Here is a 288,358-nt window from a genome sequence, read left to right as displayed (position 1 = left end):
AACAGCTGGAGTCTGTGTGGTGAAGGTGCTCCCAAAGTGCTGACAGATAGCGAGTTCCAGGACGTTGACCCAGAGACGATGAAAGAATGGCGATATATAGACAAGTCAGGATAGTGGGTGGCCTGGAGGGGAATTTGGAGGTGGTGGTGCTGCCCTCCATCAGTTACCCTTATTCTTCTAAATAACCCAGATTGGTGAATTGGACTGATTTGCTCGCACTGTTGTGTATTTAATATATTTGATTTACCTCAGAGCAATGCAGAGATGACACTAGTTACTAAGTGTGCAACAGGTTTTATTTGCAATGTTTTAAAATGTTTACTCCCATGCTTCTAACTTGCTTCAAGGAGCTTCTCTGGGTCTGTTTACTCATCTCTGCCTCAACACCCAGTCTTAACCAATCGAGCATGGTGGGCATAGATCAGTTAATTGACTCACATAATCAAAACAGAACAATTGAAAACTATGCACATGATTCTCTTACATATAGGACCAAATCTATTGATCTAAACTGATGATTATTATAAATCCAGTTGTCTTTGTAGCATATCCTACACCGAGTCAGCAAACTGGCAATTGTTTGGAAGATTCAAACAGGATACTGTAGGCAGAATCTTCTGGTTGGAGTACAGGGGGCGGGCTCCGCACATAAAATGATGCATGGTGACATTGGCCGTGTGTTCCGACATCACCGCGCGTAATTCTGATCGTCAGTTCGGCGGGCATGCTGTGGAGTCAGCTGCGCGCTCACCAAAACTGTCGAAGGCCTATTAAGGCCATTCAACAACTAATCGAACTGATTGTCTAGGCTGCCCGTCCAACCTTAAGGCTAGCGGGCAGGGCAAGATCCCAGGCGGCCTTCGCATTTCTCATGAAACCTCATCCACGGGTGGGATGAGGTTTCATGAAGGCTTTATAAATTAAATAAAAATCTTTATTAAAATATATAAGCATGTCCCAGCTCGCTGTCACATGAGGGGACGTGCCAGAGTAACTTTTTTTCTTTTTCGCAATGTTTTATTCTTAAATTAATCTCCCTGAGGCAGCTCCCTGCTTCAGGGAGATTTCTGTGCTCTTTCACACGCATGCGCAAAAAAGTGCAGGTCCTGGCTCTCTCTCCTCCCCTCGCCCGGCACAGGTAGCACTGAGTGTTTGCGGGTGTGCATCACATTGGGCGGGCCCTAATTGGCCCTCCCACGTAAAATGGCAGCGCACAGCCGACCCTGGGCGGTGATCGGCTGCACACCCGCTGGCGCCCAGCCCACCCAACGGGGAGAAAATTCCCCCCTGTGAGATTGTTCTGTTCCTCATTGCGCAGAGTGGACACATCAGGGTGGATTTTCAAATAGCCGTGAAGATCAGGGCTGTAGAAGGCCAGTCAGAAAACAACGGGAGAGCAGTGTGCTGGTTTTCTCGAACCTTCCCCCCTCTGGGACATTTTCAAGGGGGCAGGGTCAGGGGTGCCATGGCTACCCGCCCACAAGTGGCAACTGGCCAACGGAAACAATTAAGGGGTCTATTGAAATCGCTCTCTCACGCCAACTGGAATTTTCCACTCAGCAGGCTGGCACCTTATGGTGGCCGGAACCCAGCCAGCGAAAGGAATCGGCTTTCCCGCGGCAGGCCAGGGCCTTGTGCTCCCAATGGACTTTAAACCCACCCACACTGCCGGTGCAGAAACATGACCCACAGCAGCAGCTGCAGGCTGTCCTGTGGTGGGGCACTCCGCCCTCTGCAAAGACAGACTGGCAGCTGTGGTCATTTTCATCTTCAAAGAGTTTAAATGTGCTGAGAGGGTGCCTCCTTGAGGGTGCCCCAACTTGAGGGGCCCTCCGTCTCTCTTCCCTGTTTCGGCAGGCTGCATCTCTTTCACTGTTGGTTCTCCAGTGTCAGAAGCCCATCCGAGATTGTTAATTGGACGGTGAGTGTTCCTTCTGGCCATTAATTGGCCAATCCTTTCAAAATTGCAGCACGTGTATCGTGCTGATGCCTTGCAGGGTTGGGACCTGGAAATGTTCCCAAAATTGGGGTCCCAAACCCAGGACAAAATTGGTGCCTGTGCTGTCTAAACTTATTTTGACAGTTGTATCAAATGCGTTGTATCTATAGATGAAGGAGGGCAACTGGACAGTTCTATGCATTACCTTGATTCAAGTATTGAGAATAGCGGGCATGAAACCTACAATCCACTATACTGCGGAGCAGCACATTGGAGTGCAGATATGGTTCACTACTCCGTATTCTCTAATTGTAAGCTAGTCCCCTTAAAGGCCGTCTGGTAAGCCATGTGTAGACCTGGGAAATGCTGCCATTGCATGGGTAAACCAATCTCCCAGTGATTACCCAAATAAACATTAGATCCCTTTTTAAAATTCTTCCTTGGGATATAGGTGTCACTGGCTAAGCCAGCCTTTATTGCCCATCCCTGACTGCTCTTGAGAAGGTGGTGATGAGCTGCCTTCTTGAACTACTGCAGTCCATGTGATGTAAGTACACCCACAGTGCTATTAGGGGGGGGGAGTTCCAGGATTTTAACCCAGTGACAGTGAAGGAATGGCGATATATTTCCAAGCCAGGGTGGTGTGCGTTTTGAGTCTGTAAAGGCTCAGATGCCATTTTCAGTTTTGGGCGCTACATGGTGATTTTTAGCCTTTGTCAATATGACAGGAAACTCATTTCCAACTTCTAAGGAGCATGCACTTCCTCCTTGCTGCTTTGAAATCTTGGGAAGCTGTTTAGCATCTAAACGCCAGGTGACCCATGGCTAAATTTCTGGTCTAAATGTTTCATTATATATGTAACAGTCAGAAAGAGCAGTCTGATTATTTGCAGGCTCTCCTTCTCACATGCCAAAAATATCAACGGCAACGTGAAATAAAGCAGCAACAATATCCCAAATTAAATATATTGGTGGTTATTATAGATCCATTTACAAATGAATTCCATCCTCATCAGCCGCCTTCACACATGACATGGCCATCATTTTGTGGCAATAAATTCTGTCACCTAGTAAGTGCTCCAATTGTTACAAAACACCAACCATTAGTTGGATAATTTAATTGTTGGCCAGTTAACACACAAGCAGCCCATGATATTTAGCTGGTAGTTCAGAGAAATGAAGACAAGTGACCAAGTCATATGTTGCTTCCTGATATATGCTCAGGACGTGAGGCTGCCAATATTCTTGCCATCACACGGCTGACCAGAAATCTCTCCCATTCTTACCAGCTGCCATTGGCATGTGTTGGAAGCATCCGCAGGTCGACAATCAACCTGTTTGTCTGCATTATGCCCACACCTTCCTTGGCCATCAAGCCCTCGGGTGGGACTTGAGCTTCTGGCTCAGAGGCAGGGATCTTCCCACCCTCCGCAGTACATTGATGTAAGGAGAGCCAAATGAAAACAGATGCCATCCTGAGAAGAACCTGCTTTGTAACTATTCTAAACCTAAAGTATTTCACGTTGAGAAATATTTCAGACTTTATTCATAAGATCTGCTTCCCACTTTGGTCTCACAAAATCAAATACACACTAGAATCTGGGGTTGCTGATTCAAACTAGCGCATTCATCCTACGAACGGTAGGGTTGCGACTTCCAGATGTAAGTATTCCTGGAGGTTTGATCACATGATCTGCTGCCTCCAAATGCTCCTCATAGTCAAGCAGCCTTCCTCTGATGCAATACTGCTTTAATGATAGATGCAAATGAGCAAGTAACCAGGATGTAAAGCAGCATGTGACCAGCAGCTCGTAGTGTGTAGCTGTTCCGTCCCTGTGAGCAATGGTTGCTGAATCCCTAAAGTAAACCTGTCTGCTGAGCCATCCTGTAATGTATCTTCAAATAAATTGAACCTATGTATAGTTTACCAATCATGATTCTGAGGTTGGTGAGTTTGTTTAAAGCAGACACAGAAATACAACACCTCCCCCCCCCACCACCCAGAGCCCTTCTTTACAATTTTCTCAGCTTGGATATGAAATTGTTCAGAGAAAATGAAAGGAAAAACAGCGTCTTCTAATATTATAAACAATATACAAATAAAAAATGTCCCAAGGCACTTCATGGGGGCATTATAAAGCAAGATAGGGCACTAAGCCAGAAAAGAAGATAGCAGAGCAAATGACCAAAAAGACTTCGAGGGGGCTCTGAAAGGAGGAGAGGGAGGTCGAGAGCAAAGACCTTTGAGAAGGGAATTCCAGAGCCGAGAGCCTAGGCAGCTGTAGGTGCAGCCAGCAATGGTGGAACGGTTAAAATTGGGGATACTCAAGAGGCCAGAACAAGAGCAGCACAGATATCTCGGATAATTATGGGACTGGAGTAGATCACAGAGATAGGGAGGGGACAATTTTTATAAAATCCCCATTATTTTTCTCCTGCACTGCCTTCATCACTATCTAAGAGAGAATCTTTGATTCCTGGAGGATTGGCAACCCTAATGAATGATAACTGGTCACTCGCCTAAACATAGGGCAACATTTCCCCCTGGTCAGGAGGGATGTGCGGGAGCAGGCAGGTATATTCCTGATCTCCCTGAGGCTAAGTGCTACCTCAGAGAGATCGTCTCAGGTTTGAAACATTAAATAAAGATGAGAAAAAAATTTTGCTGCCATATCCCCTCATGTCACACTTGCGCATGAGCTGGGTCATGTCCATAACTTTTATTTTAAAATATCCTGAAATTTTTAAATCCCTCATGAAACCTCATCTCGACTGTGGATGAGGTTTCGTGTGTTTTCAGAAGCTCGCCTGGGCTCCTGGCCTGCCCACCAACCTTAAGGTTGGGCAGGCAGGTCCATCAATGACTTCAATTACTTTTCTAATGGCCTTAATAGGGTGTTGACAGGTCGGCGGGCGCTCAGCCGATTCAACTGCGCGCCTGCCGGCCTGAGAATGTAAATGCCGGGGGGGGTGAGGTTGAGACGCACGCCCGATGTCACCCCGGGTCATTTTACGCATTGGTGAGCGGGCCCTGCATCGCCGACCGGAAGATGCAGCCCATAGGCTGCCTGGAAATGAGTCAGCCATTACAGCGAAGGTGTCTGTGCTTCGTCTCCTTTCATCCCTGTGGGGTGGAAGGTGTGCTAACGCACAAACTTTTTGATTAGGCAAGTGTCTGAGTGTAAGGCAGTTTACGTTAGGTGGAATTTAGTGTAGGTAACACGGGAAATCCAGTGGGAAAGGTGTGTCATTCCTGCAAGGGGCGTTTGACGCTATTTAATTGCAATTAGGCACTCAAGCGGGCAGTGCTGGGCCTCCCACAGAAGTTGGGCAGAAATCCTGCACCCGAGAGCTGCTGGCCAATCAGAGACTGCCAGCTCTCCGTTACCAGCAGCGCCCCTCAGAGCAGTGGCTGCTGCTGGCAAAGAGTGAGGCCTTCAGCCCTGGGGCAATGTGAGGGCGGACGGGCTGGAGGTGGGGTGGGGGGGGTGGGGGATCGCAAGGAGACAGTCACCGCGAGGTGCGTAAGCGGGCTTTGGATGCAAAGGCAGGGGCTTAGCCTTCAACAGGCACTCCGCTTCCCGATGCCAGATCTCCCACAACATCCGGGAGGCCACTGGCATAACTGACAGGGTTCGCTGGGATGCCTTCAGGACACGTGGGAAACCCACATGAGTTCAGAAGAATTCATAGAAACAGCCGACGTCAATGCGCAGTCCCGTGATGGTCCGGTCGGCGGGTGTGGGCCGGATTCGGCTGCGCAGCACCACCCCCCCCCCCCCACCCCCAACAATTAAAAGACCTGTCAAGGCCATTAAATAATCAATTAAGTTAATTTTTTCACTGCCTGTCCCAGCCCTAACGGTTGGCGGGCAGGCGAAAAGGCCAAGCAGCCTTTGCACTTTTTTGGAAACCTCACCCACAGGTGGGGCGAGGTTCCCAAAAGTAAAATAAAAGTTTTAAAATTTAATTAATAACATGTCCCGGCTCATGCAACAGAGTCACGTGAGGGGGCATTTTTCATAACATTTTTATTTTTAAATTACTGTTTTAAATATTTTTCACCTCCCTGAGGCAGCTCCGTGTCTCAGGGAGATTATGAAGCGCTCACCCGCGCACATGCATGGAGCTTGCGCTCGGCCTGGTCGCATACCCCCACCCGCCCACACAGGCAGCGCTCAGCGCTGCCCCTCACGTTTCACCCTGGAAGGGCCTTGATTGGCCCGGCCAGCATGAAATCGCGGTGCGGTGCCGATCGCGGCTGGTGGTCGGCTTCACGAGTGCCCCCGCCCGCCCTCGCTCGCCCCTGCCCCCGCCGAGCACCCCCCCGCCCCCCCCCCCACCCCACCGCCAGAGGCAAATTTCTGCCCCATGTTTTTGCTTTCTCCAGCTTCCAACTTTTTAAAGTTGAATATTCTGACACTTTAATCAATGCTATTCGGGCAGAAAATTCTATTGCTCCTGGTGAGACAATGTTTCAACTTATATCACTTTGACTTTTTGGCACTCCACAATCTAGTTATAGCAACGTTTATCATACAACAGTTGGGACCTTGGAGCAATGATGCTACTTCCTCCCAGGGTCGCTTCTTCAGCCATCTTTTGTGAGGAAGATTGCATGACTAGGTTTCAAATCACTGCTGTCATTTTCTCCCTTCAGACAAGCTGCTAATCCAATACCTCTTATTCATGACTGCCCTTGTGGTTGTGGTGACAGCAGTTAATTCAGTGCTTTGCCCCTTCCTACCTCTGAAACTCCTCCTACAACTGCCCGAGATCTCTGCACTCCTCCAATTCTGGCTTCTTGCACGTCCCCAATTGTCATTGCTCCACCACTGGCAGCCATGCCTTCAGCTGACTAGGCCGTAAGCTCGGGAAACCTCTCCCTGGACCTTGCCACCTCCCTAATCCCTTTCACTCCTTCAAACCTACCTCCATTCCGAGCTTTTTGTCATCTGTCCTAATATTTCCTTACGTTGCTTGGTGTTAAATTTTACCCGATAATCACTCTTGTGAATTACCTTTGCACGTTTTGCTATGGTACAAGTGTTCATCAATGCAAGTAGTTTGCCTCGCAGTAGTGAACTTTCCTCCACAAGTGAAAAATAGATCAATTGACTATTGAGCACTGTTCAAGGGATCCCGCTGAAGGTAAAATGGCTTCTGCTTTCGCTTATGCGACAGCCCAAATAATTCATTATATGTAAAGATCTTTAAGACATTTCTGATAGATGTGCTAAGGTGCAGAATTTTGCCCTCGGTTGGCGGGCGGGCCCCACCAGCTCGGCGGTGGGCAGGCAGCCAAACCCTGCCGCTGAAACGGGTCCCGCCGCTATTTTGAGTGGGCGGGCCAATTAAGACCCGCCCAACGGCCTGCCCGATGGGAAATGCTTTGCACTTTCTGTGGGGGGGGTGGGGGGGAGGGATTCCCCAACTGTCAAAGTGCCCTTTTTTGCGCATGCACACGAAAGAGCGCACATCTCCCTGAGACTAAGTGCTGTCCCAGGGAGATTGGTGACAGTTTAAAAATCATCAAAAATAGCAAAATAAAAAAATTATTAACATGTCCCCCTCATGTGACAATGTCACACGAGATGGGACATGTTAGTAAATATCACATAAGCTTTATTAAAGATTTTTTAAACAGACATAAAACCTCATCCCACCAGTGGATGAGGTTTCATGTTTTTTCTCCTTCCCGCTGGGGCTCCTGGCCTGTCCGCCAGCCTTAAGGTTGGACGGGCAGGGCCTTTAATGAGCTTAATTATCCTGTCAATGGACTCAATTGGCCATTGACAAGTCAGGGGGCGGACAGCTGATTTCGCTGTCCACCCACCTTCCTAAAGATTTAAATGGGGCGGGATGACGTCGGGGGTTCCTCCCGATGTCATCTTGCGTCATTTTCCCATCGGCGAGAGGGCCCCTCCCCCAAACCGCCGACAGAAAAATTCTGGCCAAAGTTTTATGTAATTGGCCATCTTTCTTCTTCCTTTATGCGTTGATGCTAAACTCCCAAGAACTTATTGCTGTTACATTGTGGAAGCACTTTTGCTACACAGGCCACACCACCTTCTCAAATGCTTCGTGGGATGGACAATGAATACTGACCTTGCCAGCGAGGACCATATCCCCAGAATTAATTAAAAATAAACTGATTTTTTTTTCCTATATTACTGTTCCAACAAGTCCTTTTTTGCAAGATAGGTAAGGAGTAAATTTTGCCATCTCACATTTCTCAGCACACTTGTGTGATGTTTAGTTCCCTGTATAATCAATCACTGTACATTTAATGTATGAACGATGATATGTATATGATGGGAATACATGAAACATCATCGTCACTGGACACAAAGGTGCTGACATAGCAAACTTCTAATTTGGACAATCTCTGTCAGTAAGGAAATAAACACTGAGTGGGACAGGTCACTGTGTCCATAGATAACTAAAATTTGTTACTGGCACTTAATAATATATAAATAAATATGAAGCAGGGGCAGAAGTCGGCCATATGGGCCTTTGAGCCTGCTCTGCCATTTAGCAAAATTATGATTGAACCTGACCTCAACTCCACTTTCCCGCTGACCCACTTATCTTGGGATTCCCTTAGAGATCAAAAATCTATCTATCTCAGCTGTGAATGTACTCAAAAACTGAGCATTAACAGCCCTGTGGGATAGAGGATAGAAGATACTAAAAGCAACCCAATATAGCAGAAAATCAGAGGGCAAAAGGGAGGGAGAAACTAAAAACATCATGATCACTAGAGAATAAGAACTAGGAAAACTAATGGGACTACAGGCTGACAAGTCCCCTGAACCCAATGACCCCCTCCTAGAGCCTTCACAGTTGGTGGCTGCAGAGATGGTGGATGCATTGATCTTCCAAAATTCCCTTGATTCTGGAAAGATCCCAACAGATTGGAAAATCATAAATGTAACACTTCAATTCAAGAAAAGAGGGAGACAGAAAGCGGGAAACAATAGGTCAATTAGCATAATATCTGTCATTGAAAAAATACTGTAATCCATCATTAATACAGAAGTAATGGGATATTTCTTCTTCTTAGCTTCTCTGCCTGAAGACAGATCCTTGACAATTATTTGCTGAACCACAACAAAGTGTCATGATTTTTTACTTTGGGTAGGGTGAGGAGATAGCCCTGAGTCTACCTCAGCTAGAACAGGGAATCAAACCCCATGCTGTTAATATTAACCTGATCCACACATTAGCCATCTAGCCAACTGCAATAACCAACCTCCCCAATAGGACATTTAGAAAGCCATAATACAATCAAGCAGAGATAACATGGTTTTATGAAAGAGAAATTGTATTTGTCAAATTTGTTTGAGTTCTTTGACGATGTAACAGGCAGAGTAGATATAGAGGAACTAGCAGATAAGGTGTACTTGGATTTTCAAATGGCATTTGATAAGGCACCACATAACAGGTTACTGCAAAATATATTAGCATGGATAGAGGATTGGCTAATGAAATGAAAACAGGCAGTTGGGAAATATGGATTATTTTCAGATTGGAAAGCAGTTGCTAATGGGTTTTCACAGAGATCAGTGCTGGGGCCTCAACTTTTTATGATCTATATTAATGACTTGAAGGAACCAAATGTTTTGTGGCCAGATTTGCTGGCAATACAAAGGTAAGTGGAAAATCAAGTTGTGAGAAGGGATATAAATAGCTTAAGTAAGTAGGCAAAATTTTGGTAGATGGAGTACAATCTGGGAAAATGTGGGGTTATCCACTTTGGCAAGAAAAATGGAAAAGCAAAATATTATTTAAATTGAGAAAGACTGTAAAATGCTGTGGTCCTATAGCTGGGTATCCATGTGACAAGCAGGTATGGCAAGTTGTTAGGAAGATAAATGGTATTGGCTTTTATTGCAAGGAGGATGAAGTATAAAAGTGGAGAGGTCTTGCTACAATTGTACACAATGTTGATCAGACCACACCTCGAGTACTGTGTACAGTTTTGGTCTCGTTATTTGAGGAGGGATATATTTGCATTAGAGGCAGTTCAGAAAAGTTTCACTATGTTGATTCCAGTGATGAAGGAGTTGTCTTATGAAGAAAGGTTGAGGAGGTTAAGTGTATACTCGTTGGAATTTCGAAGAATGTGAGATAATCTTATTGAAACTAGGGGGTCAGTGTTTAAAAATAAGGGATCGCCCATTTAAAACAGAGAAGAGGCAAAACTTTTTCACTCAGAGGGTCGTAAGACTTTGGAACTCTCTTCCTGAAAAGGTGGTAGAAGCAGAGTCTTTCAATGTTTTTAAGGCAGAGGTGGATAGATACTTGTTAAGCAAGGGGGTGATAGGTTACCAGGGGTAGGTGGGATGCAGATTTCAAGTTACTATCTGATCAGCCGTGATCTTTTTAAATGGTGGAGCAGGCTCGAGGGACTGAATGGCCTACTCCTGCTCCTTGTTTGTATGTATGTTTGTATGTATGAAACATATAAGATCCGGAGGGAGCTTGATGGGGTGGATGCCGAGAAGATGTTTCCCCTCATGAGGGAAATATAGGACTAGGGGCGTAGTTTCAGAATAAGGGTTGGCCAATTAAAGACGGAGCTGAGGAGGAATTTGTTCTCTCAGTGAGTCATTGATCTTTGGAATTCTCTACCCCAGAGAGCAGTGAAGGCTGGATCATTGAATATATTCAATGTGGAGACAGATAGATTTTTGAACTATAGGGGAGTCAAAGGTTATGGGGAATAGTCAGAAAAGTGGAGTTGCTGCCAAGATCAGAGTAGCCATGATCTTACTGAATGGGTGGAGCAGACTAAAGATGCCTACTTGATTGCTTACTTCTGCTCCTATTTTTTTGTGCTGGACTCAAGTACGGTGCCAGAGGACTGGAGAATTGTTTAAAATTTAAAATTGTTTAACCTTTGTTTAAAAAAAGGCGTAAAGAAAAGCCCAGCAATCACAGCACAGTCAGTTTAGCATTGGCGTTGGGGAAGCTTTTAGAAATGATAATTCGGGATAAAATGAATAGTCCCTTGGGCAAATGTGAGTTAATTAAGGAAATCCAGCACGGATTTGTTGAGGGAAAATCATGTCTTACTAACTTGCTTGAGTTTTTTGATGAGGTAACAGAGAAGATTGATGAGGGCAATGCTGTTGATATGATGTACATGGACTTTCAAAAGGTCTTTGCTAAAGCAAAGCACGGCAGATTTGTGAACAAAGTTAGATCTCATAGAATAAAAGGGACAGTAGAAACACGGATACAAAGTTGACTGAGTGATAGGAAACAAAGAGTTGTGGTGAACGGTTGTTCTTCGGACTGGAGGAAGGTTTATTGTGGGTTTCCCCAGGGTACAGAATTAGGGCCCCTTGTTCTTCCTGATTTATATTAATGACCTAGATCTTTATGTACAGGGCACATTTCAAAATTTGCAGATGATATGAAACTTGTAAGTATTGTGAACCATGAGGAGGACATTGTAGAATTTAAAAAGGATGCAGACAGTTTGGTAGAATGGGTGTAAAAGTGGCAAATGAAATTTAATGCAGCCAATTGTGAGTTATTTTAATAGGAAGAATGCACGGAGATAATATAAATAAGGATACAATTCTAATGGGGATGCAGCAGAGAGTGGCCTGGGTGTATATGTGCATTGAAGGTGGTAAGACAGGTTGAGAGAGCAGTTATTAAAGCATATTGCATCCTGGGCTTTATCAATTGGACCATGGAGTACAAGAGCAAGGTAGTTATGGTAAATCTGTGTAAAACACTGGTTTGGCCTCAAATGGAGTATCGTGTCCAGTTCTGGGCAATACACTTTAGGAAGGATGTGAAGGCATTAGAGAGAGTACAGGAAAGATTACAAGAATGGTTCTAGGGATGAGGAACTTCAGTTATAAAGATCGATTGGAGAAATTGGGACTGTTCTCCTTGAAGAAGAGAAGGTAGAGAGGAGATTTGATAGAGGTATTCAAAATCATGTGGGGTCTGGACAGAGTAGATAAGGTGAAACTGTTAACTTTGGATTGAGAAACAGAGGATGCATATTTAAGGCATTTAGCAAAAGAAGCAATGGCGACATGAGGAGAATCTTTTTCACACAGCAAGTGGTTAGGATCTGGAATGCACTGCCTGTGGGTGTGGTGAAGGTGGACTCAATCGTGGCTTTCAAATTGGATCATTATCTGAAAAGGAAAACTTTGCAGGGCTGCTCGGAAAAGGCAAGGGAGTGGCACGAGGTGAACTGCTCCTTCAAAGAGCCAGCACTGATGCAAAGGGGTGAATGGCTTCCTTCTGTTCTGTAACAATTCTATGATTCTATGATGGTCTTATGTCCTTACTCCAAAGTTTCACAACCCTCAGAATGAATAAATTTCTCCTTATCTCAGTCAAAATGGTTTTATCCTGAGACTATACAACCTTGTTCTAGGTACTGCTGCCAGGGGAAACAATCTCCCAGCATCTACCCTCTTAGACCTCCAGAATCTTATATATTTCAATTAGGTCACTCCTCACGGCCATAAAAATCACACAGATATTTCAAATACCTTGCAATATTTCACAGGAAAGATTCTACACCGTATAAAGTTCTAGATTTCAGCAAAGCTTTTGTTGCAGTGCCAAATAGGAGATTGATTGATAAAGTCAGTAGGCAGAAATAGATATTCTGAAATATTTCGAAAATTGGCTGAAACAACAGAAAGAAGGAGGTCACTAACTGGTATCTTAAGGATTAGTGCCGCAGTCATGCCTTGCATACAATTGAAAATACACTGGAAGCAGACTGATTAAATGCAGAATGATGTTGGTGTGATATGTGAGAGATGCCAGTCTGTATGGACACGTGCAAAATAATGAGTTTGAGAAAGGATTAGAGATGGTGGCGATATAAGCCAAATGGTATTGTTTTCTGGTAGAACAGATAGGAGAAGGATTTGGAGATAAGATTACTGAAACTTGCACAATGTGCCGAGGTAATAAACAGCAATATGAGCCCAAGTCTTCTGAGCAATAAACAAAAACAGAATTACCTGGAAAAACTCAGCAGGTCTGGCAGCATCGGCGGAGAAGAAAAGAGTTGACGTTTCGAGTCCTCATGACCCTTCGACAGAACTTGAGTTCGAGTCCAAGAAAGAGTTGAAATATAAGCTGGTTTAAGGTGTGTGTGTGGGGGGCGGAGAGAGAGAGAGAGAGAAGTGGAGGGGGGTGTGGTTGTAGGGACAAACAAGCAGTGATAGAAGCAGATCATGAAAAGATGTCAACAACAATAGAACAAAAGAACACATAGGTGTTAAAGTTGGTGATATTATCGAAACGAATGTGCTAATTAAGAATGGATGGTAGGGCAGTCAAGGTATAGCTCTAGTGGGGGTGGGGAGAGCATAAAAGATTTTAAAATATTTAAAAATAATGGAAATAGGTGGGAAAAGAAAATCTATATAATTTATTGGAAAAAAAAGGAAGGGGGAAACAGAAAGGGGGTGGGGATGGGGAAGGGAGCTCACGACCTAAAGTTGTTGAATTCAATATTCAGTCCGGAAGGCTGTAAAGTGCCTAGTCGGAAGATGAGGTGTTGTTCTTCCAGTTTGCGTTGGGCTTCACTGGAATAATGCAGCAAGCCAAGGACCGACATGTGGGCAAGAGAGCAGGGTGGAGTGTTAAAATGGCAAGGGACAGGGAGGTTTGGGTCATTCTTGCGGACAGACCGCAGGTGTTCTGCAAAGCGGTCACCCAGTTTACGTTTGGTCTCTCCAATGTAGAGGAGACCACATTGGGAGCAACGAATGCAATAGACTAAGTTGGGGGAAATGCAAGTGAAATGCTACTTCACTTGAAAGGAGTGTTTGGGCCCTTGGACGGTGAGGAGAGAAGAAGTGAAGGGGCAGGTGTTGCATCTTTTGCGTGGGCATGGGGTGGTGCCATAGGAGGGGGTTGAGGAGTAGGGGGTGATGGAGGAGTGGACCAGGGTGTCCCGGAGGGAGCGATTCCTACGGAATGCCGATAAGGGGGGTGAAGGGAAGATGTGTTTGGTGGTGGCATCATGCTGGAGCTGGCGGAAATGGCGGAGGATGATCCTTTGAATGCGGATGCTGGTGGGGTGATAGGTGAGGACAAGGGGGACCCTATCATGTTTCTGGGAGGGAGGAGAAGGCGTGAGGGCGGATGCGCGGGAGATGGGCTGGACACGGTTGAGGGCCCTGTCAACGACTGTGTGTGGAAAACCTCGGTTAAGGAAGAAGGAGGACATGTCAGAGGAACTGTTTTTGAAGGTAGCATCATCGGAACAGATGCGACGGAGGCGAAGGAACTGAGAGAATGGGATGGAGTCCTTACAGGAAGCGGGGTGTGAGGAGCTGTAGTCGAGATAGCTGTGGGAGTCGGTGGGTTTGTAATGGATATTGGTGGACAGTCTATCACCAGAGATTGAGACAGAGAGGTCAAGGAAGGGAAGGGAAGTGTCAGAGACGGACCACGTGAAAATGATGGAGGGGTGGAGATTGGAAGCAAAATTAATAAATTTTTCCAAGTCCCGACGAGAGCATGAAGCAGCAGCGAAGTAATCATCGATGTACCAGAGAAAGAGTTGTGGAAGGGGGCCGGAGTAGGACTGGAACAAGGAATGTTCCACATACCCCATAAAGAAACAGGCATAGCTGGAGCCCATGCGGGTACCCATAGCCACACCTTTTATTTGGAGGAAGTGAGAGGAGTTGAAGTTATGGGGTATGTGGAACATTCCTTGTTCCTTTCCTACTCCGGCCCCCTTCCACAACTCTTTTTCCGGCACATCGATGATTACTTCGCTGCTGCTTCATGCTCTCGTCGGGACTTGGAAAAATTTATTAATTTTGCTTCCAATCTCCACCCCTCCATCATTTTCACGTGGTCCATCTCTGACACTTCCCTTCCCTTCCTTGACCTCTCTGTCTCAATCTCTGGTGATAGACTGTCCACCAATATCCATTACAAACCCACCGACTCCCACAGCTATCTCGACTACAGCTCCTCACACCCCGCTTCCTGTAAGGACTCCATCCCATTCTCTCAGTTCCTTCGCCTCCGTCGCATCTGTTCCGATGATGCTACCTTCAAAAACAATTCCTCTGACATGTCCTCCTTCTTCCTTAACCGAGGTTTTCCACCCACGGTCGTTGACAGGGCCCTCAACCGTGTCCAGCCCATCTCCCGCGCATCCGCCCTCACGCCTTCTCCTCCCTCCCAGAAACATGATAGGGTCCCCCTTGTCCTCACTTATCACCCCACCAGCATCCGCATTCAAAGGATCATCCTCCGCCATTTCCGCCAGCTCCAGTATGATGCCACCACCAAACACATCTTCCCTTCACCCCCCCCTATCGGCATTCCGTAGGGATCACTCCCTCCGGGACACCCTGGTCCACTCCTCCATCACCCCCTACTCCTCAACCCCCTCCTATGGCACCACCCCATGCCCACGCAAAAGATGCAACACCTGCCCCTTCACTTCCTCTCTCCTCACCGTCCAAGGGCCCAAACACTCCTTTCAAGTGAAGTAGCATTTCACTTGCATTTCCCCCAACTTAGTCTATTGCATTCGTTGCTCCCAATGTGGTCTCCTCTACATTGGAGAGACCAAACGTAAACTGGGTGACCGCTTTGCAGAACACCTGCGGTCTGTCCGCAAGAATGACCCAAACCTCCCTGTCCCTTGCCATTTTAACACTTCACCCTGCTCTCTTGCCCACATGTCGGTCCTTGGCTTGCTGCATTATTCCAGTGAAGCCCAACGCAAACTGGAAGAACAACACCTCATCTTCCGACTAGGCACTTTACAGCCTTCCGGACTGAATATTGAATTCAACAACTTTAGGTCGTGAGCTGCCTCCCCCATCCCCACCCCCTTTCTGTTTCCCCCTTCCTTTTTTTCCAATAAATTATATAGATTTTTCTTTTCCCACCTATTTCAATTATTTTTAAATATTTTAAAATCTTTTATGCTCTCCCCACCCCCACTAGAGCTATACATTGAGTGCCCTACCATCCATTCTTAATTAGCACATTCATTTCGATAATATCACCAACTTTAACACCTATGTGTTCTTTTGTTCTATTGTTGTTGACATCTTTTGATGATCTGCTTCTCTCACTGCTTGTTTGTCCCTACAACCACACCCCCCCTCCACTTCTCTCTCTCTCTCTCTCTCTCTCTCTCTGCACCACCCCCCCACACACCTTAAACCAGCTTATATTTCAACTCTTTCTTGGACTCGAACTCAAGTTCTGTCGAAGGGTCATGAGGACTCGAAACGTCAACTCTTTTCTTCTCTGCCGATGCTGCCTAGACCTGCTGAGTTTTTCCAGGTAATTCTGTTTTTGTTTTGGATCTCCAGCATCTGCAGTTTTTTTGTTTTTACTTCTGAGCAATGGTCTGGCCCTACCCGGCATGTTGTGTAGCATTCTGGTAGTCATAGTGTGAGAACGTAATTAGAAGGTGCAATGAAGGGTAATTCAAGGGACATGTGGAATTAGGCATCTGAATTATGACAATTGTGTGGAAACTGAGAACTTAAAAAAATAGGAGCAGGAGTACAATAAAGCAATCAGTATGTGTTCATGACATCTTCTCCTGCAATAGTGAAGTGGTGTTGGAGATAGGGGGAGCTGCCAATCGTTGAATGTTACCTGTTACAATGGTCAGAGAAACCAGAGTAAAATTTGATATCCCTTGTCCCAAAGAAATCATAGAGCAGCTTTCCCTAGATTGGCAAAAAAAATGTAGTGCATGTACACAGCGTAATTAAAGACTGAATGACTCATTTCAGATGCGGGCACTGCTGTGACGAAGCCTGTGCCGGTAACAGTACAGAATATCTCCAACAGTGCTGCACTCCCTTGGTACTGCACCAAAGTCTCTGGAGTGGGGCTTGAATTCACAAATTTTATGACACAGAAGTGAGCGTGCCACTCACTGGGCAGAATTGTTCCAGATTTGAACTAAGTGTGGCAGCGTGCGGGTAAAACGACATTTTACCTGCCAGTCACGATGGAGGGTTTTCACGTCGTATCATCCCAAACCTACCACATTATTTATGGATTCCCGGGAAACACACAGTTTCCGTGGTGGGCTGGCTCTCAGTTGCCATTTAAAGTCCGCGCGCATACATCTCAGAACGTCCAGCCCCTGACTGCTGCAGGGAAGATGCCCACAAAAAGACTGCAGCTCCCAGGTTCAGCAGTGCATGACTGGAACGCCTTTTGGATGCCATGGCGGCCCGCCACAATGTCCTCTACAACTGCTCTGACCGTAGGATGGGCAGCAGCTTGACCAACCAGGCTTGGGAGATAGTGGCAGCGATGGTCAGCACCAATGCACTTCAAAAGAGGACAGCCACCCAGTGTCGCAAGAGGATGAATGATCTCCTCCGTTCCGCTTGGTTAGGCACTCTTCTCATCACTCTCAACTCACACACTCACAAACCCATCACACACCCTCAGAGCCCTCACCCACTGCCAGTTCAAGGGACATCACTATGCAATCTCTCACGCTCACCGTCATTGTCCTTGTCCCATCCAAGGGACCACTCACTACCCACACAGATCAGGCATACTAATCATCTGGCCTGGCAGGCATCCTGCTTACACTCTCTCCATCTCTATTCGTGCAGGACAAGCTGACACACAACAACAGGGGGAGGTCACAGACCGGTGGAGGAATGATTGAAATCAAGGTCTTCTTGGACTCTGAAAACAGAGCCATCCAGCTGGCCGGCGACGATCTGGACTGTTTCTGTGCTGACGGTGAGGTCGGTGGTGGTCAACCAAGTGAGGATCCAGCAGTGCAACATCCATCAGATGACCACGTTGTGAATGATGTGTCCTCTTTCACAGGCCACTGCCATGTATTAATTATATCCCCTTGCTTCCACAGGTGCACCTGGGAAACAGCCGAGGGAGCCTATGACCCAGGGCCTCCAATCAAGCCCTGAAGAAACTTCTGAAGGGGAATCTGGAGGCCCCGCTCCTTAAAGTCACATCACAGCGCTCACCCGCACCCTCCATCAGCACAGAGACGCACACCTCAGTGGGACCCAGCTTTAGAATAGCCTCGGCATCACAATCGGATGAGCACATCGCACTGTCTGATCTACAGCAGGTGGCGGCAGGGACTTCCCAGGTCCCTGGCACTCGATGGACTGCTCGAGGCCAGAAATTTGCTGAGTCAGAGTCAGATGATGAGCCTCTGGACTCGGTCGTGTCACAGTTGCTGAAGCTGCAAAGGCAAGTTTTTGGGCTGCAGAAGGGTGCTTCAGTTGGAGTTTGGTGACTGAGGGAGTTTAAGGGTTAAAGTAAGGGTTGCATTCTATCTAAAGTCTCGTCTTCCTCTAATTTAACAATTAACTAAAAGTTGCTGTTAGGGCTGGAAGAAGTTGAGTTTTAGTCAAGCATTAAAACAGGACTCATATAGGCTCTGCTTGCAGCTGCAACTAGTTAATTTGATAACTGGTTTAATCAGGTTTTCAGGGGCTAGGCTCAGAGAGTATAAAAGTAGACTATTTTATATTGCTGGCTTTATCTACCCTGGAGTACTGTTTCTGGCTGCAGTAGAGTGTTTCAGTTGGAGTTTGGTGACTGAGGGAGTTCGGTGAGAAGGAAGGAGGTGCTTCTTTCTTTTTCTACTTTTCCTCAGAAAGAAGAGCAATGGCCTTGGTAAGTAGGACCTGGTGAGTAAATTAGAAAAGTGTAATATTTTTAAACAAGTTGGTATACTTGGATTTAACTGAGAAGTGCCAGGAATAAGGGAAATTTAGGGCCAATATAATAAAACAATATAAATAATCCAAAGTAGAATAAAGTTAATGTAAGGGACATAGAGTTAAGACATGACATGGCAGGGCAGCTTAGTCAAGCAGAATGTGTGTCCTGTAATATGTGCAAAGTCATGGATGCTACCAGTGTTCTTGATTACCACATGTGCAGGAAGTGCTGCCAACTACAGAAACTTGAGCTCTGGTTTTCAGAGCTTGAGTGGTGGCTGGAGTCACAGTGGTACATTCTCAAGGCTGAGAGTCATGTGGATAGCATGTTCAAATGGTGATCACACTATAGCATAAGAGCCTGGAGACAGAGAGAGAGAGAGAATGGGTGACCACCAGGCATCCAAGAGAAGTAGGTAGGTAGTGCAGGAGTACCCTGTGGCTCTGCTCACAAATCGGCTTTCGGTTTTGGAAGCTGGTGAGGGTGCTGGTTCCTCAGAGGATTGCAGTCAGAGCCAAGTTTGTGGCACCACGAATGGCTTGACTGTACAGGAGGGGAGGAAGACATGACTCCAGGATGGTATGTTGCCTCCCTGGTGCCAGGGTCAAGGATGTCACAGTGTGGCTGCAGGACATTCTTCTGGGAAGGGTGATGAGTCAGGGGTCATGGTCCACATTGGTACCAATGACATAGGTAGGAAGGGAGACATGGTCCTGCAGTCAGAATTTAGAGAGTTAGGTAGAAAATTAGCAAGCAGGACCTCAAATGTAGTAATCTCCCAATTACTCACATTGCCATCTGCCAGTGAGTAGAGAAATAGGAGGGTAAGGCATATGCATGGCTAGAAAGATGGTGCAGGAGGGAGGGTTTTAGATTCCTTGGACTGGCTCTGGGGGAGATGGCATCTGTACAAGCAGGAGAGGTTGCACCTGAACAGAGCTGGTACTGAGTTCCTTGGAGGGAGTTTTGCTAGTGCTGTTGGGAGGGCTTTAAACTAACTTGGCAGGGGTGTTGGAACCAGGAGAGAATATTAGACAGGAATACTTGGGTGCACAAAATACTGGGAGACAGATAACACTAGGATGGAGAATAAGAAGTTAAAAGGTGGAGTCAGTGTAAGGGAGAAAGTGACAAAATCTAAATCTGGGTTACTATCCATGTATGTGAATGCACAGAGTATAGTGGAAAAAAAAATGGGGAGTTACAGGCACAGATTGGCATGTGGCAATATGATGTTGTGGCGATAACAGAGACCTGGCTCAAAGAAGGGCAGAACTGGGTGTTAAATATTCCCAGGTACAAGGTGTTAAGAAAAGATTGTAAAGGAAAGAAAGGAGGGGTGGTGTGTGGTATTGTTTAAGGAGAGCATCACAGGGCTGGAGAAAGAGAATGTCCTAGAAGGTTCAAGGACAGAATCAGTTTGGCTACAGCTAAGGAACACATAGGGTGCAATTACATTGCTCAGTGTAGTCTATAAACCATCAGCTAGTGAGAAGGATGCAGAAGAACAAATCTGCAGAGAAATTAGAGATGCAAGCACCATAGAGTAGTTATAATGGGGGACTTTAAGTAACCCAATGTAGACTGGGACAGTGGTGATGTAGAGGGTGGAGAGGGGAAAAAAAATCAGATTGTGTTCAGGAAAATTTTCTACAGCAGTAAGTGTCCAATCCAACAAGACTGTTGGACATGGTTCTTGGGAAAGAGGTGGGCCAAGTAGATCAACAGCCAGTGCGGAACATTTACGGGACAGTGATCACTTTTTATTTTACATTTTAGGATGATGATGATGGAAAAGGATGAGAGACAATCAGAGTAAGAATAATTAGCTGGACGATAGCTGACTTCAAAGAGGCAAGGACAAAGCCGGGCCTGATAGACTGGAATGCAAGATTGGTGGGATAACCTGTAGCTGAACAATGGGCTACCTTCAAATAAGAATCAGTCCATGCACAGTCAGGTATATTACATCAAAAGGCCAAACAAATCCAGAGCTCTCTGGATGAAAAAGGAAATAGTGTGCTTATGGCTGGTATTATATAGAAAATATAACTGAGAACCAAGAGGAATACAGAAGGTTCAGAGGGGAGGTAAAAAAGCATATTAGAGAAGCAAAGAGGGTTTGAGAAAAGACTGGCAGCCAACATAAAGGAGAATCCCAAAATCTTATGCAGGCATATAAATAGTAAGAGTGGGAAAACAGTAGGGCCAATTAGGGACCTAAAAGGGAATTTACACATGGACAAAGGAGCCATGGCTGAGGTATTAAATGAATACTTTACATTAGTCATTACCAAGGAGTTAGATGCTACCTAGGCCATGGTGACAGACAAGGAAACTCTGTCACAAGAAGGGATCAAAATTGATGAGGAAGTGTTGAATAGAGTGTCACAACTTAAAGTTGACACAGCACCGGGACCGGATGAGATGCATCCAAGGATATTGAAGGAGGTGAGAGCAGAAATTGCAGGGGCACTGGCCATAATCTTTCAGACTGCCTTAGAATCAGGGGAGGTGCCAGAGTACTGGAGAATTGCAAGCATTTTATAAAAAGTTTGTAAGGATAAGCCCAGCAAGGTTCAAAAAACATTTATTCAGGATAGAATTAGTAGTCACATGGAAACATATGGGTTAATAAGGAAGAGCCAACATGGATTTGTAAAGGGAAAATCAAGCTTTTTGAAGAGGTAACAGAAAAGGTCGATGAGGGTAATACAGTTGATGTGGTGTACGTGGACTTTCAAAAGGCATTTGATACAGTGCCAAACAACAGACTTGTGAGAAAAGTTATTGCTCATGGAATAAAAGGGACAGTAGCAATGTAGATACCAAATTGGATGAAATATAGGAAGCAGGGAGTAATTGTCAATGGATATTTTTTTGGGCTGAAGGAAGGTTTGTAGCAGAGCTCCCCAGGGAGTATTGGGATCTTTGCTTTTCCTGATATATATTAATGATCTAGACCTTGGTGTGCAGGGGACAATTTCAAAGTTTGGGAGTGTTGTGAACTGCGAGGAGGACGGTGTGGAATTTCAAGAAGATATAGACAAGTTGGTGGAGTGGGAAGATAGATGGCGGATGAAGTTCAATGTGGAGAAGTGTGAGGTGATGCTTTTTGGTAGGAAGAACATGGACAGACAATATAATAGCAGGGGTGGAATTTTGAAGGGGGTGCAAGAGCAGAAAGGCTGGGATGTATATGTACATAGATCATTGAAGGTGGCAGGACAGGTGGAAAGCAGTTAATAAAGCATAGTATCCTGAGCTTTATTAGTAAGGGCACAGAGTACAAGAGCAGGGAGGTTATACTGAATTTAAATAAGACCTCTTTAGACCTCAGCTGAAATATTGTGTACAGTTCTGGGTGCTATATTATAGGAAGGATGAGAACACATTGGAGAGAGTGCAGAAGAGGTTTAGAAGAATGGTTCCAGGGATGTCAAGCTTCAGCTATGAAGATAGATTGGAGAGGTTGGGATTGTTCTCCTTGGAGAGGAGAAGGCTAAGAGGAAATTTGATAAAGATGCTCAAAATCATGAGGGGACTGGACAGAGTAGATCGGGAGAAGTTGTTCCCACTTGTAAAAGGATCAAGAGTGAGAGGGCACAGATTTAAAGTGATTTGCAAAAGAAGCAGATGTGAGAAACTTTTTTACTCAGTAGTTTGAGTCTGGAATGCACTGCCTGGAAGTGTGGTGAAGGCAGGTTCAATCAAGGCATTCAAGAGGACATTAGATGATTACTTGAATAGAAACAATGTGCAGGGGTACAGTGAAAAGGGCAATGGCACTAGGTCAAAATGCTCATTTGGAGAGACGGTGCCAACATGATGGGATGAATGGCTGCCTTTGAGCTGTTAAATTCTGTGAACATCAGGGAGTGATATCCATTGCATTCTTTAGATTGCAAAACACTATGGAGGAGTCCATTGCCTTCACTCTGAAGTGATAGCACCAGCATGCCAATACACTGAGGTCACACTGGTTGAATGGCAGCTGCCATGGAGACCTTGGTCCAGGGCATTGGTCCTGCAGTGTGAGCTCAACTTCATCGCTGGTGCCATAGTTGACTTCCAACAGTGTGTATATGAGAAGGGTGCTGGGCAGCTTGATTGCACTCCAGCTACCCCTTATCCTCAAGGAGTCAGCCTGGGGTCCTTGGGCACCCATAGGGAGGAGGGTCAGCAGGTGCACACTCTGGGGCCATCCATTCAAGTGACTCCAGGAGTGTTCCAGCAGGAACCTGAAAGCAGGCTGGGGCCCTCAAAGTTTCAGCCCTCCAGAGGACACCTGCCAAGGTCATCACACAGGGCAAGCAGTCAGCAGGCTACCTCCACCTCTCCTGTGGATGTCCGGGGAGCACCATGATGTTGCAGCAAGGTTAGGAAAGTTCAGAAGAATTAATTGCACAGCCTGGGCATGGGTGGTAATCACTTGTACACACTGTTCACTCCTGTCAATAAACTCCCAAGAATGTCTCCCTGCCAATGGCTCCTTGTTCTGATGAGCAAAGTTCTTCTCACTCAGATGGTGAAACCTTTCTGCACAAGATAAAGGCAGGTGTCTCAGTCCAAGGCCTCTTCCCTGTGCTGTGTGCAGCCTTCAGACAACAGTGATGGTCCAGCCTCACACTCCCTGGACACATTACTCGTGCCTGCACCTTGACGATGCTAGTCATTGCTGCCAGAATGTCGTGGGTGGGCGCCAGAGTTCTGTCATTCTGTGTGCTGTCAGCACCTTTAAGGTGAGGCTGGCCCCCATCTCCTCAGCATCTCTGACCAGTGATGCCTCCTGAAGGGGTCAGGTGCTGAAGGTGGACAAAGAATCAGGCATCTCTAAAGTTTCATGGCTGCATCTCTGATATGATCCTGATCGCAGAGTGCAAGTGAGCTGCCCTCAGCCAGATAGGAGTCAGACACTCACGGAGGCCATGTGAAGATCAATGGAGCTATGAGGGCCCCCCGAGCAAACCTGCATCGTCTAGCCAGTGCAAGAGCTTCATCCCCATGATCGTCACCTTTGAGGCCCTCCACACCCTCATCCCAATCGGTGTCCTCCTCTTCAGAGACCTCCAACTCCTCAGCCAGCTTGTCTCCCCGTTGCACTGCCAGTTTGTAAAGGGCACAGCAGATGGTGATGATGTGTGACACCCTCTGAGGACTGTATTGTAGGATCACACCAAACAGGTCCATGCACCGGAACTTCCTTTTTAGCATTCTGATGGTGTTCTCCACCAAGTTGTAAACTACAGCATGAGCCTCATTATACTGCCGCTCTGCTGCAGTCTGAGGCTGCCACACGAGTGTCATCAGCCACAGACTCTGTGGGTGACCCTTCTCCCCAAGGTGCCATCCCTGCAGCATCTGTGGACCCTAGAAGATTTCAGGGATCTGTGACTGACTGAGAATGTTGGAGTTGTACACACTCCCTGGAAACCGTGTGCAGACCTGCAGGATGCGTTTCTGGTGGTCGCATGCCAGCTGCACCTTCAGTGAGTGGAACCCCTTGCAGTTGATGTAGTGCACTACTTTGGAGCACTTGGTGGCACTTTGATGCCTCTGTGTTGCTTGAGTGGGCCGATAAGCTAGAGGCCTGACTCCAATCATATCAACGTGGCTGCACTTGAGCTGTCTCAGCTGCAGAGGAATTGTCACTTTATATAAGGTGTCCCTAATGCATAGCCGCTTCCCTCGCTGATCCTACCCCCACCCCTGAATGCTTGTGTGATATATTCAACGGCAAGGCTGCCCTTCCCCTCTTCCCCCTGCTCCCCCAACAAGCTGCCTCAACCACAAGGCAGCCCTTGCCTCCCCCCACCCGTCCCCACCCATAAGTTGCCTCAGTGGCAGGGCTGCCCTTGTGCCCCCACCAACGGTCCTCAATCCTGAAGCCCAACAGATGACCCTGGCAAGTGCTGCACGTAATTGTTATGTACTGACCTCCAAGTTCCCTTTAAAGTGCAGCCTACTAAGTGCACTCCTTTTATGTGAAACACATTGGCGTGCTTTCCCACCAACGTAATGGATGATCCAGTAGTTGGGGGGGTAGTGATTCCAATGGGTAGGTCTCATAATGATATGCAGATGTATAACAATGAGTTTCCTGATGTCTGATGGCTGGAAACGTGGCCTGCTATTGGCAGACTAAGTAGAAGTTTGCAAACTGATTTCACGCCAATGTGAAACCGAACACGCCATATTGTCCACTCCCACCACCAATTGTGCCTGACACCAGTGGAAAATCCCGGCCAAAGTTAAAGGCTCTGTATCTGAATGCGCACAGCATTCACCACAAAATGGATGAATTGTTAGCTCAGATATAAATAGATATGCATGGCCTGATAGCCATCACGGAGACATAAGCGTGATCAAGACTGGGACCTGACTATTGAAGGGTGTTTGGCATTTCAAAGATGGGAAGCTAGGAGAAGGTGGTGGGGCAGCTCTGATAATTAGAATGGAAAGAAGGAAAAATTAGTTTGATATATAAAGACAGATAGTAAAAGTTTCCATAGATATTTAGAAACGAAAAAATTAACAATGCGAATGTTGGTTCAAAACAGTGTAAGTCTGGGGAATTAATAATGGATAATAAGGAGAATTGAACTGACATTTTGCATCAGTCTTCACTATAGAGGACACAAGTAATATCCCAGAAATAGCTGTAAATCAGGAAGGGAGGAACTCAGGAAAATTGCAATTACCAAGGAAGTAGCACTGAAATTTATTACAGCTGTAGGCTGACAAGTCCCTGAGTCCTGATGGACTTTATCCAAAGGTCTTAGAAGTGGCTAGTAAGATAGTGGATGCATTGGTTTTAATTTTCAAAAAGTCCCTAGATTTGGGGAAGGTTCCATTAGATTGGAAAATAGAAAATGTAACCCTGTTATTCAAAAAGAGAGGGAGACAAAGCAGGAAACTACAGGCCAGTTAGCTTAACATCTGTCATAGGGAAATTTTCAGGAGCTATTATTAAAGATGTTATGGCAGGGTGAACATGGTTTTGTGAAAGGGCAATCATGTTTAACTGATTTTTGGAGTTCTTTGTAGAAGAACAGGTGTTGTGGATAAAGGGGAACCAGTTGTACTGTACTTAGAATTCCAGATTCAGTAAGGTGCCATATCAAAAGTTATTATGACAAATAAAAGCTCATGTTACAGAGGGTAACATATCGGCATGGATAGAGATTGGCTAGCCAGCAGGAAACATAGGGTTGGTCTAAATGGATCTTTTTCTGGTTGGCAAGATGTAACAAGTGGTGTGCCACCAGGATCAGTGCTGTGGCCCTAACTTTTTACAATTTATATAAATGAATTGGATGCAGGGACTGATGGTATGGTTTCTAAATTTGCTGATGATACACAAAGATAGGTAGGAGCATAAGACATAGAGGACAGAGGCTACAAAGGGATATAGACCAGTTAAGTGGGTGGGCGAAGACCTGGCAAATGGAGTATTATGTGGGAAAGTGTGAAACTGTCCATTTTGGCAGGAAGAATAAAAAAAAGCATATTATCTAAATGCTGAGAGATTGTAGAACGCTGAGATGCAGAGGGATCTAGGTGCCCTTGTGCATGAATCTCAAAAGGCTAGTATGCAGGCACAGCAAGTGATTAGAAAAGTTAATAGAATGTTATTATTTATTGTGAAGGGAATGGACTACAGAAGTAGAGATTATACTTCAGAGCAGAATTTTGCCCTTGGTGGGCAGGCAGGCCCCACCAGCTTAGCGGTGGGCAGGCAGCCGAACTCCACTGCTGAAATGGGGCCCGCTGCCATCTTGAGTGGGCGGGCCAATTAAGGCCCACCCAGCAGCCTGCCCATCAGGAAGCGCTATGCGCTTCCTGTGCAGGGGATGGAGGGATTCCCCACCTGTCAGTGTGCTCTTTCGTGCATGCACCCGAAAGAGCGCACTGCTCCCTGATGCAAAGTGCTGTCTCAGGGAGATTACTGACAGGTTTTTAAAAAAAAAAATCCAAAAATACAAAAATATTAAAATTATTAAAATGTCCCCCTCATGTGACAATGTCACACAAGATGGGACATGTTAATAAGAAACACAAACTTTATGAAACTTTTTAAAAACTGACATGAAACCTCTTCCCGCCAGTGGATGAAGCTTTATGTATAATCTGGAGCCCACTGGGGCTCCTGGCCTGCCCGCCAGCCTTAAGGTTGGACGGGCAGGTCATTAGTTATCTTAATTAGCCTGTCAATGGCCTTAATTAGCAGTCCGCCCGCCGACCGGTCAATAGCCAATTTCGCTGTCCGCCCACCTTCCTGAAAATTTAAAGGGACCAGAATGAAATCGGGGATTCCTCCTGACGTCATCCTGTGCCATTTTCCCGTTGGTGAGCTGTCCCTGCCCCCAAATCGCCAACAGGAAAATCCTGGCCCAGTTGTACAGGGTATTGGTGAGACCACCTCTGGAATACTGTGTACAGTATTGGTCTCCTTATTTAAAGAAGGATGTAAATGTGTTGGAAGCAGTTCAGATAAGGTTTACTAAACTAATACTTGAATTTGGCATGTTGTCTTATGAGGAAAGGTTGGGCAAGCTGGGCCTGAATGAACTGAAGTTTAGAAAAGTAAAGAGGTGACTCGATTGAAGCACATAAGATCTTGAGGGGTTGTGACAAGGTGAATGTGGAGAGGATGTTCCCTCTTGTGAGAGAATCTAGTGCTAGAGGCCACTGTTTAAAAATAACGGGTTGCCCATTTGGGATAGCGATGAAGAGACTTTGGAATGCTCTTCCTCAAAAGGCATTGGAAGCAGAGTCTGAATATTTTTAAGGTAGAGGTAGATAGATTCTTAATAAGCAAGGGGGTGAATGGTTATCCATAATATATTAGCTTGGATAGAGGGTTGGCTAACCAACAAAGCAGAGAGTCAAGATAAATGGGTCTTTTTCTGGATGGCAAGCTGTAACTAGTGGGGTGCCACAGGGTTTGGTCTTTGGGCCCCAACTATTTACAATCTATATTAATGACTTGGATTCAGGGATAGCAGGTACTATAGCTAAATTTGCAGATGACACCAAAATAGTTGGGAAAGTAAGTTTCAATGAAGAAATTAGAAATTTACAAATGGACATGGACAGGTTAAGTGAACAGGCCAAATTTGGCAGATGGAGTTTAACGTGGATAAGTGTGAGGTTATCCATTTTGGTCAGAAGAATAAAAAGGGGACTTATTAGTTAAATGGAGAGAAACTTCAGAATGCTTCAGTGCAGAGGGATCTGGGTGTCCTCATGCATGAATCGCTGAAAGCGAGTATGCAAGTACAGCAGGTAATAAGGAAGACAAATGGAATTTTGGCATTTTTTTGCTAAAGGAATAGAGTAAAAAAAAAAGGGAAGTGTTGTTGCAACTGTACAAGGCATTGGTGAGACTGCACCTGGAGTACTGTGTACAGTTTTGGTCCCCTTACTTGAGGAAGGATGTAGTTGCACTGGAGGCTGTTCAGAGGAGGTTCACTAGATTGATTCCAAAGATACGGGGCTTGTCTTATGAAGAGAGATTGAGCAGTTTAGGCCTATACTCACTAGAGTTTAGAAGGATGAGAGGAGATCTAATTGAGGTATATAAGATGCTAAAGGGGATAGACAAAGTAGACATGGAGCGGATGTTTCTCCTTGTGGGGCATTCTAGAATACGAGGCCATAGTTTTAGGCTAAGGGATGGTAGATTTGGATCAGAGATGATGAGGAATTACTTTTCTCAAAGGGTCATGAATCTGTGGAATTCACTACCTCAGTGCAGTGGATGCCAGGACACTGAATAAATTTAAGGAGGAGATAGACAGATTTTTAATTAGCAACGGGTTGAAAGGTTATGGGGAGAGGGCGGGAAATTGGAGTTGAGGCCGAAATGAGATCAGCCATGATCGTAATGAATGGCAGGGCAGGTTCGAGGGGCTGAATTGCCTACCCCTGCTCCTAGTTCTTATGTTCTTATTGGGGTAGGTGGGAATGCAGGATTGAGGTTACAATCAGATCAGCTATGATCTCATTAAATGACACAGCAAGCTCAAAGGGCCGAGTGGCCTACCCCTGATCCTAATTTGTATGTCTATATGTTCATTTTAAAGTTTCTTAAGGCAGTAACAAGCAATGTGAATAAGTGAAACCTGTAGATGTGGCGTACTTGAATTTCCTAAAGGCATTTGATAAGGTGCTGCATCAAAGGTTACTGCACAAAATAAGAGAACTTGGTGTAGGGGGTAACACATTAGCATGGATAAAGGATTGGTTAGCTAACAGGAAGCAAAGAGTAGGGATAAATGGATATTTTTTGGGTGGGCAAGATGTAACTAGTGGAATGCCACTGGGATCAGTGCAAGGGCTTCAACTATTTACAATCTACATTAATGATTTAGGTGAAGGGACTGAATGTATGATAGCTAAATTTGCTGATGACACCAAGTTACTTAGGAAAGCAAGTTGTCAAGAGGTAGGAAGTCTGCAAGCAGATGTAGACAGGTTAAATGAGTGGAGAAAAAATATGGCAAATGGAGTATAATGTTGAAAATGGGAACTTGTCCACTTTGGCAAGAAGAATAGAAAACCTGTATACTATTTAAATGGAGAGAGATTGCAGAACTCAGTGGTACAGAAGGATCTGGGTGTCCTGGTGCACGAGTCACAAGAGGTTAGTAGGCAGGTATAGTAAGTGATTAGGAAGGTAAATGGAATGTTGACATTTTTTGCAAGGGGAAATGGAATAAAAAAGTTGGCAAGTTTTACTGCAGCTGTACAGGGCCTTGGTGAGACCACATCTGAAATGCTGTTCAGTTTTAGTCTCCTCATTTGAAAAAAAATATATAATTGTTAGAAGCAGTTCAGAGAAGCTTCACTTGACTCATTCCTAGGTTGAAGGGTTAATCCTATGTGGAAAGATTAAACAGTTTGGGCCAATACCCATTGGAATTTAGAAGAATAAGAGGTGATCTTATTGAAACCTATAAGATCCTGAGTGCAACTGATAGCAGTAGTGTGGGTGTACCTACACCACAGGGACATCAGCAGTTCAAGAAGGCAGCTCACCACCACCTTCTCAAGGGCAATTAGAGATTGGCAATCAGTGCTGGCCTAGCCAGCAACACCCATATCCCATAAATGAATTTTAAAAAGGATACTGGGAAAATGTTTACATTTGTAGGAGAGACTAGAACTAAAGGACACAGTTTAAGAATAAGAGATCTCATTTTTCAGATGGAACTGAGAAGAAATGTTTTCTCTCATAGGATCGTTAGCATGTGGAATTCTCTTCTCCAGAAAGCAGTGGAGGCTAGTCATTGAATTCATTCAAGGCAGAGTTAGACAGATTTTGATAGACAAGTGGGTGAAGGATTATTGTAGGCAGTTAGAAGAGTGAAGTCGAGACCACAACCAGATCAGCCATGATCTTACTGAATGGCGGAGCAGGCTTGAAGGGCCAAATGGTCCCATGTTCATATGTTCCCATGTCCTATGTTCTTGCACCCAGGGGTTTCCATCTCTGGCTGGATGCATTCCAACACCCCCACCATTCAACTGTCTCACCCCACCTCCCCACATGCCCATCACTGGTCAGCCAACATGTCTGTTCACGTGACACAGCATGTTTCCACAGCAGTTAGGACAAAGGGCCAATGCTCAATCATCACCCAGTTGGATCATTCTTGACTTTCAACCTTTCCTTCCCAACTCCAACATTTTTATAACAAAGAAACAGAGTTGAGAGAATTTGTTTTAGTTCCACAATAATTTTTCTGGTGGGGTTCTCCCAACAGTGTCTAGGAGATTAATTTCAATTCCTGGAGACTCTAGGACAATCCTGGCATATCTAAGTCTAAGATGGCAGGAAAGGTGCACTGCATAAATTTATCTACCCTTTCCCTTTTTACAGTCACATCCGATGCCATCCATCTGATATCATTGCTCATTTCCCTTCTCACTTCTCTCTCTTTCCACCTCTTGGAAGAGAATGATTTGACTAATCCATCATTATCAAAGACTCTCAACACTGAAATGACAGCACTATATTTAGCCTTAGAGGAGTGGATTAAGATGAATAGCATACGACAGGCCACCGATCTGGAAGAGTGTCTGACTCAGTGTAATGACACCCACAAGAGCAAACCAGTGCAGTCACATCAATAACTAAACATTTAGAACATTACAGCTGAGCCACAGCTCATACTTACAGTTGGTTAGTATTTTCTATCAATTATTTTAATATACATGAATCATTGAAAATAGCAACAGAAAATTGGTAAGGCCATGAAGGTTGAGAAAACTCAATGTGCTGACACCAAAATAATAAACTGCTTCTGAAGTCCTAAAAGGGTAAATTCACTGCACCCCCTCTCATTACCCACTTCTGTCTCTCTCTCTCCCTCTCTCCCAGCTTTCTCCCATGTAACATGGTGTCACCACAATGCATGATGATGACTCTACTGTCTTCATTCATATCAACCATCATTTTTGGATTTGACGGCTTGTTATACAGCTGGACGACCTTCCTGCTGCTGACCCTTCCCATTTATCTGGACTAGATACCAGCATACTGGCTTGCAAGCGCCAGTGGCTGTGTTCTTATGCTGGACAGGTCCTGGGGTGAGACTTGAACCTGGACCATTTGGGCTCAAAAGTAAGGGTTTCACTGCCTGTACCACAAGAACACATTCTCCACCTGCCCACAGGGATATTACTTGGAAGGAAAAACAGTGCAGAACTAGGGCAGCTAAAAACATGGCCTCAATTCACTGAACGACACACCCTTAAGTTGTAACTCCCAGCTGTGAACAGGGATCAGTAAATTTACTTCGCAAATCTTTTTCAGGAGTCCCTTTAACCTTGCATTATGGGTTTGTTTCACGGGCACTGAGAGTTCCCAGGGTTTCTGTCCCACTTGACTGTGCAGTACAGACAAGTGAACTCAAGAACTTTGCACTGCTCCTCAGCTGTAACTGGGCCGGACAGCTTCTCATACCCCAAAACAAAAAAATATTCTTCTCATGATGCGAATTTATTTGCCGAATCCCTGTTTCAACAGGCAAAACAAATTTGTAACCAATAGATGTTCCGATCCAGATGGAGCATGAATTGCTGCTCCTCTGTTTCATCGGCTTGTTCACCAAATGAATCACTCTCATCTGTCTTGTGTTGCCTGCTTGCATGTCAAGTAGTTTGGCCATTTTCAGGTAGCTGAAATCACAGAGCAGGAGCAAGCATTCTTGTGATTAACATTTCAGAGAACAAGTAGCATTTTCAATTTATCAATCACAAATGGTATGGACTACATTACATCCCTGAGGGTCACCCAGTCGTCCTCAATGCACAGTGTCCATTTTCGCTGTACACAGGTCACTCTCAAGCTTCTCTGCGAGGGATTTCTCACGGGCCAGAGCTTTTCGCTTGTCGGATAGGCGCGCACCAGGCCCGAATGGGTGTAAAATGACACGTGATGATGTCGGACGAGCGTCCCAATGTCATCATCACACACTCGCGCAATACTTCGGCCGGCAGGTGCAACTTATGGTTGGCGGGCAGGCGAAAAGGCCAAGCAGCCTTTGCATTTTTTAGGAAACCTCATCCATGTGTGGGATGAGGTTTCTTACAGCAGTTAAAAATAAAATAAATATTTTAACTTTTCATTAATAACATCTGACAGTTGAATGAGGGGACATGTTTTTAAACATTTTAAAATTCTTTATTTTTATTGTTCAAAATCTTCCCTGAGGCAGCTTAGTGCCTCCTTTACCTGTGTGCACGCACAAACTTGCGCGCTTGCCCTCATTTTCCCCCCGCCAACTACCCAGGCAGCGTTGAGCACCGCAGCATACATTTCATGCTGGGCAAGCCCTAATGGGCCCGCCAGCTTGAAATCGTGGGCAGCAGTTGGCTCCCCAACTGCTTACGCCCACCCCCACCGAGTCCGCTCAACAAGGGCAAAATTCGGCCCATGGCATCTGTTTGAACCTTGAGACATTGATATGCTTCTGAACCTTCATGTGCTGGGGACATGTAGGGGGATAGATCTTGATGTTTAGCTTTGAAATGATAAGACAGCGGTCATTCCAGTAGTCAGCGTGTAATTATGCCAAATATCAGCACTTAGCACTGTTGCTACAACAATTGCTACGCACAAAAGGCTTACCAGATGGTGCTGATGTTTGGATCGATGAAGCTTGGAAGTCACTAAGCTGAATCATCAGCGAAGCAGCAGAAGCATCCATCAGTAAAGGTGGATCCCCACCCCTGCCCCCCCCCCCCCCCCACAAAAGAACTGCTTGAGACCTAGTCAGCTGAGATGGCATCATGTCATTGATGCAAAAAAAAAACCTTAGATGATGCACAACATAAACACAACAGCTAAAACACTGCACATCTTGAAAGTAGCCAAGACAGATGTGCAAAATATAGGGAGATACTGCACAAATAAATCCCGGATCAACTTAAGTCATGAAATCCAAACTGCCTGTGACAATGGGAATCAATGAGCTATGAAAGAAGGGATCAAGAGGGCGCTTGGTGCTACCATCATCAAGTTTGCTCCTACTCCTTGATGTCGGCGGTTGGTTAAAGGTTGACTGGCAGAAGTAAACTGATGTCCCACTGGGCTGAACAATACTGTGAGCTGCACTCCTGTGAGGCAGACACCTCCTAGTCTGCACTTGATGCTCTCCCACAGCTTTCTTTGATGGATGAGTTAGAACAAAGAAAAGTACAGCACAGGAACAGGCCCTTCGGCCCTCCAAGCCTGCGCCGATCATATCGCCCGTCAACTAAAACATTTTGCACTTCTGGGGTCCGTATCCCTCTATTCCCATCCTATTCATGTATTTGTCAAGCTGCCTCTTAAACACCTCTATTGTACCTGCTTCCACCACCTCCTCTGGGAGTGAATTCCAGACACTCACTACCCTCTGCATAAAAAAAAACTTGCCCCGCACATCATCTTTATAGTTTTCTCCTCTCACCTTAAATCTATGTCCCCTAGTAATTGACCCTTCCACCCTGGGGAAAAAGCTTCTGACTATCTACTCTGTCCATGCCACTCATAATTTTGTAAACTTCTATCAAATCGCCCCTCAATCTCCATTGCTCTAGTGAGAACAATCCAAGTTGCTCCAACCTCTCCTCATAGCTAATAACCTCCAGACCAGGCAGCATCCTGGTAAACCTCCTCTGCACCCTCTCCAATGCCTCCATATCCTTGTAATGTGGTGACCAGAATTGCATGCAATATTCTAAGTTTCAATACAGCTGCAGCATGACTTCCCAGCTTTTATACTCAACACCCCTGCCAATGAAGGCAAGCATGCCATACACCTTCCTGACTACCTTACCACCTGCGTTGCCACTTTCAGTGACCTGTGGACCTGTACACCCAGATCCCTCTGCCCGTCGATGCACTTAAGTGTTCTGCCGTTTACTGTATAGTTTACTGTAATTTAGTTACATGATGAATCCTCATCACTTGAACTCAGCAAGGCCATAGACTGCTTTGCAAACAAAGGCACCCAGCAAGGATGGAATCCCAATCAAACTGCTCAAGCACAAAGTCCCATCTAGTGCCAAACCTTTATGATCTTCTTCTCTGCTGTAAAGTAGACACCTTTCCACTGGAAATGCATGATGCAAAAATCATCACACTGCACAAAAACATAGGCGACAGAGGTGACTGCTACAACAAGGACATCTCACTCCTTGGTATCATGGGGAAGGCCTTTGCTAGGTTCATACTCAAAAGCCTCCATCTACTTGCTGACTGAGTGTACTCAGAAGCATAGTGTGGTTTCTGTGCTGGCAAATATACTGTGAGCATGATCCCTTCCATGTGTCATCTGCAAGAAAAGTGTAGTGGACAAGGTATATCTCTTTATCTTTTATCGATCTCATTTAAGGCATTCAACACAATCGGCAGAACAGACCCTACAAGATTCAGGGCAAAATTGGCTGTGCACAGAAGTTCCTCAGTCTCATCTGCTCCTTCCATGACAAGATGTACTGTACTGTACAATTTGATGGCTCCACTTAGGACAGTTTCAGAATGAAGAATGGAGTGAAACAGGCCTCTGTCCTAGCCCCAACTCTGTTATGCATCTTCTCCATCCTCCTGACCTTTGCCTTCTCTACAGACATGGAAGGAGTCTACTTGCAAACTCGGTTAGATGGCAAATTCTACAATCGATCAAGACTGAAAGCAAAGACAAAAACACATCACGTCCTGATCACAAAACTCCTTGACACTGATGTTTTACAAGTTGCCCACACTGAAACTCAGCTCCAAAGATTCACATGCACTGTCACCCCCATGTCTGTATTTTGTTCTCCCTGACTATAAGCATCAAAATAACTGTAGTCATGGGACAAGGTGTTGCATCTCCGCCCCTGTTCAAACTAAATAACACCCGCATTGGAAGTGCTTAGCACATTCTACCCGGGGCCTACAGTACTGGTCAGTCTGTCCCTTGATGCAGAACTTAGTACACAGAGAAAGCATTAAGCAACTTTGACCAACTCACAATGTGCATGGAATAACATCAAGCTTACCCTTAAGACCAAGCTGATGGTTTATAAGCCTTGCGTTCTCAGCACCTTTCTGAATGGCTGTGAAACATGGACGACTTGCAGCTACCAGGAAAAGAAGCTCAACAATTTCTATCTTGCCTGCCTGTGATGCATTATGGATATATTCTGGCAAAACAAAACCACGAATGTGATAGTCCTCTCTAAGGCAGAGCTCCCATGTTTGTTAGCACACATTAAACAGAGGCAGCTTCATTGGTTCTGGCACATCTGCAGGGAGCAAGAAGGTCACAAAACCAAGGAGTCCATGTACAGTGAGGCAGCTGAATCCGGATAATCAGCATTATGTCCAAAGCTCCACTTCAAGGATGCTTGTAAGCATGACATAAATACCCGAAACATTGTTATCATGGCTGGGAGACACTAGCAGGTGACAGATGGCGACAATTCCTGTGGACTGGCATCCAACACCACACTGACCAATAGCTACAGCAGCTTGGTAACAGACATCAATGCTGAAAACAACAACACAATCATAAGATGTAGGAGCAGAAGTAGGCCATTCGGCCCACCATTCAACGACATCATGCCCGGTCTGATAATTCTCAACTCCACTTTCCTGCCTTTTCCTCATAACTCTTGATTCCCTTACTGATTAAAAATCTATCTCAGCCTTGATGACCCAGCCTCTACAGCCCTCTGCAGTAAAGAATTCCACAGATTCACTACCCTCAGGGAAGCAATTCCTCATCGGTTTTAAATGGGCTTCCCCTTACTCTGAGATTATGCCCTCTGGTCCTAGACTCTGCCACAAGGGGAAACAGCCTCTCAGCATCTACCCTGTCAAGCCCCCTAAGAATCTTATATAATTCACTAAGGTCGCCTCATTCTTCTAAACTCCAATGAGTACAGGCCTCTCCCCATAAGAAAATCCCTCTATCCCTGAGATCAACCTAGTGAACCTTCTCTGGACTACCTCAAATGCCAGTATATCTTTCCTTAGATAAGGAGACCAAAACTGTTCACAGTATTCCAGGTATGGTCTAACTAGTGCCTCGTATAGCTTTAGCAAGACTTCCCTATTTTTATACTCTACTCCCTTTGAAATAACAGACAATATTCCATTTGCCTTACCTATTACCTGCTGAACTTGTATGCCAACTTTTTGGGATTCATGCACGAGGACCCCCTAATCCCTCTCTGCTGCAGCTTTTTGCAGTCCTTCTCCATTTAAATAATATTCAGCTCCTCTATTCTTCCTGCCAAAGTGCATAACCTCACACTTGCCCACATTATATTCCATCTTCCACGTTTTTGCCCCCCTCACTTAACCTGTCTATGTCCCTCTGTAGACTCCTTGTGTCAAACTCATCACTTGCCTTCCTGTCTGTGTCACCCACAGACCTGGCGATAGCACATTCCTTTCCCTTATCCAATTTAGTAATATATATTGTAAATAATTGTGGCCCCTGCATTGATCCCTGTGGCACGTTACTATTTACAGCTTGCCATCCTGAAAATGCACACCCGTATCCCATTATCTGTTTTCTATTAGTTAGCCAGTCCTCTATCCATGTTAATATCTGCCCCCAACACCATGAGCTCTTATCTTATTAAGTAGCCTTAAGTGTGGTACCTTACCAAACACCTTTTGGAAATCCAAATATATTACATCTACTGATTCCTTTTTATCTATCCTACTTGTTACCACCTCAAAGAATTCTAATAATTATGGAGGCATGGTTACAAAGAGGTCAAAGCTGGTAACTAAATATTCAGGGATATGCGACTTTTCAAAAGGGCAGGCAGGAAGGAAAGAGTGGTGGGGTAGCTTTGTTAGTACGAGATGGAAGAAGTACGGTAGCAAGAAATGATCTTAGATTGGAAGATGTGGAATCCATATGGATAGAGGTAAGAAATAACAAGGGGAATAAGACACTGGTGGAAGTAGTCTATAGGCCCCTGAACAGTAGCTATGCTGTCGGATAGAGAATAAATCAGGAAATAATGAGGGCATGTATAAAAGGCAGTATATTAATCATGGGTGACTTTAATTTCCAAGTAGATTGGGAAAATCAAACTGGCAGAGGTAGCCGTGAGGAAGAATTTGCAGATTGTTTTTGGGGCAGTTTCCCAGAACAACATGTTGTGGGTCCAACCAGGGATCAGGCTATTTTGGATCTGGTAATGAGACAGGGTTAATAAATTATTTCAGAGTAGAAGATCCCCTAGGAAAACGTGACCATAACATGGTAGAATTTAGCATTCAGTTTGAGAGTGAGAAACTTGGGTAGGAAACAACTGTGCTAAGCTTAAATAAAGTTAACTACAAAGAAATGAGGGCGGAATTAGCTGGAGTGGACTGGGAAAGGAGTTTAGCACAAAAGACAATTGAACAACCGTAGACGTTTAAGAAAATAGTTCATGACTCACTACAAAGATACTTCCCAGTGAGTAAGAAGGATTCTAGGAAGGGGATAAACCAACCATGGTTAACCAATGAAGTTAAGGATAGTATCAAATTGAAAGAAAAAAATATATAATGTGGCAAAGATTAGTGGCAAGCCAGAGGATTGGGAAAGTTTTAAAAACCAACAAAAGATGATTAGGAAAGTTTTAAAAACCAACAAAAGATTATCAAAAAAATAGAGGGAGAAAATAAACTTTGAGGGTAAACTAGCAAGTAATATAAAAACAAACAGTAAGAACTTCTTTAAATATATAAAAAGGAAGAAAGAGGCCAAAGTGAACATCGGCCCCTTAGAGAATGAGGCCAGGGGAATAATAATGAGGAGCCAAGAAATGGCAGAGGAGTTGAATAAATATTTTGCATCAGTCATCACAGTAGAAGAAACTAATAGCATTCCAAAAATACTAAATAATCAAAGGGAAAAGGGGGTAGGAAAAAAATACAATAACGATCATTGGAGAAAAAGTACTAGGGAAACTAATGGAGCTAAAGGCTGATAAGTCCCCTGGACCTGATGGGTTGCATCCTAGGATATTAAAGGAAGTAGCTACAGAGACAGTGGATGCACTGTAATCTTCCAAGAATCCTTAGTTTCTGGAAAAGTCCCAAAGGATTAAAAAACTGCCAATGTAACACCCTTATTCAAAAAGGAGGGAGACAAAAATCAGGTAACTATAGGCCAGTTAGTTTGACATCCATCATTGGGGAAAATGTCAGTCTATTATAAAGGCTATAATAGCAGAGCATTTAGAAATGCATAACATAATCAAGCAGAGGCAGCATGGCTTCATGAAGGGGAAATCATGCCTGAAAAGTTTATTAGAATTCTTTGAGGTAGTAACAAGCAGGATAGGAAAAGGGGGACCAGTAGATGTAATACAATTGGATTTCCAAAAGGCGTTTGATAAGGTACTGCACATAAGGTTACTTAATAAGATAAGAGCCCCTGGTGTTGGGGGTAGTATATTAGCATGGATAGAGAACTGGATAACTAATAGAAGACAGAGGGGCCATTTTCAGGGTGGCAACCTGTAACTAGTGGAGCACCACAGGGATCAGTGCTAGAGCCTCAATTATTTACAATATATTTTATTGACTTGGATGAGGGAAATTAATGTACTATCGCCAAGTTTGCAGATGACACAAAGGTAGGCAGGAAGGCAAGTGATGAGGGTGACAGTCTACAGAGGGATATAGACAGGTTAAGTGAGTGGGCAAAAACATGGAAGATGGATTATAATGTGGGCAGGTGTGAGGTTATGCACTTTGGTTGGAAGAATGGAGAAGCTGAATATTATTTAAATGGAGGAAAGCTGGAGAAAGCTGCAGCACAGAGGGATTTGGGAGTCCTTGTGCATGAATCACAAAGTTAGCATACAAGTTCAGCGGGTAATTGGTAAGGCAAATGGAAAGTTGGCCTTTATTTCAAGAGGAATAGAGTATAAAAATAGGGAAGTCTTGCTAAAACTATACAAGGCACTAGTTAGACCATACCTGGAATACTGTGCAAAAACAGAATTACCTGGAAAAACTCAGCAGGTCTGGCAGCATCGGCGGAGAAGAAAAGAGTTGACGTTTCGAGTCCTCATGACCCTTCGACAGAACTTGAGTTCGAGTCCAAGAAAGAGTTGAAATATAAGCTGGTTTAAGGTGTGTGGGGGGGTGGTGCAGAGAGAGAGAGAGAGAGAGAGAGAGAGAGAGAGAAGTGGAGGGGGTTGGTGTGGTTGTAGGGACAAACAAGCAGTGATAGAAGCAGATCATCAAAAGATGTCAACAACAATAGAACAAAAGAACACATAGGTGTTAAAGTTGGTGATATTATCTAAACGAATGTGCTAATTAAGAATGGATGGTAGGGCACTCAAGGTATAGCTCTACTGGGGGTGGGGAGAGGGCAGTGAATCTGTGGAATTCTTTACCGCCAAGGACTGTAGAGGCTGGGTCTATAAGTATATTCAAGATTGAGATAGATTTTTAATCAATAAGGGAATCAAGTGTTATGAGGAAAAGGCAGGAAAGTGGAGTTGAGGATTATCAAATCAGCCCTGAAGTCATTGAATGGTGGAGCAAACCCGATGGGCTGAATGGCTTACTTTTGATCTTACATCTTATGGTCTTATAATTGACGGTCATTATAGAATTTATTCTTGACTTCATCAGAGGTGGTCATGCTTAGTGTTTGCAAATGGATGATAGTTGCTTGTCTGTTGCCATGCTGAGTGAGTTTAAGCAAGGAACCATTCAGGAGGCAACAAAGATGCCCCCATTGTCCACCTGCAGTAGCAGAAAGGAATCGCCAATCTTGAGTCAATCATAGAGGAATCTCCCTCTCAACAGCAAAATCTTAGCCAGAATTCTTCTGCTTAGTGCAACATCTCGGCCTGTACCTGCTGCCAGAATGTCAGTGCAGCTTCAGAAAGGGTCGAAGAATCACTAATATGGTGTTTGCAGTGAGAAGCTCCAGGAAAAATGCTAAGCACATGGACATGCTAAGAATATGGACATCTACAAGACGTTTGTTGATATAACCAAGGCCCTTTGACACAGGCAGCCATGAGGGTCTTTTGGAAGGTAATGGAGAATTTCGGTTGCCCTGAGAAATTCATCACAATGGTTCAACAGTTCAGTGATGAAAGTTTACGCATGTCCTGCATGATGATGAGTCTTCTGATCCAATCCCAGTCACATGTTAGTGCCAATCCTCTTCAACATGTTTTACTCCGCCATGCTCTCTGATGCATTCCATGATGGTGATCCTGGCATCAATATCAGATACCACAGTGATGGAAAGCTGCGCAATCTGAGACGACTCCAGACACAGACCAAGGTCTCCAATGTCAAATTTTTGCGGTTTCCTGTTTGCCAGTGACTGTGCACTAGTTGCTGATTCAGAGCTGGACATGCACTATATAGCATGGACTTGATCTCCAATGCAAGTGACAACATTGGCCTTATGATCGGCATGAAGAAATTTGGAGTAATGTGCCAGCCTGCTCCAGGAAAGCCCTACTTCGAACCCAAAGTTTCAGTCCCATGGCCAGAACCTGTCAGCAGTGGATTAGTTCACTTAGCTCGGCAGCACATTCTCACTAGCTTTCTATATCAATGCGACACAAGAGTTGCCAAAGTGTAACCTTTGACAGACTTTGAACATCAGTTTGGGAACAAACAAAGTCTATAGAGCAATAGTCCTGCTGACTCAGTTCTACTCATGTGAGACATAGACTGTGTGCCAGCGTCATGCCAAGAAGCTCAACCACTTTCACTCAAGCTGCCTTCGGAAGCTTCTGAAGATCAGATCGTAAGACAAAATACCAGGCACTGAGGTGCTCACCTGAGCTGGCATGCCAAACAGCCACAGCCTATTGAAACAGTCACAACTGAGTTGAGCTGGTCATGTAGCCAGAATACGCTTACCTATGGGAGTTTTCTATTGAGAGCTTGAGTCTGGTGTGCCCTCATGGCGGTAAAAGGAAATGCTCCAAGGACACTCTGGAGGCTTCACTTAGGAGTTTTGAAATTGATTGAGTCCTTGGAGCTCACCCAGGACCACTGCACCTGCCACAACCAAATGACAAAGCAGTGCTGCTAAAGGAAACGATGGCACCTTCCAAACCCGCGACCTCGAAGGGAAGGGGCAGTTGACCTGCAAGTCACCCCCCCACCCCCATCCCAAGCTATACACCACCCTGACTTGGAAATGTATCGCCGTTCCTTCACTGTTGCTGGGCCAAAATCCTGGCACTCCCTCCTGAACAGCATTGTGGGTGTACCTACAACACATGGACAGCAGCAGTTCAAGAAAGCGGTTCACCACCATCTTCTCAAGGACAAATAGGAATGGGCAATAAATGTTGGCCTGGCCAGCAATGCTCACATCTGGTAAATCCAATCATTTGTGGTATCCTATTCTATTTGCAGCTGAGGCTTTTGCTCTTAGACGGGCCTTAGTAGTCACCTACGTACCCACCAGTGCTCTACCAAATACCCCAGAAGATGAACATGGTCGTCTTTGTCTCAAAGGACGAACAAGGAAGGGAACAAATGATGTATCCAGATAAGAGATATCTCCAGATATATGTACATTGCCGACAGCTCACAATCTCAAATAACAAAAGGGAACTTTACAGAGATATAGGCAACATCCTTGAGTCCTGGACTTGTTTCAAATGTAAAATGCAAGGATATTATAACTTGAATCATGGCAAATTACGCTTTCCTTCACCTACCTTCCTCCTCTGTCCCCCCCACACCCCTTTCTCACCCCCCATCACACCCTTTCCCACTTCTCACACCCCACATGCCTTTCCCTTCCCCTTCCCTGTATCTCCCTTTTTCCCCTACCCACCATGGCTTTCTCTTCTACCATCTGTCTTTATTTTCTTTCCCCAACCTCCCCCTTATGCCTTTCCTTTCCTTTTCCCCACTAACTGGAATGAGATTCCCTGAGTGGAGAAATCGTCCAGGAGACACAGCCGGCAAGCACATCTGACTGGAATGCCCAGGCCTCATTGGCACACCATTTCCCAGCTGCACACACAAAACGACCGGGTTACCGTGGGAAGGCCATTAAAATCAGAAGGCTTGGAAAAGATGCAAAGGACCAGAGGGAATAATTCCAGCCATAGGCCAGGGACAAATCCAGCCAGCTATGAGGGAATTACAGTTAGATTAATGGGACGATCAATGACAGAGTGGAGGTGGGGTAGTTGGAGGCAGGCAGTAATGTGATGAAACCTCCAGGAATACAGTCAAGCAGAGTTAACAAACCAAATATAAATCCCTGGCTATAGGCCTCAACCAGAGTATTGCATCCAGTTCCATTTGTGACACTTTAAGAGGGATTTTTTAAAATTCATTTAAGGGATGTGGGCGTCCCTGGCTAGGCCAGCATTTATTGCCCATAAGAAGGTTGTGGTGAACCGCCTTCTTGAACTGCTGCAGTCCATGTGGTGTAGGTACACCCACAGTGCTGTTAGGGAGGAAGCTCCAGGATTTTGACCCAGCGGCAATTAAGGAAAGGTGATATATTTCCAAGTCAGGATGGTGAGTGGCTTGGAGGGGAACTTGCAGGTGATGGTGTTCCCATGTATCTGCTACCCTTGTCCTTCTAGATTGTAGTGGTTGTGGGTTTGGAAAGTGCTGCCTTAGAAGCCTTGGTGAGTTCCTGCAGTGCATCTTGTAGTTGGTACACACTGCTGCCTCTGCACGTCAGTGGTGGAAGAAGTGAATGTTTGTGGATGGGGTGCCAATCAGGCAGGCTTCTTTGTTCTGGATGGTGTCAAGCTTCTTGAATGTTGCTGAAGTTGCACTCATCCAGACAAGTGGAGAGTATTCCATCACAATCTTGACTTGTGCCTTGTAGATGGTGGACAGGCTTTGGGGGGTCAGGAAGTGAGTTACTCGCCACAGGATTCCAAGACTCTGACCTGCTCTCATAGCCACAGTATTTATATGGCTAGTCCAGTTCAGTATCTGGTCAACGGTAAAACCCAGGATGTTGATAGTGATTACTATCATTATTATTATCATCAAAGGTTTATTTAAAAATCAACTTCCGTCATGGTCAAGGACCAAATTTTGGAAAGTTTTACAATCAACATTCCAAGTACAATAATGCAAATACAAAAAAAATGATAGGAAGAGCAAGAGTAGAATAACATACTGATCATTAGATTAGAGTCTTTACATTATCAGGGTTTAAAATTTTAACAGAGTTTGTTCACCTTGTGATGAGAAACCGCATCGGCTAATTCTTAAAACTTGTCGTTTTACATCTTAATTCAGTCAGTTGTTTTGAGGTCTGCAGCTGGTAGCCAATGTGAGATCTGTCTGTGAGTAATAAGTAGTGAGGTTTGGAGTTTAGCAACAAGATCACAAATGCATAGCACAGTTGATCACATCTGACCTCGAGTATCTCCAGACCACAACTGTGTAAGGCGTTTGAGTAACTATGATAATTAGGGCTAAGAATGACTTTGCAAGCCCTTTTCTGAACACGTTCAATAGCATTACACTGCTGCTTCGTGATTCTGCTCGGCCACATAGGCTTTCAATACGGGGTGAATAAAAGATGTGAAAATGGTGACAAGATCGTCCCTTGAGAGCGAATGGTATTTCAGGATCTAAGGGCACTTGAGAGGGTGCAGAGGAGATTTACCGGAATGGTACCAGGGATGACAGCATTTATTTAGGAGAAGCTGGGCTTGTTCTCCTTTTGAGTAAAGGAAATTGAGGGGAGATTTGATCAAGGTGTACAAGGTTTAAATAAAGTCGACAAAGAAAAGCTGTTCCCATCAGCTGATAGTGCTAGAACCAGGGGACACAGATTTAAGGTTTAGGGCAAGAGATGCAGAGGGAACGTGAGGGAAAACATTTTTATGCATTGAGTGGCTATGACCTGGTGCTCACTGCCCATGAGGGTGGTGGAAGCAGAGGCAAGCAATGATTTCAAAACCAAATTCAATGGGGCACTTGAGGGAAATAAACTTGCAGAGCTGCAGGTATAGAGTGGGAATTGCAGAGTGCCAGATCGGTTCAGAGAAGGAGTGGTTAAGTCCCCGCTCTGCTTTAACTGGAACCCCCCCACCTCAACTCCTGCGTTTTCAAAACACTCCTGAACCTTCCTTTCTCCACCTACCCATCTCGGTATTTACAGGGTTGCCCAATATGCCTTGGTAAGAGCCCAACGTGTGGCTCCCAGATGCATTTCTGTCTAATTTAAGTGAGGCATGCACATTAAAATGGACAGCACTTCTCTCCCTGGGATTAAAATTCCCCCTCAGTGCGAAGTAATGTTATCGTGTGTGTGTGTCCCTCTCACCACCTACCAACACAAAGGGGGTGAAATTTCAATTTTTTTACCCTGGATTTCCATGAAATCTTCTGTCAAAGTCGGGGTGGAAAACCTTCACAGATTCTCAGTCCTGAGGCGTTCCGACAAAATAAACTGTCATTCCTCAAGGCAAGTTTGTTGTCGAGGGGCATGGATTGATCAAGGAACTACAAGTCCAAGAAGTGACAGTGAGATCTGCTTATGTAACACAAGAGCAAAATACTTCGGATGTTGAAAATGAAGGCAGCAATTGCTGGAAATACTCAACAAGTCGGGCAGCATCTGAGGCAGCAATGGAGTAGGGATGGGGGACTGTCATCTCCCAGTGGAGGTGCGAATCAGGTCGTGAAGCGCTGAAGTTAGTTTTTTTTTTTGTTGATGGAAAAACTGTTTTCCTTGGCCCTTCCTGGCTCCACACCATTTTCACATGGGGTCAGGAAAGACTTGGGTGTGAAATGCGCACATCCTCTTCTGAGTTGGTGGTGTGAGGACCACGGGAAAATTACATTTCCTCCTGCAAACAATTTTTGGGTGCCAGTATGGGTTTTGGAAGACCTTTTTTTTAAAAAAAAAAAGGATCTCCTTGAAGAGAGCATGGCCACTGGGGGAAGCTTGCCGACGAGTCTGGAACTTTCTGAAAGGTAAGTGTAAAATGTTTTGACACCTTTCAAATGTCAGTATTAAATGCTGCATTGTAATTGTCATGAAAACTTCAATCACAGAAAATGGTTCCTCTTCAAGGACTAAGGACTTTCTGGAAGAATTTGTGTTTTAAGAGACAGGTCCCTTTAAAGGGTTAGTGCAGGACTCTAATTGCTATTCCTGGAAAAAGCATCCTTTTACAAGAAAGGGTGACTAAGCGATTGTAAAAGAACTGAAAACCTCTTGATCTGGATGGACTGTGTACAAAGCGGGGTCACTTGGGCTTTACGGATCTGAAAAAAAAGCATGCCTGGAACTGTATTTTTAAAAGCAGGTTTTGGTTTTACTTTGAGAAATGAAGGACCAACTGCTTGAGAAGGAAGACAGCAGCCCGTTTGCGGTCCAGAGCCAGTCCACAGCTGGAAGTGAATATAAGCTGCTGCTAAGCGGCGACGTGCTAGGTTCGAGTACCTGCGAGTGTTCCTCAAGCCAGCCTGAAAAAAGTGCCAGAGTTATGGATTGTTTCACGATCAGTGCTCAGAGACCAACCATTTAACCTGGAAGCCATTCCAAGGACTCCACCATCTAATCTTTGCATTTGAACCATTGACTTTTAACCTTTGGCAGAATTCTTCCATTTCTATTTTTATTTCTGTGTGTGTGTATTTCATATCCCATACTGTATGTTGATAAGCTTTGCCTTTCCATTCAACGAGGCTGATTTTATAATAAACTAAGTTTGTTGCTTTTTGAAAGAAGCCTGGTTAAGGTCTTTTTTTATTCTGGGGAACAGGAGTGAAGGTAAATAATTGGTCATTTCAGTGAGTGAATTGAACATTTAAACTAATGTTGCGACCTGTGGAGTAGGGGGGCTAGATTAACTACATACCCCTCCCATCCTAGTCTTAAAATAATGTAGTTTTAATGCAGTGATTTATCATGGTAAAGTAAGTTGAGCCTTGCATGGACCACCACCATTGTGTAAGTGTTGTCATGCATTACAGAACATTTTTCATGAACGAAGTGCCATAATGCATTTTTAAAAAGTTCTATCAGCCTTCGTTGTCATATTTTGTGCTATGATTCAAATCAACTGCCAATCAATTCTGGCTGCTAAAAAAAAAAAATCCCTGCTTTTGGAAGTTGAAAAAAAAAATCTGCACTTGCTCCTCCCCATTGATTGATTGACAGACACTATGCTTTAAAATGGGAATGGAAATCAATTCTGTTTTAATATAAAACAAAGTGCTTGAAAAACTCAGTCAGTCTGACAGCATCTGTAGAGGGAGAAACAGAGTTAACATTTCGAGTCCAATATGACTCTTCAGAACCATCCAGTTCTGTCAGTTTCAGGCAAAGTAACTGGGACTAAGATTTTATGGCCCCTCCACCTGGTGGGATATTACGGTCCTGCCGAACTAAAAGGAGGTTTAAATGGCTCACTGCATCTGCTGGGGCGAAACATGCCATGGCGAGGCTGTAAGATCCTGGTCTGGGAGTTTTTATAATGACAACTGCAGCCATTATGAATGTTTGGCTCAGTTTCAAAAGCTTGGGATGGCTTCAACTCAGCATATGGTCTACTGATCCAAGAATAATTGACACTTCTACAAGGCTGTAATGAAACAATATGCCTTTTATGTGTTTTTGTTTGTTTACACAACCCAATAGGCACTTAAAACATTACAATGTTTCACAATAGAATAGTTTTTGCTCCAGTATGAATGCTAGTGGGTTTAAATTCAGGTTTTAATTGAACTGTTAGAGTTTTATTATTTCTTCAAAGATTTTAAAATAATTCCTATTGCTATTGCATGGTTCATGAGGGTTGTACAAAGTGGATACAGGGTGAGTGACTGTGAGGGTACATGGAGGAGGTATGGGGTGGTAAATGGGACGGGTGGGTGTGGAGGCAGGATGTGTGGAAGTGGAGGTGGTATGGGCTGGCATGGATAATCTGAGGCAATGTGGAGTGTAATGGAGGTGAGTGGGGGATTGGGTGGCATGGGGGTGGGTGAGACATTGAGGATACATGGGGTGGAATGGTTAACCTGATGGGTATGAGTGGCATGGAGATTATGGCGGGGTGGTGAGGGCTGAGGTTTAGGGGCCCTTGAAACAATGTTGGGAACTGAACTGCCATGTTGGGCAACCGAGGCGAGCCTTTTAACCAGCCCGCCTCCATACCCACACTCCAGCATGGCTCACAAAATACATTGTAAACCCAACCCCTGTGTGAAAGGACAAAAATCCCAGAAAAGTCACACATGGGTTGGGTATACATTTTGAAAGGTGCAAAAGTGCACAGGTCGTGTTTTCCTGAGGCCACAGGAAAATCCTCCACAGTTTCAGGTTGGTGACCTTCAGAATTGGAAAATGTTGGGGATGTGACAGGTTTTAAGCAAGTACAGAGGCAGGGATAGAGTGGAGCAGTAGGAAGAACAGAAGGGAAAGACTGCAAGTGAGCATTAAGTATTGGGAGATCATACATTGGAATGTGTATACAATGGTCAATGAACCAAAAAGGTAAGTGAATAACTGAAAGGAGGCACTGAAAGGAGTGATTTCAGACTTTGTTTAAAAAACAAACCTCAGTAATAAACACATTTAATCATGCGCAAATCCTAGGCTTTCAAACATAAAGGGCTGGACCTTTCCCTCTGCCTCAGGAAACATAAGGCAGGCCATTTCCCAACTTTGCAATTCCCAACCTGTCATCTCCTCCCATTCCCACTATTATCTCTGAGATGTGGGCAGGCAAGATTGGGGTCTGCCACCTCTCGAGGCAGCGACAGATGTAGGCAAGTGCCTTGGCCTTCTCCCTTGGCCCTTATAATTGCAACCCCAACATCACAAGATGTGCTTTCAGGGCCGTGCTCGGATACATTTTCCGGCCAGGGGAAGATGGCGTGGGTAGGGAATGCAAGGGTAAACTTGAAATTGTGAAATGGGCACAGTATAAATCAGGAAATTAGAGATGGATGTAACATGGGTAATATAGTAAAAAAGGGCAACTTCAATTTATGTATAGACTGGATTAACCAAATCAGCACTAATGCTGTAGAAGATGAACTGTTGGAATGTGTATGAGGTGGGTTTCTGGAGCAGTACGTTGAGAAGCCAACTCAAGTTCGGGGCTATTTTAGGCTTTGCTGTATAAAGAGAAAGGGCTAAATAATAACCTTGCTGGAAAGGAGCCTTTGAGAAATAGTGACCCTAATATGATAGAATTTTGCATTATGTTTGAATCCAAGACAGCTTATTCTGAAATGAGGGTCTTCACTCCGAGGAAAGGAAATTATGGAGATAAAAGGGGCAAGTTGGCTATAGTAAATTGAGAAAATACACTAAAAGATTTGATGGTAGACATGCAATGGCTAGTATTCAAAGAAATACTACATGGTCTACAACAAACATACATTTCTCTAAGGCACAAACACATAAAGGGAAAGGTACATCAACCGTGGTTAACAAAAGAAGTTAAAGATTGCATCAGATCAAAGGAAGTGGCTTATAAGGATGCCAGAAAAAGTGGTAAGCCTGAGAATTGGGAGCAATTCAGAACTCAGCAAAGGAGGACCAAGAAATTGATTTAAGAAAGGGAAAATAGAATATGATGGCAAATTAGTGAAGAACATAAAAGCTTCTTTATGTGCATGAAAAGGAAAAGATTAGTGAGGACAAACGTGGGCCCATCCCAGGTGGGGACAGGAAAATTTAGAGTGGAGAACAGGGAAATGGCGGAGAAACTAAACAGTTACTTTGCATCTATCTTCACGGAGAAGGATACTGAAAATCTCAAAGAAATAATCGGCAACCAAGGGACTTGTGAAACTGATGACCCAAAATAAATTAGTAATAGTAAAGAGGTAGTACTTGAAAAGTTAACTGGATTGAAGGTTGATAAATCCCCTGGACTGGATGAGTGTCATCCTAGAGTGTTGAAGGACGTGGGTCGTTGTCATCAGTAGTCCCTCGGAATCGAGGATGACATGTATCAGGCTGGGTGACACTTCAGATGACTGATGAGCCCAATTGTGGATACACTTGTTCTTCTGCAGTGGGAGCATGCTGTTGTGCAGGGGAATGGAAGTCACAGCCGCAGGCTGGCTTCCTTCTCCTTCCTCTAGCATCGCCGTTCCACCTCGCTGTCGAGGTGAGCCTCAAAGTGGCTTGCGTCTTAATGGACCAGGAGGTTCCATGCCAAGCGATCAGCAGCATTCTCTTCCCAGTCAGTGGTGTTAATGCCTCCATGCTTTAGGGCAACCTTGAGTGTATCCTTATAACTTTTCCTTTGGTCGCCGTTTGAGCGTTGGTCAATGGAGAGCTGTGAGAGAACCTGACGAGGGAGGTGGTCTTCGGGCATTCAGACACAGTGGCCCATCCATCGGAGTTGGTTTCCACAGGGACAGGTCTTCAATGCTGGTAGACGCAGCTTCATGGAGGACACTCACGTTAGTCCGGTGGCCCTTGCATTTGATCCCCAGGGTGCGACGCAAGCATTGCTGATGGAAGCTCTCAAGGATCTTAATGTGGCATTGGTGGACAATCTATGTTTTGCTGCAGAGGGTGGTCAACACAACAGCCTTATAAACCAGAACCTTGGTTGACTTGCAAAGGTCCCTGTTGTCAAAGACACATTGACTCAGCTTGAAAACGGCAGCGTCAACTTGGTGTCGGACTTCCCCATCAATGGTAGTCCCCTGGGAGAGGTGGCTGCCGAGATAAAGGAAGTGCTGCACATACTCCAGAGCTGCCCCATCTCTGGATGGCACGGGCGATGCTCAACTGGCCCGGGGAAGGTTGGTGAAGGACCTTCATCTTGGTGATGTTTAAGGACAGGCCAAGCCTCTTATATGAGGTGTTGAAGAGGTCATGCATCCTTTGCATGTCCTGTACTGAGTGACCCATCGCGCAGCAGTCACCCGCAAACTGAAGGTCATGGATATCCATGCTGGTGAGTTTTGTTCCTGCCTGGATGTGACCGACGTTGAAGAGCTTCCTGTCCGGATGGTACTGAATGCTGACACCAGGTGGTAGCTCATCTCAGATGAGGTGGACGATGTCCATCAGATTAAATGGTGAACAAGGTTGGGGGCGATCACACAACCTTATTGGAGCCCGGTCCGGGTGTGAAAGGAGTCAGTTTCAGATCCTCTGCTCAGAACAGTGGTGGCTGTGTTGTGTCAGGAGTCTCAGGTTGGTGACAAACTTCAACGGGCAACCAAAGTATTGGAGGACAATCCATAGAGCTTCATGATTTAAAGAATCAAACGCCTTGGTCAGGTTAATGAAGGTGAGTGTGTTGAAAGATGTGGGTAGAGAGAGATAATGGATGCATTGGTGGTCAGCTTTCAAAATTTTTTAGATTTTGGAAAGGTCCCTGTGGACTGAAAAAGTAGCAAATGTAACCCTAGTATTTCAGGAGGGGAAAAGAGGGAGAATGGAGAACTACAGACCTGTTAGTTGACGTCAGTGGTAGGGAAGATGTTAGAATCTATTATATAAGTTGTGAAAACTGGACATTGAGGGAAGAACTTATCGCACGCCCGACCCACTCAAACTTGAAATAACTCGCGTTGACGTTGGCCGAGCATGCCGACGTCAACACACATTCTCTCGATATTTTGCCAGGCAGGTACATGCGGGAGACAGAAGCACACCCACCATTAATTAAGAGGCCAGTTAAGGCCCTTGACACACCAATTGTCTCCGAGTTCAGGTAGCCCGTGTGAATTTTCAGCAGTTGCAGGGGCAAAACGGGCAGGCCACAATTTGAAAAAGCTCATCTACAGATGGGATAAGAAGGGTCAGCAGTGTTGTCAATGTGAGTAGTGAGGAATTTTGGAGATTGTGTGCTGCTGTTTGCTTTTGTGAACTGGACAGCTTCATCTCACTTCAGGGCTGCATTCTGAGCATTTCTAGGATTCATTTCAGGACTCATTGTTGTCTTCCAGGCTCCCAGAGGATTCAGACCATGTGGGCCCTTCCAGATATCAGGCAGCCTTCCATAATCCTGGTAATGGAGGTTGTGGTCTCTGCTGGTGGCACCTCCTCTGAGGAGGAAGAGGGGGGTAGAAGGGAAAGGAGGCCAGGGTGTCCCAATGCAGCTTCCAGGGAGTGATCTGTGAGAGGAGAGGTGCAGGCACAAGGGAGGTAGGGCCAGCTGGCAGTCCAAGGTGGAAGGGGTCATAGAAGACCCCACTATCCCGCTGCCAGGGTTTACAGGCGGCGAAGCAGTTACCTCAATATGTCTGAGGTGCAATGCCGAAGGAGGCTCCATCTCTCCAGGGAGACAGTAACCTCCATTTGTCAAAGACTAGCTCCGACTGTGTGGGTGGACACCCCATGCCAGTGGCTCTAAAGGTCACGGTGGCCCTCAACTTCTATTTCTCCGGCTCTTTCCAGGGGTCAGTGGGGGATCAGTGTGGAGTCTCCCAATCAGCTGTCTATAATTGGGTCTAGCTGGTGACAGAAGCGCTGTTCAGGCGGGCATTGACTTTCATTCATTACCGTACAGACGAATCCAGCCAGGCCGAGCGAGCCAGAGGCTTCGCAGCCATTGCTGGCTTCCCCCCGTGTCCAGGGTGCAATAGACTGAACACATGTGGCCATCAAGGTGCCAGCAGGTGAGCCGGTGCCTTCGTCAACAGGAAGGGCTTCCACTCCATGAACGTGCAGATAGTATGTGATCACAGGATGCTGATTCTACAAGTCTGTGCAAGGTGTCTTAGCAGCTCCCATGACGCTTACAGCCTGAGACACTCCCAGGTGTCAACTGGATAGATGGCTGCTGGGTGACAAGGGCTACTCCTTGAAAAGGTGGCTCACGATGCCTCTCTGCCACCCAAGAACAGAGACCGAGCAGTGGTACAACAGGAGCCATGGCTTCACAAGGGCTGTGGTAGAGACAACCATAGGTCTTCTGAAGATGTGCTTCTGATGCCTGGACCGTTCGGGGGAGGTGCACTACAATATCCTCCAGAGCATGTGTCCTTGATTGTGGTTGCATGCTGTGCTCTCCACAATCTGCCACTGGCATGGGGGGACCCAATGAAGGAAGAGAATGTTGATGCAGTTATGCAGACCACAGATGATGAGCCCAGCAGTGAGTCTGAGGATGAGCACAGTGAGGAGAATGCTGAGGGCATGGAGGCTGACCTCGGTAACCTCCAGGGAGCCAGGGACCCCGGGATGCTTTGATCTAACGCTCCTTCAGCTAACCTACCAAAGAAGAACCACCACTCCCACAAGCTAGGGCTGCAGGCTCCATATTCTCAGAGAGAAACATTTCCTTGGCCACCAACATACACTCTGTGCCTGTGCAATAAAGTTTCGGGAGACAAACGCCTATCATTACATAATAGCTTACCCTGCACCTAAGAACAAATGAAGCATACAGAGACCGATAGCACAAAATAAAACCTCATTTAATTGTGCATGTGAAACATAGCTGAAATGAATATAATCCAGCGTTCTTAATCACACCACTAAAAAGGTTAAAGCAAAGTGGGGGAACAAAATATCACCCATGATCAGGTCGTCTTGTGCTTAAGGTGCTTTACATTTACGGGTGCTACATCTGCTGACTCTGCTGTCCTGTTGGCCTTGATGACCTTGGCAGCCGTCCTCTGGCCTGTGGAGCCTGTACTGGCCTCGCCTGGGAGGGAGCGGCCAGTTCCACGGCCGGCATCTCCCCAGTTATTGCAGCCTCATCAGATGCCACAGTCATTGGCAGAGGGGCGGAGGAGCTGCTGGCATCATCCAGAGCGCCCTGAGAGGAGCCCGCAGAGATGACAATCAGCTCATCTGCCACAAGGCACTCAGTCCAAGCAGCCAGGACTCACCCTCTTGGCCAGCCCCAGCATCATTGACAGTTGCCATTCACACTCTAACACCCCTCATATCCACGGGGAGAGGGTGGCCAGCCCTTAACTGTTCTGCCCACTGACCCATGCCAACATAGTATTCACCTTTCCTGATCGCAGCAGATCGATAAAGCGCTTCCCGCACTGCACCCATGTACGCCTCACCACGTCGTGGCTGCTCACGTTGGATGCCACCTCCTCCCAGGTCTTTTTGGTGACGTGGGGGGGGGGCCTCCTCCTTCAGTCTCAGGGGACAAGGGTTTCCCGGCTGGGTCGTTAAGTATATTTGAGTCTGAGAAAGACAGGTTTCTAATCAGGAAACTTAAGCAGGAAAGTGGAGTTGAGGATTATCAGATGAGCCATGACCTCACTGAATGGTGGATCAGGCTTGATGGGCCGAATGATCTCCTCCTGCTCTTACATCTTATGGTCTCCTGGCTGCCACTTCCTCCAGGAGAAACGCAGGGCCAATGGCCCAGCTGACCTGCCCTCCCGTCTGCCATGACCAACCGCACTGGAATCCATTAAGACTTCAGTGTCCTTCCATGGCAGCCTTCCAGGCTTGGGCCGCTTTTGAATTGGCCACCGGGTCGCCATTGGACACACTATGCTCCCACCGCCACCCACCCCTTCTCGGAGCTTCCCCTGCCGCCTTTCACGCTGGGCGGGCCTTAATTGGCCGTGCCGATCACTGGCGGTGGTTGGCTTTCCGACCGCCGCCGCCAAGCCCACCCACCAAGGGCAAAATTCTGCTCTTAGGAAAGAATGGTAAAATTGGACACAGCCAACATGGATTCATGAGGGAAATCATGCTTGACAAACCTGTTGGAGCTTTGTGAGGATGATATTCGTATGATAGATAAAGGAGAACCAGAGGATGTGGTTTGGATTTGGATTTTCAGAAGGCTTTCGGTAAAATCCCACACAGGAAGTTGATAAATAAAATTAGAGCGCATGGGGTTGTGAGAAATATACTAGTATGGATTGAGAGTTGGTTAACAGACAGGAGAGAGTAGGAATAAATGGATCATTCTCAGGATGGCAGGCTCTTACTAGTGGGGGTACTGCAAGGATCAGTGCTAGGTTCATGGCTGTTCACAATCCATACAAATAATTTGGATGTGGGGACCAATTGTAATATTTCCAAATTTGTTGATGACACCAAACTGGGTGGGAACATAAGTTAAAAGCAAAAAACTGCGGATGCTGGAAATTCACAACAAAAACAGAAACAGAAAAAACTGGAAAAACTCAGCAGGTCTGGCAGCATCGGCGGAGGAGAGCACAGTTCTGTTGAAGGGTCATGAGGACTCGAAACGTCAACTGTGCTCTCCTCCGCCGATGCTGCCAGACCTGCTGAGTTTTTTCCAGGTATTTCTGTTTCTGTTTTTGTTTTGGGAACATAAGTTGTGAGGAGGATGCAAGGAGGCTTCAATAGCACTTGGACAGGCAAAGTGAATGTGCTACAACATGCCAAATAGAATATAATGTGAATAAGTGTGAAATTATTCACTTTGGTAGAAAGAAAAAGAAAGGCAGAGTGTTTCTTAAATGGTGAGAGGATGGGAAGTGCGGGTGTCCAAAGGGGCCTTGGTGACCTTGTTTATGAGACACTAAAAATCTCGTATGCAGGTGCAGCAAGCAATTAGGAAGGCAAATGATGTGTTGGCCTTCATCACGAGGGGATTTGAGTACAGGAGTAAAGATGTCTTGCAGCAGTTATATAGAACTTGGTGAGACCTCATCTGGAGTGTTGTGCTCAGCTTTGGTCCGCTTACCTAACTTGCCATAGAGGGAGTGCAACGGAGGTTCACCAGATTAATCCCTGGGGTAGCAGGATTGTTTTATGAGGAGAAATTGAGGATTCTGGGTCTGTATTCCCTAGGGTTTAGAAGAATGAGAGGTGTCCTCATTGAAACTTGCAAAATTCTTACAGGGCGGAGACAGGGTAGATGTGGATAAGATGTTTCCCCCTGGCTGGTGAGTCTAAAACTAGGGGACATAATCTCAGAATAAGGGGAACGCCATTTAAGACCGAGATGAGGAAGGATTTTTTTCACTCAGAGGGTGTTGAACCTTTGGAATTCTCTGCCCCAGAGGGCTGGAGAAGCTCAATCGTTGAACAAGTTCAAGACAGAAATCGATAGATTCCTGGAGACTAATGACATCGAGGGATGTGGAGATAGTGCAGGAAAAGTGGCATTGAGGTAGATGGTTAGCCAGGATCAAATTGAATGGCGGAGCAGGCTCAATGGGCCGAATGGCCTACTCCTATTCCTATGTTCCTAACCCGCAGGCCTAATTTTTCCATTTTCCCACTCACTTCCAGGCAAGTGCAGGAGGGGAAAATCTGGCCCAAAGTGTAATTTAACTTAAAGTTGTGGCTGCACCACAGTTTCAATGTGAATCATTGAAATAACCCAAAGCTGCCTGGTACGTGGATATTCCTTTCAGATGATGCTCATCCAGGAGGCACAGGTCTTCAAATGCCACAAGGGTTTTGGGGTCATTTTAAATTACATTTTCAGCTTAGTAACAGGCCATTCAGTCCAACTGGCCTGTGCCACACGAGCCTCCTCCCACCCCACTTCAGCTCACTCTACAGCATATCCTTCTACCCCCTTCACCCTTATTTGTTTATCTTTGTGGAAAAGAATGTGAGCCAAAATGTCAAATGAGCTGCCAATTCATTTTCACTTGTCTTTCTCCGGTGATAAGATAAAAGCGCCTCCCTGCGAATGGTGTGATTTTGACATTTATTTCATGGAACAAATAAAGAGAGGCCACATCTCTGATGAATAGAGAAAAAGATAAGCAGCAGGAACAACCTAGATTATAAAATGGAGGAAATCGATAATGTTGAAATGGAAAGAAATTCATCCTGTCAAAACTGAATATGGTTCGAAATGATAGAAGACATGAGCTAAAATAAATTTAGTTGAATGAACGGTTTATGTATGTGTAGAGTCATTGAACTGTAAAAACCAAAAAGCTGCTATCCAGTGTAGTGGATGCTCTTTCAGCTGAAAAGTCCTAGGACGAAATATATTGAACCCATTTTCTTTGCATTCTTTTAGAGTGGATAACGTTTGTGTTAGTTCATACTCTAATATTAGACTCATGTGAGTTCATTCACAATGGGATATAATTAGGAGAAATTAAATCATTTTAATGGGATTTGATTTAATTTAAAATTGTAATTGCTCAACAGATTCGGCAGATCACCAAAGTGAGTTAACAAAATAACCCAGAGTTTCCTTATAACAGGTCCCTCAGCTTCTTTCAGAGAATCCTTCACCAGCAACACATTGGCAGAGGTGCTTTAGTGTTTGGAACAAGTTTGCCCTATTCTGCAAAGGTGGCTCAGACACTTAAGTGAAGGTGTAATTTATCAGACCCTGACTTAACATGGCATTTTTTTTAAACTGTGCTCTGGGGATATGAACAACATTAGCAATCCAGTATTTATCACCAAAAGCTGTATTCACGATCAATTATATTGTGAGGGACGAGGCTCACATGTAGACCGGAACAGACAAGTTCCCTTCCCTAAAGGGCATTAGTGATCTAGTTGTCCTATTTTTAAGTAACAGCCCAACAGCGTTCATGGTCTTGATGCTGAGCCGTATATAACCAGGCATATTAAATTCAGTTTCACAACTTGTCAAAAGTGGAATGTGAGCATCTCTGAGTTGCTAATGCACTGCTATAACTACCCAGGCAGTACATCTTAATTGGTCATACTAACATGTAAGCATACCCCGATCAGAATCATCATCTAACACTCTTCTCCTGAATGGTCAGTGACAAGGCTTCCATGTAGGCAAAAGTTTGTGACGCAGAGTAGGCAACAATAATTTTGGACACCTTGGCTTGATTGTACAGTGATATTCCACCTCCTTCCACACATCCCCAAACCCTTTATAGCAGGCATCAGACCTTACGTTTAAAGGTGATAATGCTATGAATCAGCAAGACAGTAGTAATATCTGCAAGTATCTCATCAAGTATCTTATATTGCTCTTCAGATTTTGTCCTTGGGTGTCTCAGTGTGGTAAGACACTATGAACATGAACGAATGATCCCAGCAGGTATCCACCCAGTTCTGAAATAATGCTGGCACCATGGAATAGCATAAAATGAAATACTGATGGAACTTTCAGGGTGGCGAGCATTATTCCATAAACATGGTTACATGCTAGCTGACAATTCAAAAGGAGTAGAATCACCTTCCTACTCATCCAAAGGGTAGTGTTGAGATATGGTGCATTTAACCTTGATTCTAATCATCAGAACTTTGGAATCGTCAGCCAAAAGGAGAATATGTGTCTGTTTTCCTGGCTGTTTTTGATTGGGATGTATACGGATTCATTGAATTGAAATTCTCACTCCTTTGCAGGTTTGGACAGTGCTGTCAAAGTAACATTGGTGAGTTTCTGCAGCACATCTTGTGAATGGTACACACTGCTGGCACTATGCATCGGGTGGCAGAGGGAGTGAGTGTTTAAGATAATGGATGAGGTGCCAGTCAGTCTTTATCCTGGATGGTATCGAGCTTCTTGAGTGTTGTTAGAGCTGTACTCATCTAGACAAGTGGAGTGTGTCCCATCAGACTCCTGACTTGTGCCTTGTAGATAGTAGACATGCTGTAGTCAGTCAGGAGGTTTGTTACTTGCCACAGGATTACCAGCTTCTGCCTTTTTCTTGTATCCACTGTGGTTGGTTCAGTTGAGTTTTCTGGTCAATGATGATTCTGAGGATGTTGATGGTGGAGAATGGTAATCCATTTGAATTTCAAGGGGAGATTGTTAGATTCTCCCTTATTGAAGATGGTCATTGCTAGCCACGTTCATGGCACAATTGTTACATGCCAATTATCAGCCCAGGCCTGAATGTTGTCCAGGCCTTGCTGCAAGCAGGTATGGACTGCTTCATTGTTATAGTCCTGGTTCAGACCCCCAAATTGTTGGTACGATCCAGTTAGGGGCCAATAACTTTTTGTTTAAAGTAGACAAAGCCTGAGATCTAAGATACTTGCTAAGAGAATAAAGTCACAAGATTCCATCGGTTTTAAACAAACAAAAATAAACTATACTATACAAGGTCAGAAAGATAAAACAATCTACATTAACTATCTTATTTTAAAATTTACCCTTGTACTGAATTCTTCTAAGGAAGTGCAAACATCACATGCTCCGGACATCAGATAAGGTGAGAGTTTTTTGATTGTAGTCTACATGCACTATTGCATGGACCCAATACAACATGTTCAGTTTACTTGAAAACTATTATGTGACGTAGAAATAGACTGTTAGCAAGGCTAAACAATATTTTTCCAAAACCAAAATAGAGAGAGGAATTGTTTCAACCTTGCTTCTAAAAGTTAAGACCAGCTATAATAAAACCCTTAATTCAATTAAGAAAGCCCGACTGATTCTTATCGCATTCTCTTCATTTACCAGCGTCTCACTGGTTAAGTTCTGAGCAGTGTCATGATTGTAATAATGAAGCAGGATTCTGCCAATTGAACCTCTCTGCAGGGATAATCTTTGCTGAATATTAATAGATAAAATAGATCCAAACAAACTGCCATTTCCTTTGTTAATTAACAGTAATTTGGTTTGATTATTTTTTCACTTCCTTATTGTGCAGAAAGTATAAGAGTAATCTCAACTTTTCAGTGCTGAAGTGTAATGTTCAAAACATCAAAATATTATAAAAATGTTCCTTGCATTTTATCGCTCTTTAAAGATAAGTTGATTACATTAGTTTATGGTTTTTCTTAAATGTCCACAAGCTTGTCTTGGAGAGGATGTTGCTGTCAAAAGTTTATTAAAAATAATATAAATCCAACTGGCACAATTCTATCACCATGCAGAGTAGTTCAAATATAACATTCCGTTTGATGACACATCATCCCTTAAAGTGCCAGTAAAATGACTAAATTATTCCTGATTTCCAACATGCTTGCACTCTGGGAAACTGGATAGTCCATTCTCCCTTGGCAATCCTGTTCTATTTACTCCTCGCTAGCTGCCTTATTGGCCCCCACCAGTCTCCAGCCTAAACAAACAATAGGTTGTCTCTGGCAACCAGAAACTTGTGGCATGAATTTATCCCTCTGCTTCGGCCTCCATTCCACATCTTACTAGAAATTTCCACCAAATTGGAACCCTTGAAATGTGGCAGACCGAAATTAGCTCACCAACAAGCAAATGGTCTGGAGAGTCTGTTTCAGGGGCATTTTTGTCATAGTTCAGAATTTGATGGACACCCTCCATTAGCCACGCAACCTTTTTGTATTTCTTATTCCATTTCAAAAATGATGAATATACTATTTCATTTGACACAAGCTAATTGATTTTTCCAATTTATTAAAGACAGTTCTTGCTCATTCATATGATGGCAAACAATTTTGTTCCATAATCAGCTATTTTTAAGTAATGTGGGCTAGATTCTGCTCAGGTTCAAGTCCTCTCAGGCCTAACAGCCAGTGAATGACTCTTTTCTCGGTGGGGGGTAAATTTGAGGGGCTATTACTCCTGATGACACTAATGTAATTCAATGCCACTAGCGAACTGGGATGGGAATAGTTGCATAAGTTAAAACTGTGGAAACACTATTTAAAATCATAAGGCTTTTAAATTTTCACCTCCTTCTGAAATACCAACAACAGTTTTGGACAAAGAATTACCAGTCTTTGCAAAGAAAGGGAACAGTATCAAAAGGAACAAAACCTTATCCCTGATATAACCAGAAACTAGCTGAGTTAGTATTGAGGGTGGAATCAAAACTAATGAACACAATAGGAATCAAAGATCGGGCAGGTTAATCATCTTTTTCCTAACAACAATTTGCACTGTATATCAGCTTTAATATGTCCCAAGGCACTTTGCAAATAAGCATTAGGATAACCAGATGCTGTGCCACAAAAGGAAGCCATGAGGAAAGTGATCAAAAGCTTCCTTGTGTCACCTCTGGCTCTTTCACAGATCCCCTTTAATCTTTGCCGTCAGCTTATCGACCCTTCAGCCAGTAGCAACAGTTTTACTTTATTTTCTCAATCTAAACCTTTAATAATTTTAAACAGCTCTATCAAATCTCCCCTTAGCCTTTGCTGCTCTAAGGTGAATAACCCCAGCTTCGCCTGTCTACCCCATAACTCCTCAGCCGCGGGACCAGTCTAGTAAATGATGTCTATGATTCTCTAATTGATCAAAGTGATGGGTATCACAAAGGTATCTTTTTTGCGGAAGAATGACGTGAGAGTAGCAGCAAAATATAGAAGGAGCTTCAAAAAATAGAACCGTAGTATAGTTCCAACTGAGGGTGGTGTGTGACTTGGAAGGGAACTTGCAGGCAGCAGTTTTGGAGCACAGTGTTCAGTACTACTCACAACTATGTAGTTAGTGAAGCAGTCCATACCAGCATGAAGCAAGAGCTTATCAGGCTTGGGCTGATAAATGGCAAGGAACATTCACAACACACAAGTCCCAGGCAATGGCCATCTCTGACAAGATAGGAACTAACCATCCACCCTTGTCATTCAATGACATGACCAACACTGAAACCCCCACCATCTGGGGGTTACCACTGATCAAAACCTGAACTGGACCACTTATTACCACATACTGATTATCACGTTCAGTGTCCCCTCAGCTGATGCATCAGTACCCCTCTGTGTTGAACACTACTTGGAGGAAGCACTGAAGATGGCAAGGGTGCAGAATGTACACTGGGTGAGGGACTTCAATGTCCATCACCAAGAGTGGCTCAGTAGCATCACTACAGACTGAGATGGCCGAGTGCAAAATGACATAGCTGCTAGACTGGGTCTACAGCAGGTGGCGAGAGAACCAATAAAAATGAAAAATATAATTGACCTCACATCCTTTAAAAAGTACCTGGATGAACACTTGGCACCTCATAACATTCAAGGCTATGAGCCAAGTGCTGGTAAATGGGATTAGGTAGGTAGGTATGGTGTTTCTCACGTGCTGGTGCAGACTCGGTGGGCCGAAGGGCCACTTCTGCGCTGTTTGATTCTATGATTCATCCTCACCAACCTGCCTGCTGCAGATTCATCTGTCCATGAGGGTATTGGCAGGAGTGACCGCTGCACAATCCTTGTGGAGACAAAGTTCTGTCTTCACATTGAGGACATACTCTATCGTGTTGTGTGGCACTACCACCGTGCTAAATGAGATAGATTTTAAACAGGTCTAGCAACTCAAGGCTGGGCAACCATGAGATGCTGTGGGGCAATTGCAGCAGCAGAATTGTCCTCAACCACAATCTGTACCTCATGACACGACATATCCTCCACTCTACCACTGCCATCATGCTGGTGGTTCAACCCTGGTTCAAAGAAGAGTGCAGGAGGGCATGCCAGAAGCAGCACCAGGCATACCTAAAAATGAGGTGTCAATCTGGTGAAGCAACAACACAGTATACATGTATGCCAAACGGCATATGCAGTAAGTGATAGACAGAATTAAGCAATTCCATAACCAATGGATCAGATCTAAGCCCTGCAGTCCTGCTATATCCAGTCATGAATGGTGATGGACAATTAAACAACTCACTGAGGGCGCATCCTCAATGATAGAGGAGCCCAGCAAATCAGTGCAAAATATAACACTGAAGCATTCGCCGAACAATCTTCAGCCGGAAGTGCCGAGTGGATGATCCATCTTTGCCTCCTCCAGAGGTCCCCAGCATCATGGATCCAGTTTTCAGCCAATTCGATTCACTCTACGTGATGTCAGAAAATGGCAGAATGTACTGGATAGTGCAAAAGGCTATGGGCTGTGACAATATTCCGGCAATAGTACTGAAGACTTTGTGTTCCAGAAGTTGCCGCACCCCTAGCCAAGCTGTTCCAATGCAGCGACAACACTGGCATCTACCCGACAATGTGGAAAATTGCCCAGGTATGTCCTGTAAACAAAAAGCAGGACAAACCCAACCTGGCCAATTACCACCTTATCAGTCTCCTCTTGATCATCAGTAAAGTAATGGAAGGGGTCATCAACAGTGCTATCATGCGGTGCTTGCTTAGCAATAACCTGCTCACTGATGCTCACATTGGGTTCCGCCAGGGCCACTCAGCCCCTGACCTCATCACAACCTTTGTTCAAACATGGACAAAAGAGCTGAACTCCAGAGGTGAGGGGAGAGTGACTGCCCTTGACATTAAGGCAGCATTTGACTAAGTGTGGCATCAAGGAGCCTTAGCAAAACTGGAGTCAATGGGAATCAGGGGCAAAACTCTCCACTGGTTGGAGCCATACTTAGCACAAAGATGGTTGTGGTTGTTGGAGGTCAATCACCTCAGCTCCAGGACATCACTGCAGGAGTTCTTCAGGGTCGTGTCCTCAACCAACCATCTTCAGCTGCTTCTTCAATGACCTTCCCTCTCTCATAAGGTCAGAAGTCAGGATGTTCACTGATGATTGCAAGATGCTCAGCACCATTTGTGACTCCTCAGATACTGAAGAAGTCCATGTCCAAATGCAGCAACACCTGGACAATATCCAGGCTTTGGCTGACAAGTGGCATGCAACATTTGCACCACACAAATGCTAGTCAATGACCATGTCCAACAAGAGAGAATATAACTATCGCCACTTGACATTCAATGGCATAACCATTGCTGAATCCCCTACTATCATCATCCTGGGTTTACTATTGACCAGAAACCAAACTGGACTAGCCATATAAATTCTGTGGCTACAACAGCAGGACAGGACCCCCTGACTCCCTAAGCCTGTCCACCATCTACAAGGCACAGGTCAGGAGTGTGATGGAATACTCTCCACTTGCCTGGATGAGTGCAGCTCCAACAGCACTCAAGAAGTTCCACATCAACCAGGACAAGCAGCCTGCTTGATTGGCAACCCATCCACAAACGTTCACTCCTTCCACCACCAAAGTACCGCTGCAGCAATGTGTACCATCTACAAGATGCACTGCAGAAACTCACCAAGCCTCCTTAGACAGCACCTTCCAAACCCACAACATCTCGAAGGACAAGGGCAGCAGACACATGGGAACACCACAACCTGGAAGTTCCCTTCCAAGTCACTCATCATTTTGACTTGGAATTATATCAGCGTTCCTTCACTGTTGCTGGGCCAAAATCCTGGAACTCCCTCCCTAACAATCCTCTGAGTGTATCTACATCTCATGGACTCCAGTGGTTCAAGAAGGCATGTCACCACCACATTCTCAAGGGCAAAAAGGGGATGGGCAACAAATGCTGGCCTAGCCTCATCCCATAAATGAAAAAACAAAATATACAAATGCTGTGGTTACAAGAAGCAGGTCAGAGGCTGGGAATTGTGCAGCAAGTAACTCACAAGCTGACTCCCCAAAGCCTGTCCCACCATCTACAAAGCACAAGTCAAGTGTGTCATTGATTATGTTCCACTTGCCTTGACGAGTGTGGCTCCAACATCACTCAAGAAGCTTGGCACCATCCAGGACAAAACAACCTGCTTTATCGACAACCCATCCACAAACGTTCACAACGTCCGCCACCGATGTACCGTGGCAACAATGTGTACCATCTACAAGGTACACTGCAGAAACTCACCAAGGCTCCTTCAACAGCTCATCCAAAACCTGCTACTTCTATCACCTAAAAGAGTATTAGTAATTAGTAATACCACTGCAAGTTCCCCTCCAAACCACACATCGTCCTGACTTGGAACGATATGCCGTTCCTTCATTGTTGGAGTCAAAATCCTGGAACTCTTTTCCTAACAACACTGTGGGTATACCTACACCAGACTTCAGCAGTTCAAGAAAGTGGCTCACCACATTCTCAAGGGCCATTAGCGATGCGCAACAAAAGCTGGCCTAGCCAGTGATGCCCACACCCCACGAAAGAATTAAAAAGAAGGATGCTGATGGTGAGGTAATATTATTGAATGTCATGAGGAGGTAATTTTAAAGTGCATTATAATCCTAGCCCCTTCTGGGACAATTTCGGAACAGGCGTACTCCTTGGATGATCACTCACTCACTCAACGTTGAGAGAGACAGGCCTCACAGACACTTAAATGGGTCTGAAGAGGTGATCTAACTCTCTCTGACAAAAAATAACCACCAGAGAATATTATTGTCCTCCAAATAGCCTTTTAAACAAGTTTTAGCCAGGTTATAACAATCCTAAGGTCCTCAGTAGTATGCCTCTCACGAAGATGAGTTCTTGAGTTTGGATACAGAAGACTATATGAGACAATATCTCTTCTAAATTATTGGAATGTTTATTAAAGAACCCGAACATACAATTCACATTTGAAGGTAAATCGATCACAACATTGATAGTTCTAGGAAAAGAAAGAATAATATTGTTACTATTAGAAATCCAAATTTTAAATAATATTACAGAGAGATATTTAAGATATCCATCAATACATAAAGTAGTATTCATCTTAAATCCCCGAGTAGAAAGCTAAAGAGTCTAGCAAGATACCTCTATCCTAATTATCGGAAGAACAATTGTTGTTACACTACAATAGCTAACATATCTACCTTGAGAGACACTGGAGTGAATCCAACAAATCTAAAAATCCTAGTGTAAGGTTCTAATGTTTGTGTCATAAAATAGCTGAACCACGTTGAGCACACGTGCTGGGAAGTATCCTTCAAGCAAACAGGATACTGAAAGATGCAGGTGGTGGTAACTTACTTGCTGCACAATTGTCTCTTGAGATTAGAACTAATTTTCCCAGATATATTTGACAGTTGATAGAGGGGCATCCTTAAAATTTAAAGTTATCCTTTGTTAGGTTATGGTCGCTTACAATTTACCAATGCCAGACTGAGGATAATTTGCAGAGGCCAATGTTCAGGAACTGCCTTATGGTGGAGAACATTCCATATCCTATGCCACAGGATGTTGGTGTTCTTGAGTACACAGTTATTTCCAGGCATGTTTATGAACTTTTAAGCCCTTTTCCACAGATGGACTCTGCTTTTTATGTCTAATCCCTACTTCATAGAAACACTTTTAATCCACAGAATCATTTTTTGACTCTTATAACTCCTTATTATAGCTAGATTTCTTTTGCAGTTTGGCTCTCTCTCTCTCTCTCTCTCTTGATACGGTCATTGTGTGATGCAAATATGACCTGCCACATCACAGGACAAGCCTAGTTGATGCCCAGGTCTTGCTGCATGTAAGCACGGATCGCTTCATTATTTGAGCAATTGTGAAAATTAGCACCCTGTCGCTTTGGTGACGAACCACTCTTGAGATGCAGCAATGCTCAAGAAGCTTGACACCATCCAGGGCAAAGCAGCCCCACTTGATGGCACCACATCCACAATCATTCATCCCTCCCCCCACCACCGACTCACAGAGGCAGCAGTGTGTACCATCTACAAGATGCACTGCGGGAATTCACCAAGCCTCCTTCGACAGCACCATCCAAACCAACAACCACCACCATCTAGGGGGACAGGGGCAGCAGACACATGGGAACACCATCACCTGGAAGTCCCCCTCCAAGTCACTTGCCATCCTGACTTGGAAATATATCATCGTTGCTTCACTGTCGCTGGGTCAAAATCCTGGAAATCCCTTCCTCACAGCATTGTGGGTGTACCTACACCACATGGACTGCAACAGTTCAAGAAGGCAGCTCAACACCACCTTCTCAAAAGCAATAGGGGATGGGTGATAAATGCTGGCCTAGCCAGCGATGCCCACATCCCATAAATGAATTTTAAAAACTTCAGGTAACAAAATTCTTCTATATAATCACATATATCACGTGAATAAAAAATGACAATATCTAAGGTATGGACTAAGCTGGTGTAAAAACTGTCTAGCGTACTTTTTTGAGGGCTGAATCATCTCGAGATGGTGGATCCTTTCAAACTCTATTTGCAGGCTTCTTTCCTCCTGGAGCACAACATTTTTAACCTAACTGTAACGAGGGTGAGGAGTTTTGTCATCTTTCACCAAGACTGATGTAACTGGAGAAAACAGATGGTGCGTGGGGAGGGTGACAGATTTATTCTCTGCGTTTGAAGAAGCTGTGATCTTTAGATCAGCAAAATCCTTGCCAATCCTCTCACCTCCCCTCCTGTCACAACAAATAGATAGAAAAGGGGAGAAGGAGAAATTGGGAAGCTGGCTTGAGTCAGAAATCTGTTGCTTCACGTATGCAGGTGAACAAAGGGAGACAAAGCATAAATAGCAATTGCAGTGCTACTGCCTTCTCTCACAAACACCACAGCACTCATTTTAATAACTTTGTTTTAAACCGCGGGAAAGCTCGATTAACCTTGTTAAGAATGACAGTCAAAATAAACGGGTGATGCTGAATATTAAACAAAACATCTGTGAAATTTAATTTAGAAACTGGTTTACCATTTTAATCCTGATTGTCCCACGTGAGGCACCTCATTGCAATATTTTTAATAAAAAATCAAACTATGGTGAAATGTGACACAGTTTTCTTTATATTCTCCGGAAATATCCAGAAAGCTAGGTTACACAAGTATAATTCTGTCACAGTCATCAATAATTACTAGTTTTAGCTTGCAAAGGTAACCACCATGTTACTGGACTAATGACCTAGTGAAGGAGTTCAAATCCCAGCACTGAAGATTGAGAATATTGTTATGGAGTAATTTACAGCACAGAGGAGGCCATTCAGCCCATGGAGTCTCTGTGATGTGTAATATCAGGTGATGTTATGTAATGTTTAGTTATAAAGCAAAAAATTTGTAGCTTCAGTTGTGGAACTGGATGTAGATCATGACAGCTGTCACAGTGAATTCCCCTTTAGAGAGGAGCTACCATATCTCCACTCTAAATGGGAATTCGCTGTGACAGCTGTCATGATCTTCATCCAGTTCCACAACTGAAGCTACAAATTTTTGGCATTATAACTAAACGTTACATAACATCACCTCATATTGCACGTCACATTCCTCTATCTGGGGAAAAAAAAAATCACTAAAAGTTGCTACTTCACCCCTAACCATGATCCAGAATTCTCTTTGATTGCACTAGACATGAATAGATTGGAACAGTAAACGGTCCTTTTTGTGGATTTTTGTATCCAAATAAACATTTAAACTGGGGTGGTAATAACCAGCAGCTATTTCATTTCCAAGATCCTCAAGAACTTAGTACTAAAGAATAACAAAGTAATACAGGAGAGGATATTGGCATATCATTGCTACAATGCACTTACTCCCATCATGGCACCATCCAGTGTTGAGTTTACACTTTCCCAAGTGCAAGATACATCATTTCCTCCCCTCCATTGAATTGCAAGATGAAAATAACCTTCAATTCTGGGAGTTTGTGGTGCACAAATTCGCTACGTTTTCTAATTTACAACAGAGATGACACTTCAAAGTTATATTATTAGCTGTAAAGGGCTTTGGGCTGTGGCTCAGTGTTAGTACTCTTGCTTCTGAATCAGTGGGTTGTGGGTTTAAGCCCCACTCTAGGGACTTGAGCACATAAGCTAGGCTGACACTTCAGTGCAGTATTCGGGGAGTGCTGCACTATCAGAGGTATGGTCTTTCAGATGAGATGTAAAACTGAGCCCTGCTCTCTCAGGTTGATGAAAAAAAGATTCCATGGCACATTATTAGTCACATGGATAAATGTGGGCATCATGTTTAACTAAATTGCTGAAGTTTTTTGAAGAGGTAACAGAGAGTGTTGATGAGGGCAATTTTGCTGATGTGGTATACATGGACTTCCAAAAGGCATTTGATATAGTGCTGCCCAACAGACTTGTGAACGAAGTTCTTGCTCATGGAATAAAAGGGACAGAACTGGCTAAGTGACAGGAAACAGAGCAGTGGTTAATGGATGTTTTTTTTTATTCATTGATGGGATGTGGGCATTGCTGGCTAGGCCAGCATTTATTGCCCATCCCTAATTGCCCTGGAGAAGGTGTTGGTGAGCCACCTTCTTGAACGGCTGCAATCCATGTGACGTAGGTACATCCACAGTGCTGTTAGGGACAGAGTCCCAGGATTTTGACCCAGTGACAACGAAGGAACAGCGATATATTTCCAAGTCAGGGTGGTGAGTGGCTTGGAGAGGAACTTCCAGGTGATGGTGTTCCCATGTATCTGCTGCCCTTGTCCTTCTAGATGGTACTGGTCGTGGGTTTAGAAGATGCTGTCTAACGAGGCTTGGTGAGTTCCTGCAGTGCGTCATGTGGATGGTAAACACAGCTGCTACTGTGCATCAATGGTGGAGGGAGTGAATGTTTGCGGGCTGTTTTGTCCTGATGGTGTCAAGCTTGTTGGAGCTGCACTTACCCTTTCAAGCGGAGAGTGTTCCATTACACTCCTGATTTGTGCCTTGTAGATGGCTTTGGGGAGTCAGGGACAAAGACAAGTTGGTGGAATGGGTCGACAGGTGGCAGATGAAATTCAAAGAAGAAAAGTGTAAGGTGAATCATTTTGGTAAGAAGAAAGAGGGAGACAATATAAAATAAAGGGTACAACTCTAAAGGGAGTGCAGGAGCAGACGGACCTGGGTGTATAGGTGCATAAACAATTAAAGGTGGCAGGACAGGTTGAGAGAGCAGTTAATAAAGCATGCAGTACCCTGGGATTTATTAATAAGATCACAGAGTATAAGAGCAAGGAGGTTACGTTGAACTAGTATTACACACTAGTTCAGTCTCAGCTGGAGTATTGTGTCCAGATCTGCACGCACACTTTGGGAAGATGTGAATGTATTGGAGAGGGTGCAGAAAAGATTCATGAGAATGGTTCCAGGGATGAGGAGCTTCAGTTGTGAAGATAGTTTGGAGAAGTTAGGATTGTTTTCCTTAGAGAAAAGGAGGGTCAGAGGAGGTTTTATGGAGATATGTAAAATCATGAGGGGTCTGGACATAGTAGATAGGGAGAAACTGGTCCCACTCATGAAAGGATCAAGAATGAAAGGGGACAGATTTAAAATAATTAGTAAAAGAAGCAAAAGTGACATGAGGAGAATCTTTTTAAATGCAGCAATTGGTTAGGGTTTGGAATACGTGGCCTGAAAGTGTGGTAGAGACTGGTCCAACTGAAGCATCCTTAAGGGAGGTAGACAGTGATCTGAAAAGGAGGCACGCGTAGGGTTATGGGGAGCAGGAGGGAAATGGCACTAGGTGAGCTGCTCAGTTGAGACCTGGTGCAGACATGATGGGCCAAATGGCCTCCTTCTGCCCCATAACAATTATGTGTTTCCGACATTCTGGACATTCTGAGATCGTGCAAGATGCTATACAAACAAATATGAACCTGGTTAACAACTACAGAAAACATTAAGTAAAGAAATTTAGCAACTATATCTTACAATAAAATGATTAAAAAGTAACCATAGTATTCCCCTGCTGATATGCCAGAAAGATGGATGATACCAACTTTAAAACTGTAAGGAAACCCAATATGCTTATATCTCTATGACCTAACAGTTTGGAGCTTCCATTGACTGTTTCATGTGGCCAATAACAAGAGTAGTAGGTGGAAACTTCATGGGTTTGGTTTCAATGCTGCCAGAATTAACAGCTTCTTCAGACACTGTCCTGGAGAGTTCACACCAGAATCAGAAGCCCAGGCAACATCCCCAGAGGCGATTGGTCCATTATTTGGGAGAAATAGGAGAAAGGCCTAAAGCTTTCTGAAGAGCTGTTGTAACTCCATGGCATGTATTACACCAGCATTCTGTCAGGAGTACCTGCCTTCCAAGTGCAGCATTGAAAACTCCAGTGGACAGAATCTGGCTCCTACCAATAAATTCTTCTGTATCAGTTCATCTTGTGAATCCTGTTTGATAAAACGTACAGTGGAAAACCTTTTTATCCTAGAGGTTGGTTAGAATGTGTAACTCGCTGCCACGTTAGTTGAGGTGAATAGCACAGATGCGAAGGGAAACTAAATGAACACATGAGGGAGAACGATAAAGAAGGATGCGCTGATAGGGCTAGATGAAGTAGGATGGGAGAAGGGTCTTGCGGATCATAAATACCAGCGTAGATCTGTTGGACTAAATAGCCCATTTCCATGCTATACATTCTATGTCATTACCATATATCATGCTCCTCCTTCTTAGCAACAATGCCTGCTTTGTCCCACCCCTCCCCCCTCCCACCTTTTGTGCAAACACATCCAAAGTATTCATTAGGGACCATTCCCTTGCGCCTGTGTCAACAAGTTACCTTTTTTGGTTTTTCATTGCCCTTACTCTTCAGTTTCTTCTTACTCTTTTTACATTTATAAAACATCTTTGGGTTTTCCTTGATCTTACTTGTCAATATTGTTTAATGTCCTCTCTTTGCTTTCCTGATCTCTTTTTTTAATTTCATCATTGCATCTTCAATACTCCTCTAGCCTTTCTGCAGTATCAAGCTCTTGGCATCTGACATATGTAGCGTTCAATTGTTCAGTGTTTGATTGTGTGTGTCTGTTAACTCTTCTCTGTTCTGTGCAGCATGGTTACTGAGACAAAAAAATTAAAAGCCAATAGTAAGCTTGTGACTGCAGGCATTTTAAAGCATTGTATATAAGTTGCTGGTGTCATTTCTGCATATCCCCAAGGCATAAAACACAACAACATAAGCCTTTTTTTTTGACTATCCTACTCTGTATGCTCTTTGACATCCAAAGAGGTCTAGATTTGTATCTTTATCGGAACATTGTTGTTTTTTTTTTCAATCGTTTATGAGATGTGGGCATTGCTGCCTGTTACCTGGGCCAACATTTATTGTCCATCCCTAATTACCCTTGTTGAGAGGGCATTTTAAGAGCCAACCAAATTGCTGTGGATCTGGAGTCACATGTAGGCCAGTGTAGGCAAGAGGGGGGGCAGATTTCCTTCCCTAAAGGACAATAGTGAACCTGATGGGTTTTTATGACAATTGGTAATGGTTTTGTAGTCATCATCAGACTTTCGATTATAGATTTTTATTGAATTCAAATTTCACTATCTGCTGTGGTGGGATTTGAACCCAGGTCCTCGGAGCATTACTCAACATCACCTCAACTAATGCGTTAGCGAGATACACATTCTAACCAACCTCTAGGACAGAAAGGTTTTCCACATTTCTGTACGTTTTATGAAACAGGATTCTCAAGGTGCGTTGATACAGAAGAATTTATTGGTACAAACCAGATTCCGTCCACTGGAGCTTTCAATACCGCACTTGGAAGGCAGTGACTCCTGACCAAATGCTGGTGAATTACATGCTATGGACTTACAACAGCTCTTCAGAAAGCTTCAGGTCTTCCTCATTACTCAGGGTTTCTAGAATACCGTCCAGAGACAATACCAGGATGCCACCACCTCCCCTCCCCTATTCTGAACTCCCTTTAGCTTCTCCTTGAATGCTGCCCACTTCTCTGACATTGATTTAACTTCATGTTGCTGTTTTCAGTCCACAGTCCAGGCAAAAGAAGAGAAATATTATTGTTCGATGTTAGATGTCAAAAGCTTATTACTGAGATCATCTTTGGTTCCAACAAGTAGAGTGAAGCCAGTAGCATTGTTGGGCCGGATTTTCATCTTTGAGGTTGTCACTGGGAGTTGGGAAATTTCCCAGCTTGGTGTGTGAACCTCAGGAGAAAGTGCTTACAAAGGAGGGATTTCATTCTGGGGGCAAGTGCAAGCTGGAGTCTGACCCACTGCCCCCGGAGAAAGTTTGGAGGCAGCCACAGGGCTTCCAGATGCAGGAGCAGGCTGTTTAATAGGCTCGCCTTGGTGCTTTGGGACTTCATCCCAATTATAATAAAACAGTAAGGTTCTCCAGCCCTCACACCCCCTCAACCACCGCAGACTCTCCATGCCCTATCCATGCCACCTCATGTCCTCCAAGCACCTAAAGCCCCTCATAGCTTCCATGCCACCTCTGAGATGCTGTGAACTAAGACCCTTTGAAAAGCTGGCCTGACTCCCTGAAAATTGTGGAAGACCAGGACATGACTACCTCCACAATGGAGCCAGCCTGGTCAGGAGTGCAAGATGTGGGTTCGCGCCCTTAAACAGCACTGCTGAAAATCAGAAACCCCGGTAATTAGGTGAGGAATACCGGAATCGGGCCCCGGCTGTCATTTTCACTCCTCCACAAGGTTTCCCTGACTCCATAAAAATCCAGCTCATAAACTTTGAAGTATAAGAAATAGCAAAGTTCACTCAACCTCTTGTATTTCTGAAAGGAAAACAAAAATTGCTGGAAAAGCTCAGCAGGTCTGACAGCATCTGTGGAGAGAAAGACAGAGTTAACATTTCGAGTCCATATGACTCTTTTTTCAGAACCAGGTAAGGACGGCAGATTTCCTTCCCTAAAGGACATCAGTGAACCAGATGTGTTTTTGTGGCGATCGGCAATGGCTTCGTGGTCATCATCAGACTTTCGATTATAGATTTTTATTGAATTCAAATTTCACCATCGGCCATGGTAGTATTTGAACCCAGCTCCCCAGAGCATTACTCAACATCACCTCAACTAATGTGGTAGCGAGTTACACATTCTAACCAACCTCTAGGTTAAAAGGTTTTTCCACATCTCTGTACTTTTAATAAAACAGGATTCACAAGGTGCATTGATGCAGAAGAATTTATTGGTACAAGCCAGATTCCGTCCACTGGAGCTTTCAATACCGCACTTGGAAGGCAGTGACTCCTGACCTAATGCTGGTGAATTACATGCCATGGAATTACAACAGTTCTTCAGAAAGCTTCAGGTCTTCCTCATTACTCAGGGTTTCTGGAATACCCGTCCAGTGACAATACCACTATGCCACTTGTATTTCAACTTGCCTTGAATCACTTGTATTCACTTCCTTCCCTGTTGGACATTGAAAATCTCCTTGCTCTGATCTAATATCATCTTCATCGACTTTTATTTATAACCTTTGCTCTAGTGAAGCCCCGACTGACACCACTGCAAAATCAAGGAGCATTCTGGAATTGTAAGGCAAAACAATCTGGGAACATAGGAATTACTAGAGAAAAAAAGGACCAGGGGTCCATTTTACTATCCTGGTGAATCAGAATATACGAGGATAATGGAGTTGTTGATGAATCATTAGCAATCTACCTCTATCAAATAGTCTACAATGGACTCAGAAATAGCACAAAGGAACATCCAGTGGTGGAGAGCTTCAGGAACCATAGGCCCAGAGCCACACTTTCCTTCCAATGCTACACACACCACATGTCATGTCTCAAATTACCCATAAACTGTGTCGCAAAATATATTTCCTAAAAGGAGTTTATCTCATTTCTCTTTGAACGAATCAACCACTAATTGTCCCTTTGGAAGTCTGTTCCATAGATTGCCCACTCGACGTGAGGCACTACTATCCCGATACACTTTCACAATCCGTAACTCCATGGATTCTGGAAATCTAATACAAGCTGCCTTAAAGAGCAGATCAGGACAGTACAAAGATTGTAATTCTGCAATGAATTGATGCAGCATCGCTTTCAAAAAATGGTGAATCAAGTTGTTATTTAATTAGGCCAAGGGGCAACCAACAAAAACAACTTGCATTAATGTAGCACCTTAAATTAATAAAAGGCACTTCACAGACGCGGAGCAGAATTTTGCTGTCGGTGACCAGGGGGCAGGGCCCACTCGCTGACATGTAAAATGACACGGGATGACATCGAGTGGAACCCCCGACGTCATCCCACCCCATTTAAATTTACAGGAAGGCGGGGGCACAGCGTGATCAGCTGTGGGCCCGCTGACCTGTCAAAGGCCAATTGAGGCCATTGACAGGATCAATTATACAATTAAAGGACCTGCCTGTCCAACCTTAAGGCTGGCGGGCAGGCCAGGAGCCCTGGCGGGCAATAGAAGAACCATAAAACCTCATCCACCGGCGGGATGAGGTTTCATGTAGGGATTTAAAAAGTTTAATAAACTTATTATGTAAATTATGGACATGGCCCATCTCATGTGACATTGTCACATGAGGGGAAATGTTGGGGAATTTTATTTTTTCTAATTTTCATATTTTTAAAAATCTAAGCAATCTCCCTGAGGCTGCACTTAGCCTCAGGGAGATGTGCGGTCTTTTGTGCGCATGCGCAAAAGAGCGCACTCTCACTTTTGGGGAATCCACACCCCCCCCCCACCGGGTCGCATAGCGCTTCCCGCCAGTCGCTTAACCAGGAGCCAATGTAAGTCAGCAAACATAGGGCTGACGGGTGAATGAGACTTTGTGCAAGCTAGGTTACAGGTAGCAAAGATTTTGATGATCTTTAGTTTATGGAGAATGGAAGATGGGAGGCATACCAAATATTTGGAACAATTTTGGTAGAAACTGCAACCATTATTTTGGACGTCTACTCACAGGGGTTTGTGATCTCATTAGAAAGAGAAAGAAAGTAGTTGATCAGCAGGTTTTTTTTTCAATCAAAATTGAAATACAGGTGTTGAAAATAATTGGAATCTGCCCCTCATTTACAGATGGGATTTGAGCTGGAAACCTGCCCAGATAAATCTGGGATCATATTTTTCTCCGTCTGCCTGAATGTCCCAAGTGAACTGCCTGCGGGACAAGTTCAATTTCAGATCCCTGTGGGTAACAGTCTACAGCATAAAACTAACTAGAATTCTGCACTACATTTGCAACCACCTTCAGAGAGACTGTGGGAATATATTAGTGCAATAAGAGGTACTCCCCAGAGAATGTCTCAATCTCCTTACTCTGTAATCTTGCACAGATATTCCTGAAATGTGAGAGACAAACTTTCAAAATGCAGAGCATAACCTTTCCACATATCACCTAGTAGTGTACATGAGACCTGAGGATACATGTCTTGTTAGATATAATCGAGCATTCATGTGCATCTTTTCTAATTAAAGCTGCCTTTGTTAATAAAGTTCAAGACATAAACAGAGACAGAGAGACAAACAAGTATCAAGCTTTTTTTTTAAATGAAAAATAAATTATGTGCTGTTTTCCTAGGAAGAGATTCTGAAAATAGTTTGGAGATTTGTCAATGTCAATGATATCCATTGTTTATACCTGAGCATAATATGCGTGTCCTCCAATAACTCAACATTGAACTCTGTGAGGTTTGCACTTAGGTAGTGCATAACCCTTCCTCTCTATCCTGTTCATAATACCATTGTTAGGCTATCAAGATTATTTACATCTTTAAAAACTGCTTCTCAACATTAAACCATTTGATTTGTGCTCCATTGCAATAAATATAATCACCCAGTCTAATGGAAGGAAATGATTTGATCAGATCCATTTAGTTTCCTGAGATGTCTTTTTTATTGGGAGTCTACATTGTGATGCGATACTGTTGTTCATTTCTGATACATTGTCTTCAAGAACTGGCATCTTAACTGCCATGTTAAAAGCATGGCCACTTGCAGAATGCATATATAGTTTAAAAGTCAACAAAATAAGATTAATATTGCATTATTTTATTATGAACCCATCACAGGATAAAATGTTCAGTATCAGTCAAAACTAACAGTAGTTTTACTCAAGATTAAATGAGAAAGAGTTAAATGAATAACATTTCAATCGAATTGAAAGGACTCATAAAACATTATTCCACAGAAATCAATGGCTATTTGGATTTTACCATGTCTCCCTCTATATAAACATTCAAACAACAGACAGGACAAGAATGCCTGGCCCAGCAAACTTGTCCCAAACAGTCAACTGCAACAAAGCACTGTAAATCACAGTATTCCCTCCGGCTGCTAGTCATATAATTCTATGAATAGAGGCAAAGTAAAGATTAAAAGCCCTAAACTAATTCAGAAGAAAATGCAGGAAATTCCTCTCTGATCCACTAAGGTGATCAAAAATAAATTCCAAACGATTACAATGACCATGAGGTGTAAACACTAGTCCCCTCTCCCACCTTTATGCAAAGATACTAGTCACAGTGAGTAACATGTCCAGTTCTTTTGTCAACTGTCAACAACAAATCCTCACTCACTGTAGTCTAAAGGTCTGGCACATAAAGGGTTAATGTGAGATTGAATACAGTACTGCTCACACAGTGATGTGAAAGGACACATGACCCACACCTAGAGGTCAGTATAGGTTTGGACAGAGCCGTGTGTAGAAGCAAGCAAGGAGGCAGCTCCTAGATTGGGCCCTTTACCGTACCTATGTACATTGTTTCTAGTAGTTAATAAATAATTAGGCCAAATTTTCCCGTCGGTGAGTTGGGGGCGGGGCCTGCTCACCGACATGAAAATGACGCGGGATGACATCAAGAGGAACCCCTGATGTCATCCCAGTCCACTTAAATCTTTAGGAAGGCGGGAGGACAGCGAAATCAGCTGTCCACCTGCCAACCTGTCAATGACCAATTGAGGCCATTGACAGGATAATTAAGATAATTAAAGACCCTGACCGTCCAACCTTAAGGTTGGCGGGCAGGCCAGGAGCCCCGGCGGGCTTCTGATAAAACATGAAACCTCATCCACTGGCGGGATGAGGTTTCATGTCCGTTTTTAAAAACTTTAATAAAGTTTCTGTGCTTCTTCTTAACGTGTCCCATCTCGTGTGACATCACATGAGGGGGACGTATTAATAATTTTTTAAATTTTTCTATTTTTAATGTTTTTTACACTGTCAGTGATCTCCCTGAGACAGCACTTAGTCTCAGGGAGCAAAGCGCTCTTTCGCATGCATGCACAGTTGGGGAATCCCTTCCCACCTTGCACAGGAAACGCATAGTGCTTCCTTAATTGGCCTGCCCACTCAAAATGGCGGCAGGGCCCGTTTAACATTTTGAATGCCAGTTCTTGAAGACAATGTACGAGAAATGAACAACAGTTTAGCATCACAATGTAGACTCCCAATAGTTTCCCAGGAAACTAAATGGATCTGATCAAATCATTTCCTTCCATCAGACTGGGTGATTATATTTATTGCAATGGAGCACAAATCAAATGGTTTAATGTTGAGAAGCAGTTTTTAAAGATGTAAATAATCTTGATAGCCTAACAATGGTGTTTTGAACAGGATAGAGAGGAAGGGTTATGCACGACCTAAGTGCAAACCTCACAGAGTTCATTGTTGAGTTATTGGAGGACACGCATATTATGCTCAGGTATAAACAATGGATATCATTGACATTGACAAATCTCCAAACTATTTTCAGAATTTCGCCCGAGGAAGACGGAACATAATTTATTTTTCATTTAAAAAAAAAGCTTGATACTTGTTTGTCTCTCTGTCTCTGTTTATGTCTTGAACTTTATTAACAAAGGCAGCTTTAATTAGAAAAGATGCACATGAATGCTCGAGTATACCTAACAAGACATACTTTAGTAAGACCCACTGAACTATGCCCAACACCTTAAACGGTTTGCCACCAGCAGGCATCTTGTTCCAAATGTCAATAACACTCTGTAGTAAGAAAAACACCCTGATGTTTAACCTCGTCTTGGCTTACTGATATGACCCTCATTCTTTTTACACTAGCTAGCTCAATTAGTCAGTCCACACAGACTCAACCTAGTCTCGTCAACATTTTAAATATTTCATTTAAATCTCTACTAAGTGTATGTTATAAGTGTAAAAAGGCCTAGTTCTTCAAGCATATAAGCAATGGCTTTTAGGCTTCAGGTTCCTCTAGTAACACTCCTTTGAAAGTTTTCCAGAGTCTCAATATTGCTCACCACATGAATGGGGCACAAATGTGAGATCAGCACTAACAGATCAAACAGAGAATTTAAGAGAGAAATCTTTACACAGCGAGAGGTGGGAATGTGGAACTCATTGCAACCTGGAGTGGTTCAGTAGACAGGATTGATGTAAACATGAGAGGGAAGGAAACAGAGAGATATAGTGGAAAGGTAGATAAAGATAATTAGAGTGAGAGGAAGCCCTTGTGGAGAATAAAGGAAAACATTGACACATTGGGCTGAGTGGCCTGTTTCTGTGCTGCACTTCTCAAACTCACGATGTCCAACTCCTATAAGGATAAGGGCAGTCATTGCATGGGAACAACATCTATCTCCAAATTCCCCTCCAAGTCACATACCATGCTTCAGCATCACTAACAACACTCTGGCAGCACCTTCACCACGTAAACTGCAGCAGTTCAAGGAGACTAGCATAGCCCCTGCACAAGGTTGACATGCAAATTTGTGAAGCGTTCCATTTCTTTTGGCAGGGAAGGGGTGGCAGAGTGCTTTTGTCACTGGGATAGTAATCTAGAGACCCAGGGTAATGCTCTGGGGACTCGTGTTTGAATCCTACCACGGCAGATGATGAAATTTGAATTCAGTAAAAATCTGGATTTAAAAGTCTAATGATGACCCATTAACACCCCCCATGCCGATTGTCATGAAAACCCAACTGGTTCACTAATATCCTTTAGGGAAGGAAATCTGCCGTCCTTACCTGGTCTGGCTTACATGTGGCTCCAGACCCACAGCAATGTGGTTGACTCTTAAAAGCCCTTTGAAAGAGGGCAATTAGGAATGGGCAATAAATGCTGGCCTAGCCAGCGATGCCCACTTCCTATGAATGAATACAAAAAATGGTCTACCATCACTGTCTTAAAGGCTGACTAGGGATGGGTGATAAATGCAGCTTGATCTCCCCTCATCTTCTGTACAGATTTGCAAACCTAAATAGAAACACATCAGCACTATTAAAACGAAAATGACAACAGCTTGTCACAGAGGTAGGCTTAAATGAGGAGAGAGAGGTACAGAAGCAGGGAGGTTTGGGGAAGGGAATTCCAGAATTTAGGACCTAAACAGCTGAAGACACAACTGCCAATGGTCGAGCAACTGAAATTGGGGTTGGAGCCTGGGAATGGAGAAGAACAGAGATCTCGGAGGTTTGTAGGGCTAAAGGGCGTTAGAGATAGAGGAGTGTGAGGCCATGGAGGAATTGCAAAACATGTATGTTATTTAAATTCAAAGATATATTAGGGTAGGACCAAGTTTGTTCAAAAAAGCTGGTTTTAAGGAGCAACTTAAAAGGAGAAAGAAGTGGAGAGGTTTTAGGAGGGAACTCCCAAGGTTAGGGCTTAGGAATTTGAAGGCACAGTCACCAATCGGGTCATACAGACTCGAAACATTAACTCTGTTTCTCTCTCCACAGATGCTGCTAGACCTATTGGGTTTTTCCAGCATTTTCTGTTTTTGTTTCAGATTTCCAGCATCTGCAGTATTTTGCTTTTATCTTAGAACAACGCATGTTGTTCCAAAGCATATGAAGTCCTTTTGAAGTGTAGTCACTGTTGGAACGTAGGCAAATTTGACAACATAAACAACAAGATGACTGTGTAAAATGTTCTTAATGGTGTCAGTTGAGGAATATTTGATGGCCTGGAGATCCTTCTTGTTCTGCTTGGAACAGTTTTAGCCATGGCCCAGTAGGTAACACTCTCACTTTGGAGTCAAGAAGACTGGTCGTTCAAGTCCCACTCCAATGGCTTGAAGGCAGAATTCAGCCTGCCATTCCAATGTAACACCGAGAGAGTGCTGCACTGTTGGATGTGCCATCTTCTACATGAGAGATTAAATTGGAGCCCTGTCTGTGCCCTCCAGTGGATGTAAAAGATCCCATGGCATTGTGTTGAAGGCGAGTCTTCCTTGATACCAGTTCTTTGAGATGTTGTGAAAGGTGCTGTATAAGTGCAAGTTCTTTCTTGCTTTGTAGTATCATGGGATCTTTTGCACCCACCTGACAGGGTTTAAACATTCACTCCCTCACCACTGGTACGCTGTGACGGCATTGTGTACCCACATGTACAACCTGTGTTCGCAGATCCATATCGGCTCCCAGCCCACCCTTGGAGATCTCTGCTCTTTTCTGGCCTCTTGTGCATTCCCTGTTTGAATCAGCAATATCCTCTCTGCCTCTTTACCTTGCTTTCCACCTTTAAAGACACTTCTTCAAACTTACCTCTTTGACCAAGCTTTTGGATACCTGGCCTAATATCTGTGTGTGTGGCTTGGTGTCATACTTTGTTTTATACTGCTCTTGTGAAGCGCCGTGGTCACATACCATCACATTAAAGGTGCTATCTATCTATATATATATATATAAGTTGTTGTTGTATCTACAGGACGCAATGCAGCAAATCACCACAGTTTCTTTGGCAGCACATCTCAAAAGAGGAACATCCACAACCTAGAAGAACAGGGGCAGCTGGTGCATAAGGGACACCAGCAACTCCACATTGCTCTTCTCCAAGTCACACACCATCCTGACTGGAAACAAGGGCAGTATATGCTAAGTTTGAAGCGTTGCCAGCCCAGCAGCCAATGTAGGTCAGCGAATAGACGGGTGAACAGCACTTGGTGTATTCAAAGAATCACTGCATTTAATGGAGCAAGAATGAACCTTGCACCTTACTTGTGGTACACAGGGCTTTAAAAGCTCATTTTTAGTTTCACAGTGGTGCCTGCTCTCTGTATGGCTCAGCTGTTCATTAGCAACAGCTCTGTTCAACTTGCCAGTTTCAGTTTGACAGCTACCTTGCTGGGTACCTCAGGATTTTCACCTTCTTTGCCAGAATTGGCATCTTCTGATCTAGGCATTTCATCGCAAGTTTAACTGAAATGGGTCCTGGCAAACTGGATACGATTGCTGTACCAGTTCGACTGCTGATCGCTAAGGGTGGGCTTCTTCTCAAGTCATGAGGTTAGCCTCCATGTCTACGCTGACGACAGCCAGCTCCACCTCTCCGCCAATTCCCTTGAACCCATGGCCATGCCCTTGTGCTGTTGAATTGTCCATTGGCCATTAAGCTATAGTTGAGCCAGGATTTTCTGCAACTGGCCGTTCAGCAAAGTGCTGTTTTAAGCTTCCAGCGAAAAGCTCTGGGCCCCTTTCCATTGATATCATCTGCTCCTTGGCTGCTCGTTCAGACGTAAACCAGGCTATCCTGGAAACAAAAGCAAATACTGCGGATGCTGGAAATCTGGAATAAATGCAGAAAATGCTGGAAATACTCAGCAGCTCTGGCAGCATTGGTGGAGAGAGAAACGAAGTTAACGTTTCCAGTCTATGACCTTTCATCAGAATCTCTCGTTTGAGTTCTGACAAAAGGTTACAGGTTTGAAATGTTAACTTTCTTTCTCTCACCACAGATGCTGCAGATCTGCTGATTATTTCCAGTATTTTCTGTTTTTATTTCTGATTTCCAGCATCTACCATATTTTACTTTTACATTTATGTGGCTGGCCCTGTTAAGTTTCTGGTCAATGCTAACACCACGATATGGGGGATTCAGTGATGGTAATATCAAGGGAAGGTGGTCAGGTCCTGACATTTGTAAGGCCCCGAGTAAAAGGTTTGGGATCAAATTCTTTGCAACTGTGTGAAGTCCTTTTGGAAATTTTTCCACACTCGTAGTGGTGCTATAAATGGAAATTGTTGGATAAGAACTGTACACCAGAAATAACGCAAATGATTACATTCATGGGTGCAGGACAGCACTCTGCCTTGTACCCCTGGTTCTTATGGTATGTTATTCAATGAACCAGTAATCTACAAATTGTCGAGCAACAGGAATAAATGACAAACCAATTACTTATGAAATCTGCACATATAGAATGTCTAAATTTTATTTCTTGCAGAAATTAATTAGGATGGAATCTAAGTCAACCAGGCTTTTGTGTCTCCAGCCCTTAATTCCAATCACATTTTACCTTCCTGTCCTGTAATGATATATTTTGTACCTGAGATGTATTGGAGAGATTTAAGTCATTGGTCATGATTTCCTGAGTGGCACACCAGTGTAGTTTAGGAACGTTAGGACTAGGGGAAGGTCATTCAACCCCTTGGATCCATTCCATCACTCAATAAGATTATGTCTGATCTGCATCTTAACTTTTTTGTTTCTTATCACTATGATATATTTACCTAACAAAAGTCTATTTATATATTGGTCTTGAATGTTCCAACGGTCCCAGGATCCACGGACGTTTGGGTGAGTTCCAAACTCACGCCACCCTTAATATCCAAACATGCTTCCTGATTTCACTCCTGAACAGCTGAGCTCCAATCTTAAGGTTATATTCCCTTGTTCTGGGTTCAGTGAACGGGGGAGGAAATTCAGCCATATTTACTTAATCAGATTCTTTTAACATTTCAAACACCAAGATAGATCTCATCTCAATCTCTAATACTCAAAGGAATGAATGCAAGCCACGTTTATGCAGTCTGCCCTCATAATTTCACTCCCTAAGCCCCAGTACCATTCTGTGAATTTGCGTTGCATAGAAACACAGAAAAACATAGAAAATAGGCGCAGGGTTCAGTTATTCGGCCCTCTGAGCTTGTTCTGCCATTCAGTGTGATCATGGTTGATCCTCCATCTCAACGCTGTACTCATGCGCTCCCCCCATGCCCCTTGATGTCATTAGAGTCTAGAAATCTATCTGTTTCCTCCTTAAATATGTCCGGTGCCTTGGCCTCCACAACCTTCTGTGGTCGAGAATTGCACAGGTTCACCACGCTCTGAGTGAAGAGGTTTCTCCTCATCTCAGTCCTAGGTGGCCTACCCCATATCCTGAGTCTGTGACTCCTTGTTCTAGACCCACCCAGCCAGCGGAAACATCATCCCTGCATCCAGTCTGTCCAGCCTTGTCAGAAGTTTATACATTTCAATGAGATCCCCTCTCATTCTTCTAAACACCAGTGAATACAGGCCTAGTCAGCTCAATCTCTTCTCATACGACAATCCTGCTATCTCAGGAATCAGTCTGGTGAACCTTCGCTGCACTCCCTCTATTGCAAGCATATCCTTCCTTAGGTAAGGAGACCAAAACTGCACCCAATACTCCAGGTGTGGTCTCACTAAGGCCCTGTACAGCTGCTGTAAGATATCCTTGCTCCTGTACTCAAGTCCTCTTGTGATGAAGGCCAACATACCATTTGCCTTCTTAACTATTTGCTGCACCTGCATGCTTGCTTTCACTGATTGGTGTACAAGGACACCCAGGTCCCTTTGTACATCAACATTTCCCAATCTATCACCATTTAAATAATACTCTGCCACTCTGTTTTTCCTACCAAAGTGGATAACTTCACACTTATCCACATTATACTGCATCTGCCATGTATTTGCCCACTCAACCAACTTGCTTAAATCACCCCATTCAAGACCACAAATCCTTCCTGAAGTGCTTTGCCCAAATCTTTAACAATATATTCACAACATAGCACACATCAAGGCTCTACACGCTGAAATACCCTCATTAAGCCTCTCCATCGCTCTCTGTCTATCTCTTCTCGTCTAACATATTCCTCAACGCCTACCTCTTACCAAGCTTTTAGTCAGCTCTCCTAGTAGCTCTTGAAGTGGTTGGTATTTTCTTTATATTTACAGCTTTAAAAAATCTGGTTTTTTTTAACTCTGTCATTTCTACTAAATAATATGCTGTGTTTAATAATATCAGGCTCTTTCGGCAACATAAACAAAAATATCAGAAGTGAATATAAGCTAATTCATGCCAGAAGCAATATACTTTGTTAATCAAGCAAAATGTTGATAAATTGACCGGCTATAATTACCAGCATATTTTAATTATTGTATCATTATTTGCTGTTTCAAAGCCCCTTGCTGCTTTGAAATGGGTGGCGCAGAGCTTTTAATAACTTCAGTTTAGGCACAGTCTGAATTGATGAATGACTTAATCATGCAGTCCAAATAGTTTGAAATGTCATTACTAATTCAGCAATTGGTGACGTTCCAAACGTTGACCTGAAAGATTTAATCGGAAGGATTTTCACTCACAGCTTTCCACTGAAATATTAACAATTTGAGTGACATTTGCCACTAATGTTTGGATTTGTTTTTCAAAAAGATAAAATGGAGAACAACCTCCATTCCCACAGCTTCCGTTAATGAAAATCAATTTAATCTAATCTGCCTCGTAGCCAGTAGATTCACTATTAGAACAGCAGCTAGCTGTGGATGAGTAGCAGCTAATGTTTAACTTTATGTTCAGCCTATTTACAAATAACCAGACTTTATGAACAGTTCAGTTGAATTATTTGCAGTAAACTGTTTCCTAATTGGGCGCACATTGCCTGTCGGGATAGGCTCCGACTCTCCACAACTCTGAATTGGATGAAGTGGTTCTGGAAAAGTGACTGAGTGTTTCCTAAGTGTCTTTCCTAAGAATGTGCAACTTGCAAAAATTATATATTCTTGATTAGAAACACTGACTTATTTTTAAGGGCCGTCATGTATATGGCGCCTTTCATAATGTCAAGATGCCCCAAAGTGCTTTACAGTCAATTAAATACGCTTGAAGTGCAGTGACTGTTATTGCGGCAGCCAATTTAAGCACAGCAAGCTCCCACTAACAGCAATGAGATAATCACCAAATAAATCAGCAAGATAATATTTAACATTATGAGTTAGCAATTGAAAAATGGAAATGTCTAAAACACCAAATAATGTGTTTTGTTGATGAAAGGGAATACATTAGCCCAGTGATTCTGATAACTGGGTACTCCAGTCAATGCTACAAAAGCTTTGTGGTGCCCCATCTAGTGGCCAAACTGAGAAATTATGAAGCTAAGTCAACTGAGGCAGGTAAATCCCAGCAACTACTCAGATTTCATTTTTGTTGCCAGTTTTCTGCTTTTTCCTGAAGGGTTTAACTCCTTGTTTGAGTACAGTTCCACAGATTCCACAGCGCTTTTGCTTCTCACCCAGGTCGCCATCATTTCCATGTTAAAAAAGGAAAAAAACTTGTACTTACATAACAATTTGCATTTTTGTAGCACCCTTAACAAAGTAAAACACCCCAGGCCACGTCACGGGAATATTATAAGACAAATTTTGACACAGAGCGACATAAGGATGCTTGTGGTTTGATGGCAAATTTTGTTCAACGATATACAGTACCTATCACAACCTCAGGACCACCCAGAGTGCTTTACAGCCAATGAACTACTTTTGAAGTGAGGTTACTGTTTTAATGTCACAAACGTCGTGGCTAATTTTCACACATCAAGCTCCTTTAAGCAGCAACTGGATAATGATTAGGTAACATGAACCCTGACAGTGATATCAGCAGCTTATTTGACTGCGGGTGCTTCATAGTTGAGGAGACCGTTGTACTCACATGATGATGGCGTGTTACAGTTCACTCATAGACCCTAAGTTACGATGGCAACATGTACGTTTACGTGCTTGTTGTAGCTATGGATAGTGATGGTACAAGCTCCAACTTTCTTTCCATCACCTGAGTGACCAGGAATCCCTCCAGCTCTTACTGCCTGTCATTGGCGAGTGTTGGAAGGATTTGGCCGCGTTACAAATGCACCTTCCTTGGCCATCGAGGCCTGGGGTGGGACTTGAACCCAGAGCTTCTGGCTCAGAGGCAGGGACACCACCCACTTCACCCCAAGACCTCAATCACATGATACTTACATATTGCAGGGTGGGGGGTGGTGGGAAGCAGGTCTACCTGCCCACAACTGGCAGATAGCTAATTCCGGGCACCTGGAGGCTAAGATGGAATTGTCTGTCAGCCTTCAGGGCCCCGGAAGCAGTCGAGAACAGGGTAGCTGCCTGGAGAAAGCCTCCCAGTGCAGAGCAGAGGGGGACAAGGAGCACTCCAGGCAGGCTTACAGACTCTCCCTGGCTTCACCTGTTGCTATGTCACAGGACTCCCCCTTCACAATGGTGGCTAGGCTGATGAGGCAATTTTTAAATTTGAAGTTAAAAATGTGAAAGGGTAGCCCATCTCTCTCGCTTCCCTGGGAGGGGAGCCTGCTGCTACTCCAGTGCTGCAGGGATGCCTTTTGACCCCCCAGCTTTGACAGTCCACCTCCTGAATTGAACAGGGAGCTCAATCTTCTGTCCATTAATTGGTCAATTTGGAGAAAATCGCAACCTGGTGACCCCCGCCCCCCCCCCCCACCCCCCGAACACCACTTATTTCTGGGATCGCTGTGGAAATTCTAACATAGTTAAAGCAAAGGGGATGGACAAAGAAAAGTACATCCCATCACCCGAACTTGCAGTGCCATCTATCCACCAGCAGGCTGCTGTGCTCTGCCCATTTCAGGAAACACAAATCCCCTTCCAATTGGTTAAGTACCGACTGACTTCGCTGCCATGTTAACAAAACATTTACGACAGACTTTTTTTTTTGCCCCGAGTCAAAAGGTTTTGGCAGCCCTCTGTGTAGGTGCTTTGACAAGACTTTCCGACTACTGTGTGGGGTTGACTCTGATCATTGTGTGCAAAGTTCTTCCAATAAAGTTTTTGTAGTGAAATGCAAGAAAAAAAAACATGAATGGCACATATTTTCAACCAGGACCTAGTTATTTTGTTTAGTGAATATGAGCAAACCCTGTAATTGAGACCCCATTTATTAATCAGAGAACAGCCTTCAGATGGGGATAGTTGCATTAAACTTGGCATTAACCAAGGTGTAATGGATGAGAAACAAGCATGGTACTACAATGGCAGGCTTGCCGCAGATGTGTAATTCATCCTAACATCACTGGAGTGCACCTTTCTGACCTTCCCTAACTGTTTTTTTCCTCACACCATTGTTTCCAGGAATATGACGTCTGTTTAAGAAAATGACTAAGCTTGTGCCACCTTATATTTGAGTACTGGATACTGATGTTCAAAAGATCGATTCACCTTGAACCTAAGCTACCATTGCCAAAGGCAGCGTTAACTCTGAACAAAAGGCTTAACTGGACCAGCTATCAGCCTATGTTAAAAGACAACAGAGATATGGCACTGCAGTCAGTTCACCTCCTGACCCCTCAAAGCTTCTCCATCTTGTATTCAACAAGAGTTGTCATGGAATATTCACCACTTTCCTGGATGTGTGCAGCTGCAACAACAATTAAGCTCAGAGCCATCCAGCTAGGACAAACTATACACCTGATCTGCATCCCGGCCACAATCTTCCACCACAAATGCACTGTGCATTATGTTGGATCTGCAGGATGTGCTGCAGCAACTCATCAAGTTTATGCTGACAGCGCCTTTCAGCCCCACAACTTTTACTAACAAAAAAGGCAAAAGCGGCAATATCATGGGAAGACTGTCACCTACAAGTTCCCACAGGAGGTTTTGTCGTGCCGTGGTAGCTTCCCTGCCAATGAGCCCGAAGCTCTGGGTTCGAGTCCCACACCAGATCTCGACGGCCGAGGAAGGTGTGTTCATAATGTGGCCAAACAGGCTGAATACAAAGCTGAAAATCTTTCAGTGCACACCAATGGCAGGAGGTAAGAGTGGGGGAGATTCCTGGTCAGCCGTGTGATGGAAAGAACATTGGAGCCTCTACCATCACTATCCATAGCTCCAGGCTACAACATGCATGTGAAAAATACATCATGAACCATTCTGACTTGCACAGAACCTGCTGTTCCTTCATTGTCTTTGAATCAATATCCTGAAATTGCCAACATAACGTCATTGTGAATGCACATTTAGTGCAGCATTCTTCCCACTATGCCATTGTGAAGTGTGACCTCCTCATAAATGAAGAGTGATGCTCTTCACCCACAAGACTGTCAGTGAAGTATCTGTGTAACCATTAGCCAAGTTGTTTTCATCATGTGTCCTAATATCGCCTCATTCGGCTCAGTTTTAAACAGTGCTTTATAATGCTCCTGTGAAGTATTTTCTATGCAACAGGCACCATATAAATAGAAATTGTTGCTGCTGTCGAAACGGAAATTCATACTTCCCAATTGCTTCTAGCTGTGAGTTGTAATGTTTAAACAGGGTAACAAAGGAGTTGTTGAGAGATGCTGCTAAGTGTACTGTGCTCTGCATTAATAGTAAATTGATGAGATGATACTCCTTTAACTCCTAGACAAATTGTGTAGTGATGTAATGAAAAATGTTACCATAGTTTTCTTAACGCTATAAAGTAAACAGATGGCACCAGATGTGATCAGTGAACTTGTTCTAAGATGTTTTGTTGTTTATACATGAAAACACATAGAAGTAATAACACAAAGTTAGGCTATTTTGCCAAAGCAGTATGTGTTAACTTCAACAAAAGTTCTAATCACATTTAACCCAACCTTTTCCGATATCTCCTCAATCCTATTCACCCTCATCTATCGAATCGAATCCTGAATATTAACTCATTTCAGTCTCAAACACTGAACCTGGAAGTGAATCCCACAGCCTCAACTGTCTTGTAAGGAGTTTCTCCTGCCTTCTGTCAAACATCTCTATGCAGTTAATTGTGTATCACGTTTTGATCCTTTTTCTACTGTAAACAGACAATTTCTATCGACACCCTTTCAAAAATTCTATCACGGCACCCTGTAATTTGTGTTGTTCTAATGAATAAGATCCAATTTTTTAAGCCTGTCGTCAGTTTTGCATTTCCTCATGCCAGACAGTATCGTAGTGAATCTGCAGAATACCCTCTCTAATGTTTAAATATTCTTCAAAATACAGAGGCTGAGACTGCACACAGCCTCAGGGCTTGGTTTTTATATAGGTTCCTCATTATCTCTGTGCTGAAGTTTGGGTTTAAAATAAAAGGTTTGCAAGACACTTTTCCATTATAGCACAGCCCCCTTCGGTCATTAATCCCTGACATGGCACTTGTACCAGTGGAAAATGCAGTCCACCCCAACCCAAAGGATTCATGTTATAATTTAAAGCAGATCTGTCTTCCTTTTCGGCTAAGATCCAGAGAAATCACCATCAACATCCTAGGGGTTGCCATTGACCAAAAACTTGTCTCGGCCAGCCGCATAAGCTGACCTTACCAGGCCTCATTGTACCTGGTATAGCATGAATTTCTGTGAGTAGACAGCAGTTGAATTATTTAATTTGCTGCATTAATATTTTAGCTACCAGCCCCAGGCCAGAAGCAATTACGTCAGCTCCCTCTATATGCACATGGCCTGGCTGGTTTACAAACTCATTTCCACCTAGGATGAACTGCCTGAGAGATATTATTGACCAGAAACGGAACTGGACTAGCCATATACTGTGGCTACAAGAACAGGTCAGAGGCTGGGAATGCTGGGAATTGAGTGACTCACCTCCTGACTCCCCAAAGCCTGTCCACTATCTACAAGTTACAAGTCAGGAGTGTGATGGAATACTCTCCACTTGACCAGATGAGAGCAGCTCCAGCAACACTCAAGGAGCTCAACACCAACCAGGAAAAAGCCGGTTGATTGGCACCCCATCCACCACCTTAAACATGCATTCCCTCTACCACTGACACACATGGTGGGATCTTCCGGCCCTGTCTACTGGCAGGATTTACCAGTGCCGCCGAAGTCAATGGAATTTTGGCTGGCTCGTTGCATTTTCTGGTCCCACCCACGATGGGTCCTACAGCGATGTGGCTGTAAAGTCCTGGCCACAGTGTATACCATCTACTAGATTCATTGCAGGAACTCACCAAGGCTCTTTCAACAGCACCTTAAAAGTCTATGACCTCTACCATCTAGAAGGACAAGGGCAGCAGATGGATGGGAACATTACCACCTGCAAGCTCCCCTCCAAGTCACTCACCATCCTGACTTGGCAATACATCACTGTTCCAGATATATCACCGTCCCTTCACTGTCGCTGGGTTTAAATCCTGGAACTCCCTCCCTAACAGCACTGTGGGTGTACCTGCACCACATGGACGGCAAGCGGTTCAAGAAAGCAAGCACAACCACCACCTTCTCAAGGGGCAGCTAGGGATGGGCAATAAATGCTGGCCCAGAGCCAGCGACATCCCCATCTGGTGAACAAATGCATCCCAAAAAAAAATAAATTGCACTGAACTAATCTTTCTACTAAAGTTTCAGTGTTAATTGTGTCCTTAAGCAAGCCTGGATTGCCATGATAGGGGTGTAAAGGCGTCAGCAACCCCGAGGGTTTTGGAAATATGTCCCATATGGCAATCCCATTATTTGCGAAAGCCCGCCAGCAACCCTCGGCAGGAATTGCGCAGCCCCTTCCGATGCGGAAAGGAAACGTCTGAGTGGAAGTTTCCCCGTCTCCACCCGTGTCCCCTCTCTACCTCCAGTCCCCCTCCTACCCCACCTTCAAGCCCGCTGCAAAGGGTGGGCAGTGAGCGAGTCAACCAAACCTGAAAAAGGTAGTGGGGGGGGTGGGGTTCCGCGGGTGATCGGCAGCGGCAGCGGCCAATGGGTGGCCGGGCCCCGCCTCCTCGAGGAGGGTGGGGGGGAATCGCCAATCGGAGCAGGGGCCTCGCGCCGCTCTTCCGCCAGTCAAGGGTGGTTGGCCTGAGCCCGCTTTCAGCACCACTCTGCTATCCAATGCCGCCTGTAAGTGACACCCTTGCTCCTGAATTCATCTTTCATCTTTCGAACGATAAACTCCAGCCATGTTCCCTTTAACTGATTCAGTCCCTGTGCTGGAGGCGCAGTATTTCTGTGTCTTAATGCCAATGCAGTGTTGACATTGATGTGTCTGTGTTTCTTCAACTTGTCATTGTCCAGCACTGAATAAACAGGCCAAAAAAAAATTTTAAAAAAAGATTTGTTGCAAAGACTCCTGTACTAAATGTGAGTTGCAATAGGGGATGAGGGAAGGGGAGGTGCAGGGAGATGAGTTGAAAAATCTAAGCTGAGGAAAAGCCTATACCATCAATGCACAGAATATAAGAAAGTTAGAAAATGCTGGAAATACTCAGCAGGCCGAGCAGCATTATAACTGATGAAGGGCCACAGACCTGGGATTGCTAACTTTGTTTCCCTATCCGCAGATGCCACCTGAACTGCCAAGTATTTCCAGCATTTTCCTTTTCTCTTTCAGATCTCCAGCGTCTACAGAAGCTAACCTGGGGGGACCCGCTGTCGATCACCTGCGGGCCCATTTCATGTTTGGTTGGCCCAACCAGCGCAATCTGGGCGAAGACGGTGCCGAAGATCGCGGCGACTCAGGTGTAAGCTGTAAGTGTCCAGCGTTAATCGAGTTTCCACGCGCTTTAATGCTGGCTTGAAAATCAGTTGGCTGGAAGCTGGCCTTGGGCACAAAACTGACCAGAACCCGAGGTCGAGATAAGGAGAGTGACGAGTTTCCACTCATTGGCCTAAAATTTTCCGGCCCCGCCCACCACGGGAATTGTAGCGGGCCGGACAGATAATTTGACGGACCAGCAAAAGTCCCGCTGACTTCAGCGGGAATTTCCAGTCCCTCAACAGGCAGAAGATATTAGGGCAGGTAAGAAAGAAAGAAATGCTTGCATTTATATAGCATCTTTCACAGCCTAAGGATGTCCCAAAGTGTCTCACAGCCAATGGGATTACTGCTTTAATGTAGCAAACGCAGCAGTCAGTTTGCATATGGCAAACTCACGCAAACAGCAACGTGATGAAGACCAGATAATCTATTTTTATGATGGTGACGGAAGGATAACTTTTGGCCAGGACACCAGGAATAACTTCCCTACTCTTTTTCAAAATAGTGCCACCTGAGATGCCAGACCAGGCCTTGGCATAAAATTGCACCCAAACGATTGCACCTCTAACAGTACAGCACAGCCCTTGGCGTGTGAGTCTCGGGCCAGGATTTCCTGGTCCTGCCCAGGGCACGAATCGGCAGGGGGGTTGGGACCGGAACATTTAGAGAGCAGCCAAAAATCCATTGACTTTAGGTGGGAAAATCCTGCCCTTGATTTTTATGCCTGGTGTCAGGCGGGAGCACTATGTCCCTGAGTCAGAAGATGATGGGTTTAAGTCACACTCCAGGGGTAAAATTTTCACTTTGGTGAGTGAGCGGGTACGCCCCCAACCCGCTTCAGTGTGAAACAATGCGTAGTGGGGTCGGGCGAGTGCCCCGACATCAATGCGCAGTTGGGCGATAGTTTGGTCAGCGGGTCCGCCCGGGAGTCAGCAGCGTGCCCGCCGACAAATTAGAAGGCCCATTAAGGCCATTAAAGTATTAATTAACTTAACCTTATCACTACCAGTCCACCTTACGGCTGGCGGGCAGGCGAAAAGGCCAAACGGCCTTTGCACATTTTAGGAAACCTCATCCACAGGCGGGATGAGGTTTCTAACAGCAAACAAAAATAAAATTAAAAAAATTCACATCTCACTCGTAACATGTCCCTGCTCATGTGACAAAGAGTCACACGAGTGCCACAGCACACATGTCACGCTGGGCGGGCCTTGGCCTGCTAGCACAAAATCTCAGTCTGGCCCCGATCACGGGCGGGGGTCGGCTTTCCGATTGCCCCCTGCCGAGCCCGCCCAACGGGGACAAAATTCTGCCCCAGGTGTCAAAAAACTATTGTGGAAATAGCTATCTGGTTACCAGTATATAAAACAAACCGACTTAACTCTAAATCTAAGCAAGTAGCATGGTTGTGTTTTTCTCAGCTGCTAGCAGTTCTTAGAGCTGTCTTTATTCTGGGATGTTCATTTAAGGACTGTGTACAGGTACGCTCTGTGAGCAAGTGCTCTGAATAAGCCTTCTGAAGTTAATCAGAGGCTAATCGCTTTGGAAAATTTGGAGCTGCTTTTATTATCGCCAGTTCCTAACGATTGGGGGGAGGTCAGGTTGTGTAGGACCGAAAATCAAGCCTTGGATGACTGGTTTTGTACTTACGCTTTCAACAGATTGAAATGCGATGGATATTTGCTAAACCCAAGAACGTTTACCAGACTAATACCTGGAACGGGTGGGTTGTCTTATGAGGAAAGGTTGGACAAAATAGGCTTATCTGCTGGAGTTTAGAAGAGTAGATGACTTGATCGAAACGTTTAAGATCCTGAGGGGTCTTGACAGGGTTGATGTAGAGAGGATGTTTCCTCTTGTGGAAGAGCCTAGAACTAGGGGTCACTATTTAAAAATAAGGGGTTGCACATTTAAAACAGAGATGAGGCAATTTTTTTTCACTCAGAGGGCAGTAATTCTTTGAAACTCCCTGAAAAGGCGATGGAAGCAGAGTCTTTGAATATTTTTAAGGCAGAGGTGGATAAATTCTTGTTGATGTTTCGAGTCCATATGACTCCTTCAGAGCTAAAGGGAAGTAAAAATGTGATGAAATTGATAATGTTTAAAGGGGGTGGAGCAGTTGAAGCTGGGTAAAAAGCCAGTGATTGGTGGAGGCAAAGGAGAGATTGGCAAAGATGTCATAAACAAAAGAACAAAGGGGTGTTAATGGTAGTGATACTGGCTAAAGGAGGCGCTGAACAAGTGACAGATGGCCCTAGTGGGGGTGGAGTGGGGAGAGTGGACAAAAATATCAAAAATTCCCACCACCGTCTCCTCACCTCACCCCACTCCCATCCCCTCCCCCCACCCCACCCCCACAAGGGCCATCTGTCACTTGTTCATGTTGTTTTTTTACAGAGTGCTCACCCTTGTCCTGATATTACCACATTCTGCTTTCTGACCTTAATGCCACCTTCAGCACTTCCTTTAGCCATTACCACTACCATTAACACCCCTTTCTACCCTTTGTCCTTTTGTTCATGACATCTTTGCCAATCTCTCCTTTGTCTCCACCTATCGCTGACCTTCTATCCAGCTTCACCTGTTCCACCCCCCTTAAACAGTATCAATTTCATCACATTTTTACTTCTCTTTCTCTGAAGAGTCATATGGATTTGAAATGTTAACTCTGTCTTTCTCTCCACAGATGCTGTTAGATCTTCTGAGCCTTTCCAGCATTTTATGTTTTTGTTTCAGATTTTCAGCATTCACAGTATTTTGCTTTTATCTTTAGATAGATTCTTGGTAAGCAAGGGGGTGATAGATTATCAGTGGTTGGTGGGATGCAGATTTCAGGTTACTGCAGACCAGTCATGATCTTATTAAATGGCGGAACAGACTCGAGGGGCTGAATGGCCTACTCCTGCTCCTTGTTCGTATGTCCATATGTTTGTATATCCCAAACAAAAACAGAATTACCTTTAAAAACTCAGCAGGTCTGGTAGCATCGACGGAGAAGACCGATGCTGCCAGACCTGCTGAGTTTTTCCAGGTAATTCTGTTTTTGTTTTGGATTTCTAGCATCCGCAGTTTTTTGTTTTTATCTTTGTATATCCCACGTTGGTGAATGTTCTGTGGTGTTGTACATGGTGTCTGGCTACAAACTTCAAATAAGCTTTTTGTTTGAAAAGTCAATTCATGTTGCATGAAGCAAGGTGCATTACGTTTCTCTTTGACCTCTTCTTTGATCTGAGTATCGTTCTTATTTAATGCAATTTTTTTTAAACTTTGGAGAACATGAATTCAAAGTGATAGCACGTGTTAGCAGAACACTGTCCTATTTCTACCTCTTTCACACACACATAACTTTAAAAGAAAACAAAGTACTCAATATAATTTTACGTCAATTTACCTTTTGAAATTTAGCTCCTTGTTCTTAAAAATTACTCGGGAAAAGAAGCTACCGGGCAGAATCTGTTAGGGGCCAAGGGAAAATATCCCATCTGATGAGCTGACTGAGCAATATGGGTGCAGCTTGGGAAATTAGGCACACTGCATGGATTGACTGCACGATCCACATTCAGCTCATTGTGTCACAGAACAAAATATCAAGTCCATGCCTAGGCATTTTGGAGAGGCTGAAGCTTTTGGGTAAAGTAAATGTTAAAATGCTGACCTTGGACAATGGAAATTACCCATAAAAAACAGGCAAAATTCATACTGGGCTTAACAGGGTAGATGCAGGAAGGCTGTTTCCCCTGGTCAGGGGAAGTCTAGAACCAGGGGACACAGTTTAAGAATAAGGGGCAGGCCATTTAGGACTAAGATGAGGAGGGATTTCTTCACTCAGAGTGTGGTGAATCTTTGGAATTCTCTGCCCGAGAGGATCACTATGTTCAAGCTTGAGAGTGATGGGTGTCTGCATATTAAAAACATCAAGGAATATGGGTGTATTGCAATAAGATGGTATTGAAGTAAAAGATCAGACATGATCTCATTGAATGGGGAGTGGGCTCAAAGGGCTGAATGGCTCCTATTTCTTATACTGTTATGTAGCCATAAAAATATAGTGGATAAAAACAATTCAGAGAGTGTTCTGAGCCTTTGTGAGAACCTGATGGCCAGATTATGCAGCCACACATATTGGTGCTATAAACTGGCAGCACCAGTGCAGGAGGGCATGCCAGGAGCAGCAACAGCACACCTAAAAATGAGGTGTCAACCTGGTGAAACTATAACACAGGACTGCTTGCATGCCAAACAGCATAAGCAGCAAGTGATGGACAGAGCTAAGTGATTCCACAAACAATGGGTCAGATCTAAGCTTTGCAGTCTTGCCACATCCAATTGTGAATGGTGGTGGATGATTGAACAACTCACTGGAGGAACAGGCTCCACAAGGATCCCCATCCTCACTGATGGGAGAGCCCAGCATATCAGTGCAAAAGATAAGGCTGAAGCATTTGCGACAATCTTGAGCCAGAAGTGCCGAGTGGATGATTCATCTCGGCTCCTTCGGAGTCCAGCTGAGCACAAGGATGGCAATGGCTGGCAATGGGAGTGTGACTCTCAGATTTTGGGTCTCGTGCCGAAGAGGACCAACATCTTTAACAGGAGAGGCAGAGCACTGAGTATGAGGAGGTCAGTGGAGAGAGACAAGGGGCAGGAGGCCATAGCCTCAGCATGGGATCTACTACAGGACATGGAGGGGAGCCAGTGCCACAAGAGACTGCGCCTATCTAGGCAGATGATCACTGAGCTTTGTGCTCTCATCTTGGAAGATTTTACCCCTCGCAGCACTGCTCGCCAGCAGCTGACAAAATCACTGTGGCCTGGGCCCTCTTCACCTCTGGCTCATTCCAAACAGCTGCACACTGTTGCATCTCGCAGGTTGCTGATGCCGTCTTTGTGAGAGCCGGGCGGTGCATTCAATTTCAGACTATTAATGGCTCGCCTTAAATATCTGTGATGAGTTTAGTTCATATCTACCATGCAATTACAGCAACGTCACAAGATGCAATGCATTTCAATTGTGAGGCAGTCAGTACGGTGAAGCTAACAGTGGAGCAGGTCCGAAGGCAAGGCTGGGATATTTGAGTGGAATCACGCATCTGCCCCTCATCTGAAATTGCTGGGTCATTTACACATAAATCATGGCAAGCGCTATTGACTTCCATGTTATTTTGACAGCCAATTCTTGTCCCATTGTAAAACTGTGCTCACATCAGGAGACACAGTACTAGCAAAGTAAACAAGTATAGATTATACTGTCACCGTTTTTATCTTCCCAATTTTCAGTTATTGAAAGACTAATAATTAATCTATCAAGTGCTAGCACTGCCAAATTGGTGCAGTAAAAATAGAGATTAACTTGATATGCAGTGTAAATATCACCATTCATGAAAGCCAGTGTTCAGTCAAGCTGCCTTTGTATCAAATCACCCAAACCAAATTGACAAATGTGTAACTGTTCAGCTGCCCCAATCAATGAAAGAGGTGCTGCAGAAGCAATTTCTGCATCACATCAGAAGCGTTGCTTTCATTCCTTTGTTCTACTTGTTTGTGAGACGACGCTGGAATTGTCATCACAGGTATTTGCACTGGTGCTGCCAATGGCGAGCATATTTAAAAAAAATATACCTACTGGCGGAGGGAAAGCTTGAGTGGGAATATTGCTGGCACAAAACTGACTGGCAGCTTTACAGAAAAGAAATTTTAAAAGTCTTCTATTGACATGGTGCTCTTCATGACCACAGGATGCCTCAAAGCACTTTACAGCCAATGAAGTTTGAAGTGTAGTCACTGTTGTAATATGAGAAACGTGATAGCCAATTTGCACTCAGCCAGACTCTCACAAACAGCAATGTGATAATAACCAGCAAATCTGGACTTTTTTTTTGGACGTTGACTGAGTCAGGACAAGGGGAATAATTCCTTTGCTCCTCTTTGAAAATGTGCCATGGGATCTTTTAACATCCAGCTGAGCAGGCAGATGGGGCGTTGGTTTAAAATCTCATCTGAAAGACAGCACCTCCAACAATGCTGCACTCCCTCAGTATTGCAATGGGATATCAGCTTTGATGTTTATGCTTATAGCTCAGAAATACAACACCTCTTCTGTTATTGTCCCTGTGAGTAAAGGAATTGCGGGCATGAACCTCCCCTGCCCCAACCCACTGCCCCCCACTGAAGTATTTTTTAGAATACTTTAGATGTAAACTAAAAATATGTGCAGACTACAATACCGTTCTCTCTGTCTGTGTTCCAACTGGCACCCACCCAGTGAAACCTCAAATATCAACACCTTATTGTTATTTTTAAAATTCATTTATGGGATGTGGGCATCGCTAACTAGGTCAGCAGCATTTATTGCCCACCCCTAATTTCCCTTGAGAAGGTGGTGGTGAGCTGTCTTCTTGAACTGCTGCAGTCCATGTGGTGTTGGTACACACACAGTGCTAATCGTCTTTATTACTATTAGTCACTTTACATTTATCTGACCTTAACTGGAGCCTCCATTTCCTCTTCAGCAGATGATGCTAGCATTGTTGGAAGGGTGTGCCATCATTTCAGGGAATGAGAGAAGCAGGTTGTTTTTTGGAGTACGGATTCTCCTTTGCAGCACTTGTTATGACCAGGTGAGGAGTGAACTTGCTCCCCTTTATTCAGCCCCCATGGTTGGTCGCAACAAAAGGTTTTTGTTTTTATTTTTTTTGTCCATCGAAGCCTTTGCCAATTCAAAAGTATTCACTTTTTAATACTTGGTACATAGATAGCTGAATGTTGTGACTGTTTGAAGTTAGCTGGTTTCCTTTAAAATCTTGGAGTTGAATTGAGGTTCAGGTAACTGTACTTTTCTGCAGACAATATTAGCTTCAGAGCAAGAGGAAATTCCTTTCTGCTCCCTTCAGCAGTGTTTCCAGATTACTTTGATTGTTCTCTCTGTTTCTGGCTTGGTAAAACCAATTTTTAAACCACCGGTCTGTATATTTCAAGAAGGAGTTTGATTAACATGCCTTGTAGTCATTGTTGTCAAACAAGTAATCATGTTCTTCATCTTTCATAAACTTTTGACACATTTCAAGACAGTAGAAACCAACAGGAATGGGGTTATTTTGTCCTCCACAGGGGGTTTTGAGTGCCTGTTGGCTCTAACTGGCTGGCTAGCAGTTCTCATTGTCTTGACAGAATTACAGCCGATTAAGGGCCAGCACTTTGAATTTTTAATGCCTTCTTTTCAAGAGTCTCTATTTGAAGTGAAGCTTGACACCCCCAGGTGTGACACTCCATGTAACATGTCAGGGCAGGTCTTCAGTACAATCTATATAGGAGCTTCCCAGAAAATGCTCAACTTACAATCCCAGACATCAGGTGACTGGTGGTAGCCATCTATGATAAAGTCTTTGCTTGTACCTATAAAAAAAAATCCTCTTTAAACGGTTCAATATGTTTTTGGTTAGCTGATGAAGTAATAGGTAGATGTCACTCAGTCATTATTTCCTTTGTTGTGACACAATATACCGGCAGGACAGTCGGCAGCCTTGGTGTTTGCCTGCAGCTTTCGTTGCTCAACTTCAAGGGGAGAATTTTCCTCAAGTCGTGTAGGCCATGCAGGAGTGGGTGTGGGTGGCGATTGGGTCCGCGCCACCATTTTATGCGGGCAGGCCAATTAAGGCCCACCCAGAGTAGTTCATGACTCCCGAGGATAGCGGGAGTGGGCTGGCGGTGGCGGGCATGCACAGACCTTCGGGTCCAATGGCGACCCGGCAGCCTGTTTAAATGAAGGCCTAGCAGCCTTTACAAGGCTGCTCACAATGGCAGGGAGAAGAGCACATCAGAGGGGCAATGTGCATCACGCAAGTCTGTAGTGCAGGCCATCGGGGCAGGCCAGCCGGAGGGTAGGGTAGGGCAGTGGGGCAGTGTGCCCCTCGTTTCTCCGACGAGGGGGTGGCAGCGCGGCAATAGGTCCTTCGTCTGAAGGACAGGAGGCTGAGGCCTCCCCACCTGACCAAACGTGCGTGGGAGGAGGTGGCCGAGAGTGTGAGCTCCCATGATGTGGTGCTGCGCACATGGGTCCAGTGCTGCAAAAGATTCAACAACCTCCTGCGCTCGGGGAGGGTGAGTACCATGTTGTCTCACGTCACTTAGTACAGCCGTCACCCTCCCCACCCACCCCCCCCGCCCCCCAGCAACCCCCACCCCCGTTCCCCACCCCGGCAACGCTGAGTGCAGTATCAGCATTGAATCCTTCACGGCATGTATCCCTCGCCGGGTGGGCCAGCAGATATTGCCTATGCCCAGTTCACCCTGAGAGGGTTGAGCTAGGATGGGTTCTGCATCTGCATAATGTGTGACACTGACACCCAGAGTACAAAATGTGGAGTGAAAGTCAAGGGTCTGCCCCTAGGCACAGTGCTGGAATTGGGAAGCATGTTGAAGTCAGGGTGCTAACCTGCTGGGAGGGGAGCTTCCAGGTGGCGGGACACCGTCTATCTGCTGGTCTTTGCGCTCCACGTGCTTGTGCCTCCTTGCTTAGCAAAGTGACACCTTGTCGTGCCACATGTGAAGGAGGCAGCATTTGGTCAATTTGGGGGTGGGGGGGGGGGGTGGGGGGGTGGTGGGGGGGTGGGGGAGGTGCGGTCAGCCCTGGCTTCTTTGGGGGAGTGTGTGGCAGCTGCGGGGTGACGAAGAACTGGAGTCCTGCAATGTCTCACTCTGGCTGGGTTAGCAGGGATGTGATGGGAATTCAGGTGCAGGCTGGACTAATCAATGCTCCTCGCTCCTTTTCAGGAAAAGATTGCGCACAGTTCCGCAGAGTGGATGCGAACTGGTAGAGGCCAGGCCCAGTTGGGCATCCTAATACCTTACGAGCAACAGGCCACAGACCTGGAGAGGCACCATGCCCCCAGGTCCACCGGCGGCGGTGAGGCTGGGGTGCCACGGGGAGGTACGTTTGGTGAGCACTCAGGTCACCATGTGTGTCACAGAAGCCATGGCACTGCTGAATGCTCGGTGATTAAAGTTAGCAACGTGGGTTTACCCTTGATTATGGAAGGATGAGCGCATAATGATCTGGGGGAGCGGCAGGCAAGTTGACATTGTCTGCACTGTAACGAATCAAATGTCCTTTTTCTTCCTTTCAGCATCATCGGAGCAGGGCCGGGTGGAGGAGGCAGAGGGCCCACCTCTCACCCCTGAAACCCCAGAACAAATCCACTCACCAGCGTCACACCATCTCAGTCAGGCAGGCACCAGTGCAGATACTAGCACCTCGGTGGGAATTAGATGTTCGGCCATTGTCCTGGGGCACGGTGGTGAGGGCACTTCGCACTCGCTTGAGGTGCGGGCAGAGACAGAGAGTGCCCATGGTGCCGGCAGTCGGAGGACTGCTGCGGACCAGGTACATGCTCGTTCAGTGGCTGATGATGTGCGTCTGGAGTTGTCCGTGAGGCAGCAAACACTGAAAGTGCAGCAGGGTATGTGGGACGATCTGGCGGAGATACATGAGGCTATGTGTGACATAGTGCCGTGCTTGAGAAGTCCACGAGAAGCATCATCGATGCATTGAGCCTCATAACCGACCGCCATGCTTCCTCCATGGAGAGAGTGGCGACTCTATGTGGAGAGGCTCCCCCAGGAGAACAGTCAGGGCCTCCTGAGTTTGCACTCGGACCTGCAAAACCTCACAGTGGCATTGACCTCAGCTGGTCATTGCCCATGTGGGAGATGGTTTGGGCGCCATGCAATCCCAGCTCGGTGCCCATCCATCTACGGTGAGCAGGGAGGTCCGAGGCGACCTCACGTCGGTGCAGCAGCTGCTTGTCATCTCTGCAGGCTCCTCTCAGGGCACTCCCGGTGATGGCAGCAGCTCCTCCACCCCTCTGCCAGTGACCGTGGCATCTGATGAGACTGCGGTGACTGGGGAGAAGCTCCCTCCCAGGCAGCTCCCTCCCAGGCGGGGCCAGTACAGGCTCCGCGGGCCAGAGGATGACTGCCAAGGTCATCGAGGCCACCAGGACAGCACAGTGAGCAGGACGTCTAAGATGCCAGTGCGAGCGAGAGGACAGCACCTAAACGTAGCACCCGTAAGCATAAATTTAAGGCACCTTAGGCACACCACGGGTTTCTCACTGGTGCTTTTATGTTGGCCCTTGTAGTTTATTGAAGATATCATGTGATGTCCAATGCCTTTCGCTTTATGAAGTTACATTTGTTCCCTCTATAAATTTTGACATGTTGCCTTGCCTCAGGGTGATTCCTTACTTCTGCAAGTGGACCGGAAGCCATGATGTTATGAGTGAGCTGTTTAACATTGAACTTTATTAACAACGGCCTTAGTTAATGCTATCCAGGTGGATTTTGCACTCAGGTATCGAATATGGAGCCCGCAGCCCAGGTGTGTGTTGAAGGTCCATCTGTGGTGTGCTAGCTGAAGGTTCTTTGGATTAAAGCCTCCCGGGTGTCCCTGCCTCCCTGGAGTATGCCCGGGTCAGCGTCTACCCCCTCAGCATTTCTCTGTGTGTGCTCATCATCGGACTCACTGCTGGACTCATCGTGTGCAGCCGCAGCCACTGCATCAACGTCTTCATCATCCACTGCGTCCTGCCTTTCCAGTGCCAGCTTGTGGAGAGCACAGCCTGCAACCAAAATCATCAACAGACGATCTGGGGGGCATTGGAGTGCGGGCTTGAGCGGTCCAGGCATCGGAAGCGCATCTTGAGAAGGCCGATGGTTTTCTCCACCACAGTCCTTGTGGAGACGTGGCTCCTATTGTACCGCTGCTCAGCTTCTGTTCTTGGATGGTGGAGAGGCGTCATGAGCCACCTTCTGAGGGGATAGCCCTTGTCACCCAGCAGCCATCCATCTAGCCGAGCTGGAGCACTGAAGATCCCCGGCACCTGGTAGTGTCTGAGGATGTAGGCATCATGGGAGCAGCCTGGGTACCTTGCACAGACTTGTAGAACCAGCATCCTGTGATCACACACTATCTGCACGTTCATGGAGTGGGAGCCCTTCCTGTTGAGGAAGGCGCTGGGCTCACCTGCTGGCGCCTTGATGGCCACATGTGTGCAGTCTTTGGCACCCTGGACGCGGGGGAAGCCAGCAATGGCCGTGAAGCCTCTGGCTCACTGTGTATGACTGACCTTGTCCCGGCGGTAGTGGATGAAAGTTAATGCACACCTGAATAGAGCATCTGTCACCTGCTTGACACAAGTGTGGACAGCTGATGGGGAGACTCTGCAGAGATCACCCACCGACCCCTGGAAAGAGCCGGAGGCATAGAAGTTGAGAGCAGCTGTGACCTTTAGAGCCACTGGCATGGTGCCTACCCACATAGTTTGCAGAGATCTCAGGGCCTATCACCTAACAAATGGAGGTGACTGTCTCCCTTGAGAGATGGTGCCTCCTTCGGCACTGCACCTCAGGCATATTGAGGTAGCTGCTTTGCCACCTGTGAACTCTGGCAGCAGGATAGTGGCATCTCCTGTTGCCCCTTCCGCCTTGGACTACCTGTTAGCCCTGCGCCCCTTGTTCCTGCACCTCTCTTCCCAAAGGTGGCTCCCCTGGAGGCTGAATGTAGACTCCTGGCCTCCTCCCCCTTCTGGCCCTCACTTCCTTCTCAGAGGAGGTGCCTCCAGTGGAGAGCACAACTCCCATTCCCAGGCCAAGGGAAAGCTTCCTGAAAGCTGCAGGCTCCAAAAATGACCTTTACTGTAGAGTCCTGATCTGAAGGCTTTTACTCCTGTCCAAGCAGCTGGTATGATTTTTGAAGTATTCCTGCTCTCACAGGCAAGTATCAGTAACTTTCACACTTAAATACCTGAAAGATCATATTCGCGACCCCACTCAGCCCTTTTTATCCCGCCTGTGGTTAAGGTGCGACGTCCTGAACATCGCCCGGGCCCCGAAAAATTGCAGTCAATTGCTGCCTCAAGGGCCTTAACTGGGTGATTAACTAATGGCGGGCACGCATCCGAGAACATCGTGCGCCCTCCCACCTAAATGTCGCTCGACTGCGCATTGACGTCAAGACACTCGCCCAACGTCAATGCGTGTCATTTTATGCTCGAGCAGTTCGGGCACACGCACGCCCACCGAGCTAAAAATATGGGTCACAGGAGATTACATTGCTAATTTCTTTCCTGTTTCCATTTATACCTATCTTACCGCCATTGTCCCAGCTAATCACAGAACTTCCGAGTGTCCTATCATTATTTTCCATTGTCCTGTGTCAGGAATTCAGGAGGTACTTGTTATTGGATTTTCCGAGGCTATAGCTAGTGGGGTAGATAAAGGGGAAATAGCAGATGTAGTATACCTGGATTTCCAAAAGGCATTTGATAAAGTGCCACACAAATAGGCAAGATTAGGGTTCATGGAGTTGGGGGTAATATATAAACATGGATAGAGAATTGACTAATGAACAGGAAATAAAAAGTGTGCATATATGAGACATTTTCAAGTTGGCAAGCTGTGACTAGTTGAGTGCCACAAGGATTAGTGCTGGGGCCTCAGCTATTTACAATCTATATTAATGACTTAGACAAAGAGACAGAGAGTAATATATCTACGTTTGCTGGTGACATAAAGCTAGATGGGAATGCAAGACGTGAGGAGGACACAAAGAGGCTGCAGAGAGATGTAGGTTAAGTGAGTGGGCAACAAGGAGGCCAATGGAATATAATGTGGGAAGTGTGAGGTTATTCACTTTGGTCATAAGAATAGAAAAGCAGAATATTTTTTAAAAGGAATGAAACTTGTAAATATTGATGTTCAAAGGGACTTGGGTGTGCAGGTACAAGACAATATGGAAGACAATTTGCATGTCGGCCTTTATTGTAAAGAGATTGGAGTACAAGAATAAGGAAGTCTTGCTACAATTGTACAGAGCTTTGGTGAGATCACATCTGGAGTACTGCGCACAGTTTTGGTCCCCATATTTATGGAGGCAATACAGCACAGGTTGGCTAGATTGGTGTCCAAATGACTCTTCTTCAACGTTAACCCTGTCTTTCTCTCCACAGATGCTGTCAGACCTGGTGGGTTTTTCCAGCATTTTTTGTTTTTGTTTCAGATTTCCAGCATCATCAGTATTTTGCCTTTGACTAGATTGGTTGCTGGGATGAGGGGGCTGTCCTATGATGAGAGGCTGAGTAAATTGGGCCTATATTCTCTGGAGTTTAGGAGAATGAGAGACAATCTCGTTGAAATGTACAAGATTTTGAAGGGGCTTGACAGGGTAAACAATGAGATTGTTTCCCCTGGCTGGGGAATCTAGAACACAGGAGGCACAGTGTCAGGATCAGAGGTTACTCATTTAGGGCTGAAATGAGAAGAAATTTCTTCTACCTCAGAGGGTTGTGGATGCTCCATTGTTGACTATATTTAAGGCTGGGATAGACAAATATTTGATCACTCAGGGTATCAAGGATTATACAAAGCAGCTGGGAAAGTGGAGTTGAAGCCAAAGATCAGGTATGATCACATTGAATGACAGAACAGGCTTAACGGGCCATATGACCTTCTCTTGCTTCTATGCTATGTGGGTAAAGGGGAACCTGTGAATGTGCTGTACTTGGATTTCCTAAAGGCATTTGACAAGGTGTCACATCAAAGGTTCCTGTGCAAAATAAGAGCTCGTGGTGTAAGGGGTAACTTATTAGCATGGATAGAGGATAGAATAGCTAACAGGAAGCAGAGAGTAGGGATTAGTGGTTCTTCTTTGGGTTGGCAAGCTGTGACGAGTGGAGTGCCATAGGGATCAGTGCTGGGGCCTCTAATATTTACAATTTACTTGAATGAAGGGACCAAATGTATGGTTGCTAAATTTTCTGATGACACCAAGATAGGTAGGGCAGTAAGTTGTGAAGAGGACATAAGGAGTCTAAAATGGAACATACTCAGGTTAAATAAGTGGGCAAAAATTTGGCAGATGGAGTATAGTGTAGGAAAATGTGAACTTATCCACTTTGGCAGGAAGAATAGAAAAGTAGCATACTATTTAAACGGAGAGAAATTACAGAACTCTGAGGTACAGAGAGATCTAGGTGCATGGTACATGACTTAGGAAAAGTTAGTGATTAGGAAGGAAAATGGGGTGTTGTTATTTATTGCAAGAGGCCTGGAATATAAAAGCAGGGATGTTTTGCTACAGTTGTACAGTGTGTTGTTGACACCACATCTAGAGTACAGTGCACAGTTTTGGTCTTATTTAAGAAAGGAAATAAATGCGTTAGAAGCAGTTCAGAGAAGGTTCACTTAATTGATACCTGGGATGGAGGCGGGGCAGGAGGTGGTTTATTTTATGAAGAAAGATTAAACAGGCTGAGCTTGTACCCATTGGAGTTTAGAAGATTGAGATGTGATCTTATTGAAACATATAAGATCCCGAGGGGAACTTGTCAGGGTGGATACTGAAAAGATGTTTCCCCTTGTGGGAGAGACTAGAACTAAGGGACACAGTTTAAAAATAAGGAGTCTCCCATTTAAGATGCAGATGACGAGAATTTTTTTTCTCTCAGAGGGTTGTGAATCCTTGGAGAGCAGTGGAGGCAGGGTCGTTGAATATTTTTAAGGCAGAGGTAGATAGATTCTCGACGAACAACGGAGTCAAAGATTATTGGGAGTAGATGGAATGTGGATTTGAGGCCACAGTCAGATCAGCCATGATCATATTGAATGGCAAAGCAGGCTTGAGGGGCTGAATGGCCTACTCCTGCTCCCAGTTCATATGTTTGTGCCTCTTGGTAGTTGAAATCTGAAATCCTTTCCCCTAAAAGGCTGTGGATTCTAGGACCGTTGGCACTTTCAGGACTGAGATTTTGGCCAGGTAAGGGTATTAAGGACAAGGTGCACAGGCAGGTAAATGGATTTGAGATACAGACCAACTCATGGCCTAATTGAATGGTGGAGCGGCCCTGAGGAGTGGAATGGCCAACTCCTGTTCCGAACGTTAATATTTCTTGAGCCATTTAACACTGTTCTCTGTTGAATCACTTTGCAAAACATTCTAACTCTTCACCAATCATTCTAAATCTCGTTGTGTATTTGCATCTTTTTTTCCTCCCCTTTCCCATTGTCCTGTTTGTTTTCTTTAACACTATCAATCTGTCATCTTTTCCAGTTCTGACTAAGGGTCTAGTTCAGAAACATTAGCTTGTCTGTTCTGACCTGCTGAACATTTCCGGCATTTTCTATTTTTAGTTCAGGCAAGAATTTGTAGAGTCACCAAATGGGGACAGGAGAGAAGGAGGCCATTCAGCCTGTCATGCCTGTGCCAGCTCCCTGCTAGCCCAAATCAGCTAATCCCACTCCCCCACGCTTTCCCCGTGACCTGAATTTTTCACTCGTTGAGCACGGGCGATCTGTGGGCCCTGGAGCAGATGGTAGACAGGCCTCCGACCGCAATTGGTCTCCAACCGTGATTTCACGCTGGCCGGCCAATTAGTGGCCAGCCAGCTTGAAACACGCGCTAAGAAAGGCTCAGCACTGCTGGTGGGGGCAGAAGAGGGCGGGTGCCGACCTGACTGAGGGTGTTGGCGAACGCTTCCAGTGAGTTCCCTGAAGGCAGACAGCTGCCCCAGGGAGCTGCAGACCTCCATAGAATAATCGAAACAATAAAAAAACGCCGCAAAATATGTCCATGCAGCACAATCAAGCGCGTGAAAACATACCTCATAAAAAACCCAATCCGCAGATATCCCTTTTTATTTTTATTTTCCCACAGAGATTTTCATCCCGCCCTAGATCAAGGTTTGAACAAAAATATAAAGGCCGCCTGGCCAATCGGCCCGCCCGCCAGCCATAAAAGTTGGCGGGCCACAAAAAAAAATCGCTTTAAATTGCCTCTTTGATGGGCTTAATTGCCCGTTTAATTGTCGGCGGGTGCACTTCCCACTGCCACGCGCACCCACCGAGCGAGATATTGCGCGAGTAGCACGATGACGTCGGGTCACTCACCCGACGCCATCTTGCCTTATTTCGCGGCCAGACGGGTCGAGCGCGTACCCGCCCGTGGGACGTAAAATTCTGGCCCCTAGCTCCGCAAATTCTTTCTCTCTGTGTGTTTATCCAGTTCCCTTTTGAAAGCCCTGATTGTATCTGCCTCCGGCACAGTCTCAGCTAATACCTTCCCAATCCTAATCATTCCCTGCGTCATTAAGTTTTTCCCTTGTGTTGCAATTGGTTCTTTCGCCGACCCCCTTGAAACAGTGTCCTTCGGTCCTCAATCCTTCCACCCGTGGGAACACTTTGCCTCCGGCCCCTCGTGATTTTGAACACGTCCAACCCCCAACCCCCTAGGAGATGAAAGAGTTCATTCCCAATTTCGGATGGGGTGGAGATTTCTTTTAGGAATGTGACCAAAATGATAAACGTAGGATTAGGACAAGAAAGAGGATTTGGAATACATGATTAGCTGAGGAGAACCGTTTTACTCAGAAATGCAGGATTGTACACGATTGGAAAACACATCGCAGCCTATCTGGAATGAACACAGAAAACAATGGAAATACTCAGCAGGTCAGGCAGCATCTGTGGAGAGAAAAACAGGCGATGGCCCAAAACATTCAATCAGAGTCGAAACCCCTTTGTCTGGTGCTGACCAGACAGAAAATTACCCACATACCTGGGTACGATAAGAAGTCTTCAACTTCTGATTCGTGATGCAGAGGAACTCCCTCAGCACTGGTATCCATGTAGAGAGGAGCAAAGAGAACCCAGCACAGGAGCCACACCGCATTTTTTGACAGCACAAGCTGCCGTAAGGTAAGTTTAAATGACCAATGCGAACGTTACTGAATGGGTGGATCGGTGAATGAGTCAATGGGTGAGTGGATGAACGAGCGAATGGGTAGGTTGGTAGGGTGAGAGGTGGGTGAGGTGAGTGGTGATGCAGGCAGGGTGGGTGAGGTAAGTGTGTAAGTGGTTAGGGTGGTAGGTGGGTAGGGTGGCGCGGTGACAGTGAGTGGGGTGGCAGATGGGTGAGCTGGGTAGGGTGGCAGGTGGGTGAGCTGGTAGGTGGGTAGGATGGCAGGTGAGTAGGGTGGCAGGTGGGTAGCCGTAGTCTTAAAATAACACTTCCCAAGGGTGGGAAGGGAGAAAGAACAGGGAGGTTATGAAGAATTTATGTAAGACACTGGTTAGACCTCAGTGGGAGTATTGTGTACAGTTCTGGATGCCACACCATAGGAAGGATGTGAACGTATTGGGGAGAGTGCAGCAGAAGTTTACGAGAATGGTTCCAGGGATGAGACATCTTAGTTATGAGGAAAGATTGGAGAATTGGGACTGTTTTCCTGGGAAGGGAGAAGGCTGAGAGGAGGCTTGATAGAAGTTTTTGAAATAATGAGGGGCCTGGACAGAGTAGATAGGGAGAAACTGTTCCCGCTCATAGGCGGATCGAGAACCAGAGGGTACAGTTGTAAAGTTTTGAAAAAGAAGCAAATGCGAGGTGAGAAAAACTTTTTCACACAACGAGTTGTTGGAGTTTGGAATGCACTGCCTGGAAGTGTGGTGGAGGTAGGTTTAAATGAGGCATTCAAGAGGGCATTGGATGATCATCTAAATAGAAACAATGTGCAGGGTTGCGGGGAAAAGGCAGGAGATTAGCACTAAGTTAAAATGCTCAGAGAGCCGGTGCAGACACATTGGGCAAGCTTCTACACCGTAACAATTCTGTGATTCTGTGGGAGAAAAGGAGAGAGTACACAATGTGTTACCTTGACAGCCCTGGTAAGGTCATTGAAATTGTTCTGGTGCTGGTTTGCTGATCAAGCGAACTGAATAGGAACATAGGTGCAGGAATAGGCTATTCGGTCCTTTGAGCCTGCTCCAGCTTTCAGTTAGATCATGGCCAATCTGATTGTAGTCTCAGCTCCACTTTCCTGTTTGTCCCTAATAATCCTTGACTCCCTTACCTAACAAAAATCTGTCTAATTCTGCCTTGAATAAATAAATACTTTTATTCCGGATGCTGCTGAACTTCTTGAGTGTTGTTGGATCTACACTCATTCAGGTCAGTGGAGAATATTCCATCACAATCCTGAATATTCTTTTGGTGGTGGTGGGCAGGCTTTGGGGAAGCAGAAGCTGAAGCATTAGCTCAAGAATACTCAGCCCCTGACCTGCCAGTAGTCTAGCTGAGTTTCTGGTCAATGATGATTTCCCTCAAAATGATGATGGTGGGGGATGGTGATGGTAATGACATTGAATGTCAAGGAGGGGTGTTTTTTTCTCTCTTGTTGGAGATTGCCTACATATTAACAGATAAAATGTGGGTCAGTCTATACAATATTGGGAATTTTAAAGTCTGTGGATAATGAAAGACGAAATAAGGTGCTCACCATTCTGAACAGCAGTCAGCACTGGGAGAAAACCTCAATTTAATTGTCGCACTAACATGCATCAAACATAGACACTGACCCCCAGTATTATGAGATTCAGAAGCTGGATAACCATTCACTTCATTTAACATGGAATAATGTGATGAGGAAATGCTGTAACTCTGAGAACCTGCACACCAGATATGTACTGACCTCATATAGGCAGTGAGGGCAGCAGAGAACAGAAATCAGTGGATAAAGATTGCTCATAGTGTAGTCAATTCTCAAAACAAGGACAGATGAAAGACAGAGCAAGACAAGACAAAATGATAATGAGGTCCTTTCCCCATAAGATGGTCTCAAGCTTCAACAGTATTATAAAATGAGCATCGATTGTTCTGCCTTGTTGGTTCCTGTTCCTTGAATGAAGCCTCCTCGGCAGTTACGTCAACACGCTCCCATTTAACCAACCAACTTCATTTTTTATTTCAGCTGTGTTGTTGAATTTCATTTCTGAAACTGTTCAGCTTCAGTAAAGTTTAAATCTCTTTTGCAATTTGTTACCCGAGTGTGCCTAAATAGCCCTATGGCTGCCCTTGTGAAGGACCCCTGGCTTCCTGTGACCATTTGTGCAAGCTTCAAAAGACATGCAGTACTCAAAAATGTTACTCTGCTCTCTTTGCACCACTTTCTGCTTTAAGTGAGTGGGCAATAACGAGCACAACATAACCATCCTGCTGAATGAGCTGGGATATCAGAAGGTGTCAATAACTTAATTCTATCTGTGTTGAGATTTATCGAAACTGAGTGCTTCACACACACTTTGAAGTCTTGTGACTGTTAATATGGTAAAACTTAGCATGAGCTGGTTGTGAGGATTGTCTCTGTGGCTCTGTTTCCATATTCACTGGGTATGACTAACATTCTGACCCGTAGTTGGCAGCAACTGCGATGTTCAGTTTTCTCCTGTAACTTGGTAGAAAAAGGACGTGCTATTGAAATGAGGAAGCTGAGAGATGAAGAGTCATACGGACTCGAAATGTTAACTCTGTTTTTCTCTCTCCACAGGTGCTGTCAGGCCTGCTGATTCTTTCCAGAATTTTCTGTTTCATTTCAGATTTCCAGTATCCGTATCATTTGGCTTTTAGCTGAGAGAAGGTGTCAGCCATACAAGTGAACTACTTACCTCCTGCATACTGCAAGCATCAGAACACAGAACATGCAGGCTGCATAAGGTGGCAACACACTTATTGCAGGCACTTTGTTCCATTTAATAGGCCACAAGTCAAATGCATTGAGATGGCAACAATTCAGAGTGGGGAGTGAAAACAAGAATGTGACTATATGCCTGCCCATTTGAAAAATAGATGAACAACTGCCGGAGGGCTGACCATTCTCATTGTGTCTTACTGTGCCAAATTTACACTGAAGTTCTGTGAGCAGAAATTGGAAGACGTTGTAAGATTTGTTTATCAAGTTGTGATAACACTTAGCTTTCAAAGACCCCTGTGTTTCCTGTGGACCAGTTCCCAAGATTTATAAACAAGTGAAAGGATCCTTTCTGCCGCTTCCATCTATACCGCTCTCATGTTGCTTTTCAAAACGGGATGACTCCCCACATCAATAGTACCACTCGTCTGGCCAACAGAGCCTAGGTCAGGACCTCCAGAGTTACGCCTTGAAATGGTGTGGTCAATGTAACCCTAAAATTAGAACTAGGCCATTTAGGGATGATGTCAGGAAACATTTTTCACACAAAAGGCAGTGGAAAACTGGAACTCTCTCCACTAGAAAGCTGTTGAGGCTGGGGGGGTCAGTGGAAAATTTCAATATTGAAATTGGCAGATTTCTGTTAGGGAACGAAGGCAGGTAGGAGAAAGAAAGTGTTTAATTTATTTAGGGCCTTTCACAGCCTCAGGACCTCACAAAACAAAGTACTTTAGGCATGTCGTCAGTGTTGTAATGTAGGAGATGTGCCAGTAACCTGTGCACAGCAAGATCCCACAAGCAACGATGTGATAATGACCAGATAATCCATTTTGTTGGTATTGCTTGAGGTCACCCAAAGTGCTGCTGCACCTATTTTAATTCAGAGCAGATCCTGTTTGTTAACAGGACCCATGCGAGTTGGTGAAGTCAAAACTAAGACAAAGAGTTTTTCCTTGCTGAGAGAGTTTATTGGCTTTGTTCAGAGTCAACACTCCTCATCTCCACCCAGTGTCCCAGCTACCACCTATTTTTATGTGTCCAAATACTAATCATCTGTTTCCCTTAATAATGTAATTGACATTAACAAACCTTATTCATAAAGCATCAACCCCTATCAACTGTGTGCTTACTGGCCTTTCTGGCTTCCTGTTAAGCAAAGTCCTGATTTTAAAATACTCATTTTTGCTTTCAAATTAATCCATGTTTTCACCCCTCCTCATCTCTCCTCCAGCCGCACAACCCTCTGAGCTATGAGTGCTCCTCTAATTCTGGCCTTTTGTGCATCCTTGATTTTAATTGCTCCACCATTGGTGGCCTAGTTGCCTAATCCCTAAGGTCTGGAATTTCCTCCCTACACCTCTCTACCTCGCTTTTTTTCTTTAAGACATTTTTTAAAACCTAGCTCTTTTACCAGACTTTTGGTCCTCTGACATAATACCTCTTTATATGGTTCAATGCCGTACTTTGTTTTATAATGCTCCTATGAAGCACCTTGGGATACTTCATTATGTTAGAGGTGCATATAAATATAAGTTGTGGCTATCCAAGATAGTTCGCTAAACTGATTGCAATATTACGTTCCCAAAGTGCGTGGATATAAAACAGGCCAGGTGGAAGCTTGATTTTTTTTCAAGGTCTCTTGACAGGGTGGTTGTAAAGGCTGGAGGTGGATCTACGCCTAAATTTAGCAGGAGAGTCTGCTGGCAGGCATTTCTTTAGGAAGTCTTGCTGTGAATGAAGCTCTGAAAGTAATCAAGGCTATATCTCATTGGAGTGTCTGCAAACTGGTTGACACTGTAATATTTCACCTCTGCACTATTGGTGCTGATAAGCGGTGGCCCCTGTGGGCATTGTGTATTCTTTGGGAGGCACCCCCTCCAGTGAGAAGGAGGAGGAGGAGATGAAGGAAAAGGAGCTCCAGGATCAGTGAAGGAATGGTACTATATCAGCATTCTGTGGGTTACCATTGACCAAAAACTGAACTGGACCAGCCACATAAATACTGTGGTTACAAGAGCAGGTCAGAGGCTAGGAATCCTGAGGGGAGAAACTCACCTCCTGACTACTCAAAGCTTATCCACCATCTACATGGCACAAATCAGGAGTGTGATGGCATGGTCTCTACTTGCCTGGATGAGCGCAGCTTCAGCAACACTCAAGAAGCTCGACACCAACCAGGAAAAAACAGCCCACTTGATTAGCACCCCATCCACTACCGTTAACATTCACGCCCTCCACCACAATGCACAGTGGCAGCAGTGTGTTCCATCTACAAAATGCACTGCAGCAATTCACCAAGGCTCCTTCAACAGCAATTTCCACACTTGTGACATCTACCACCTAGGACAAGTGCAGCAGAAGCATGAGAATACCACCACCTGCAAGTTCCCCTCCAAGCCACACACCATCCTAGCTTGGAACTATATCACAATTCCTTCACTGTTGCTGGGTCAAAATCCTGGAACTCCCTTCCTAACAACACAGGGACTTCTCAAGGGTGACTAGGTATAGACAATAAATGCTGCCCTAGCCAGTGACACCACACTCGGTGAAGGAATAAACAACATATACACAGTTCTGATTCGGACTGGTATGTAACTCCATCATAATGGTGATTCATTAGCTGTAAAGCGTTTTGGGCCATTTTTCAAGTCTTACTTTTCTTTACATCTGCAGGGATGTTAACGTGGATAAATGCCTCTGTTAAAATAGAAACTTGTGAAGTGTCCATCCAATATTACAATCTTTTCAGCCTTTTCAATCTGGTTAAGGGCTGGTTTTTTAACCACTTTTGCTAGTTATGCTTTCTTTTTTTAAACATAAACCTGTTGGGCCACTGAGATCAAACAGGGGAGTGGGACTGACTGGATTGCTCTGCAGCGAGCTGGCACAAACTCGATGGGCTAAGTGGCCTCCTTATGTGGTGTAAATGACTCTATGACTGCTGTTTTCATGCTAAGCGTAGTGGTTCGGCAATCATTTACCAAACACCGTGAATACTAAACTGAAACAGCAAAATCATTCACCTGCCAGTCAATCAGCTTCCAGTAAAACATACTCAGTGTGCCAGTAAACGAGAAAGCATAATAACACTTACATTCATAACGCTACGGTAAACTGGGGGAGTACATTTTTAGCACGTTACCTGGCTAACAAACTTCTATCTGATGACCTGCTGTGGGTGAGTTGAACAGTAATTTCTTGCTCTCCTTATCTTTCCTCCCTTTGTTCTGCCCTCTCCTGTGGTACTATATTGAACAACCCCTGCTAGTGAATGCTTCAATAGAGGCTCACAAATACCTCAGCCCTGTGTGGGCTTTTAGATGGTGAAGATCATTTGACTACAAGGAATGGAGCCTGATTCTGTCCTCATTTGAAAATGATATGTAAACACAAACAGGGGCAGCTGGATGATGACCAGAAGCAGGAAGTCTGACTAACTCCACCCACCCCCCCTACCAAGTTCAGGGTCATTAAATGACCCTGTGACTCTATTAAGGCCAATTTAGCAGTAGCTGCGATTCATTGGGGTCACTTTAGCATAAACTGCTGGGCAGGAAACCCATAGATTCAGTTGAAATGCCAGATTTACACCCCATCCATCATTACTCTGCATTGATTCTCTTGTTTGCTCCCTAGTTTCTCAGGCCTTTGCTAATGAATGAGCTGCACAGCCATCAGGATAACGGAGGATATGATTATGTCTACTTAACGAGCTAGGTCTGTGGCCTTGATGAGTTGTTTCCTATCCCTGGTAAGGAATGTATTGTTTGTATAAGCTTTCACGGTTGAATTACAATGAGCTGTTTCCTCTCTTAGAATTAAGTTTGACTCCATTTGGAAGACACGTTTAAAGTTCTCCTACCAGAGGGTTGCACAAGAGGCCACCGTTTTAGGAACTGAAAGTGCGGGTGCCGTGGAGTTGTCGGGCTGGGGATTTACAGAGACAGGAAAGGTAAGGGATTTAAACACAAGGATTTGTAGAAGTAATCAATTTTTGGATAAATGTTATACTTACCAGAGAATGGTACTTCTCCATGTCTGAGGCCAAGTGCTCCCAGGTCATGCCGTCTACTTGACTAGTTTACCTGGTAAAACTTTGATTTGAGTTCTTCCCCTTAGAAAACCATGCGAATTGGCATTAAATATAAAATGAAAATCCTTTAAATAAAGACTGTTCAATTTGATTTAAATAAGTATCATTGAATTTTTATTTGAGAAAATAAAAATGTATTGTTTGATTTTATAAACTAATTTCAGGGGGTGATCTCTAATGTCAGCAAGAAACAGGTACAGAATGGGCTTGGTGTGCGCAAGCCTGCCCAAAACCGATCACATGAGGCATGTGCTAATTTGAGGCACATTTGAGCCCTTGTTTCCATAGGAGCTTTCAACACTACCTGTAACCTGCTTGTCCACTGATGTGCGAAATCTGGTGCCAATAATTCATGCTGGCTTCTCTAGCTGTCAATCATTAGCGCCCTCTCTATCTCTGAGAAGAGTGTCTTCTTCAGTCACCGTTGCCATGAAGCAGTCTGGGAAGAGCGTCCTCTGCAGTCACCATCGCCATGAAGCAGTCTGGGAAGAGCGGCCTCTGCAGTCACCGTGAAGCAGTCTGGGAAGAGCGTCCTCTGCAGTCACCGCCGCCGTGAAGCAGTCTGGGAAGAGCATCCTCTGCAGTCACCGTCGCCGTGAAGCAGTCTGGGAAGAGCGTCCTCTGCAGTCACCATCACCGTGAAACATTCTGGGAAGAGCGTCCTCTGCAGTCACCGTCACCGTGAAGCAGTCTGGGAAGAGCATCCTCTGCAGTCACCTTCGCCGTGAAGCAGTCTGGGAAGAGAGTCCTCTGCAGTCACTGTCACTGAGTGAAAAGAAAACAAAGAGTGACACCACAGGAAAACAGTAGGTTAATTGGTTGGTAAGTAACTGCTAAATTGAACTACCTATTCTAAATTGATTTCTAATTAAAGGTGACTACTGGGGCCCAGGATTAGAGGCCTAGCACTTCAGCTTCAACTCAGCAGAGACAGCGAGTTCCAGTTGATTTTAAAAAGTTTTTTTTGAACCTCTGTTCTAACTTGCTTTCAGATTAAAGGTAAATAGGAGAAATATTTTACAGATTGATAAACTAAAGACCAGTAGGAAATATAAAAACAAATTGAAAAACTAATTAAATAAAATAGAGATGCAGGGCCAAGTGCTGTGTTGTAGCTGCATGATGTGGGAGCTGGTGGACTCCATTGTGGTTCCTAGTGACCACATCTGTAGCAAATGTTGGTTGCTCGAGGAACTCCAGCTCGGAGTTGATGAGCTGCAGTCTGAGCTTCGGACACTGCGACACTTCAGGGAGGGGGAGAGTTACCTGGACGCTGTGTTTCAGGAGACAGTCACACCCCTTAGATTAACTACCTTAAATTCGGCCAGTGGTCAGGGACAGGAGGGTGTGACTATGAGTGAGGCAAGTAGAAGGATCCAAGAAGTAGCACTGCAGGAGCCTCAACCCAACAAGTTTGAGATTCTTGCTCCCTGTGTGGACGAGAGCGGGGACCGTAAGGAGGATGAGCAAACTGACCATAGCACCATGGTACAGGGAGCCATTCAAGTAGGGGGGAGAAAAGAGAAATGTAGTTGTAATCGGGGATAGTATAGTTAGGGGAACAGATACTGTTCTCTGTAGCCAGGATCAAGGATCCCGAAGGCTGTGTTGCCTACCTGGTGCCAGTGTTAAGGATATCTCATCTGGGCTGCAGAGGAACTTGGAGTGGGAGGGGAAAGATCCAGTTGTCATGGTCCACGTAGCTACCAATGGTATAGGCAGAATGAGGAAGGAGGTTCTGCCGAGCAGCTAGGGGCTAAATTAAAAAGCAGAACCAAAAAGGTAATAATCTCTGGATAACTACCTGAGCCACAAGCTAATTGGCACAGGGTCAATAAGATTAATGAGGTAAATGCATGGCTCAAAGATTGGTGTGGGAGAAATGGGTTCGAATTCATGGGATATTGGCATCAGTACTGGGGAAAGAGGAAGCTATTCTGTTCAGATGGGCTCCACTTGAATCATGCTGGGGCCAGTGTCCGGGTGAATTGCACAACTAGGGTTGTAGATAGGACTTTAAACTAAATACTCGGTGGTGGGGGGTGGGGTTCAGTTGCATGGAAATATAAAAAATCAAAGCTTAAGGAGTGGGTAAGAGTGCAGGTTAGCGACGAGGCTGATTGTTATCAAAAAGTGAAAGGAAGGGACAGAGTGTGTGAACGCCATTTTGCACCAAAGGAGCATATAAGAGTAGGGAAAATTGAAAACAGGGCAAACTTAACGGCTTTGTATCTGAATGTGTGTATTATTCGTAATAAAACAAATTAATTAATAGTGCAAATAGGGATAAATAGGTATGATTTGGTGGTGATTACTGGGACGTGGTTACAGGGATAATATGTTTGGGAGTTGAATATCCAAAGGTACTCTGTTTCAGAAGGATAGGCAGGAAGGAAAGGGAGGTGGTGTAGCTTTGTTAGTAAAGGAAGAGATCAGTGCTATAGTGAGGAATGATATAGGCACTGGAGAGCAAGATGTAGAGTCAGTCTGGGTAGAAATAAGAAATAGCAAGGGAAAGAAGTCCCTGGTGGGAGTAATCTATAGGCCCCCAAACAGTAGCTCAGCAGTAGGTCACAGTATAAATCAGGAAATAATGGGAACATGTAAAAAAGACACGGCAATAATCATGGCTGATTTTAATATGCATATAGACTGGACTAATCAAATTGGCAAGGGTGGCCTTGAGGGAGAGTTCATAGAGTGTATTAGAGATTGTTTCTTGGAGCAAAATGTTGTGGAACCAATCAGGGAGCAAGCTATCCTGGATTTGGTTTTGTTTAATGAGATGGGATTAATTAATGATCTCATAGTAAAGGATCCCTTAAGGAAAAGTAAACATAGCATACTAGAATTTCAAGTTCAGTTTGAGATCGAGAAACTTGAGTCCCACACTAGTGTTCTGGAGTTAAACAAAGGTAACTACATAGGCATGAGGGCAGATTTGGCCCTAGTGGGCTGGGCAGGAAGACTACAAGTAGGACAGTTGATGAACAGTGGCAGGTATTTATGGAGATATTCAATTCCTCCTATATTCCAAAGAGGAAAAAAGATGGTAAGAGGCATATCAAATTGCAAAGGTCAGTGGCAGGCTGGAAGATTGGGAAACTTTCAAAGATCAACAAAGGTTTACTAAAAAGTTAATAAAAAGAGCAAAGATAAATTATGAAAGAAAACTAGTGCAAAATGTAAAAACATAGCAAAAGCTTCTTGAAAGTATATAAAAGGAAAGAGAGTAGCTAAACTGAATGTTGGTCTCTTGGAGGATCAGACTGGGGAGTTAATATTGGGGAACACAGAAATGGCAGACGCTTAATCAATATTTTGCCTCAGTTTTCACAGTGGAGGACTCTAGTACCACCCCAATAGTAACAGGTAGTGCAGAGGGTTTAGAGAAGGAGGAACTTAGAATGATCACCATCACTAGAGAAAAAGTACTGAGCAAACTATTGGTATTAAAGGGTGACAAGTCACTAGGACCTGATAGCCTACATTCCTGGGTCTTAAAGGAAGTGGCAGTGGAGATAGTGGATGCATTGGCTATAATATTCCAAAATTCCCTAGATTCTAGAAAGGTTCCAGTGGATTGGAAAAATGCTAATATAACGCCCTTATTCAAAAAGTGGGGGAGGCAGAAAGTAGGAAACTATAGACCAATTAGCTTAATGTCTGTCATTGGGAAATTGTTGGAATCTTTTATTAAGGAAGTAGTAATGGGGCATTTGAAAAGTCAAAATGCAATCCATCAGAGTCAGCATGGCTTTATGAAGAGTAAATCATGTTTGACTAATTTGCTAGAGTCCTTTGAAGATGTGACAAGCAAAGTGGATAATGGGGATCCTGTTGATGTAGTATATCTGGACTTCCAGAAGACCTTTGATAAGGTGCTGCACAAAAGATTAATACACAAGATAAGATAGCACGGGGTTAGGGGTAATATATTAGCTTGGATAGTGGATTGGCTAACCAACAGAAAGCAGAAAGTTGGGATAAATAGGTATTTGTCTGGATGGCAAGCTGTAACTAGTGGGGTGCCACTGGGTTCGGTCCTTGGGCCCCAACTATTTACAATCAATATTCATGATTTGGATTCAGGAATAGAAGATAATATAGCCAAATTTGCAGATGACACCAAAATAGGTGGGAAAGTAAGTTGCAATAAAGAAATAAGAAATTTACAAATGGATATGGACAGGTTAGGTGAATGGGCCAAAATTTGGCAGATGGAGTTTAACGTGGATAAGTGTGAGGTTATCCATTTTGGTCGGAAGAATAAAAAGGTGACTTATTATTTAAATGGAGAGAAACTTCAGAATGCTTCAGTGCAGAGGGATTTGGGTATCCTGGTGCATGAATCGCTGAAAACTAGTATGCAGGTACAGCATGTAATAAGGAAGACAAGTGGAACGTTGGCATTTATTGCTAAAGGAATAGAGAATAAAAATGGGGAAGTGTTGTTGCAACTGTACAAGGCATTGGTGAGATCACACCTGGAATACTGTGCACAGTTTTGGTCCCCTTACTTGAGGAACGATGTAGTTGCACTGGAGGCAGTTCAGAGGAGTTTCACTTGATTGATTCCAGAGATGCGGGGCTTGTCTTATGAGGAGAGATTGAGCAGTTTAAGCCTATACATACTAGAGTTTAGAAGAATGAGAGGAGATTTAATTGAGGTATATCAGATGCTAAAGGGGATAGACAAAGTAGATGTGGAGTGGATGTTTCCCTCTGTGGGGCATTCTAGAGCGAGAGGCCATAGTTTTAGGCTAAGGGGTGGTAGATTTAAATCAGAGATGAGGAGGAATTACTTTTCTCAAAGGGTTGTGAATCTGTGGAATTCACTACCTCAGAATGCAGTGGATGTCAGGATGCTGAATAAATTTAAGGAGGAGATAGACAGATTTTTAATTAGTAATGGCTTGAAAGGTTATGGGGAGAGGGCGAGAAATTGGAGTTGAGGCCGAAATGAGATCAGCCATGATCATATTGAATGGCGGGGCAGGCTCGAGGGGCTGAATTGCCTACTCCTGCTCCTAGTTCTTATGTTCGTCTGTTGTTATCTCAGATGGCATTGTGGAGATCTTGGTGGAGTGGGTCATCAGGTGGAAAGGAGTGGAAAGGACCCAGTGTCAAGCACCTAGTGCTATTGAGGGCACAGTTAAGAATACGTAAGGTCCATGCTTTAATACTCTGATAAATGTGCACCAGCAATTACCTATGGTGGGTTTAAAACATTTTAAAAATTAATTCTTGGACTATAGATATTGCTAGCAAGAGCGGCAGATATTGCCCATTCTTAGTTTTCCTTGGGAAAGCGGTGCTGAGCCATTTTCTTGAAATGCTGCATTCCATGCGGTGAAGATTCCCAGTGCTGTTTGGTAGGGATTTTTTTTTTAATTGTTTATTGGATGCGGGTGTCGTTGGCTAGGCCAGCATTTATAGCCCCTCCCTTCCTTGTTCAGAGGGCATTTAAGAGTCAATCACATTGCTATGGGTCTGGAATCACATGGAGGCCAGACCAGGTAAGGATGACAGATTTCTTTCCCTAAAGGACATTGTTAGATATTGAGCAAATAGAGCAAAACAGAGCCAAACAGAGTCAAACAGAGCCAAGCAAAGCAAAACAGAGCCTGGCAGAGCAGAACAGAGCCAAACAAAGCAAAACAGAGCCTGGCAGAGCCAAACAGAGCAAAACAGAGCAAAACAGAACCAAACAGAGCCAAACAGAGCCATACAAAGCAAAACAGAGCCAAACAGCCAAACAGCCAAACAGACCAAAACATAGCCTAACATAGCTAACAGATATTGTTCTAGTCACCGTTAAGGAACAGCGATATATGTTCAAATCAGGATGATTTTGTGACTTGGAGAAGAGGAACATGCATGTGCTGGAGCTCCCATGCACAGAATGTCCTTGTTCTTCTTGGGTAGGAATGTTCCAGTTTTGGGAGGGAAAGAAGCATTGGTAAGTTGCTACATTGCATCCTGTAGATAGTACACAGTACACATTGCAGCTACTGTGCACCGGTGACGGAGGGAGTGAACTTTTAAGTCTGATGGATGCAAAAATTCCCCTGGTACTGGAAAGAAAGAACTTGCATTTATATAGCGCCTTTAATGACTTCAGGATGTCCTAAAGTGCTTTACAATCAATGAAATGTAGTCACTGTTGTAATACAGGAAAGACAGCAGGCAATGTGCACACAGCAAGATCCCACAGAACAGCAATGTGATTATGACCAGATCACCTGTTTTAGGAGAATTAGCTGAAGAATCAATATTGATCATGGCCCCATGAATAACTCTCCTGCTCTTTTTCAAAACATTGCCGTGGGAATTTTGCATCCTCCAAAGGGATTCAACTTAACATCTCATCTGGCCCCTGGCACCTCCAACTGTGCAACACTGGAGCATCAGACTGGATTATGTGTTCAAGTCATTGGAGTGGGACTTGAACCCACAACCTTTGGACTCAGAAGTGATAGTACTACCTACTGGGCCAAGCTTGGTTGAAAAGGTAGGCTTTGAGGAGCAACCTAAAAGGAGATAGAGGGGGAGAGGTTTCAGGAGGGAATTCCAGAGCTCAGGGCCAAGGTAGCTGATAGCATCACTGCCAATGATGGAGCAGTTAAAATCAGAGGTGTCCTCAGCAGGCAGAGGCATTGGCTATTTTCAAGCCCTTACAGAATCCTCGGTGTTAGGCTGGGTTCTGGACGATCCACATCCTTGCCTAGTTTCCATGGTTGGAGCGCACCAGAAAGATTGAGAATGTTCAGCTCCTTGTTGTTGTTACGGATCAGATTGGAGACCTTCCTGTTGGTGTTTTTGTAACGTTCTATGTTGGTGCCATCGGCCACACTTAGGTGGTCGGCTGGCTCAAGTTGACCCACGCATAAATCGGTCATCTCAATTGAAGAGGTTGACCAGATTCAAGTGAGTGACATGCTGGGAAGAGAAAGATACCCAACAAGTTCTAATGTAGCTTTTTCTTTAAAAAAAAACTAGAAAAGAGCCCCTTTGACTTTGCGATGAGGTGAGTAATATACGTATTACAACCTTCCTTACTGAATTTATTTGAACCCAAGAGCTCCAGGATAAACCATTGAATGTTAAGGCAAGTGGAAAACATTACTCTCTTATGTGTTTTTCAAGCTTGTTCAGTGATAATAAATACCTAAGTTAATCTCATTTTGAGCTTCAGGCTGGTTCATGTTTCACTTGTACTGACCTAAACCCTGAGAAGACGTTTCTACTTTGTGATCACTCAATCGCAGAGAGTAACAAAAGCCCGAAGAGGAAAGCGTGGAACCCACTGCAGACTGATCTAATTCAAGCTCTGTTACAGGCCTTTCCCCAGGTAACATTGCGGGATCCTACAAAGCATCGTCATGTTGGTAGAAAACATCCGTCAAACCTACTCTTTGGACTTCTTATGCTGTGTAAGAGTTTGAACTGGTGAGCAGGGAGTTGCCAATGAGCTGCCAATGAGCTGCCAATGAACACTGAGGAAGAGAGAAAAAAATAATCCTGCACATCCTGCCTTCACCTTCAATCATGTTGATCTCGTTTAGTCCTCTTAACATACAGCAGGTCAGCAGAAAAGGGCTGTCAATAGTCTAACTGCGTTGCACTAAGGTTTGCTTATGTCTCACGGCAACTAGACAACACTGGAGCCCTTTGGTGTCGCTATGGTATAAACACTGTCGAAGACTCTGATGCTCCATACTCTGCTGGCGCAAGATATATTCAACAGAGTTTCAGTCCTTAACAGAGCTGCATAGCTGTGCCAAAGGTAAAGTTGCTTGTCTCTTTCATATTCCTATATTCTTGTCATTGTTTGAACAACTTAATAGTATGTGCATTAACCGAAGCATTGTCAGAGGCCACTGTGGCTTGGTTGGTAACCTCCTTGCTTCTGGTTTTGAGGGTTTATGGTTCAAGGCCCACTGCTGACATATGAGTAATAAAAGTAGGTGCTGCTGTTTGGATGAGAGGTTAAACCAAGACCCTGCCCTGCTCTCTAAGGTGGCTGTGAAAGATCCTGTGACACTATTTTAAAGAAAAGTAGGGTTATCCCTGATGTCCTGGCACGTATAAGAGTATAAAAACAGAAAATGCTGGAAAAACTCAGCAGCTCTGGCAGCATCTGTGGAGAGAGAAACAGATTTTCTCATATCTGAAGAAGGGTCACACGGATTCGAAACGTTAACTCTGTTTCTCTCTCCACAGATGCTGACAGACCTGCTGAGTTTTTCCAGAAGTTTGTGTTTTTATTTTGGATTTCCAGCATCCTCAGTATTTTGCTTTTATCTCAGGTATAAGAGTATAGTGGCTATGTATCTGGGATTGTAATCCAGAATCCTGGGCTAATGATCCTGTAGCATGATTTCAAACCCCACTATAGCGGCTGCAGAGTTTTAATTCAGTTAATGAAATAATCTGGAATGAAACCCGAGTCTCGCAAATGGTGGCCATGAAACTACTGAATTGTCATTAAATCCTATTTGCAGTTGTAAATCTCCCTGCTTTACCTGGTCTGGCCTATATGTGACTCCAGATTCATGCCACTGTGATTGACTTTTCACTGCCCTCTGAAATGACCCAGCATGCCACTCAGTTGTCCCAAGGTCAACTAAGGATGGGCAATAATTGCTGGTGATACCCACATCCTGTGAATGAATAAAATCAGCACCATGAAAACAAATTGTTTGGTCAGTGTCACATTATTGCTGTTCGCTGGATCTGGCCCCTATGATTCCTACAGCACAATACTGATTACATTTCAACAGTATTTCACTGGCTATAAAGCGCATTGGGGTCGCCTGAGGTGGTGAAAGATGCAATGTAATTGCAAGTCTTTCTTTGCACTGACAGCGCAGATAATTAAGCCGCGAGGTTGTTCCCATTACTTCGCCTATGATGTTTTATGGTGAATTGTGAAAAGCTTATCATGCTGTGAAATGTTATATCATTATAAAAGCCCTGAGGAATGGCAAAGTGCCTGGAACAATTTTGAATGGAATGGATACAGCTCTTCTCACTTAAAACTGTCTAGCCTTTCGCCCTCCATTCACCACAGCATTTCTGCAGCTACTGCAACTCTCAACCACACTCTCACCTTCACCTTCAATGATAAAGGCCCTGCTAACTATTGCTCTCTTTCATCTTAGCTGTTCTTCTTGCTATGGCCCCCATCTCCTCTCCTCACCCTAAAGTACAAGGGGCGCAGTCACAGGCCACTGGTTGAGTTGCCCAGTGCCAGATCTGGCTGGGCCATTTAAAGCACTATCAGCCCTTGTTCCTGTCTGCCAGAACTAATCCAGGATCATCCTGGAATGCAAAGGTAATTCCCGACTTCTTTTCACCTCTGCAAATCATTTTCTAAATGCCGCTCTCCTGTTCCCTCGACTTTCATCGCAACCAACAAGAGAAAGGAGCTCATGGATTTCTTTGTCCCTAAGATTGAGACACCCCCCCCCCCCACCCACTTTGCCACTCCCATGTCTTCCCTTGGTCCACCAGGTCAAACTTTCTCTAATCCTCCCCATTACCATTGCCCTGAACTCACACCATTCTCTAGTTTCTCTCCTACCTCCCCTCATGCCCTCACTGAGCTCATGTTGCCCATGAGACCCACATCCTGCTTCCTCAATCCTTTTCCCACTAAACTGCTGATCGCTCAACTTCCCTTCCTGGTTCCCATGTTAGCTGATATTGTTAACAGTTTCCCTCTTCAGGTATTTTTGCTCTTTCCTTTAAATCTGCCATCATCAACACTGTCCTTAAAAAAGCAACCATTAACCCTCACCTCAAAAATGTCAGCTGTGGCCCAATTGGTTGCACTTTTGCCTCTGAATCTGAAGGTTGAGTGTTCGACCCTCACCCCAGGGGCTTCAGCACATAATGCAGGTTGACACATTCCAGTGTAGTACTGAAGAAGTGCTGGAGGTGCCATCTTTCAGATGAGACATTAAACCAGGGCTCTGTCAGGTGGATGTAAGAGATGCCATGGCACTAATCGAAGAGGAGCAAGAAAGTTATGGTTGGTGCCCTGGCCAGTCCTTCTCCCTCAGCAACATCCCTGAAACAGATTGTTTATTCATGATCACATTGCTGTTTGTGGGAGTTTGCTGTGTCAAAATTGTCTGCCCTTGTTTCCTCCATTACGACAGTGAGTACACTTCAAAAGTATTTCATTAGCTGCAAAGCGCAATGGAGAATCCGAGGTCATAAAAGGCAATATTTGTAAAAGCCTCCCTTCCTTCATCAACTTGGACTTGAGCCCATGGGGATTGAGTTTCATGTGACTGCCCCCACTTGGCAGGAGACGGGAAGAACAATTGCTGATGGACAGCTCACTGATCAGAAGCAGTAGGAAAACTAGTGGCTCCACTGTGAAGTCGAGTCGGCCACAGTGAGTAAAACTGGATGGCTGTGTGGGGGGAAGCGATTCCGGAATATTGCTTCACCTGGCCCCACAAAAATCACCTAAAACTTGCTTTTTTTCCTGCTTGAGCATTCTTATGAACATATATTTGGTAGTACCTGGAAACCTTATACTAATGCCTGAAGTTCAGTTAGTTATTTGGTCATGGGTAGCAATTGTATTAACGTGGCTGCTTGAGCAAGGCATCTGTAAACTGTTGTGTGTGCAATGTGACATGTCTGGCACAGACTCTAACATGCTTTGAAGAAGTCAATGCAATCGAACAATAGCTGCTGTTATTTTCATAACTACCAGTGAAGCAGTAATTATAATCTGCTGCTGCAATTCCTGACATTAGGTTAGTTAAGAATTAGCTGCTGAGCTTAAATCTCCTCATGCACAACCTTTCCAAAAGATCTGGATGATTGCTTCTTAGCTGCAACGTTCTGTCATGTTCTGTTCCTTTCTCTTCCTGCTTATGTTTTCTTAGCTGCTGTACACATACAGCCATAATCATTCTTGACGCTTATCAAATGATGTTCCTTCTGTCCAAGCCCAGCTTCTGAGACATGGCAAAGAATGTCCAGAAACAGCATAAATGGCAAGTTGCACCGATCTTCCAGTCAGCGAGTTAGGGCTGAATTTCCTGAGAATCCCATCGTATATGCAGTAGCGCAAAGCAAGCAAATAATCAGTGTAAACAGTCGAGGCCCAAGGAGAGCACTGAACCCATGCCTTAAATCTTCATTGCACATGAGAATTTAACCTGCAAGTCATTAAACCATCATTTGTGCACATTTGGCAGAGTGGCTTGGTGTTTCTGTTCGATTGTGCTAGCTTTTTTGGCGCAGTTCGATCAAAATCAGCCAAACCAGCCCAAACAATGGTGGAATTTTAAGTCTGTGCAACTCGAGATTCCGCGATATTCTGCGCTAGATTTAAAGGCATTGCACTGAAAGCAGGCCCTGTCTACAAAGCAGGCCTCACCTCCAGGGCAGATTACTCAGTGTTGGAAGTTTCTTCTAATTGCACCTACTATTATCACTTCCAGATGGCTTTAAAAATTAAATTACTTTGGGCACAAGAACACTAACATATACTTTTAAAGCATTTGGATGTTTGCATTTACCAAGAAACTGACTAATATAACCCAATAAAACTATTTCACAGTTTTATATGTCCTTTAAAGTGGATTTCAGTTATTTAAAATCAGGTTACTCAGAGGTGATGGATAAACACTGATTGGGACAAACCTATTTTTAGCTGTTTCAATCATTCTTCACCAAGTTAGCACTTTTATAAAAGTGAAGTAATTTTTTTTTGAAGAGAAGCTGCGCTTTAAGATGATGCTCGATCACACTGATTCACGGAAGGTTTTGCGTTGGGCGATATGCAAATAAGTTGGGGGAAAGGAAACGGATTTTGAAAATGGGTCCAACTTTGGGTTCAACTTGTGACAGCATCGTCAGCTTAAACCCAACTCTGCTCCAGCCGGTCTAAGAAAATGCTGATGCGGTTGCTTTTCAATTTATAATGCAAATCATCCTGATGCAATTAAGGGGTTTGACAGGGAACTCACTGAGGAGTTGTTTGCACTGGCTGGAGACTCCAGAACGCAGGGGCACAGTCTCAGGATAAGGGACTGACTATTTAGGACTGAGGTGAGGAGAAATTTCTTCAGCCGGAGGGTTGTGAATCTTTGGAATTCCCTTTCCTTGTCAGGACGCCATCATTGAGTAAATTCAAGGCTGGGATCGATCGTCTTTTTGGTCCTGCAGGGATCAGGGGTTATGGGGATCAAGTAAGACAGTGGAGTTGAGGCACAAGATCAGCCATAATGGAATTGAATGGTGGAACAGGCTAGAGAGGCTGAATGGTCTATTCCTGCTCCTATTTCTTATGTTCTTAAGGTACATTCAAACATACAGAAAATACACTGGCCTGGATCTTCCAAGAAGCTACAATCATTGTTGGATTTCCGCTCCACTCGAACTTCCCCCACCTTGATGCAGCTGTGCATTTTTTGCCGGGTCCTGCAAGCCCGGCTTTACCAGAAATGCAGTGTACCTCCGAGAGCTCTGTCACAGCGCTGTAGAGTTGAGTGGGGGGGTCAGTAGGAAGGGGTAGACAGGACATGCCTTTCTGCAGCACTAGCTGTCATATGGTAAGTTTGAAGGTCCAGTGTGAATATAACTGAATGGATGAGTAGATGAATGAGCAAATGGATAGGGATGGCTTGGTGGGTAGGCGGGTGAGATAAGCAGCTAAGTGGGCAGGGTGAGCAAAGTAAGTGGGCAGGATGGGTGACCTGGTAGGTGGGTGAGCTGGTAGGTAGGTGAGCTGCTGGATGCATGAGGTGATAGGTGCGTGAGGTGGCAGGTGGGAATGGTGGCAGTAGGTGAGGTGGTAGATTGTTGAAGTGCCAGGTGGGTGAGGTGCCAGGTGGGTGAGGTGGTAAGTGGGTGAGGCGGTAAGTGGGTGAAGTGGCAGATGGATGAAGTGGCAGGTGGGTGAAGTAGTAGGTGGGTGCAATGGCAGGCGGGTAGGGTGGTAGGTGGATAGAGCAGTTGGGTGAGGTGGCAATTGGGTATTGTGGTAGGTGGATGAGGTGCTTAGGGTGGGTCGGTGCAGTGGTCAGGTCAGGAGGGGTAGTCAGGTCTAGTTGGAGGGGTTCGTCGGGTGGTCAGGGAGGGAGAAAGAAAGAGAAGTAGGCCAATTGGCCTATCGAGGCTGTACCACCATTTTGTCAACCATGGCAGCTCTTTATCTTTCTATATCTCAAACCTCCTGACCTTTTCTCCTCAATCTTTAATTCACAATTATCCATAACCTCTGTGCTTGCTCAACTTATATTGGCTTTCAGTTAAACAACATCCCAATTTTAAAACTCTCATCTTTGTTTCCAAATCTCTCCATGGCCTCACTCCTCCCTATGTCTGCAATCTCCTCCGGCCCTATAACCTCCGAGATAGCTGTGTTCCTCTAATTCTGGCCTCTAGGGCATCCTCAATTTTAATTGTTCCACCATTGGTGGCTAGGCCTCTAGCTGCCAAGACCCTAAGCTCTGGAATTCCCACCCAACCTCTCCGCCTCTCTATCCTCTTTCTCCTAAGAGGCTGCTTAAAACCTACTTCTTCACCCAAGCTTTTGATCATCTGCCCTAATATCACCTTATGTGGCGTGGTGTTATATTTTGTTTTAAAAACCTCCTCTGAAGCTCCTTGGGATGTTTTATTATATTCAAAGTGCTATATAAACTGTTGTTTTAAACATCTCATTGGTGACTTTCTGACACAGTATGTTCCACATTCTCACAAGCCTTTTTATAAAGAATATATTTCTTGGAGTTGTAGTGTGCATTTGGATTTTTGTTTAGACTGTGCTACATACTCCATCACAGCTTTCGGAACCATGAAAATGTGAGTAAATTAAATAGGCAGGTGGGGGTAGGGTTGGAGGTGGGACGGTAGTCAGTTAGCTTAGATGGTTAGATTGTGAGATAGAATGATGCCAATGGACACAGGTTCAATCCTCATATCAGCTGTGATGGTTCATGGAGGCCTGCCTCCTCATCATTCCCTAGTGTTTGCAGAGTGGTGCCCCTCAAGCTATACATAACCAATTGTCTGTCTCTAATGGAGAGGGATGCCAATAATCCTTTGTGGCCTATGGCTAATTACCGACACAGATGTGGTATGTTCCTGTCAGAACCTATTTAAACCAGTAATTGGCTGAATTATTCAAAAGTCAACCACTTTTGGAGTGAATAATTTCTTCCAACATTGCAGGAGCTCAGTCACTAACTTAATTGCAAAATTTTGATACAGAATTTTTATCTATTTGGGTGAACTTTGTGCAGGATATTCCTTTGCTGCAGAAGTTCCTCATCTGATTTGAAAATCCAATTAATTACCCTTTCTCTGGCTAAAGTGGGACCACATCTAATTTGACGTTGAATTCCCTTGATTAGCAACATATAATGCCAACAGTGCACATTGGATTTCTGTGCATGTTTAAAGAACAAGAGTGTACACTTATGTCTTACAAATGTTCCCTTACAAAGAGCAAAACCCAAGAAGGATAAATTATCAGATTATTCCGTGCAACCATTCACTTCCCCATGGACTTCAGGCCTCAGGCATGTTACATCCTGTTTGTACTTGGAAATGAATGTGCTCCTAAACTTTGGATAATTTATTAGGGAGATAGAGATACGATGAATATTTCAGTGTTGATATGCTTACAGGGTCAAAGCATCACATTGTTAATGACATAGAGAAAGGCACAGAGAAACTCTGATTGCTCATGCAAGAGATTTGTTACTGATCTGATCTCCACAGAAAATGTGCAATTCAGGAATTCTGCAGAGTTGTCCTACTTGGACAACAAATTGGAAATAGGATAAACGCCAGAAAGGAAAAAAGAACATACGGGGCTACAGGGAAAGTTGGGGGGGACAGAATGGGACTAGCTAAATTGCTCTTGTAGAGACTCAGCATGGAGTCAACAGGCCGAATGGCCTCCTTCTGCACTGTAACCATTCTATGATTCTATAATTCTAACTACCTAAAGTAACTAGTGAAACTTGTGTGATTTGTTTTACAAATGTCAGTCCTGTCAAACCTTCCCCCAAATATCTATTCAAAAGAAGCTGGAGCTGCTCAGAATCACAGAATTTTAACGGCACAGAAGGAGGCCATTCAGCCCATTGTATCCGCACCGGCTCTTTAAATGATCATTTTGACCTAGTACCATTGCCCGACCTTTCCCCCGTATCCCTGCACATTGTTTCCATTTAAATAATCATCGAATGTCCTCTTGAATGCCTCGATTGAACCTGCCTCCACCACAATTCCAGGCAGTGCATTCCAGACCCGAACCACTCGTTGTGTGAAAATGATTTTCTTCACGTCACATTTGTTTCTTTTGCAACTCACTTTAAATCTGTGCCCTCTCGTCCTTGATCCTTTTATGAGCGGGAACGGCTTCTCCATATCTACTCTGTCCAGCCCCTTCATGATTTTGAACATCTCTACCGAATCTCCTCTTAGGCATCCTCTCTCGAAGGAAAACAGTCCCAACCTCTCCAATCAATCTTCATAGCTGAAGTTCCTCATCCCTGGAACCATTCTTGCAAACCTCTTCTGTACTCCCTCCAATGTGTTCACATCCTTCCTATAATGTGGTGTACACAATACTCTAGCTGAGGTCTAATAAGTGTCTTATGTAAATTCAGCATAACCTCCCTGCTCTTGTACTCTATGCCCCTATTAATAAAGCCCTGGATACTATATGCTTTATTAACTGCTCTCTCCACCTGTCCTGTCACCTTCAATGATCTATGCACATATACACCCAGGTCTTTCGCCCCTTATTATTGTCTGTCCATGTTCTTCCTACCAAAATGCATCACTTCATACTTCTCAGCATTGAACTTCATCTGCCATCTATCTGCCCACTCCGTCAACTTGTCTATGTCCTTATGAAGTTCTACACCATCCTCCTTGCAGTTCACAACTCTCCCAAGCTTCGTATCCTCTGCAAACTTTGAAATTGTCCCCTGCCAAGATCTAGTTCATTAATATATATCAGGAAAAGCAAGGGTCCCAATACTGACCCCTGGGTAACTCCACTACAAGCCTCCCTCCAGCCTGAAAAATATCCATTGACCATTACTCTCTGCTTCCTATTTTCAGCCAATTTTGTATCCACATTGCTACTGTCCCTTTTATTCCATGAGCAATAACTTTTCTCACAAGTCTGTTGTGTGGCACTGTATCAAATGCCTTTTGAAAGTCCATGTACACCACACCAACAGCATTACCCTCATTGACCTTTCCTGTTACCTCATCAAAAAACTCCCACAAGTTAGTTAATCACGATTTCCCCTTTAGAAATCCATGCTGGCTCTTCCTTATCAACCCATATTTTTCTAAGTGACTACTTATTCTATCCTGAATATTTGTTTCTAAAATCTTGTCCACCACTGAAGTTAAACTGACTGGCCTGTAATTGCTGGGCTTATCCTTATAACCTTTTTTGAACAAGGGCGTAACGTTTGCAATTCTCAGTCCTCTAGCACCACCCCTGAGTCTAGGGAAGACTGAAAAATTATGGCCAGTGCACCTGCAATTTCCACTCTCACTTCCCTTAATATCCTTGGACGTATCTCGTCTGGACCCAGTGCCTTGTCAGTTTTAAGTACCGACTGTCTAGTCAACACTCCCTCCTTATCAATTTTGAACTCTTCTAGTGACAGAGTTTCCTCACCTGTCACCATGGCCTGGGTACTATCTTCCTCCTTGGCAAAGACGGATGCAAAGTATTTATTTAAAACCTCAGCTGTGGCCCCTTCATCCATATGTAAATTCCCTTTTAAGTCCCTAATTGGCCCTACTCCTCCTTTTATCACCCTTTTACTATTTATATGACTATAGCAGACTTTGGGATTCTCCTTTATGTTGGCTGCCAGTCTTTTCTCATAATCCCTCTTCGCTTCTCTAATATGTTTTTTCATCTCCCCCCCAAACCTTCTGTATTCCTCTTGGTTCTCAATTCTATTTTCTACCCGACACCTGTCATAAGCACATTTTTCTTCTTTATCTTAACTTTTATCTCCTTTTTCATCCAGGGAGCTCTGTACTTGTTTGCCCTGCCTTTCCCTCTCGATGGAATATACCTGAACAAATTGCCTGAACAAATTCTTGTTTGAAGGTAACCTATTGTTCAGCTACAGTTTTTCCTGCCAATCTTTCGTTCCAGTCTATTTGGCCCAGCTCCATTCTTGCCCCATCGAAGTCAGCTCTTGTCCAATTTCTACTCTGAATTGCCTATCGTCCTTTTCTATCATCATCTTAAAACATACAATGCAATGATCATTGTCTCCTAAATGTCCCCCCCACTGACACTTGATCTACTTGGCCCCCCTCATTTCCAAGAACCTGGTCCAAGTGTGTACTTTCTTGTTGGATTGGACATATACCGCTGTAGAAAATTTTCCTGAACACAATTTAGGAACTTTTGCCCCTGTCCGTACTTTACACTACCACTGTCCTAGTCTCCATTTGGGATACTAAAGTCCCCCATTATAACTACTCTATGATGCTTGCATCCCTGCAAATTTGTTCCTTTACATCCTTCCCACTGGTTGGCAGTCTATAGATTACACCGAGCAATGTAATTGTACCCTTTTTGATCCTCAGCTCTAGCCAATTGATTCTGTCCTTGAACCCTCTGGGACATCCTCTTTCTCCAGCATTGCAATCTCTCCTTAACCAATATCGTCATCCCTCCTCCTTTCCTTCCTTTCCTATCTTTTCTGAACACCTTGTACTGGGGAATATTTAACAGCCAATTCTGCCCTTCCTTAAGCCAGGTCTCTGTTATCACCACAACATCATATTTCCACATGGCAATCTGCGCCTGTAACTCCCCAATCTTATTTACTATGCTCTGTACATTCACTAACATGCATAGTAATCATGATTTAGACTTTGCTACTTTCTCCCTCATCCTGACTTCACCTATTAACTTACGATTCTCTATACTAGTGCTATCTGTCCCTCCCAGTATTTTGTGCACACTGGTATCCTTCTTTAATATTTTCTCTTCGTTCCCACACCCCAGCTGAGTTAGTTTAAAGCCCTCCCAACAGCACTAGCAAAATACCCCTCAAGGAATTCAGTCCCTGTTCTGTTCACGTGCAACCCCTCTGGCTTGTACAGGTGCCATCGCCACCAGAACCAGTCCCACTGTCCCAGGAATCTAAAGCCCTCCCTCCTGCACAATTTATTTATTTATTTGTTAAATAATGATATACTAATTCATCCTTTTTTTTCAGTCATTCTTTACTGTTTTTTATATTCTGTCCAATCTTATGACCTGTCACTAACCTTTGTTGAATTATACACTTTTTCTTTCAATTTGATTCTATCTTTAATTTCCTAAATTAGCCATGAATGATGCATCCCTATCCTAGCCTTTCTTTCTCACTGGAATATATCTTTGTTGAGTGTTATGAAATATCTCCTTAAATGTCTTCTACTGCATCTCCACTGACCTATCCCTTAAACTAATTTCCAAGTTTGCTTTAGCAAGTCTGTCTTCATACCCTTGTAATTTAGGTTTAAAGTACTAGCCTTAGACCCATTCTCATCCCCATCAAGCTGAATGTAAAATTCAATCATGTTATGATCACTGTTACATAAGCGCCTCTTTACTATAAGGTCATTAATTAATCATATGTCATTACCAGTTCTAGAATAGCCTGCTCTCTGTTTGGCTCTAGAATATGCTGCTCAAAGAAACTATTCCTAAAACACTCTATGAACTCATCTTCCAAGCTACCTTTGCCAGTCTGATTCATGCAATTAATATGTAGATTAAAATCCCCCATGATTATCACTGCACCTTTCTCACAAGCCCCCATTATTTCTTCCTGTTTACCCCATCCTACAGTGTGGTTACTGCTCAGGGACCTAGAAACTACTCCCACAAGTGACTTCCTACCTTTGCTATTTCTTGTCTCTACCCAAACTGATTCTACAGTTTGACCTTTAGAACTCACGTAATCCCTCACTATTGTACTAATGTCATCTTTTATTAACAGAGCTACCCCTCCACCTTTACCTGACTTCCTGTCCTTAAATGTCAAGTACCCTTGAATATTCAGGTCCCTGTCTTGGTCACCTTGCAGCCATGCCTCTGTAATGGCTATTAGACCATACATACTTATTTCTGTTTGAGCTAACAATCACTTCTTTTGTCACCAATGCTACGTGCATTCAGTTACAGAGCTTTTATTTCTGTATTTTTACTATTTTAGTATTCCCCAGCCTTATCTGCTGGCACGCTCCTAAGTTTGAATGCTCTGTTTCTTCCTGCCATGCTCTGATTATCATTATCCTTAAAGCTACCTTGATCTCTTTTCTTGTCCTCTCCCTTTAGTTTATCACATCTTCCGTTAATTGATCCCTTTCCCTCACTATGTTGTTGAAAGCTCTCACTACTGCCCTAGTTATAGTTATATCATTGGCTGTAAGATACCTTGGGATATCCTGAGGTTGCAAAGAGTTCTTTATAAATGCAAGTTCGTTCTAATGCGGATTGAGTCTGTATGTCCCCCTCACTCCAGTGAAATGTGCAGCAGGATAGAATTTAATTAGATTTATCCCCAAATAATTGGATAAAACTGATGGTTTCAGTCCACCCACAATTTCCTGCCACCTTAAATATACATCACAGCTTTTGAGTTGGAGCTAATGAAACCAAATTAAGAACTAATTAAGACCAAGAATACCATCTGCTATATGATTGTAATTCGGCACAAACATCACCCCTTTTTAGGGCCACAAGCTCAAGCAGTTTTGTCCCAGCTACTTTAAAAATACATTAGGCCTGATTATGTTATCAAAAGTCCAGGTGAATCAACTGGGAATCCATTGTCCATCAGACAATTTGCTACTTGGTCATACCAGAAAAACTATCTCACAGAAAACAGAGCTCAGTTTTCATTGACAAAGTGCAGTTCTGATAGAAATGTTGGTATGTCTCATCTCTTTGCTTGTTAATGACACAGGACTTAAGTTTTCACAAGCTTTTTGTACCGTGTTTCAGAGGCATCTGATGGAGGCAAAGGCTATTTGCTAAGATCATTTTCAAGTGGGGACCGTAACAAAGCTGTGTAAGTTTGCTGATACACAAAAGAGGAGGAATAAGAGAGCAAGCAAATCAAACACAGAGTAATTTGAATGGATTGAGGTATTGGATGATAAAAGGACAAATACAAATTATGACTGGGTAAAGGAATAAGCGGTGGGAATATAACACAGACAGCAGCAGATTACAAGGCATGACAGACATGACCATTCTGAGGAATCTGGTGTAGAGTTTGTTGAAAATTTTGACATGCTGCACAGCAGCACATAAAATAAAACATAGCAAGACGTTCAAGGGCTTTAAGTGTATAGCCAGGCGGACACAACATAAATTCCTATACAAATAGGGAGATTGTTTATTTTACAGAGCATTGATTAGCTCTACTTGGGGTAATGTGTAGAATCCTAGTCACTGTATGACAGTAGGGATCCCAGTTTTAAGGGAAAGCTACAGAGTAGATTAGGGCACTTAGAAAATCTTAACGCGATCAGAGAGATTTCCCTTGTGAAAGGGAAATCATGTTTGACTTATTTATTCGAGTTCTTTGACATGCAGCAACAATAAAGGGAACCTGTGAATGTGCTGTACCTAGCAGGGGATAACATGTTAATATGGATAGAGGATTGGTTAGCTGACGGGAAACAGAACGCTGGGATAAATGGGTCATTTTTGGGTTGGCAAGATGTGACGAGTGGAGTGCCACAGGGATCAGTGCTGGGGCCTCAACTATTTAAGGTCCACATCACTGACTTGGATGAAGGGACCAAATGTAAATTAGCTAAATTTGCTGATGACACAAAGATAGGTAGGAAAGTAAGTTGTGAAGAGGACATAAGGAGTCTGCAAAGGGATATAGATAGGTTAAGTGATTGGGTAAAAACTTGGCCGATGGAGCATAATTTGGGAAGATGTGAACTTGTCCACTTTGGCAGGAAGAATAGAAAAGCAGCATATTATTTAAATGGAGAGAGATTGCAGAACTCTGAGGTACAGAGGGATTTGGGTGTCCTGGTACATAAATCACAAAAAGTTGGTATGCAGTTACAGCAAGTGATTAGGAAGGCAAATGGAATGTTGTCATTTATTAAGGAGAATGGAATATAAAAGAAGGAAGGTTTTGCTACAGATGTGAGACTACATCTGGAGCACTGTGTACAATTTTGGTCTCCATATTTAAGAAAGACTTTAATTTCAATAGAAGAAGTGCACAGAAGGCTCACTCGACTGATTCCTGAGATGAAGGTATTGCCTTATGAGGAAATTAGACAGGTTGGCCCTATATACATTAGAGTTTAGAAGAATGAGAGGCGATCATATTGAAAGATATAAGATCCTGAGGGAACTTGACAGGGTAGATGCTGAAAGGATGTTTCCCCTTATGCGAGAGATTAGAACTCAGATACACAGTTCCTAATAAGAGAGCTCTCATTTAAGAACATAAGAAATAGGAGCAGGAGTAGGCCATTCGGTCCCTTAAGCCTGCTCAGCCATTCAATAAGATCATGGCTGATCTGTCCCAAGCCTCAACTCCTCTTTCGTGCCAGCTCCTTATGGCCCTCAACCCCTCGATATTTCAAAAATCTATCTACCTCCTCTTTAAATGCTTTCAGTAATCTAGCCTCCACAACTCTCTGGAGTAGAGAATTCCAGACATTCACTAACCTCTGATAGAAATTCCTTTGCATCTCATTTTTAAATGAGTGTTCCCTTATTCTGTAACTATGTCTCCTAGTTCGAGATTCCCCCACTAGTGGAAACATCTTCTCAACATCTACTCTGTCAAGCCCCCTCAGAATCTTGTACGTTTCAATAAGTTTACCCTTCATTCTTCTAAACTCTAATGAATAAAGGCCTAACCTGTTTAGCTGTTCTTGATAAGTCAACTCCTTCATCCCATGAATCAGCCTTGTGAATCTCTTTTGAACTGCCTCCAATGCCAGTATGTCCTTTCTCAAATATGGGGACCAAAACTATACACAGTACTCCAGGTGTGACCTCACCAACACCTTATACAGTTACAAGAAGACTTCCCTGTTTTGAAACTCCAACCCCTAGCAATACAGGGCAAAATTCTAGCATTCATTGAAGTATATAAGCTGAACCTTAATAAATTGTTTGGGCTAATCACAAAATGCAACAGATGCAAGCTCTAAAAAGGACGTGAACAAAAAGTGTGTAGAACAAACTGCATGGAGCTAATGGAGGTGCCTAGAGTCAGCCCATTCAATGGAGAGATAGGTAGGTTTAGACCACAAACAAGCGATTTAAGTATTTAGAGGAAAGTTCTTTTTAAAAAATAATTGAAACCAGTCATTTGGCCCTCAATGTACATTCCTAACCTCTTTCCCTCCCTGAAGTTTACCTATACCTGATCAAGAGTGATTTGACATAAATCACTGCTCAACCAACATGCATCTTGTTTCTACTTCACATGTTCATAGACTAAAATAACATAAAAATGTCCATGGCCTTTTATCGTCAAGACAGCTCCTATGATGACATAGCATTAGATTCCATTAAGCACAATTAACCTGTCATCTTGTCTTTGGTTTGTACAACACAAGTTCAGCTCCACAGGTAGTGTGGCGTTATCACTAATTGGAGTACTCAGAATGAAATGGTTTCGCCAAGTGAAGTAAACCCATCGGAAAACTTTGCAAAGTAGATACCAGCCACTGAGAAATTGCATCCTGTGGTTTTGGATTTCTCTGTACATTAATAATATTTTCCTCCCTTACAATCCATATCACTGTTTCTCTACCACTCAAGTAAAATATTAATGTAAGGTTATCCGTGCTCCTTCTTGTCCTTCATACCAGTTGCCTTGATCATATCAAAATGAGATCCAGGACATTCGTGTCATTGCAGTTGGGGACATAGGACCAGGAATAGGTCAGTCAACGCCTTGGTACTCTTCTGCCATTCATTTAGATCATAGTTGATCTGTAATCTTAGCTTCATCTGCCCGCCTTGGTCCCATATCCCTTAATAGCCTTGCCTAACAAAAATCTACCAATCTCAGTTATGACATTTTCAACAGATCTTTTGAGAGATTTCCAGAAGCACTTCCTGATAACAGCCCCAGAGCAGGCTAGCTCTAATTTTTAGATTATGCCACTTTAAGGTTACGCAAAGCAATTGACCATTCCAAGAGCTTATGTAACACCACACTGCACAACTACAAAGGTGATACCTGAGCCAGTTTGCTATAGGTCAGAAAATTCACTTTAATCTAGCATCAACTTTGAGGGGAAGTTTAATATCTGAGAACAGAATCAAGCAGGAAATCCAATCCCGTGCAGAGAAAAGCTGTAAAAAGACCCCAACAGAGGGCTGCGATGTAAAAAATTGTCCGGATTAAAAAGTTTTGGAGGACAACTGGGTAGAGCGTGTGCCGTGCATGCTCCATCAATTGTACCAACCCAATTATGAGGGGCATGGACAGGGTGGATAGGGAGCAGCTGTTCCTCTTAGTTGAAGGGTCAGTCACAAGGGGACATAAGTTCAAGGTGAGGAGCAGGAGGTTTAGGGAGGATGTGAGGAAAAAGCTTTTTACCCAGAGGGTGGTGACGATCTGGAATGCAGTGCCTGGGAGGGTGGTGGAGACGGGTTGCCCCGCATCCTTTAAAAAGTACCTGGATGAGCACTTGGCACGTCATAACATTCAAGGCTTTGGGCCAAATGCTGGCAAATGGTATTAGGTCGGTAGGTCAGGTGTTTCTCTTGTGTCAGAGCAGAGTTGATGGGCCGAAGGGCCTCTTCTGCACTGTGTGATCCTGTGATTCTGTGAATCAGTGCTGCTCCCAAAATAATAGAGTCACAAATGTTTCTTGCCTTTTGTTTTTTTTTGTGTGGAGTCAGAAACTGCAGGAATCACTCAATTCCCTGCCCTCCTGAATTGGTGAGTTGTAGAAAGCATTGGCTTGGCGCACGCAGGATTGATGCAGCTGAGACCTGGGCCTTAAAATGGTGCAGGCCACACAGTAACAAGGGCTGGAATTTTCCGGCCCCGTCACGGGCGGGACCTTCCGCGGGCGAGGCGGCCCCCCAGCTGAGAGTCCATTGACTTGCGGCGGGACCGGAAGATCCTGGCAGCGGGTGGATGCGGAAAATCCCACCGAACAACTGGCAAGCGGAAAACCCACCAAACACCCATTTGGCATCAAGAGGTAAAATTGGCCCCTCATATTTATACATATACATCAGTAAACTTTTACCATTTCTCTTTCCACCATGAGAGGCTCAGCTGTCCAGGAGGAGAGGAAGGAGAAAGAAGGAGCAATAGTGATAGGGGATCCATTAGTTAGGGGAACAGACAGGCTTTTCTGTGGCCGTAGACATGACTGCAAGATGGTATGTTACCACCCTGGTGCCAGGGTCAAGGATGTCACTGGGCAGCTGCAGAGCCCCCAGAGTGGGGAGGGTGAACAGCCAGCTGTTGCGGTCCACATCGGCACCGGTGACATAGGTAGAAAGAGGGATGTGGTCCTGCAGTCAGAATTTAGGGAGCTAGGTGGAAAATTAGCAAGCAGCACCTCAAAAGTAATAATCTCCATATTACTACCAGTGCCATGCACAAGTGAGTACAGAAATAATAATAAGATAGGTAAATGGGTGGCTGGAAAGATGGTGTGGAGGTGGGGTGGGGGGGTGGGGGGGGGGGCGGTGCTGGGGGGCGCTGCGGGTGGGCGTCGTTGGATTCTTGGGATATTGGGACCAGCTCTGGCAGAGGTGGTACCTGCATAGGCCGGACAGTTGCACCTGAACAGAGCTGGGACTGAGTTCCTTGCGGGGAGTTTTGCCAGTGCTGTTGGGGAGGGTTTGAAGTAACTCGGCAGGGGTGTGGGAACCAGGAGAAAATATCAGAAGAAAACCAGGTGAGGAATACCAGGGTGCACAAAACACTGGGAGAGACAGATAGCTCTATAACAATTATCAGGTGGGGTCAAAGTAAGGGAGAAGGTAATAGAGTCTAAATCAGGTTTAGTGTGAATGTATGTGAATGCACGGAGTATGGTAAATGAAATTGGCGCGTTTCAGGCACAGATTGCCATGTGGAATTATGATGTGGCTATAATAGAGACCTGACTCAAGGAAGGGCAGGACTGGGTGTTAAATATTCCTGGGTACACGGTGCTCAGGAAGATAAGAAAGGACGAAAGGGGAGAGTGGTGGTGGTATTGATTAAGGAGAGCACTGCTGGAGAAAGAGGATAACTCAGATGGGTCAAGAACAGAATTGATTTTGACCCAGTGACAGTGAAGGAATGACGATATATTTCCAAGTCAAGATGGTGAATGGCTTGAAGGGGAACTTCCAGGTGGTGGTGTTCCCATCTGTCTGCTACCCTTGTCCTTCTAGATGGTTGTGGGTTTGGAAGGTGCTGTATAAAGAGTCTTGGTGAATTCCTGCAGTGCATCTTGTAGATGATATACACTGCTGTCACCATTCATCGGTGGTAGAGGAAGTGAATGTTTGTGGATGTGGTTCTAATCAAGCGGGCTGCTTTGTCCTGGATGGTGTCAAGCTTCTTGAGTGTTGTGGGAGCTGCACTCATCCAGGCAAGTGGGGAGTATTCCATCACACTCCTGACTTGTGCCTTGTAGATGATGGTTAGATTCTTTCTTGTTGGAAGTGGCCATTGCCTGGCACTTGTGTGGTGTGAATGTTACTTGCCACTTGTTAGCCCAAGCCTGGATATTGTCCGGGTCTTGCTGCATTTAGACATGGACTGCTTCAGTATCTGAGGAGACACAAATGGTGCTGAACATTGTGCAATCATCAGCGAACATCTCCACTTCTGACCTTATGATGGAAGGAGAGTTATTGATGAAGCAGCTGAAAATGGCTGGTCTGAGGACACTACCCTGAGGAACTCCTGCAGTGATGTCCTGGAGCCGAGAAGACTGACCTCCAAAAACCACAATTACCTTCCTTTGTGCTAGGTATGACTCTGTGGAGAGTTTTGCCTCTAATTCCCATTGACTCCAGTTTTGCTAGGGGTCCTTGATGCCACACTTCATCAGATGTGGCCTTGATGTCATGGACAGTCACTCTCACTTCACCTCTCGAGTTCAGCTCTTTTGTCTATGTTTGAACCAAGGCTGTAATGAGGTCAGAAGCTGAGTGGCCCTGGCGGAACTCAAACTGGGTGTCAGTGAGCAGGTTATAGCTAAGCAAGTGCTACTTGATAGCACTGTTGATGATCCCTTCCATCACTTTACTGATAATCAAGAGTAGACTGATGAGGCTTCTTTTTTGTGTAGAGGACATACCTGGGCAATTTTTCACATAGCAGGGTAGGTGCCAGTGTTGTTGCTGTACTGGAATAGCTTGGCTAGGGGCACAGCAAGTTCTGGAGCACAAGTCTTCAGTACTATTGCTGGAATATTGTCAGGGCCCATAGCCTTTGCAGTATCCAGTGCCTTCAGCTGTTTCTTGATATCACGTGAGTGAATCAAATTGACTGAAGACTGCCATCTGTGATTCTGGGGACCTCCAGAGAAAACCGAGGTGGATCATCCACTCAACACTTCTGAAGCAGTATGTTTCCAGTTCAATGAGCAAGGAGGCACTGCTAGACCTGGTTCCTGGGAATGAGGTGGGTCAAGTTGATTAAGTGCGAGTGGGAGAACATTTAGAGGACAGTGATCATTGTATCATAAGGTTTAGCATGACTATGGAAAAGGACAAAATACAGTCCAGAATAAGAATAATTAACTAGGGGAGAGCCAACTTCAACAGGATAAGAACGAATCTGGGCTGAATAAGTTGGAGCCAAAGGTTGGCAGGAAAAACAGTAGGTGAACAATCGGCTACCTTCAAAAAAGAGGCGGCTCAGGCACAGTCAAGGTATATTGCCTTGAAAGGGAAAGTTAGGGCAAACAAATCTTGAGCTCCCTGGATGACAAAAGAGCTTGAAATTAAGATAAAGAAGAAAAGGTGTGCTTACAGTAGGTGCCGGGAAGAGGATAAAATCGAGAACCAGGCAGAGGTTCAGAGGGGAGATGAAAAAGCAAATGAGAGAAGCAAAGAGAGAGCATGAAAAGACACTGGCACCTAACATAAAAGGAAATAGCAAAGTCTCCTGTAGGCATATAAATAGTAAAAGGGTGGTAAAAGGAGGACTGGGGCTGGCTAGGGACCAAAAACTGGATTTACACATGGAGGCAGGGGGCATGTCTGACATATTAAATGAATACTTTGCAACTGTCTTTCCCAAGGAAGAAGATGCTACCGAGGCCATAGTGAAATAGGAGGAAAATCAGTCACTCAAAGTGCTTAAAATTGATAAGGAGGAGCTATTGCATAGGCTGTCTGTACTCAAAGTTGATCAGGCACCAGGACGGGATGAGATATATCCAAGGATACTGAGGGAAGAGAGATAAGAAATTGCAGAGGCACTGGCCATAATTTTTCAGTCTTCCTCAGACTCAGGGGTGGTGCAAGAGGACTGAAAAATTGCAAAAATTACACCTTTGTTCTAAAAAGGGGATAAGGATAAGCCCAGCAACTACAGACCAGTCAGTTTGACTTCGGTGGTGGGGAAATTTCTAGAAACTGTAATTAAGGACAAAATTAATAGTCGCATGGACAAATGCAGGTTAATTATGGAGAGCCAGCATGGATTTCTTAATGGAAAATCATGTTTAATAACTTACTGGTGTTTTTTGAGGTCACAGAGAGGGTTGATGAGGCAATGCTGTTGATAAAGCGATCATGAATTTCCAAAAGGCATTTGATACAGTGCTGCACTACAGACTTGTGAGAAAAGTCATCGCTCATGGAATAACAGGGGCAATAGCAACTTGGATGTAAAATTGGCTGAGTGACGGGAAACAGAGAGTAATAGTTAATGGATGCTTTTCGTGCTGGAGTAAAGTTTGTAGTGGAGTTCCCCAGGGGTTGGTATTGGGACCCTTGCTTTTCCTGATATATATTAATGATCTAGGCCTTGATGTACAGGGAGCAATTTCAATATTTGTTGACTTTTCAAACTTGGAAGCATTGTAAACTGTGAGGGTGACAGTGTAGAAAAGGACAAGGACAAGTTGGTGGAAAGGGCAGATAGGTGGCAGATGAAGTTCAATGCGGAGAAATGTGAGGTGATGCATTTTGGTAGGAAGAAATGGAGAGACACTATAAAATAGAGGGTACAACTGTAAAGGGAGTGCAGGAGAAGAGGGGCCATTAAAGGCGGAAGGACAGGTTGAAAGAGCAGTTAATTTTTCTTTAGTCATTTACGAGATGTGTGTTTTGCTGGCTAGGCCAGCATTTATTGCCCATCCCTAACTGCCCTTGAGAAGATGGTAGTGAGCTGCCTTCTTGAACCACTGTAGTCCCTATGGTGTAGGTACACCCTCAGAGCTGTTAGGGAGGGAGTTCCAGGATTTTGACCTAGTGACAGTGAAGGAACAGTGATATATTTCCAAGTCAGGATGGTGAGTGAATTGGAAGGGAACTTGCAGGTGATGGTGTTCCCATGTATCTGCTGCCCTTGTCCTTCTAGATGGTAGCCATCCTGGGCTTGGAAGGCACTGCCTAAGGAGCTTTGGTGAGTTTCTGCAGTGCATCTTGTAGATGGCACTGCCACCACTGTTCATCGGTGGTAGAGGGAATGAATGTTTATGGAAGTTTTAATAAAGCATACAACATCCTAGGCTTTATTAATAGAGGCATAGAGTACAAGATTGAGGAGGTTATGTTGAATTTGTATAAGACACTAGTCAGACCTCAGCCGGAGTACTGCGAACAGTTCTGGGCACCGCATTTTAGGAAGGATGTGAAGCCATTGGGGAGAGTGCAGAAGAGGTTGACGAGTATGGTTCAAGGGATGGGAAACTTCAGTTATGAAGATAGATTGGAGAAGTTGGGATTCTTTTCTTTGGAGAAAAGAAGGTTGAGAGGAGATTTAATAGAAGTATTCAAAATCATGAGGGGCCTCGACAGGCTAGATATGGAGAAACTGTTCCCACTAGTAGAAGGTTCGAGAACCAGAGGGCACAGACTTAAGTTAATTGGTTAAAAAAAGCAAAAGTGATATGAGAAAAAACTTTCTTACACAGTTCTGGACTACACTGCCTGACAGTGCGGTGGAGGTGGGTTCAATCGAGGCATTCAACAGGAAATTAGATGATTATTTGAAAGGAAACAATGTGCAAGGTTAGAGGGAGAATGCAAGAGAATGGCATTCGATGACATGCTCATTCAGAGAGCCAGTGCAGACACAATGGGCCGAATGGCCTCCTTCTGCGCTGTAACAATTCTATAATTCTGCCATCAGAGTAAGCTAGTTATAAATATAAAAACAGTAAGAGTTTCTAAAGGTATTTTAAAAGGAAAAGACTAACTAGACCTTGCAAAGAATGACTAAAAGATTAATAAGGAGAGAGAAATGACAGCACAAGAGAAAGCTAGCTGAAAATATTAAAACGAATAGTAAGCATTTCTACGGGCATTTAAAAACGAAAATAGACCATTGTTCCTCTAAAGAATGAGTCTGGAGAATTAATAGTGGTAAAAAAGGAAAAGGTGGATGCATTTAACAGATATTTTGTGTCTGTCATCATTGTAGAGGTTACAAATAACATCCCAGATATAATTTTAAATCATAAGGTAAAAGGGAAGGAGCAACTTAAAAACAGTTACATACCAGTGAAATGTTACTGAGAAAATTATTTGAACCAGGTCCTGATGGACTTCACCCTAAGGTCATATAAGAAGTGGCTGCTAAGATAGTGGATTCATTGCTTTTAATTTTCCAAAGTTCACTAGATTCTGGAAAGTTCCCATCAGATTGGAAAATAGCAATGTAACTCCTCTATTCAAGAGAGAGGGGAGACAGAAAGCAGGAAACTACAGGCCAGTTAGCCGAATATCTGTGATAGAGAAAATGCTAGTATCTCTTACTAAGGAGATTATAGTGGGGCACTTAGGAAATCTCAATGCAATCATGCAGAATCAGCATGGCTTTGTGAAAGGGAAATTGTGTTTGACTAATTTATTGGAGTTTCTTGAGGAAGTAACAAGCAATGTGGATAAAGGGGAACCCGCAGATGTGGTGTACTTAGATTTCCAGAAGCCATTTGAGGAGGTGCCACATCAAAAATTACTACACACAATTTAAGCTTGTGGTGTTGTGGGTAACATATCCCTGTACTAGCATGCATAAAGGATTGCTTAGCTAACAGAAAACAGAGTTTAAGGATAGATGGGTCATTCTCAGGTTGGAAAGATGTAACTAGTGGAGTGCCACAGTGATCAGTGCTGGGGCCTCAACTATTTACAATTTATATCAATGACTTAGATGAAGGTACTGAATGAATGGTTGCTAAGTTTGCTGATGACACACAGATAGGTAGGAAAGTAATTTGTGAAGAGGACATAAGGTGTCTGCAAAGGGATATAGATCGGTTTCGTGATTGGGTAAAAATTTGGCAGATGGAGTATAATTTGGGAAAATGTGAACTTGTCCACTTTGGCAGGAAGAATAGAAAAGCAGCATATTATTTAAATGGAGGGAGATTGCAGAACTCAGGTACAGAGGGATCTGGGTGTCTTGGTACATGAATCACAAAAAGTTAGTATGCAGCTACAGCAAGTGATTAGGAAGGCAAATGGCATAGCTTGTTTATTGCAAGGGGAATGGAAATAAAGGTAGGGTACTTTGCTACAGTTGTACAGAACATTGGTGAGACTACGTCTTGAGTACTGCATACAATTTTGGGGTCTCCTTATTAAAGGATATCATTGCATTAGAAGCAGTGCAGAGACGGTTTATTTGATTCTTGGGATTTTATGAGGAAATGTTGAGCAGATTGGGCCTGTATCCATTGGAGTTTAGAAGAATGTGAGGTAATATTATTGAAACATATATGATTCTGAGGGGACGTGACAGGATGGATGCTGAAAGGTTGTTCCCCCTTGTGGGAGAGACTAGAACTAGAGGACACAATTTAATAATAAGGGGTCTCCTATTAAAGAAGGAGATAAGGAGTATTTTTTTCTCTCAGAGGGTCATTAGTCTGTGGAATTCTCTTCCCAAGTGAGCAATGGAGACAGGGTTCGTGAATGTTTTTAAGGCTGAGTTAGATAGATTCTTGACTGACGAGGGTGTCAAATGGTATTGGGCTTAGACAGGAAGTAGAGGCCACAATCAGATCAGCCATGATCTTATCAAATGGCTGATCAGGCTCAACAAACTGAATGGCCTACTCCTGCTCCTAATTCATATGCTCGGAATGATTATTTTTGAGGTGTAGTCACTGTTGGAATGTAGGAAATATGACAACTAATTTATGCACAGCAAGATCCCACAAACAGCAATGTGATAATTTTCTTTATGGTAGTCAACTGTTAAATAACATCCAGGATACAGGGAGAACGCCCCTCCTCTTCATAGTTGCACCATGGGATATTTTGTGACCATCTAAGAGAGAAAATGGGACACTGGTTTAGATTCTTATCTGAAAGGAAGCACCTCTGGCCATGCAGCCCTCCCTCAGTCCTGCACTGAAGTATTAGCCTGCTTATGTGCCCAAGTCTCTCAGTGGGAACTGAACCCTGAACCCTTTAACTCAAAGCAAAACTGAGCCAATCCTGACAGACTAAACTCAACAAGATTAGAATTGCTATGACTGGGATGAGAGAGTGTGCAGTTAATCTAGCCCCACTACTCCATAGGTCACAACATTAGATTAAATGTTCATTCATTCACCAAAATGGTCAATTATTTACTTTCACTACTGTTACCCAGAACAAAAGAGACCTTAACCAGGCTTCTTTCAACAAACAGCAAACTTATTAGTTTATTATGAAACAGTCACAGTCTAGAGCAGTTCAAGAAAGCAGCTCACCACCACTTTCTCAAGGGCAACAAGGGATGGGCAGTGAATGCTAGCCTAGCCAGCGAAGTCCACATCCCGTAAATGCATTTTAAAAAAGTCTTATCAAAGAGAAAGGCAAAGCTTATCAACATATGGTATGCAATATGAAATTATACTACTTACCCTTTCGAGATACCTTAAGTCTCTCACACACACACGCACACACACGCGCACACACACATAAACACACACACACATACACACACAAAAAATGAAATAAAAATAGAAATGGAAGAATTCAGCCAAAGTTTAAAAGTCAGTAGTTCAAAGGCAAAGGATAGATGGTGAAGTTGCTGGAATGGCATCTGGGTTATACAGTTGGTCTCTCAGCACTGATGCGCAAAACAATCAGTGACTCTGGCGCTGCCTCCCAGGTGGACTCAAGGAATATTCAAGGATACTCTATTCCAGCAAGTAGAGCATCTTAGGGGCAGTTTATATTCACTTCCAGCTGTGGACTAGCTCTGGACTGCAAAAAGGCTGCTGCCTTCCATCTTCAGCAGTTGGTCCTTCTCTGCTCAAAAGCAAAACAAAAACCCACTTTCTTAAACCACTGTTCTAGGCATGTTTTTTTTTCAGAGCCCTAAAACATATGTGACCTTTTTTGTACACTGTTCACCGGGGTCAAAGGGTTTACAGATTTTTTTAACAACTGCTTAATAATCCTTTCTTGCAAAAGGATTTTTTTCCCCAGGAATAGCAATCAGAGTCCTACATTAGCAATTTTTGGGACAGTGCCTTTTAAAACACAACTCCTTCCAGATTGTCCTTAGTCTTTGAGGATGAGCTATGTTCTGTGATTAAAGTGTTCAGGACAGAATGTGTCAATTAAAATAAAACTGATCCGAATGGTCCTGTAAAAAGGGTGAGTGAGAATAAGTGTGTGCACCACATCAAATGAACAACCTACCACACAATGTGACAATTGGACTCTTGTGATATCGAAAAAGCATTCTGCATGTACCCTATGTGTGTGATTCAATCACTCGTCCAGGAGTGCTCATAAGCAGGGCCAGGGAGAGAAATCTGGTGTTTCTCCTCTTTCCAAGTCCCTTATCCTCACATTCCCCCCCCCCCACCACTTAACCGTCTCCCTCAATTATGCTTGATATTTTTCCCCCTTTCAAGATTCACCAGTCAATTCACCACTCATGGAGAAGTCCTCGTAAAATGAAAATGGATATTATTGGCATCTGGTTACATATATCATCTGATATATATGGAGCATGGGTCATTAATATTAAAAGTAGCAATGATATAATGTGCTGTTAGTTTGTGTGCACATTATAGGTGATCCCACCACAACTATTAAACAAACCAAAGAGTACAAATTTTACATTATCCCCATTGTATGATATTATTATTTTGACAGCAAAATATCCTGTTCATTATTTATAACACTGTGTAGTAGGTAACTCTGATTTTGGTGTCAGCCTCAGCCCTCATTGACATGTTCTGCACTGGCACCCTATGGACATGGTGACAGTAAATTCATATTTTAATTATACTTGCAAGTCAGATAAACTGCACAGGATCTCTTCCATTCGGTAGAAGAATTAAAAGACTTTTTCCTGCCTAGATGCATGATATTATTCAATAAAATTATTTCATACAAGAGGTGCAATTTGGTTCTATTTCATCAGTAATCTCAAAATTAGGAAGTTCAAATGACTCCTGAGCAACAAAATGGAATAATTGAACAACATGGGTCTTCACTGTTAGTGAGCAGCAGTGGAACCCTCATGTGTCTCTGTGTGATACAATTTTTAAGAGGCCAGATGACAAAGACTGAACGTCCCACAGTAAACTTCCATGAGCAACAAAATAAACTGAACTCCAGCCATGATTCCACCCTCTGTTCGCAAAATAATTGTGGATGACAAAGGCCATCAAGCCCAGCTCATCTCATTCACTCTATACAAACATATGTATTAGGAGCAGGAGTAAGCCATTCAGCCCCTTAAGCCTATTCCCCAATTTGATAACATTGTCTACATTCTACCAGTGACTACAACTCAGAAGTATTTAATTGGCTGTAAAGTGACTTGGGACATCATGAAAGGTGCTGTATAATGTAGGTTTTGAATTTCTTTCATGACACCTCTGTGTAGGAGGCAAAGTGGCTGTAGCAATTGTGAAATTTGAGGTCCAATGCTGAGTCTCTAAGGATAATCAATCACAGAGCAATCAACTGATATTAGGAAAGTGGCTACAAAGAAATTACTACATTTACAAAATAATTCAACTCTGTAGCTAATACAATCTTACCATTCTGACTTCTCTGGTGCCAACTCACAATATGCCATAAATGGCATCTGCCACTTTTACGCTCATTACACTACCTCCAGGATTTTGCAATCAGACATCAGGCATCATCCAGCAGCATAGGAAAAATGTAGATTGAATTGTTGGTCTGAATTTTTCAGAAAAGAATGCTGCATGGTTCAAAAATTCAGTATGGCTCAGGAACTGGATTGTTTCCCCTTCCCCCAGAAGCTGTGATACAAATTTTGTTGTACATTACGAATTTGCAGCCTAAAATAGAAAAATGTAATTAATAAATAAGTTACTCCAACAGCAAAAAAGTGTGCCGTCCCCACCACATGCCACCCCCCCGCCTTCCCCAAGCCATCACTGCCACCCTCCCTCCCAACCCACCCAAACTTCCCCACCCCTCCAACACTTCCAACCCCTCTATCTCTCCCTATCCTCCAGCCTCCCCCACCTCTCCAACAGCCCCAACCTCCTCCTACCTTTCCAACAGCCCCCCCAGCCTCCCCCACCCCTTCAACAGCCCCAACCTCCCCTAACCCTTCAACAGCCCTCAACCTCTCCCCCACTCCTCCAACAAGCATCAATATCCCCTGACCATCTCCCACCACGTCTAATTGACTCTAAAGTAGAAATATCACTTACCATGTTTTAAGCAAGAACTCTCTCAGTTGCTGCCTTGCTGCTGCTGCTGACCTTTGGGCAGCTTCGTGATTTTCTAGAGAGCTTTTCAACAAAAATCAGAACCACGAAGCTGCCCATAGGTCGGAAACAGCAGCCTAATTGATATCCAATCAGCAGCGACCAGGAATCGCGCATCAGCCTCTTCCTTGCTCCGTCTTAATCAGGGAGGTTTTGCTACCGACGGGAGACCGACACGGGGTTTCTCCCATGATTAAGTGGGCCTGGTTCCCACTGCAATGAGCTTCATTGAATCCAGCCCCTCAACTTTCATTTGGAGCTGTTTTCCTCCTGCATTTTCTGGGACTGAACTTTGGCCCTCTCTCTCTCTCTCTCTTTCTCTCTCTCTCACACTCACTCATTTTCTCTATCTAAAAGACAGTTTCTCCTCCCCTAAGGGTTAAATAAACTTAAAAATGCACCTGGATTGCATGGAAATACTATGCTTTGAATGTAATTTGCTCCATCGTATTGTTATACATGTTATACGATGCGTAATGATGTTTACTGAAGCAGTATAAGCACCACATTAATTTAGTAAAACAATACAGCACTCATAAGGATCACTACGTACAGAGGAAGCCTGCTTTCCACAAGATGTATTATAGCAGCAATATTTTGTTTTGCTACATTGGATTTTTTTCCTTGAGTATGTCTCTTTGTTGGACTGTAGATCTTCTCACAGGCATCATGAAAATTACTGCTCAGGCTGTTCTGCCCATCGTGCGAGTGCTATTAGCTCTTTGACTGGAGCTAATAGAAAAGCAAAATACTGTCGAAGTTGGAAATTTGAAATAAAAACAGAAAATGTTGGAAACACTCAGCCGGCCAGGCAGTATCTGTGGAGAGAGAAACAGAGTTAATGTAATGACCTGATGAAAGGATTCTGATGAAAAATCATTGACCGGAAGCTGAGTATTTTCAGAATTTTCTGTTCTTGCTTCAACTGGAGCTATCTACCCTAACCCTATTTCCCTTCTAATGACTGTATCTTAAATCAGTAACGCACTTTGAAAATTTATGCTGACTGGAAGGAGGGTCAGTAACCAGAAGGCACAGATCTAAGATAACTGGCAAAAGAACAAGCGGGCACATGAGAATTTTGACCTACACAGCGAGCTGTGATGAACTAGACTGCACTGCCTGAAAGGCTGGGTGAAATAGCTTCGACAATAATTCTCAAAAGGGACTTGGAAGTATACTTGAAAAGGCAAAATTCGCAAGGCTTTAGGGAAGAAGCAGAAAGCGTGATAGTTTGGATAGCTCTTTCAAAGAGTCGGTATAGGTTTGAAAGGCCAAATCTCTTCTCCTTCTCTCCTTAGGCCATCCCTTGGGGTAGAGGATGATTTGCTTCCACTCCGGTTCAATGAGTTCTGTAATGGCTGAGAAGCCCAATGTACAATCTGCAGACATCATCACATGCGGGGCAGGTGGTGCTTGAAATGTCGAGTAGGTGAGGTGTTTGGAGGTGTGTGTGTACTGTCTCTGACGCCTCGACTTCGCCTCTGCATGTTCCCAACAAAGTCCCTCGATGTGTTCAATGCCTTCCTGAATGAGCCTTCTCCCTTTTGGTCAGTCACGGGCTAGGGACTCCCATGAGTCGGCAGGAATGTTTGAACTCTTCAGGGATGATTTGAGGACATTCCCAAAGCGTGTCCACCGTCCTCCTGAGAGTCTGCCTCCGCGATCGAGTTCTGAATAGAGCAGTTGCTTCAGTGTCAGGCATCCGAATGACACAGCCCTTTCAGCAAAGCTGGTTTTGAGTGATCAGCGCTGCGGTACTGCACATGTTGGATCAGGAGAGGACTATGCTGTTGGACCACCTTCCTTGCCACCAGATTTGGCGGATCTTGCAAAAGCACCACTGGTGGTAATTCTCCAGTTCTTGGAAGTGCCTGCTATAGGTTGCCCAAGTCCTCTAAAGCAGACTGCGGCCCAGTAAACCATGACCGTAGTCTCAGGCTTGAGAACCTGGCCCTCAAATATGCTTCTCCTCAGTTGGCTGAATGGGACAAATAGCCTCTTTCTTTGTTGTAAGATTCAATGTCTGAAAAATTCAGTTGCGTAACGCCAGTATCTCCAGCACTATGGATGCTGCTTTTGTTCCAAAATGGCATCAGGGCCACGCACACACACTTCTGATGCAGGCCAGATGCATTTTGGGTATGTCTTTAGCGCGATGCTGGGAACGTTTGCTAGAAGTCTGCAGAATCAGCATATTGTGACCAGCGTGAAGACATTTGCTCTCAACTCAAGTGTTCTGTCTCATAACGCTTGCTCCCAGTACATTAAGGTCCTCGGGGTACTTTGCTGGCCTTGACAAAGATGGTTATCTACACCCACTGCCATTGTAACATCTGTCTGGAGGACCTCCTGGTCCTCTGTGAATAGAGGACACTTCTTCTTCTACTCATCTGCCCAAACAAGACATCCAGTGCTATGTCAAGGAACCTTGGAATGCATACTCTTCCCTGCTTCCTACTTTCCCAACCACTTCCAGCACTGGATCCAGTCAAAATGCACACCCCCTTTAAGAAATGCCAGCTGGCTTTAAATAGCGTATGTAGGCTTTGTGTGGTGCTAGGTTCTCACAATTTTGCGACCTGTTTCCGGGTGTGCAGTGTTCAGCTTTAAGGGAAAATTTACATCTTTAAATAGCAGCTAGCAGATTACACAAAAAACATGAGAATTGGGAGCAAGAGTATATTTGGCCCAGCAAGCCTACTCCGCCATTCAGGTTGATCTGATTGTGGTTTCAACTCCACCTTCCTGCCTGCTTCCTATGACCCTTGCCTGCCTTAATGGTCAAAAATCTGTCTAACTCAGCTTGAATATATTCAAGAATTGCTGTTGTCTAGAGTACAGAATACCAATTATTCACGACTCTCATAGAAAAAAGCCCTCCTCGTCTCTGTTTTAAATAGGAGACCTCTCATTCTGAAACTGTGCCTCCCTAGTTCTAGATTCCCCCAGTATCTGTCAAGCCCCCTCACAATCTTATAGATTTCAATTAGATCACCTCTCATTCGTCGAAACTCCAATTGGTGTAATCTGCTCAACTTTTCCTCATTAGACTACATTTTCATTCAGGAATCAGCCTAGTGAACCTTCTCTGAACTGCCTCCAATGCAATTACGTCCCACCTCACATAAAGAGACCAAAACTGGTGCTATCGTGAATGCCCTATACAGTTGTAGCAAGACTTCCCCAAGTCCAAGGAGTTTATACTTCATCTCCCTTGCAATAAAAGGCAATGCTCCATTTCCCTTCCTGAATACTTGTTGTGCCTGCATGCTACCTTTTTGGTGACTGCCATACAAAAAGACCTCTGTACTGCAGCGACCTGTCATCTCTCTACATTTAAATAATACTTTGCTTTTCTATTCTTCTTACCAAAGTGGACAGCATCACATTTTCCCACAAGATACTCCATCTGTCAAATTTCAGTTCAATAAATTTGGAATTTAAAAAAATTGCACTTTTGAAGTTATAATTTTAACTGACATTTGACATTGTGACTTCATGGAAGGCATTTAGAGCCTGGTGTGCATCTAGAAAAATGTGCGCTGGCAAATGCCGAGGGATCTTCACATTCAAAGCTTAATTTGTCTTTCTAATATTAGGTGGCCGATTATAATACAAAACACTATTCGATGGAGTAGATTTGTCATCCCTTTTAAGTGGTTTCATGGGCAGGTGAAGTGCAACAGCCGTCATGTGACCAAGCTCTGAGGCTGGTATTACACTGCACTAATGGACTCATACAGCAAGTGAGAGAAAGTCCACGGCAAGGAAGAGGGTGACTGGGGAAACACAAGAAAGATTATTTAAATAAAGAAATCTCCAGTTGCTAGGCTACTGACAGTCCTGTTTTATGAGCAGCGTGACCGGCTCTGGCTCTTTCCCTGTAGCATCTCTTGGTAAAAGCTCTGCAGCTTTAATGGTCAGCCTGGGTTCAGCAACTCGATCAGGGTAGGCAAGGGAAGCAGGTACAATTGTACTACTGCTCCCTGAGACTGCTGCCTCCCTCAGTGCTGATGGATCCCGAAATGGATGCCGGAATCCTCAAGTGGTTCACAGGAAACGAAGCAAAGGTTAAGGTAGGAGTATAATGTTCTCAGGGATGGAATTACTGCACTGCATAGCCACGTTCATACTGTAAACTCAGCTCCTGTAGATCGATTTTGGCCTATTGTGAAAATGCGAAGGAGGTGGGGGGGCGGGAGGGGCTCTGGGAAGGATTGAGACACCCAAATTTTGTATTCGATATGTATGTTGTTTAGGTTTTACGAAGACAATTTGAATTCTGTAAGCATGGTACATTACTCATGCGTACAAGATAACTAAGGAAGACTGGGATTGAAAGGTTCTTTGATTTTTTTTTCTCCTCCTCCAGCATCTCCTTGGCAACCCAAGATCTCCTTTTAGCACGGATTGAATTGCTGTTACTGCGATGGTGTAAAATCTGTACGAGATTCCTATTCAAAAACAAAATTAAAACAGTTTACCTTGCTAACTGCAGTCCAGAGGTCCAACTCTATTTATGATGCCGCAGTTAATAAATCATAAATTCTCCTCAATTTAATGAATTTTCTCCAGCAAAGCAATTTAGACCCCTGAACTATCATGCTGTTTGTGTTGTACAAACACCTGGGACATGGATTGCAAAATGTTCTGTTCAAATTTGTCTCCATTTCAATCAGTCGAATCGTTTGAAGTTGTTACTTTTATTTGCAACACTGTATCCAGCCTCTACTGAGTCTGACAGACGAGAGGCTAAAATGTCTTGTTCAGTGTACAACAGCAGGATTCTGCTTTGATCCCTGCTGTTGACCAATGATCTAACGTCCACTTTATGATCTGTTACATGTATATGAAAGCAAACACTACTAAGGAAGAACTTGCAGGAAGAGATTGATAAATCTCACTGCCTGCCTGCCGGTTGCACTTGTGTGTGTAATAGGAAAAAACAACAGAGTGGATTAATTATTTCCTTTATTTCTTCCTGATCCTATTTTGTACGTTGTCTTTTTCCGTGCCAAGTACCATTCCTGCCCAGGAGGGTAGACAGGGATTATACATTCATATGGCTACAGCTGTGAGGAGCTCAAGCACAGCAGGAGCAAAATAATATTAGTAGAGCAGGCTAAATAATATTGGTAGGGCACAGAGACTGCCTGTAGTGGGATTATTTGCTCACCATCTTCAGAAAGGACCAAACAACATCAGGTGTCACAAGACTCTTTAAACTCTGCTCATGTTCTGCCACTGTTTGAGTTGGCCAGTTTTGTTCGAGTAAAGGTTTACTTGTTCTGCCACCTACACTGTTGAGTTCTCTTAGAGTTAGGCAAGGGAGAAGTGGTTATGGTGATGGGCCCTCTGCCTTTGGCTCTATCTTGGGGATGATGTGTCCTCTGACTTCCCTTCTCTCCTTTGGATAGTGGTTTGTTGCATATTGCATCTTGCGTATAAGGAACAATTTTCCAATCACAACAGTATTAACTGTGGTGCAGAGGGCTTCACTCTTGCTTCTGAATCACAAGGTTCCAGATTCAAATCTTATTGCAAGTTTGAGTAGAAACAATCTGAGAAAGTGCTGCACTGTTGGAGGTGCCATCCTTCAGATGAGATGTTAAAGTGAAGCCCCCTACACCACAGGGACTGCAGCAGTTCAAAAAGGCAGCTCACCACCACCTTCTTAAGGGCGATTAGGGATAGACAATAAATGCCGGCCCAATCAGAAAAGTCCACATCCCTTGAATATTTTTTTTTTAATCCTCTTTCCAGACAGGAGGCCTTATTTGAATTTGCAAAATGTATTCTTGGTGAGAAAAGCTTAATCAGAAGGCAAGGCCTGTCAGCCAAGAATACATAATGAGGCTTGGCTGAGAGCCCAGAAATCCATTAATCTGACAAAACACCTGAGCCCCAGGGAAAACATTGCTTGATTGACAGCTCTGGCTTACCAATCTCTGCTGTCAATTTTACAATGTTTATTTGCACAAGATGAAGAGGTTTCAAGTGTTTGCAGTTTCTATTATTCATAGTTTAAAGGAACAGGATGATTGATATCTTTATTGCCCTGTAGTGAAATTGCTTTGTTATAACATAGTGGAAAGTATTGAATGAATTACTTTTTTTAAAGCATTTTTTTCGAACATCCTATTATCAGTATAGGGCTCATACAATATATAGTGGGTGAATGGGCTCAGTGGTGCCATAGTTTGGCATGGGGGCATGAGGAGCCATAGACGGTGGATAGAGGCATAGCTTGGCATGGGAGCATGAGGGGTCATAGGAGTTGTTTAAGGGGGCTGTAGGGGGTGGGTGAGGGACACAGGGTGGCATGAATAATGCCAAGGAGTGTGTGTGGAGCGAGGGGGTGTGAAGGGTGAGGGCTGGAGAAACCCCGGCAATGAAAATACCATCTTTGTGGGCACTTTGTCCTGAGGCGGTGGGCTGAGCCGGGAATTTTCTCAACTCTCACTACCAGTATCGATGACGGAAATCCAGCCCTTGGTGCTCCCTAACTGTTGGTTTTACGGTTCTATGATCTATGAAGTATAGTCACCATTTTAATGTAGGAAACACGACCATCAGTTTATGCACAACATTTTCTCATGAAAAGCAATGAGCTAAATGACCTGATAGACCAGATGGTTGAGGGATAAGTAGTGGCCAGGACACCAGGGTGAACCTCACCCCCGCCCCCACCCCCACCCCCACCCACACCCTGCGCCCCTGGTCTTCTTCAAAATAGAGACATGGGATTTTTTACGAAAGTTGAAAGGGCACAAAAGGCCTCAGTTTATCATCTCATCTAATAAGTGGCACCACTGACAGTGCCACACTCCCTTGGTATCATGCTAGGCGTTCAGCCTGGATTGTGAGCGCAAGTCTCTGGAGTGGTATCTAACAATTAGAGTTAGTTATCATTATCCAGATGTGTATTCCAGGTGGAGCCAACATGCTGCATCACCACAGAGCTCAAGCAGAAGCTAAATGGAATAAGAGATTTTCAAAATCTGTTCATTTCTATCACAACATGTAATGCACGCTCCATATATATTCAAAACATTGAAACATTTATCGGCAGAAAGATGAGCTATGTTTGGCATGCATTTCATGGTGATTTTTCCAATTGCTGAAGTCTAGGTGTAGCAGGATTTTCTGTATGTTACTAAGTTCATTTAACTAGATAGAGTCAACTTTGAGGAGATTGAGCGCCATATTATTCATTGTATAAAATTGAGTTTGAAGATTTTCTTCTCCAGTAAATAAACAACAGTTTAAAAGTGGTCGACTCATGTTAAATTCACCTCTTAAAATCATTTTGCTTTGGGCATTTATAATCCAGTTTTTTTACTCATGCATACATTTCATCCAATTTATACATGATACACTAACCGACCTTCTGTGGCATTGCTCATAGTGACTTGGTATATGCATTGTTTTATGAGGATTCCGGGTTCTGGCAATGGTATGAATAGTGTATGGAAGTGCTGGGTGAGAGACAGTGGTGTATGACAGTGATGGCGGCTGGTCCTGGGGAATAGAGACATTGAAAGCGGGTGGCTGCTGGGTGGCCATGTAGCAATGTACTCTTAATTGTCCTCTGAAATGATCTAGCAAACTACTCAATTATAGACAGTTCACCACCACCTACTCAAGGACAATCAGGTATGGGTAATGAATGTTGGCCTACCCAACCGATACTCAGATCCCAAGAACGAATGGAAAAATATGCCAATGACAGGGAACCATACGAAAGGGTTTATGGGATTTGGGACCATTGTACGTGGTGTTCATGGGTTAAGGTTTCAAAGAACTAAAAGCTTCTTTCCCAGGAGCATGGCAGATGACTGTTTGTACTGGTTGTGGTTGTAGAGAGGTCCAAGAGTATAGGCCAGTGAATTGAGAAGGATGGAATCAGGGTAAATAAGTAGAGGATGCCCGAAAGGCATAAAAACCACAAAGCAGGTGCAGAGGGGAAAGAGGAGGGAATGGCCAGTGTTGCTTGGCAGAAATTGGGAGTGACAGGTGGGAGAACAGGCTGCAGGCAGTACAGCCGATGAGAGGCCAAACTGTTACAGGACTCGTAGATGCCCATGTGAGCAGCAACAAATACTTTGGAACTGCACGAGCTAAAAAAGCTCAATCGGAGGCAATTATAATAAATAGGCAAGCGTACATATAACAGAGAAACATGTCAGACCAATGCAATGCATTAAAAGTCAGCCTGGTAGTGTGGGACTAAAGTCATGTATAGAGCAGACCAGGGAGGAGTGACGGGTTCCTAGAAGGCCATGAGTGAACCAATTGGGTTTGTCTTCAGTAATAGTCATTTTCTACCGCAGCCTGTAAGTTCCCAGCTTTATTGAATTTACTTGTGTGATTTAAACCCAGGACCTCTAGGTTACTAACTCAATATCAAAATCACTAGGCTACTGAACCATATGTGAATTCACTGTGTTCAAACATATATTCATATATATATAAATATATATGACATATCTATATATTGCAGCTTGATATTTTTACAAGTGAAATAATGTATGAAAGTACCCCAAAATATGACAGCTCCCTTTGGGTTCATCTGCCTGCACTTGGTGAATGTATTAAATCCTCCCCACAACCTCCTCTCTATCACTTTCAGTGTAGAATTCCTGACTGGAGAATCTAGAACATGGGGTCACAGCCTCAGAATAAGGGGTCAGACACTTAAGGCTGAGATGAGGAGAAATTTCTTCAATCAAAGGACTGTGAATCTTTGGCATTCCCCCTACCTCAGAGAGCTGTGGAGGCTCAGTTATTGAGCACATTCAAGGCAGAGATTGATATATTTTGGACACTAAGCAATTGAAGGGTATGGGGATTGTGGAGGAGATTAAAATTGAAGTTGAGGATCAGCTTTGATCTTATTGAATAGTGGAACAGGCTCAAAGGGCCAAATGACCTATTCCAATTCCTATTTTATTTTTCTTTCATGGCGCACGGGCATCACTGGCAAAGCCAGCATTTGTTGTCCATCCCTAGTTGCTCTTGAAATGAGTGGCTTTGAGCCATTGCAGAGGACAGTTAAGAGTTAACCACATTGCTGTGGGTCTGGTTCTGGAGTCATATGGAGGCCCAACCAAGGTAAGGATAGTAAAGGACATTAATGAATCAGATAGATTTTTACAACAATCAATGATAGTTTCCCAGTCACCATTACTAAGACTTTATTCCAGTTTTTATTAATTAAATTTAAATTCCACTAGCAACTGTAGTGGGATTTAAACCCATGCCCCCAGGGCATTAGCCTGGGCCTCTGATTCAGTGACATTACCACCATGCCACCATCTCACCCACCCACATAACATAGGAAATAAAACGTTTCTTATATTATGTTTTTAAAATCCTGGCAGTGGTGGAGACAAGCTGATTGAGCAGATACTGAAGAATTTTCGCACCCACATTCATGGGAGTCATGGGGAGCAGAAGCAGAGGGGTCTAGGGGTACATGCGCACAAATTGTTGAACATGGCGGGGGGACTGGAAAAGAGCCTTTCAGCGAAAATTTCCTGCTGTTTAATTCAGGACTGACATCCAGCTGAGAATGCAAAAATAATTATTGTAAATCTGATAAGCAGCTTTGTTCCCAGGGCACCACAGCAGAGGTTTGTGCCTGCAACACACTTTAAATAGAAAAGGATTAGAAAACAGTATGAAGACCATTTTATCATACGGACTGTGGTGGTTTAAGAAGGCAGCTCACCCATACCTTCACAAAGGCAATTAGGAATGGGCAACAAATGTTAGCCTTACTGGCAATACCCACATTCCATGAATGGGTTAAAAAAAAATCATGTTGTAAAGCTGTGTTGACAATGATGTCAACACTGAAGTATCAATTTGAATAAAAGCAATTTAATTTAGCTTGAGATCATGAGGGAGAATTTTCACAAGGTTCTCCCGATCTCTCACCCAGCATAATTACTGAAGAAAATGACATAAAAGCACTTTGTCCTGCTGAGTTCTGCCTGTTATAAGTACCACGGATTGATATCCAGTGCCTGCTCTCCTCAGGGCTGTCCAGTTTCACACACGGTTCCCAAAACAGGCTTTAAGACCTGCAATGGGTCATGAGGATATGAAATCAGGGGCAATCATTTTATGCTCAAAGCCTTGCAATAGGTAAAGCACAGTTTCCTCAGTACATTTTATTGCAAGTTTCTATACCTGTATTTGAATGATAACGTTGTAATTTTATTATACAGAGTACATGGGATAAACATTGATGCATGGACTGGTGCACTAGTAAGATTAAATTTAAAAAAACTTGTATTTATATAGCTCCTTCCATGTCCCAAAGCACCTTACAGCCTATTGAATTACTATTCAAGTGTAGTTGCTGTTTTAATGCCCAAGCAGCAGCAGCCAATTTATGCACCGCAATCTCCCACAAACAGCAATGTGATAAAGACCGGATAAACTGTTCAGGCACAAGATCATAACAAATAGGAACAGGAGTAGGCTATTCGGCACTTCGAGCCTGCTCTGCCGTTCAATAAGATCATGGCTAATCTGACTGTGGCCTTAACTCCACTTTCCTGCCTGTCTCCGATAACCTTTGACCCCTTTGTCTAACTCAGCCTTGAATATATTCAATGACCCAGCCTCCGTTGCGATCTGGGGAAGAGACTAACAACCTCCTGAGAGAATAAGATTCCTTCTTCTCTCCATCTTAAATGGCTTTATATTTAAACTGTGTCCCCTAGTTCTAGATTCCCTCATGAGAGGAAACACCTTCTTATTAGCTACCCTGTCAAGCCCCCTTAGAATCTTATATAGAACCATAGAACACTACATCACAGAAAACAGGCCATTCAGCCCTTCTAGTCTGAGCCGAAATATTATTCCGCTAGTCCCATTGACCTGCACTTAGTCCATAACCCTCCAGACCTCTCCCATCCATGTATCTATCCAATTTATTCTTAAAACTTAAGAGTGAGTCTGCATTTACCATGTCAGATGGTAGTTCATTCCACACTCCCACCACTCTCTGAGTGAAGAAGTTCCCCCAATGTTCCCCCTAAACCTTTCCCCTTTCACCCTAAAGCCATGTCCTCTCGTGTTTATTTCTCCTAAATAATCTTATGTTTCAATAAGATTACCATTCATTCTTCTAAATTCCTGCTCAGCTTTTTCTCATAAGACAAGCCCTTCATCCCAGCCTAGTGAACCCTTCTCTGAACTGCTTTCAATGCAAGTATATCCCTCCTTAAGTAAGGAGACCAAAACTGCACACAATACTCCAAGAGTGGTCTCACCAATGCACTGTACTGTCCTAGTGAGACTTCCCTGCCTTTAAACTCCATTCCTCTTGGCAATAAAAGCCAACATTCCATTTGCCTTCCTAATTACTTGCTGTACCTGCATGCTACCATTTTGCGATTCATAGAATCATAGAAAATTTCCGGCACAAAATGAGGCCACTTGGCCCATCGTGCCTGCGCTAGCTGAAAAACGAACCACCCAGTCTGATCCCACTTTCCAGCATTTGGTCCGTAGCCCTGCAGATAGTGGCACTTGAGATCCATGTCCAGACACTTTTTAAATGAGTTGAGGGTTTCTGCCTCTACTACCCTTTCTGGCAGTTAGCTCCAGACCTCCACAACTCTGTGGGTGAAAAATATTTTCCTCATCTCTCCTCTAACCCTTCTATCAATCACTTAAAATCTATGCCCCCGAGGCACTAACCTCTGCTAAAATAAAATGCCCTTCCCATCCATTCTATCCAGGCCTCCCACAATTTTGTACTTCTCAATCAAATCTCCCCTCAACCCCCTCTGTTCTAAGGACAACAACCCCAAAGCTTCAATTTTCCAATCCTGGCAACATTCTCATAAATCTCCTCGGTACCGTCTGCAATGCAATTATATCCTTCCTGTAATGAGGTGTCCAGAACTGCACAGGTTATTCAAGTTGTGGCCTAAATAATGTTTTATATAGCTCCAGAATAACCTCCCTGCTCTTATATTCTATGCCTCGGCTAATAAATCAAAGCTTTCCATATGCCTTCTTAATCACCTTATCAACCTGTCCTGCTACCTTCAGGGATCTGTGGACATCCACTCCCAGGTCTCTCACTTTCTTTGGGTGGTGGTGGCGTAGTGGTATTGCCACTGCACTGATATTCTAGAGACCCACGTAATGCTCTGGGGACCTGGGTTTGAATCCCACCATGGCAGATGGTGGGGTTTGAAATTAAAAGTCTAAGCCGATTATTGTAAAAAAAACCCATCTGGCTCCTCACTAGTGTCCTTTACCTGCTATCCTCACTTGGTCTGGCCCACAAGTAGTGATCTACAGTAATGTGATTGACTCTTAAATGGCCTAGCTACCAAGCTAATAAAAAGGGAATGAAACCAGACAGACCCGTTGGCATCAACCTAGGCACCGGACAGTGTTGATCCTGCAAAGTCCTCCTAAGTAACATCTGGGGGCTAGTGCCAAAATTGGGAAAGTTATCATATGCACAGAATCATACCTTACAGACACCACCAGCACAGTAAGGAGGGATTTGCCCCGGGAGTCCTCAACATCGATTCTAGCCCCCATGAAGAAACATGGGTAAGGAAACCTTGCTGATTGCCACATACACTGCGCCCCCCCCCCCTCTCAGTTGATGAATCAGTGCCCTTCCATGTTGAACACCATTTGGAGGAAGCATTGAGGGTGGCAAGTGTGCAGAATGTACTCCGGGTGGAGGGACTCCAACGTCCATCACCAAGAGTGGCTCAGTAGCACCACCGCTGGCTGAGTCCTAAAAGACATAGCTGCTAGACTTGTTCTGTGGTAGGTGATGAGGGAACCAACAAAAGGTAAAAACAGACCTGACCTCATCCTCACCAACCTGCCAGCCGCAGATGCATCTGTCCATGACAGTAGTGGTAGGAGTGACCACTGGACAGTCCTTGTGGAGACAAAGTCCCATCTTCACATTGAGGATACCCTCCATCATATTGTGTGGCACTATCGCTGTGCTAAGTGGAACAGATGTTGAACAGGTCTAACAACTCAAGACTGGACAACCATGAGGTGCTATGGGGCAGCAGCAGAATTGTACTCAAACACAATCTGCAGCCTCATGGCCTGGCATATCCCTCACTCTACCATTACCATCAAGCCAGGGGATCAACGCTGGTTCAATGAGGAGTGCAGAAAGGCATGCCAGAAGCAGCATCAAGAATTCCCCAAAAATGAGGTGTCAGCCTGGTGAAGCTACAACACAGGACTACTTGCATAAGCAGCACGTTGTAGAGACAGCTAAGCAATTCCACATCCAACGGATCAGTTTTAGGCTCGGCAGTCCTGCCAGATCCAGTCATGAATGGTGGTGAACTATGGCTGGAGGTGGAGGCTTTACAAATATCCCCATCCTCAATGATGGAGGAGCCCAGCACATCAGTGCAAAAGATAAAACTGAAGCATTTGCTACAATATTCAGCCAGAAGTCCCAAGTAGATGATCCATCTTGGCCTCCCTGGGAGGTCCCCAGTATCACAGATGCCAGTCTTCAGCCAATTTGATTCACTCCACGTGATATCAAGAAACAGCTGAAGGCATTGGATACTGCAAGGCTATGGGCCCTGACAATATTCTGGCAATGGTACTGAAGACTTGTGCTCCAGAGCTTGCTCCGCCCCTAGCCAAGCTGTTTCAGTACAGGGACAACACTGGCATCTACCCTGCTATGTGGAAAATTGCCCAGGTCCATCCTGTACACAAAAAGCAGGACAAATCCAACCCAGCTAATTACCACCCCATCAGTCTACTCGATCATCAGTAAAGTAATGGAAGGGGTCATTAACAGTGCTATCACACGGCACTTGCTTAGCTATAACCTTCTCACTGATGCCCAGTTTGGGTTCTGCCAGGGCCACTCAGCTCCTGACCTCATTACAGCCTTGATTGAAACATGGACAAAAGAGCTGAACTCCTGAGGTGAGGTGAGAGTGACTGCCCTTGACATCAAGGCAGCATTTGATAGGATGTGGCATCAAGGAGCCCTAGCAAAACTGGAGTCAATGGGAATCAGGCAGAAAACTCTCCACTGGTTGGAGTCATACCCAACACAAAGGATGACGGTTGTGGTTGTTGTAGGTCAGTCATCCCAGTTCCAGGACATCAGTGCAGGAATTCCTCAGGTTAGTGTTGTCGGCCCAAACATCTCCTGCTATTTCATCAATGACTTTCTTTCCATCATAAGGTAGAAGTGGAGATGGTCGCTGATGATTGCACAATGCTGAGCACCATTCATGACTCCTCAGCTACTGAAGCAGGCCATGTCCAAATGCAACAAGACCTGGACAATATCCAGGCTTGGACTAACAAGTCTCAAGTAACATTCGCACTGCACAAGTGTCAGGCAATGACCATCTGCAACAAGACCGAATCCAGTCATCATCCCTTGACATTCAATGGATTCACCATCACTGAATCCCCCACTACTAACATCCTGGGGGTTACCATTGACCAGAAACTGAATTGGACTAGCCATAGAAATACTGTGGCTCAAGAGCAGGTCAGAGGCTGGGAATCCTGAGGTGAGTAACTCACCTCCGGATCTCTCAAATCCTGTCCACCATCTACAAGGCACAGATCAGGAGTATGATGGTATACTCCCCACTTGACTGCTTGAGTGCAGCTCTAACAACACTGAAAAAAATTGACACCATCCAGGACAAAGCAGCCTGCTTGATTGACAGCCCTTCTGCAAAGATTCCCTCCCTCCACTACCAATGAATGGTGACAGCAGTGTGTACCATCTACAAGATGCACTGCAGGAACTCAACAAGACTCCTTAGGCAGCACCTTCCAAACCCACAACCATTACCATCTAGAAGGGCAGCAGACACATGAGAACACCACCAGCTGGATGTTCCCCTCCAAGCCACACATCGTCCTGACTTGGAAATATTAAGCCGTTCCTTCGCTGTCACTGGGTCAAACTCCTGTAACTCCTTCCCTAACAGCATTGTGTGTGTACCTACACCGCAGGGACTCCAGCGGTTCAAGAAGGCAGTTCCCCACCACCTTCTCAAGGGCAATTAGGGATGGGCATTAAATGCTGGCCTAGCCAGCGAAGCCCACATCCTGTAAAATGAATAAGAAAAATACTCCAAATTATTAACATATACCATAAAGAGCAGGGGCCGAGTACTGAGCCCTGCAGAATCCCACTGGAGACAGCCTTCCAGTCACAAAAACATCCATCAACAGTTACCCGTTGTTTCCTACCATTAAGCTAATTTTGTGTCCAGCTTGCTACATTCCCCTGGATCCCATGGGCTTTTATTTTTTTAACCTGTCTGCCATGTGGGACTTTGTCAAAAGCCTTGTTAAAATCCATGCAGACCACATCAACTGCATATTCTCATCAAACCTCCTTGTTACTTCCTCAAAAAAATTCAATCAAATCTGTCAGATACGACATTCCCTTTGTGTACTAGGACTCCCCGATCTGTCTGTACCACCGGTTTCTGCGGTCTCTCTCCATTTAAATAATATTTAGATTTTCTAATCTTCCTGCCAAAGGACAACCTCAAAATATGCTGCATTGTATTTTGACACTGGTTGATGGACGAGTGTTGGCCAGGGCACCTGGCAGAACTCCCGTGTTCTTTTTCAAAACAATCCCGGGAAATCTTTTACATCCACTTGAGAGGCCTCAGTTTAATGACTCATTCGAAAGGCATGAGCTTGGAATTTTAATTGGCGTCTCTTCTATTAATATGTAAAATTATTTCTTAAAATACAACGGAAACAGTAACTGGTATTCTCTCTGTGCGTATGTTTGAATGGGGTCGGAGCGGGGTACAACACAATTTTTTTCTTTAGAGATAAAGAAAATTGCAGCAACTATCAACGAGGTTTCCCCTCCGGGTCATTTTTTAGTGCAGCATTATGTTTTGCTTCAATATCGTTTGATCCTTCGTCAAGACTGAATGTATTGACTACATGTGGTGCTCCTTCCTACCACCCCTGCTGAGAATTGCCAAAATACATTTAACTCGAGCAGGTGGTTTTAACCCATAATCTGTTGAATAAATTAAAGCTCCATCTGGATCACACGGCAGTGGCTGTGACAAACGCTTTACGGGGAACAGACGTTTTTGAGATTCAGCACTGAACCTTTCGATCAGGTCAGTTGCATTAGCGCATTTACCATTGAGTTGCTCTACAGTCTTTATTTTTATTTTCGTTGATGACTCAGCTATGCATCCATTTAAGTATCAGTGCTAAACAAACCTGTGTAAGAGATGTGACTGGGGTTGTTCCAATCCAAAATTGGAAGCAGCTCAAAAAGGCCATTGGTTGTTCCGAGTAGCAGCAGAATAGGAGCCAGATCAATGGGGAATGGGTTTGGGAAGTACAGGACACTGCTAGGATGGGAATCAAGGCAGAAAGTCCGCAGAGTCAACCTGGAAGACTGCAAAACAAGATCTGGGTTAAGCTTAGGTCAGGCACGAGCTTAAGACAGGATTTCAAATCAGCAAAACTTTCAAAATAATTCAGATATTCCAGGAGAAGTACATAGTGGAAACGCTGCATGAGGCCTGAAAAACTGGACGTAAGAAATGACCATATAACCTGCCCACAGATGGACTCGCAGCTAAATATCTGATCTGAAAGCCAGAACCTCCAATGGTGCAGCACTCCTTCAGTATGCTCACAGAGTGTTAGCCTGGGTTATGTGCTTAAATCTCTGGATTGCAGCTTGAACACAAAACCTTCTGACTGAAGCAAGATTGACACCTGTGTCATAGTTTAGTCACTAAACGCAGGCACCGTTGTGATTCCTACTGTTGTGGAAGATCATTACCTCATGCTGGGCAGGAAAGCTTCATCTTTCCATTGTGCACATTTTGGTTCCAGCTGCCAAGGCGGTTGGGGAAAGGAGGACACCAATGGTCTTCAGCACGTTTGAGACAATCAACAAGGATTCCTTGCCGAGTCATTAATCAGTGATCTCTGCTGGAATGAATGCTAGTGTAAAGGTGCTTGACGATGGGATTGGGCTCAGATTTGGTGTCCATAACATTTGAACATAATGCTGACACTCACCAGCTAGGGTCAGGTATGAAATGAGGTAACAGAAACAAAAATAGCTGGAAAAACTCAGCAGGTCTGACAGCATCTGCGGAGAGGAACACCGTTGAGGCTTCGAGTCCATATGACTCTTCATCAGAATTAAGGAAATAGAGAATATGTGGTGTAATATAAGCTGGTAGAGGGGGGTGGGACAGGTAGAGCTGGATAGAGGGCCAGTGACAGGTGGAGGCAAAGAAGAGATTGCCAAAGATGTCATAGACAAAAGGACAAAGGGGTGTTGATGGTGGTGATATTATCTAAGGAATGTGCTAATGGGGACATTAAGGGTAGAAAGCAGGACAAGTTAGTGGCAGATGGCCCTAGTGGGGGTGGGGTGGGGGGGAGGGATTGAATTGGGCTAAAAGATTAAAATAAAACAATAGATCAAAATAAATTTTAAAATAGGTGGGAAAAGAAAAATATATATTTTTTTAAATGATAAGTTATTGGAAAAAGGGGGATCGGAAAGGGAGTGGGGATGGAGGAGAGAGTTCATGATCTGAAGTTGTTGAATACAATATTAAATCCAGAAGGCTGTAAAGTGCCTAGTCAGAAGATGAGGTGCAGTTCCTCCAGTTTGCATTGACCTTCACTGGAACATTGCAGCAGGCCAAGGACGGACATGTGGGCATGAGAGCAGGGTGGTGTGTTGAAATGGCAAGCGACAGGGAGGTCTGGGTCATGCTTGCGGACAGACCAAAGGTGTTCCGCAAAGCGGTCACCCAGTCTGCGTTTGGTCTCTCCAATGTAGAGGAGACCGCATTGGGAGCAGCGAATGCAATTTAGTCTACTGCATTCGCTGCTCCCAATGTGGTCTCCTCTACATTGGAGATACCAAACGCAGACTGGGTGACCGCTTTGCGGAACACCTTTGGTCTGTCCGCAAGCATGACCCAGACCTCCCTGTCGCTTGCCATTTCAACACTCCACCCTGCTCTCATGCATACATGTCCGTCCTTGGCCTGCTGCAATGTTCCAGTGAAGCGCAACGCAAACTGGAGGAACAGCATCTCATCTTTCAACTGGGCACTTTACAGCCTTCCGGACTTAATATTGAGTTCAACAACTTCAGATCATGAACTATGTCCTCCATCCCCACCCCCTTTCCGATCCCCCTTTTTCCAATAACTTATAATTTAAAAAAAAATGTCTTTTCCCACCTATTTCTAAATTCATTTCGATCTATTGTTTTATCTCCACCTTTTAGCCCATTTCGATCCCTTCCCTCCATCCCATCCCCGTTAGGGCCATCTGCCACTTGCTTGTCCTGCTTGCTACCCTTAATGTCCTCATTAGCACATTCCTTAGATAATATCACCACTGCCAACACCCCTTTGTCCTTTTGTCTATGACATCTTTGGCAATCTCTTCTTTGCCTCCACCTATCACTGACCCTCTATCCAGCTTTACCCATCTGATCCCCCTCTACCAGCTTATATTTCACCTCATTTCTCTATTCCCTTAGTTCTGATGAAGAGTCATATGGACTCGAAACGTTAACTGCGTTCCTCTCTGCAGATGCTGTCAGACCTGCTGAGTTTTTCCAGCTATTTTTGTTTTTGTTTCAGATTTCCATCATCCGCAGTATTTTGCTTTTATGAAATGAGGTAAACCTGGCACGGAACTGGAACGACACTCCAGTACAATCTTAAGAAGAGAAAGAGAAAATAGCGCATAAGGGTGAAAATGAACCATGATTTTATTTGCTTGATGGCCTGTCCACAAACAGAGGTAGAGACCTGCAGGCATGACATTGTGAATTTATATAGTAAACTTCTCATACAACAAGTTGGTTTACTTTACTTGTGCTATTGAATGATATGCAGGTAATTTGCAATTGGAATCCCTCTGTGCACTATTTTAGCGTACTGGGCAAAAACTTTCTGTCAAGTTCCTTTATGCAACACTTTATATGAACATACAAACATACGAAATAGGAGCAGAAATAGGCCATTCAGCCCCTCGAGCCTGCTCCGCCATTCAATAAGATCATGGCTGATCTATTTGTTTTTCGAGCTCCACCTTCCCATCTACCCCCATATAAGCTTTGAATCCCTTGCCTAACAAGGATCTATCAATCTCTGCCTTAAAAATATTCAGTGACCCCGCCTCCACCCCCTTCAGAGGCAGAGTTCCAGAAGATGTTTATTCACAGAGATGTGTGAAAGCAGTTTAATGCAAATATGTTAATCAGGCAGTAAAGATAATTCACAGGGAAATTCCAAACCTCTCAGCGATTTCCAGATTTTAGGGTGCCACGTTTCCCCATGAATCACAGAGGGTGGACGTTCAGCCTGTCAAGGCTGCGTCAGCTCTCTGGAAGAGCAATTTAGCTAGTCCCACTCCCTCTGTACTTCCCCTGCAGCCCTGTAAGATTTGCCCTTCAGTTGCTTTTCCTATTCCCTCCTGAAAACCAATGGGGAGGAAAGAAAAGGATGAATCCAGAATGGTGGTATCAGAGTCTTATGAATAGGCTCCCAGGTGGGCAAAGGTTTCTTATACATCCCTCCAAATTTCTGTGGGAGTGCTCAATGGCCATTCAGTAGGGTTGATGAAGCGTGACCCACCTGCTTTGGCTTTCCTTCCATCCTGTTCAATTAACATGTCATGGCCTGTGAGAAAACCACAGCTTTTTTTTTCAATAAAATAAACGATACCAGAAATTGTTACCAATTATTAAGTAAAATATTTGAATCATTTCAATCTTTATTAACGCATGGATCATATGTTCACAGGTGAAGATGTCACAGGTTAAACAGGTCGGACTTCTGGCTGCTGGCTGTCAGCCTTGGAACAAAGATGTTTGTGTTGCCAGTGGAGACAGATTTGCATATTGTGCTACACTGGCAATATACGTTTACCAGGTAAACCCAATGCTGTGGTTAAGTAGGCTAGAAAACATACCTGCTACTCCATATCTTCAGCCTGTACAGACTTATTTGCTCCACTAAGAAGGGAATGGTTAGATTTATTTATGTCTTTGGCAAAACCAAGGATTCGCCCTAAATTTTCGAGCTGGAATTCCCCCATTCCTGGATCATCAATCTGTGCAGAAAGGAAATAAAGTAATGCAGCATTGTGAAGTCTTGAAAGAAAATTGTCCCTGTAATTTCTCTTATTTGCTGACAGGAATGACCATACTGTAGGTAAAGGATAATTTCTTTTAAATGAATGAAGACGTGGCCACAGCAGAGGTAGTCTGTTTCCCTAGATTGTAAGTTGTCTCCTTGATAGCCGACCTCTTACCCATCACCTAACAGGAGTGACAGTGTCTAGAATCGCAGCAATAGATTTTTTTTTCTCTTCAACCTTTTGGACTGATGCACTGTAGTTTAGTGACAGGTAATGATTCAATCCCTGATAATAGAATACAGAGGCTGCTTAAGCTTTCTAGCTATGATGCATTTCTGTAACCTATTGTGGGATGAGAACTGAGGTGCCTAAGTTAATTAGTTAGGAAGGGGAATCCAACCTCAAGATAGTTAGATATTTTTCTGCTCCTTGATAGGAACTTCTAAACGTAAGAAGACCAAGGTCCATCATATTTGCCTTCTACCATCCGGGTAGTCACATGATATGATAATAGTGGAATTGTTGTCTAATCATAGTAATAAATACAATAGGCTGAGAAACTCCAGTGGTGGCGAGCCATAGACTGAAAGTTACTTTATCCTTCAAAACATGCTGCACTTAACACTATGTGTAAGGAATAGAAATTAGGTTTTCTGATAGACATTTTTAACTCTTGGTGGTTTAGTTGGGGAAATAAATAGTTTCCAGGTCAACAGAGGGATAGATATCTGTTGGTGGGCAATATCTGTCGATAACCCCTTGTGTTGGAGATATCGTTCCTTAACCTCCCTTGACCTTATTGGAGAGGATCTGATTTGTTGAAAGTGAAGCTGTGCAGCCTTTCTCATGCTGGATCCAGAATTTGCCTTTGTTCAAGTGTTTGCCTCCAGAAATGGGCACAAAATTTTAGATGGGCTCTCAGCTATTAACTATTCCCACTAAAAGTTACATTCTAATTTTGCTTTGTTGTGTGGTTTAGCTTGATCACAGGTACAATGAATTCAAACTTTACGCGATCATGTCTGAGCACAAAAAGACCATCACGGCTATCTCTTGGTGTCCTCACAACCCTGACATGTTTGCCAGTGCGAGTGCCGACAACCTAATTATCATTTGGAATGTGGCAGAACAAAAGGTGATAGCGAGACTGGACAATACAAAAGGTACAGTACCCATTAGATCGTGCTCAGACTTGCTGTTGAGTGACGGGCTCAATTTTTGTTACTGTGTCAGGGTGCAGAATAATGTTTTGAGAAAACACAATGAGTCCTTTGAGGTTAACATTTTAATTTAACCATCCACTATGATCTAGTTTTTGCAACCATGTAGTGATGTTAGCCAAGGCTTGGCAAAGACCTACTGTAACCATCCAAAAAAACTGTTATTTTTATTCTCTCCAGGGATTCCCGCTTCCCTCAGTTGGTGTTGGAATTCAGGTGAGGCAGTGGCATTTGTCTCTCATCGAGGTCCGCTGTATATCTGGACGATCTCCGGAGCAGACTGTGGGGTCGCAGTACACAAGGAGGCACACAGCTTCCTGTCAGACATCTGCCTTTTCAGGTGGCACTCTCGAAAGAAAGGGAAGGTGGTATTTGGGCACACAGATGGGAGCTTGTCCATTTTTCAGCCTGGTAGGTCTCTGTGATGATTCACATCTGGCAATGCATAGCTGGCTTATTATAGTTACATAATACTTTGATCGTTTGAACAATTAATCTAAATTATTACAAGTTGCGGATTGCACTTTCCTCTCATGGAAGTTCATCTAAGCTACAGCCGAAGACATTTCCCTACCGACTGCCTTAGTTATTTCAGAACTGTAGATCAATGATTCCCAGGGACCTACTGTGCTGTCACCAGTGCTAATGCAAGTGGCTCAAGAAGAATTAGCATGTAGCGGGCGGGGATAGCTAACAGCAGCCTGGCAAGGAAGGGGCAGGTGGACTGGTGGGACATTCCAGTTAGGGCAGTGAGGCTTACACTGCTCAGTTTCATCCTACTATTTTAATTGTCAACCTGCCCAATTTCAGTTGGGATTGAAGAGGATAAAAATCACCCTCCCCCAAACCCTTTTGCATTCATAAGAGTAGACACTTACAAATAGATGAGTGTGTGTATTAATATTCATATGCCTGAGTGAGAGAAGTGGGAATAAGTACACGAGTGAAGATGGGGAGCAGTGTTGTCATAGTCATTATTGAACTGAAGGAGGCCATTCATCCCATAGAGTCCGTGCTGGGTCTCTGTCAAGCAATCCAATCTGTTCCATCCCTGTAGCCTTGCAAGTTTATTTCCTTCTAGTATATACGCAATTTCTTATTGAAATCATTCATTGCCCCTGCTTCCACCACCTTCGTAGGCAGTGAGTTCCAGGTTATTAGTACGAGCTGTGTAAAGCTGGTCTCCCTCACATTCCCTCTGTATCTCTTGCCCGAAACATAAATCTTTGCCCCTTAGCCCTTAGGTAATGGCAACAACTTTTTTTTCATCTACCTTAACTAACACTGTCCTAACCTTGTACACCCCTGTCAGATCACCCCCTCAATCGCCTTTGCTCCAAGGTGAACAACCCCAGCTTCCCCAACCTAACCTTGTAGCTAAAATTCCTCATCCCCGGAGACATTCTGCTAAATCTCTTCTACTCTCTCTCAAGAACACTCACATCCTTCCTCAAAAAAAAATTCCTGTGACCTCGAGATCATGTAAAGAATGTATTTACATCAAGCCATTTAGTATGATGCAAGTAATATTCCTTCTAGTTTAGCAATAATTGCCTAGACTTTTTCTCTATTCTGGGCACCAGGTGCCAAGAGTCAGAAGCATGTGCTGAGACCAGAATCCCTGGAGGGAACAGACGAAGAGGATCCAATCACGGCCCTGGAATGGGATCCGCTCTCCACGGACTATCTACTGGTGTCCAATCTACACAATGGAATTCGATTGGTTGATTCGGAATCACTGTCCTGTATTACAACCTTCAGTTTCCCCAGTGCTGCAGCTTCAGTACAATGTTTGGCCTGGGTCCCCAGTGCTCCTGGGATGTTCATAACTGGAGGTAGGTATTATCAACAACAGAAAAAAAAAGAAGCAAATATATATTATGACTTACTTAATAGGTGTGGTCTAAGCTTAGTGGTTATGTTTTGGACTAATGATCGAGAGACATGAGTTCAAATCCCACCACAGCAGTTGGGGGATTTAAATTCCGTTAATTAAATAAACCTGGACTTAAAAAGTTAGTCTTAGTACTGGTAATCATGAAGCTATCAGATCATCATAAAAACCTGCCTGGTTCACTAGTGTCCTTTAGGAAAGGAAATCTGTTTGTCCTTACCTGATCTGGTCTAGATGTGACTCTGGACCCACAGCAATGTGATTAATGGCCCTCTGATATGACCAGGCAAGTCACTCAATTGTATTCAAGAAGGTGGCATCACCACTTTTCTGAGGGCAGTGCCCACATCGTGGGAATAAAAAAAGAAGCAAATAGAAGAAAACAGCGGGTAAAGTAAAAATGGGCTGAGGTCTGAATTAGGTCAACTGTGGATATATGACAAACAAGAATACACAGGCCCTGAGAATTTCCCCTGGGTGCTCCTAGCATAACATCAGCAAGACATCAGCAGAGCTCTCAGGTTTACCCTGGGGCAGTGTAACCTTTCAGCTGTGAGCATGCGTGGCTGCGCAGGAACTGGCAGTTTCCACACAAGTCATCCTCCTCAAGATACCGAATCCGTGCGGCCACGAGAAAGAAAATGAAAGGGTACTTAAATGACCACTCCACGCACAACAAAGTTAGAACAGATGCCACTTTTGGGGAGGCAGGTGGTCACTGATCACCTGCCAGACAACTCGCAGGGAAACTCCAGTTAAGGTTTTGATTCAAGATCGGGGAGACAGTGGTATAGTGGCATTGTCACCAGACTAGTATTCCAAAGACCCAGGGTAATGATCTGGAAACCTGGGTTTGAATCCCAACACAGCAGATGCTAAAATTTGAATGCAATAAAAATCTGGAATTAAAAGTCTAATGATGACCGTGAAATTATTGTTAAAAACCAACCTGGTTTACTAATATCCTTTAGGGAAGGAAATCTGCTGTCCTCATCTGCTCTGACCTACATGTGACTCCAGATCCACAGCAATGTTGACGTTTCGAGTCCTCATGACCCTTCAACAGGACCCATCCTGTTGAAGGGTCATGAGGACTCGAAACGTCAACTGTGCTCTTCTCCGCCGATGCTGCCAGACCTGCTGAGTTTTTCCAGGTATTTCTATTTCAGTTTTTGTTTTGGATTTCCAGCATCCACAGTTTTTTGTTTTTACCACAGCAATGTGGTTGACTCTTAAAAGTGCCCTCTGAATGAGGGCAGTTAGGGATGGGCAATAAATGCTGGCCTAGCCAGCGAGGCCCACATCCCATGAATGATTTTTTTTTAAAAATCACCTGTAACATAAAATAACTAATTATACTTAGATTGCACTCCTCACATTGAAGAACTCCTCAGAGCATTTCACGAGGAACAGAGGTGGAAACTGAGCACAGAATCAAAAATATAAAGGGAGAGCTCGGGAAGGGAATGTTTGAAGAGACGGTGTTGCTAGAGTCTTCTAAATGCGGCTAGGCAAACATAAACAGCAGCCTATTTTTATATAGTGCATCTAACATAATATGACCTCAGGCAGGCTTGGTCCGACGTACAGCCCACAGGCCGTGAAGCTCCTCTATGCGGACCCCAGAGCCAGTTTTGAAAGTGCCGGTCAAACAGTAAAGTTGGAATGGGAGATTCTGCAAGGAGCAGCTCTGCCAATAACAGGGCAATCCTCTCCCGTGTTTGATGCTGATAGAAATGAATCAAATGGGGGAGAGAAAAAAATCTGTGATTAGAGGAGCAGCAGACACCAGTGGCAGTGAGTTTGGGGGCAGAGCGCCAGGATGGGGTGGGGGGCTGCAGGGAAACAGAGCTCAAGAGTGGGCCAGGGAGCGGGTCTGGAGAACAGAGTGCCAGGGAGTGAGCACAGGGAACAGAGTGCCAGGGAGTGGGTCTGGAGAACAGAGTGCCAGGGAGTGAGCCCAGGGAACAGAGTGCCAGGGAGTGAGCACAGGGAACAGAGTGCTGGGGAGTGAGCCAAGGGAACAGAGTGCCAGGGAGTGGGCCAAGGGAACAGAGTGCCGGGGAGCAAGCCCAGGGAACAGAGTGCCAGGGAGTGAGCACAGGGAACAGAGTGCCAGGGAGCGGGTCTGGAGAACAAAGTGCCAGGGAGTGAGCCCAGGGAACAGAGTGCTGGGGAGTGAGCCAAGGGAACAGAGTGCCAGGGAGTGAGCACAGGGAACAGAGTGCTGGGGAGTGAGCCAAGGGAACAGAGTGCCAGGGGGTGGGCCAAGGGAACAGAGTGCCGGGGAGCAAGCCCAGGGAACAGAGTGCCAGGGAGTGAGCACAGGGAACAGAGTGCTGGGGAGCAAGCCAAGGGAACAGAGTGCCAGGGAGTGGGCCAAGGGAACAGAGTGCCGGGGAGCAAGCCCAGGGAACAGAGTGCTGGGGAGCGGGCCTAGGGAACAGAGTGCTGGGGAGCGGGCCCAGGGAACAGAGTGCTGGGGAGCGGGCCCAGGGAACAGAGTGCCAGGGAGTGGGCGTGGAGAACAGAGTGCTGGGGAGTGAGCCCAGGGAACAGAGTGCCAGGGAGTGGGCCCAGGAAACAGAGTGCCAGGGAGCGAGCCCAGGGAACAGAGTGCCAGGGAGTGGGCCCAGGGAACAGAGTGCCAGGGAGCGAGCCCAGGGAACAGAGTGCCAGGGAGTGGGCCCAGGGAACAGAGTGCCAGGGAGTGAGCCCAGGGAACAGAGTGCCAGGGAGTGGTCCCAGGGAACAGAGTGCCAGGGAGTGGGCCCAGGGAACAGAATTCCAGGGAGCGGGCCCAGGGAACAGAGTGCCAGGGAGCGGGCCCAGGGAACAGAGTGCCAGGGAGCGGGCCCAGGGAACAGAGTGCCAGGGAGCGAGCCCAGGGAACAGAGTGCCAGGGAGTGGGCCCAGGGAACAGAGTGCCAAGGAGTGGGACCAGGGAACAGAGTGCCAGGGAGTGGGCCCAGGGAACAGAGTGCCAGGGAGTGGGCCCAGGGAACAGAGTGCCAGGGAGCGGGCCCAGGAAACAGAGTGACAGGGAGCGAGCCCAGGGAACAGAGTGCCAGGGAGTGGGCCCAGGGAACAGAGTGCCAGGGAGTGGGCCCAGGGAACAGAGTGCCAAGGAGTGGGCCCAGGGAACAGAGTGCCAGGGAGTGGGCCCAGGGAACAGAGTGCCAGGGAGCGGGCCCAGGAAACAGAGTGACAGGGAGCGAGCCCAGGGAACAGAGTGCCAGGGAGCGAGCCCAGGGAACAGAGTGCCGAGGAGTGGGCCCAGGGAACAGAGTGCCAGGGAGCAAGCCCAGGGAACAGAGTGCCAGGGAGTGGTCCCAGGGAACAGAGTGCCAGGTAGTGGTCCCAGGGAACAGAGTGCCAGGGAGTGGTCCCAGGAAACAGAGTGCTGGGGAGTGGTCCCAGGGAACAGAGTGCCAGGGAGCGAGCCCAGGGAACAGAGTGCCAGGGAGTGGTCCCAGGGAACAGAGTGCCAGGGAGTGGGCCCAGGGAACAGAGTGCCAGGGACTGGACCCAGGGAACAGAGTGCCGGGGAGTGGGCCCAGGGAACAGAGTGCCAGGGACTGGATCCAGGGAACAGAGTGACAGGGAGCGAGCCCAGGGAACAGAGTGCCAGGGAGCAAGCCCAGGGAACAGAGTGCCAGGGAGTGGTCCCAGGGAACAGAGTGCCAGGGAGTGGTCCCAGGGAACAGAGTGCCAGGGAGTGGGCCCAGGGAACAGAGTGCTGGGGAGTGGTCCCAGGGAACAGAGTGCTGGGGAGTGGTCCCAGGGAACAGAGTGCCAGGGAGTGGTCCCAGGGAACAGAGTGCCAGGGAGTGGGCCCAGGGAACAGAGTGCTGGGGAGTGGTCCCAGGGAACAGAGTGCCAGGGAGCGAGCCCAGGGAACAGAGTGCCAGGGAGTGGTCCCAGGGAACAGAGTGTCAGGGAGTGGGCCCACGGAACAGAGTGCCAGGGAGTGGGCCCAGGGAACAGAGTGCCAGGGAGCGGGCCCAGGGAACAGAGTGCCAGGGAGGGAGCCCAAGAAACAGAGTGCCAGGGAGTGGGCCCAGGGAACAGAGTGCCACGGAGCGGGTCTGGAGAACAGAGTGCCAGGGAGTGGGCCCAGGGAACAGAGTGCCAGGGAGTGGGCCCAGGGAACAGAGTGCCGAGGAGTGGGCCCAGGGAACAGAGTGCCAGGGAGTGGTCCCAGGGAACAGAGTGTCAGGGAGTGGGCCCACGGAACAGAGTGCCAGGGAGTGGGCCCAGGGAACAGAGTGCCAGGGAGCGGGCCCAGGGAACAGAGTGCCAGGGAGGGAGCCCAAGAAACAGAGTGCCAGGGAGTGGGCCCAGGGAACAGAGTGCCACGGAGCGGGTCTGGAGAACAGAGTGCCAGGGAGTGGGCCCAGGGAACAGAGTGCCAGGGAGTGGGCCCAGGGAACAGAGTGCCGAGGAGTGGGCCCAGGGAACAGAGTGCCAGGGAGTGGTCCCAGGGAACAGAGTGCCAGGGAGTGGTCCCAGGGAACAGAGTGCCAGGGAGTGGTCCCAGGAAACAGAGTGCTGGGGAGTGGTCCCAGGGAACAGAGTGCCAGGGAGTGAGCCCAGGGAACAGAGTGCCAGGGAGTGGTCCCAGGGAACAGAGTGCCAGGGAGTGGGCCCAGGGAACAGAGTGCCAGGGACTGGACCCAGGGAACAGAGTGCCAGGGAGTGGGCCCAGGGAACAGAGTGCCAGGGACTGGACCCAGGGAACAGAGTGACAGGGAACGAGCCCAGGGAACAGAGTGCCAGGGAGCGAGCCCAGGGAACAGAGTGCCAGGGAGTGGACCCAGGGAACAAAGTGCCAGGGAGTGGGCCCAGGGAACAGAGTGCTGGGGAGTGGTCCCAGGGAACAGAGTGCCAGGGAGCGAGCCCAGGGAACAGAGTGCCAAGCAGTGGTCCCAGGGAACAGAGTGTCAGGGAGTGGGCCCACGGAACAGAGTGCCAGGGAGTGGGCCCAGGGAACAGAGTGCCAGGGAGCGGGCCCAGGGAACAGAGTGCCAGGGAGGGAGCCCAGGAAACAGAGTGCCAGGGAGTGGGCCCAGGGAACAGAGTGCCACGGAGCGGGTCTGGAGAACAGAGTGCCAGGGAGTGGGCCCAGGGAACAGAGTGCCAGGGAGTGGGCCCAGGGAACAGAGTGCCAGGGAGCGGGCCCAGGGAACAGAGTGCCAGGGAGTGGTCCCAGGGAACAGAGTGCCAGGGAGTGGTCCCAGGGAACAGAGTGCCAGGGAGCGGGCCCAGGGAACAGAGTGCCAGGGAGGGAGCCCAGGAAACAGAGTGCCAGGGAGTGGGCCCAGGGAACAGAGTGCCACGGAGCGGGTCTGGAGAACAGAGTGCCAGGGAGTGGGCCCAGGGAACAGAGTGCCAGGGAGTGAGCCCAGGGAACAGAGTGCCAGGGAGCGGTCCCAGGGAACAGAGTGCTGGGGAGTGGACCCAGGCAACAGAGTGCCAGGGAGCGGGCCCAGGGAACAGAGTGCCAGGGAGCGAGCCCAGGGAACAGAATGCCAGGGAGTGGGCCCAGGGAACAGAGTGCCAGGGAGTGGTCCCAGGGAACAGAGTGCCAGGGAGTGGACCCAGGGAACAGAGTGCTGGGGAGTGGACCCAGGGAACAGAGTGCCAGGGAGTGGGCCCAGGGAACAGAGTGCCAGGGACTGGATCCAGGAAACAGAGTGCCAGGAACTGGACCCAGGGAACAGAGTGCCAGGGACTGGACCCAGCGAACAGAGTGCCAGGGAATGAGCCCAGGGAACAGAGTGCCAGGGAGCGAGCCCAGGGAACAGAGTGCCAGGGAGTGGTCCCAGGGAACAGAGTGCCAGGGAGTGGGCCCAGGGAACAGAGTGCTGGGGAGTGGTCCCAGGGAACAGAGTGCCAGGGAGCGAGCCCAGGGAACAGAGTGCCAGGGAGTGGTCCCAGGGAACAGAGTGTCAGGGAGTGGGCCCACGGAACAGAGTGCCAGGGAGTGGGCCCAGGGAACAGAGTGCCAGGGAGTGGGCCCAGGGAACAGAGTGCCAGGGAGGGAGCCCAGGAAACAGAGTGCCAGGGAGTGGGCCCAGGGAACAGAGTGCCAGGGAGTGGGCCCAGGGAACAGAGTGCCACGGAGCGGGTCTGGAGAACAGAGTGCCAGGGAGTGGGCCCAGGGAACAGAGTGCCAGGGAGTGTGCCCAGGGAACAGAGTGCCAGGGACTGGACCCTGGGAACAGAGTGCCAGGGATTGAGCCCAGGGAACAGGGTGCCAGGGACTGGACCCAGGGAACAGAGTGCCAGGGAGTGGACCCAGGGAACAGAGTGCCAGGGAGTGGGCTCAGGGAACAGTGTGCCAGGGACTGGACCCAGGGAACAGTGTGCCAGGGAGTGGGCCTAGGGAACAGAGTGCCAGGGAGTGGGCCCAGGGAACAGAGCCCTGGGGAGCGGGCCCAGGGGAGCAGAGTGAGACATAGTGAGTGAATATGTAGGAGTAAGAGAGAGAGAGAGAAAGTGAGCGAGTGTGCGTGGGAGTGAGTGAGAGAGAATGAGTGAGTGAGTGCGAGAGAAAGAATGAGAGTGAGTGAGTACATGTGAGAGAGAGAGTGAGTGATTGTGTGTGGGAGTGAGAGAGAGACAGAGTAATTGAGTGTGTGTCGGAGTGAGTAAGTGTGTGTGGGAGTGAGTGAAAGTGAGAGAGACAGAGTAAGTGAGTGTGTGTGGGAGTGAGTGAGAGTGAGAGAGACAGAGTAAGTGAGTGTGTGTCGGAGTGAGTGTGTGTGGGAGTGAGTGAGAGTGAGAAACTCAGAGTAAGTGAGTGTGTGTCGGAGTGAGTGAGAGTGTGTGGGAGTGAGTGAGAGTGAGAGAGACAGAGTAAGTGAGTGTGTGTCGGAGTGAGTGTTTGTCGGAATGAGTGAGAGTGAGAGAGACAGAGTAAGTAAGTGTGTGTCAGAGTGAGTGAGTGTGTGTGGGAGTGAGTGAGAGAGAGACAGAGTGAGTGAGTGTGTGTCGGAATGAGTGAGTGTGTGTTGGAGTGAGTGAGTGTGTGTGGGAGTGAGTGAGAGAGAGAGACAGTGAGTGAGTGCGTGTCGGAATGAGTGAGTGTGTGTCGGAGAGAGTGAGAGAGACAGAGTAAGTGAGTGTGTGTTTAGAGAGGAAATTCCGACGCTTTGGGGCTTAGGCCGCTGAAGACACAACCACCAATGTGGAATGACTAACATGGGGACACGCAAGAGACCGGAATTGTAGCAGGACAAAGGTCGCTAATGGTTGTAGGGGTCCAGGAGGTTACAGAGATAGGTAGGTTTGAAGCCATGGAGGAATTTCAAAACAAACATGAGAGTTTTGCAATTGAGGTGTTGCCAGACTGAGGGCCAAAATAGGTTGGCAAGCTAAGGGCTGATGGGTAAACAGGACTTGATGCAAATTACGATACAGGGAGCAGGATTTTGAATGAGCTCAAGTTTATGTATGGTGGAAGATGGGAGACTGGCCAAGCAAGCATCGGAAGGAATAGTCAAGTCTAGAGGTAATAGAGTCACGAGTAAGAGTTTCAACACCAGGTGAGCTGAGGGAGGTGATGTTACAGTTGTGAACGTTAGTAGTCTTGGTGACCGAGAGGAAATGTTGTTAGAAACGCATCTCAGCAAAGTAGTTTGGGAAGGGTGATCCAGAGGGTAGAGTATAGTGACTTTGGTTGTCTCATTCTCACACATGAAATATGCTGTGCTTGATCAAGCACTGTTAACTCATAAAAATGGTTCCATCTGTTTAATTATGTAGGTAGTTATATTACTTTTGCATAAGTAAAAATAGTTTAGCTTTGCTACTAGTTCACATGAGTGAAAAGCAAAAACACTAATGTCCATGTATGAGTTATCAGATGTCAACTATGACCCACTCACCTCTGAGTTAGAAGGGTGTGGGTTCCAGTCCAAATCCAAAACCTTGAGTATGTGAATTAGGATGACACTGCAATGCAGCATTGAAGAGTTGTATTATCAGAGGTGAGATATTAAATACAGACCCCATCTGTCTTCTTTAATTAGTAAAGGATCCTGTGGTACTATCTGAAGCAGTGAAGCCCTTCCCCCTGTCCTGGCCAATATTTATCCTACAACCTAAAACACATTTTCTGGTCATCATCACAATTGCTGCTTGCTGTGCACAAATTGTTCACCATGTTTCCTCCATTACAACAGTAGCTACACTTCAACTCGCCAAGGCTCCTTCAACAGGACCTTCCAAACCCCAATGTCTACCACCTAGAAGGACAAGGACAGCAGATGCACAGGAACACCACCATCTGCACGTTCCCCACCAGGTCACACACCATCCTGACGTAGAAATACATCGCCGTTCCTTCACTGTCGCTGGGTCAAAAACCTTGGAACTCCCTCCCTAACAGCACTGTGGGTGTATCTACACCACATGGACTGCAGCGGCTCAAGAGGACGGCTCACCACCACCTTCTCAAGGGCAACTAGGGATGGGCAATAAATGCTGGCCCAGCCAGCAAAGCCCACATCCCTTGAATTAAATTTTTTTAAATATATACTTCATTGGTTGTAAAACGCTTCGGGAGATCCTGAGGCTGTGAAAGGTGCCATATAAATGCAAGCCTGTCTTTCTTCTTTGCAGTCTGTCAACCATTTTGTAACAGATACGAGTAGGGTTATATCAGTCAAACCTGAATTCACCTTGTTCCTTTTCCGTCGGGAGGTTTATGTAAAATGAAAGCCAGTAGCACCTAATATTACCTTGTTCAGCTGCCTATTGTCTGGACCATGTGATTAATTGTAGACGTATCATGCTGCTTGTCGAATATTTTTCTCATATTCCAATATTCTTCTGCTGGTCTTTAGATTCCCAAGTTGGTGTCTTACGTGTTTGGAACGTCTCAAGAACAACACCAATTGATAACTTCAAGCTGAAGAAGACAGGATTTCATGCTTTACATGTGCTGAGTTCCTCACCAAAGAAAAAATGTAGGTAGCAATTTGAAATAAAACACCATGGCCCATAGTGAAAATTGGAAATTTAATTGATTAAAGTTATGATGTTGACCCAGGTCCACAATAAAGTCAAATCGATGTCCCTTTATAATACTTATCTGTCGTAAGTGTAATTTTACAACACAAATTTGTGTCCTTTGCAATGAATTGCTATCTTAAATGCATTCTCTTTTCAGATTACATTTCTCTTACTTTTGCTCATTAGGCTGAAGGAATCTGTTTGGCCTAATTTTACCAGTCATCTGGTGATGGACTGGCAGGCAAGGGGAGTGCCGTAAAATGGCAAGTGAAAATGGGGTTTGGAGTGCCCATCATCACCCTACCGCCATGCCATCTTTCCAGTGACAGGGAAGGCGGAGCAGAGCCCTCCTGCTCCAAATCTAATTGTGCCACTTAAGTGGCCAATTAAGGGCCTCTCTCTCTACTGCTGCACCAAGGGGCTCCTCCAGGCCACAATGGCTGACTCCACGACAATGGTGCCACCTGCCCTCACCACTTGCCATTGACAGGAACCTGCCCAAGTGACCCCGGTGGCCCCTGAACTCAACTGCCATGTTGGAGGGATGCCATCTTTCCATAGTCTCCTTTTCTTCCAGGGGGAGTCCCTGTGGTGGCCAATCCTCCCGATTGACTGGCAGGCAGGTAACTGTCCTTAATATGGGCAGATGCCCTGGCGGCAACAAATTAGCTGGCTGCCGCTGACAAGATGCAGGTCTGGGTCCTGGAGAGTTTGTGCCCCCCGAATTCCCCCCACCCTCCACTTGCGGGCCCGTTGGAAGGACCCCCACCGCCAGGGTGAAATTCAGCCCCGAGTGTCAACATTAACCGTCGATCCGGTAGAACATAGCCAGCTGCAGAGTTCTTGCAATGCTGCCATATCCTCACCCTAAACAGGATATAGAAAATATAAAGCTACAGGGCAACCTATCAGAGGTCTTTAAAATTATGAAAGGGCTTGAGGCATAGAGCACTTGTGCGGAGGCTGAAACTAGGGGTCATAAAATAATAAACCATCGCCAATATATGTATCCAGGAGAATGTGCTTTATCATAAGATCATAAGAAATAGGAGCAGGAGTAGACCATTCAGCCCATCAAGCCTGCTATGCCATTCAATGAAATCATGGCTGATCTGATTGTGATCTTAACCCCACTTCCCTGCACCCCACCCCCCACCATAACCGTGGAGTCCCTTGTAGCTAAAAAATCTGTCTAACTCAGCATTGAATACATTCAATGACCCAGCCTCCACTTCTTTCTGTGGAAGAGAATTCCAAAGGCTTAACAACCCCCAGAGAAGTAATTTCTCCTCATCTCCATTTTAAATGGGGGACCCGTTATTTTGAAACTGTGTCCCCTAGTTCTCGATTCCCCCCCCCGTGAGGGGGAACATCCTTCGAGCATCTACAACATTGAGTCCCCACAGAAACTTATGTTTCAATAATATATTATATCATCCCTCACTCACAATTTTAAAAATCACTAGGCCCATCATAGCCCTATGCTCAAAGGATGGTGCACAAGGTCCCCTTAAACCACGAGAAGAGTCTCAGGGTGTTGCCACCTAAATGCGTTTAGAATGAGGAATGTGCTACCACAGGGAGTACTTGAGGTGAATAGCTTATGGATACTTTTAAGGGGAAGTTAGTTAACACATGAGGGAGAAAGGAATAGAAGTTGCTGTCCTGATTGAAATCAGAGTTAACACTAGCGTGCCAGCTGCCCTCCTTCCTGAAATGTACACTTGGAGTTTTAGGAATGTTCAATTTTGCCAGGGACTGAAAACACATGATTAAACCGAGGACTCTTTGTAATAAATAAACTGGTGAACAAAATCACGTCCCGTTTTGTTGATGTGACAGAGCGGCTGGCAAACAATCAAAGATTTCATACTTTAGGTTCCTAAAAATACAGAGAGGAAAATTGAGTCTTCTGCTTAAGGGCTTTATGTTGAGACTTCAGTCAAAACAAAAGAAAAGCAATTCAGGCCCCAGTTAGTGTTTTCCAACAGGCTAAGGGTAGACATTCTGAGGCCAGATTGGCCTGCAATTCAAGGGAGCTCAGAGCCAATAAAAATAGCTGTTACTAGCAGAAACCTGCTCCTCAATAATTGCATGGAAACAGAACAAATAAACACCCTCTAGTTGCAGAGGCTGTTTTAAAAAATAAGAGCCGATTATTTGTCATTATTTTGTTTCTTACTTTTAAGTACGTCTTATCGTAACGAAAGCAAAATATATCTCTCCGTGTAATGTTGCATAAAACTGCAGTGGGCGCTTTCGATATCGAAACTCCCCAAGACTATTTAGTAGCCTCCATCAGTGTCAGTTAATGGGGATGGTTGAGTAACTCGGCATGTTGGGTAGTAGCGCTGTCGGTTAACGACAGCTATTTTAGAACGGAAGAGAATGTTAGAAGTGAACGTTCGTGATGTTCTTTTCAGGCTATTCAACACATTCCCCGTCAAAGAACCACCATACATCATCGACGAGTGAAGCCATCCCCCCTCCGACCCTCTCTCAAAATCAAGCATTTTCTCTTCCGCCTGGACACGCGGTGTGTTGTTTCATGGATGGTGGAGTTGGGCTGTATGACATGGGAGAGAAGAAATGGAACTTCCTGAGAGATTTGGTAAGCTCTAGGCAATTGCACTTTCCAATTTTGCACTTCCAGTTGCATTTCTGGTATCCTCTGTGCTGTGATGGATGAAGAACAAATAGCTGTGGATGTAGCAAGATTAGAAAAAAGGCTAACGGGTCCCAAAATGGGTCTTGTTTTTAATTTCTATTCCAGGGTCACGTGGAAACAATCTTCGACTGTAAATTTAAACCAGACGATCCAAATCTCCTAGCAACAGCATCATTTGATGGGACAATTAAGGTGTGGGACATAAACACCTTGACAGCAGTCTACACTTCACCTGGTAATGAGGGAGTAATTTACTCCCTGTCCTGGGCTCCAGGTAAGCGATCACTGATCAGGAACCCCTTGTCAGTGCTGCTAAATACCGAGCGCATATCATGCCGACAGCAGGGGTCGGCACCATTGAAGTTGCATTGCCCTCACATGGAGTAGTGCTCCTTCTAGTGAGAAGCTCAGGAGAATTGTTAAAGCCATCAGGCCACACCATTTTTCTCATAGGACATGGCAAGGCCAGCATTTGTTGCCCAACCCCAGTTGCTCTGAAGAAGGCAGTGGTGAGCCACCTTCTAACTGAAGGGGTTTCCATTTCAGAGGCAGTTAAGAGGGTAGCCAAGAGTCAACCATGTTGCTGTGGGTCTGGTCACATGTAGGCCAGACTGGGTAAGGATGGCAAATTTCCTCACCTCAAGGATTTTTTTCTTAACTTATTCTTGCATGGAATGTAGGCATCGCTGGCAAGGCTGGCGTTTATTGCCCATCCCTAATTTCCCTTGAACTGAGTGGCTTGCCACATTATTTCAGAGGGCAGTTAAGAGTCAACCACGTGGCTGTGGTTCTGGAGTCACATATAGGTCAGACCAGGTAAAGGTGGCAGATTCCCTTCCCTAAAAGACATCAGTGATCCAAATGGGTTTTTGGGACAATCAGATAGTTTCACGGTGATCATTACTGAGACTAGCTTTTTACCAGATTTATTAATTATTTGGATTTAAATTTCCACGAGCTGCCATGTCCAGACCTCTAGAGTGCTAGTCCAATAACATTAACATTGTGCTACCATCTCCAAATTGTGATTTAGCGATGCCAAGGCTTATGTTTTAAGAGCTACTGATTATCCACGCTGGCGCACCCCACAGCCACGTGGCTGGGCTAAACAAGGCCGGAGTGGGACTTCCACCCCTCACTGGAGAGGAAGCCCTGCCCTCAGGAGCTGCCAGCCAATCCGATTGGCTGGGAACTGCATCAGTTCCAGCAGCGCCAAAAGCACGTTCATGGGCACTGCTGGGACTGCAAGAGGAGGAGGAAGAAGGCACAGTGGATCCCCGAAACCAGGTCAGTCTGGGGTCTTGGGCAGGGAGGGTTTGGGAAGGTCAGGGAGGAGGGCAAGTAGGAGGGTTGTTGAGTTTAAGGCTGCAAACAGGTAGGAAGAAAGGGAGGATATTATCTTAGTGAGAGGTTTGCCCCCCCCGGCCCCAATCAGCAAATGGCAGACCCCAAAGATAAACCCGCACTTCTTCCTTGTTCTTTCAGGAGATTATTTAATAAATCAGACTGCCCACTCTCACCCGATTGCCCACGCCAAACATTTTATGGCACGGGCAGCATACTATCCGGGACAATTGATTTGGCAACAAGCCTACTTGATCCTGGATTACCGATTTACATATGGCAGGCAGGCTGCCGATTTTGGCACCCATCCATATTCTCCCCCCTGTATTACGGGGGGTGAGCTCAGGGATGGGTGGGAAGGTGGTGAGGTGGGCATCAACTTTACATTTTACATGCCCACGCTGTGGAAAACATGCCTGCCGGAAGAGGGAAAAATGCAGCCCAAAGAGTTGCTATAAGAACAGGCAGAGATAGAGGGAAAAGAGTTGAGTGAAATCAGGATCTGACAACCACCCCAGGGAATAGCGGCAAATGTGGGGCATCAGATATCCTGAGAGACCAGCAATGTTGGGATGGTGCTCCTTGGGACAGAGAAGGTTAAAGGGAGATTTGATAGATATATTCAAACTCATGAAGGGATTTGGTAGAGTAAATAAAAAGAAATTGTTTCCAGTGGCAGAAGAATTGGCAACCAGAGGACACAGATTTAAGGTGATTGTCGAAATAACCAGCAGTTACAGGAGGAAAAGATAATTAAACATTGACCTCTTGCGATGTGAAATTCACTGCCTGAAAGATGGATGGAAGCAGATTCAATAGTAACTTTCAATAAGGTATTGGATAAATACCATTCAGGGCTAGGGGGAAAGATCAGGGGATTGGGTAGCTCTTCCAAAGAGCCAGCAGAGGAACGATGGGCCGAGTGTGCTGTATCATTCTACGATTCTATGAAAACCTGTCCGAGAGACTACCTAGTGCCATGAATTTGAATCAATAGTTAAAATTTTATTTTCAGCTCGTTCTAGTATACAATTAAGCAGGCATTGTGATTTTAATTTACACAGTTTTGCCCGTGTCCCCCCCAAAGTAAACCTGATCTGTGCCCCTCCCGTACTGACTTGATCACAACCAAGTCAGATCCCATCCTTATGCTATGTTTCCATATTTGTACTTTGAGGAGCTGTGTCTTTGTGTCTGTAGTGACTAGAACAAGAGCAGTTTACTCATTTAAAAACTTGTAAGTGTAAGCGCTGGACACTTCACCACGACATATTAATGCCATTTTTTACTTGAAGGTGATCTAAACTGCATCGCAGGCGCAACCTCACGCAACGGAGCCTTTATATGGGATGTGAAAAAGGGTAAAACGGTTACTAGGTTTAATGAGGTAAGTTGTTACATTCTATCTTCTTATGGTTAAATGCAAGAAGTAAAATAGAAGTTGACCTTTTAGTATTTTTCAGAGTGACTATAAAATCCATGAGGTTAAAAATGAAAAAAAGCTGGAAATGTGCAGCAGCATCTGTGGAGAGGGAAACAGAGGGAAAATGGCCGGAATTTTCCAGCCCCTCGCACCAGCAGGATCTTCTGGTCCCACCGATGTGAACAGAGCTTTCAATGGCTTGCCAGCCTTCCTACGTGGAACCCGCTGCAGGGGAGCTGGGAAATTCCAGCCAAGGTCTCAGGTCAATAACCTCTTGTCAGAATTTGAAGAACCATTCACCTTCTCAGAATGTCCCAAAGTGCTTTAGATGTATAATCACTGCTGTTATGCAGGGAAATGCAATGGTAAGTTTGCATATAGCAAGGTACCAAATAACCAAATAATCTGTTTTAGTGCTGTTGGTTGTGGGGTAAATGCTGACCAGGAAATCTTCCCTGCTCTCCTTTGAATAGTGCCGTGGAATCTTTTGCATCTTCCCAAAATGGCAGTTAAATGTAGCAAGTTATCCAAAAGTTATCATCTACAAGTTGTCATCAACAAAACTCGCACTTATCAATCTTACTAAAATAAAAGTAAAAATGGAGATGGCATGAGTGCATAACTTATGACTAAATTTATCTGCAGCTCATTAGCACTTATTCGAGCATCACCATTCTGGTGCTGTATTCTGCTGCAGGATTTTCCTGTCCTACCTTAAGGAGAGAAATCCTTGCATTGGAAGCAGTTCAGAGAAGGTTCACCAGATTGATTCCTGCAACGAAGGGGTTGTTTTATGAGGAACGGTTGAACAGGTTGGGTCTATACTCATTGGAGTTTAGAACTATTCTGTTAAAAATTTGACTGTAGAATATACAGAGTATTTTGTACATTAGTATCGAACTCTAAAATATAAGCATACACTTCCCTGGTATGTCCCTGGCTTTACATTGCTTCCGTTGAGATATCATAAGTCACTATCAGCCCTACTGTATTCACTAGTCCTGCGCACCATTATGTTCCCAGCCACTATAACTTTAACACAGCTCTTGCATGCAATATGTAGAATAACATGTTCAATTTATATGCGGGATTAAAAAGTAGCACGACATTTCAAGGTTATTATAGTGAGAGGATTCAAGTGCAGGAGCAATGATGTCTTGCTGCAATTATACAGGGCCTTGGTGAGATCACATCTGGAATATTGTGTGCAGTATTGGTCTCCTTATCTGAGGAAGAATGTTCTTGCTATAGAGGGAGTGCAGCGAAGGTTTACCAGACTGATCCCTGGGATGGGGGGACTGACATATGAGGAGAGATTGAGGCAGTTAGGATTATATTCGCTGGAGTTCAGAAAAATGAGGGGAGATCTCACAGAAATCTATAAAATTCTGACAGGACTAGACAGGGTAGATGCAGGAAGGATGTTCCTGTTGGCGGGGAAGTCCAGAACCAGGGGTCACACTCTGAGGATACAGGGTAGACCATTTAGGACTGAGATGAGGAGAAATTTCTTCACCCAGAGAGTGGTGAGCCTGTGGAATTCATTACCATAGAAAGTAGCTGAGGCCAAAACATTGTATGTTTTCAAGAAGGAGTTAGATATAGCTCTTGGGGCGAAAGGGATCAAAGGATATGGGGAGAAAGTGGGAGCCAGCTATTGAATTGGATTATCAACCATGATCATAATGAATGGCACAGCAGGCTTGAAGGGCCGAATGGCCTACTCGATGTTTCTATGTTATAAATCACCTCAGGAATCACTGATGTTTGCAAACTACTCACATTCACTGGCATGGGGTTAAACATATCCTGTTGCGGTGCTACATGAGTCTGCAGTGTTGTGTACATCTGTAATGATTGCCCTGGGATTTAATTTGTTGCATAAATAGGACAGTGTTATTGACTGTCTTGCTTTGATTTCTTAATGCTCCATGCCTTTATTCTTACATTTCATGCTCTTAATGCCGCGACATATTCCGTTAATGCTCCTCACTACGTTCCTAACATTGTGCTGTATATGAAACATTTGTGATGTTTCTGAAAGACATGGCACGACACTATATAAATACAAGGTTTTCTTTCTTTTTTGTTATTTATTTCTGCCTTTGTTTGTGAATACACAAATTATTCTGATGTCTCTCATGCCACCCCATGCTGGATGTCCATCCTGAATCTGGTGACTTGATGGGCGGAACTTAATGCACCCCTCACCCTCCAATAAGTTCGGAAGCCAGGAGGGGCATGTGATAGGGTGAGAGGGTGAGGAGTGGAGATCCTGCCGCCCTCCTGCCTCTCTCTGATCAAGCCCAGGTCAGGGAAGCTTGCAGGCGTCCTTCCCACCAAGAGATCAACTGAGGTCCTTAAGTGGCCACTTAAGTGTCACGGAAGAGCCTCATCCCACTGACACCGGTATTCAACCAGCAGCAGGCAGGGCCTCCCTGGAAACCAGAAGGTTTGGCCCATAGAGCATGAACAAAGGAAAGTGCGAGTGACTTATTGGGGGGGGGGGGGGGCGGGGGGGGCTGTTTATCAGGGAAAGAGCCTCAAGTCAGTCTGTATTCATACATGGACGTTTCCCACTCCCCTCCACTCCTGATGTTGAGGACTGTTTCATCTTTTCGCACAACGCAACATCGATTCCCTTCATGTGGTGTCCACACAGTTGTTTCGGTACCAGAGAAACTCACTGAAATAAGACAAGGAAAGATTAAAACTCTGTGACTCTCTGCGCATGGATTTGAATGCGTTTTTGAGCGCTTGCCAAGAAGTTGAGAAAATAAATCTGAGTCATTACGAGGATTGGATATATTTAGAGAGTGAAATGTAGAGCACTCTTAAACAGCACAGTTTAACATGGGCATCACATTTACCCTATTTGTGTAACTATCAGAATAAGGGATAAGAAGCCTAATCAAGTGGTTCTAACTAAATTGTAGGTTAATAAAGAGTCAATATTTTCAACTTGAAGTTTAGTGTCAGTGGAAGGCATCACTCTCAGCTCTTTAGATAGCCTGACTAAGCCTTTGGCAAAGAAATGTTGTGAGCCTGGCATGTAATGTTTCACCTACAGGTTAAATAAAGAATAGCGCCACATAAATAGTCCAGAAGGTTATAAATCAATAATACGTCTAGGGATTTAGATGATATAGATTTGTGATGCCAAGTGCAAACATATTATCAGCTTCATCCGGATCCCAAAATACTTACTTCTTGTTTCCAAGTACCACAATGTTAATGGTAATGAAACAATACCACATTTCTCTCGGCAGCAGTACCCACTCAATCTGTCTCAAAGTCTCCTGGTCAGTGGTTCCGATTGACTCTTCGTCTCACCTGACACTTTAACAGAAGAACCTTTTTTTCCGGTTTTCATATGTGAAAGATCACAAACTTCAAAGATTCACGGGTACCAAGACCCCTTTGGACACTTCTACCTCTTCACTTCCTTGTGACCCCATTCCTTCTCTAATCTCACCTCTTCGATGCCTTCCGACCTTCCCCTCTCTGACCCTGACAAATTTGTCCTTAGCAAAGGCCTCAGCTTTATCCCCTTACAAGCCCACCACAATGAATTGCGAGCTTAGCATGACGCTGATCAATTCTTCTGTCACCTTTGCCTCCATGCCTACTACTTTGGCCAGGACTCTTCCCCCACACAGTGGACCCTTTTACCTGTCTCTAGTATTCCTCTCCACCGAGACCCCTCATACTGGCCTCTTACCCTGCCTAGACCTTTTTATTGAAAACTGCTGGTATGACATCGGCTATCTCAACATCTATGCTCCCCTCACACATTCTAACCAGTCCCTCTTTAAACTTGTGGCAACGTGGGAGGCATATCCTACAAAGGAGCCCAGCATGGATCTGTTCAGCTGCAAGGGCCAGACCTGTGGCCACAAGTCACCCTGTGCAAAGGCTGTCCTTCTGCTCTGGTGGCCAGGCAGCTGTGGCCATAATGTATTTTGTACCATTTCCAAGTCTTCAGAGGGTACTTCCATCTTGAGACGCCCTCACATTCGCCCACCTATGCAGCAGCAGAGGCAATGTCTGCCTGTCCCGGTGGGAGCGCCAGCCACCCAGAGAATTGGGCACTCTCTTTGGCCCTCCCAGTGGCAGAGCGCACGCGTTGCCTTTAATTGGACAAGGCACCCCCCGAGGCAGCCTCTTAATTGGCTGCACCCTCAATAATCCCTTCCAGAGCCACTCTTGGGTTCCCGATCCGGAATTTAGCCCAGTGGCAGATCTAAAATTTGGCCCTTTAACTCTGTTTCCTTCTCCACAGATCGTGCCAAGCCTGCTGAGTGATTCCAACATTCTCAATTTTTAACTGCAGTACATTGACGATTCATTATCTAATTTCAATCAGCAAGGTAGCTAGTTTCTTGTTAGATATCTAAATGAATAACTTGTTTTTATTTTGATATAATGGTTGGTCGTTAGAGTCTTTTATTGTTCTTTGAAGCATGGAAAAAATGGAATCTTCTGTATCGCTTGGAGCCACAAAGATTCTAAAAGAATAGCAACGTGTAGTGGCGATGGATTCTGGTAAGTGTTGTTTTCGCCATTTGTCTCATTTCTAAAAATTGCTAACAGTGTTTAAGAACATTAAGAGGCATGTACAGTTTACAGACCTTTGTATGATTTATAATGGACTGGAGCAATACAATTTTCCCATGATCAACAAATCTCCTGCTCTCTGAATCTCACTGTTGCTGCTCCCAGCTCATTTCGTTGCCAAGAATTTGCTGATTTTAAGTCCTTCTCCCACTGCTTTTGTTCCTTTTCTTCTACCTGTCTCCTGTTAGAGGAAGTTAGGAATGGGAGAAGGCGGGAGAATGGGGTTGAGAAACTTATCAGCCATGATTGAACGGCAGAGCAGACTCGATGGGCCGAATGGCCTAATTTCTGCTCCTATGCCTTATGGTCTTATGAATGCTTTTTGAAAACAGGCCCATAAAGCACCCCCATGCTAGTAAAAGAGTGGCACCAAGGACACCATGGTGCCAAAAGGATTTACAAGGATGATGCCAGGAATGAGATTGAGATTCTCAGGAAAGATTAAACAGGCTGGGGCTCTTCTTTCGAAAAGTGAAGCCTGAGGGGTGACTTGAGAAAGGCCTTTAAGATTTATTTTATTCGTATGGCCTGTAAGCAGTTATAGTTCAATGTCGAGGTTAACAATCCATTCAACGGCTTCAAAGGTAAATGGCTGTGACACCACCAGGATCTCTCAGGGCAGAAGCTCAGTGTGTGTGAGATGGTATGACATGGATGGCCACAGTCACCATTTGAGCTGTTCCTCATGTTTCACTTGTGGAGCAAGTGGCCACATACCCCCAGCCCATCCTCAAGATGTTGAGGGTTTTCCAGATTGTCCATGGAAGGTTGAAACCTGGGACTTCACCACCAGGCTCGGTTAGCGGATCGCAGCTGGAGATGTTGGCGGTCAGCCAGGAGGTGTGTCATCGAGGGGTGGGGCTTTCATTAGCTTGTCAGGTGTGAAGTGCGTTCTATTTGGTGCTATGGGATTTCAGACGAGCGCATGGGTTTTCTTGTGAAGTCCTGCGTCGACTGGAGTGCTTCATTAGCTGTAGGCCGATGGTGTTCTTTGAGGAGAATATTTTCTCTGCGAACATCAGGAGGTTCGTTGGATACTAGAACAGGAAGTCACCCAAGCTGCGTTGGTCTCAACGTCGCAGAAATAATCTTCGGAGTTGGATATCTGCCACGCTTGTGTGGCTGTTCCTGAGCCAGGTTGAGCAGCAGTACTCTGTTGTTGGGTAGACCAGAGCGAGTGAAGCTGCACGCAGTGTGTTGGCTCTGCTGCCCCAGATGGCACCCATCGGTTTCTGTATGAGATTCACACTCATCTTGACCTTGACTCTGGTCTTCTGGAGGTATTGCCGATAGGTCAATGTACGGTCAAGTGTGATGCCAAGTTATTTTGGCATTGGGTCATGGGTAAGACATGGGTCATGGCCACCAAACTGGACATGAGATTCTTCCCCGGCCTTCATGTTATTCAGATGGAAGGCTGAAACGACAGTCTAAAAAATGGATACTTCGATCAAACACTGCCTTTAAGGTTAGGAAAGGGCTTGATAATGTAGGTGCAGAGAAGAGGTTTCCTTGCATGGGAGTTTAAAACTAAACCATAAATATAAGATAGTTAGTGTTAATTCAAATTGGAAATTCAGTAGAAACTTCTTAACCCAAGAGGGTGGTTAGAATGTGGAACAGCCTACCACAAGGAATAGTTGAGGCATTCAGTGCCTTTAAGGGGAAGCTACGAAAACACGAGGGAGAAAGGAATTGAAGATTATGGTGATAGTTATTTGAAGAGTGATGGGAGGAGGCTCATGGGGAGGATAAACACCAGCTGTTGAGCTGAATGGCCTGTTTCTGTGCTGCACTTGCTATGTAATAGACCCAGTCTGCTCACACGGTGGATGTTAGATTAGTGAAGCTTTTGAATATAGTTAACTTGCTTTCTTTCCATGCAGAACAAAGAAAGGAATAGCTGTCTGAATCCCAGCACTAACAATGTAGGGTAGAAAGCAAAAATGAAAGCATAAGGAGAGGGGATACATGGAATGAACTTCCTATAACTTGTCCATCTATCGGGGTGAACGTATGATGGCTTTGGACCAGAATCATATTTGTTCTTGGGCTTGTGCGCAAGAGGATTAGGACGGTCAGTATCAGGCCATATGAACAATGTAAAAGTGGGATAGGAATCCTCTGGATCTCCCTTAATCCACCTCCTCAACCAATTCAAAGAGGCTAATCAGACATGGCCGACCCTTTACCACTCCAAATTATCCTTGATTTAGCTCTTACTTGCCCAAGTGCTCAGTCACTCTGATGGTGACATTCCCAAAGCTGATGTTAAAGTAACAGGTCAATAGTTTCTCCCTTTCCTCCTACTTTAAGTAATGGTTTGTCACTTGTAGTTTCCCAATGCAAAGGCCTCATTCCTAAATTGAGAGAGCTTTGGAAATTTCTGGCTAGTGCATCTGCAATTTCCTCATTTATATTTTTTTATATAAGCTAGTGTGGAAACAGGAGCAGGGGAGATGCTTAATGATGGAGGCAGGGAGCATAGTTTTTGGTCGCCAGCAATGAGGCCAGAGTTTCAAAGCTGGGTTGGGAATCTGCTGCCTGTATGAATTGCGGGTCCTGACCCCATACCTCACCTGCATCGTTCTCGTGACACCATTTTTAAATGTAAATGCCCTAATTGAGCTGGAGGCGCTCAATCAGTGGTGCCGAGCTTCTCCAGGAGCCTTAAACTGCCAGCGGCAAAGGCAGGCGGCAGCCATGTTAGGGCCTGCTGCTGCCTTGCCTCAGAGGGCCTTGGGGATAAAGGCATGAGACAGGGTGTGAACAGGAATCACTGAGGTAACATGCATGATCCGGTGCATTAGAAAAATAACTTTTCCTTTGCCCCACCGTGAACCTATACCAGAATGATCAAGTTTACCAAATTCCGACGCCTCCCCCCTCCACCCCACACACACACACCCACGACCAAGTAACAAGGTCCGAAAGGAGCTTAACGAGCAGTTACCTGGAGGCAAGCAAGTTCCCCATTCGCTATTCCCTGCCTTCACTTTGAAGGCTGCAGACTCTCTTGGAAGTGTTGGATCCTGATACAACCTCTGGGACCACGATTTGCAAAGCTCACCCACACCAGGTAATCATCCCGCAGCTGAAAACCAGACCCAGGGTCTCTGAGTGTATTTACTGCTGCCCAAACACAGTTGACTTCTTGTTTACTTGCAGTATCATTCGAACGATCGATGGGAAAGTTCTGCACAGGTACAAGCATCCAGCTGCTGTTTTTGGCTGTGATTGGAGCCAGAATAATAAGTAAGTAAATCCTTCCAAAGGGGGCAGCTTATTCACTTATTCTTTTGGATTTGCTACCACTTATCCCTGTAGAGTGTGAGCCGTATTATTTGTTGTGCTGCCCATATGAGTGCCATGCTTATTCAGCTGGGTCAAAGTTAGCATGTCATGAAAGTGGTTGAAATTAATCTGCAATTTTTTTTTAAGTAAAAGAGCTCCTCGCACCTCCACCATCTGCACTACTCCCTCAGTCAGGAGGGTGGGATAGTCCAGCCATTGATGCTCTATCAGTACAGCTCCTTGGCCAGCTTCCACTAGCAGGTGTTTGAGCCATGAGGAAGGGGGGAAGAAAAAAAGCAAGAAAAAAATGGTTTAAGTTAAGGCAAAACAAAAACAGAATTACCTGGAAAAACTCAGCAGGTCTGGCAGCATCGGCGGAGAAGAAAAGAGTTGACGTTTCGAGTCCTCATGACCCTTCGACAGAACTTGAGTTCGAGTCCAGGAAAGAGTTCTGTCGAAGGGTCGTGAGGACCCGAAACGTCAACTCTTTTCTTCTCCGCCGATGCTGCCAGACCTGCTGAGTTTTTCCAGGTAATTCTGTTTTTGTTTTGGATTTCCAGCATCCGCAGTTTTTTTGTTTTTATTTTTGTTTTTAAGTTAAGGCAGTTGGTTAACACCGTTTCTGGGACCCATGTTCGAAATGAACCCAGACTGACAAAGGACATTCCCTCTATTTACTAGTTATAGTGGTCCTGCAAGAGGTGACTTTGTGCAGTCACAATACACTTACTAGCCGACATCGACATGGACCCAATCACAATACTAGCATTGACTGACACAAAACAAGACTCTCACCTATTGACATTATCTCATCAACATTAGCCAAAAAGTAAAAACCAGGGTGAACCTGATCAGGAAACTCACTGGGACATCATAGGATTACAACCAGAATATTTTGCACCACAGTAGTGGACGTAGTCTACTCTGGGCAGTACGCTGCTCTGCCTCATGGTCCTGCAATGGCCACACATCCCTACGTGCAGCTAAACACTGCCATGAGAACAGTGTCAGGGGCACCTAAGTCCACTCCAGCTGAGTGGCTCCCAGTGCTGTCACGCATTGACCCATCTGCCTTCTGTGGTGATGCCATCGTGGTCTGCGAATCCTGAACAACACCAGCCTTCCCATTCATTAAGGTTTGAAGAACCCACCAAGAAAGAACTGAAAATCACACTGGCGGTTCTGAAAAACATGAGCTAATGTTCATGCAGCTGGCACCCACTATCCAGATGGATAAACGATGGGACGCATGCAGCTTAAAGACCTCATCTCTAACTGAACAGCAGAGGTTCCTGGCAAAGGGCAATGTATCCACCTACTCCATGGAGTGGATTGAAAGGTTGGGGAGACTGGCAAAAGTGTAGTGTGTGGCCTGCTAGCTGCCTTCCCACACGCCCCCAAACTGTTCTCCCTTATCACAGTGAGTGGTGAAGGTGTCGGGCAGTAAGCTTATCCTATTAAGGGCCCTTAATGGCCAATTAATGGCCAGGCAAAGCAGGTAGCCCGGCAGCTTTTACTGGGCAAGCTGATGTGGGGAGGGGGAATGGGGACCTCCTTTGGGACTTCCCTGTGCCCAACGGAAGCTGCCATCCCAAGGTCATTCCACCCTTTTAACTCTCCTCATCCTGTGCCTACCAGAGGCTCCCATCCCAAGGTCACACCACTCCTCTAATTCTCCGTACCCTGGCTTCTCAAACACATGCCCCCACCTGCCTCACCCTTCTTGCTGGAGCTTGCCAGCCAGGCCCCGCTGATACCCCGATCTTACCTTCAGTGCGATCTCCATAACCTCCTCTTCTTTGGGAACTGCCTGCAATCCCAGCAGTGGCCACGGCTCAAACTTGGAGCTGCCAGTAGAAGTTTACAAAATTATGAGGGGTATAGACAGAGTAAATGCGAGTAGGCTCTTTCCACTTAGATTAAGAGAAATAAACACGAGAGGACATGGCTTTAGGGTGAAAGGGGAAAGGTTTAGGGGGAACATTAGGGGGAACTTCTTCACTCAGAGAGTGGTGAGGGTGTGGAACGAACTACCATCTGACGTGGTAAATGTGGGCTCACTCTTAAGTTTTAAGAATAAATTAGATAGATACATGGATGGGAGAGGTCTGGAGGGTTATGGACTAGGTACAGGTCAATGGGATTAGCGGAATAATATTTCGGCACAGACTAGAAGGGCCGAATGGCCTGTTTTCTGTGCTGTAGTGTTCTATGGTTCTATGCTGGAACCACAGAGTTGCCAGCCAGTCCAATTGGTTGACAGCTCTCTAAGGCAGGACAGCCTCGCCAGGTGGGGATAGAAGTCTCACCCTGAGCCAGTTAATGCCCAGCCAAGCAAAAAATTGCAGCAGGTCAGCCACCTTTTTTTGGTTGTCTCCCAACTGAATTTTTAGTTGGGTAGGCCAGGGCAACAGAGAGGATTGGTGGTGGTGTAGTGGCATGGTCACTGGGGTATTATTGCTGTGCTGATATTCCAGAGACCCAGGGTAATGCTCTGGGGACCCAGGTTCAAATCCCACAGTGGCGAATGGTGAAATTTAAATTCAATTTTTAAAAATCTGGAAATAAAAGTCTGATGATGACCATGAAACCATTGTCGATTGTCATAAAAAAAATCCATCTGGTTCCACTAATGCCCTTTAAGGAAGGAAATCTGCCATCCTCACCTGGTCTGGCCTACATGTTTCTCCAGACCCACAGCAATGTGATTGACTCTTAAGTGCCCTCTGATCGACGCCATCCCAGCGACACCCACATCCCATGAACAAATAAAAAGTGGAAGATGACAGTCAATCCGAAGTGCAGTTGTGAGCATGGAACTTATCACATCCACCTGCCCTCCGAGATTTGCTACAGGAGGCACATTGTTTCTCCACTAGGTACCTCATGATGCCACCGAACGGGTAGCCAAACTAAACATTCTGTTATAAACTTTTTCCGTCATATGAAAGTAGTAGTAGTACAAAGACTGATAACCCCTCTCAGGCAATGAAGCACACCAGGTGTCAGAAATGGAAAATGTCACATTGCTAACAGTATGGCTATTTTTCTGAGGTTGGAGGTAAAGCATATCCTTTGGGCAGAATTGAGGGAACTCGCTTTGGTAGTTTACCTGACCCGAGAGTGCCCCATGTTTATTACTGTTCCTGGACAGTCATCAGCGAGATGTGTTCCTTTCTCTTGTCGTAACATCCTTTGCCATGATTAGAAGAGGTATAAAAACAAATCCCCAAAAGTTTCATTTTTAAAACTGTTCCTTCCCTTTTATTATATGTGTTTATTTAAGCATCCTCTTTACCTTCCAGAGATATGATAGCTACAGGCTGCGAGGACAAGAGTGTTCGCGTTTACTATTTAGCGACCAGTTCTGACCAGCCTCTGAAAGTTTTCACCGGGCACACTGCCAAAGTGTTCCATGTCAGGTGGTCTCCACTGAGGGAAGGCATCCTCTGCAGCGGTTCTGATGACAGGTATCCTTTCTTGAGCACAGTGAAATAGGTGGTGGCAAAACCTTTTATTCCAGTGAGTCATCGCGCAAAGCTGCTTTGAGAGGTGATTACTGACGATGAAGAAAATAGTTTCTCCATTTGCAGTTGCCTTGCCTTCAAGCACTGCTTTTAACCATTCAAATGTGGGAGGTCCATTCTATTAATGACAGCCCCCGCCATTTGTCATGGGCATAACGTTCATGCGATTTGCCCCCTTTGCAGAGGGGGATGTAAAATCAAAAGTAACCAATATATTTTGCAAAGTGGAGGACAAATACAACAGTCACTAAAAGTTGTGGCAAAAATCAAACCAAGCACTAGGTTTTATTTCTAGAAGGATGGAGCTGAAAAGTAGGGAAGTGCCAAAGCATATTATGAAATGGATATAGAGGCACTGAAGAGCATGCAGACAGGATTTACAGTGTTAATAACAGATGTACTGTAAATAACAAGAAAGAATTGACAGGCTGACACTCTTTTCTCTTTAAAAAAAATAGCTGAGGGGGTGACCTAATCGAGGTCTTTAAAATTATGAAAGGTTTTGATAGAGTGGATACAGAATGTTTCCTCTTGTGGGGAAGAGCATAACTAGAGGCCACGAGTATAAGATAGTCACCAACAAATCCAGTAGGAAATTCAGAAGGAGCTTCTTCACCCAGAGAGTGGTGAGAATGTGGAACTCACTGCCACAGGGAATGGTTGAAGCAAATAGTGTAAATGCATTTCAGGGGAAGCTAGACAAGGAAATTAGAGAGGAGGGAACACGCTGACAGGTTTAGATGGCGAAAAGTGGGAAGAGGCTTGAGTGGAACATAAACACCGGCATCGACTGGTTGGGCCAAATGGCCTCTTTTTGTGCCGTATATCCTATGTAATCTTATTTTAAAAAATAAGCTTGATGCTGAATGCCTGCCTCGTGTAGCTGTTAACATCTGAATCAATATTGATCAGGCCTCCTCCTTCAGGTACTATGCCACATGAGAGGGCATTGGTAACCATGGACTTCCATTAGATTAACCCATGGTTATACTTGGTAAAGTACTGTAGTTGTTTGCTGTTGCCTTCTGTAATATGGCTGACCAGGAAACTCTCCCTCTCTAATGCTTGCCATCAAGGCACGTTGGAAGGATTTACAAGCTGATATCAGTCTTGATCACACCTTCCATATCCATTAGGTACCTGAAATGGGACTTGAACCCAGAGCATCTGGCCCATAGGTAGGGACATTACCACTGCACCACAAGATCTGTGACACTGACCAATACAAGGGTTTAACAAGATGCGAACACTAACCGAAGGTTTTAAAGATCAGGCTTCTAAACCATAAGACGTCTCTGAAAGTAGATGGATGGTAGAACCAGCTGTAACTGGTGGATCTCCTGTGGGGTTGCTCATTGTGAGATTCCGGATAAAATGCTCAGTTGTGGAGGTAAATTATGCATTAAAATGAAGGCAGAAAAGAAGTGACGAGCAAGTTTGTGGTTTGGGAAGGACTTTACATGAAATAAGGTAAAAGTAAGGCGATGAATTCCTTCTCAATGCAGACTGCCCCCATCACTTAGGTAGACGAGCCAAGGAAACCCATGAAAGAATCGGTGCAAACAGTTCATTGCTCCAGGTTTCAGCATTGCTCAAGAGAACTCCCACAGAAATTCACCTCCAAAGTGTTTGCTGATCAAGATATTTAGAACAATAAGATTTAGCTGCCCATTCCAGAGACAAAAAGGGAAGAAATCTTTGTTCACATTTGCATTAACACATGAATGAAATAAATCTGGCTGTCCTCCGGTCTTTAGGAAGATCCTATCAGTTAATTGGATGCACGTCTATCAGTGACAGAATTGTGCAATTACAGAAACAAAGTGGTCATGAAGCAAAAAAACTGAAAATACTGTACCCATAAAACAAATCCATCTGGATCTTTAAAGAAAAAGATATGGGGCCGGGTGTTCAATTGCCTGCGGAGGCAAGATTGGTGCAGGCACGCTTTGAAAGTAGCGCTCTCAGATGGCATGCACTCTTCCGACGCCTCTGGGACACACTGTAATTTTCAAAGGGAGGGTTGGGGGGAGACAGCAACCTGAATTCCTCCAATTAACTTGCTGCTTAGCTTGTTGAAGAACCTGCTGAGGGGCTGGAGGGGGACAGACCTAAATTTTCAAAGGTAAGAACAGGAAGAGCAAGCAACCTGAGATATTTTAGTGCGCAACTGTCGGAGGCACAGCGGGGAGCCATTATTTATTGTGGCTGCTGACTTAAAATCTTGCTTAAAGAAAAGAATAGTCAAACTCATGCGGCAACAGAAAGTTGCCATCGTTTGAGCAGAGCGGATTTATTACCTGATGAGCGAGCGTTTGGAAATTTGGGTGGACCGTGAGGTTTTTGGCCCTTTACTCTCCTGCCTACTCCATTCCTTGAGAAATCGTCAAGCCCAGTCTTTGCTGCCATCTGCTTTCGAAAATTACCCTCCAGAACTAGTTCACGCCTGCCAACGGCATTTGGCACTAAACTTGCTCCCAGCCCAATTAGGGTTTTTGTATTTAAAAATTGAGTTTTGGCCAATGATGAGTAGGGTTGCCAACCCTCCAGGATTGGCCCAGAGTCACCAGGAATTGAAGATCAGTCTCCAGGACACTGTTGTGCAACCCTGGAGAATGATCATCAGGGCTTTAAAAAAGGTCTCTTATTTTGTCATTTTCCTTGAGCTTTTCTCTTGAAAAAGACTACTTGGCTGACAATCAAACATTATCCAATTGGGTAATGAGTCTTTTTGCTTTCCAATTAGTGTAGGAAAGCATTACATCACAAGGATGGATGTAGTGGCTAATGAATGGCTGAAGTGTGTGGTTATATTTATATTTAATCACAGTTGGCAACCCTGTTGATGTGGGGTCGGGATCTGGAAATAGTCCAGGTGTCAGCTGGTTCCTGGATTGAAAATCCAGCCCAAAATTCTTGTTTCAGGCAGAGACCCATTGTCAAAAACTATTGAAAACGTTAACCTATTTTTTTTCTTTTCAAATTACGACAACTGCTGTATATTTCCACGTGGTTTTGCTTTTGTTTCGGACTTCCAGTATTCGCATCTTTCTACTTAGTTATAAAACAAATTGGCTTTTTAACAGCGTTGAAATGCCACTTAGGACAAGAGGGCTACATTTGAATTTCTGGGAGTTTTTTGAGTTTTGAAGTTGTTGTAAACACACTGCATTTCTCCGACAGCACTGTGAGGATATGGGACTACACACAGGATGCCTGTATAAATGTTCTAAGTGGACACAAAGCACCAGTACGAGGTCTCATGTGGAACACTGAAGTCCCCTACCTCCTGATATCGGGCAGTTGGGACTACACTATTCGTGTCTGGGACACTAGAGATGGAACTTGTCTGGATACTGTGTACGATCATGGTGCCGATGTCTATGGTAATGGAGCATTTTGCTTTTCATAGGCAAGCTCAACCTAAGATAATAATATGCAATGGGGAATGAAAATGAAAAATTATGGGCTGAATTTTCTCCCCGTCGGTGGGTGGGGGGGAGGTTATGCAGGGGCGGGGGGAGGGGTGCGGCGCTAACCCGATCGGCGCCCCCCAGTCGGGGGACGTGCCACCATTTTACATGGGCGGGCCTCCCTGTGTGGGCCAGGGGGAGGGGATTCCCTGAGTTGTTCCCTGTGCTCGTTTGCGCATGTGCGCGAAAGAGTGCAGAGATCCCCTGAGGCACAGAGGTACCTCAGGGAGATCGGTTTGACATGTGCAAATTTAAATAGAGGGAAATAAAAACTTTCAAAACATGTCCCCTCGTGTGACACTGTCACGTGAGCTGGGACATCGGAAAGAATTATTTTTTAAATTTTTAGTGACTTTCAAAACACTTCATGAGACCTCATCCCGCCCGTGGATGAGGTTTCATGAAAAACGCCAAGACCGCCTGGACTCTTCACCTGCACCCCCCCCCCCCGCCAGCCTTAAGGTTGGACAGGCAACTCAGGTAATTTAATTAATTACTATTTAAATGACCTTAATAGGCCTTTGACTGTGCACGCCCGCCAAACTGAAAATCTTAATGGTGCGCGCTGGTGTCGGGACGCGCACCCAACATCACTACGCGTCATGTTACACATCAGCGAGCAGGCCCCGCCCCCACTCACCTACCAGAGAATTCTGCCCTACGTTTGAGGTGATGTTGCTACTAATCTCATTGAAACATCAATTAGAGTCTATTGTCATCTTAATCCCGAGGTGAAACTAGACACTGATACTTTTCTTGATAAAGAACTTAATGAACATTTAGTGAATAAAAACTACTTGATCTTTCATCCTTATGATCTTCAGTGTCCTTCTTCTGAACACTGAGTGTGAAAATGGTCTGTCTCTTCAAATTCCTTTTATCATCTTTTTGCAGTTGTTTGATTCTGACCGTTTGCTCGTAAAAGGGATTTTTAATTTATTACCACGGTTTGTTTGCTGAAGATGTTGCTTGTGGAATTAGTTTAAAGAATGGTTTTATTTATTTTTTAAATTCATTCAGTGAGTCTAAGATTGACGACAGGAGTCAGTTGGGATACTCCCAGCCAGAGAAATAATCCGGGAGTCCATTTGTGTAATGAAAAGCAAGGGGCTTTTGCTGTTTGATATCAGATTCCTAGTAAATTATTAATAATAAGTATATACATAAAAATCAAAAATGTTCTGGAACACTGCTGACTGTTTATTTTGAATGGGTTAAGTGTTAAGTGCTGATTAATACCACCCCTCTCCCGTTAGCTTTCAATGATTCGAGCCATTATTTCCACAGTGATATTATCAAACCTTTAATAATGCTAATAGTGTAGATTTGGAAACAGCTGTGGGAAGTCCCAAAACTCTGGCCTTTATCATTCAAAAGAAGTTAGAGCCTTAATGGGAAAAGGAACTGATGTAAAAGGTTTAACAAAAAGCTGGTCATGCACAGTGGAACCATCAACATCTGAAAGCAAAGGATAGGGTCGGACTTTCCTTGAGGCTTTCCCCACTTAATTTCTGAGTTTCTGAGGCACAGTTATGGATGAAAAGTAGGTAAAGACCGGAGGAATTTCCCCACAATTTTGGGGCAAAAAAACCCTTTTATCACAATGTGCAGTGCATGAGGGAAGCCGTGGTTTACCAGAACAGGCAAAATTGAGGACATGGGCCTTATAATTCATTCAACCTGCGGCCCAAGAGGTATTAGGCCTGATGTGACCCCTTGGATTATTTTTCAATTAATTTCAATTTTCTGTCATGCTCCCAATACTTTGTTTGTAAGTGAAGGTTTTTACCTCCCAGTCTCTATCATGCACCTTTGTACTTATTTGCCCCATGTCCCCCACCCACAACTTGAAGGTCCTTTTTCAGGTCTCTTGAGCATCCCCGATATAATCACTCCACATGGCTGTGCCTTCAATTGCTTAGACCCTAAGTTCTGGAATTCCTTCTCTATACCTCTCCACCCCTTTCCCTCTCTTTCTGCTTTAGGACACTCCTTAAAATCTACCTGTTTGACTAATACTAACATGGCTCAGTGTCAAATTTTGCTTTATAATATTTCTGTAAAGCCCCTTGGGATGTTTCATTAGGTTAAAGGCACTATATAAGTTCAAGCTGTTGTTGTTTGCTTATTTTACTTTGGGGGCATATACATGCTTTATTACCAGAGAACGAACAACACATCTCTTTGGTTAGCAGTGGTTGGGCACATAATGCCAGTCTCCTGGGATGACCCAGTCTGAACTTGCTGAGCGCCAGCAGACAGATTTCCAACTTCTGCTCAACGCTATCCTGGACGAAGGTACAGATCAGAAACTGTGCAGAGGCAGGGTCAAACCTGAAGCCTCCAAACCTGTGAGGATGCACCTTGAAGCCACATGTCCCTAATCGAATCCGCACCTAATTTTGTTTATAGCAAGATTTATGTAAGATAAATGTTTTACAACTCAGGTGCTTTTTTGCCTCATTATTTATTTTAACTTTTTCATAGAATAGAAAGAGGCCACTCAGCCTGTCGAGTGCAGCATATTTGATAATAGTAGCTGTAGCTTTCAGAATTTAAAATTCTAACCTTGCCTTTTTGAATCTTTGCAGTAAATAACAGGAACTTAATTCCATTACCCAGGTTTGACCTGTCACCCAAACAGGCCCTTCACCATGGCATCATGTTCAAGAGACTCCACCGTGAGGCTGTGGTCATTAACACCTCTGATTTCTCCTCTCCAAATAAACATTCTGGCTGACCAACAGTGGGAGGAAATAATTGGGAACACAGGTAGGTATGTTACCTGATTAAATCACAATTTTTCTCTGCTTCCTTCCTATTTAAAAAAAAACACACCTTGAGCATGTCTTCCTTGAACCCTGCAATTTACTATCATAAGAAAATGAATAAACTTGGATTGTTTGACTGACCTCTTGTTTGGATAATGGAAGTTTTCTCAGTGCAGCATCAAACTAGCAAATTGGAATTCTTTTAAATCCAATTGGGATTTTGATTGGGATCCTATACGGGAATTCACTTTTTCATCCGAGCTAAAGATTTGTTCACAATAAATGATTTGCGTAAGACTGTAAGAAGTAAGAGTTTGGAGCAGGACATTTGATACCTCAAACCTGCTCTGCCTGAGCTCCTCAACCTCAGCTCCACCTTTCCCACACTGGGTGGAATCTTGAGCCAATCAGGCAGTTGAAGGGTCACCGGTGGGCCTTTCCCCAGGACCCAGACCTTGGGGGCGGAGTTCCTGCCTACCGTGATTGGTTGGCATCTGCGACATGGGATGGGGGGGGTGCAGTGGCTGTTGCAGGAAAGACAGCCACCAGAGGCCAGGGATCACACAGCAAGCCAGGCCAAATGTAATCCCACCCATGATGGACGATGATGAACTAACGAGCACAGAAACAGAAAGTGTCAGCCACCATCTTTTAAAACAAAAGCAAAACACTGGCCACTGGAAATCCTGTAACAGAAACAGAAAGTACTGGAAATACGCAGCAGTTCAATCAGCATCTGTGGAGAGAGAGAAACAGAGTTAATGGCTGAGTTTTCCCAACCCTGTGGAGGTGCCTCCTTTAAATCATTCCCCCTGCCCCAACCCCAGAGATGTAAGGATCATTGAGCCACAGCCTTCGAATGATGGCCTTGACAGCTATGCCACAGTTACTTTTACAATTTTAAGTCTTCACAGGCACCTCCAACTGGGGACCCCCTCGCAGTCTCCCACCTACATCGGCGGCATCCACTTCTCCTTGTGGGGCTGCTGTCTGCCCACAACGTCGGATGCTCTGATCGGTCCTCCCACCTCCGAAGCCCAGCACCCATCAACTAATCGGACGGGTCTTCCAAAGGAAGCCGGATAATTGGCTACCTGTGGGAAGATCATGCAGGCAGACGAAGCTCGGACACCATCAGGGTCAGGACCCGCAAAACACACACGCCCCCCGCCCCCCACTGAGAATACTCATTCCAACATTTCAAGTGGATGACCTTTTATCTAAACTGTAAGATTTTAAGACATCAGCCAATGACACCTTTCGGGTTAGGGTCCCTCAGATGCTGGCTACACAGTATGCACGACGAAGCCTAACTAGCAGGGCACGCCACAGATGACCTGCTTCAGATCTGACCTATCTTGTTCACATTCACAAAGACTTATGAAAATTTGGTCCTCTCAAATATGTTAATATCACTCTCTGACTGATCAGTCATCTTGGGTTCCTGTATGAGAATGGCAGTACGAAGAGCTTCTTCTTGAGCCAATTCACACCAAAATTAACTCTCTCTCTTTCAGATCGTGCAATGGCATCGGATGCTCCACCTCTACTCTGTGGGAAAGTATCCCGAGATATCAAGCAAGAGCTGGATAAAATCGCAAGTAACGTGCGGATAAAGAAGCTGAGATGGTTCTCTGAATGTTTGTCAGTAAGTCCTTTTATCGTCACCACTAAAGTTCATGAAGGTGCCTCATTGTTAATTCGGCAATTAGACTTGACCTTTAATTCATCGGCTCCTGGGTAAGCAGCACCTCAATTTTAAAATTCTCATTCTTGTTTTCAAGTCCCTTCATGGCCTTGCCACTCCCTATCTCTGTAATTCCCTCCAACCCCACAACCCTCCAAGATATCTACGTTCCTCTGATGCATTGGTGCATGAACTGGTGCATTCCCCATTTTAATGGTAACCGTGTCTTCAGCTGCCAAGGCCACAAGTTTTAGAATTCCTTCCCTAAATCTCTGCCCCTCTGCCTCGCTTTCCTCCTTTAAGACACTCCTTAAAACCTACTTCTTTCACCAAGCTTTTGGTGATCTGTCTTCTTATCTGGCACGGTGTCATACTTTGATTTAAAATCCTCCTGTGAAGCACTTTGGGATGTTTTACTGCTTTAAGGGTGCTATATAAATAGAAGTTGTTGTTGAAGGGAGGTCTCTCCTGGCTGTGCCCTTCTGAAGCATTTACAGACTCACCAACAGCCAAGTTTACTGCCGAAGCATTGAAGTTGATGTGGAGCCTACATAATATTGCTACAATGCTAAACTCCTCTCTCCAACCCTTTAGTAGAGTATTTATTTTAAACAGCTTCACACTTTTGCCGAACTAGTAGAGTGAAGAAATCCAAATGGATGTCTTAAACGTAATCACAAAGCGATTTAAATATAATTGTTTCACTGCCTTTACCCATGTGCTAAGGGAATCAAGGAAAGGGACATTTGCCCCAGCAACATAGTGAAGGCCCAGTGTAAAAATCGTCATTCTTTTTTCATTGACTGAAAAGATGTTACTTGATGAGGGTGGAAAACCTATTGTGTCTGTGCACAAAAAGCAGTTACATTCTTTTTGTACATTCATGGGATGTGGGCGTCGCTGGCTAGGCCAGCATTTATTGCCCATCCCTAATTGCCCTTGTTCAGAGGGTATTTAAGAGTCAACCACATTGCTGTGGGTCTGGGGTCACGTGTAGGCCAGACCAGGTAAGGACAGCAGATTTCCTTCCCTAAAGGACGTTAGTGAACCAGATGGGTTTTTATGACAATCAGCAATTGTTTTGTGGTCATCATCAGACTTTTAATTCCAGATTTTTATTAAATTCAATTGAATTGGTGGGATTGATTTCTAGTGCAGTGATAAAGAGTGCTTTTACTTGACCTTTAATGCTCATTTTATTTAAGGTTATGCTCATTTTATTTAGGTTCATGGCAGTCTTGATGGCAGATTCCCCAGAGATGCCTTTATCCTGAACCCTTAATAAATGCCATTAAACAGTCAGTCAGCTCTGGCAAACCTGAAGTAAAAAAGTAAAATTGTCCCATTCACAATCCCTGCTCTAACCCTGGCTTCACCTTTCTGACCTGTTCAACTGTATTACCTATACATAGCACCTTATAAATGTGCCTGCTCTGTTCTTCCCACTGCTACAGCTCTCCTTCCTCTGAATTTGCCTTTGTGTCTAAGCACACGTCTTTTGCATCTTAACTTCCTTCCTATTGGTACTATTTCCAGGGCAAGGGTCACTGGATCACATGAAGCACTTTTTTATTATTCAAGAAAATTGCAACTGACCCCTTTTACAATTCATGCAAATTCTTAACAGACCTTTTCAAACTTTTGTAAACACAACTAAAGATTCCACAGGCATTTTGAAGAAATTACAAATCCTCCTACTGCACTGTTTCCGGTTCAAAGGCCATCACAGGGATAACTTCATTGAAGTGTTCAAGATATCAAGGGGGTCAGAGAGGATAAGCAGAGAGAAACTATTTCCACTGATTGGGAAGTCTAGGACTGCAGAGGGGAGGGGAGGGGACGGGAGGGAGGGGTGGTGGGGTGCGGTGGTGTGGTAAAGTTTAAAACTTTGAGCTGGAGCTTTCAAGAGCGGAATTAGGAAATGGACCTACACAAAAATGCAATTTGGAATGCATTCCGAAGACTCAATTGATGCTAGATCAGTTGTTAATTTTAAATCTGAGATTCATAAATTTTTGTTAACCAAAAGTAATAAGGTATATGGGGCCTCGGCGCTTATAAGAGTGATATCTTAGATCAACCTTGATCTCATTAAATGGTGAAACAGGCTTGAGTGATTCAATGATCTAAATACGTGCCTGTGTACTTTTTAGCCCCCAGGAGGCAGTAAGAATCTCTGGGACTTGGTGGCTGTGTTAAAAGACCAGGATGACAGTCTTCTTCCACAAAACTACTGCAAAGGAATAATGCACATGAAACATCTGGTCAGGTTCAAAACTGTAAGTAACGTTTGCAGAGGGTTTATCACACTGTTTCAAATTAAATCTGGTATCTCAAATCAAAGATAGGCTCACAAAGGAAAATATTTGACCAATGTAAAAGTAATTAAATAATGAAAGGATAATGTACTGTGATTCAAATATCAGCAAGGTCAGGACTAACATATGTGGTTTGATGTTATGCTGTACGATTAGAAGTAATGAACGGGCGAAAAGATTGAATTCCTTTGCCTGTTATTTTTCATAACAAATTACGGCCACATTGCCACCAAGTGTTTTCAAGGCAGCAAATAGATTCACAAGAGAACTAAGATGTAATTTCCCATTTGGGAACATACAGTAGCAAAGTTATTATGTTACATTTTACTATTTGTTCTTGGGATTTCAGTGTCTCTGGCTAGACCAACTTTTATTGCCCATTCCTAATTGCTCTTGAGAAGATGGTGATGAGTTGTCTTCTTAAACTGCCGGAGTCCATGTGGTCATTGGTGACGGAGGCCACTGTCCATCAATTCAAGGTTGACATCTATTTAGGGTCACAAGTTTTTGCCGTGGGACTACATGTGACTGAACAGGCCAATTCTCGACCCACAGATCTTTGGGCATATGGGGCAGGATGTCCCACAAGATTCTTCAGAAGTCTTCAGAATGCAGGATTTGCTTTCTTTTCTGTCCTTCTCTGCCGCCGCTCTACCTCACCATTAAGACATTGGGATTCAAAGTGTGATGCAGCTTGATGGACAGGTTGTTGCCATTTTGATTGATTGGTAGAGAGCTCCTTCCAGTCCCCCACTGCTGACAAGGTGTGCTCAGCATGGCCTCATTATAATAGACACTCTCTTACACCAAAAAGACAAATACAAAACCACATGGAGGTATTCTAGATCAAAGCATTGGCACTTCTGGAATTATGTCATTGTTCAGTTCAAAGATCTCAGTGATGTCTTTATCACTCTGTATTAATGTCAATGCTGCAGCACTTCAAGGAGAGCTTCAGTGTGTCTTTGAAGCATTTTCTTTGTCCTCTCTTGGAACGTTGGCTATTTGAGAATTGAGAAAACAGGACCTGGAGGAGGAAATACTTTTCGACCACCTGGACACAGTTTCCAGCCCATCAAAGTTGATTTTGCAGGAGTTTTGCCTGAATGCTTGTGGACCTGGCTTCAAGAAGGAAATGAGAATTTGTTTGACAGTCCTCCCATTGAATCTGGAGGGTGTGGTGCAGGCATTGCTGATAGAATTTCTCTAGCACTCTCATGTATCGCTGATCCAAGTTTCATTGCAGTACAGGAGTATGGTGATTACAACTGTCCTGTACACTGGGACTTTTGTTGACTTGCGGAGGTCTTTGTTGTCAAACAGTTGCTGCCATAGTTTGTAGAAGGCCGAGCTGGTGCAGCTGATACTCTGTTGGATCTCCTCGTCAATTATGGAGGCTTTTCGAGAGACGTAAGCTGCTGATGTTTGGGAAGTGCTCAACATATTCCAAAGTCTCTCCATCAACACATCTGGGAGATGGAATATTTGGCTGACCAGGTGTAAGTTGATATGAGTTTTGTTTTGGCCACATTCAAGGACAGGCCGACTTACTTGTATGAAGAATTGAAGAGATCGAGATTGGCTTGCAAATTTGGTGCAAATTGGACAACAGCACTGCAGTCATCCACAAACTGTAGATCTTGTATGTCTCTGGTGGTCAGTTTAATTTTGGCAAAGAGGAGGCTGAGGTTAAAGAAGTTAAACGTAACCAATATGCCACCGTCATCGGTGCTTATGCCCAGACCCTTGACTCTGATGAAGATGTTAAGGAAAAGTTCTGTTCTGACCTTGATGAAGTCCTTCCTGCCATCCCAAAAGCAGAAGAGACCATCCTTCAGGGGAACTTTAATTCCAGGGTTAGCTGTGACCCCGCTGTCTGGGACAAAACCATTGGGGAAAATGGTGTGGGAAAAGCCAAAACAAATGGAGTCCACTTGCTGACAAGGTGTGCTCAGCATGGCCTCATTACAACAGACACTCTCTCACACCATAAGGATCATATCATTGCTCGGGTCAAAGATCTCAGTGATGTCGGTATCACTCGAAATAATTGAACTTTTGGTACAAAAACGAACAGCCTTCATTGTGTTATGCAGCAACCCAAGGCTGCAAGTCAAGCAGGCAGCATTCCAACAGCTCCCATCTAGTATAAGTACAGTCACGGTGCTGTTAGGAAGGGTGTTGCAGCAATAGTGAAGGAACGGTGACTGACCTGGAGGGGAAGTTGTAGATGGCAGTGCTCCCACACACTTGCTGCCCTTGTTCTTCTAAGTGGTAAAGGCCGTGGGTTTGGAAGGTTCTGATGAAGGTAAGTTGCTGCGGTGCATCTTGCAGATGGTACACACTGCTGCCACTGTGTGCCAGTGGTGTAGGAAATTAATATTTACGGGAGTAAACAGGTTGCCATTCAAGCAGGCCACTTTGTCCTGGATGGTTTTGAGCTTTTTGAGTATTATTGGAGCTGCACTCATCCAGCAAAGGAAGAGTATCCATCACACTCCTGGCTTGTGCCTTGTGGAAAGTTTTTGCAGGGTCAGGAGGTGAATTACCCCCCGCAGAATTCCCAGCGTCTGACCTGTTCTTGTAGCCAGTATTTATATGGCTGGTCCGGTTAAGTTTATGGTCACTGGTAACCCCCCCAAGATGTTGATAGTGCGGGTTCAGCGATGATGATGCTATTGAATGTCAAGGGGAGATAGTTAGATTCTCCCTTGTTGGAGATGGTCGTTGCCTGACACTTGTGAGGCATGACTGGACTAATGATGTGGAGACAAGAGTTCAAATCCCACCATGGCAACTGGGGAATTTAAATTCAATTAAATCTTTAAACCTGGAATAAGAAGTTAGAATCAGTAATGATGACAGTGGAACTACTAAATTATCATAAAAACCCATCCAGTTCATGAATGTCCTTTAGGGAAGCAAATCTACCGTCCTTACCTTATCTGGCCTATATGTGACTGCAGACTTATAGCAACATGGTTGACTCTTAACTACCCTCTGAAATGGCCGTGCAAACCACTTAACTGCACCAAAGAAGGTAGCTCACTCTTCACCTTTTGTTGGGCAGTTAAGGATGGGCAACAAATGCTGGCCTTGCTAGTGACACCACATCCTGTCAAATGAGTTATTTTAAACCCTGATATCAGTGCTGGTCATCTCAGCCCCATTACTCATAATTTAGCATCTTCTATGCACTTCCTGGAAAAATTAGCCAGACCAGTTGCTGTTTCCTTTACAGTTCTCAGCAACATAATAGTCAGGTTTTTTTTTTTAATTCATTCACGGGATGTGGGCTAGGCCAGCATTTATTACCCATCCCTAATTGCCCCTGAGAAGGTGGTGGTGAGCTGCCTTCTTGAACCGCTGCAGTCCATGTGGTGTAGATATACCCACAGTGCTGTTAGGGAGCGAGTTCCAGGATTTTGATCCAGCGACAGTGAAGGAACGGTGATATATCTCTAAGTCGGGATGGTTCTGAAGCACATATTTTTTAGTTCCTTCTCAGGAGTTGGGTGTCGCTGGTAAGGACATCGCTTGATGAGCATCCCTAGTTGCACTGAAAAGGTGGTAGCAGTGTTAGTCCACCTTCTTGAACTGGTGCAGTCCGTATAGTATTGTTACAGTTTGATATGATTGAGAAGCTTGCTTGGCCACTTCAGAGGACAATTAAGAGTCAACTGTGTTGGTGTGGGGCTGAAGTCACATATAAGCCAGACTGGATAAGGAAAACTGGTTTTCTTACCTAAGGAAAAAAATTGGATACAGGTCGAGTATTCTTTATCTGAAAACAGAACACCGAAAACCTCCAAAACCACACACGTTTTTAACTTCATCGATCTTTAGCGCAGGAAGTCTAGTTGTTTGTCAGCACTCGCGCTTTTTGTAGTGAATGTGTCAAAGGAACTTACTACAGGTGCTCTGTATTTATTATTCAGTGACACATCCTACTTTTCTAGCCATTTGCTTTATTTTAGGCTATAGCTAGCCTAGGCTTAGGCTATTGTAATGTAAGTTTATATGCGATACACGAAAACCGAAATTATCTGAAATCCGAAATACAATTGGCCCCGTGGGTTTCGGATAAAGGATACTCAACCTGTAACTTCATTGTCACTTTTACTGATGCTATCTTTCTTTTTCACTTTGATACTTTTGAAACTGAATCAAAACTCCCAAAAATTGCCATGGTGGAATGTCACTCCATGTTCTCTGGCTTATTTGTCCAGGAACGTAACCACTGCACTACTGTACCCTTAATTCTGAATTTGAGTCAGGAAAAGAATAAGAGAATATATAGAATATATATATATATATATATATATATATATAGCAAGGATCCTAATGAAGTGCACAACTTTGGCAAAACGTGGGTGATTACCCACAGTTTTCATTGAGGCAAGTTTGCAGTCATGTCCAAATGGAGTGCAAGAATTTGCTAGAATCCTAGAAAAGGAGGAGACCATTCAGCCCATTGAGTCTGTGCTGACTCTTTTTAAGAGCAACCCAGTTGCTCCTGCTCGCGCGTCCTTTCCCTGTTCCCCTGCAGTATTTTTCTCCTTATAGTGTTTGTTCCCTTTTGAAGGAACTATTGAATCAGCATTCACCAGGCTGTCAGATAATGCATTCCAAATCCTCACCACTTGTCGCGTAGAGAGGTTTACCTCGCGTTACCTCTGGCCCTTTTGCCAGTCGCCTCAACTCTGTACCCTCGCGTTATTGACCCTTCAGTGATTGGAAACAACGGACGGGATTTAATCGGCCAGATGGGGCCCCACCCACCGATTGGAAAACTGGGCGAGGTACCTCTGTCAGTTCCGAGGAGGAAGCTCCATAGTATTAAATGCCCTTCGGACACTTAAGTGGCCAGCGGGATTCCCCGGATTTAGGACCTTGGCAGTGGAAATCAGAGGCCGGCAGCTCCTCATTGCCGTCAGCGCCACTGGGAGTGGTGGCAGCTGCCAGTAATGCACCCACCAGTGCCGCAGGATCGCCGAGGGACCCCAGGCCAAAGGCGAGTGAGGAAGTGTGAAATGAGGTGTTTCAGAGGCAAGGGAACAGGAGCAGCTTTTATTGGTTCCCTCGATCGGGCACCAAGTGCCTGATAATGAGAGACACCCTCCGGTTGGCTGGGTGGCCTTTAGGAGGCACAGGAACCCATTTAATGCCTGACCCACCACTACATTGTGGTGCGCTTAGAGATAATGGGTGCCAACTGGCTCATTAATGAGCCTAATTAACATCCCACCACCGGCGCCGTCTGGGAATTTTGCACTATCCCCATCCGCCCTCCGACTTAATTGGGGGAGATTTTATCAATGCCAGGAGTCTGAGCAGGGTCCTCTCCTACAATTAACCACAGCCACGTTGATACCACCACTGCTGCAGCCCCCCCCGCCCAACACACCCCACCTCCTACACCCCCCCCTACCCCCCTTCCCCCGCCCAACCAACAGGCCGCAATAAATTCCACCCAATTTCCCTTTATTTCTCTTGCTTTTCTCAATTGAAGTGCATCAATTCTCAGTTAAGTCATCTGAAGCTAACGCAGAACCCACTGGTGCACTCTCATCCTTGATCTAACACCTCCTGCAGTCGTCCCAAAAGGTGGGCCTGAGGATGTCTTCGGGGGGGGGGGCGGGAACAACATCTAAGTTGTCCCACCCAAAAGGGTTTATGCCATGTGACAATGGTGGGAAGAAATGATGAGCCAAGTGTACAAAACAAGCATATTGTTTAGAATCGGTTAGCGATACATAAAAATTAACATAGCCTTTGAAATAGTTAACGTGACTTTTTTTTATAAAACCATCACTCTTTCGTACATTTATATCTACTCTTAGCCTTGCCCTCCAAATGAACATTGACTATCATACATGAATTGTTTAAAGTTAAATTTATTTTGATTAGTCTAAAGCTCAAGAGTTAACAACTGTGAAGATGTCCAAGTTTGGAGGTGGAGTTGGCGCTCCAAGCAAAGAGGAGAGGCTGAAGGAAGCGGCTGAGATTCACCTGCGATTGGGGCAGATCCAGCGATACTGTGAGCTAATGGTGGAACTCGGGGAGGTAAAGCACTTAGCAGTGACAATCGGTCAGGAATTGAGTGGCACGGTTGATTAAGAACTCACACACACATAGCTTTTTCATTTCTACATGGCTTCACTCCATCACCCACCAGAACTCGAGAAAAATGGCTACATTTGCAGTTACTACATGGTTTTCACTGAAGCTTCGGCAGATCAGAAAATCCCTGTGTAGATTCTACCATACAGTCTTCTCACCTGTGGGACTTGAGTTTAAGTTCATTCAAGTAGATGTAAGATGAATGTGTTCCTTCTCTGGTAGCTGGGTTTAAATATAATTAATATGGACCATGTTAGCGCTGGTCCCTGTGGATCCAAATACACAAACTACCTGTCATTTGGCACAAATTGACGCTAATTGAATAACATTAATGCAATTAACACAGATAATAAAATTAAATGCTGAAGCCATGTTTAGTGCAGTCAGATAACTCTACTGGGGTTAAGGCTATCTTCTATCTGTCTGTTGGAAGTGAACACATGCTGCAACTATCCTGACTGCGGCTCATGTCAGTAGTAGCCGTGAGGCTATTCTGTATTCCTGAGCAACATTTACTGACCACAATGCCTACTGATTCACTCAAAAATGTCTTAACAACTGGCCCCTGGATAGTCCATTTGGCAAAACCAGAAAACAGCTGAGCCCGATACCAACAGGCTCCAGATTCGATCAACTAGCTGGTTGCATGAGAGATGTTTAAACTGCCTTGAGCTTGGGGAGGAGAGAATCAGCCAGGTCATTCCTGATGTCAAGTGTGATTATGTAGACATAGCTGGGTGTGGCATTGCTGTCTGGTACAATCAAATGACAATGCCACATATATTGTCTTGGCTCAGGCATAAAGAATAGCCACAGGAGCCAATATCACAACATAGACCACAGCAAAACAGAATAGGAGTATTTTCATAAGGGGAGAACTCCTACGTACATTCAAAAAATAGATTCTATCCATCACTCTTCAGACTTCACACTTTCGTGACAGGTACAAAAAAACTTTGAGAGAAGTATTTTTTTTTAAAAAAGGAAGAAAGATTTCCAGACATTCCCTTCCGTTGCCATCCCACAGCCTTCCCACAACTTTCCCTGTGGATTGCATCTTGATATAGAAGGTAGTCTGCAAGTAGTCATTTGATAGCACGGATCCTGAGTATTGCTGAAAAAAGAGACATGCTTTCACAACTTTTCGTCTTGCACTCATCAGGATAGACACAAAAATGCCAAATTTCAAAGGGAACAACAATTTACATTGCTTTTTAAAAGGGGTGCTAATTGGTTGGCAAGTCAACTCTGATTGGTCGAGATGTTGTCATGGTGAATGCACCTGGAAGCTACTGTCCCTCATACTTTTGTTTATAAAACAAAATGTGCAATTTCTGGGCGTATTACTTTTGCCTGCAGAGAACAGGTCAGGCTCACAATGTTGCTCACTTACACTTGCTAAAAACTACTTATGTTCATATACAGGGACCTGTCCTCTGCAGGGAAAGGGAATATGCCCAGAAATTGCACATTTTTTTTATAAACAGAAGTATGGGGGAACAATAACTCCCTGCTGCATTCGCCTTGGCAACATCTCAACCAATCAAAGCCGACTTGCCAATCAATCAAAGCCAACTTGCCAACCAATCAGCACTCCTTTTCTCAAGCAGTATAAATTGTTATTCCCTTTGAAATTTGGCATTCTTGCATCTGTCCTGATGAATGCAAGACAAAAAGCTTTGACAGCACGTCTCTTTATTTCAGCAATACTCAAGTTAGGCTGCACGCTCCCATGACCCCGAGAGCTATGCTGGCAGGGGTACAAGTCCTGTTAGGACCACCAAAGCCAGGTAGGTCAAATAGTAGGAGCCAGACTAAAGGCAGCCCATGCACTCTCCTGAGAGGGGATGAGTCAGGCAAAGGACATGTCTATGCTAAGATATCTTTTGTCACAAAAATATCCCAGTGACTAGAGCATGTTACAGACTTGCAAATACAGAGAGTAACTGTGGAAAGTCACAATATGTTGGATGTATAGCTGAAGAAAGCTTTGTGCCAGTCACCACAGGAGATTCTAACAAGCTAAGTAAAACAGTTAGCCTCTAATTGGCCTTGGGCAGTGTTTAAGAAGACCTGTCCTTTAAATGATCTTAACATGCATAATTATACCTTGAGGCCTTAAAGGGACATGCCAAGTTACACACTGCCTGGGAAGTAAGGGCTCAGCTAGATGGCACAGTTCAAAAATAAGGTGTCTCCCATTTAATACAGATGAGAAGGAATCCCTTCTGTCAGAGCGTCATTAGACTTTGGAATCCTCTTCCACAGAGAGCTGTGGAGGCAGGGTCATTGAATATATTCAAGGCTGAGTTAGACAGATTTTTGATTGACAAAGCAGTCAAGGGTTGTGGGGGCTGTAGCAGGAAAGTGGAGTTCAAGCCACAATCAGAACAGACGTGACCTTATCAAATGGTAGAACAGGCTCGATGGACCGAATAGCCTACTCCTGCTCCCATTTCTTGTTTGATCTACATTTATGAATCTTCGCTGCCAGTGTTGAGCTTTGTTGTTTGGGAGTGTGGTTGAGGATAGGCGTATAAAATATCAACCCTAATTCTGTGACCTGCCCTTGCAAGGCTGCTTTCAACAAAGAGCCTTGAAAAATGACTAGAATGTGTGGTTTTGTTGGAACTTTAGTTGTTATATATCTTGGCACTCATTCCCTGCTAAAGCTTTCTAACTGAAATAGGAACATCATAATTTGCAACACAAAAGGGAAGTTATTCAGCCTATCTTGGCTTTGCTCTCTCTCCATGGGAGTTGTATCTTCATCTGCCTGCATTATTTGCCTGCCCTTCCCTTAAAAGATGCAAGGTCTCTGGGCCAAACTATTTGCTGTGGTAAAACTATAGTTTGAACAGAGGCCATAATGTATGTCAATGTCCAAAAGAAATGTTTAAAAAGTAATTTATGTGGTAAGAATGTGGAAAACCTGCCTCAATATCTTTTTGTATTTTGCGTAAGTAATTGGCACCTTTTCTGAATTTTGAGAACCATTCTAGATTAAGGAAGCATTGTCTTCATGAAAAAGTATTTGAGAAGCACCTTTAAGTGTTATCAGATTGACATTTTATACATAATGAGGCGATGACAGAATTCCGGGTAACTCATGTTGTTATGTGCTTGTAAATCAATGAAAAAAGATTGACCAAACTGTTTTTCATGTTAACAGTTCCCCCTTTAACAGAATAGTTTCTTGTGTATCCATTGTGCTTTGCAATAATGAGTAGCGAGGTGGCTATTTTAACCTAAGTTGCCAGGTGGGTGAGCACATGGTTGAAGGGAGGGGGAGCCACGAAAATCAATATGCTGTCTAGCAACAGATGACAGCTTTCCACGTTACTCTTGATCAGACCTGGCAAATGATTCCTTCTTTGCATTAAAAGATAATTCACCCTCATTACAAAAAGGCCAAAGTGTTTTTATATTGTGTGTGTGGAGCAGGATTTAAGCAACCAAAAATAACTTGACATTTTAAAATTATACATAAAATTTTCTTTGCAGCAAGATGAACTAAAAGGTAGAAAGAGCAGAATCGCCATGGCAACACCTAAACCTAGTACTTTATCTTGTCTTCCTCTGACATTGTTATCAGAATTGAAATAGGTGACAGTGTGCCAAGGTTGCTGTGATATTTATAAGAGACATTTGAGGAATGAAGAGTATGTCTGAGTGAGATAATCTTTATTGGTTTTTCAGTGGGATAAAGCGCTATCAGTGGCACCAGGGGTATCAATGAAATACTGGAGGAAGCTGATGCAAAGGTGAGCACTTTTTTTTGTGTAGAGTTATGCAATGATTCCAAGTACTCTGTTGAATGACCAATTGGCTCATAGGTCTATTCTCCCAGTGTCTTGGCCAACATTTTGCCCTCATTCAAAATAAAATAGATTTGTTACTCAAGCTCATCTTGTAGGGCACTGCCAGCTCAGAGTTGGCATCATATCTGCTGACCTAACAGCAGTTACTGCACGCCACAAGCAGTAGGAAATTCTGGTCAGTCCTGTGACATAGCCCCATTTCTAATGAGACTGTTTGATGTGACAAAGCACCATATAAATACAAGCATTTCTATCATCAACTTATATTTATGGAACTAAAAACATGTAACTTGGTCATTCGTGTGTGATGAATGTCTACACCTTCAGAAACAATTTAAAGATGAATGTTACAGTGCAAATATGGGAAATCCTTGTTTACAGACAAACATAATCTCAAATCCACTTGCACAGAATGTATTATAGATCTGTAGATACAGAACATTGTCACAATGTTGGCATGCAGTCAACGATCAATATTTATCTATTTTTTAATCCATTTTTTACGGGGATGTGGGCATCACTGGCTGGGCCAGCATTCATTGCCCATCCCTAGTTGCCTTTGAGAAGTTGGTGGTGAGCTGCCTTCTCGAACCGCAGCAGTCCATGTGCTGTACCTACACTCACTGTGCTGTTAGGGAGGGAGATCCAGGATTTTTAAACAGGATTTTGCTGCATGTAATGAACCTAAACTGGACATGTAATTCTTTTCAATCTTGTCTTTAAGCTACCCAAGCAGTTGCCCCTTTCACTAAACCAACATCAACAAGGTGAGAATAATGGAAGCCAAATTATTAAAACATGTAAGACCCTATTCTAAAATTCTTTGTAAGAAAGAAATGAAAGAATTTGCATCTATGCATAATGCACCTAATTATTTCCACAGGATGTTCCAAAGCACTTGGTGACAATGGGATTATTTTGGAAAAGCAATCATTTTGGTTATATCGGTAAGACGCTGGCAAAGTGGTAATGTCACTGGAATAGTAATCCAGACGCCCAGGCTAATGTTCTAGGGGTATGGGTTCAAATCCCACCACGGCAGCTGATGGAACTTAAATTCAATTAATAAATCTGGAATTGAAAAGCTCATCTCAGTAACGGTGACCACAAAACCATCACACTGACTGTCATAAAAACCCACCTGGTTCACTAATGCCCTTCAGGGAAGGAAATCTACTGCCACATGTGAATCCAGATCCACAGCAATGAGATTGACTCTTAGCTGCCCTCTGAAATGGTGTAGCAAGCCACTCAGTTCAAGGGAAATTAGGGATGGGCAACAAACGCTGGCCTTTCCACTGATGCCCCAATCCCAGGAAAGAATAAAAAAAGTAGGTAAACAAGGCAGCCATGTTGCACACAACAAAATCCCACAAACAACAAAGCAATAAATGATAAAATAACTTATTGAACGTGAAAAATAATTGAAGCTGCATGCTGTCACATCCAAGTTTATCAAGAGACTTAAAATTGCTGAAATAGTTAGGTTCAGAAGATGGAAACGAATGAAGGAGCAGGTCATACATTTGGAGGATGGTAGCACAGTGGTAATGTTACTAGACGAGTAATCCAGTGGCTCGGAGGACATGAGTTCAAAACCCAACACAGCAGCTGGGGGAATTTAAATTCAATCAATTAATAATGGTCTTAAAACATCTGGATTATCATAAAAACACATCTGGTTCACTAATGTCCTTCAAGGAAGGAAATCTGCCACCCTTACCCAGTCTGGCCTACACAGGACTTCAGATCCACAGCAATGTGATTGATTGTTAACTTCCCTCTGAACTGGCCTAGCAAACCACTCAGTTGTGTCAAACTACTAGAGGGAAGAAAGCACTGTGAATGTGCCTGCACCACATGGACTGCAGTGGTTCAAGAAGGCGGCTCACCACCACCTTCTCAAGGGCAATTAGAGATGGGCAAGCGATGCTCCTATCCCAAAAACAAAGAAAAAATTACATATGGATGCCAGAAGGGGTGAACAAAGCTTTGATTTCTCCCGCTCCCTTGAGCTTCTGATCTCCACTTCGAAGAGGTGATAGATCTGGGGAGGATAACACAAATTTAAATGCTATTTTTCACCAGGCCTTCAACTGCAGTATTAACCAAGCCTTTTTGTTAACTTGCCAACACTGGCAATGGGCGGAACCGGCCCAGATTCGCACTAAGTGCGGTAGCAGGTGGGTAAGACGATGTTTTACCTGCCGGCCGCGTTGGCGGCTTTTCACGCCACATCGTCCTAAACCCACCACATTCATAATGCATTCCCGGGAAACACACCGCTTCCATGGCAGGCGGGCTCTCATTTACCTGCAACGCCATCACCTCGCTGCCTCATTACGCTGGGCGCCACACAGCTCAGTGCTTCCAGCCTAGGACTACTGCAGGGAAGATGTCCATGAAAGGCAAAAACTGCAGCATCCAGGTTCAATGCCTTTTGGATGCCGTGGAATGCCTTTTGGATGCCGTGGATGCACCCCCCGATGTCCCCTACCCCTGCTCTTGTCGCAGGATGGGCAACAGCGCTGACCAACCTGACTTGAGAGGCGGTGGCAGCGGTGGTCAGCGCCAACGCCCTTCAAAAAAGGACGGACACCCAGTGCCACAAGAGGATGAAGGATCTCCTCCATTCGCCAGGGTAAGTCGCTCTTCTCATCTGGCCTGGCAGGTGTCCTGCTTATACTCTCTCCATCTGTATTCAGGCAGGACAAGCTGGCACGCAACAACAGGGAGAGGTCGCAGAGCCGTGGAGGAATGCCTGAAATCAAGGTCCTCACAGACTTTGAAAACAGAGCCATCCAGCTGGTCAGCGACGATCTGGACCGTTCCTGTGCAGGCGATGAAGTCGGTGGTGCTCTACCAAGTGAGGATCCAGCTGTGAGTGATGTGTCCTGTTTCACAGGCCACTGCCATGCACTAATTATCTCTCCTTGCTTCCGCAGGCACATCTGAGGATCAGCTGACAGAGTCCACAACCCAGCGCCTCCAATCAAGCCTGGAAGAAACCTCTGAACCTGAAGGTGCCCTCCTTGAAGTCCCTTCACAGCACTCACCCACATCCTCCACCTGCACAGAGACACACACCTTGGTGGGACCTAGCTTTAGAGTAGCCTCAGGATCACAATCTGGTGAGCACATCACACTGTCTGATCCACAGCAGGCGGAGGCAGGGACTTCCCAGGTGTGGTAATTGTGCTTTTATTTCGTGTGTGAAATATCTTTAAGAAGAATACTTGTTAAGGAAAATCACATTATCTTTAGTACCCAATAGGAGAGTAGCATAGGCTACCTCTGTAGTTAGTAGTTTGTCATGTAGAGATAGAATTTGAAGTGAAAGCACATGTGTAGTTGCTGCTGAGTATCTTTGTAAATAAACTAAAAGTTTCTACTTAAGAAGTGTCTGCTGATCAACTCTATCAATTGTACCAACTCAGTCACCACTCGCAACAAACTGGCGACGAGGATAAAACAGGTTTAACAGAAGAAATCAAGTGGAATGAAATTGGCACTGCACCTCGCATAGTAATCATAAGTAGAAGTTCCGTTCAAATCGAAGAGATAATTCCCTCTCAGAAAGCCGCTATTTGGAAGAATTGACCCTTTCAATCCAGCCACGGACGATTGGTCTCATTACATTGAACATTCTTTTTCCAAGCGAACAAGATTATGGGGGAAGAGAGGAGGCAAGCGATCCTCTTAAGTACATGTGGGAATAAAACCTATGGTTAAAAATTACCCTTCACGAGTTCTACCAATTCACCAAAATTTTTCAAATCTGGGGTGCTGGGTGCAGTCAAACTTCAAATCAAGCCTCAGGGACGATGCAAAGGTTCAAGTTTAACTCGAGAAATAGAGCCCCAGGGGAGAAAGTTGCATGCTATGTGGCAAGTTTGAAACAGTTAACAGAACGTTGTGAGTTTGGCACATCTCTAAATGACATGCTCAGAGATTGTATAGTGTGCGGTATGAATGAGGACACGATTCAGAGGAGATTATTGTCCAAGCGAATTTGGATTTCAAGAAGGCGCTAGAGATAGAGCTGGCCATGGCAAGCGCAGTAAGAGATTCAAAAGCCATACAGGACACACAGAACGGTGCCGTCCTCCACAACAGGCGGGAAACCCTAGCCAAAAAGGGCGTGAAAATGTAAGACTCTGCCGAGAAACGAGAAACAGCCCCCGCTAGCTGGAAAATGAGAAAACATGACTTAGCAGTGAAAACAAAGAATAATTTCAATAGAGGTGGAAACAAGCAGTCTTTTTAACGATTGGCAGTTAAAAAAAAAACGCAAGTTATTATTGTCACAGAAATGGACACACAATGAGACATTGCAAGGAAAGATTCAAGCAGGCTTTTAAGCAAAAAAAAACCCAGTGAGAGCTACAATATGGAAGACCCTGAAACAACAAATTCAGATATTTACTTGTTGTTTAATCTGAAAGTTGGAAAGACAGAACCAATATTTGTAATAGTGCAAGTAAATGGCAGACTTGTTACAGGAAGAACATAATAGCTCTGGAGAGAGTGCAGAGGAGGTTTACAAGAATGTTGCCAGGTTAGAAAAGTATAGCTACGAGGAGAGATTGGATAGGTTGGAGTTATTTTCCTTAGAACAAAGAAGGCTGAGAGGTGACTTGATTGAGATGTACAAAATTATGAGGGGAATAGATAGAGTGGACAAGATAAAATTGTTTCCCCTGATGGAGAATTCTAGAACCAGGGGACATAGATTCAAGATAAATGGCAGAAAGTGTAGGGGGGACATGAGGAAGAACTTTTTTACGCAGAGGGTAGTGGGTGTCTGGAATTCGCTGCCCAAGTTGGTGGTAGAGGCAGAAACTCTAAACTATTTTAAAAAGCACCTGGATTTGCGCCTTAAGTGCTGTAAGCTGCAGGGCTATGGGCCGGGTGCAGGAATTAGAAAGGGCACCTGGGTGTCCTCGGGCTGGCATGGACAAGATGGACAGAATGGCCTCCTTCTGTGCTGTAACTTTTCTATGGTTCTGTGGTTCTAATGGAAGTGGACACACGAAGTTCCACTCCAGTAATTGGGGAACATACCTTCAGATATCTGAATAATGGGGAACATCAATTAAATTTAAAAGAAACAGCTGCCAAATTAAAAACATACATGGGTGAAAAAATTCAAGTCAGAGGCATAAGTAGAGTGTCCATTATGGAAGTAAAGCTACCAGTGTTGTTGAGAGGCAGAGGACCAATACTCCTAGAGTGAAATTGGCTAAGGGAAATCGACTTTGAGTGACCATTGAGATTCCAAAAGGAAGCTTGAAGCATTCCTATTTTGGAAAAGTAGTGTGTAAGGACTCAACAACCTGAACAAACGCAGGCTACCTTAAGTGGAACATGGTAGAACAACAAAAGGAACTCGAAAAGACCCTGCTTGATGACAGATTTTGAGATGAGGGGAGCAGCCTTTGAAAGGAAAAAGAAAACCTGTTGAAAGACCTTCACACACGACAAGATTCCCTCAGGCCTAAGTTGGTACCCCTGGAAAAGTGTGAAGAGAAACAGAAAGAATTCAGCATTTCTCTGAATGAACAGAAGGATGAGTTAGCAGAAAGGACACAACAATGCTCAATTTTCCAGGAGGCAGCAAACAAACACATAAGAGATGGAAGAGCTGAAGAACCAGCGACATGAAGCCAAAGAGGCTTTGGAAACGAAAATCGCAGAATATTCTAAGTAGACTGATAATGAAATTTTGGAAGACTCAACCTCTGAGCTCACTCAAGTCGAGCTTGCATCTGAGAGTAGTCTGGCCAATATTGAAGCTGAAAGGAAGGCCGAGATTAAAGTCAGCACCAGAAAGAAGGAGGTACGTAGAAAGAAGACAAAGACACAAATAAGACTTTAATCCTGGCAGCATATGAGTACACTTTCGTACATAGGCCCGGAAATCAAATAGCAAACAACAATGCCCTTACCCGTTTGCCTTTTCAAGAAAATGATAAGAATGTCCCATTCCACAGGAATTTGTTTTACAGTTAAATTTCTTAAATTCATCGCCAGTATGCGCTCGACAGATCAGAGACTGGACAAGTTGGGACCCAGTCCTATTTCAAGTACAAGGACAAGTGCTTCATGGTTGGTCACAAGAGCCTGTATCTGACGAAATGAAACTGTACTTCAACAGAAGACATGAAATAACCAGCCAGGATGGCATCTTATTGTGGGGAGCATGAGTGATCCATTTTGAGTGGACCTCCAAAGGGAAGGGAGCCACTTTTAATTTAACTACGCAGCGCACATCCAGGAATATCCCAAATGAAGACAATAGCACACAACCACCTATGGTGGCCTGGGATGGATGGTGAAAAAGAGAATTTAGTGAAGAATTTTGTGTAATGTCAGCAACTGCAAAAGTTACCTTTAACAGCTCCATTATACCTTTGGGAGTGGCCAGGAAGAACATGGGTGCATTTACTCATTGACTATGTGGGACCTTTCCTTGGAACAATGCTTCTGCTCATTGTCGATGCTCACTCAAAATGGATGGACTATATATGAGGTGAAGTCACCAACGTCTGCTATAATTGAGAAGCTATGTCAAAGTTTTGCCATTAATGGGCTACCAGAACTAGTCATTTTTGATAAAAGCAAAATACTGTGGATGCTGGAAATCTAGAACAAAAACAAAAATACCTGGAAAAACTCAGCAGGTCTGACAGCATCTGTGGAGAGGAACACAGTTAACATTTCGAGTCCAAATGACTCTTCATCAGAACTAAGGAAAAATAGAAAAGAGGTGAAATATAAGCTGGTTTAATGGGGGGTGGGGCAGGTAGAGCTGGATAGAGGGCCAGTGATAGGTGGAGATAACCAAAAGATGTCATAGACAAAAGGACAAAGAGGTGGTGATATTAGCTAAGAAATGTGCTAATTAGGAAATTAAGGGTAGGAAGCAGGATGAGCAAGGGACAGATAGCCCCAGTGAGGGTGGGGTGGGGTGGGGTGGGGGGGAATTGAAATAGGCTAAAAGGCAAAGATAAAACAACGGATGGAAATACATTTAAATTATTGGAAAAAGGAGGATCGGAAAGGGGGTGGGGATGGAGGAGAGAGTTCATGATCTGAAGTTGTTGAACTCAATATTCAGTCCGGAAGGCTGTAAAGTAGCTAGTCGGAAGATGAGGTGTGTTCCTCCAGTTTGCGTTGAGCTTCACTGGAACAATGCAGCAAGCCAAGGACAAACGTGTGGGCATGAGGGCAGGGTGGTGTGTTGAAATGGCAAGCGACAGGGAGGTCTGGGTCATGCTTGCGGACAGACCGAAGATGTTCCGCAAAGAGGTCACCCAGTCTGCATTTGGTCTCTCCAATGTAGAGGAAACCGCATTGGGAGCAGCAAATGCAGTAGACTAAATTGAGGGAAGTGCAAGTGAAATGCTGCTTCACTTGAAAGGAGTGTTTGGGCCCTTGGACGGTGAGGAGGGGGGAAGTGAAGGTGCAGGTGTTGCACCTTCTGCGGTTGCATGGGAAGGTGACGTGAGAGGGGGTTGAGGTGTAGGGGGTGATGGAGGAGTGGACCAGGGTGTCCCAGAGGGAATGATCCCTGTGAAATGCCACCAGGGGTGGTGAAGGGAAGATGTGTTTGGTGGTGGCATCATGCTGGAGTTGGCGGGAATAGCGGAGGATGATTTTTTGAATACGGAGGCTGGTGGGTGATAAGTGAGGACAAGGGGGACCCTATCATGGTTCTGGGAGGGAGAGGAAGGTGTGAGAGCGGATGCGCGGGAGATGGGCCGGACACAGTTGAGGGCCCTGTCAACCACCGTGGGTGGAAAACCTTGGTTAAGGAAGAAGGAAGACATGTCAGAGGAACTGGTTTTGAAAGTGGCATCACCAGAATAAGTGTGACGGAGGCGAAGGAACTGAGAGAATGGAAGCAGGGTGTGAGGAGCTGTAGTCGAGGTAGCTGTGGGAGTCGGTAGGCTTGTAATGGATATTGGTGGACAGTATCTCACCAGAGATTGAGACAGAGAGGTCAAGGAAGGGAAGGGAAGTGTCAGAGATGGAGCACGTGAAAATGATGGAGGGGTGGAAATTGGAAGCAAAATTAATAAATTTTTCCAGATCCAGACAAGAGCACGAAGCAGCACCAAAGCAGGGAACGATGTACCGGAGAAAGAGTTGTGGGAGGGGGCCTGAGTTGGACTGGAATAAGGAATGTTCCACATACCCCATAAAGAGACAAGCATAGCTGGGGCCCATACGGGTACCCATAGCCACACATTTTATTTGGAGGAAGTGAGATGAGTTTAAGGAGAAATTGTTCAGTGAGAAACAAGTTCAGCCAGACTGAGGAGAGTAGTGGTGGATGGGGATTGTTCGGACCTCTGTTCGAGTCATTTTTGATAACAGCACAGCATCTACGAGTGCTAAGTTTCAAAGGTTTATCAGCCTCAACGGTATCGCTCATGTAAAAACTTCACTCTACCACCCTTCCTCAAATGGACTGAGTAAAAGGGTGGTTCAAACATTTTAAGGCAGGCATGAAGAAGTGAACTGGAAATTCCTTAGCAACCGAGCTAGCACGCTTTCTTTTCCATTACAGGACTATCCCTCAAACAACAACAGGTGTCACACTTGCATAATAATTGTTGAAACACTGTCACAGAGCGAGATTGAGCTTAATAATGCCAAATTTAGAGGAGAAGTTGGAAAGGGGTCAAGGAAGCCAGAAAACTAGACACGACTGGGATAGTTGTGAGAGGAAATTTACCATAGGAGAGACGGTATACATGAATAACTTTGGAGAAGGACCAAAGTGGTTACCGGGTGAAATAAGTGCAGTGACTGGACCTCTGCCTTACTGTGTGGAGGTGGAAGGCTAAGTCATACGGAGACGTGTGGATCATCTAAAGAGAGAAACAAATCACCAAGAATTGATTCCACCAGTGATCACGACCAGTTTAGTGTTTCCTGTTGAGGATCCTCAACCCTGGACAGACATGTCTAATGTTCCTGTAAGAGTTGAGGATACAGAACTGCAAGTGCCCACTGAAGCACCTGATGTTCAGGCAACTCCAGAAAAGGAGGTTCCTGACAAAGAATCTGAAGTTGTAGAGCTGAGACATTCTACACGCATAAGAAAACCCCCAGAAACACTGAGTTTGTAAATTATTTATGTGTAAATATTTTGTTGTCTTGAGAAAATTGTACTTGTAAATATAAAATATATATCTGATAAAGGGGGAGGAATGTGGTAATTATGATTTTATTTAGTGTGTAATATACCTTTAAGAAGAATGCTTTTTAAGGAAGATTGCATGATCGTTAGTACCCAATAGGAGAGTGCGTGGACTACCTCTGTAGTTAGTAGTAGGTAGTGTAGAGATAGAGTTTGAAGTGAAAGTGTGGTTGCTGCTGAGTACCTTTGTAAACAAACTAAAAGTTTCCATCTAAGAAGTGTCTGCTGATCAACTCTCGCAATAATACCAACTCAGCCACCTCTCGCAACACCAGGTGTCCAGCACTTGGAGGACTGCTGGAAGCCAAAAATTTGCTGAGTCCGAGTCTGATGGTGAGCTTCTGGACTCGGTCATGTCACAGTTGCAGGAGCTACAAAGGCAAGCTCGGGAACATCAGGAAGGGATGTCCGCTGCACTCCTCAGATTGCAAGGCACAATGGAGGAGTCCGTCCGCCTTCAGGCTGAGGTGATAGCGTTGGCATGCCAACGCACCGAGGTCAACACTGGTAGGATAGCAGCTGCCATGAAGACCTTGGTCCAGGACGTTGCTCCTGAACTGCTGCGCAGGCTCAACGCCATCGCTGATGTCATAGCTGGCCTCCAACATTGTGTACGCGAGAGGGGTGTGGGGCAGCTCAATCCCACTCCAGCTACACCTTCTCCTCAAGGAGTTAGCCAGGGGCCCTTGTGCCCCATAGGGAGGAGGATCAGCAGGTGTACTCCAATGAGCCAACCACCCAGGTGACTTTGGGAGTGTTTGGCCCATCCAAACCCCTCTTCCTGTGACCTCAGCAGCTCCAGCTCCACAGGCCAAAGAGGGTGCCACTGCCACACAGCAGGAGCCCGAAAGGAGGCCGGAGCCCTTCAGGTTTTGGCCCTCCAGAGGAAGCCCATCAAGGTCATCACAGACAGGGCATAGCAGTCAGCAAGCTGACTGCAGGAGGAGTACATTGGGATCATGGAGCCTGGTGACCTAGCTGTATGCCTTGTGACTTACAGAGAGCGAAGACGACGGAGGAGAGCACAACTGAGGCACCTGGCTGCGCAGAGCGGGGAGCAGCACCCTCGGGAAGAAGGGGCGGCTGGGGCTCCTGCACACGCCGCCGAAGAGCAGCAGCATGGTCCATAGACACCGCCTTTCATTCCTGCAGATGACCGAGAACCAGTGTCGCTGAAGACTGCGCGTGTCTTGGGACCTGGTGGCTCACATCTACCAGTTACTGGAGGATTTGGCATAATGGGGACATGGAGGGCATCCACTGCCAATGGCCATGAAAGTGACAGCGGTGCTCAATTCTAGGCCAGTGGTTCCTTTCAGGGCTCCACAGGTGATCTCTGTGGGATCTCACAAGTCTCCATCCACAAATGCATCCATGAGGTCATGGAGACCATCTTCGTGAGGGCACACAACTTTGTACATTTTTCCTGGGACCAGGACAGCCAGGATGCAAGAGCAATTGATTTTGCCCTCGGGTTTCCCACAGGTGCAGGATGTCATCGACTGCACTCACGTGACGCTCCAGTGCTGGTCTGCACTCCCCGGGATGCGTTAAGGGGCCTTCAGACTTAACCAAGACAGGTTCTTAGTCCACCCATGCTAACCCTCGCGTCTCTCTCTTTCATCCTGCAGGAGGAGTATATATCAGGATCATGGAGCCTGGTGACCTAGCTGTATATCTCATGTTAGTGCACTTAATGGCTGCCCGAAACCCCACCCACCTCCACCTGACCGATTGGCAGCAGCTTTGCCCATTGGAATGCATGCTGTGCTCTCAGCTCAGGCACAAGTATCCTCCTAACCCACACTGCAAGGCTGCACTGTTAGCTCGAAACATGAGGGAGACTAGTCCAAACCAGGATGATGATATTGCAAGGGGCTGTGAGCACCTCCAACAGTGACTGCTCCACGGCCAGCTTTAGCAAGGAGATTGTACAATGTGCACCATTGTACAACAGCTTTGCAGTCCACTAAAACACTCATTACTTGCTGTTTTTACCTGAGGGGTGAAAAGATTTGGAGCAGTTGGTGGCACTTTTATGGCTCTGCGCTGCTTGAGTGGGCAGAGCAGCTGGAGGCCCAAATGCAATCATATCAATGTGGCTGTGCTTCAGCTCTCTCAACTGCAGAGGAATTGGTCATGTTATACAAGGTTTCCCTAATGCGTGGCTGCTTCCCTCGCCCACCAGACCCCCCGACCCTGCACATGCTTTTGTGGTACCTTCAACCCCAGGGCAGCTCTTGTCTCCCCACCCCAACCCAACACGTCTCAACCTTGAAGTCCAACAGGTGACCAGGGCGAGCGCTCCGCAACATTACTGCGTACTCCCCTCTGAGTTTTGCTCAAAGTGCAGCCCGCTAAGTACACGCCTTTCATATGCTGTTGTGAAGCAATCTCCCCGATGTGGGTGGGTGGATGGTCCAGCCTGGGGTGGGGGGGGGGTGGGGGGTGCAGTGCAGGGTGAGGATTGTGGTGGGCTGGCCTGATCATGATAGGCAGGTGCACCACACGGAGGTTGCCGACGTCCGATGACAGGAAACACGGCCATCGGCAGGCGGAGCGGACGATCGTAAACTGGTTTCAAGACGCCGTGAAACCGATTTTTGGCCCTCTCGCCATATTGTCCGCTCACACCACCAACCTCGCCCGGTGCCGGCGGGCACGGAGAATCCCCGGCCGCTCTGGCCACACGTGTCAGATTTCCTGGGAGGACCAGGAATAAAGCGAAACCCATCCCCAAAGATAAAGAGAGCCAAAAAGGCACTTTTCTTGAAGTCTGATTTGTCCATCGGGTTAACCAAACACGAAAGTATTTAGCGTCTGTGACACATGCAGGATGTTACTGTTTCCACAGGAGAGCTGACCAGCTGATTCAGGAAGGGAATGATGAAGTGATCCCGTATTGTATTGCTACCGGAGATGTGAAGAAACTCGTGAGCTTTTTCACCTCTCGAGGCCAGCTGAATGAAGCACTGCTTGTTACTCAGGTAACTAAAAATGACCAATTGCTTGTCTTATTACACATCAGGATGAACCTCATCAATCTCAGCGGGGAAGCCAGTTGCAAAGGACCGCTGATTCTCTGACCCTCACTCCATATCAGTGCTGCTCCTCGCAGGGGATATGGAATTAGTCCTGTGCAGCGAGGGTTCCCTTTATTTTAAAATATCCAACCGAGTTTGAATAAATGATTCTGTATCGGTCCTGTGCATTCTTCATTCTCATGTTATGTTCTGTCTTTTCAAAATATATACCCGTTGATATAGCTAAAATGGTTCAGATTAACCCTTTTGTGTTCTGAGCTGGGTTAGGGTAAAGATCATGAGGATAAGACTTAAAAGGTGTGGTCAGATTCACCTGCACCTGCATCTGGCATCTCTTACATTCTTTAACACTGTGGCATTCTTTATGATACATACTGTATTGGCTCCTCTCTCTGGCTTCCTTCTGTTTCCTCAGGATGCAGTTCCACATATTCCCCAACTGGTCGTCTAAGTCAGAGAGGTCATTGTGTGGCTGGGATGGGGTTGTTCTTCAGAGGTTGAGTTTGAGGTTTAAGTGCATTACTTGGCCAGAGAAGAAGGAGCTTAACTCTGCATTGGTCTATGTTGGCATCTTGCATAAGATGGCATTATCATGTATAAACAAGTGTCGCATCATCTATCTGATTGCCTGAGGCATCACAGTTTGGACCAGAAATAAAAACAGAAAATGCTGGAAAAGCATATGAGGTCTGGCAGCATCTGTGGAGAGAGAAACAGAGTTAGCATTTCGAGTCCGTATGACCCTTCTTCAGACCTCTGAAAGGACTCGAAAGGTTAACTCTGTTTCTCTCTCCACAGATGTTGCCAAACTTGCTGAGTTTTTCAGCATTTTTTGGCCTGTAATTTCCTGGTCTATCCCTTCCTTTTTTAACAATGGGACAACATTAGCAGCCCTCCAGTTCTCTGGCACCTTACCTGTGGCCAGAGGGGATTTGAAAATTACTGCCAGAGCCCCTGACATCTCTTCCCTTGCCTCTCTCGACAGCCTGGGATACATCTCATCCGGGCCTGTAGATTTATCCACTTTTAAGGCCGCTAAACTCACTCTCCCTATGTTAATTTCCCTCTAATATTTCACAGTCCTCCACCCTGTTGTCTATACCAGCATCATTCTTTACCATTGTGAAGACCAATGCAAAGTATTCATTGAGGACTGTACCTACATCTTCCAGGTCCACACACAGATTACCTCTATGGTCCCTAATTGGCCCCACTCTTTCCCTAGTTATTCTCTTGCTCTTTATCACAGACCATGAATCGAACCAGGGCTGTCCACTGGGCAGCTCTCTTCCCTGCTCTTGGTTTCCCATTTTTTTCTGCTCACATGTGACCTCCTGGTTCACGGAACTTCCCACAGTTGCTGACAGGACACCATTAACAAAAATGGAGCCTCAACCTTTAAAAGGTGGATGTTAAAATATGGACAGAATAAGATGTGATCAAATGCCCAACAATGTTTACAGCTGTCAACCTTAATTGCACCATATGGTTTGAACTGCAATGATATCTGCTTTTAATTCCACTTCGTTACAGGGCAATCATTTTCCCTTTATGTACAAATACAGGCAGGATGCTTTGCTGGTAAAAGTCTAAAATTGAACAGATTTGACCCATTTCCATCCACCTTGTACTGGGCATCCATTCAAATCTCAAAACTATCGGTCATTCAGAGAGGTCATACAGAGATTTCAATGGACAAAAGGGTGCTTTCCCAAAAAGAATTGAGCTATGATACTGAGATTTTCTCTGCATCTAACCTGAACTGGGAACACTTTTTTTTTTGCATCTGGTGTCAGCATCAAGTAGAAATTGTTACATTTTCAGGTGTGGTCATTTCTCACCGTTCCAGAATTTAGCAGTTCATCTCTAACTGGGGTGTCACATAGCCCCAGGGAGTGCCGGATTTATGACAGAACCAGTCACTCAAGTCATGACAAAGTTGTGGGGTGAGGGTTTGCAGGGGAAGTCTGAAGCCAAGTAGAGAGATTGTCAGTGCACAGAAATTTGAGGAACCTCAAATTGTCAATTGCCAATTCCTGTTTTGCTTTAGGGAGATGATCCTTTCAACCATAGTGATATAAAAGGTTATCTGACAGCCGCTCCTTTCCCAATCTGCAGCTAGTTAGAAATTTGGCCTTGTGATATCTTTTCCTGTTTTATCTTACATCTGTAGGCAGCGCGTGAAGGAAATATTCAAGGACCACAGATCTCAGCACCAAATGGAGCAGCGTGTGGTGATGGGAATAACAAGTCAGAAGATTACAATGAGTAAGCTACTTCCCATTTCACCCAGCCAGTTAGAAAACAGCTAACAAAGAATTTGGTGAATATTATATAGGAATAAAGGCAAGTCATTTTCTTTAAATTACCATTATCGGTCATGGAATTGTAAAAAGATTCATCATCGAAGGAGGCCATTCAGCCATCATGCCTGTGTCAGCTGTTGAGTAGAGCTATCCAATTCATCCCACTCCTCTGCTCTTTCCCCATAGCCCTGTACATTTTTTCCCTTCAAGTGTTTGTACAATTCTCTTTCTAAAATTTCTATTGAATCTGCTTTCATCGCCCTTTCAGGCAACATAGATCGCTGTGTTAAAAAATGATTTCTCATGTTGCCCCTAGTTCTTGGCATCTGTGTCCTCTGGTTACTGACCCTTCTACTGAAAGCAGTTTCTCCTTATTCCCTCTATCAAAACCATTCATGATTTTGAACACCTCTTTCAAATCTCCTCCTAACCTTCTCTGATCGAAGGAGAACAACTCCAATCTGAATACCCAGGCACCTTATGCATGCTGAGACCTAACATAAGGGCAAGATAATGTTCTTTTGCAAAAACAGGAACTAAAAGAATCAAAGCAATAATCTTCCTCCAAATAAAAGGTGTGGCTATGGGTACCCATATGGGCCTGTCTCTTTATGGGGTATGTGGAACATTCCTTGTTCCAGTCCTACTCTGGCCTCCTCCCACAACTCTTTCTCCGGTACATCGATGATTACTTCGGTGCTGCTTCATGCTCTCGTCTGGATGTGGAAAAATTTATTAATTTTGCTTCCAATTTCCACCCCTCCATCATTTTCACATGGTCCATCTCTGACATTTCCCTTCCCTTCCTTGATCCCTCTTTCTCGATTTCTGGTGATAGACTGTCCACCAATATTCATTACAAGCCTACCGACTCCCACAGCTGCCTCGACTACGGCTCCTCACACCCCGCCTCCTGTAAGGACTCCATCTCATTCTCTCAGTTCCTTCGCCTCCATTGCATCTGTTCTGATGATGCCACTTTCAAAAACAGTTCCTCTGACATGTCCTCCTTCTTCCTTAACCGAGGTTTTCCACCCACAGTGGTTGACAGGGCTCTCAACCGTGTCCGGCCCATCTCCCGCACATCCACCCTCATTCCTTCCTCTCCCTCCCAGAACCATGATAGGGTCCCCATTCTCCTCACTTATCACCCCACCAGCCTCCGCATTCAAAGGATCATCCTCGCCATTTCCGCCAACTCCAGCATGATGCCACCACCAAACCCATCTTCCCTTCACCCCACTTCGTGGCATTCTGCAAGGATCATTCCTTCCGGGACACCCTGGACCACTCTTCCATCACCCCCTACACCTCAACCCCCTCCCACGGCATCTTCCCATGCAACCGCAGAAGGTGCAACACCTGCCCCTTTACTTCCTCCCTCCTCACCGTCCAAAGGCCCAAACACTCCTTTCAAGAGAAGCAGCACTTCACTTGCACTTCCCTCAATTTAGTCTACTGCATTCACTGCTCCCAATGCGTTTTCCTCTACATAGGAGAGACCAAATGCAGACTGGGTGACTGGGTGCAGAACACCTTCGGTCTGTCCACAAGCGTGACCAAGACCTCCCTGTCACTTGCCGTTTCAACACCCCACCCTGCTCTCATCCCCACAAGTCTGTCCTTGGCCTGCTGCAATGTTCCAGTGAAGCTCAACGCAAACTGGAGGAACAGCACCTCATCTTCCGACTAGGCACTCTACAGCCTTCCGGACCTAACATGAAGTTCAACAACTTCAGATCATGAACTCTCTCCTCCATCCCCACCCCCTTTCCAATCCCCCTTTATCCAATTATTTATAATTTTTAAAATATATTTTTCTTTCCCCACCTATTTTTAAATTTATTTCAATCCATCGTTTTATCTCCACCTTTTAGACCATTTTGATCCCTTCCCCCCACCCCAGCCCCACTAGGGCCATCTGTCACTAGCTTGTCCCACTTGCTACCCTTAATGTCACCATTAGCACATTCCTTAGATAATATCACCACCATCAACACCCTTTTGTCCTTTTGTCTATGACATCTTTGGCAACCTCTTCTTTGCCTCCACCTATCACTGGCCCCCTATCCAGCTCTACCTGTCCCACCCCCCCTCAACCAGCTTATACTTCACCACATTTCTATATTTCCTTAGTTCTGATGAAGAGACATACGGGCTCAAAACATTAACTCTGTCTTCCTCTCCGCAGATGCTGTCAGACCTGCTGAGTTTTTCCAGCTATTTTTGTTTTTGTTTCAGGTTTCCAGCATCCGCAGTATTTTGCTTTTGTCTTAATAACCTTACTGACTGGGTTACTAATGCCCAGGGACCTGCTACCCCTACCCAGTCTGGCTTACACCTGAATGCAGCCCACCCTGTATGGTTGACTCTTGGGGCCTTTTAGAGATCCTTAGATCAACTAGGATTGGATTGTCTTGTCTATACTGCCTGCGTCCCAGAAGAAATAAAACGCAGCTCAACATGTTGGTGTGATGCAAGCTGTTGCTCGGTCTGAAAAACAAATTTAAGTGATAAACCACTGAAGTTAAACAACTTGTCAAGAAAAAAAATGCCCCGATTGATGCTGAGTGGCACATCAAATCACAATATCTCCCTTGTTGTCTAATTCTTTCAAACAAAACAGTTTGACCCGAACTACTAATGACAAGTGTTGTTGTGCAGAACTTAATAAACAGGTACTGAAAGCTGTGTCTTGTCCTGCAGCCTGTTACACAGGGTGAGTAAGGAGCTGGCGGAATGGTACTTCCAGGACGGACGAGCAGTGTTGGCTGCATGTTGCCACCTTGCGGTGAACGATATTGAGGTACTGCATCCCTATTCTATCGCCTACAAGTCCCCGTGCTCTCAAATAGATCCAATTCTCTGCCTGTTGCATCTTTGCTCTTTTAGCTGAAATTCATTTACTGCAAAAAGTGCATTCAAAGAGACTCCTCGATTTAAGAACAATGGGCCATGCCCAGGTAGTCATTTTCTTTCAGCGAATTGAAAGCTTAGGTGACCAGCAATATAACCGCTCATTCACTTGTCTTTCACACTCACTGATCAAGCAAATCAAGTTAACATTAACATTAACAAGCCCTTCCACATACTTTGATCACTTTGACTGCATAAATCGGACATGGACTTTTGTTTTGCGTGAATGCATGCTGATGAGCTGAGATATATTGGGAATGCTGCCTTGCTGTAATAACTTTTCTGAATATAATCATCAAGCATTCAAACCATCAGGGTCATCACACTGTAGAGATTAGCTCATTGGTTGTATGTGGCACAGCTTTCAGTGCACCTTTGAAAGCAGAAGACCAGAGGGAGTTAGCTAGCCGACAAGCATGTAAAAGCCTAAGTTGTGCTTTAGGAATAGATTCTTGGACTTTACAGCATTGAAGGAGGCCCTTTGGTCCATCATGTCTGTGCTGGCTGTCTGCAAGAGCAACTCAGCTAATCCCAACCCCCCTTCGTAGTAGCCTTGCTATTTTTTTTCCTCTTCAGGTATTCATCCAGTTCCCTTTGGAAAACCATTATTGAATCAGCTTCCACCACACTCTCAGGCTTAACCACTTGCCGCTTGAAAAACTTTCCTCATGCCGCCTCTGTTTTTTTTTGCCAGTTACTTTAAATCAGTGTCCTCTCGTTCTTGGCCCTTCCTCCAATGGGAACTATTTCTCTCTATCCACTGTGTCTGGACCCCTCATGATTTTGAACACTCCTATCAAATCAAAATAACCTAAAAAATCACAAGGAGACACCAAGAATATTTCTGAGTAAACCAAGTCAAAGATGCAGTTGAGGCTGCTTCCTTCAGCAAAACAAATCTTCTTTTTCAGCACTCAGAAGGATCTACAAGCTTAAATTACAGACCATCAATATTTTCTGATTTTTTTTTAATGATTATTTTCAATTAGCTGTATCTGCAGTGGAGAGAGCTTAATTGTTGATGATTATTTAGGCATGTTCCTGTGCTTATCTACTTTATGCTGAGTGCTATGAATGCATTAGTTGGATTACTAGCGCAACAAAACATCTCTGCATTTCTTACATTCAAAGGGCAGTATGGATGATTCCATAGATACATTTATCGTGAGCACAGTATTAGGTTAGTAAGAAAATGGTGGAGAATTTTAAAGTGAAATGAATGAAACACTTTATGTAAGATCACACAGAAGGTTTAATTTTTAGTACTGATTAATGTGCTTGATTCACATTCTATTGTATGCTAATGAAAACTGTAGACGACAAGTCAAAGGAGATCGTGGCTAAACTGCACAAGGCCATACCTTGAGTGCTGTATCCAGCTCTAGTTGTTAGAATGTGAGGGGGACATTTAAGAGCAGAGCAAAGTTATGAGAACCTAGTTTCAAAGGTCTGAGTGATTGACAAAGACTGAAAAAAAAATAGGCTTTTCAGCCTGAATATTGGGTGTCTGGGAGGTGACTTTATAGAGGTAATGGGGAAGATCAATTCAGAATTAAATTGAATTGTGAGGCAACACAGATTCAAACTAGTAAAATGAGACTTCGGGACTGAAGCCAGGAAATTCATCCTCACGCAATGATTGTGGAATAAACCTCCAGGGTAGTGAAAGATAAAATCCAAGAATGATTTAGAAATTATTAGACATTGCGATGAAGGGTTTTATGATCCTGGTAGGGACCATTAACATTTAGAGAAAAATCTGAACACCCGATAATTATCTGAAAGAACTATGCCACAACATTTCATGATTTAAACAAAGCAAACTTTATTGTATATATAAAAGAACTTAATGAAAACAAGTACTACTAACTTAACACTATAGCTCACAGCTAGTTATGCTATAAATTCAGTTTCATTTTTACTCCCCACCCATTCACCAGGCCAAGAGTTCCCTTATCTTATGAATTCTTGAAGATTCATTCATAACTTCAGGGACCAATCCAAAGGTATGCCATAGCCCTTCAGAATTCACTTTTAATTCTCTTTAGTTTCCCAATCTGGCAGCTAGACTTCCAGATCTCTTTCTCTCTGCAAGGATTCCACTGCCTTCTTGCCTTGACTTTGTACAGACAGATTGCCTTTTCCCAGTCTGCTCTAACAACTTTTTTTTACAGCTCTTTCTAAGCTAACTATTCCATCTGCTTCCTTTCTGCCACAAGTCGAACTGCCTTTCACTGTGTGGGTCATTGGAGATTTCTTCCTCTAGGTCCAAGTTATCCCAGTCTTTCAGCTTCTTTTCCCCCTCACAAATTCGAATTGAGCTGCAACCTACACAAGACCAAATCTGCAACTGCCTTCTGTGAGAAACACCCAGATAAATTAAACAAATTAACGTTCTAACCCTCACAATCTATCTCCATGGCAATGCGGCATGCTTTGGGATGTTCCAAACAGAAATGCAAGTTAATTATCTTTCCCTCAAAACAACCCATTTGCTTCTGTGACCCATCTGGATAATTTATACCTCTAATTTATACCTACCTCTTATCCAGAATTACCTGTCCCACCAGGTTCCCCCCAACGTCATCCCACGTCGGTGAGTGGACCCCGTCCCCTGCTCGCCGACAGCAAAATCCAGCCCCTGGTTTCTGTTTCATAACTTTTATAAGTTCCCAGCTGAATTTTTGTAATTGATAAAATATCAGTTTATTTGCTATATAATAGTTAATGCCTTTCCCTTTAAAACAGTTCTGATAGATTTTATTATTGCTTAATTTACTTAACCAAAAATAAAGTAAAGGTTTAGTGTGCGATGCAGCTGTTGTTTGTGTAAGTTGTCAAATGCAGAGAATACTCATCAAAAATTGGAAAATTCATTTAACAGACAGCTAACATTAGCTGGGAGGTCTTGTGACACAGTGGGTAGCAACTCAGCCTCTGAGCCAGAAGCCCTAGGTTCGAGTCCCACTCCAGGACTTGATGGAAAGGGAGGTGTGTTCATAATGCAGCCAATCAGGTTCACTCTCAACCTGCAAGTCCTTCTAACATATGTCAATAGCAGGCAGCAAGAGTGGGAGAGATTCCCAGTCAGCCATGTGATGGGAAGAACTTTGGAGCCTCCACCTTTACTACCCATAGTTTCAGATTACAACATGTGTGTGCACGTTGCTGCAGCAATTTGGAATTCCTGAGTGAAATGTGAAACACCACCACCAAATATTAGCCAAATAGGGACAATATCGTCCTATTGAGGGATATGTGCTCACAGTTATGGCATCATTTTAATTTTAAGGTATGTTGCTCTACAGATTGAGGCCGGAATGACAATATACGATTTTTTCTCGAACCTTTTCCCAAAATTGTTATTAAGAACTTAAGGCGTACTGACAACTTTGACGACTCTTTCACTTTGAATATAGTTGGCAATGTCGAACTTGATCCGTGGAAATGAGCTGGAGCTGGCAGTTTGTGTGGGAACAGTGCTGGGAGATAGCGCCATGCCTGTGACAAACTATGCCCTGGAACTCCTGGCCCGCAAGTGCATGTCAACAACAACATGGTGAGTGCACAGAGCAGTTCAAAAGTAACAACTCAGGTAAAATGTATGCCAGGGATCATTGAATGGCAGTGATCATAGAATGTTATAGCACAGCTATATAAATACTGTAGCTGCAAGAGCAGGTTAGAGGCTGGGAATTCTGAGGCGAGTAACTCACCCCCTGACTCCCCAAAACCTGTTCACCATCTACAAGGCACTAGTCAGGAGTGTGAAGGAATAAAGAACTTCAAGATGAATGTCGGCTTAGCCTGCTTTTTAGTGGTGCTGGGTGGGGCAGAAGGGGAAGTCTTTCTCCGTCTCTTCAAATAGTACGGTGGAATTTTTAACATCCCCCTGCACACAGGAGCATGTGGACCCCGCTTTGGTTTGACATCTCAGGGGTGAAATTGGTCTATGACAGTTTGACTTCAATAGAAGCACTTCCCTGCACTGGGGTGTCAACCTCAATTACATGCTTATCATGAAGATGGGATTAAACCCAGAATCTCTTGACTCAGGAGCACAAGTGCTACCCACGGGGTGGAAAGACGGTGGCATAGCGGTAATGTCACTGGGCTAGTAATCCAGAGGCCCAGGCTAATGCTCTGGGGACTTGGATTGAAATTCCACCATGGCAGCTATTGGTATTTGAATTCAGTTAATAAATCTGGAATATAAAGCTAGTCTCAGTAATAGTGGCCATGAAACTAATTATCGATTGCCATAAAAACCCATCTGGTTCACTAATGAGCTTTACGGAAGGAAATTTGCCATCCTGGCCTGGCCTACATGTGACTCCAGACCCACAGCAAATCCACTAGCAAGCAAGGGCATTTAGGGATGGGCAACAATTGCTGCTCCTGCCAGCGACACCTGCACCCCATGAAAGGAATAAACAAAAGTCAAGCTCAAACTCAGATTCTTGTATTAAACTGTCCAAGCTTTGCCGTTCCAATATACGAGCTCATCTGAACTGTTTGAATGGTCATCATTCTGTAATCACCTGAAGTTATCTTATCGTTCTCAAAAATTCCAGACTGTAGAGTTGGTTGATCGTATTCGTCTTCTTCCTCCTCCAATCAACAGGCCAATGGAGTTGGGAACTATTGTGAGATGCCAAGTGTCAACCTAGTGGGAGCAGCCTTACCTCCGAACTAGAAGGTTGTGGTTCAAGCCCCGCTGTAGATATATGTGTAGATATGTGCAGCAAGACCTGGACAATATCCAGGCTCGGGCTGACAAGTGGCAAGTAATATTCGTGCCACACAATTGCCAGGCAATGACCATTTCCAACAAGAGAGAATTTAACCATCGCCCCTTGATGTTCGGTGGCATTACTATTGCTGAATCCCCCACTAAGAGCATCCTAGGGGTTACCATTGACCAGAAACTGAACTAGACTAGCCATATAAATACTGTGGCTACAGGAGCAGGTCAGAGGCGGGGAATCCTGTGGCAAATAGAAGTCCACGTGGCGTCGGTACACCCACAATGCTGTTAGGGAGGGTGTTCCAGGATTTTGACCCAGCCTGACTCCCCAAAGACTGTCCACCATCTGCAAGGCACAAGTCAGGAATGTGATGGAATAATCCCCACTTGCCTGGATGGGTGCAGCTCCCACAACACTCAAGAAGCTTGACACCATCCAGGAAAAAGCAGCCCACTTGATTGGCACCCAGCCACAAACATTCACTCCCTCCACTACCGATGCACAGCAGCAGCAGTGTGTACCATCTACAAGATGCACTGCAGGAACTCACCAAGGCTCCTTAAACAGCACCTTCCGAAACCATGACCACTACCATCCAGAAGGACAAAGGCAGCAGATAGATGGGAACACCACCACCTGGAAGTTCCCCTCCAAGTAACTCACCATTCTGACTTGGAAATATATCGCCATTCCTTCACTGTCGCTGGCTCAAAATCATGGAACTCTCTCCCTAACAGCACTGTGGGTGTACCTACACCACATGGACTGCAGCGGTTCAAGAAGACAGCTCACCACCACCTTCTAAACGGCAACTAGGGATGGGCAATAATTGCTGGTCCAGCCAGCGATACTCACATTTCATGAACAAATAAAAAAAATATAATCTATGTTGACACTTCAGTGCAATATTGAGGAAGTGCTGTATTGTTAGAGGTATCATCTGTCAGATGTGATATTGAAGCTTAGACCTGTCTTCCCTTGCAGGTAGATGCAAATGATTTTATGACACTATTTAAGGAGTGTTTCTGGTGCACTACCTAAAGCTTACATTGTAACAATACGATAAAAACACCCAAGAATTTATCTCGCTACTGTTTTTAGACATTGCTGTACACAAATTGACTGTTGTGTTTGTCTACATTATAGCAGTGACTACACTTCAAAATCATTTAATTGCATGTGAAATACTTTGGGACATCCTGATGATTTGGAAGGCACATTATGGGAACATACGAACATACATATAGACATACGAATTTAAGAGCAAGAGTAGGCCATTCGGCGCCTCAAGCCTGCTCCACCATTAATAAGTTCATGACTGGTCTGCTTGTGGCCTTCCACATTCCACATTCCCGCCTATCCCCGATAACCTTTAACTCCCAGTTCTTCTTTTTTGATAAAGGGTTGACTTCACCCATGATAGCATCTCCTTCCCTGTCCAGAGCTGCCATCCCAATGGCACAGCCAAGACCAGGAGCTCAATAACTTAGATTAATATCATACTTTCCATTCAATGCTGTCTCAAAGCCCTTTACAGCCAATGAATCATTTTTTGAAATGTAGTTACTATCGGAATGTAGGAAAACTGGGCAACCAAAATACGAACAGCAACAGCAGTGAGGCAAATGACCAAATCATTTGTGTTTGAAAATGCTCAAGAATAGTGTTGAGATGCCTTAAGAAACTCCACATTATTAATTACCTTTTGAAGTTCAGTGGCTGTTGTTATGTGCAGCTACATATGAGGAACTACAGCCACATACTTCCATCCTGCCCATCCAAGGCACAATGTTCTGACTATCGCTGGGTCACAAATTATTCAATCTCACATGCATGGCATGAGTGTAAATTGCTCATTTCTTATTGACTTCATTTATGCTGTCATTTTAGAAAGAGTATTTTTATTTACTTTTTGTTTTTAACCTTCTGCTTTTAGCTTTCCATGTACTGGATACAGGTATTCCCATAGCTGGTAGAAGCATAAATATTGGTTGTTACCCTTGTAATTGCATGTGGACTCACTATTCTCACATTGCGATAAAGATTGCTGTTATTGCTTGGTGCTTTGTGGGTTTTGCAATGTTTTGTCATATGTTCACAATTGTGGATCATGCAAATTTGTACTCCTGACGCAAAGATCCACATGATTGGAATGAATATTGGGAACTGTTGTGGCCAATAGTTCCTGACTAGTTTGTTAACCCTAGTGAATGAAAAATTATGCAGGGACAGTAAAGCACTGCAGTGGAGCTGCAAAATGTCAAGTTGACCCTGTGTAGTAAACTTGCATATTGTTCAGTTGCATGTGTTGTTAACCAATTCTGGTATGAATAGCTGAAGGAATTGGGTACTTTCAAGTGGAATGAAATTATTGTCAGTGATGTACACGCTGAATACATTGCTGCAACTGTACAGAACTCCATGGTGCAACTTTGAACACATTTGTTACACCCAACTAAAGAACATCAATAAAACTCATCGAAGAATGTTCAATGAATGCGGAAGCGCATTTGTTGCAAGCATCACTGAAATCAATGGTGTATGCAGTGGTAAAGGTGGAATTTGTTTTGGAGTATGGGAGAAAAGTTGTACTGCATGATTTTTAATTCATGTAAGGGCAAATTATATGACTTTGACATGACTTTGTGTAAAGCTGATTGACTTATATCTTACAATGTAAAACCATTTATCCATTTTGCTTTTCAGCATTGGGGACAGATCAATAACATGAACTCAATTCCACCAGAAAACAATAATTTTGATTTTTTTTTATCTTAACACTTTTCTTCGAAGTAAAGCACAAGAACACCTGCACACAATGAAAATTGAAGCTTGTTTTAAGCCTGATTTATTTTTGTGCTGCTGTCTTCGCTTTTTGTTCATTCAATGAGGTGTAACACACATCTGTTGCCCTGTTGATTAATTCTGAAAAACAGGTGCCGCTAAATAGGAACGTTGTCAAATTTCTAAAATATCAGGTCCATTCAAAAGATTCACTTCAATTTCCCAAATACTCCATAGAACTCGGTAATTCCTCAAGATTATGCAAAGGTGGCAACATTTTCTCTACAGAGATGGGTTCAGATATTAAGTAAAGATTTTGGCAAGTTGTAAAGTAGGCAGACATTTTCCTTTCCCTAAAAGTAACAGAGAAAAGGTGCAATCATCAGAAATTTGTTTGGAGGATTATACGAACATACGAATTAGGAGCAGGAGTAGGCCAGTTGGCCCCTAAAGCATGCTCCATCATTCCAGAAGATCACGGCTGACCTGAATGTAACCTCAATCCCACATTCCTGCCTACGCCTGATAACCTTTCGCCCCCTTTGTTAATCAAGAACCTATCTGGCTTTGCCTTGAAAGTATTCAAAGCCTCTGGGTGGAATTGTCCCAGATTTGCACTGTGCGGTCGCAGGCGGGAAAAAGAACGTTTTACCCGCCAGCCGCAATGGTGGCTTTTCATCCTGTATCGTCCCAATCCCCCCCTCATTAATTATGCATTCCTGGGAAACAGGCTGCGTCGCTGGCTGTCTCATTCACTCTCCACGCCATCACACCAGACGCCATATTTAAACTGCAGCCCCAGGCACACCTCTCGGTGCTTCCAGCCCAGGACTGCTGCAAAGAGGACATGGCCCCGAAAGGCAAGACGACTGCAGCCTCCTGATTCAGTTATGCATCCCTGGAGTGCCTTTTGGATGCCCTGGAGGCCCCCTGTGATGTCCTCTACCCCCTGCTCTGGCTGCAGGAGCGGCAGCAGCATCACCGATATAGCTTGGGATGTGGTGGCAGCGGTGCTCAGCGCCAACACCCTGCAAAAGAGGACAGCCACCCAGTGCCGAAAGAGGATGAATGACCTCCTCGGTTCTGCCAGGAAACGTCACTCTTCTCATCGATCTCCACTCACATACTCACAACCCATCACACATGCACAGGGATCTCACTCACTCCAGTTCGAGTGGCATCACGATTCACTCTCTCACTTACATCTTCATTGCCCTCATCCTGTTCATGGGACCACTTACTACCCATACATGCCAGGAAAACTTATTACCGGGGCCGGCAAGTGTTCTGCTTACTCTCTATCTGTATTTATGTAGGACAAGCTGGCACACAACAATAGAGAGAGGTCACAGACAGGTGGAGGAATGCCTGACATCAAGGCCCTCATGGACTTTGAAAATAGAGTCATATAGCCGGCGAGGATCTAGACCAGTCCTGTGCTGACAGTGAGGTTGACAGTGCTCAACCAAGTGAGGATCCAGCAGTGCAATATTCATCAGACAACCATGCTGTGAGTGATGTGTCCTTTTTCGCAGGACACTGCCATGAACTAATTATCTCTCCTTGCTTCCGCTGGCACATCTGGGAAACAGCTGAAAGAGTCCATGACCCAGGTCCTTGACTCAAACCCCGAAGACAACTGAATTGAAGATTCGTCATAGCGCTCACCCACAACCTCTACCAGTGCAGAGGCACACACTTCTGTGAGACCTAGCTTTAAAGTATCTGCGGAATCACAATCTGGTGAGCACATCATACTGTCTGATCCACTGCAGGCGGCAGCATGAGCTTCCCAGGTTTCCGGCACTTGGAGGACTGCTGGAGGCTAGAAATCTACTGAGTCCAAGCAAGATGATGAGCCTCTGGACTTGGTCATGTCAAAGTTGCTGGAGCTGCAAACGCAAGCTCGGGAACATCAGGAAAGGATGTCCGCTGCACACCTCGGATTGCAAGACATGGTGGAGGAATCTGTCCGTCTACAGTCTGAGGTGATAGCTCCGGCATGCCAACGCACTGAGGTCAACACTGGTAGGATGGCAGCTACCATGGAGACCTTGATCCAGGACATCAGTCCTGCACTGCTGTGCAGGCTGGACTCCATCGCTGATGCCATTGCTGGCCTCCAGCAGTGTGTACACGAGAGGGGTACTGGGCGGCTCGATCTCACTTCCAGCTGCCTGTTCTCCTCAAGGAGTCAACCTGGGGCCCTTGGGCACCCATAAGAAGGAGGATCAGCAGGTGCAAACACCAGAACCATCCACCCAGGTGACTACAGGAGTATCCGACCCATCTGACTCTCCTCTTCCTGTGACCCCAGCAGCTCCAGCTCCACAGGCCGAGGAGCATGCCACTGCTACACAGCAGGGCCCCAAAAGCAGGCCGGGGCCCTCTGGGTCTTGGCCCTCCAGAGGACGCCCTCTGCAGTCAGCAGGCTGCCTGCACCTCCGCTGTGGTTGTCGGGGAACACCAAGACATATCGGCAGGGTTAGGAAGGTTAAGAAGGTGTTAATCACTTGTACATAATGTTCAATTTGTTAATAAAATCCCAAGAATATCTTCTTGCCAATGGCTCCTTGTTCTGATGAGCAGTGTTCATATCGCTCAGATGTGAAACCTTGGTTCCTGCGCAAGATAAAGGCAGGTGTCTCAATCCAGGACCTCGCCCCTGTGCTTTGTGCACCCTTCCCAGCACACTGATGGTGTGCCTTCACTGTTACTGGTCACAGCTGTCATGCCTGCACCTCAAAGGGGCTTCTTATTGCTGCCAGAATGTCCTGGTCCAGCAGTACAGAGTACTGTCATTCTCTCTGTGTGCTCTCACCTTTGAGGTGCGGCTGGCCCCTGTATCCAAGCAGCCTCAGTGTCTGGTGACAGTGTGATCCTGAAGGGTTCAGCGCACGTGGATGCCGTAGGATCAGGAGAAGTTAAAGTTTCCCTGTTGAATCTCAATGGTATGACCCTGTTCACAGAGCGCAAGCGCTCTGCCATCAACCAGAGAGGTGTCAGACATTCACATAGCTATGTGAGGATCTATGGAGTGTTCCCTCTGCATGTCACGCTGCACCCATGGGAAACATGAGACCTGGGCAAATCCTAGCGCTCTTGCTTCCTGGCTTTCCTGATCCCAGATGAAAGGCACAAAGTTGTGCGCCTTTGCGAAGGTGGCGTCTGTGACCTCCTGGATGTATTTGAGCGTGGTGGCTTGCGATATCTCACACAGATGTCCTGGCATAGAAATTGAGAGCCGCGGTCAGTGTCACGGCCACTGGCAGTGGATGCCCTCCATGTCCCCTTGGTGCTAAATCCTGCAGCAGGTGGCAGATACGACCGTCCAGTTCTCTAGACACGCGCAGTCTTCGACGATACTGGTTCTCGGTCATCTGCAAGAATGAAGGGCGGAGTCTATAGACCCTGGGTCTAGATAGGCGCCGACCAAAGACAGCTTGCTGTGGCTCTTCAGTGGTGTGTGTGTGGGAGACCCAGCCCTCCCTTCTTCCTGAGGGTGCTGCTGCGCCCTCTGCACAGCCAGGCTCCTCTGTCACTCTCTTCTCCTTCGTCCCCACTCTCTGTATGCCATGAGGCATGCAGTTAGGTCACCAGGCTCCATGTCCCTGATGTACTCCTCATACAGGATGAAAGAGACAGACATGTGGGTTAGCTTGGGTGTACTAAGAACATGTCTTGGTTAAGTTTAAAGGCCCCTTAGTGCATCCCAGAGAGTGCTGGCCACCACTTGGATGGCCAGAGTTTAGTGCGCTGCATGGCTGCCCGAGACCCCACCCACCTCCACCCCACTCCTCCTGACCGATTGGTGACAGCTTTGCCCACTGGACTGTATGTTATGCTCTCAGCTCAGGCACAGGCATTCTCCTAATCCACACTGCAAGGCTGCACTGTTAGCTTGAACCATGGGGGAGACTGGTCAAAACTGGAATGATGACATTGCAAGGGGCCGTAAGCGCCTCCAGCAGTGACTGCTCCATGGCCAGCTTTCGCAAGGAGATTGTACAACACGCGCAATCATCCAACTGTTCTGCAGTCCACTAAAACACTCATTAGGTTACAGTCTGTACCCAAGAGGTGAAAAACTCTGCAGCATTTGGTGGCTCTTTCAGGCCTCTGCATTGCTTGAGTGGGCAGGTAAGCTAGAGACCCGACTCCAAGTCTGTCAGTATGGCTGCGCCTGAACTGACTCAGCTGTGAAAGAATAGTCACTCCATACAAGGTTTTCTTAATGTGTGGCCGCTTCTCTCCCCCCGACCCCACACATGCTTGTGCACTACCATCAACTGCAGTACAGCCCTTACCCAAACCCCCAACTCACTTCAATTGCAGTACAGCCCTTACCCACACCCCCAACTCACTTCAACTGCAGTACAGCCCTTACCCACACCCCCAACTCACTTCAACTGCAGTACAGCCCTTACCCACATCCCCAACTCACCTCAACCGCAGTGCAGCCCTTGCCCCGGCACCACACTGTCCGTCAGCCAGGAAAATGCGAGTTGCCTGTGCCCTCGCCTGAATGCCCAACGCCTCAACCTTGAGTTCTAACAGGCAACCCAAGCGAGCACTGCGCAACATTACTGTGCAATCACCCCCGAGTTCCCCTCGAAGTGCAGCTTGCCAGCTGCACGCCTTATAAATGCTGTTGCCGACACGCTCGAATAATCCAGCATGGGGGGATCATTCAGGCGAGCTGGGTTTACAATGATAAGCAGATATATTACAATGAAGTTCCTGACGCATGGTGGTGAGAAACCTCGACTGCCATTGATGAGAGGAGCGGACGATTGCAAACTGGTTTCACAACTTCATAACACTGATTTTTGGCCTTCCCGCCATATTGTCTGCTCAGGCCCACCACGATGCCCAACACCAGCGGGCACAGAAAGTTCCACTCTTTTGAAGAAGAGAGTTCCAAAGCGTCACGACCCTCCGAGGGAAAAAAATTCTCCTCATCCCTGTCCTAAATGAGTGACCCCTTATTTTAAAACAGTTACCTCTAGTTCTAAATTCTCCCACGAGTGGAAACACCCTCTCCACATCCACCCTGTCAAGACCCCTCAGGATATTAAAGGTTTCAAACAAGTCAACTCTTATTCTTTTAAACTCCAGTGGATACAAGCCTAACCTGTCCAACTTTTCCTCATAAGACAACCCGCCCATTCCTTGTATTAGTCCAGTAAACCTCCTCTGCAGTGCTTTTAACGCATTTACATCTTTCCTTAAATAAGGAGACCAGCACTGTCCACAATACTCCAGGTGTGGTCTCGCCAGTGCGCTGTACAACCGAAACATAACCTCCCTACTTTTGTAATCAATTCCCCACACAATAAATGATAATATTCTATTAACTTTCCTAATCACTTGCTGTACCTGCATACTAACCTTTTGTGATTCATGTACCAGGAACCCCAGATCCCTCTGAATCTCAGAGCTTTGCAATCTCCCACCATTTAGATAATAAGCTTTTTCTTCCTGCCAAAATGGACAATTTCACATTTGCCCCTTTTATACTCCATTTACTGGCTCTTTGCCCACTCACTTACCCAATCTATGTCCCTTTGTTGCCTCCTTATGTGTCCTCTTCACAATTGACTTTCCTACTTATCTTTGTGTCATCAGCAAATTTAGCAACCATTCCTTTAGTTCCTTCATCCAAGTCATTTATATAAATAGTAAAAATTTGAGGCCCCAGCACTGATCCCTGTGGCACACCACTCATCACATACTGACAACCAGAAAAAGACCCATTTATGACAACACCTTGCTTCCTGTTCAAACTTCTATCCATGCCTATGCCCCTACACCATGAGCTTTTACTTTGCGCAGTAACCTTTCATGTGGCACTTCATCAAATGCCTTCTAGAAATCTAATTAGAATGCATCCGCTGGTTTCCCTTTATCCACAGTACATGTGACTCCTTCAAAGAGCTCCAGTAAACTGATAAAACATAATTTCCCTTTCACAAAACAATGTTGACTCTGCCTGATTGCCTTGAATTTTTCTAAGTGCCCTGCTATAACATCTTTAATAATAGCGCCTACCATTCTCTCTTGGACAGATGTTAGGCTAACTGGCCTGTAGTTTCCTGCTTTCTGTCTCCCTTCCTTTTTGAATAAAGGAGTTACATTTACTATTTTTCCATCCAATGGAAAATTAAAACTGATGCATCAACTATCTCACTAGCCACTTTTTTCAAGACCTTAGAGTGAAGTCCATCCAGACCTGGGTATTTGTCAGCCCGCAGCCCCAATAATTTGCTCAATACCACTTCCCTGGTGATTGTAATTTTCCTGAGTTCCTCCCTCCCATCTGCTGATTTATAGCTATTACTGGGATGTTACTTGTGTCTTCTATAGTGAAGACTGAAGCAAAATACCTGTTTAACTCATCTGCCATCTACTTTCCCTATTTTCCATTATCAATTCCCCAGATACAGTTTCTATAGGACCAACGCTCACTTTGTTGACTCTTTTCTGTTTTAAATATCTATAGAAACCCTTACTATCTGTCTTTATATTGCTAGCTAGCTTTATCTCATACTCTAATTTTTCACTCCTTATTAATCTTATTGTCAATCTTTGCTGTTCTTTATAATCTTTCTAATCTTCTGACTTGCCGCCCATCTTTGTGCAATTATATGCATTTTCTTTAATTTTGATACTGTCTTTAATTTTTTTAGCTAACCACGGATGGTGGGCCCTCACCTTGGAATTTTTCTTTCTCATTTTGTGTATTCTGAAATATCCTTTTAAATGTCTGCCACTGAACATATATTGACCTATCCCATAATCTAATTTACCAGTTCACTTTAGCTGGCTTCCCCTTTCACGCCCTCATAATTACTAGTCTTGGGCTGTGATAATCTGATGTGTAATATACCTTTAAAAAAATGTTATGATGAAATATCACATGATCTTAGTACCCAATAGCAGAGTAGCACAGGCTACCTTAGTAGTCAAGTAGTCAGTGGTCAGTAGGAGTAGTTTAGAGTTAGAGTATGCAATATAGAGACAGGGTTTGAGTTGTGAGCAAGTGTAGCTGTTGAGTTCCTTTGTAAATAAATAGAATGTGTTCTAAAGAACTGTCTGCTGATCTATCCTGTCGATGGTACCAGCTCAGCCATCCCAAAACAAGCGTGCAACCCAGATCCATTAGTCCAACCAAACCCGTGACCAGTATCCAACGTGGATGCACTTGTTTCTTCCTCAAGATGAATGTAAAATTCAATCATATTATGATCGCTGCTACCTAGGGATGCCTTCATTATGAGGTTATCGATTAATCCTATCTCGTTGCTCAATACCAGGTCTAGTATAGCCTGCTCTCTGGTTGGCTCCAGAATGTGCTGTTCTAAGAAACTATCCCAAAAATATTCAATGAGCTCCTCATCTACATTACCTTCGCCCATCAGATTTTTCCAGTCTATACGTAGATTAAAATCCCCCATGATTATTGTTGTACCTTTCGGACAGGCTCCCATTATCTCTTATTTTATACTCTATCATGTAGTTACAATTAGGGGGCCTGTCCACCACTCCCACAAGTGATTTATTGTCTTTATCTTTTCTCATCTCAACCCAAACCACTTCTGCATCCTGGTCTCCTGAATTTAGGTAAGCCCTCTCTAATGTGCTAATGCCATCATTAATTAACAGAGCCACCCCTCAACCTATTCCTAACCTCCTCTCCTTCCTAAGTATCACCTACCCTTCAATACTTAGGTCCCAATCTATGTCATCCTATAGCCATGCCTCTATAATGGCTATCAGATCATACTTACTTATTTCTATTTGTGCTATCAGTTCATCTGTTTTGTTTCAAATGCTATATGCATTTAGATACAGAGCCTTTAGTCTTGTCCTTTTATTATTTTTGTAGTATCTTTCCTTCCCTGCTGATTTACTCTTTGATTTGTACTCTCTGCCCCTTCCTGTCACAATCTGCTTATCATTTCCTATTTTAGTGCCTTACTGCCTTGCCTTGTCTCTATCCTTTAGGTTACCACATCTTCCCAAATTTGATCCCTTGCCCCCACTATTCAGCTTAAAACCCGCTCTACTTCCCTAGTTATTGCAGGTCGCGAGCTCACCAGCTCTAGCACGGTTCACGTGTAGACCGTCCCAACGTTACAGATCCCACCTTTCCCCGATTCTGATGCCAGTGCCCCATGAATCGGAACCCACTTCTCCCGCACCCATCTTTGAGCCATGCATTCATTGCACGTGGCTCAAGTAATAATCCGGAAATTATTACCTTTGAGATCCTGCTTCTTAATTTGGTGCCTAGCTCCTCATACTGACTATGTAGAACCTCCTTCCTCATCCTACCTATGCCGTTGGTACCTACAAGGACCACGACCACTGGATCCTCCCCCTCCCACTGCAAGTTCCTCTCCAACCCTGAGCAAATGCCCTGAAGCCTGGCACCAGGCAGGCAACATAGCCATCTGGACTTTCGCTCCTTGCTACAGAAAACAGTGTCAATCCCCCTCACTATACTACCAATTCGTTCCTTTTAGTTCCCCCAACTTATCCCGATAGTTCCTTTGTCCTTCAAGTAACTTTACATCGATTAGAATTTTGCTAAATGTTTTCCACACCATGTTTTTGAAGGGTAAAGATTGCATATTATAGAAGGGAATAATATGGAAAATTCTGCTATGAGACTAAACTATCGGCTTGTTACAACGAAAAACAAGCGCTTCTGTATGTTTCCCAGGAAAAGCAGTTGCGGTACAGACGATTAACTGCAATAAAAATGAACTGTCTGGTTCATGGTTTGGTGACTTAGGTGCAGACTAAGAGATGATCAGCACTCTACAGAGCCCAGCAAGTCTTGTACTAACAGAGCAGGAGGGGGATCAATCCTGACTGGAGTCAGCAGACCTGGATAGAGACATGAGAATTGATGAATAGAGTTTTACTTGGTTACACTTGGAGTATTTTTCTTCCAGGTATTAAATGGGTAGGGTGAAGTCCATTATAGAGTCAATGGCCTGTCTTACTGGGGTTTTCCCAATCTGTGCTTTGTTTTTGTCCTTGTACGTGGTTTTTGAAAATTGTGAAGGAGCATTATTGTTATTCAAGTATATATATATATAAAAGGGCAATTATGTACAATTACCAGCCTCATAAACAATGCAGGTTGTATAGTTTAGGAACCATGCATATTTATATGAAGGGCATGATGCAATGCCTAGCAGAATGTCTCAGTGATTAAACACTGTGGTGTGGTGGTTTTTGTTGCTGGGAGTGCCTAATTCCAGCCAGGCTGCCTGACAAGTCTCTCAGAGAAAGAAAGTCAGAACTGTCAAAATTCTGCTCCAGACTGGTTCCTCAGGGTTAAGGCCTTGCATCAAGTCAACTCCCCACCTGCTCAGTCAGATTGGTACATGGCTTGCAAGGACTTACAGGAGAGTGACGAACAAGAGGCTTGCAGGCACTTATTAATGTAAACATTTACCGGGGTGAAATAACAACAGACGACAATGGAAATATCCGGCAGGATCAGGCAGTAACTGTCGAAAGCAGAACTGTGTTTCAAAATAAAAGGTCACTGACCTGAAATGTTGGACTGAATTTACCCAGCCACATGAGGACAGGAGTTGGAAGTGGAGGAGATCAGGAAAGTAGCAGGGAGCAATATATATGGTATATATATACATATATATGGTATAGCTCCCTAATGCATTCCTACCGCTGGGGAGGTTTCCCAAAGGGTGGGAAGGAATGTGGACCAGCTGCTCGCATCAGAGAGCAGGGCAGTCAATTTACATTTTGCTGATGATGGAGCAGCCAGCAACCACCCCCCTGTAGCATGTGGAGGTCAGCAGCTTAACGGAGAAGGCCTCCCTGCAGCAGTCCAGGGTCCCACCTGAGCCAGAGGTACCAGTCCCCAAAGAGGGGCCCATGGGCATCAGCGGAAGCACCTCCAGCCCCAGCAAGACCATATTGAAAGATTTTTTCACCAGTCCGAGGGGAATCAACTAGAGAGTAGGTTATATTAGACTTGGTATTGCGTAGTGTGACAGGATTAATTAATGACCTCAGGGTAAAGGCACCTCAGGGTAGCAGTGACCACAATATGATTGAATTTTACACCCGGTATGAAAGGGAGAAGAGTGGGTCTGAGACTAGTATTTTAAACTTAAATTAGGACAACTATGCAGACCTGAAAGCTGAGCTAGCTGAAGTGAACTAGGATACTAGGTTAGGGTATAGATCAATAGAGAAACAGTGGCAGACATTTAAGGAGAATATAAGTATATCCCTACTAAATAAAAATTCTAAAGGGAGGACCCTGCATCCATGGTTAACTAAAGTCAGAGAAAGCATCAAACTTAAGGAAAAAGCATGTAATTGCACAAAGTTGAGTGACAGGTCAGATGATTTGTCAGAATATAAAGAATGGCAGGGAATCACTAAAAGGTTAATCAGGAGAAAGAAATTAGAGTATGACAGGAAGCTAGCTATAAAAGTAAAAACAGATGGCAAGAGTTTCTACAGGTATTTAAAGAGGTAATTTGAGTGTTTGTCCTCTAGAGACTGAAAATGGGAAATTAATAATAGATAATAAGGAAATGGCAGATGAAATGAACAAATATTTTGCTTCTGTATTCACAATAGAGGATATAAAAAAACATGCCAATAATAACTGTAGATCACTAGGTGGAGGAACAATCACTAGGGAAGCAGTACTGAGCAAACTGATGGAGCTGCGGGCTGACAAGTCTCTGTGTCCTGATGGACTTCATCCTAGGGTCTTAAAAGAGGTGGTTAATGAGGTAGTAGGTGGGTTGGTGTTAATTTTCTAAAATTCCCTAGATTCTAGAAAGGTTCCATCACACTGGCAATTGCAAATATAATCCCTCTAGTCAAGAAGGAATGGGGGGCAGAAAACAGGGAACTATAGGCCAGTTAGCTTGGTGTCTGCCATGGGGAAGGTGTTAGAGTCGATCATTAAAAAGGTTATAGCTGGGCACTTAGAAAAACACAAGGTAATTGGAAAGAGTCAGCATGGTTTTGTGAAAGGGAAATCATGTTTAACCGACTTATTAGAGTTCTTTTGAAGGTGTAACATGTACTGTGGATAAAGGGGAGCTTGTAGAGGTACTGTATTTGGATTTCCAGAAGGCATTTGATAAGGTGCCACATCAAAGGTTATTGCATAAATAAAAGCTCATGGTATAGGGGGTAACATTTTAGCCTGGATAAAGGATTGGCTAGCTGGAAGGAGAAGGAGAGTATGCATAAATGGGTCTTTGTCTGATTGGCAGGATGTCACTAGTGGAATCCTGCAGAGGCCTTTGCTGGGACCACAACCTTTTACAATTTACATCAATAACTTAGATGAGGAGAGTGAGGCATGTTACCCAAATTTGTAGATGACACAAAGATAGGTAGGAAAGTATGTTGTGAAGAAGACATAAGGAGTTTGCAGACGTTATATATAAGTTCAATGAGTTGGCAAAAATCTGGCAGATGAAATATAATGTGGGAAAATGTGAAGTCGTTCACTTGGCAGGAAGAATAAAAAAGCAGAGTATTACTTAAACAAAGAATGACTGCAGAATTCTGAAGTTCAGATGGATCTAGGTGTTCTTGTGCGTGAGTCATGAAAGGTTAGTATGCAGATACAGTATATAATCAAGAGTTTCAGATTTCCAGCATCCACAGTATTTTGCTTTTAATTTAGGCTAAAGGAATGTTATCCTTTATTAAAAGATGAATTGAACATAAAAGTAAGGATGTCATGCTCCAGTTATACAGGACATTGGTGAGACTGTATCTCAGATACTGTGTGCAGTTTTGGTCTCCTTATTTAAAGAAGGATGTAAGTGCATTGGTGGCGGTTCAGAGGAGGTTCACTAGATTGATAAAAGTAAAATACTGAGGATGCTGGAACTCTGTAAAAAGAACAGAAAATACTGGAAAGACTCAGCAGGTCTGACAGCATCTGTGGAGAGAGAAAAACAAAGGTAATGTTTCAAGTCTGTAGTTATACGGACTCAAAACATTAACTTTGTTTTTGTCTCTCCACAGATGCTGTCAGAGCTGCTGAGTTTTTCCATCATTTTCTGTTTTTATTACTAGATTGATATCTGGATTGAGCGGGTCATTTTATGAAGATAGGTTGGACAGATTGGGCTTGGAGTTTAGAAGAATGAGAGGTGATTTGCTTGAAGTATATAAGATCCTGAATGGTCTTGACACAGTGGATGTGGAAAGTATGTTTAATTTTGTGGATGAGTACAGAACTAGGGGGCACTGTTTTAAAATTAGGGGTCGCCCTTTTAGGTCAAAGATTAGGAGAATTTTTTTCTTTGAGGGTTTTGTGACTTTGGAACTCTCTACCTCGGAAGGCGGCAGAAGCAGGATCATTGAATATTTTTAAGGCAGAAGTAGATAGATTCTTCTAAGTCAAGGGAATCAAAGGTTATCTGGGGTAAGACCATAAGACATAGGAGCAGAAATTAGGCCAATTGGCCCATCAAGTCTGCTCCGCCATTCAATCATGGCTGATAAGTTTCTCAACCCCATTCTCCCGCCTTCTCCCCATAACCTTTGATCCCCTTACCAATCAAGAACCTTTTTATCTCGGTCTTAAATACACTCAATGACCTGGCCTCCACAGCCTTCTGTAGCAATGAATTCCACAGATTCACCACTCTCTGGCTAAAGAAGTTTCTCCTCATCTCTGTTCTAAAAGGTCTTCCCTTTACTCTGAGGCTGTGCCCTCGGGTCCTAGTCTCTCCTACTAACGGAAACATCTTCCCCACATCCACTCTATCCAGGCCTTTCAGTATTCTGTAAGTTTCAATCAGATCCCCCCTCATCCTTCTAAACTCCATCGAGTATAGAGCCAGAGTCCTCAAACGTTCCTCATATTGTTAAGCCTTTCATTCCTGGGATCGTTCTCGTGAACCTCCTCTGGACCCTCTCCAGGGACAGCACATCCTTCCTGAGATACGAGGCCCAGAATTGCTCACAATATTCTAAATGTGGTCTGACCAGAGCCTTATAAAGCCTTAGCAGCACATCCCTGCTTTTATATTCTAGTCCTCTCGAAATAAATGCCAACATTGCATTTGCCTTCCTAGATGGGTAGATGGGAAAGTGGAATTCAAACCACAAATAGATCAGCCATGATCTTATTGAATGGTGGAGCAGGTTTGAGCAGCTGAATGACCCACTTCTGTTCCTACTTCGTAAGTTTGAGACCACCCGCTGTCCTTAATAGGCCAGTGAGCACTGAGGCAACCAATAGGAGAGACCGCCTCCTGGAAAATAGCTCCTCCAGTTGGCCCCTGACAAGTACAGGCTCGGGAGCCCCCTTTGGTCCCCATGCTGGGCTCCTGAAACCTGTGCAAAAAATCCTGCCCTTTAGCTCTCTCTCCACAGATACTGCCGGACCTGCTAAGAATTTCCAGCATTTTCTGTTTTTATTTCAGATTTTCAGCATCTGCAGTGTTTTGCTCTTGTTTACTCATGATGGAATGACTCTGCTCCAATAGATCCATACGGTTTCTCTTGTTAGGTTCAGTTTAATTATTGTGATATGTTTTTGCAGGGATCTAGCGGCCGACTTGTTGACTATGATACCTGACAGTGAGCCTCTGTTGGTCAAGCTGTGTGCATTTTACCCAGGAAGCACTGCAGAGGTGAATGATCTTCATGAGAAGGTAAAGTTCGGGAGTTGTGAGGGGCCACTGTACAATTTTTCAGAACAGTTTATGCAATAAACTGCAGCAGGAAGCTCACAAGGAGCAGCATTTCCTTACGTCTGCTACAGTTGCCGGCCCAAACTTCTCCAGAGACTTTTTTTTTCTTTCCCTCCTCACTTTCCCCCTCCCTCAGTTCTCTTTACCTCCCTCCATTTTCTTTTTCACCCCTCACCTCTCTTTGCCCCCTCTCAATCCTCTCCTTAACTCCCTCGTTTCTTTAACCCCTTGCCTCTTTTACGCCCCCTTTGCATCTCTTCCCTCTTCTCTTTAACGTCTACCTCTTCACCCACTCTCCCACTCTCATCTATCTTTTCCCTTTCAGTTCTCTTTACCCCTCCCCTTTCTTTACCCCCTTCTGTTTACTCTCCTCCCTTACCCCTTCCCTTTAACCACCCCCCCCTTTCCTCTCTTTGCCACCCTCTAATTTCGTATTTATACTAACTAGCCAGCTTGATCAGTTTGACAAGGCCACCAATACCCTGGCACCAATAATACAGTACATAGCAATGAGGCAGTAAATGCAAAGAGTGGACATGAGCCTGTCCCTTTAGAGAACAGGCTATCATGTATTGTAACTGTTTATTTGCTCTTTTTCTACCCATCCGCCTTAAGTCAATAGTTTATGAACCCCCAACTCAAGGAGACATCCATATGCCTATAATGTCATCCCACCCTCAGCTGACCCTATTTAACCTGTATGTGGAAATGCATCCAATTTGTTCTTCCCTGACTCTTTGCAGCTGCTTACCCCCACGCACAACTTGAAAGCAAACAGCAGTAAAGCAGTTTAGGATTGTGTTTTGCATAACTGCTATTCCAATATGGGATATTGTGTGTTGGGGTGGGGTGGGGGGAACTGCTGCTGTTGAAGCAGATTAATGTCGTTTGATTTTAATAGAATTTTATTGCTTGGGTTTTTGATTATTTTTCGGGTACAAGACATAGAATCAGAGGCACGGTGCTGCAGATGGATTGGAATGACACTATGCTGTGCCTTTGGGAGTGTGAGATATCAGGATGTTAAATATACTATTTCCCTGCATGGTGGGTTGTCAAACTCATTGGGAGGGAGGCCAGGCTTCAGGAATGTGCCCATCACAGACAAAGTGGAAAAGAGGGGCAGACGGTCAGTCCCTTTGTTGTTTGGCACAATCAAGGGGAGTGGAAAGAAGGGGAGGGGGAGAAACAGTTTAAAAAGAAGGGCTTTCCCCTTATTTCTTAGTGGGTCAGAAATTAGTCTCGGTCAGAACAGCGAGGCCTGAGGACATCTTGTAATTTTCAATTTGGTTCTTGACTGCATCTTTAATCCTCAGGCAGTTGAGGGTTGGATGGGGTGAGGGGTCAGATCGGATGAAGCACTCTTGCCTCATCTTGACCCACAAAAAGAATTAAAAGTCTTACCGTCTGTTGGTGCCCTGTGGGTGTTGTGCTGACGGAGGTCGGCGTGGGGTAATGGGGCTGCTGAAGATTCCCAAATATAGTAGGCCTTTTTTAAATGTTATTATACGGAGAAAATGGAAACTAGAGTAAAGATTTTAAGGTTGATCAGCATCTAAAAACAGAGCGGTAACTTCTTTGTTGCTGCTGTAGGCAGCAAAGGAGCTGTGCAAGGCAAGATAAAAGCCAACTGAAAATGAAGTGACCATGTGTAACGCATCCAAGTTTGCTGACAATACGAAACCAGGTGGGAACGTAAACTGTGAGGAGGATGCAACTTGTCTTCAAAGGGGTACAGGTAGATTAACTGAGTGAGCAAGAAGGTGGCAACCTCCTGAAGAATAGGAAAGCAGAACTTTTAAAGGTGAGAACCTAGCAATTGCTGGTGTTTGGATGGATTTGGGCGTCTGTACATGAGTCACAAAAGATTAACATGCAAGCACAACGAGCAACTAGGATGGCAAATTGTATTCCAGCCCTTAATGGAAGAGGATGGTTATATAAGATTCAGGAATTCTTGCTGCAATTATATAGGGCTTTGGTGAGAGCAAAATCTGGAGTACACTGAAAAGTTTTGGCCTCCTCAGCTAAGGAAGGATATACTTACCTTGGAGCAGGTGAAACAAATGCTCACTGGACAGAATCCTGTGATGTCAGGGCTGTCTTATGAGGACAGACAGTGTCGAATGGGCCTATATTCTCTGGGGTTTAGAACGAGAGATAACTTCATTCCCCTGGCTGAAGAGTCCAGAACGAGCGGTCATTGTTCATGATAAGGGATCAGATATTTAGAACTGAGATGAGGAGAAATTCCTTCACTTCGGGATTGTAAATTTTTGAAATCCTTTACCTTTGGATACTCAGGTGATGAGTTTATTCAAGACAGAGATCAATAGATTTTTTGGGTACTAAGGGATATTGGATAGTGCTGGAGTTGATGTAGAGGCCCACCATGATCCTATTGAGCAGAGCAGTCTCGAGAGGCTGAATGGCTAACTCCAGCAATTTTTATGCTCTTTATAATGGTGATTTATTTTATACTTAGTTTACTAATGCTGTAATTGACATGTTGTGTAAAAATCTCCTCACAGTGTCACTTACCAACCTTGGAAGAATGTTTACAAATTGCGGAAACGTATCACAATGAAGGGGAGACATTCCAAGCAGTAAAATACTATTTATTGAGTCCTGTGCCAGAAAAAGCACTTCTAATTGGCCTTCTTTACGTTAAAGGTAATCTCACTGATTACAGTTGCCTTACTGATTGTTCTGTAATTAAAATATTTTGTGTTTTAAAGTTAATGAGGGTGCAGTATTTTCTTGATTGCTGCTTTAATTCATTCTCTGGATGTGGCTTACACTGACAAGGTTACTGTACTGTTCAGTTGTTCTGTGTTTGATTATTTGAGTCGGTTTGCTATTGATGCCCAGTGTGCTTGATTTGTTAAGCTTGGGTGTGGACTCAGAGAAAAGTAAACAAACTGTAGAAAGACTTGAAAGCTAGAGCTGAAGCATGGAGTAGACTTGTTAAGGCACTGTAAATAAAACCTGGTACACACATAGAAACCAGTGTCATCTCAGCATAGATCCAAGATATAAAATATACAACAAACCACGTTTCTTGGCCATTGTAGAAGGCCTAAGAAAGTACAGGGACCTTTTCCTTGTTTATAGCTAATACTGGGCTTACTGGACCAGTAGCTGCCAACACTGGTAGCCATGTGTAGGTGCAGGCCTGGAAGGGAGGCATATTCCCTTCCTTAAAGGAAACAGGGAAAAGCAGGGGGGATCTTACCATCTGGCATCTTCTTTCACTCTGGTGTTAGCTCAGAATTCAGGTTCAGAACTTTCCGTGAAGCCAGTGGAAATAAAATTGTACAAAGATGTTAAATGGATTGTTTTACACTGTGCCCTAAGTCAGCCCCATCGAATTCAATAAGTTTCTGGCCTTGATTTATTTTTAGTTTCAAACACACAACATTGACTGGTAACCTAACTGGTCCATCGAGTCAACCTGTACCACAATGGCTCGACCCTCGTGGCTAAACAATCCTTCACTCCCCCAGCAGCTCCCCTGACATCCAGGTGACCTTCGGGAAAGGGGAAAAAATCCAGACCTAATATGGGAAAAAAGTACTTTGTAAAGTTCCTCCCTGACCCTCTAAAGTGATCAAACAAGGCCCTTGAGATGACGTGGACCAAGTATTGTCTGTAAAGACATTTACTTTCTATAATAAGCAGCCTCTGTCCCAGCAAGGGACCAGCCCAGCTCCCTTCTATCTCCGGTTTTCTAGCTTTTTCCTCTGTGGCTTAAAAAAGTACAAGCACTTGTTTAGAACCCTGTTGTTACTGTCTAGTATAACGCCTGTTGCAACATATGTTTGAAAATCATTTCACTGTTTTCTCTGCTGCTTGGAAAGATGGCAGCTGACTGACTCTTGCTTCTTCCTACCTGACAGAACAGCTAAGTAGCCATGATTGGACCTTGGACTCCGTCCATGGGATCCTGGACCTGCTCAGCTACATCCGCACTGACCGGCTGATGCTACACAAGTGTAGTGAGTAAGTTAGAATGCAAGACTGCTGCCTATTTAAATGAAAAGCACCCTTCTTGGCTTAAAGGTCATCAGGTTTAATGTGCTCTGTAACAAGGCATTTGTTGAACCATCACAGTTGCTTGAAATGGTAGTAAACTGACCTGCTGCATCACACACTGTCCATGTAGAAACATTATTCCACTGTGCTAGTCTACATACCGACATGCCATTCCACAGTGCTTCTATACACACGTTCTGGGTGGGAGAGCACAACTGTTGTGTACCTATATTTTGTGTGTCACCAAGCTCATTTAGCAGCAACCTCAGCTACCATTCCTGTATCTCAACAAGCCGTGTGATGGTGCTGCTCTATATAGCAGCACTGTTATACCTAAGTCTGATGGTTATGGGTTCAAGCTCCAGTCCAGGACTTGACCACATGATCAAGGTTGTCACTTCAGCAACAACTTTTATTTATATGTAAATATAATGTAATAAAACGCTTCAAGGCACCTCACGGGAGCCTTAGCAAACAAAACTTGACACCGAGCCACATGAGGAGATATTAGGGCAGGTGACCAAAAGCTTGATTGCAGAGGTAGGTTTTAAGGAGCGTCTTAAAGGAAGAAAGAGAAGAGAGGTTGAATGGAGGGAATTCCAGAGCTTAAGGCCTTGGCAGCCGAAGGCTCCAAGATATCTCGGAGGGCTATGGGAGCTTAACTCTGTGTCTCTCTGGTAGTGCATCCTGTGTCAAGAGGAGTATTTTTTAGCATGGGGAGGCTGTTGAACTGCAGCTACCACACAGTTCTGGCTAACCTGAGGATTCTCTGCCTGCCTTAGGCAAATTGGAAGGACTTGCAGGTTGATAATTAACCTGCCTGACCACATTTTGAACGCACGTTCTGTGGCCATCAGGTCCCATTGTGGGACTCAGACCTGAAGCTTCTGGCTCAGAGACAGGGAGGCTACCCACTGCACCACAAGACCTCCCTTATGACGTTAATTATACATCAATTGGATGTTTAATTGTGTTCAGGTAGTGGGTATTAACTCAGGATTCACTTGTGCTCACGTATATAGGAGCAGGCTTAAGGAAGGGTTGTTGGTTAAAGGTCCACGATATGCGATGGCTGTCTCTGTCAAGATAAGTTACATAACTGTATAAAGACCAGGTGTCAGGGGTCTACCCTTCACCTCACAGTTTTTCGAGATCAAATATGGGACTGGAGGATATTGCAGAGTCAGGGAGAGGCAAAACCATGGAGGGATTTGAAAACAAGGATTTTAACATTGAGTTGTTACTCAACTGGAAGCCAATACAGGCCAATAAACGTGGGGGTGATGGGTGAATGGGACTTGGTGCAAGTAAGGACACAGGCAGCAGAGTTTTGAATGACATCAAGATTACACAGGACAGAACATGGGAGGCTGGCCAAGAGTGTGTTAGAATAGGCAAGTATAGGTAGAGGTAACAAAGGAATGAATGAGGGTTTCAGCAGCAGAAGAGTTGAAGCACTTCAGTTCACTATTGAGGGAGTGCTGCACTGATAGGTAATGATCAGCAAGATTTTCTGTTGTGGTCAGGTGAGATGGGGTAGAATAGATCCCCTCTTTTCCCACTCCTCATTTGACTACAAACAGGATTTTTTTTAAAGGATATGCTTGCCAATTCAGTGAGTGTTTAACTGTTTATTTCCTGTGGCTGTAAAAGACACACACAGACGAGTTTCCTCGTAGGCTTCCTTAAGATAAAAGAGAATGGTATTTATTGTGATTAAACTGATCTAAAAAAAATAATCAAAACGCCCTGACTTTCATGCACATGTGCACTCCAAGTTTCGTATACACACACACACACACACACACACACATAAATAAGGCACCAAGTGGGAGGATGGATTATGCAGTATTTTTACATTGCAATAAGAGTTACAAGTACACAGATCTTGTGGACTGCTGACTTGAATGGATTCATGGTTGAATGGATTTTAAGACAGAAAACAAAGAGTAGGAATAAACGGGTCTTTTTCCGAATGGCAGGCAGTGACTAGTGGGGTACCGCAGGGATCAGTGCTGGGACCCCAGCTATTCACAATATATATTAATGATTTAAATGAGGGAGCTAAATGTAATATCTCCAGATTTGCATATGACACAAAGCTGCATGGGAGGCTGAGGTGTGAGGAGGATGCAGAGATGCTTCAGTGTGATTTGGAAAAGCTGAGTGAGTGGGCAAATGCATGGCAGAAACAGTATAATGTGGATAAATGTGAGGTTATCCACTTTGGTAGAAAAAACAGGAAGGCAGATTTTTATCTGAATGGCTACAAAGTGAGAGAGGGGAATGTGCAACGAGACCTGAGTGTCCTCATACACCAGTCACTGAAGGTAAGCATGTAGGTGCAGCAGGCGGTAAAGAAGGCAAATGGTATGTTAGCCTTCATAATGAGAGGATTCAAGTACAGGAACAGGGATGTCTTGCTGCAATTGTTCAGGACCTTGGTGAGAACGCACCTGGAATATTGTGTGCAGTTTTGGTCTCTTTATCTGAGGAAGGATGTTCTTGCTATAGAGGGAGTGCAGCAAAGGTTTACCCGACTGATTCCTGGGATGGCGGGTCTGACATATGAGGAGAGATTGAGTCGGTTAGGATTATATTTGCTGGAGTTCAGAAGAATGAGCAGGGATCTCATATAAACCTATAAAATTCTAACAGGACTGGACAGGATAAATGCAGGAAGGATGTTCCCAATGGTTGGGGAGTCCAGAACCTGGAGGGTCACAGTCTGAGGATATGGGGTAGACCATTTAGGACTGAGATGAGGAGAAATTTCTTCACCCAGAGAGTGGTGAGCCTGTGGAATTCGCTACCACAGAAAATAGTTGAGGCCAAAACATTGTACGTTTTCAAGAAGGAGTTGGATATAGCTCTTGGGGCGAAAGGGATCAAAGGATATTTTAAAAACTCAACCAGTGGTTTTCAGCCCAGTAAATATATCAAGTCATTTTTGATATAAAGCATAGCTTTATAACATTGCATTTAGAAAGCAAGTTTCATATCAAAGAACTTTGTAACGCACTGACAGTTATGTGGGTAAAGACTGTTATTAAGGTAAAGACTTGTTAAATGTCCTGGATAAACCCAGTGGAATATTGGATGAGGCCAGCAAGACCCACTGGGATGTTTCACTCTTTAACTCATGGATGTGAGGGCCAGTGTTATTCTTTTAGTGTCACCTGTGGCTCATACTCACCCTTGAATCACAAGGTTCCGGGTTCAAGTCCCTCTCCAGGGCTTGAGTACAAAAATCAGGGTAGGCTATCAGGGGCATATGCCTGCTCAGGTGGATGTAAAAGACTCCATAGTTCCATGTTGAATAAGAGCAGGGGAGTAATGCCCAGAGTCTGGGCCAATATTTATCCTTCTATCAGCATCACAACAAACAGATTATCTGGTTATCAACACATTGTCATTTGCAGGAGTTTGCTGTGTGAAAATTAGCTGCCACATCTCCTGGATAACAACGTCACGACCCCTCAAAAACAGAGCTGTAAAGTGCTTTTGAGATGTCCAGTGGCCATGAAAAGTGCTACATAAATACAAGTCATCCTTTTATTTCATTTTTATGCCCACTCTTCCGCCCTGGAACCATATTTAAGAAGTATTTGGATGTGCACTTGTGATGCCATGGCATACAAGACTATGGGCCTAGTGGCTGGAAAATGGGATTAGAATAGTTAGGCACTTGTTTGACCGGCACGGACTCGATGGGCCGAATGGCCTTTTTCTGTGCTGTAGGCCTTTATGACTCTATAACAGGCAGATCATCACAGGAAGGTTTAGGAGTATCTGTGAGGGACTTTCTGCGATCTGGCCTTAAATGTGGTGCCATCAGGACTGAGATGAGGAGAAATTTATGAATCTTTGGAATTCTCTTCCCCACAGGGCTCTGGATGCTCCATTGTTGAATGCATTTAAAGCCGACAGACAGATTTTTGGTCACTCAGGGAATTAAGGGATAGGTGGAATCTGGTGGGAAAATGGAGTTGAAACCCAAGATCAGCCATGAACATATTGAATGGGGGAGCAGGCTTGACAGACCATATGGTCTACTCCAGCTCGTGTTTCTTGTGTTCTTGTAATCTTGATAGCTTTAAACGATCTTTAGCCTGACCGAGCCTTTTGGTATGTTCTTGAAAAGGAATTGCAAGCAAAGAGCAGGGGAGTGTGGCTAATGGAATAGCTCTTTCAAAGAGTTGGCACCACATGATGGGTGAATGGCTTATTTGTGCATGATTCTACGATTCCCTTGACAGAGTGAGAGAAATTCACATGGACTTATAAAGTGTAGACAAACCAAATGTATGAATTATGAGACATAGAGCGGATAAGAAGGACCTATTTCCCTGAGCAGAGAGGTCAATAACCAGGGAGAATAGATAATTGGAAGAATGATTTTCAGGAGAATTTTTTTTCACCCAGGGGGTGGTGGGGATCTGCCTGAAAGGGTGGTAAAGGCAGAAACCTTCATAACATTTAAAAAGCTCTTGAATATGCACTTGAAGTACCGTAAGCAAAAAGAGTGCAGGCCAAGAACTGGGAAGTGGGATTAGCTTACATCACACTGCCTCAGCCAGTCAGACAGACAGATAGACAGATCATTTATTGAAAAAAAATCATCACGCTGTCAGGTGCCAAATTGTGATGATGATATGAATAAAACAAGTAACCATAATTTATGACATAGAAACAACAATGAAAATAAAAGTATTATATAAAATGATATAATATTTGCACAATTTAGATCATTTCAGCGTACAAATAATCACAATATGTTGCAAAATACAGGTCTCCTTGATTTGCAAAATAGAAATGAAAGGTCTACTGCAATCTGCATTCTGTTTTAAAATCCATAGATCAGATGTTGTCAGTTTGAGTTTATTGAATTTTCAGTCAGTTACATACTATTTATGAGTTTTATAAGGTAGGAGGATTGGGCTGTTTCATTGTCTATTTGTCTTTTCTCCTTAATTCCATCACACATTTACTTTCGTCTATTTGTGGCAAGAGGCAGTGGCAACGGGAGGTAGGAATCAGGAGTTTTCTAGTCAAGTTCAGACAGACCATATGACTTCACTAAAAGAAACAAAAGGAAATATACAATCTTAATTTTGTTGTGCGACATGATTATGAACTCTGTTCTTGCCTTTCAGGTTTCGAAACGAGCTGCTTATATTCTGTGGCTACATTGCTGCATTACTGGCCATTAGAAGACATTACAACAGCATTGTACCTGCACTTTATGAATACACCAGGTGAGGGCAGTATATACCGAAACATTCCTGCCAGAATTAAGACGGTCATTATTATAAATCTTCAACTAAAGTATAGATTTTGCTAAATATGTTAATGCCAATTTGATTGTTGCATTATAGGGAGTAAATATTTATCCTGTGAAAGGTTTAGATTTTAGGAACACCCATCACTGTGTAAATTTGCTTACCCAAAATGCCCAGAAAGTCAAAATGTGGGCTGAAGTTAAAAAAAAACTCTCCGTGCAGGATAGTTAATGCTGTGAGCCACACATAGTAACATAGTCCCGGGCTGAACAGCTGCTAGCTGTGGACTTTGTCAGTATCAGCCTGGACAATGAAAGGGTGCTGCAATTTTTTGTGTTAATTCATGAGATGTAGGTGTTGCTGGCTAGTCCAACATTTATTAATGCCCATCCCTAATTGCCCTTGAGAAGGTTGTGGTGAGCTATTTTTTTGAACCACTGCAGTCCATGTGGCATAGATACACCCACAGTGCTGTTAAGAAGGGAGTTTCAGGATTTTGACCCAGCAAAAGTGAAGGAACGGCGATATATTTCCAAGCCAGACTGGCGAGTGACTTGGAGGGTAACTTCCAGATGGCGGTGTTCCCATGTGTCTACTGCCCTTGTCCTTCTAGGTGGTAGCAGCCATAGATTTGGAAGGTGCTGTCAAAGGAGCCTTGGTGAGTTTCTGCAGTGCACCTTGTAGATGGTACACACTGCTGACACTGCGTCGGTGGTGGAGGAAGTGAACGTTTGTGAATGCTCCAAGCAAGCAGGCTGCTTTGCCCTGGATGATGTCGAGCTTCTTGAGTGTCAACCTCTCAACCTCTTACTATTTACGAAATATTCTGCCTTTCTGTTTTTTTCTACCAAAGTGGATAACTTCACATTTATTCACCTTAAATTCCAGCTACCATGTTCTTGCCCATTCACTTAGACTGAGGCCTGGCCTGTTCTGTCTGAAAGGGTAACGGAAGTAGATTCAATTGGGAATTGGATAAACACTTGAAAAGGAAAAATTTTCAGTGTTATGGGGAAGGAGCAAGAGCAAGCGATGACACTGATTGGAAGGGGAGAGAAAATGGGAAATTTAACTTGAAGGCTGATGGACAAAAGTGTACTATTCGGTTCAGAATGGGACAGCTCTACAGCAACTTTCAAATTCAAAGAAGAAAAAAAATTTTTAAAAAACACTATAAAAAAAACTAACAACTCTTCCAAAGAGCCAGCACAGTCATGGTGAGCTGAATGGCCTCCTGCTGTGCAGATAGTACAATTGGACTCACTGAGTTGGGGATGATGAAGAGGTACAAATAAGCCTGAATTGTTTTGACCTTGAGGACTAAATTAACAGGGTGCCCAGAATTCTCATTCCCAATTGTTAGCTAGTGAAATAAACAACAGGAAATGTAAGAACCAACCTGCAGTACCTGCAGAGAGACAAACACAAGAGCTTAACATTTCAGCTTGATGACCTTTTGTTCTGCTTTTGTTTTAATGCTAACTATTCATCCTTGTTGTCCTGAGGCCTGATAGGCTATTGGGATAGGGGAGGTTTTAAATGGCTTGCCCCAGATCTAAGTCTATGACTCGCCCCTGAGATCCTGCTCTAGTCCAAGGCAGAGCAGGGCTGGAGGGTGAGGGAAGCGGCAATGCACTTGGAAATGCTTGTCAAAAGTGAACATCCTTCCGCAGCTGAGACCGATCAGCTGCAGCTCCATTGACATGCCTGGAGTTGGGCCTCTGAAGCTTTACTGTACCCAGTCAAGCAACGCAAAAGCATGAAAATGCCACCAAATGCTCCTGAACTTTTCGCCCCTCGGGCACAGTCTGTAAATTAATGTACGTTTTAGGGGGGCAGCCGAACAATTGGCCAATTGGACAAGTTGTAGCGGCCATGGCGCAGTCACTGGTGGAGGTGCTCACAGCCCCTTGCAATGTCTTTATTAAGGTTTGGACCAGTATCCACCATGGTTTAAGCTAACTGTGCAGCCTTGCTATGTGGGTTAGGAGAATGCATGTGCCTCAGCTGAAAGCACAGCATGCAGTACATTGGCCGGAGCTGTTGCCAGTCGGTCAAGTGGAGTGGGGCAGAGGTGGATGGAGTTTCAGACAGCCAATGAGCACACTACACACAGGCCATCCAAGTGGTGGCCAGCACTCTCTGGCATGTAGAAGGGGCATTGAGACTTAACCAATAGAGGTCCTTAGGACACATAGGCTAACCCACATATCTCTCTCTTTCATCCTGCAGGAGGAGAACATCAGGATCATGGAGCCTGCTGATTTAGTGGTATACCTCATGGCTTACAGAGGGCAGAGAAGAAGGAGAAGAAAAGTGTGACGGAGGCACCTGTGTCACCAACAGGAGGAGCACCTCCCTCTGTATGAAGGAGTGGCAGGACCTCCTGTGCATGCAGCTGAAGGTCCACAGCGATCCGTCACTCATAGGTGCCTTGCTAGATGCAGGGTCTATAGATGGCGCTTGTCATTTTTGCAAATGACTGAGAACCAGGGTCACCGAAGACTGTGCATGTCGATGGAACTGGTCGGTCACACATGCCACCTGCTGCAGGATTTGGCACCACAGAGATGTGGACGAGATCCACTGCCAGTGGCCGTGAAAGTGACCGCGGTGCTCAATCTTTACGCCAGTGGCTCCTTCCAGGGCTCCACAGATGGCCTGTGCGGGATCTCACAAGCCTCCACGCACAAGTGCATGCAGGAGGTCAAGGATGCCACATTCACGAAGGCACAGAGTTTTGTGCATTTTGCCTGGGATCAGGAAAGCCAGGAAGCATGAGTGCTGGGATTTGCGCAGATCTTTGATTTTCCACAGGTCCAGGGTGTCATCGACTGCACTAGCATAGTGCTTAGATCTCCATGGCAACAAGCAGTCAACTACATCAATCACAAGGGCTTCCACTCGCTGAATGTTCAGCTGGTGTGCGATCACCACAAATGCGTCCTACAGGTCTGTGCACGATTCCAAGGGAGGGTCCACAACTCCTACATCCTTAGCAGGTCTCAGATCACTGACATCTTTCAGGGTCCAGAAAGGCTGCAGGGTTGGCTCCTTGGGGACAAGGCTACCCACAGATGACATCCATACAGTGGCCTCAGACTACAGCAAAGCAACAGTGTAATGAGGCTCATGCCGCAACCCAGACTTTAGTGGAGGAAATGATAGACATGTTGAAAATGAGGTTCCAGTGCCTTGACAAGTCTGGAGGAGCACTGCAATACAGTCCCCAGAGTGTGTCATGCATCATCATAGCTTGCTTTGTGCTACACAACCTGGCGCTGCAACATGGAGGGGGGAGCTGGCTGAGGGGGAAATGGAAGAGCTTCACATCTCCTCCGATGATGAGGACGTCAAAGGGAATGAGGGTGATGAGGTCCTCAAAGGCGAGGATGCTGACGATGAGGCCATTGCATTGGCCAGATGAGGCAGGTGCACCCATGAGGCCCTAATAGCCGTGAGGTTCATGGAGGATGATGGGTTGCAGTGAGGACAGCCCTGACATCCTCACCTTGCATCTATGAATGTTTGACTCCTGTGTGGTTGATGACAGTGCACATACCCTCAGTACTCAGGCTCATGTCGTGGAGATGCAGCGGAGGCCCTAAACGTCTCTAGATTCCAGGAGGATGATGACGATATGCAGTGAGGACACTCCATTGATCTTCACATTGCCTCTGTGAGTGTCCAACTCCTGTCTAGTTGAGGGCAGCTCGCTTGTGCTCTGTGATCAGGGTCATATCATGGAGAAACAGCCATGAAACTTTAAGTACACCTGATCCTTTGTCAGCCTTCAGCACCCGACCCCTTCAGGAGCACAGGGTCACTGGTCACAGATGCTGAAGAGATGGGGGCCAGCCCCACCTCAAAGGTACTGAGAGCACACAGAGAGAATGACGGAACTCTGTCCATAACATTTTGGCAGCAATGAAAAGCATCATCGAGGTTCAGGCATCACTGATGTGTCCAGTGAGTGTGAAGCTGGACCATCACTTTGGACTGAAGGTTATACACTGCACAGGGAAGAGGCCCTGGACTGAGACACCTGCCTTTACCTTGTGCAGGAACCAAAGTTTTGCATCTGAGTGACACGAACACTGCTCATCATAACAAGGAGCCATAGGCAAGGAGACATTCTTGGGAGTTTATTTACAATAGTGAATATGAGGAGGCGGTAGCGTAGTGGTATTGTCACTGGACTAGTAATCCAAAGACGCAGGGCAATGCAATCTCTGGTTCAAATCCCACCAAGGCAGATGGTAAAATTTGAATCAAATAAAAATCTGGAATTAAAAGTCAGGAAACTATCGTTGATTGTTTTAAAAACCCATTTGGTACACCAGTGCCCTTTAGGGAAGGAAATCTGCTGTGCTCACCTGGTCTGGCCTACATGTGGTTCTTAAATGCCCTCTGAAATTGCCTAGCAAGCTACTCAGTTGTATTCAACCACTAAAAAGTCAATAAAAAGTAATGAAACCGAACGGACCACCCGGCATCAACCTGGGCACTGGAAATGACAACGGAAAACCCCAGCCCTGTCATCCCTGCAAAATTCTTCTGGGTGCTTGTGCCAAAATTGGGAGAGCTGTCTCACAGACGAGTCAAGCAACAGCCTGACATAGTCATACTCACAGAATCATACCTTACAGATAATGCCCCAGACTCCACCATCACCATCCCTGCGCATGTCCAGTCCAATCGGCAGGACAGACCTAGCAGAGGAGGCAGCATAGTGGTGTGCAGTCGGGAGGGGGTTGCCCTGGAAGTCCTTAACATTGACTCCGAACCCAATGAGTTCTCATGGCATCAGGTCAAACATGGGCAAAGTAACCTCCTGTTGATTACCACGTACTGGCGTCCCTCAGCTGATGAATCAGTGCTCCTCCATGTTGACCATTTGGAGGAAGTACTGAGGGTGGCAATGGCACAGAATGTACTCTGGGTGGGGGACTTCAATGTCCATCACCAAGAGTACATTCTGCACCCTTGCCACCATAGACCAAGCTGGCCGCGTCCTAAAGGACAAAGCTGCTAGACTGGCTCTGTGGCTGGTGGTGAGGGAACCAACAAGAGGGAAAAACAGACTTGACCTCATCCTCACCAACCTGCCTGTCGCACATGCATCTATCCATGACAGTTTTGGTAGGGGTGACCACCACACAGTCCTTGTGAAGGCGAAGACCCGCCTTCATATTGAGGATACGCTCCATCGTGTTGTGTGGCACTACCACCGTGCTAAATGGGATAGATTTTCAACGGATCTAGCAACTCGAGACTGGGCAATCATGAGACGCTGACGGCCATCAGCCGCAGCAGAATTGTAACCAAAGACAATCTTACCTCATGACTCACATATCCCCCACGCTACCATTACCACCACGCCAGGCGATCAACCCTGGTTCAATGAAGAGTGCAGGAGGGCATGCCAGAAGCAGCACCAGGCATACCTGAAAATGAGCTGTCAACCTGGTGAAGCTACAACACAGGACGACTTGCATACCAAACAGCATAAGCAGCAAGTGATAGACAGAACTAAGCAATTCCACAACCAACGGATCAGTTTTAAGCTTGCAGTCCTGCTACATCCAGTCATGAATGGTGGTGGACAATTAAACAACTCTCCTCGGCCTCTGGAGCTGGAGATGATGGAGTTACCGGGAAAGGCGATTTGGATCGTTCGGAAATTCCCAGAGTCACTTGGGTGGATGGCCCCAGGGTGTCGAGCTGCTTGTCCTCCTCCCTATGGGTGCCCAACAGCCCCTGACTGGGTCCTTGAGGTGAAGGGGAAGCTGGAATGAGATTGAACTGCCCCGCACCCCACACGCGTTGACACTGTTGGAGGCCAACTGTGGCATCAGCGATGGAGCTCAGCCCGCACAGCATTGCAGGACTAATGTCCTGGCCCAAGGTCTCGATGGCAGCTGCCATTCTGTCAGTGTTGACCTCGGTGCATCAGCATGCCCATGGTGTCACCTCGGACTGAAGGCAGATGGACTCCTTCGTCTTCTCTTGCAATCTGAGGAGTGCACCAGAAATCCCTTCCTGATCTTCCTGTGATTGCCTTTGCAGGTCCAACAACTGAATGAGGATCGAGTACAGAGGCTCATCATCTGAATCAGACTCAGCAGATCCCTTGCCTCCAGTGGTACTCCGAGTGCCAGTGACCTCGGATGTTCCTGCCTCCACCTGCTTTGGTACAGATTGTATGCTGTGCTCGCTGGATTGTGATCCAGAGGCTGCTCTGCAGCTAGGTCCCACCGAGGTGTATGTCAGTGTGCTAGTAGAGGGTGTGGGTGAGCATCGTGACGAGTCTTCACAGGTGCTGCCCCAGGGTCCTCATCCGAGGTAATCTCGGTGCTGGGGTCAGGGTCAAGTTTGCCAGAGGACGACGTGTCAAATGTGTCTAGGAGAGAAAATGGAGATTATTAGTTCTTGGCAGTCATGCTGAACACAGGACAGTGGACTCAGAGTAGCGCTGAGAGAGGAATGATCTGGTGCTGAATCCTCATGTGGCTGCTTGGCACTGACCTCACTATCGCCGCAGGAACGGTCGACATCCTTTCCGGCCAGCTCTAACGCGCGATTCTCGAACAGAGTGAGGACATTGATATCTGGCACTCCACCTCCCCCCCAGTTCGGGACCTCTCCCATTGATTGTGCGCCATCTTGTCCTGCATGAAGACAGATGGAGAGAATGTGAGCAAGATGCAGGCCAGGCCAAATGAGAAGGACGCCAGGTGTGCATGTGTGCTGAGTGGACAGTTGAGGATGCAGTCTCCAGAGGAGAGGAGGCCAGATGGAGAAGTGAGGTGTGTGTGAGAGAGTGAGTGGTGATGTCCTTTTGAGCTGTCAGTGAGTGAAATGCCAGTGAATGAGTGATGGGCTTGTGAGTGGGTGAGTTGAGATTGATGAGATGGTTGACTTACCCTGGTGGCATGGATGAGATCATTCATCCTCTTTCTGCACTAGATGGCCGACCTCTTGAGTGCAGCATTGGCACTGACCATCTTTGCCACCGCCTCCCAAGCCAGAGTGGTGATGGGCCTCCTGCCGTCAGCGCTGGGGTAGAGGACATCCCGGCGGGTCTCCAAGGGGTCCAAAAGGCATCCCAGGGATGCATCACTGAGTCAGGGGGGGCGCACTCTTCCTGGCTTTTGGGGCCATGTCTTCACCGGAGCAGACCTGGGCTAAGCATTGAGAACTGTGTGCATGGAGTGAGAAAGCAGCAAGGTAACAGTGTGACGGGCAAATCAGAAGCTGGCCACCAGCGATCTAGTGTGTTTTCTGTGACTGGGTCATTTATGAGGCAGAAAGGGGATGATACAATGTGAAAATCTGCCATTGTAGCCGGCGTATAAAATGTCTTTTCTCACGCCCGCTGCTGCACTTAGTGCAAATCTGGGACGATAACACCCTGTGTCCTCTAGTGCTAGTCTCTCCCACAACGAGAAACATCCTTTCCGCATCCACCGTGTCAAGTCCCCTCAGGATCTTATATGTTTCAATAAGCTCACCCCTCAATCTTCTGAACTCCAATGGATACAGGCTCAGCCTGTCCAACCTTTCCCTGTAAGATAAACCCCCCCATCCCAGATATCAGTCAAGTGAGCCTTTTCTGAACTGCATCTGACACATTTATGTTTTTCCTTCAGTAAGGAGGCCAAAGCTGCACAGAATACTTCAGATGTGGTGTCACCAATGCCTTGTGCAGCTGTAGCAAAACATGCCTACTTCTGTATTCCATTCCCCTTGCAATAAATGACAACATTCCATTTGCCTTCCTAATCACTTGCTGTACCTGCATACTAATTTTTTGCGATTTATGTACCAGGACACCCAGATCCTTCTGTACCTCAGAGTTCTGCAACCTATCTCCATTGAAAAAATATACTGCTGTACTATTCTTCCTGTCAAAGTGGACAAGTTGACATTTTCCCATTTTATGCTCCATCTTCCAAATTTTTGCCCACTCACTTAAACTATTTATACCCCTTTGCCGACTCCTCATGTCAGCTTCATAACTTATTTTCCTATCAATATTTGTGTCACTAGCAAATTTAACAATCATACATTTGGCCCCTCCATCCAAGTCATTGATATAAATTGCAAATGGTTGAGGCCCCAGCAATGGGGCCTCTGCCTCTGCCTGTGGCAGTCCACTCGTCATGTCTTGCCAACCTGATAATAACCCATTTATGCCTACTCTGTTTCCTGTTAGCTAATCAATCCTCGTTCCATGTCAATATGTTATGCCCTAAATGATGAGATCTTATTTTGTGTAGTAACCTTTGATGTAGCACCTCATCAACTGCCTTTAGGAAATTTAAGTACACCACATCCACAGGTTCGCCTTTATCCATTTTGCTTGTTACTTCCTCAAAGAACTCCAATAAATTAGTCAGTATTCCCCTTTCACAAAACCATGTTGATTCTGCATAACTACACAGAAAATTTCTAAGTACCCCGCTATAACCCTCTTAATAATAGATTCCAGCATTTCCCTATTGTCAGATGTTAAGCTAACTGGCCTGTAGTTTCCTGCTTTCTGTTTTTCTCCTTTCTTAAATAGAGGAGTCATATTCGCTGTTTTTCAATCAGATGTGACTTATCCAGAATCTGGGAATTTTGGAAAATTAAAACCAACGCATCTACTATCTCAGCAACAACTTCTAAGACTCTACGATGAAGTCCATCAGAACCTGGGAACTTATCCACTTTTAGTTCTAATAATTTTCTCAGTACCCTTTCCCTGGTGATTGTAATTGTTTTAAACTCCTCCCTCCCTTTCACATCCTGATTAATTATTTCTGGGATGTTATTTGTATCCTTTACGGTGATGACAGACACAAAGTATCTATTCAATTCATCTTCCATTTCCATGTTTTCCATTATTAATTCCCCAGGCTCACTCTCTAGAAGACCAACGTTCACTTTACAGACTTTTCCTTTTTAAATACCTGTAGAAACTCCGACTATCTGTTTTTATATTTCTAGCTAGCTTTCTCTCGTACTCTAATTTCTTCCTCTTCATTAATCTTTTAGTCATTCTTTGATGTTCTTTATATTCTGTCCAATCTTCTGACCTGCCACTCATCTTTGTGGGATTATACATTTTTTCTTTCAATTTGATACTATCTTTAACTCCTTTAGTTAGCCACAGATAGTGTGTCCTTCCCTTAGTCTTTCTTTCTCACTGGAATGTATCTTTTCTGAGTATTCTGAAATATCTCCTTAAATGCCTGCCAATTCATCTCCACTGACCTGTCCCTTAACCTAATTTCCCAGTTCACTTTAGCCAACTCTGTCTTCATGCCCTCATAATTGTGCTTATTTATGTTTAAAACAGTAGTCTTAGAGCCACTCTTCTCTCCCTCAAACTGAATGTGAAATTCAATCATGTTATGATCACTGGTACTAGGGCACCATCACTATAAGGTCATTAATTAATCCTGTGATATCGCACATTACTGGATTTAATATAGCCTCCCCTCTGGTTGGCTCTAGAATGTGCTGCTCTAAGAAACTGTCTCAAAAACTCTATGAACTCATCATCCAGGCTACCTTTGCCAGTCTGATTTGTCCAAGCTTTAAATGTAGATTAAAATCATCCATGATTATTGCCATAACTTTCTTACAAACCCCCGTTATTTCTACCTGTATACTCCGTCCTACAGTGTGGCAACTGTTAGGGGGCCTATAAACCACTCCCAAAAGTGACTTCTTACCTTTTCACCTGTACCCAAACTGATTCTAGCTCTTGATCTCCAAAACTAAGGTCATCTCTCTATATTACTGTCATCCTTAATTATCAGAACTATTCCTTTATTTTTTCCAAATTTCCTGTCCTCCCTAAATGTCATGCACCCTTGAACATTCACGGCCCAGTGTTATGCCCACAGCTGGTGTTAATTGCTGTGCAACCAAATCACAGAGGGAATCTTGGCTTACAGGCCATAATCTTTTTTCTGTATTTGGAAACTGAGAAGACGATGTACTGATCTCAGCCGTAAAAGGTCCAGTAACACTTATGGGATTTTAAAAATTAAAAGTAAATGTTTTATTAACAGAAATAAAAGGAAACTTAAGCACACAAGATAACAGTTACACAATTAAGGTCAGCCTTTTAAAACATTCCCCCAAAAGACTCTATTTGATCAGACACCCCCTTATAGAAGTCTACTATGAAATCCAGTGATATTACACAAGGCAAACTGCTGTAGCTTCGATAAAGGTTTACCACATGACCCTTACCCTCTTCAACTCTGCGGTGGAATCCACTTCAAAGTGCTTGCTGCAGCCCAAGATTTCTCTGACTTGATGAATGATTCAAACTGCATCCTCTCCCAGTCCAGAGCTCCATCTATAGCTCAACAGCTCAAACAACTTTAGCTCTCTCCAGCCACCTCTAGCTCAATATCTATATCCAACTATCCACAGTAACTCTAATATACCCCTTTTCCCTATCATCTCCATTTCATTGTTCGCACATCTCTTTGAAACTCCAACCCTTTCAAATATAAGATTTTTAATGTTTCCATCCTGTCTTTGCTTTTGGGTGAATAAAATATAATATCCCCACCACTATTTACTTATGGAACTCCTGCAAGATGCAAATATGTTTCTTGTTAACCACTAACTCCCTTTTGATATTCAAACAAATTCTCAACTTATCTAAAAATGCTAAGTTTAGATCTAACCTATTTACTTGTACCTCAAACTTATCACTTTTACCCTTTTCATGTTTCCAGGCAACCTGACTGCTATCAACCTCTTGCCCAGTGTGATTAAATCATACACAGACATTACTATTTAGTTTAAAGCCCCAGTTATACAACTTGCCAGAGCACTCGTTCCAGCATGGTTCAGGTGAAGACCACCCCAACTGTACAGCTCTCATTTTCCCCAGTACTGGTGCCGTGCCCCATGAATCAAACCCCATTTCTCCCACACCAATCTTTGAGTCACATGTTTACCTCTCTAATCTTATGTATCCTTTGCCAGAGGTAATTATATTTGAAGTTCTGCTTTTCCATTTAGCCCCAGCTGCTCATACTCCCTCAGCAGAATCTCTTTCCTACTTCTACTTATGTCATTAGTACCTACATGGACAATGACCCAAGGATCCTCCCCCTCCCACTGTAAGTTCCTCTCCAGCAAGAGCAGATGTCCCAAATCCTGGCACCAGGCAGGCAACATGGCCACCTGGACTCACGCTTTCTACTGCAGAAAGCTATGTCTATACCCCTGACTATACTGTCCCCCTACTACTAAATCGCTCTGCTTGAATAGCTTCCTGTACCATGGTTCCATGGTCAGTTTGTTCATCCACCCTGTAGCCATCATTTTCATCCATACAGTTTGAAAGAACCTCGAACCTGTTGGACAATTGCAAAGGCTGAGGCTCCACCACTTCTACCCTCTGGGTCCCCATACCTGCCTCACATGCAGTCACACTCTCGTGTCCCTAATCAGTGACCAAATCAGAGGACCCTATTCTAAGGGGTGTGACTGCCTCCAGGAATAAATAGTCCAGTTAACTTTTCCCCTCACTGATGCATTGCAGTGTCTGCAGCTCTGTCTCCAGGTCCCTGACTCTAAGCCAAACCACCCCATACAGCACCCTCCCCACCCCGACCTTTATAAGGAGTGGCGTGTTTCCCAACCCCTCTGTTTTGGTGTGATGCAATTTTCTATTAACAACTGCACAACAAACTCAAGATAGGGTGAACTCAAAGGCTTAGTTTATTTGCACACTCTCAAACCGCGGGAGGAGGGTTGCCATGTTGCCTCCTGTGTACTCATACTGTAAAAGAAAAAGAAAAAAGAAAGATTTACAGGGCAAAGACCACAGAGAAAAGAATTATCGTTTCACAGGGGTCCAGAGTCTAGAATCAAAGTCCAATGAGGTGTTCCTTCACAGAGTCAGCAAGTTGAAAATTGATGCTGTATAATTCACATTTCGGGTAGAGTTGACTTCCGCGATGAAATTGATCCATCTCTGTGTGCCTGTCTTATAGGCAATGGCATAGAAGTTCCAGCATAGATGTAGTTCTGGCCAAATATTTAATCTGGAAAGAGCTCCTTTTTCGTGAGGCTGCTTGTAGTTGGTAAAATGGCAAACTGAGCTTTGCAGTTCCACAAGGCAATATTACTGGTTCCACAAGCTAGGTCCATGTCACATGACTCACACCTCTCCACTCTGGTTTTGACAGAGGGTGTGTAACCCTTTGCCTGGGTCCCTGAGATTGTTAAATATTCCAACCATTAAGAATTGGAAGGATGATTGTGGGGTCCTTTGTCCTAGCACACAAATAGGCTCCAGTTGGCCAGCTTGGCTTATGAAATGCAGCTGGCCTTTGTATAGTCCTCTTTGAATTTGTTCTCTGTAGTCCACGGGGGCTGTTAGTGCCTCTTCAGAGATAATGAGGTGCAAGTTTCTACGGTAATACCATGATGTCTCCTTTTGTTCGAGGGTCACAGACAGACATAGCTTTAGCCATTTAAAAGGTATTTGTCCGGTTTTTAAAATTTTAGAAATAGCCAAGAGGATATTTATATCTATTTCATAAAAATATACAGGGTGAGGTCTTAGTCCCTCACAGTAAAGAATTGAGCAGTCACCTCTTTACAGTCTGGCTGGTGAATTATTCCACCATCTCCCCCTCCATAGTAATTGCAGTGCTGTTAGCAATACTAATGGATCAGTAGTATTCAATATCCACTTGGACTATCAGTAGAAAGACTACAGGAACAGGAGGAGGCTATTCAGCCGCTCAAGTCTGTTGTTATTTTCTGTATCTATCGAACTCCATTAACTAATCTACTTTCTTAAATTATTTTTTAAACTATGGTGGCTCACTTAGAATCAGGTCTCACTTCATCTCACACTTTACTTGCCCGTTGGACTTTCAGTTGTGCCTCAAAGATTTGCCCTGTTTGTTACAGCCAACTCTTGAAACGCAGAGAGGTGACAGTCCCGACACAGATCGAGCAGTTATCAGCCGAGCTAGACGGATGGAGAGCATGCACGCACTCAGCCAGCAAGTAAGTATGTAACTGCTGAATCGAACCAAATTTATTGCACTTGTTTAATAGTACAAGCTGGCAAAATTCCTCTCAGCTGCTTCTGCTTTGGGGTGTTACGCCATGACTTTATGGTGAGGTCACCAAGGAGGTGTGGGAGCAGTGCCAAGGAATTTAGCATTTCGTTTTCTTAAAATAAAAGGAATTGATTTTGAAGTCGTCACACCAGACAGCTGCAGCTGTTTACCCTTTGGCATTGGAGGATGAAGGGGCAGGAACTGACAGTTATTGATAACATCTCCTTGCATCAACAAAAGGAGCAAAATACTCCTCATTTATTTTCTACCACCAAGGTCAGGGCTGCCACCAGTAGTACTTCAAGCTAAATGTGGAATCAAGTTAGCACTGCATTACAAGAACTACCAATTAACCTCATCTTGTTGGGGATGATAAGCTGAAGAATAAGTAGCCATTCCAGGGGCTGTTAAGAGTCACCACATTACTGGTTCTGGAGTCACATAGATGCTAGACTCGGTATGGACAGTAGAGTTCCTTCCCTCAAAGATGTTAATGGACTGGCTTTTATGATAATTGATGATAATTTTCATTGTTGTCAATACTGAGCCTAGTCTTATATTCCGGATTTATTAATTAATTGAATTTAAATTCTACCAGCTGCCATGGTGGGATTTGAACCATTCCCCCAGAGCATTAGCTTGGGCCCCTGGATTACTAGCCCAGTGGCATTGCCATTACATCACCATCTGCTCCCCCCCTAGCAATTAAAGAGGTAGGTTTTAAGGAGTGTCTTAAAGGAGGAAAGTAACATAGAGAGGCAGGGAGGTGTCGAGAGGGAATTCCAAAGCTTAGGATCTGGATGACTGAAGCACAGCGACCAGTGGTGGAGTGATGAAAATTGGGGATGCTCAAGAGACCGGAATTAGAGGAGCGCAGAGATCTCAGAGGTTTGTGGGGCTGGAGGAGAATATTGAGATAGGGAGAGGCGAGGCCATAGAGGGGTCTGCAAACAACCATGAGCATTTTAAAATCAAGGTATTGTTTGACTGGGAACCAAAGTAGGTCAGTGAGCACAAGGGTGATAGGGAAACAGGACTTGCTGCGAGTTATGACACTGGCAGCAGAATTTTGGATGGCCTTAAGTTTATAGTGGGTGTGGGGGGACCAGCCATGGGCGCATTGAAATAGTAAAATCCCGAGGTAATGAAGGCATGAACGAGGATTTCAGCGCAGATAAGCTGAGGCAGGGATGAAGTCGGCCGATGTTATGGAGGTTGAAAAAGGCATTCTTAGCGAGGGTGTGAATATGTGGTTGGAAGCTTATCTCAAGGTCAAATATGACACCAAGGTTGCAAGCAGACTGTTTTAGTCTCTGACAGTTGCCAGGGAGAGGGATGAAGTCAGTAGTGAGAAAACGAAGTTTGGAGCGAGGACCAAGGATAAGTGCCTCAGTCTTCCCAATATTTAATTGGAGAAAATTTAAGTTGCTTCAGAACTGGATGACACATAAGCAGTTGGATAACTTAGGAGGAATCAAGAGAGATGGTGGTGAGATAGAGCTGGGTGTTGTCAGTGTACTAGTGCAAACTGCCAAGGGGCAGCATGTAGATGAGAAATAGGAGGAGGCCATGGATAAATCCTTGGGGCCAACTGAGGTAACAGATGTGGAGCAGGAAGAGAAGCCATTGCAAGTGGTACTCAGACTACGATTCGATAGAATGGGAACCAAGTGAGAGCAGTCCCACCCTGCTGGACAACAATGGAGAGGCACTGGAGGAGGATGGTGTGGTCAACCATGCCAAAGCCTGCAGGCAGGTTGAGAAGGATGAGGAGGGGAAGTTTATCTTTGTCATAGTCACATTGGATGTTATTTGTGACTTTGATAAGAGCCGTTTTGGTACTGTGGCAGGGGCAGAAACCTGGTTAGAGAGATTCAAACGTGGAGTTCCAGGAAGGATTGGCATGGATTTGGAGGTGACAACACATACACATTCAAGGACTTCAATAATAGTTATAAGTGGTCAAGGCAATAATGTCAAGGTACTCACATTGTACTTATGGCCCTGGAATCCCTCAACACCTGCACCAACATTGGAAAGCATGGTGAGGAGGGACTCGCAGCTGCCAGTCTGGACTAGTGGCTGCTAGTCTGGACTAGCGCTAGGTACAGGGTCATTTATATAAAGAGCACATGGTGCAGGTTAATGATTCAGGCATTGGTCATCATGCTTAGAATCCCAATATGCCGGTCTGTTAGGCTGAATTAATGCCTATTTTAGTAATTGGACAGCTAGACCTTATGTAAATCTGTCTACTTGACCTGATAAAGATCTACTTTACAATTATTTTGTTTGCCCAGCAGTGATAATGATGAATTCATCACCTTTATTCTGCCTCAATTGTGTTCTAAATTATTCATCACTTGCTCTACAGTGTTGATTATAATGTTCAGACTCATGATTTACAATGTTAACTGCAGAGTTGATTTCCAAATTATGCAGGTCATTTGAGGACTTACCATATACACCTCCTTCTGAATCTCAAAGAGAGGTGTATAGCATTTTGCTAAATAGGATTAAGGAGGAACCCATCAAAGGACTGATCGGCCCTGATTATGTCACAGGTTCTAATCTTCCCAGTCACTCTGATGTCCATACCTCCTGCCTCACAGGTTTACGAATACAGGTATATGCCTATTTTTATTTTAATATTGGTTGAAATTAATTTGCCTTTGATGTAATACCAATTTTATTTGCATAATTTGTACTGATACTCAGATGAATCAGATTGTCTATTAACACAGCTGAACAGCTAGAGTTTATTTTGTATAGCTAATAGACATGGAATTTCATTGAAGTACCTAAGACTTACAGCACAGAAACAGGCCATTCATCCAATTGGTCTACATAAGAACACAAGACCATACAGCCCCTTGAACCTGCTCCGCCATTCAATATGATCAAGGCTGATCTTCAGCTTCAACTCCACTTCCCACCTTCTCCCCATATCCCTTGGTTTCGTGAGAGAACAAAAATCTGTCTACTCCAGCCTTAAATATACTCCACGATGGAGCACCCACAACTCCCTGGACAAGAGAATGCCAAAGATTCACAACCCTTTGAATGAAGAAATTTCTCCTGACCTAAATGATTGGCCCCTTATCCTGAACTGTGGCCCATGTTCTAGATTCCCCAGCCAGGGTAAACAACCTCTCAGTGTCTACCCTTCAGAATCTCATATGTTTCAATGATATCACCTCTCATTCTTCTAAAGTCTAGGGAATATACACCTAATTTACTTAGCCTCTCATCATAGGGCAACATTCTCATCCGGACACCAATCTAATAGAATCTTGGCTGTACCACCTCCAGTGCAAGTGTACCCTATGGTCTATGCCATTGTTTATGCTGCACACGTATCCTATAGTGCAACATGATGTGCCTTTCACTGGCCTCATACATGACATCTGAAAGTGTCACACTTCAGGGTGCCAAATCAATGGGGCAAAGATTTGTGAATGGCTGAAATGAGGATATAACCTATTAAATTACCAATCCAAAATCCAATTGACTGAATATGAACAAATCAAAAGTAGTTTGCTTTTGGTCAGTGAGGAATGACCAAGCAGCAGAAGCTGAGTAATCAAATTGCTTCAGAAGCTTAATGAAATGAGTTTGAGACATCACCTGGAATTGTTTACCAAGCTGAACATTCCTGTGAAACTATTCAGAGTAAAATGCTTATTCCTACTCACCAAGCTCCCTGTATATCACTGGAAAATGTTTCCTCAGAGAGGCATACTCTGTCTTTTGGATAAACAACAACAATAATCATTTATATTTATGTGGTGCCTTTACTGTATTAAGACATCCCAAAGTGCCTCACAGGAGCATTTTAAAACAAAATATGATGCTTTTTCACATTAGGGGATTGTAGGTCAGAAGGTCATAAGCTTGGTCAAATGGTTGTAGTTTAAGATAAAGGCAAAATATTGTAAAATACTGTGGGTGCTAGAAATCCGAAGCAAAAACAAAAAAATGCTGGAAAAGCTTAGCAGGTCTGTCAGCATCTGTGGAGAGAAAGAAAGAGTTAACGTTTTGAGTTCATGTGACTCTTCTTCAGAGCTAAAGGGAAGTAGAAATGCGGGGAAATAATGTACTGTTTAAAGTTATGTTTTAAGGGGTGTCTTAAAGCTCAAAGCAAGATAGGGAGGTGAAGAGGTGTAGGGAGGGAATTCCAGAGCTTAGGGCCTAGGCAACCAAAGGCACAGCCGCCAATGGTGGAGTGATTAAAATCAAGGATGCTGAAGAGGCCAGAATTGGAGGAGCACAGATATCTTGGAGAGGTTCTAGGGCTGGAGGAGATTGGAGATATGAAAGAGTGAGGCCAACGAGTGCTTTGAAAACAAGGATGAGAATTTTAAGCTCAAGATATTGCTTGTTTGGGAGTTAATGTAACCCAGCAAGAATAGGATTTGGCAAGAGCTAAGACACAGGCAGCAGAGTTTTGGATGACTTCAAGGTTACAGAGAGTAGAATGTGGAAGACCAACTAGGAGTGCATTGGAATAGTTGAGAATAGAGATAATGAATGTATGAATGCGGGGTTCAGCAGCTGATGAGCTGAGACAGAGGCAAATGTTGCTTAGGTGGAAATAGACAGTCTTAATAATGACATGAATATGTGTTCAAAAGTTCATCTTGGGGTCAAATATGACACCAAGATTGCGAACAGACAGGTTTAGTCTCATTAAACTAAGGGCCCATCAGCCTCCCAGATCCCATGAAACAGAACCCATGACTATTTCAAAGAAGGGTGTGGGGAGTGTCCTGCTAACAATTGCCTAGAACTCAACTGATCTAGAAAAAGCTAAAATTCGAAATAGAGGCCAACGCTCTTGAAAAAATGACTTGTATTAACATAGAAGCGTTCATGTCCCAAAGCAGTTTACAAAGTGTAGTCACTGTTCTAATGTAGGGAATATGGCAGCCAATTTGTGCACAGGAAGGACCAACAAACAGCAAAGCTACAAAGAGCAGATAGTGTAATATAGCTATGTTGGCTGAGAGATAAATACTGACCAGGGCAGCAGGGAGAACAATCCTGCTCATCTTCCAATATGGGATCACTTACAACTGCCAGATAGACAGGGAGGCCGATGTATTAACGTCTCATCCATAAAATAGCACCTCTGATTGTGTGGTACGCCCGCAAGATCAACCTGGGTTCTCAAGTTCCTGGAGTGGGACTTGAACCTGTGACCTTCTGCCTCAGCCATTGAGCTTCAGCCTGCCCACTGCCATTGTATCCAGCTTAATTTTTTCCTGCTTGATTGGTAAACTTCCTGGCACACTTGCTTGCTGCCCTCTCCTGGATGCTTTGCAGCCTGCCATCTTGGCTATTCACCTGCCCTGATTGCTTCCTCGACATTCTGCTCATCCCAAATTGCTCCCGAATCATTTGACCCATGTGCTCACTCAGCCATTGTCTCACTCCGAATGTTCCCCGATTCCCTCACTCTATTGGTTGCTTCCTGCCCTACTGAGACATGAAAGAGGAGAATAACAGAGATGACAGGAGGAAAATGAGGGAAAGAGCTGATTATCAGGGAATGAGAAGTCTGAGTGAGAGAGAGAGATAACCATACAAGAGATTGAAAAATAAAAGAGAGAGACAGAATTAGCAGAGGAAAAAAACAACTTGCATTTATATAGTGCCTTTTATGACCTTAGTATGTTCCAGAGGGCTTCACAGCTCTTTGAAGTGTCGTAACCATTGTAATTCAGTGAAACATGTCAGCCAACTCACACACAGCAAAGTCCCACAAAGAGCAGGTTGTTTTTGTGGTGTCGATTGAAAGATAAATATTAGTCAGGAGAAAGAGAAAGAAGAAAAGAGGAGGAAGAGCAAAAACTGAAGTGAGGGGAAGACGCAGTGGAGGACAAGATGCTGGAGGGACACTGAGGTTTCCATTCCACTTGAATTCCTCTTCTTGATACTGGCCAAACTCGAGATGACTGAAATTTCTCAACCTAACACATCTTTTGAGAAAAGAAAGCTGGGTGCGAAGACTTCATATGCAGATCTCTGCCCCATTTGTGCTTGACATGTATTTTTTTAATAATCCTTGGTGAATGCAAGATTCATATCTGTACCTCACACTGAATCAACTCTCAACCGGTAATTCCATCTGGCAGTAACCCAAATTATTGCAAAACTAAACTCAACCATGGTTGAATCAATGAACATAAAAGACATGACAGTTGTGGGGGAAGGTACGGAGTTAGAGAGGGTGTGTGGTGGTGATGTGGAAACAAAAATCCATCCCTTTGTGTCATGGTGAAGTGCCAAAATAATCTCTTTAAAAGTTTTAAAAAGTTGAAAATCTTGTATTTCCTTTCAGGAGTGTATTGTTTAATCTAATTGCATTGAAAATCTGTACAGTGGTGATATGACATATATGGGATGTAATCACACTGTACAACACTCAAATGAACAGATTAGCACTTCCATTAGAGCAGTGATTTTCAAGAGTGTGGTGCGCAGACGACTGGTGGTCCGTGAGGGTCCTCCACATGGTCTGAGGGCTGGTCAAAAATGCAAGTCACTGTAAATTGGATTTGGCTAGAAAGTTTGATGGTGTTTTGACTCCATGTATGGTCCCTGTACCCTGGACTCATAGGGCATAATCATCCCAGATTTGCAATAAGTGTGGCAGTGAGCATGAAAAAAGCCGTTTTACCCACCGGCCATGATGGCGGGTTTTCGTGTCATATCGTCCCATCCCTCGCCATATTGTACCCCTCCCCCATGACGCCTGATGCCAATGGGACCAGATGATTCCGCCCATTGACTCAGCTCTGAAGTACCTGCTGCAATTTCCAACAGCTGTAAGATCAGGTCTTCAACACTCATTGGGGCTGTAAACAAAGAAGAGGAAACAACAGAACATGGAGCCCGACATGAGTCTGAAGCTCTCCAGCTTGGAACCAGATATCACCTCACTGGTCTTTCGTCAGAAGCAGCTCCATTCATCTTATGACTCTGATGAGTTTTTTGTGGTCCCAAGCCAAAATGAATGGGGTGGGACAAGTAGGTGGTCTGCAGGGTCTTTTGTCCCATCGAAGTGGTCCATGACCAACAGTATTTGAGAACCACTGCATTAATGTAGCAGAATTTCATGGCAGCACATGCTGGTGTATAGAAATACTGCACAGCAGAATAACTATTGTATAATTAATAACTTATTAATTATTGATTATTAAGTGTTTTATTAAATCATTTAATTCATTTATTAATGATTTATTATGTATAGTTCCATTTCTTACATTTCGTGTACATTTAAAATGGCATAAAGTTAGGTGCAGTCAAAACAGCAGGAATGTCCAACCTAAACTACCCCCATATGGACTGCCTTTTAGGGTTAAGAGTTTATCCGATATAAGTATAGTGTTGATGTACATGACATGCCTCATATCACAGCAAACAAAATCCAGATATGGCACTTAATTAATTTTACCACTTGGTACAATGTTGACACCTCAAAATATTTCTTCATCTCCTGAAAGGAATGATCCAATTCTGAAAACGTTTGCGAATAATTTATCGTCCAGAGTCAGCTAAATAAAAGATGCATGGTGATTGCTGCTACGAAGCTCACAAAGCAGACCAGAAAAGCAATGAGACTCACTTGCAAATGCAATGTCTGATAGTTTAATCAGCTATTAACAGTCAATATATGGATGCTACTTACAATTGTTGGTCAGCTGGTCAATGGTTAATGCTGAAACAATAAAATAATCATATGATTTAGATTTTATAAAGTAAATTTTGAAAGGTTATAATTATGTCCAACTTAGCATTATGTACATGCTTCAAAATTAGAAAGAAACATTTATTAATATTATGGACTTTTTAAAACTATGAGCTCTGTGAAATGCTGTTAGGTCAGCATAATTACTGCAGTACGGTGCATCTTTTAATCACTTATATTTTAATTTTGCTTTCAGGGACCAGTGTATTTCCTTGAGGATGGAAAGTCAGCAATCTCTCTTAACGATGCATTAATGTGGGCAAAGGTCAACCCATTTTCCCCCTTAGGAACAGGAATACGCCTGAATCCATTCTGATAGGAACATTATTATAAAGAGATGACTTTTTTTTAGTACTTTTATATTGGTGGCTATTGCTAAGGTTGGTGGTGTACTGACTTTAGAGGATGAGTGACTGGAGTATGGCACCACACAATGACACTGTATATTCTACAATGCATTCTATATAGTAGCACAATGATGAGGAACTGCCCCCCCACCCCCACTTGACTGGTTTTCCAAAGTTCAGTGCTAGATAATTGATGTATAGACCTGCTGACAGAGTAAATTATCCCTGATGCCAGGAAAGGATATTTCTTTGAGATACCAAAATGGAGAGGAGTTGTAGTTACCATAGTAACTAGG

At 44.6% G+C, this 288,358-nt stretch overlaps 1 protein-coding gene and 1 pseudogene across 6 annotated transcripts; both read left to right on the top strand.

The window, feature by feature from the left end:
- Positions 1-78,065: 78,065 nt before the first annotated feature.
- Positions 78,066-78,129, top strand: LOC121277530 (annotated as a pseudogene).
- Positions 78,130-169,274: 91,145 nt separating this feature from the next.
- wdr17 (WD repeat domain 17) lies at positions 169,275-288,031 on the top strand. Of its 6 annotated transcripts, none has more exons than XM_041186519.1 (29): positions 169,275-169,397; positions 170,585-170,768; positions 171,006-171,236; positions 172,409-172,660; positions 181,572-181,694; positions 184,164-184,351; positions 184,514-184,682; positions 187,048-187,139; positions 191,638-191,720; positions 194,961-195,047; positions 198,392-198,556; positions 201,797-201,999; positions 204,709-204,858; positions 206,375-206,505; positions 208,698-208,823; positions 214,773-214,928; positions 218,685-218,749; positions 230,872-231,004; positions 233,235-233,329; positions 236,074-236,173; positions 239,703-239,842; positions 242,968-242,988; positions 257,395-257,506; positions 260,077-260,218; positions 261,445-261,547; positions 266,737-266,838; positions 279,808-279,906; positions 282,405-282,588; positions 287,912-288,031. In XM_041186519.1, the coding sequence occupies exons 1-29, from the start codon at positions 169,275-169,277 to the stop codon at positions 288,029-288,031; spliced, it is 3,879 nt and encodes a 1,292-aa protein (XP_041042453.1). The 6 variants fall into 6 exon arrangements, with proteins under 6 accessions (XP_041042453.1, XP_041042452.1, XP_041042456.1 ...); XM_041186518.1 differs by having other exon boundaries at positions 257,368-257,506; XM_041186522.1 differs by lacking the exon at positions 198,392-198,556.
- The last annotated feature ends 327 nt before the right edge of the window (positions 288,032-288,358 follow it).

This window comes from Carcharodon carcharias, chromosome 4 (assembly GCF_017639515.1).
Source record: "Carcharodon carcharias isolate sCarCar2 chromosome 4, sCarCar2.pri, whole genome shotgun sequence".
Taxonomy (NCBI): domain Eukaryota; kingdom Metazoa; phylum Chordata; class Chondrichthyes; order Lamniformes; family Lamnidae; genus Carcharodon; species Carcharodon carcharias.
This window is presented reverse-complemented; position numbering and strand designations above follow the sequence as displayed.

Excerpts from the sequence above, each read along its gene's own strand:
- wdr17 (XM_041186518.1), top strand. The coding sequence starts at position 169,275 with ATGTCACAGGTTAAACAGGTCGGACTTCTGGCTGCTGGCTGTCAGCCT. Across the intron at positions 198,557-201,796 it reads TGCAGCGGTTCTGATGACAG|CACTGTGAGGATATGGGACT; the intron begins GTATCCTTTCTT and ends TTTCTCCGACAG. Across the intron at positions 231,005-233,234 it reads AAGCACTGCTTGTTACTCAG|GCAGCGCGTGAAGGAAATAT; the intron begins GTAACTAAAAAT and ends TTACATCTGTAG.